The sequence below is a fragment of the Schistocerca serialis genome, chromosome 12 (assembly GCF_023864345.2).
Source record: "Schistocerca serialis cubense isolate TAMUIC-IGC-003099 chromosome 12, iqSchSeri2.2, whole genome shotgun sequence".
Lineage (NCBI taxonomy): Eukaryota > Metazoa > Arthropoda > Insecta > Orthoptera > Acrididae > Schistocerca > Schistocerca serialis.
The window spans coordinates 131,485,575-131,729,367 of record NC_064649.1 but is presented as its reverse complement, the minus strand read 5'-3'; the positions used below and the strand labels follow the sequence as shown (position 1 = coordinate 131,729,367).

Sequence of the window (243,793 nt, the reverse complement as noted above, 5' to 3'; positions counted from 1 at the left end):
GTTTCTTTCAGCTCCTGGTATATAGACTACCCTATAGGACAGACATGACAAATCAACCTGCTTCGAGGGTGGCCTACATGTCAGGGGACAGAAATGGGTTTCCAAGCCCTGACAGGCATGTTTTGTTGGAATAGTATTGGCCTGCTTTATAAACCTGCTTTGCATTGCAGCCTGTGCATCAGTGACAAATAAATGATTTTCAAGCCCCTGATGTAGACTGCCGTGTATAACAGGCATTCTGTGGGAGTAGCATCAGCCTGGTTTATTGAAATGTATTGCAGGGGCTACATGTGTTGATGAGCACAGCTGGGGACAGGTTGAGATGGATGAAGAAGGTGTGGGCAGAGCGAGAAGGAGGAGGAAATAGAGAGAGGGCAGGAGGGGGAGGTGCATGAGGCAGGTGGAAAAGGAAGTGTGGGAGTGGGAGATGGAAAGAGCAAGGGGGAGGACGGTATGGGCTAAGGGAGGGGAGAGGAAGATATGGTCAGTGAGAGGGTGTGGAGGAAATGGACAAAGAGAGGGCGAGGAGGAGATGAAGAGGCAGAGAGAGTGGGGAGGAAGAGACAGACAGATTGAGGTGGGAGGATGATGTGCACAGACAGAGGGAGGAAGACTTGGACACAGGGAGGGGAAGGAGGAGGTGTGTTCAATATATATGTGTTGAACACGTATGCGAGGAAAGCTGCAGGGAAAAGGCTATAGTGAGTAAATAAATAAAACACTAGGCAGTTGACAGCCTTTGTAACAATACAATAGCGGGATGTAGCAAATGTACACTACCAAGTAATTTTAATCAGACTTTTAATCTTCCTGCTTTTTCCAAGGTTAGAAATGCTGAAAGTGCATCTTACATTGCTTTTTAAATAACCGTAATGTTCAACAGTGTCTCTAATAAATGTTTCTCCATCTGCACTAGATCATCTGTATACTGTCATAATTATTATATCTTGCTGTTGCTTTGCAATTGGACATCAGCTGCCTCAAAACAATTTTGCAACACTTCTGATTCACATCTTTTGCATTAGAAGCCCCATTCACAAAAAATATGCGCACCTCCATGTTCCTCATTCTTTATAGAACACTGACTAGCCAATATTGATAGATAAATATTAATACTAAAAAATTCAAAATATCTAGAGCAGTCTTCCACAATATAGAAGGAGTCAATGTTGTCCTCCGGGCTTTCTCTGTGATATTAATGGTTTCTAAGTTTATAGGTTTGTAATTTCATCAGGTTTTTCCTCAGACACAAAATGTTACAGTTTTTGTATAAAACTAGAGTCAAGGTAGCAGTTGTGCTTGCACTCTGTGGCATCATGCTTGCTCGTGCTATAATCATGAACACATGATTACAGCTCAAGTGACATTTGTCAGGAGAGTATGTCCTGTGCACTTTATGGGCAAAATACACATTGCTTCAGAAAATTCAACAAAATATTTATTATATTTCTCACAATTACAAGTTCCAATTTGAGACCAATGTTCTGCACAAAAGTGTTAGCTTTTGCTAGGTCTTGTTCTTTCCTGTGTGATGAATTTATGGCTTCATTCTTATAGTCAGGCAACTCTTGGGTAATTTCACTCTTATCTGAAAAAAATGTTCTTAACAAGTTGCAAAAGGGAAGTAATAGTATCCAAGTCTACTTCTCCACGTTTCTTTCTTTGAAAGCAAGTGTATCTCAGGACCATGTGTGTGGTTTATAAATGCCAGTCTATTTTCTGTGGCAATATGCCTAGACTTCAGGTAAACTGGTGTAAGTGTTTTTCAAATAGGATGGCAGTTCAAACCCGTGTCCAGCCATCCTGATTTAGGTTTTCCATGATTTCGCTAAATCATTTCAGGCAAATGCCGGGATGGTTCCTTTGAAAGGGCACAGCCAATTTACTGCCCCATCCTTCCCTAATCTGAGCTTCTGCTCCATCTCTAATGACTTCATTGTCGACAGGATGTTAAACGTTAATCTCCTTCTTCCTTTAAAATAGCCACCAAATTGTAGTGTTCCTTTGTGTATCAAGCTATCTCAGCAGTGCAGAAAACAATTCTTTCAGCTATAGTCAGTGTGCTATGCACATAGCAAATGTGGCCTAGTAGTTGCCATCAAAGCACTCCATACATTCAAATAATTATGCTGGGGTGTCATCTCAAATAAAAACCCTTGACTACACAGTCTCTGCTCTCTTTAATACAATTATTCTTCTGAAGTTTCACATTTGACAAAACGAGCTGGAGTCTGCATAAACTTGCAAACGGCAGACAACTCTCATCCAATGAATGACAATAACTGCTATATGCAACTGTGTATTATTGTGAAGACATATTGTAAAAATAATTACTCACCTGCTGAAGATGGGAATTTTTACATCTTCTGTTTCTGAAAGTAGTGTGGGCTCATCCTACTCCCTAAAGGTTTAATATTTGTGGTATTTGGTTTCATAGTATGATTTTGCAGAAGGATTTAAATCAAATTGGCAATTAGAACAGTTCATTTGAGGCTATGAATGGTGGAGTCGATATGAAACAAAGTTTCTGGATGTTAGCAATCTAACCTTCAGTGTTACTGTGACATATTCAACACTATGTTATGATTCGTCATGTGTTTCAAGAATCAGCATATAATACACAGCTGAAAAAAAAGCTGAAAAATATCTGAACTTTGTGTTCTGCAATGAACTGTCCTTCATATTGATACGACACTGGTACAGGTGAGTGACACCTTGATTGTTCTGAAGGGAGGAATAATAAACTGTTTTGGACTCTGTTATACTATTCTTCCATTAACCGAACTCTGTACTGTTAGTGAAACAATGAATTTGCAGAAAATTATTTCATCCCTTTATTAAAAGTGAATCCACAAATATAGTGAAATACATGAAATGTGTCTGGAAAGGACTTGTATTTTATAGCTACATGAAGAGAGAATCACCAGAATGATTCCCCATTCATCTCTGCTTTGCATATAGACTTTTTTTTATCTCATCATGTGCACTCAATGCCACTATGTAGCATTCATTCACACAGTGGGCAGTTGCCATAATATTTTCGTTCATCAGCGAAGTTGGTTCACTAACCGTAGATCTTTACAACATTAGACATACAATCAGCAGTTGCCTTTCCTCGGCAACCACTGGAATAATTCTCTTGGAATAAGTTAGATACTTTATGCAATTGCAATGTTTGAGAATTACTTGAATTAAATGCTTTCATTTAAAACACCACTCAGGGATTATGCTTTAGCTCTGTTCCAGCTTGCTGCCTACAAGGCACTGTGAGCAACGATGTGATCAGCATGTCTCCAACCACTATTGCGAATAGATGAATTTTGATGCTGCCATTGATTTTTTTATTCATCTCCTCCTCATATGGCTGAGTGGATATCATTCCAGACCTTACTGATGAGGTACAATGTCCTTCCACACTGAAGGCAAGGGCAGTAACCTTTCAGTTACAGAAGAATATTAATTTTATTTTTACTTTAACAAAATCTTTTATTGAACTGAGGTGCAAGAATCACAATGTTTCACAAATGTTGACGCACAGCTTAATCGTTATCAGTGTATCCTTCAAATTATTTACATTAAACACGGAATTAATAACAACAATGTGATGATAAAAAGGCTGAATTTGACTCTGGAAATTTTGTATACACAAAAACATATTTTTTACAAGAATATCAATTGTTCTTAGTTCTTCTTGCAGAAAATTTTCTGCCGTGGTATGTTATATAGTGTTTGAACTGCGATTGGATGTAAACAGGAGAAATTAAACAGGAGAACCGCAACAATTGCTACAGGTTCAAGTTTTTTCCTAAAATAAGAATTTCACGGGTATGACAAAATAATGAACAAGCAATATTTATGTTAATGATATGAATACAGGTTTAAGTGAAGGAGCTCACCTGAAGCGCAAAGTAATATGGTATGCCGGTGTGAATATTACTTTTCTTTATAAATATGTCATACATTTCCTGGTAATTTCCAAGAATGTTTGCCTATCGAAGCCGCGGGCTCCAAACAATTTCCTTCTCGGTTTCGAAGCCTTTCCCTGTCTTATGGGATTCTTATTGTCCGCAAATGTCTTGCATTTCGCTGTTATCTGATACACCACCAAAATCTAAAAAGCAAGTTGGCCATTCAAAGGACGCGCTCAATGGATAGGAACGCCTTCTTCACTGATTGGGTGGAAAGGAATGACACCATAGCCCCACAGTGCTGCTGATGAGGTCACGCCTTCCAACCAATCAAAACGTAAGGTGTTACTCCGGCTATAGGCTACTGTAGAATTCCTGCCCTCTCCTCACCTTACCCGACCGAATTTTGTAAATGTTTTATATATAAATATTATTTCTGTTCGTTTCTGACACATCCGATATTATTACACCAAATGGTCTATGGACGAATAAATAAAATCATGGTAAGGAACCGCTTCTTCTTCACCTGTCATCTTTGGATGCGGAATACAATGACGTTTCTTCACCCCCCATGAAGAATAATATGGCTACCTGTCAGGGAGGGTGGAGGAGGGGTTGTGTAACGTAGTTGTTATGAGTTTAGGGTTGTGGGAACAAAACATAGCCGTGATATACAAGTAACGAAAATAAATTTTCGAATAGTGAGAGTGAGAGGTGTGTGTTGGTAATAATTAAAAGTGTGTAATAGTCCTTCATTTCGTTGTGACAGGTTGCCGTGTTTTCTTTTTTTACTCCGCCCGGTGTGGTGCTCGCAATTGTGTCAACCGTTTATTAAATACAAAATGTTTGTAAAATAAATACAGGCATGCTGCCATCCCCAGCTGCGTTTTCTGCGTCCTGCTGTTACATGATTATATACTAATGTTGAACTAAATAGTAACGAGAAAACTGTACCACAGCAACTAAAAAAAAAAAATTATGAAAAATCCCGTGCCAAACAAGAATTAAGAGTTTGAGGGATACGCAGTATTATGAAAAAACTTCCCGTTCCCGGTGATGTAGGGGTGATAAAGTGATTAAAGAAGGTTCGTAAATACAGCTATTTGATTATAATCTAATGGCACTAAATTGTTAGATTCGTTGAAATCGTCAACATGCTGCGGAAAAAGATCTTGTTGGACTAAAAACTTTTGCTATGTGATACAGGTATCACGATAGGAAAGTTACGTATTATTAACTGTGTTTCAGTTGTATAAATATGTGTAACAATTATATATCATTTCTACATTTAGGTACTACGACCACGATTACTAATTCTCTCAATTTTTGTTATTTCAGATGATGAAAACAAACTCTCACAACCACAAACGTGCGTCATTGTACCAACCAGTGTAACATTATTTAATCCATAAAACTTGAAGGTATATCCAGGAAATTTGTATTTCATAGTAGACAAATCTGACAATTATTTTTATGCATATGATATACATATATCGCACATAAACTACTAACAACGCGAAAAGGCGGTTTTTGTAAACGGCGGTCCGACTAGGTCAGTACTGATTATAGTAATATGCTTATGATATTGCCACACATGCTGTTTCAGATGACTCATTTAGTGTTGGTATATAATTGATGGAATCAACAGTTGAATTTATCATTAGACTTAAAACAACAGATTGTAGGCCATCCTAGGCAAATTAGCTCAAGAAGCTCAGTTTAGCACGATTAGTCCTTAGAAGCATCTCTTATTGTGTTGACCTGTAGAAAAGTTTTTAGTTTGCGTATTTTCACTCCCCATTTGTTTGTGGAATAATCATAAGGGGAGTGCAAGTTAAGTGTTTATTCAGCAGAAGTGATCAGTTGGAATATTGTGTGAAGTAGATAATTTTACATCTTACAGAAGCCTTCTTAAAGATCATGGAATTCTTATGCTCACACCCTCACTCCTTTAATCCTGAATGCTTTTTTTTCTTTTTTATTAAGGGGAATATTCAGCATGAGTTGTCAACTTTGACCAGTAACATAGGAAATGTGTGCCAAACACAGTAAACAACACGATGACTGTAACGTGATATCAGTGACGATTATTTTTAAATGGTCTAATCTACAGCTAAGTGTTGTCACTGCAACAAGTTTTCCTCATCTTGAACTGCAGGCAATTAGAGCTGAATGTCCACATTTTCATATGAGGGCTACAAACAATGCTCTGCCTGTAGAAAGTTTACTGATACCATGCATGGTTTCATGCCAGTTTAGGTGCATCTTATGCGATCTAAACAGGCATTAGAAAGAAAGTATTTTATAATATTTCTTTATACACAGGCTCAGTGATTACTGTTACGTGGAGTAGAATAGACATGCACATTAAGTACTTGCATAACTATGTCTACAACATTCTTCAGTGCTTTTCTTGAAGCATCTCCCCATCGTCCACGCCACTGATAAAATCTGCTAGAAGTGTTTGTGAAATAGATAAAAGGAAGTGCCCCTGAAACAAAATAAAAAGGGTATTTGGTGGGGAACGAGTAAAGTCATAAATCAGATAGACATAAATAGAGGAGGAGCCATTTTTAATCGTTTATTGCAGTACCTGGCCTACACAGATGATGTGGCATTAATCACACAAAACACTGCTGTGCTGGCTGATACCTATCAACAACGGGAGAGAGATACAAGGGAACTTGGCCTGGTGACTTCAAAGTGTGGAAAATTGTCTATAAGCACTAATAAAAACATATCAGTTTGAGGTGATGCAGGCTCGGCCTTAAGGAACAACTGAACTAGCTAGAACCTTATGCAAGCTGCCACGAGGAAAGCTGCACTTACTACAGTATCCAAAAACCCAGAGAGGTGACACTGGAGAAAGTGGGGCTAGTGCACCGAATGGCAAAATGTGAAGACAGAGAGGGTTGCTGTATGTAAAATAAATTAAAACTTAAATCAGCAGTTAATATAAAACATGGATAATGTGGTGATAGAAAACTAATATGGTTAATCCCATATATTTGTAATAGATTTTTTAGTTTCACATTTGTTGACTTCACCATCTCTCAACCAAACTGCCACTTTCCAACCTAACCTAGACTTTGGGCTTAGTCTGTCACCACATCCAGGCTTTTTTGTTTTCGCATCCATTGGCTTCACCATCTAACAGCAGAACTGTGAATATGTGCACCAAAGGTGGCTTCACAGTAGCCATTAATATTATGTCAGTTATCGAAGCCAACAACTCGAATCAAATATTACTCTTGACCTGATTTTTTATGCTGATATTAAAAATCTATTTCAGTTTAACTCTGGTGTACTTTTATTACAAAAAAGTGCTCTGATGGTAAGGTATTCGACAATCTCCCAGCTAACGTAAAGCAACAAATTGGGTTTAATATATTTAGAGAAATTAAGTCTATCTTGTGAACCACTTATTCTATAAATTTTGTGCATAGTTTTAGATTCAACTATTACTCCTTGGCTCTACAGCCCTTGAAGGGCCTTGGCAATATCTTGCCATTCTATCCGGTCCATGGCTTTCCATCTCCATCCTCTGACACCCAGCTTTTTCATGTCTTCTTCAATTCTGTCCTACCTCTTTCTGGGACATCCCTCCCGTCGTTTGCCTTCAGTTGTACCATCAAAAATCTTCTTATCTGTTCTACCTTCCTTCATTCCGACCACGTGTCCTGCCCAACACAGTCTTCTTATTTTAATAGTATTGACAATGTCAGGTTCTTCAAAAAGTTGTTCTAATTCTGCATTCGCACGGATGTATCAACCACCTTGATTGTATATAGGGCCTTATATCTTACGCAAAACCTGTCTCTCCCAAATGCTAAAGATCCTTTCCTCATTTGCAGTTATGGTCTCTCCCAAATGCTAAAGATCCTTTCCTCATTTGCAGTTATGGTCCATGTCTTGGCACCATACATAACTGTTCTTATAATTGTTTTGTAAATGAGGATTTTAGATTTTCGTGATAGAAGTGAGCTCTTAAGCATGGATAGTGTTGCAAAGTAGCATCTTTTGCCTGGTGCTAGTCTAGCTTTCACCTTGCCGCCAATTTTATTTGTCTATGGGATAGTCGATATGAGATACTTGAAGTCTCTCACCCTTTCAAACTCCTTGTTGTCTATCTTGAGATTTGGTAGGTTTTGCTGGTTGGTCATTGCCATATATTTGGTCTTTTCGATATTGACTACCAGGCCAAGTTCCCTTGTACCTCTCGCCGTTTGTTGATAGGTATCAGCCAGCACAGCAGTGTTTCGTGCAATTAATACCACATCATCTGCGCAGGCTAGGTACAGCAATAAACGATTATGTTTCCTCCTTTATTTATCTCTATCTGATTTATGACTTTTTCTAGGCAGAGCTTGAATAGCAGTGAGGAGGTATTGTCACTCTGTCTCAGCCCCCTCCTCACTTCCACTTCCCTGGAGATTTCACCCTGTATTTTTACTTTACAGTTGGTTTCACTGAGGGTCATCATAGTAAGTTTAACAGGCTTCCTAGGTATTCCAGCCTCTTCCATCATATTCCGCAACGCCACTCTTGCGATGCTGTCGCAGGCTTGTTTAAAATTGATATAAAGCTTGTGTATGTTTATTTGATGTTCATAACATTTTTCAAGTAGTATGCGTAATGTGAATGAATATTTGGTCAGTAGTTGTCCTATTTCTTCTAAAGCCAGTCTGATAGTCTCCAGGTCTCTCTTACATATAGGGAGTAAGCCTCCTAGGTAGGCTCTTGGAGATCACTGTATATGTAGTATTTAGCAGGAATATTCCTTGGTAATTTTGACAGTGTAATTTATCTCCTTTTTCCTTCCATTTTTTTTTTCTTTTCTAGTGCTCTTTTCTTATTTCTGCAAACCCTCCTAGCTACATGACACTTTTCATCATATTCATTCGGATTTGCTCTAGTTCTTCTCTGAAATAATTTCATTCCTGCCTTGCCATGCTCCTCAATTCTTCTCATACATTCTTCATCAAACCACGTCCCACATTGTTTCCATGTTATTTGTATATGTCCATTATGGAAATGGAAGAGGATGTAGATGAAGATGAAATGGGAGATACGATACTGCTTGAAGAGTTGGACAGAGCACTGAAAGACCTGAGTCGAAACAAGGCCCCCGGAGTAGACAACATTCCATTTGAACTATTGACGGCCTTGGGAGAGCCAGTCCTGACAAAACTCTACCATCTGGTGAGCAAGATGTATGAAACAGGCGAAATACCCTCAGACTTCAAGAAGAATATAATAATTCCAATCCCAAAGAAAGCAGGTGTTGACAGATGTGAAAATTACCAAACTATCAGTTTAATAAGTCACAGCTGCAAAATACTAACACGAATTCTTTACAGACGAATGGAAAAACTAGTAGAAGCCAACCTCGGGGAAGATCAGTTTGGATTCCGTAGAAACACTGGAACACGTGAGGCAATACTGACCTTACGACTTATCTTAGAAGAAAGATTAAGGAAAGGCAAACCTACGTTTCTAGCATTTGTAGACTTAGAGAAAGCTTTTGACAATGTTGACTGGAATACTCTCTTTCAAATTCTAAAGGTGGCAGGGGTAAAATACAGGAGGCGAAAGGCTATTTACAATTTGTACAGAAACCAGATGGCAGTTATAAGAGTCGAGGGACATGAAAGAGAAGCAGTGGTTGGGAAGGGAGTACGACAGGGTTGTAGCCTCTCCCCGATGTTGTTCAATCTGTATATTGAGCAAGCAGTAAAGGAAACAAAAGAAAAATTCGGAGTAGGTATTAAAATTCATGGAGAAGAAATAAAAAGTTTGAGGTTCGCCGATGACATTGTAATTCTGTCAGAGACAGCAAAGGACTTGGAAGAGCAGTTGAATGGAATCGACAGTGTCTTGAATGGAGGATATAAGATGAACATCAACAAAAGCAAAACAAGGATAATGGAATGTAGTCGAATTAAGTCGGGTGATGCTGAGGGAATTAGATTAGGAAATGAGGCACTTAAAGTAGTAAAGGAGTTTTGCTATTTGGGGAGCAAAATAACTGATGATGGTTGAAGTAGAGAGGATATAAAATGTAGGCTGGCATTGGCAAGGAAAGCGTTTCTGAAGAAGAGAAATTTGTTAACATCCAGTATTGATTTAAGTGTCAGGAAGTCATTTCTGAAAGTATTTGTATGGAGTGTAGCCATGTATGGAAGTGAAATGTGGACGATAAATTGTTTGGACAAGAAGAGAATAGAAGCTTTCGAAATGTGGTGCTACAGAAGAATGCTCAAGATTAGATGGGTAGATCACATAACTAATGAGGAAGTATTGAATAGGATTGGGGAGAAGAGAAGTTTGTGGCACAACTTGACCAGAAGAAGGGATCGGTTGGTAGGACATGTTCTGAGGCATCAAGGGATCACCAATTTAGTATTGGAGGGCAGCGTGGAGGGTAAAAATCGTAGAGGGAGACCAAGAGATGAATACACTAAGCAGATTCAGAAGGATGTAGGTTGCAGTAGGTACTGGGAGATGAAAAAGCTTGCACAGGATAGAGTAGCATGGAGAGCTGCATCAAACCAGTCTCAGGACTGAAGACCACAACAACAACAACAACAACATGTCCATTTGATGTGTCGGTATTGTTCTTAATCCCCTCTTTTATTTTTGTCTGATATGCTCTTTGTATTTCTTCTAACTTCTGTGTAGGTTCAAGAAACAAATTTTGCAGGGTTTGCTTGTATTTTGTTAAAATAAGCATTCAGACATGGCACATCCTTGGAGCTTCTTTTACTCCATCTTGGTGGGAACTATGAAATACTGCTGCCTTCCCAATTCAGTTAACTAATTGCTGTTTGTCTCCCTATTATATGCTTAACAATATTATGAGAAGGAAATTTGCTTCTCATCATATAGTGGAGATGCTGAGTCACAGATAGGTACAACAAAAAGACTTTCACAATTAAAGCTTTCAACAAATGGCCTTCGTCAACAACAGACACACACACACACACACACACACACACACACACACACACACGCAAATGCAACTCACACACACGACTGCGGTCTCAGACAACTGAAACCACGCATTACATTCTTAATATTTACTCAAATACATTGGTATGTAGTACATTATTACTTCTCATGTACCTGTACAAGGAACATTGTTACTCACCTTGTTGCTAACAGAATTTTACAAGCCTCGTTAGTTGCATGTTCCATGAGCCAATTGCACAATAAATTGTAATGATGGGGAACAAGTCAGTTTCATTCATACTGCAAATTAAGCTAATTTGTAAATATGGCTACACGCTGATAATTTATAAGTTTTATGATTATTATTATTATTGTTATTTTTATTAAATATGCAGATGAGAGTTAGTAATTGCTACCCACCACCTTTTACAGTAATAGAATTTCTCCTGTGGAATAAAAGTAGTCGTCAAAGATAAACTTTTTCAACTTGTTTTCAGATTTTATATCACTGAGTAAGTTATCAAAAGTTTTAGTTGTGGCATTGTGCATGCATTTTTGTGCTAGCAAGGCCTGATGTCAGTGTAACAGATTATCACAGCAGAGTAAATCCCTTTTGCCTTGATGAAAACTCTGAACATCTTAGAAAATTTTTAAAAGTTTCTGTGAAGGATGTAGAAGATGCAGTCTTAGCATTACAGAAACTAGGCCCCCTAAATCTCGACAAGTGGAGATGGAATACCAGCTACAGTTGTATACAGCACAATATCAAACCCACTAGCTAAAGTGACAAAGGTACTGAAATGTGGCAAAGTTAAACCACTTTTCAAAAAGGGATCAAGAGAGGGCATGGGAAATTGACATCCTATCTCAGTACTTCCAGTCATATCTAAAATATTTGAAAAAGTTGCTGTTACCCGAATCCAAAATATTTCATTATTCTAAAAAAACAGTTTGATTTTCGAGAAGGAAAAAACATGATAGACATTGTATGCAGTTTTGTTGAGAAGATAAGTACATCATTAGAAAAAAGCAATAAGTTGTCAGGAATCTTCTGCGACCTCGCAAAGATATTTGTTTCTGTAAACAATGCCTTGCTTATTTACAAACTTGAGAATGACAGTTCAGGTGTGTCTTATGCTTGAAATTATTATAAAAATTTCGAGTGTTCGATTTAAAATTCCTGCCAGTCTTGAAAATGGCCATGTATTCAGTAATGTGGGAACCTATCTCCATCTGGCAACACTGGATTCATCTGGCAGCAGTAGCGCACCGATGCCATAAACATGAGTTGTGGGGATTCACAAACTTGTTAACAATGTTTCCCTCGCACCCTGCGATCACAAACCTAGAACACTGTCTAGTCAATGATGTGTCATTGCAGTCCATGATGCCAGTAAACTAGAATTGAAAGTAATTTGTGTTATTGGTAACAGTACAATGTTCTTGTCAGGAGCTAGTCTGTTGCGTCTTTTATGCCATAAAATACGTTATGTGGTATTTTGTAAATGCTGGCATTTCTGAGGCCTACATTATGTTTCATGTGCTTCAACAATTGACTTATTTTAACTTGACACCTGAATATTGACTTAATACTATGTCTCTTCAGGAGCCAGCTAATCTTTCCTGTCACTGATCCACATAACGGCAAAATGCAAGCTTTTTACTTCCCTCCCCAGCTGTTTTCTGTTCCTGAGATTGCCTGTGATATATATTTTGTAAGTGGTTTACTTCTTATGGCAAGTTTTTTGCATCAGAGATCCTTCGAACAGTGTGCTTTTAGATGCAGTGGTGATGGCAGGAAGCATGAATGTACCGGTTCATATAAGTTAATTTTCTATATACTGAGACAATCGTCAGGTTTTTACTAGATGAAAATGAAAATGTAGAGTGCAAAACTTATCAGCATCAAATAAAGTGACAATCAGCAGGCTAAAATTCTGAGGAGATCAACAACAGGCAGCAATTCAAGAATAGTGGGCCTCAACGAGTTCCTACTTTCCTCTTTAGTTGAGAAGTGACACTACTGTTTGGATGAAAGATAATCTTCGTAGTTTTCCTTTTTAGTGTGCCACTCCGAAGGCTCTACAGCCTATCTTATTTGAAGATATTGTTGGGAAGTGGTGGTCCATTCGTTCCTATGAGGGGCTTTCAATAAGTAATGCAACACATTTTTTTTTTCTAGGTCAATTTCAGTTGAAATGCAGAATTTGTTGTGGGACACCGTTGACTACTTGCACTTCTACCCCTAAAGTTTCCCGATAGGTGGTGGTGCTATATATAGCCTCCAAAATTGCATCTGTAATGGAGGTATGCATGTCTACTGAGATCTGACTGTAAACAAAAGCACAGTGAGTTGTTGGGCGAGGCTTCTGTCGTCATTGCAACAAGTACGCGCAAACCTGTCCGATCTCTCACGTGCTTCCTGGCCCCACACAGCTGTGACTACTGCAATGTTGGAATGTGTGGACAGACTCATTCAAGGTGATTAGTGGCTCACAAACAAACACCTTGCTGCACATCAGGATGGCTGTGTCGGTAATGCTGAAACATTCGTCCGTCAGTTGGGGTACCTGATGGGTTCCTCGTCACCCAACAGAAGACCATAAAGAGCAGCGGAGGATCATCCGTGTGGAATTACTTGACCTTTTTGAGACTGTCACAGTGTTTTGTGGAACACTGTCACAGACAATGAAACATGTTCATCAGTTTGAACTGGAAACAAAACACAATCCGTGAAGCGGCATCACACCCCCTGTCTTCCAAAGAAAACGTTCGCAGTTGCGACCTGAGCCAAAGTCATGGCAATGATGTTCTGGGACTCTGTTACATTTCCTCCCTAGTGGCGCAACAGTTAACTCTCAAGTTTATTGTGCCACCTTCAGGAAATTGGAGAAATGACTTCAGCCACAAAAATCCAAACTAACTGCTCCAGCTCCAGCTCCATGACAATGCGAGGCCTCACACAGGTCTGTGCACTCAAGAGCAACTCACAAAACTTCATTGGACTGTTCTTCCTCACCCACCCTACAGTCCAGATATCACAACTTCTTGTTTCCATCTTTTCAGCCCAGTGAAGGATGCACTCCACGGGAACAGTATGTGGACGATGGGGAGGGTGTCGATACAGCAATATGTCATCTGCGACATCTGCTATTAGTGTGTTCCATGCAGGCATACAGGCCCTCCCAGTGCGGTGGTGTAAGGCTGTTACATTAAAAAATACAATTTTGTATCGAAAAGATTGGGGAATAGTATCCTGTGTTGGAATCCTGAATAAAACCGACATTCTTTCAGAAAAAAAGTGTGTTGCATTACTGACTGAATGTCCCTCATACCTCAGTCACAAATATTATTCCTAGTGTACGTATGCAGTTTTTCAGGCATATCTGTGTAATGAAGTTTTCTCACATTAGTAATTAAATCAGTTCCAGTGACTAACTGCTGTGTTGAACAGTGATATTCAGTAGTGAGAATGCCGGTACCCAGACTGCGAAAGATATGTGATGGTGGTAACCTACCAGCAGAACTGCACTACCTGAAAAAGACATTTGCTCATAACGGCTACATTAACGAAGATAGCGAAAATGCACTGTAGCTTCCCAAGTGCAGCAAAAGGGGTTAAATAGCTGAAAGAAGAGTGTGCCTCTGTACTCTATGCTGGTGCAGCCTTTGTGAGAATCAAACAATGGAAACGTCAGGCAGGAATATCAACAATGTAGGAAAAGACAGGTTGATACTTAGGAAAAGACAGGTTGATACTTAGGAAAAGACAGGTTGATACTTAGGAAAAGACAGGTTGATACTTACTGTAAAGAAGGCATGTCAAGTTGCTGGCAGGCACAATTCACGCACTTGCATAAAGATACATACACACACCATTCACACATGCAAGCAAGCACACCTCACGCAGACACAACTCGGGCCCGAGATGCTGGATTGGTGGTTTTTTTTTGTGTGTGTGTGTGTGTGTGTGTGTGTGTGTGTGTGTGTGTGAGAGAGAGAGAGAGAGAGAGAGAGGTGGCCTTGCTTTTGTGTGTGAATGATGTATCTCTCTCTTTTACTGATGAAGGCTCTGGCCAAAAGCTTAATGTAAGTATCTTTTAATGGAGCCTGTCTGCAAATTGACGTGTCTTCTTTACGGTAAGTACTTTGTGAGAATCTGTCGCGCTGTGATGGAGAAATGAATTGAGCGCTCTTACAACCACCTGAAAAAATGAATAAGCCGTATGGGGAATGTGGAAGATAAGGTAGGTATATGTAGAACTCACATGGAATAACATTGCACGTGCACAGATACAGATATTTTTCCCGAGTGCTGGGCAATTCTGTCCCTCTGTGCTGAAGGGGCAGCTGATGCAGTCTCGCCTTTTGCACCGATTGCTTTGTCCGTTAGGAGTGGCCACCTCAGCTGTTTGTTGTAATGTTTCTCCCTGGTGATACATTGGTCAATATGTAGAATTTTTGTAGTATAATTCTTCAAAGTATTCGTAATATATTTGTTGCTTGCCATATTTCTTGTGTTTAGCCCTCCAGCAGGATGCTTATGTATAAACTGCCTCAGTCACTAAAAACATTGTTTTTTTACCATTCCATTGTGGTTTTATAATTGCAACACTGTACCTATTTGTACATTACTGCTTATGCTAACATAGGATAACTTGGGATAACTTGTGTTGGCATATGTCCAAGTGAGCAGCAGTAGTTTGATATAAATAGTGAGCTCGGTGACAAAAAAGTTACAATCCATACACAAAAATGACCCAGATTCTGAGCTAGCTGCACAGTCCCACAATGAGACAGTTATTTATGATATGATTAGTAATCAGATAAGCGGTGGGAGCTGATGGTGCTCCTCTGTTTAATACTTTGAGTGGGTCATTAGTGTAGGTTAACAGTTGTATGCAGCAACAGAGTCAACAGTATGCTATAATGAAAATTTATTTTACTGTTGTTTAGTTAACCAGTGATTTATTTCATATAATGTATGTCTATTTTATCATCCTTTAATTAAACTAAGATTAAACTGTGATTTGGCCCGTACATGCTTACCTTGGTAACCAGCTAATCTTTGTGTGTGTACAAGCACTCGGGAGGTATGAGTCCTACTAATCATTGCTACTTTAATTGTGGGTCAGCTCTTCTTTGTGGACTTCTTCCCTTTTGCATCAAAAGGTGCTGAAAGAGATTTCTGTTGTTTGATGTACCCAATGGAATAACACACCAAGATAGTTTGAACTCCATGTACTGCCTTTAATACATAATTCTAGATGATGATAGATTGACTACATCTGCACGTATTCTGATCAGACAAGAGAATTTACATCTGTATGAGAATCGATCAAGATGACGACGATTCGTACAAAAATATTTCATCATTTGTTTGCTGGCAAGCATTTCTTTTATGTCACTGAGATCAAATCCTCTCCAAGCCCTTCACACGTGACACCACAGAGCAGGCAATTCCACCCAGCAGGTAGAGGTGCCCGTTCACGACCCCCCCTCACCGACATCACAAGCTCAGTACAACTCCAATCTGCACAGGCTAAAACACCACCTGAAAGTGGGGTACTTCCAGTGTACTAACTATCTTAACTCACGTACATCTTTTGTTGATCAGTGGAGAGCAGTGAAGTGGGACATCTCACTCCCAGAATAACATGTCACACTTCATTGCGTTATGTTTTGTTTTGGTAATTTTTATTTGTTACGTTCAGAAGACTGCCTTGACTCAGCTCTCATGCTGTTCTATCCTCTGCAGGTCTCTCTATCTCTGCATCATAACTATTACCACATACACCCATTTGAAGATGCATAGTGTATTCAAATCTAAATCTCCCTGTACTATTTGCCATCCCCCCACCACCCTCTACACTCTCTCTTTCTTCCCTCCATTACCAGTTTGATGATTATTTGATGCCTCAGGATGCGTTCGGTCACTCTTAGTGAAGTTGTGCCACAAGTTTCTTTTTTTCCCCCAGTGTAATTATGTAACAGACCATGCTGAAAAGTAATACCTCCAAATTTTTTATTCTGTTCTCGATATCGGTTGTGGTAGTACATATCATGCATATTAGTCAGTTGCCTTTGTCACTTTTCTGACACAATTGCAGCTGTCTGGTGCTAGAGCGCCCATAACTGTTGTTGTGTGTAATATAGTGGTGTGTAACAACTCTTTCGATGTGTGAGAAACAGGCCCTTAGGAAACTGAAACATGAATTTGAAGCTCTACTCCACTCATGGAACACCCTCTACTTCAGGATGACAAAGTCAGGCTGCACAAGAGTGCTGCGACATCTGCAACAATCCGATGCCTCGGATGCACTGACATAGATTGTCCTCCATACAGTCCTAACTTGGTATCATGTTATTTTCACTTGTTTCCAAAACTTCAACAACACACTTGAGAATTTAACTTTGGTAGTGATGAAACAGTGTAAGTGGAGTTCAGGTTGTGGCTGTGTCAGCAAAATTGATGACTGTTGAGAAATAAATTTTTACACATGAAGACTAGAAATGTAGAATTTCAATAAAGATTGTTTTGTTTGAAAAGGTTTTTCTTTTAATATTGCAACCCCAATTTGCGTATCGTATCCATGACACTCTGTCCCTTATTTTGTGATAGTAAAAAGTGAGCTGCCCTTCGTTGAAATTTTTAGATGTCATCCATCAGTCCTACCTGATGTGGATCCTATGCTGTGCAGCAGTATTCCAGAAGACAATGGACAGGTGTAGTGTGGGCAGTCTCTTTAATAGACCTGTTGCATCTTCTAAGTGTTCTGCTGTTAAATCACAGCCTTTGGGGTTGCCTTCCCCACAACATTATCTGATCATTTGAATTTAAGTTATTCATGATTGTAATCTCTAAATGTTTAGTTGAGTTCAGTCTTTAGGTTTGTGTAACTAATATTTAGCAGATTACTTTTAGTAGACATTTCGGTCAGTTCACACTTATTTAGTCAGTCGCCACTTTTCACAGAATGTTGTCTAAATAATTTTTCAGTTTGTTTTGATCATCTGATGATTTTACAAGATGATAAATGACAGCACCATTCTGAAACAGAAGGCTACTCAGATTGTCTTCTAAATTTTTTATACAGATCGGGAACAACAGAGGGCCTATAACACTTCCTTGAGGAACTCCAGATATTACTCAATGGCTTTACATTAATTACTATGAACTGTGACCTTTCTGACAGGGGACCATGTGTCCCGTTGCGCATCTGAGATGATATTCCATAGGCACGCAATTTGATCAGAACTTACTACTGAGGAATGGTATCAAAAGCATTCTGGAAATCTAAAAACATGGAATCAGCTTGATATCCCCTGTCAATCGTACTCGTATCTCTCTCACTCCTATTTGGTGTGCATCCCACACACCTAGATGGGATGCATGAGTGTTTTGTAGACTGACTGTGTTTTCCCATTACTGAAGTCTGCCACTTCCTTTGACTATGATTGTGCTCATGTGATCATTTCATGGCCCGACAAATTGTTATATCCAGGTATTTGTAAGAGTTGACATTGCTCTCTGAGGTGGTGGCAGAATTGACACGAAAGAACTGGAAAAATTTGCCAAATGCGAGGAGTTGAAAACCGACCAACAGTGATGTTGGTGGAAATTGGTGAAAGTGTTCCCTTTAGTTCATGGCACATTGGGAGAAGTGCTAAAAGATCTTAGTGGGTTCTTGAAAAGTGTTGGTATTTATAAAATATCCATCTGCCTCTTACAAGAAGCAACTTACTGGGATAATCATGAATTACCTGCTGATGCATAATGCAGTCCTTTCACCACCACCATCACTGTTTTGCTCCAACATCTCTTACATCAATTTGATTCGTATTGGCAGGATGTATAGAGCACAACTAGGACTTCAACATTGCCTGGTGGTCTTTAGTCCCTGCACTTCCTGCCAAACAGTACTTTTCCCTCCCTCCACCCATATCCTGCTATCCCTCCCCCTTCCCTTTCCCACACCAGATAGCTATTCATCTTCAACAGTTGCATTCCGGTTGGAGCTGCTAGTGGTAGTGTGTCTGTGTGTGTCTGTGTGTGTGTGTGTGTGTGTGTGTCTGTCTGTCTGTGTGTGTGTGTGTGTGTGTGTGTGTGTGTGTGTGTGTGTGTGTGTGTTTTCTTTGCTGAAGAAGACTTTGGCCAAAAGCTATTATGTATAGCAGTATTTTTGTTGTGCCTGTTTCCAACTCAGCAGGTCACCTTTATAGTGAGTGGCAATCTATCCTTTTCCTAATATTGTTGTGATGTAAACAGGAAGGCACGACTCTCAACCGTTCTTGAGAAAATAGAGTTTGAAAATTTTAGACATGTTTACATAGTTTCTAAGGTCACTAGTATTCAAGGATTCCGCAGCCGGGCAAATAAGACTTATATCCATTGTGGATATATCCTTTTCCTAATATTGTTGTGATGTAAACAGGAAGGCACAACTCTCAACCGTTCTTGAGAAAATAGAGTTTGAAAATTTTAGACATGTTTACATAGTTTCTAAGGTCACTAGTATTCAAGGATTCCGCAGCCGGGCAAATAAGCGGTCAGTGTCATAAGCGTGAGATCTCTGGATCGAATCTCTCTGCCTGTACTTATTTTCTTCTACATTCCCATGTAATTCTAAGGGCAGATGTGCATGATATGTAACGAAAGTGTATGATGACTGAGAACTGGATGTAAACAAAGTTTGTTTTGCAGTAGGCACATTGAAAAACATCTGCATGCAAAAATTAAACATTGATTATTGTTTTCCATGTCTTTACTATCATCATCATTCCAGTTTGCACAGTTGTCTATAGATTGCATATTACACATGTCAAAAATGTAGATACAGTAACATAAATAAAATGACTGTAGTGATTTGATTGAAAATTCATGAATAACCTTCTTTAATTCCCACTCTACCTCAAAAAATTTTCTCCTTTTTTGTGATAAAGATTATGGAAAAATAATAAATCTTTAATATTAATAATTTGCACAGTTATAATAAATCTGTTGTTGGGATTATGTGGGAGTGGAAGAAAGAAGTACCAGCAGTGACAGGCAAACCAGAGGCTTTGATATTATGAAACTAAGTGCCTACTTGCTCAGCTGTGAACTCCTTGTATAATAGTGATCATACAAAGTATATAAGCATGCCTAAAATATTAAAACTCTATTTCCTCTAAAACAGTCGAGTTGTTAGCTTCATGGTAATGGTCTCCTGGCAGTAAGTGTGATGTCTACCAAGAGTGATTAAAATGTGCGTGCGCATTCTCTCTCTCTCTCTCTCTCTCTCTCTCTCTCTCTCTCTCTCTCTCTCTTTTTCTTTTTTGTCTTTTGTAATGTACACTGTAATACGGTGTTGTCATTTGCTTTTAGTGACGGTGCTGCAACAACTCTGGTCATGGCCTCTTATCCGACGTATCACGAGAACTCCAGTGCCAACAGTGGAGTTGCCAGTGGTGGGAGTCCAGCACTTGAAGAAGACAGACATAATCCAACAGCAGATGGAAACAGTTCCATGTGTTACTGCACAGAGTCTAATGAAACTGGTGGGATTAAGGGAGATTCTGAGGCAGCCGGGACAAAAACTGCGGAGGAATCTGAAAATGGGTGCACTTCTGAAACTGGCAGCAGTGTGGCCACCTATCGTGCGAGCATTCTCGACTTGCCGGATGAGATTATGATAAAGATCATGTCGTACCTGACCTTCAGTGAGCTCTTAGACGTAGTGCAGAAAGTGTGCTCGCGTTGGAAGTGTCTGTCCCAAGATGCGGAATTGTGGTACGACAAAGTATACGTTGTCAGGTAAGATGTGTATAATGTGTAACAAACTCATTTGAACGTTTTGGGGGAGAGTAATGTTCTTGATATCTGATTAAAATGTAAAATTGGTATTCTTAGTCACGTTTTATTTTAATTGAATAGAGAACCTGTTTTGTCTTCATATCCTTTAAGGCATTGACAGAAGGTGTGTAGTCATTAATTTAAACTAATTCTAGAATCAAGCCAGTCATTTTTAATAGGGAAAAAATCTGATGAACCCAAATTGAAGTACTAAAGAGTTCAGGTGAGGCAGTGGTGTATTGTTTGAGGTGAGGTGTCTGGGATGTTTATTTCTTGTGGGTGATGGCTTAGATGGTGATGGTCACCCACTGAAGAGAACAATGTTCAGGAATTTGTTAGTGTATCATGTCTCCCTTTTTTCATTACTTGTCTCCAGCACCATCCATGAATATCTATTAACTGAAATTAATTGGGTCTCTGTCATGACTGTAAAAGGATCACACTGTAAGACTAAGGTAATTTTCTGGTTACGAACTGTCAGGCCTCACTGACTGTGTCAGAGCGCCAGCAGCTGTTCATATGATTGCGAAACTGTGAGGATATCAAAGCCAGAAGATTGACAACAGTAAATGAATTGAGACAAAAACCGCTTCCACTTGCATATCTCTACCGCACACAAAGATCATGGCTCACGCTGGAAATACAGCAACTACTCAAAATATCTAAAAGAACTTGAAGATGAAAATTAAAAAGGACAAAGCAGTATCATTATTTCTCCTCCTCCTCCTCCTCCTCCTTCTTCTTCTTCTTCTTCTTCTTCTTTTCTTCTTCTCCCATTTCTTAGGCTTTATGACCTGTTCTGGCCTCGCGATCTCTTCCTTGGCCTTCTCACACTCCTACTTCCAATAGGAGTGTATTCCGTTGCTTGTTGAGGGATTCTCTGAGGTGACAAACACATTACATACTCTTTCCAATCCTGCTTCCATTGGATTACTTTTTCAGTTAATGGCTGTACCTCCAGTTCTTTTCTTATGTCTTCATTTTGTATTCTATCTTCTCTTGTGCAGCCTTTCACTGATCTAAGTAGCTTCATTTCTGATGTTTGAAGTTGCCCAAGTCTTTAATGTCCAGTTTTCTGGTCCATCTAGTACTCCGGGTACTGCCATGACTTGATAAAATTTCTTCTACTTTTATCCTTCAGTGTTCCTCTAATCGTGCCCCATAGGTGCCATTTCTTATTTACGCATTTCTCTTCTTCAAAAGTTATGCCACATCCTAGATACTGGAAATGGGACACCTGTTTCATTACGTTATTGATGATTGTCTTAGTCCTTGTGGGGTACTTTACTAAAAAGGCCATTCTTTTTGTTTTTGTTGTTAAAATTTTTAGATTATAATTTAGGCTTATATTGTTCACTCTGTGTACCACTGTTAGGCTTATATTGTTGATGTGCCTTCACATGTGATGCATTTGATTTCGGAGATCGTGCAACCGTACAGTTCACAGGCCTGCTTATGAAGGCTCTGGTGAGCCGCCAAAGACACCGTACTATTTAAGCGATCGCAAACGAGTGCTCAGCCTATTCTGTAACCTGTGTTGCTGTTTCCTCTCAGTATGTTCAGTGCTACGCACAACTTGTTCACCATTGTATCTTACGTGTTGCTCTATAAAGTACTATGTTTCATAAATTTTATATGTTCTTGCTATAGCAAACGAGGCAGTGAGGGAGGGTTATGTCTTCTCCACATGTTAGTGTCAGTGCTGAGTCACCGGACAAACATGTTGATGGAAAAAATACTCCAACGCATTATTGTCCAGAAGCAGGCTCTCACTGCCACTCTCGATGAGGTGGCATCTGCACGTTGATGGCAGGTTACTCTCCCGTCAGTGCAACCATTGCCCTTTCCAGCATGTGACCTATCAGCTGAAGATTGGGACTCCTACAAAACATGATTCCACCAACATGTGCAGTATTTTCGTGTGGGCGATGCAAACTTATGTAGGGCTTGGTTTCTTTCCTGGCTTTTGCCACACATTTATCAATTGTTGTGCCAACTTGCACCTTTGCAAGAACTGGTGAGCTTATCATTTGATAAAATGTGCAATATTTTTTCAACCTATTGCTATGACAGGACACGTGTCTTTACGATGTGTTAGAATTTTACCATCCTCAGAAACACTCAAACCATCCTTATAATACCTGGTCTGCAGAATCTTACGGATTGAGCTGTCGTCGTAAATTTGTCACTAGTACCCATCACAAATCCTACGCTGATCACAGGGTGTATGATGTTGTTATTCGTCTTGCCCCGGGTAGGAAAGTCAGCGAAAAACCATTTAGTGTGATAATCTGACGCTTACAGTTGTGCTCAATATAGCACAGTCTTTTGAAGTGTCACAGGCTGCAGGTAATCAAATTACTGCTTGGGGGGAGATATCAGAAGTTGCTCAGTCAACCCTTGCTAGGCACGCTGCAAGTGTTCAGGATGATGGGGAAGCTGTTGCAGCAGTACAACGTTAGACTCATCATTGTGTGGGACAGCATCAGTTACAGCCACAGCAGCAACAGGTCATGTCACAACAGCAGCTGCACGATAGCCTTCTGGCTTGCCTGTATTTCTTCATGTGACACGAGTGTGTAACTCATCCTTGTAGTAGTGATGGACATAAACTGTATCTCTACAATGACTGTTTCCCCGGAAAATTTTTTTATTGACTTGCAAGTGTTTAATAAACTGCTAAAAATGCAGGTGGACTCAGGATCCGTAGTGACTTTCGTAAATACACAAACATACGTGGACTTGGGCTCCCCTATCCTCACACAGGTTTCATGGAAATTTGTTTACTATAAAAAACAGCAGATTCTGATCCTAGGTCAGTTCTTTGTTCTTTACTCTTTCAGATCTGTTGTTTGCCCTCTCACCTTCCTTGTTGTGGATCATTCCCATACTGCAGATGTATTGGGGTTAAATGTGTTTAACGCTATAGATTTCTCGATTGCCAATAAGGTAAATTAAGTGTCAGATCAAGTTCCGGACCAACAACTGGAGCCCCTCTGCTCCGAGTTTGCATCTGTTTTTCCGTTGGGCTCGGTTGTGCTACTTGTTTTCAGGCCCACGTTATCATCAAAGATTCTGCCTGCCCTGATTTATTATTTCAAGTGCAGCAGATGCCTGTCATGTTGCACGACTCTGTCAAGGCCAAATTAGACTGTTTGATGTTGCTCTGTCATTTGGCATATTTCTTCCAGTGAACGGGCTACACCACAGGTCACCTTTAAGAAGCTGACAGGTAAGCTTCGCCTCTGCAGCGACTTCAGTTGTAACGCGCCCACTGGCGATCCCCAATATCGAACTTATGATGACAATGGATCGTACTGTACCAATATCACTATACCGTTAATGTATGGCTTCCTGCCTTGCAAAATACTTGGGTGAACCAATCGACCATTACAGCTTTAATTAGGTACAGTTTTCTAATTTCACAGTTGATGTTATAACTGCAGATCGCTATCTGATTTTAGAAGATTCCAGTCGTAGTGGAGTGCGTGGCGCCTACTCTAAGTCTAGCTAGTACCGTAATCGCACTCTCAAGGAACAAATCGAAGACAGATCATCCGTAGTATAATTACTACAGCGGCAACCTCAACCGATGACTATGCAGCTGCCTCGAATATCGAATTCTGAAAGACAGCACCCTTACTTTACACAACGTCGAGATTGAATAACGACACGATTACACCACGAATAGACATATCCAAACATTCTGATGACAATAATCACCAATATCAAGCAGTAATTACAAGATAGGCCAATTTAGATAACAACTCTCGTTATCTAAGCTACTGGTCAAATCAAAGCATCAAATCTCTTTAAATACAGTACCTGTTTATATTATGTTGAGATAAATGCCCAAACTAGCTTGCAATTGTTCTCCCACACAGCAAAATTCTCACAACACAGTACATTATATCTGGAAAAGAATCGTAACTCTTTTAATTACTTACAGAATTCCTATTCCATATACTATAATGGAAGGAAACATTCCACGTGGGAAAAATTATATATAAAAACAAAGATGAGGTGACTTACCGAACAAAAGCGCTGGCAGGTCGATAGACACACAAACAAACACAAACATACACACAAAATTCAAGCTTTCGCAACAAACTGTTGCCTCATCAGGAAAGAGGGAAGGAGAGGGGAAGACGAAAGGAAGTGGGTTTTAAAGGAGAGGGTAAGGATTCATTCCAATCCCGGGAGCGGAAAGACTTACCTTAGGGGGAAAAAAGGACAGGTATACACTCGCACACACGCACATATCCATCCACACATACAGACACAAGCAGACATATTTCATATTTCCATATACTGTCGTGTTTGACTAGTTTGTATTGAGATGCTTTCAGCAACATCGATAAGAATTGAAATAGTTTATGCTACCACTAAATCTTTTTCCACTTAGCCCAGCATTGCTATGTAAATAATACGGTGTCACGCACTTCACAGATTTACTAATCTTTGCCCTTGGTGTAATTGTTGGCCTTTCCATAATAAATTACAACAGCTTCAATTCTGCTTGCATTTACTTACACTTTCCATCAATGAAATAGTTTTAACTTTGTAGAATATCTACCCTCTGTAGGTTTATCGTGGTTAGGGAAACTTACAAATACCAGCGTATACTTGTGTCCTGCAATGTGGTATTAAGATCTGTGGAATTCAACCTTTTCTTTTCTCATAAAATATACATACACACACCAGATACTAATTAAATACACATAAGGTTTATGTTAACCCAAGTAACTTGAATTTATTTTCTCTAGGTATTTCAACACACTTTCATTCACATAAGTGAGTGAGTGCCATCAAAGACTACACCCCACAACACGGAAATTCAGTAATAAAAAAATTAAACAAAAACCCTAAGTGCCACCGACACTTTAAATCTAACCTTAAGTGACAATTTAAAACAATTCTGAACCTCTTCAGGCGTTGACAGTATGTGGCCCCCTAAGTTCCCTACTTGAACTCGGCCACTTGTTTTTTGTTTAGCTGTGTGCTGCTTGTAAAATGGTTCCTTTATTTTCTCGTCACTTATCCACTCAACTACTAGTGCACTCTTATCACAATATAGTGAAACAGTTTGTATTTATACGAGCCAATTCTAAGTCTGCTGTAAGATAGTGGTATTTGAACAACAAGTGCGAATATGTGTTTCAGACTTTCCCTTCTCGACACCCACACACCAACCACAACCAAACCACTTCAACAAAACGGCTAACAACCCAATTACCTCGGGGCGAGCCGCAACCACTAATAGTACAACACGGACAGGAGATCGGTTCCACCGGTTCCCAAAAACTCTGCACCTACAAATGTACTTCTCTCTCTAACCAGGCTCATGCTGGATTTACCACAGCAAACTTTACGACTGAAACTGTCCACAAGACGACAATCAATTGATAGGTCGTGCACCTAAAGTCACCAAAACCGGTGTATCACCAGTCACTATTCAGAAAATCCCACAGAATCTCTGTGTATTCCGTTACTCAGCTTTGCGAGGAAACAACCGTCACCGCCACATATATGAGCAGGGGCCTAACAGACTAAATAGCCACGCTGCATCCGTGATGTGTACCCAAATTAAAATACTGGTGTTACCAGCCCAAACTCCTTTCCCTCTCCCAAGCCTTAACCGCCAGCTGCGGTGCCTCACTGCACCACGCAGTACGTCGCTCTACTATCTGACCTAGACGCACACCGATATATCCACTTAGTCGGTAAGAGGTCTACATGGGAACTAACTCTTTGTCATACCATAGGAACCATTTAAAATGAACAAACACGTAGCGCCACGTCAACTTTTGACAATTTATTAATTATTCGTTGCTGCTGTCAGTTCTCTAAGACAGTGACCGGCTGCTGCGTGTCAATCAGGCAGCATCTCCGGATCCAGCGAAGACGAGTTGTTGCATCGCTGAAGTCGCGTGGGCTCACTACCTGTTTTTTCTTAGACGTTTGTGGCTCATCTACAACATATATTTTTTTTCTTAATACATCGTACACGTATATTTACAGTAAGCCCCAGGTGGTGTTATTGAGTTATCGTGTAGGATGCTCAGCACTAGTAAGGGCGAACATAACCCGTGCATTTTGACACAGCACACAGTGTCACGATTAATGCACAGTCCGTGATAGATAAACTGATCAGCCAGAGCATTATGATCACCTACGTAATAGCTAGTATGTCCACCTTTCACACGGATAATAGTGGTGACTCATCTCGATATAGAAACAGTGAGGTTTTGGTAAGTCACTGGAGGGAGTTGGTGCCCTATCATCACACGCAAGTCACAGAATTCCCATAAGTTCCAGGGAGGGGATGATGAGTTCTGATGCTACGTTCAGTCATATCCCAGATGTGTTCAGTCGGGTCCATATCTGAGTTAGGAGGCTGACAAATCAATTGGAACTCACTATTGTGATTCTCGAACCCCTCTATCACACTTCTGGCTTTAAGACAGGGCTGATTATCTTGCTGAAGAATGCCACTGCCGTCGGGAAACATTGTGGTTATGAAGGGTTGTACATGGTATGTAACCATCGTGATGCCGAGCACAAACGCCACTGCGTGCCCGTGTAAATGAGCCCCAGAGCATAACGGAGCTGCCATGTATACACGGGAATATATTAAGCGGCATTTTTGCACTCACTGTGTTCAGCAACAGGCAGCCTTGCAGGCGTCCTTTTCCACTTGGCTGACACCGTAGTGCCTGTGGGAGTGTCTAAATGTTGATTTTGACGGGCCATTCCTGAATTAGTATTGACTCTTCATAGTGCACACCAATGTACCTGTATGGCGCATTCTCCGTCCACATTCGTGGCGGCCACTATTTCTGCCCTGTCTAAGATTTTTGCAGTTGAGGGACATGCCGTGCTTACCGATAGTGGCTCCCAGTTTGCTTCTTAAGAATTTGCATCTTTTTGTCAGGCTAGTGCTTTTCACCATCTCACAGCGCCCCCATTTCGCCCTCAATCCAATAGTGAGGCTGAACACGTGGTTCGGACATTTAAAAATCAGGTGCTGAAGTATATATTTGACAGGTCCCCTAAAGCTGCTTTAGGGCATTCTTTTTTTGAGTTCATACCTTTTCCCTCCGATGCGGGACAAGAGCCCAGTGGAGCTGCTACATGGCTTCCAACTACGGACCCTCCGTCACACGGTGCATCCGACACCCCGTACGCTGGCATCGCTGAGCCGGCACCTGTGTGTCGTCCGCATTCCCGATGGGCAGATGTCCGATCACTTCGACCAGCTGTGGCCCCACACAGTGGGATATGTTCCGGAGGGCGTGACGCCTCCCGTGCTACTCTTGCTGCCGCCAATGCCTGTTCGTATCTCACAGCAGGGGTCGCTGCCTGGGGTCCCTGCCTCCCCCACTCCTCGACTGCTGTCACTGCACCTGATACCGCAGCCGTCGCTGCCCTCTTTGCTGGGTCCTGGCTGTCCATCATATCTGTCACCCTCACTGACGCGTCTGGCACAGACTGCTGACCTCGACGAGGATATCGCTATTGAGCTGCCGTCCGCGGACCTACCCTACGGCCTCTCACGAAAGGGGGGGAGTGGGGCGGGACACGGTGCACCAGCCTGCCCCCTCATCACTTTCGCCCCTACTTACTGGTGCCTGCCCACCTCGTGCTGCAGCGGCTGCCACCGCTGGGCAATGAAATGGGTGTCGGCGCCATCATCGGCATTTTCTGTGACTCGTAATCTCAGTGTCTTGTGAGATCAGTGCTTCTCTTTCACAGTACCAGTGCTTTTTTTCTGTACCATGCAGTTTTCTGTACTATGTATTTTTTGGTGCCATATATTTTTCTGTGCCTGGTGTTTTTATGTATGTATGTGGTTTTCCCATCCCCGTAGAAGGGATGAGTGATGTAGCTCCATTCAAGATGTCTGTGATTTCAGAGGTGACGCGTCCATACAGTTCAGAGGCCCACTTATAGAGGCCACCCGAGTTGGCCACTGACGACCTCTGGTGAGCAACCAAAGAAACAGTATTATTTAAGTGATCGCAAATGAGTGCTTGGCCTATTCTGTAACCTGTATTACTATTGTCCAGTCAGTGTGTTCAGTGCTATGCACAACCTGTATGGCATTGTATCTTAATTGTTCCACAAATCATTCTCGCTATAGTAATTGTATAATCTCTGTATCACTACTTGTAATTGTCTTCACTGTCCTGTATCATTACCTGGTCATTGACAAAAAGCATTGTATGTAGCAATTTGCCTGGCCCAGTTCTTGTACGACGGCAGTTCAATAAGTAATGCATCACATTTTTTTTCTGAAACAGGGGTTGTTTTATTCAGCATTGAAATACACCAGGTTATTCCCCAATCTTTTAGCTACACAACACTATTTTTCAACGTAATCTCCATTCAATGCTACGGCCTTACGCCACCTTGAAATGAGGGCCTGAATGCCTGCACGGTACCATTCCACTGGTCGATGTCGGAGCCAACGTCGTACTGCATCAATAACTTCTTCATCATCCGCGTAGTGCCTCCCACAGATTGCGTCCTTCATTGGGCCAAACATATGGAAATCCGACGGTGCGAGATCGGGGCTGTAGGGTGCATGAGGAAGAACAGTCCACTGAAGTTTTGTGAGCTCCTCTCGGGTGCGAAGACTTGTGTGAGGTCTTGCGTTGTCATGAAGAAGGAGAAGTTCGTTCAGATTTTTGTGCCGACGAACACGCTGAAGTCGTTTCTTCAGTTTCTGACGAGTAGCACAATACACTGCCCAGTTGATCGTTTGACCACGGGGAAGGACATCGAACAGAATAACCCCTTCAGCGTCCCAGAAGACTGTAACCATGACTTTACCGGCTGAGGGTATGGCTTTAAACTTTTTCTTGGTAGGGGAGTGGGTGTGGCGCCACTCCATTTATTGCCGTTTTGTTTCAGGTTCGAAGTGATGAACCCATGTTTCATCGCCTGTAACAATCTTGGACAAGAAATTGTCACCCTCAGCCACATGACGAGCAAGCAATTCCGCACAGATGGTTCTCCTTTGCTCTTTATGGTGTTCGGTTAGACAACGAGGGACCCAGCGGGAACAAACCTTTGAATATCCCAACTGGTGAACAATTGTGACAGCACTACCAACAGAGATGTCAAATTGAGCACTGAGTTGTTTGATGGTGGTCCGTCGATCATCTCGAACGAGTGTGTTCGCACGCTCCGCCATTGCAGGAGTCACAGCTGTGCACGGCCGGCCCGCACGCGGGAGATCAGACAGTCTTGCTTGACCTTGCGGCGATGATGACACACGCTTTGCCCAACGACTCACCGTGCTTTTGTCCACTGCCAGATCACCGTAGACATTCTGCAAGCGCCTATGAATATCTGAGATGCCCTGGTGTTCCGCCAAAAGAAACTCGATCACTGCCCGTTGTTTGCAACGCACATCCGTTACAGACGCCATTTTAACAGCTCCGTACAGCGCTGCCACCTGTCGGAAGTCAATGAAACTATACGAGACGAAGCGGGAATGTTTGAAAATATTCCACAAGAAATTTCCGGTTTTTTCAACCAAAATTGGCCGAGAAAAAAATGTGTTGCATTACTTATTGAACTGCCCTCGTAACTTGAGGTATTCTGTTCTTCATCCGGTCCCTGAACAGGTCGTCAGTGTAGATACTGAACAGTCTTGGTGATATACTACACCTCCCCATACTCCCTGGTTTATCTCCACTTCTTTTTGCAGCTTTCTGCCAGTATTTTTTTCTTATTTTGGTATTTTTGTGTAAACCTTGGTGTACAGGTGTATAGGGAAACATAAAATTGAATCAGAGACATTTTGGAGCCTTTAATTAATTATTTTGCTGTAGATTTGATAAGAAGCATTCAGAAGAGTGAGTCTGCTGTAGTTAGTTGTGTTACTTCTGTCTCAGTTTTTGAACAGTGAAATAACTTTAGTGCACCTCGATTCTTCTGGCATTTCATCTCTTTGCCAAGACATGTTATTAACATAGAGCATTCTTAATTCTAGATGTGCTCCACCGTGGGAAAATAGTTGTTCTAATCAGGGCCATAAATGTAGCTATGAAATGTGAAATGAACATGTAAGGGGCAACCAAAAAGTTTGTGTTTGAATGCGATATAGTCTCCAGAATTGGTATACCAATCAGACAAAACTTCTGAGAGCATTGAAATGATCATTTTGCTGAGCACCAGGTTGAAGATACCCATTTGGTAAAACATTGTGTCCTGCTGTGTAAAGGAGTCTGTAACTGTCTGCTGCACATCATCATCTGACAGGAATTGTTGATGCTTCAAGGCCTTGGTAAGGCAGTGATAATTGCATGGGGGGAGATCAGGACTATAGTGAGAGGGCTCAAGTGCCTCATTCTCGAGTTGACGCAATTTCTGCACTGTGACGTGTGCCGTACAGGGGTGTGTGTTATCGTGAAGTAATCTGGTTATAGCAAACTTTTTTATGAAACAAATTGAGGAGCAGGCACTGGAAACTGCGAAGAAGAAACCGATTATCTGGTTCCATTACTTGGATGATATGTTTGTTTTGTCACAGCATGGCAGGGAGGAACTTGATCATTTTCACAAACATCTGAACAGGACCTGTGCGAAGATTGAGTTTACCGAGGTGGAGGCGGCAAGTGGAAGATTAAACATTCTTGATGTACTAGTTTTCAAGAAAGAAGATGGTACCTTGGGCCACACGTTGCCTACACCAGAATTTGAACAACCACCCACAACAAAAGTGAGGCATCATAAAACATTGGTGGATAGAGCAAGGAAAATATGCGAACCAGAGCTGCTTGGTGCAGAATTAAAACATCTCACCAGTGCATTGCTCAAGAATGGTTACTCATTTACTAAGGTGAAAAGAATGTTTAGACCACCATGTAGAAATTATAATGATTCTCAAGTGCCGGTGAAATCAGAAGTTTTCCTGCCATTCATTAAGGACATGAGTGACGGCATAGGAAAAAATCATGAAAAAGTGGAATATTGCACTAATCTACACACCTGCACGGAGGATACAAGATCACCAAAAATCAGCCAAGGATTCTCACCAACTGCTGGAAAAAGCGGAATTTATAGGATTACATGTAGTTGTTGGGAGGTGTACGTGTGTACTACAAAAATAACTGTCAAAAAATGACTCGAAGTGCGCAAGGGCAATTGCAGAACAGGGGAGACGACAGATCAGCTGTTGCGGAACATGCCTTGCACCCAGGAGACCACCACATTCAGTCTGATAGGACTCAAGTACTATCAGCCACAAGTAGATATCATGAAAGGCTATACAGAAAGGCCATAGAGATTGCAAAATACCCCAGGAAGTCCAATAGGAAGGAGGAGGGCATGAAATTGAATGACATTTGGATTCCGGTGCTGAAGAAGATTTGTACCAGACTTCCACCGTGGGATGATAGCATTAGCAGATTACAGAAGTCGACAACAGCCATTTGCACTAACATATTCAGTACAGGTGATGTCACACCACTGCATGGAAGCTCGGTGAAGCGGAATTTTGCTGTAGTCAGTAGTGAGCCAGAGTGTGAATCGGACATTCAACAAAGTTATGACACCCTTTGAGAATGACCGAGCGAGGCGACACAGTGGTTAGCATGTTGGACTCACATTTGGTAGGACAATGGTTCAAACCTGTGTCTGGCCAACCTGATTTAGGTTTTCTGTGACAACCCCTTGAGAATGTCCTCTGCAGATGGGGAAAAAACATCGGGTTTTAAAGTGAAATTCATTTGACCACAACATAATAGCATGGAAAATTTTATGAACTGTGAAATTTCCGGTGGTGAAAGCTTACATTTTACAACTAGGTACAATGTTGTTATGTTTGGTTTTAGTGTGCTTGTGTGTTCTTAGAGTGCACTGCGATATGCTAGTCAGTCAATGTGTGACAGTCCAAGCAGTAGCTCACGAATGGACAATGAGATTTAGCAATGTAGAAAAAGCTGACATGCTAATGGTGTATGAAGAGTGTAGGAGGAATGCAGTTCATTCTTGTATGGTGTATGCGACAAGATATCCCAGTAGATGTCAACCATCTTGTCAATTATTTGTCAACCTCTTCAACCTGTCATGTGAAAGTGTTAGTGTACACCCAGAAATGTAACAGAAGGAAACAAGCAATGACAGAAGAGGGGGAAATTAATGTCCTTGCTACTATTGCACTTGATTGGCACATTAACTCCTGTGTGATCGCACGACGAAGTGGCATGACTCAGGCAAATGTCATACGCATTCTGAATCGATACAGGTCCCATCCCTATCACGTCTCTCCATCATGAGCTGCATGGAAATGATTATGAGAACTGTGTTAACTTCTCTAGATGGGTATTAAGAGAGGATACTCTGGCTGTATCATGTGTCTTATTTAGTGATGAAGTAATATTTACCAATCATGGCCACGTAAGCTGTGAAAACATGCGCTGTTGGACTGTTGACAATCCCCATTGATTTTGTCAGGTGGATAATTAGTGCCCATGGAGTGTAAAACTGTGGAGTGGGATAGTGAAGCATCAGCTAATAGGTCCGCTTTTCCTCGACAGAACACTAGATGCGCACAACTATCGCAGCCTCTTAACAGAGCATCTTCCACATAGGCTAGAGGATGTTCCTCTGCAGACTAGGAGGAACATATGGTACAACATGTTGGCTGTCCAGCTGGTAGTGCATGAAGCACTACAGCATGTCTTCAAAAATTGTTTCCAAATTGTTGTATTGGATGCAGAGAGCCTGTACCTTTCCAGGTCTGTTCCCTGTATTTGATGCCTATAGGCTTTTTTCTATGGGGAAAGCTGAAAGAAGCTGTCTAGAAGGACGTACCAACTACACTCGATGATACGTAATGAAGTATTACTGCAGCCTGCTCGGATATCTCCGCTGAAATGCTAGCATGTGTGCACCAGTCGTTCCATACCAGACTGAAAGCATATATTGGCACTGCTGGTAGTCATTTTGAACTCAACCTGTGATGGTCAGTAGTCGTGTCACTGGTCAGAATCCACATAACTAATGTATGCACTTTGTCGTTCTTTAATTTGTGCTACCACAGGCATTGTACAAGTATCAGAGTGGGAACTTTTCAAAATACAGTATCTCGTAGATGACTCACACTAGAATCCTGTGACAAACACCACTGACATTCTAATTTACCCTTCTTTTAGTTGGTTAATGTTAATAGGCATTGCTCCATTAAAAAAAAGTGTATGTTTGCATTAAAAATACTCTAAGTATTATTACAATCTGTTGTTTGGGTAACAGTGTGAGCTCCAGACTACCAATACGTTGTGTGAAAACCACACAGCAGTAGCACTTTGTTTCCACAATATTTTCAGTGCGAGTTTTAGGTGATCCACATAGGTGATGTTAATAACATGCTACTTGGAAACTCAGTTACTAACTGTTTGACCGAATCTGCTGAGTGTGGAAGTGGAGTCTGCAGTGTGTCATTGTCGCAGGAGCTGGTGCTGCAGCCACTCCGCCACTCGAAGGGGCGACAAAACGGACCGGGAGGCGGTGCAGACGCTCTACAACGCGCCCAACCTGCGTACGGTGCTCATCCAGCGGGGAGCCAAGTCGAGCGTCTTCCGCGCGCTCTACACCAACTGCCGACAGCTGACCAACCTGCAGATTGGTGCCACGCAGAAACTGAGTTACTCGGTAAGTCTTCTTTGTCACCTATGTCGCATACTCTGGTGTAGAATAAGTACAATGCAGGAAGTAACAGCTATTTGACTACAATACCATCAAGAAATACATTTTGTTAACAAAAAGCAGCTCTGGAAAACTTTATTATTGTTGTTACTACTACTACTACTACTACTACTACTACTACTACTACTACTACGACGACGATGATTAATACTACTATTACTATTTCTGTTACTATTATTACTATTTATGCATGAAATGATGATCATTATATGGGATACAAGTAAAAGCAATTCTTGAACTACAATATTTTTAGGTACAGGATGTTTATAAATTAATTAAATAAAAATAATCTTAAATGTGAAAAGGGTAAGTAACTCACAGAAATGTTTGATAGAGCACTGAACGCAGCATATCTTAAAGTTCTATTGCCACCTAACACTTTCAGTTCCCAACATTCACCCTAGGTGGCATGTGTGAAAGAATTATTCAGTGATGACAAAGTCGCATAATGGCGTAGAGCATGCATGGTGTTGTTTATGGTTTCATGAATCCAAATCTGCTGCTACAGCTCGGACACAATCCACCCACCACCTCAAAGACAAACTATTATTAATCAGTACAATTGTTCCACGCAGGATGCCGGGTCAGGATCGGCCAGCAACCTCTGACACAGCAGTTGAACAAGTTCAGCAGTTTTACATTCATAGTATGGGTAAATCGGTGACACGTGCTTGCTTAGAATTGAATGTGCTTAGAGTTGCAGTGGAGAAGGTGTTACGGGAGAGCTTGTCTTTCAAACCCTATGAATTGGAACTGTTGCTATGTCTACATTTACATCTCATGTGTACTGTGCAAACCACTGTGAGGTGCATGGCAGAGGATACGTCCCGTTTTACTAGTTACTGGGGTTTCTTCTGTTCCATTCATGCATGGGGCATGGAAAGATGATAGTTTGAATGCCTCTGTGTGTGCAGTAATTTTTCTAATCTTATTCTCACAATCCCTGTGTGAGCAATACGTAGGGGGTTGTAGTATATCCCTAGAGTAATCATTTAAAGCTAGTTCTTGGAACTTTATTAATAGATTTTCTCAGGATAATTTTTATGTCTGTCTTCAAGAGTCTGCCATTTCAGTTTCTTCATAATCTCTGTGACATTCACTCATGGATTAAACAAACCTGTGACTATACGTCTTGCCAGTCTCTGTGTACGTTCACTATCCCCTGTTAGTCCTATGTGGCACAGATCCCACACAGTTCATCAATATTCTAGAACTGGTTGCACGAGAGATTTGTGAGCAATTTCTTTTGTAGACTGATTGCTCTTCCCCAGTATTCTACCAATAAAGTGAAGTCTACCACCTGTTTATCCATGACTGAACCTATGTGACCATTCCATTTCGTATCGTTACAAAGTGTTACACCTAGGTATTTGTACGAGTTGGCCAATTCCAACAGTGACTCATTGATACTACATTTTTTCGATTTGTGAAGTGGAAAATTTTGCATTCCTGAACATTTAGTGCAAGTTCCCAATCTGCACCATGCTGAAATCAATATTTTTGAAGTTACTTTCAGATAGTACTTCATTGCAGATAACTGCATCGTTTGCAGAAACCCTGATTTTACTATTAATATTGTATGCAAGGTCATTAATATACAACATACAGCAAGATTCCCAACACTTCTCTGCGGCACACCCGGTTAATTATACATCTGACAATGACTCTCCATCTGAGATAACATACTGTGTTCTTCCTACGAAAAAGTCCTCAATCCAGTCACAAATTTCATTTGATACCCCATAGGATCGAACTTTTGACAAATGTAGGTGTGGTACTGAATCAAATGCTGTTCGGAATTCAGGAAATGCTGCATCCACCTGGTTGCCTTGATCCAAAGCTTTCAGTGTGTCACGTGAGAATCTTTAAGAGAAAGTGATGAAGAAAAAATAGTTCAGTTTTGTGCAGAAATATTTAACAGGAACCTAACTGAAGATGATTTTCTTAATAAAATTATTTTCAGTGATGAAACCACCTTCTATACCTGTTGTAAAGTGAAGCGACATATTCGTTGGATATGTGGTGAACAGAAATTGCATCATGTAATCAAATTGCATTCATCGAAGGTAAATGTTTTTTGTGGTCTAACCTGTAACGAGATTTACGATCATTTCTGTTTTGCCGAGTCAACTGTAACTGAAGCATCGTATCTGGACATGTTTGATCATCATCTATTGTCTCAACTACAGCAGGGTATGGACACAGAATTTATTTTCCAGCAAGATGGCGTGCAACCAAATTATAATCATGAAGTTGTCGTCGTGTATCTCCATAGGAATGTGCTGACTTGGATTGGACATGGTGAAACAATATGCTGGCCCCCACAGTAACGTGATTTAATGGCAGTGGTCTTCTGTGTGTGTGGGGTTAGATTAAAAACAAGAGTGTTTGTTCCTCCACATCTGGGAAACACCAGTGAGCTGTGACAGAGGATAACACAAGCAGTTGCCATCATACATCAAGGCTTGCTTCATAGGATTTGGCAGGCAGCTGATTACAGATGAGACGTTTGTCTTGTAACAAAAGGTAGCCACATAGAACATTTGTAAATAAAACTTGATGATATGCTGCACTGAGTGCTGTATCAAACATTTCTGTAAGTTATTTTACCTTTCCCATAATGAAATGTTACCTTGGTTTAACTAATTGATAAACTTTGAACATAGCTACTAAGGTTCAGTGACCGTGTCAGAATTATATTAGAACAAATAAGCCCTTGGTCACAAATATTAAGTCAAAATTGACCAGGTTTCGACGCTACTATGAGCGTCGTCTTCAGAATTAAACTAACTGGTCTAAAACATATTAGGTATATGATACATTAATAAAATTAAATTAAAGTTTGTACTGACTGGAAAAGATGCAGTACTTACAAGTCACATATTAAAAAAGATCTTAGGCGGAAAGGCGACGTCATGAATAGTTGTGAGATGGCGAGCCGCTAAGGGCTGCTCGTACATTGTACAATGTACGAGCAGCCCTTAGCGGCTCGCCATCTCACAACTATTCATGACGTCGCCTTTCCGGCTTAGATCTTTTTTAATATGTGACTTGTAAGTACTGCATCTTTTCCAGTCAGTACAAACTTTAATTTAATTTTATTAATGTGTCATATACCTAATATATTTTAGAACAGTTAGTCTAATTCTGAAACTGAGCGAGGTGGCGCAGTGATTAGCACACTGAACTCGCATTTGGGAGGACGACAGTTCAATCCCACGTCTGGCCACCCTGATTTAGGTTTTCCGTGATTTCCCTAAATCGCTCCAGGCAAATGCCGGGATGGTTCCTTTGAAAGGGCATGGCCGACTTCCTTCCCTAATCCGATGAGACCGATGACCTCGTAGTTTGGTCTCTTCCCTCAAAACAACCCAAATCTAGTTCTGAAGACGACGCGTCGAAACCTGGTCAATTTTGACTTAATATTTGTGACCGAGGACTTATTTGTTCTAATATAATTGATAAACATCCTGCATATAATAATTTATTTATTTATTTATTTATTGTCATGTCAGAAGTACAAAAAATATAATCAGTAAAAGCAAACTGATCATTAATAATTAAGTAATTATTTAATTTGTTGTTTTGTAGCAAATGGCTCAGACGTAAGTGATTTTGTTAGAAATTGAGAGCATGAAAACTTGTGGTGAAACAGCATATTAAATGTATCGCAGGTGCGATCAGTGTGTCTGGAACACTGATTGCGCATCACAGTACAAATGGAGCTACTTAATGTGAAAGTTGTTTTTCACATCTGTAACTGTTTATGCTGACAGATGGTTACTGATTTTGAGTCGCAACAATTAATTTTCAGCAGGAACTTCACTTTGTTTGACTTTGTGTGAGTTAGAATGTTGGTTTGTCCTCGGTGCCAATTGCAGACCTTTGCTCCACAAACTGTGCTGCTAACATTCTTGCACTATGGTTTCTGAATGAGAAATATTGCAATAAATGGCTCTAAGCACTATGGGACTTCACATTTGAGGTCATCAGTCCCCTAGACTTAGAACTTCTTAAACCTAACCAACCTAAGGACATCACGCACATGCATGTCCGAGGCAGGATTCGAACCTGCAACTGTAGCAGCAGCGCGGTTCTGAACTGAAGCCTCTAGAAAGGCTTGGCCACAGCGAATTTTGTAATAGTTTAGTGTTATCTTTGTGAATTAGCACTTATCAAAATCACAGCTACAAGTATTGGAACCAACTAGGTATTAAATGATAATGTAAGACTTAAAAAACGCAAACAAAATTACTGCTGTGGCAGCTAAACACCAAATTTTGAACATGTCACATTGTTGATGGTACCATGACACCTATTAATTTATGATAAAGTAAGTGTATTAAAACCAGAGACTTGACAGCTTAATTTTTCATATGAACAAAACATGGTGCCAGTGTTCACTGTATTCACGTCATAACTGATATGAGACAAATTTGTTCAGTGTTCTGAAAGAAAGCATCCCATAAGTTGAGGCGATAACATAATTTTTGCCATTTGGCTACACTTGAACTTGAAATTTTTACATATTTAAAAAAAAGTCCTGCTTAGTTATTAAATAAACAAAGCAGTTTGCATACAAAGCTTTCTTCTAGTATTTTCTGACCTCTCTCTTCTCTGTATCTTCCCACTTTTTCCTTTGTTGGGAATCCTTTTTCTGGTGGCTCATATTTCTGTAATAGTCGCTTCATTCAACAGCTGTTTCTTACTGGCTGTTTAGTACATGTTTATGGCTGCTGATAACCAGTTTTCCACTTGCAGGTAACGCCTATAGGGGGATGTTATCTAACCCACTTTGAATGTACATCTAGCGTATCACACCAGTTGTTACTTAATTTTTTGACTAGTTTTTAATCACATAGATGTGGACAGGGGCCTGTCTGTGTCTCAACACCTCGCCTATGTGGTGAGTAGCAATCTGCTCCTCACATAGTGTTGTTATTCTGTCCTGGACTTTCCATTGTTTGATTTTGCATAGTTTTTAGCTTGAGGAGGGAATATCAGACAATGAATTTTATATTGTGATTGTTTTTAATTTTTATTTGCAGTTAAAAATACACCAACTTTATCATTTAGGCTATTTTCCTTTTGGATTGTTATTCTGATTGATTGTAACATTTAAATAACATTTATGGCCAATATTCTCACAAAATATCTGTTGTTTTTATGCAATTAAAGGTTAAAATTCATTAAATATTAAGATCTGGTCATGTGATAGAAAATGCTCTGTTATTAGCTGATGCTCTGGTGATGCCACAGTCTAGGAGGAAGATGAAGCTATGCATGCATTATATGAGCATTAGCCAAAGTTGTGATGTGTTTAGTACTTTTCTGCAAACAGTTCAGCTATTTAATGATGGAAAATGCAATTACAACTTTTAAATAAAAATAGAAAGGAATTTTGTGAACACCGATGGTGGAAACCTTGCAAAAGTTGATGCGTTTATGCTCCACCCATTTAGAGTGGTGATATGTGCAACAACAGACATTCTTTTCCCTGCTCCCTGCAACATTAAGCTCGCTGAAACCTACGGAATTGTAGTACATTTGCAAATGGGTCCATATATTATAACTGGATTATCGACTATGGGTCGTGAGCTACGACCCAAAGCACAATAAAATTATTCTTGGCAAAACTTAGTATTGATTTTTTTCTCTGGAAGACACTCGGCAGAGATAATGCATTTAGCAGGTGTTCTGTGGCACAATGGGTAGCGTTTCCAACTGCAGAGGAGGAGGTCACATGTTCGAATCCTGGAAAAGTCATGTATTTTTACAAAGTTTTAGACAAAATACAAAAATAGCTTTCGCAAGAACTGATTGTAGCAGTTGTTTAGATTGTGGGAGGCCATGATATTGGATCACAGATTTACTTCAAACTTTGTTCACCTTTAGTAGGACATTAAAACAACATAATGTGCAAGTAGGGAGATGCACTACTCTGGCAATTCCGAGAAAAACGCGAAAGAAGGTTTACATGTCTATTGTGTAACTAATGTATCTGCGGGAAGGTGGCAGGTGTAAGAAGTCAGTGTGGTCAAGTGGTTACGGTTTGTGCTTTGCAAGAAGGTTGTGGACGAGTAGACGGTTCGAATCATCGTGACATTCATTATCTGCAGTAGTTGATGAACAGGGAGTCACTTCATTTTTGTAGTACAAGTGTAAATTCTGTGACATTCAAAAAATTTGCATCTACACTATTCGTTCCTGCTACATTAGCAACGTCTCACCACTACGCAGGTTAACTGCCAAATGCCTGCCTCTGTGTCTGCAGCTTGAAGTGTCGAGATGGGAAGTAGGTCTGGGTACCTTAGCAGATTGCTCGTATAAAGGATTTCACAAATCATGACAGGCATACATTTTCAGGAAAACTCTGTGTTTCTTCGTTTACTTGCCAATAGTTATAAATATGTTTGTTCTAATAATTAAATTTAGTTAAAAATAGTAAGTAGTCAAATAAAATTAAATTCACTAACTCTTCATGTCAATACTTTGATTATAATAGAAAGAAACATTCCACATGGGAAAAATATATTAAAAAATATGCTGTGACTTACCAAACGAGAAAGTGCTGATAGATAGAAACAGTGCAAAACACACAAACACACACACAAATTTCAAGCTTTTGCAACCTACGGTTGCTTCATCAGGAAAGAGGGAAGGAGAGGGAAAGACGAAAGGATGTGGGTTTTAAGGGAGAGGGTAAGGAGTCATTCCAATCCCGGGAGCGGAAAGACTTACCTCAGGGGGGAAAAAGGACAGGTATAAGACACACACACACACACACACACACACACACACACACACACACACACACACACACACACACATCCGCACACATACAGATACAGGCAGACATATGTAAATATGCATTTACATATGTCTGCCTGTGTCTGTATGTGTGTGTGTGTGTGTGTGTGTGTGTGTGTGTGTGTGTGTGTGTGTGTGTGTGAGCTACGACCCGAAGCACAATAAAATTATTCTTGGCAAAACTTAGTATTGATTTTTTTCTCTGGAAGACACTCGGCAGAGATAATGCGCGCACGAGTGTATACCTGTCCTTTTTTCCCCCGAAGGTAAGTCTTTCCATTCCCGGGATTCGAATGACTCCTTAACCTCTCCCTTAAAACCCACATCCTTTCGTCTTTCCCTCTTTGCCGATGAAGCAACCTTGGGTTGCAAAAGCTTAAAATTTGTGTGTGTGTTTGTGTGTTTTTTATTCTGTCTATCAACAGACCAAAGCTTTCTCATTTGGTAAGTTACAGCATCTTTGTTTTTTATATATATATTCCCATGTGGAATGTTTCCCTCTAGTATTACCTCTCAAATGTCATATAAATTAAATAAATAATATGACCAGCGACGATACAGATTAAAAATTATGTTTCAGCATCAATTAAGCCACTGCCTTATACACGTTTGTCTTGGGAGCTCGAGCACTAACCACTTGACCACCATGAACTCTTTACGCCCAGCATCTACACATGTATACATAAGCCACATAAGACGCAAAAAACTTCTCTTGCGATTTTCTTGGAATTGCCAGAGCAGTGCACCTTACTTCATTGGACTGTTCTTTCTCATACACCCTACAGCCAAGATCTCACACATGCTTCCACTTGTTTGACCCAATGGAGGATGCACTCTGCCAGAAGCAGGATGTGGATTATGGGGAGGTTGTTGATGCAACAAGACGTTGGCTTCAGCATCAACCACTAGAATGGTACCATGTGGGCATACAGGCCCCTCCAATAAGGTGGTGTAAGGCTGTCACATTGAATGGAGATTATGTTGAAAAATATGGTTTTGTAGCCAAAAGAGTGGGGAATAGTATGGTCTGTTGGAATCGTGAATAAAATGAACCTGCTTTCAGAAATAAAGTGTTTCATTACTTCCAGAATGCCTGTTACATTTTGACAAGTAGTGGTGTAATGTATTAAAGTAAGAGTCTGCAGCTCGTGGTCTAGTGGCTAGCATTGCTACCTCTCGATCACGGGGTCCCGGGTTCGAGTCTCGGCTGGGTTGGGGATTTTCTCTCCCCAAGGACTGGGTGTTTGTGTTGTCCTTATCATTTCATCGTCATTCGTCAGTGTGGTGAGATTGGACTGTGTAAAGATTAGGAGTTTGTAGCGTCACTGATAACTGTGCAGTTGAGTGCCCCACAAACCAGACATCATCATGATTAAAGTATGAGTAATTGCATACAGAGCTTGGTTTGAGCTGGCAATTTAATTCCATAGTATTTACTGTCACCTTTTTGTAACTTTTTAAACAAATTATCTGATGATGGCTTGCTAAGAAATCAAAAGTGGTTGTGATACTATCTGTGTGGCAAGAGGCTGAAAATTAATATGAAAAAGATTAGTTTACAAAGTGGTCACTGTATTTGCCTAAGGCAATATGTCAAGCCTGCGTAAGTCAGATAATTAGCTTCAGCATGAAAAATAAAAAAAAGGCACACCTCACACTGTAAGACAAAAATCTAGTTCTCCTGGTAACCAAAGACCATTTAGTGCTAACTGAAAGAGTTTTTTGTAAAAACTAGAGACTGTCCCAGAAAAATCGGAGCAGATGGGAACTCCAATTGTATTGTGTGTGCTGTCAGATAGGTCATATTCACAGCTTAAGGAAATCTGCTACTGAGGTCCAGGCCAGTACATAGTTTGAACATGATGTGTCGATTAATGACAGTGTAGGCTGGGTCAGTACATTGAAATTTCAGTCAGCACATTTTTGTGTTGCGATGTGGATAAGTTAGCTTGATTTGCACTTAGAAATTGCTCTTATTGTGTTTTCCTACAGATAGCAATGCTAGTATACTTTGCATACTTTCAGTGAATGCTGTCCTAGTCATAATCTTCTGGGGCTAAGGTGGAAAAATTATTTGTTCTATAGAAGTGCCCAATAGTGATATTGTGTACAGCTGGTAACTGAACGTCTTGCAGAAGCCATTCAGGGCACATAGTGATTCTTACATTTACATACCAATATACATTCCCTAATTGTATTTGTGCTTAATAACAAGAGATAATTTAGGGTAAAATTAACAATTTACAGCCACAGTATTAGGAACGAAGACATTTTCCATATAGACCAGGTGTGAGCCAGCTGATTATTTTGGTATGCCCCACTAAGACAGCCAGAATGTTTATATAACAGTTTGTCTTTTTTGAAATGCATAGTTAACTAATGAATGAAATCATTTTAAAAGGTATGGTTCTTTGCTGATCTCCACTTCCACAGTATGGCCCCTGAGCCAAAACTCTTAATCTCCCCTGATGTAGACCATGCATCCCTGCAAGGGTTCGGAATGGAATTTTATACTTTGTTGCAAATGTCTATAACTGGTTGTCGATGCACACCAGACAGAAAATGGCAAATCCACTAACATGAAAAAAATTAAGAGCAAAATCAAACAATGGAAAATACAGGATGGAATAACAACACAGTTTTAACCACAATCTGACATATGCACTCGCAGCACTCATCTCTGTGAAAAGTGTTACTGTCTGACAGTTGGAATGACCCTAGTTGTCCTTATCAGCAAGAAAGCCAGCCATAACATTAATGTTTGTTTTTAATTATTTTTCTACTTAATGAAATAGTTATTAGCTTCTTGCATTCCAAGTATAATTAAATTATCAAGAGACATGAATTATTGTGAAATAAATGTAAAAAGCTGACTCTCGCTGATTAAGTGACATAAGCTACAACTTACTCATGAATAAACCTTCTGAATATGTGTGTAACTGTGGCTTATTTTGCTGAAAGCAAGTGAATATAAACACTCATTTCATCCGCGACAAGCATATATTTCTGTTGTATGTTCTTATTAAGGTAGGCACATTCCTTGACACAACATTTCGTATGTAGTCTAATGATTCACACATTCTTACACTTCGCCCCACTTTCTAATGTATGAATATTTTTGTAAATGTAATTACGTTTATGTCATAAGTGAATGATTCTTGATATTTGTGACTCAGATGTAACAGCAGTTGTGGAATTTGTTCCCTCTGTCTTGGGAAACAGTTTTGCTGCTTTTGATGTTTTATCATCACCTCCATGTAGCTTGTCTTCAACTACAGTTGTGGTAGCTTATTTAGTTTCTTAAATAATGTAGGTGTTACAGAGCATATAAGTTACCTACATTCTACATACACTGACTTGACTGGAATTGTTCATTAGATAAACAATGTGTTTCTGCAAATAGTCAGGTTTTCTGCTGTTTGCCAATCATTTTTTTTTTTCTTGAAAGAAAACAACATTCTTCTGTAAAAATCTGTATGTTAAAAGAGAGTTGTAAATAAGCCAGGGACCTTAGGAAACTAAAGAAAAACAAATGTTGTGTCATTTTTACTTAATGTCATTGCCCTAATTAATTCTATATGTGGTCTCCGTTCTTTCGGATATGTCGCACTACATCAGTAGTGTGTGCTAAAAGTTCAGAATTTCAGTCTCATGGGAGGCGCGCTAGGGTAGTCGGTGTGGTTGCGGTTATCAGTGTGTCCAGATGGCGTAGTGGTCAGTGCATGTGCCAAGTTAGCAGGAGATCCAGGTTTGAACTCCGGTCCCACACAAATTTTCAACCTCCCCAGTTGTATAAATCAACACCCACTGGCAGCTAATGTTTTTTACCCCTTTGTGCCTTATAAATGCTTTGTTTGAATCGGTAGGTAAAAAGCAGCTGGGTGGTACGAGAGCAGTGGTTGGTTCTGCCTTTTAACATTGCCACAGTGTGAATGGAATTCTACTTTGCAGAGAGGTTTTGAAACACAGAGATCCACTTACTGTCCCGAAAGGAACATCACCGACGACATGTCTGACCTCCTAACCTCTCTGTGTTAAGTCAACCTGTGCAGAGATTCCTGTGACTGTGCACTGATTCAACACTGCATTGATCAACACGTGTGCCTTCTGCTGCCAGACACAACTCGACATAGAGATGCTATAAAGTGTGAGGGAGGCCAGATCCAGCCCGTGATTGGATTGCATTTTTAACCTAGCATTGAAACTGAACTTTGACTAGTTTTATAAATCACAAATTTTAAAATACTTAATATTTCAAAGTGTATTAGGTATATGAATAAAATTACATATAAATTATTGCCATTCGAAAACTGTGGTGAAACTACTGCTTGGGGCTAGCGTGTGGCTCAGCTGAGAGGAAAGAAAAGTCATTATTGTGTTATGCTGCCCCCTCTTGCCATTAATTTATCAGGAACTTCTTGACACCATATTCTTCCTCACACCTGGAATTCTAAAGGAATTCTTTTTTTCCATGCTCCGGGTTTCTTCCAAATGAAACTCCATCTGCTTGGAATGCACCTCCATTACAGACACCATTTTGTACCCTACATACAGTACTGCCACCTCTTGGAATTTGTGAGACTACAAGGGGCTGAAGCAGGAACATTCCACGATGCTCCACGACAAATCCCGCAATTTTTCAACAAAAACTGGGCGAGGAAAAAAATTGTGGACACATTAGTTTTGCAGCAAACACTCCGTACGTCATTGCAGTGTCGAGACGGGTGTCCACTTGCAGGTGATGAAGAGCCTGGTGGAGAAGTGCTCGAAGATCCACACGCTGCGTATCTCGAACCACCTGCTGCAGAGCCCGAAGTTCGTGGAGGCGCTATCGCAGCTGCAGCACCTGCACTGACTGCAGCTGGAGGAGTATTCCGCGACCGACCGGCGCGTCCTGCTGCGCCCGCTGGCCGACGGCTGCCCGCAGCTGTCCGAGATCGACCTCGGCCACATGTACTACGACTTTGAGGACCTCGCCTACTTCCTCAGGGCCAAGAGCCGCAACCTCAAGTACCTGGGCGTCCGGTGGTCCATGGAGTCGAGGAGGTGCGTGTTGGGAAATTTAAGAGGGTGGTACTAAAAACAGAGTGACCTGGTGTTAAAAATATTAATTTCTGTTTCTTGGGCAAACTGTGTATCTATGTAGGTTGGAAAAAAAGTCATTGCAGCTATTTTTTTTCTTGCAGATACCAACTCGGTTGTAAAAATGACACATATGGGTGAAAGGACAAGCTGAGAACCACATGTGTGCACATCGAAAAACGTACCTCACATATTTGTTATGGTAATGTACAGGGCAATACTGGTTTTGAGGCACAAAATAAGTGCAGCACAGCACACACAGACATGGTTGACATAACAAAACTGGGTCTAAAGACTGTCAGAATACTCTCCTGCAGTGTTCACTGCACACTGCCAATGACGCGTGCGGTGCTGACAAAATACAGTGCAATTGTACTACGAAACCACATAAGGCTGAGTGTGTATAGTGGCATCTGTGGTGCTGGGGATGGAAGAATGGGAGCACCTGCCACTCTCACCTGACCCTTCACCCTGTGACTTCAATCTCATATGAAAAGTAAAGGAACCCTTACCCACTAGGCAGTTTGTGACAAGAAAGGACGTCGCCAATGTCGTGCGACAACAGAGGACCCTATTCAGACTCGGTGCGGCAAATAGTGAAGTGGGCGGTGCTCGGCGCCATCCCCTCCTCCTGCAGCGTGTGGTGAATGTTGTGGGGACTACTTTGAGGGCCCTTAGGCCCAGTTTTGTCATGTCAGCTGCGTGTGCTGTGCTTGTAATCATTTTGCACCACAAAACCAGTATTGTCCACTACTGTAATAAATATGGAGGCACAATGTTCACACACGTAGTTCCTACCTTGTCCTTTCATCTGTGCAGTATGTGTGGCATTTTCCCATTAGGGTGGTTTCTGCAATGAAAAAATTGTTGAAATGACTTTTTCTCCAACCCTCATATATTAACACTAATTGGCTAAAACCATTTGATCTCAGTTGTAGATTGCCTGTTAAACTGCTTAGGGATGGGGGGGGGGGGGGGGGGGGGGGGACAGGGCAATAAAAATTTGATTTTTAGCATTTCATATAATTACTGGCAAAATTTAAACATTAAAAATGCCATCATAATCTACTCATTAAAGAAGTATGATCTTAGTTAGACGTTTAACCCAGTAAGTCTATAATTAAAGTTAGAAATTGTGTAGATGTCTTGAGATGGTGTAAGTCACACTGCACAGATAATCCGAACTATGTTACCCATTACTTGAAAATGAGGGCACTTAGCAACTCCCAACAAATTTGACACATAATTTCAATCTTGTTGAAACTGTTTCTCACTGACACACACACACACACACACACACACACACACACACACACACACACACCTCTCCCACCCCCACCCTTGCAAAATTATTTTGACAGGATATCTGTATGGTGTGAAAAGTGGCAGTTGACCATGTTGTTGTTGTTGTTGTTGTGGTCTTCAGTCCTGAGACTGGTTTGATGCAGCTCTCCATGCTACTCTATCCTGTGCAAGCTTTTTCATCTCCCAGTACCTACTGCAACCTACATCCTTCTGAATCTGCTTGGTGTATTCATCTCTTGGTCTCCCTCTACGATTTTTACTCTCCACGCTGCCCTCCAATGCTAAATTGGTGGTCCCTTGATGCCTCAGACTTGTCCTACCAACCGATCCCTTCTTCTGGTCAAGTTGTGCCACAAACTCCTCTTCTCCCCAATCCTATTCAATACTTCCTCATTAGTTATGTGATCTACCCATCTAATCTTCAGCATTCTTCTGTAGCACCACGTTTCGAAAGCTTCTATTCTCTTCTTGTCCAAACTAGGTACCGTCCATGTTTCACTTCCATACATGGCTACACTCCATACGAACACTTTCTTTCAGAAATGACTTCCTGACACTTAAATCAATACTGGATGTTAACAAATTTCTCTTCTTCAGAAATGCTTTCCTTGCGATTGCCAGCCTACATTTTATATCCTCTCTACTTCGACCATCATCAGTTATTTTGCTCCCCAAATAGCAAAACTCCTTTACTACTTTAAGTGCCTCGTTTCCTAATCTAATTCCCTCAGCATCACCCGACTTAATTAGACTACATTCCATTATCCTTGTTTTGCTTTTGTTGATGTTCATCTTATATCCTCCTTTCAAGACACTGTCAATTCCATTCAACTGCTCTTCCAAGTCCTTTGCTGTCTCTGACAGAATTACAATGTCATCGGCGAACCTCAAAGTTTTTATTTCTTCTCCATGAATTTTAATACCTACTCCGAATTTTTCTTTTGTTTCCTTTACTGCTTGCTCAATATACAGATTGAACAACATCGGGGAGATGCTACAACCCTGTCTTACTCCCTTCCCAACCACTGCTTCCCTTTCATGTCCCTCGACTCTTATAACTGCCATCTGATTTCTGTACAAATTGTAAATAGTCTTTCGCTCCCTGTATTTTACCCCTGCCACCTTTAGAATTTGAAAGAGAGTATTCCAGTCAACATTGTCAAAAGCTTTCTCTAAGTCTACAAATGCTAGAAACGTAGGTTTGCCTTTCCTTAATCTTTCTTCTAAGATAAGTCGTAAGGTCAGTATTGCCTCACGTGTTCCAGTGTTTCTATGGAATCCAAACTGATCTTCCCCGAAGTAGGCTTCTACTAGTTTTTCCATTCGTCTGTAAAGAATTCGTGTTAGTATTTTGCAGCTGTGACTTATTAAACTGATAGTTAGGTAATTTTCACATCTGTCAACACCTGCTTTCTTTGGGATTGGAATTATTATATTCTTCTTGAAGTCTGAGGGTATTTCACCTGTTTCATACATCTTGCTCACCAGATGGTAGAGTTTTGTCAGGACTGGCTCTCCCACGGCCGTCAGTAGTTCCAATGGAATGTTGTCTACTCCGGGGGCCTTGTTTCGACTCAGGTCTTTCAGTGCTCTGTCAAACTCCTCACGCAGTATCTTATCTCCCATTTCGTCTTCATCTACATCCTCTTCCATTTCCATAATATTGTCCTCAAGTACATCGCCCTTGTATAAACCCTCTACATACTCCTTCCACCTTTCTGCCTTCCCTTCTTTGCTTAGAACTGGTTTTCCATCTGAGCTCTTGATATTTATACAAGTGGTTCTCTTCTCTCCAAAGGTCTCTTTAATTTTCCTGTAGGCAGTATCTATCTTACCCCTAGTGAGATAGGCCTCTACATCCTTACATTTGTCCTCTAGCCATCCCTGCTTAGCCATTTTGCACTTCCTGTCGATCTCATTTTTGAGACGTTTGTATTCCTTTTTGCCTGCTTCACTTACTGCATTTTTATATTTTCTCCTTTCATCAATTAAATTCAATATTTCTTCTGTTACCCAAGGATTTCTACTAGCCCTCGTCTTTTTACCTACTTGATCCTCTGCTGCCTTCACTACTTCATCCCTCAAAGCTACCCATTCTTCTTCTACTGTATTTATTTCCCCCATTCCTGTCAATTGCTCCCTTATGCTCTCCCTGAATCTCTTTACAACTTCTGGTTCTTTTAGTTTATCCAGGTCCCATCTCCTTAAATTCCCACCTTTTTGCAGTTTCTTCAGTTTTAATCTACAGGTCATAACCAATAGATTGTGGTCAGAGTCCACATCTGCCCCTGGAAATGTCTTACAATTTAAAACCTGGTTCCTAAATCTCTGTCTTACCATTATATAATCTATCTGATACCTTTTAGTATCTCCAGGGTTCTTCCATGTATACAACTTTCTTTCATGCTTCTTAAACTAAGTGTTAGTTATGATTATGTTGTGCTCTGTGCAAAATTCTACCAGGCGGCTTCCTCTTTCATTTCTTAGCCCCAATCCATATTCACCTACTATGTTTCCTTCTCTCCCTTTTCCTACACTCGAATTCCAGTCACCCATGAATTTTCGTCTCCCTTCTCTATCTGAATAATTTCTTTTCTATTGACCATAAGTAATGAAAAGTGTGAAATCATCCACACAAGTACCAAAAGGAATCTGCTAAAGTACGGTTACACAATAAATCGCACAAATCTGAAGGCCGTAAATTCAGCTAAATATTAGGGGATTACAATTACAGGTAACTTAAATTGGAAAGATCACACAGATAATGTTGTGGGGAAAGCAAACTGTAGACTTGTCCACCTTCTACTGGAATGTTGTTGTGCAGTGCGGGATCTGCATGGCGATAAAATTGATGGAGGACATCTAAAAAGTTCAAAGCAGGCCAGCTCATTTTGTATTGTTGTGAAATAGGGGAGAGATTACTGTAGACATCATACACAAATTGGGGTGGGAATCATTAAAACAAAGGGCTTTTTCATTGTGGCAGGATCTTCTCGTGAAACGTCAATCACCAACATTCTTCTCAGAGTGTGAAAACATTTTGTTGCCACCCACCTACATAGTGAGATGTGATAATCATAATAAAATAAGAGAAATCGGAGCTCACACAGAAAGATTTAAGTGTTTGTTTTTAACCTACCCTTTTTTAGGGTGAAATACTAGAGAAGCAGCTTGAAGGTGGTTAGATGAACACTCTGCCTACCACTTAATAGTGAATTGCAGAGTAATCATGTAGAAGTAGATGTAGATATCATTGCATGAAACACGGTTCGGGAGATGTGTCATAAACACTGAGATGCGTGAAAAACTAATTTTCTTCACACATGTACCTCCTTCTCTCTCTCTCTCTCTCTCTCTCTCTCTCTCTCCCCCTCCCCCCTCCCCCCCTCTCCCTCCCCCCTCTCCCTCTCCCTCTCCCCCAACACACTCAGTTTTTCTCAATTAAAATCCTGAATTATGATGTTTTGGGTTTTTTGTAATTCTCATTACAAGGTATGTGATTATCGTCATCAATTGTTTGACGGTCATTGCTAGAGAAAAGTCTGCTCTACACTTTCCAGTGCATTACAGTTTTCATTGTATGCTTCCATGGAACACCTGCGTATTTTGTATGTCTTCTGCCTGCCATTTGTCAGATTAGTGTCCCAACTCTCAGACTGCAGCAGATAACTCCCTCGCTCCACGTACTGTGCATTAGCCTGTATCCCTGCCCTGACCACTTCCATTGCATTGTTCTAATTGTGTCTTTTTCAGCATTCTGTCACTGATCCACTTGTCTGTTCCCCTATCTCTCCCAGTGATTCCCAATGTGCATTTCAGCATAGCTTGCTGAAGAGTCCCCAGTTTTTAAATGAATGGATTTTGCATTAAAACGAAAGTCTGACTGCTAGAAGACGAAACTGGTAAGATACACTGGCTCAGACTCTTGTTTCCAGACACATTGGAAGCTTAGTTTTGAAAACTTAATTTGACTTGATTTTTTATCAGAGACAAAACTACAGTGGACTTAATGTCCCATTGTCCACACTAGAACTGTGTTTATTGTGTGTGTTCTCTCCATGCCATTCTAGTAAAACTGACCAATCCTCTTTAAGAGCAATGGGAGTCCCTTTAGTATGTCTTTGATACACACAATCTGTTCAGGAATTTGTGACCCAAATATTGTGCGCCTTTTGGTACAGTTTTGTCCGCTACACCACATAGTCTGCTCTTAGGATCTTCTTTCTCTATTCCCATTGTGTGCAGGTGTTTCCTGAAGTTCCTATGACCAGGCACGAAACTTAATCTGCCTCTTATTGAAGCCCAGGATTACAGAACTTCTCTTAAAACATGGCTTTGGCATCATTAGCCTTCCACATTTTTGTTTTTTATTCAGTTTGATAATTTCATTTAACCATCACCTATCAGCTTGTTCATTGCCACAGATTCCTGAGTGATCAGCTTTCCTATACCGTATTTACTCGAATCTAAGCCGCACTTTTTCCGGTTTTTGTAATCCAAAAAACAGCCTGCGGCTTAGAGTTGAGTGCAAAGCAAGCGGAAGTTATGAAAAATGTTGGTGGGTGCCGCCACAACTAACTTCTGCCGTCGAATATATGTACCGCTACATAGGCATGCTTTGTAGGCAAGCAGATAAATACTGGCACCAAAACTGCTGCGTCATTAAACAAATTTAAAAAAAAGGTGGAAGACAAGCTTTTTTCTCCGCCCCGAGTTTCGACCACTGCATTTTCGTACATTATCCAATGAAGTAAATACAAATTCCGTATTGTTGATCTTCGAATGTAGCAGCAGCATTTCAATGTACTACGAAAATCCTACTGACAAGACTGTTTGGGATGTTTGTCAATATGGCCAACTCTACATTCTGGATTTTTTCCTACCTGTGAGATGAGATGGTTGCTAATAGGAACTTTTATGAATTGTGAATCACATGCAGTATTCTCTTCACCATAAGAATAATACGAATATAAACATTTTGCCATGTATTGTTTGGTGTTTGCTGCTATCTCATTTAAATCCTGTCTGCCTAATAAACTACGAAACTAGAGTGAGACAACAGCAAACGCGGAAGAATATACATATCATATTCGTATTATTCTTATGCCTAATAGTGAAACAGTCAGAAATGAAGCACGACAATTGACTAGATTTTTAAATCTAAGATGACTCTAATTTCTGTGCAGAATGTAATGTACTAAAGAGGCGCCTGCAAACGGAGAAAAATTTTCGCTAAACTCTCGTTCAGAACATCTATCATATGCAGTCTATTATTTGGTTCTTGTTAATCGTTAGCAAAGAAAGCAGCAGTGTAAGTGACAGCAAATAGCAGTCTCTTGCCATTGTTTCGCTAATGAGACGATTTCTCTCTCTCTCTCTCTCTCTCTCTCTCTCTCTCTCTCTCTTTCTCTTTCTCTTTTTTAATTGTAAGCGGTGGTAGTGCACACAAAAGCACAAAAGCAAGCCATGCCGTGAGCGGCGACAGGCCGTAAACACGCACTATCAGAATGCAACAAACAATGCATGACACAGTACAGTAATGCATTTTCAGCTTAGAGTGACATCAATTCAAACCAGACGAAGCACGTGAAAAAGGAAGTGTACCCGTATAAATAATGACGGAGCGCGTGACGCATAGCAATGGCTACCTGGCAAAGCGTAACTGCTAAGCTTACGATTCGAACCAAACTACTGTAGCTGTATCGTCATTCATTCGATCTAAATTGTGTCTCATATTACAATGGACCAACTTTGTTTCGATTCGGAGATGCGGCCTAAAACTTTTGTCTCCCCTTGAATTTAGAGTCTCAAATTTCAGGTGCGGCTTAGATTCGGGAAAATTTTTTTTCCTTGATTTCGAGTATCATTTTTCAGGTGCGGCTTAGATTCGAGTAAATACGGTAGTCTCGCGAGGCCTTCATGGCATTCTGCAGTGATCTTTGATCTCATTGCAGGGGATGATACAGGTTTCAGAGCTGCTCAGCTGCCTGAATGAATCTAAATGCCATGATCTTTGTAGCATCTGTGTAGATTCTCCTCTGTGCACTTTCTGATTGTGAAGATCTCCACCTGGAATACCATACCTGGCTTGCCTAGAGAGATTGTGCTTTCTGGTCTAGGCTGTATCCAATATACCTAGCCCCACCACCTTTGTCTGTTTTTGACTCATCAGCAAAGCGGATTATGTTTCCTGAACAATGTCACGGTTTTCCTCGACTGTTCCCTACCTCCTATAATTATATAGAAAGGTTTACTGAAGCAGCTGGAAGTAACTATATGGTCAACCGGCACTTTCTCAACCATTCCTATACTTACCGCACTATGCTGGTGTGAGGTGCTGGGTATTATAAAGATTTCCATATATTTCCAGTTTTTAACCTGTATGCCCCTGCCACTGTCTCCATTTTAACCCAAAGGTGTAATGGGGACATGTCCGGCATGTTCTCCATACGAACAATGGATGTGCTGCTAATTCCATCTGTTGTGGCTAAGCAGGCCAGTCTCTGCATCTTACCAAAGTACTCAGCAGCCACCACCTGATGTTCTTTACTCCACCGTACTGTAACCCTATTAATTATCGCAGGTCTTAGGACAGGTGAGTGTCCAGTGGGATGTACGCCTCAGTTTTTTCTAGTGAAACTTTATTTAGTTTAATAGAAGCACTCTAGTCGATTTTCCTGTACAATTTAATGAAATATTCATTTACAAATATTAGTCCTGTTTCTTGAAGTACTGTCTTTGATCATCTCTCATGTGTGTGATTTTGACACTAAAGGTTTTGGTCACCCCTAATTTTTTTTAATTCTTTATTTATTTTATTTTTTTAATTTTATTTACACATCAAGTTCCGTGGAACCAAATTGAGGAGCAAATCTCAAAGGTCATGGAACGTGTCAGTACATGAAATTACAACATAAAACTAATAACAGATCAAAATAAATGCTTATGATCCCGAAAAAAGTCACTTCATAAATTTAAGTAAACGCAGTCGACAATACAACAAGAATCAGCTTAATTTTTCAAGGAACTCCTTGACAGAATATAAGGAGTGACCCATGAGGAAACTCTTCAGTTTTGATTTGAAAGTGTGTGGATTACTGCTAAGATTCTTGAATTTGAGTAGTAGCTTATTTAAAATGGACGCAGCAGTATACTGCACACCTTTTTGCACCAGAGTTAAGGAAGTCAGATCCAAATGCAGGTTTGATTTCTGCCAAGTATTAACCAAGTGAAAGCTGCTTATTTTTGGGAATAAGCTAATATTGTTAACCAGAAATGACAGTAAGGAATATATATATTGAGAGGCCATTGTCAAAATATCCAGACTAGTGTACAGGGGTCGACAAGAGGTTCGCGAACTTACGCCACTTATTACCTGAACTGCGTGTTTCTGAGCCAAAAATATCCTTGTAGAATGGGAAGAGTTATCTCAAAATATAATACCATATGACAAAGTGAATGAAAATAAGCAAATTAGACTAATTTTCGTGTCGAACGATCACTCACTTCTGATACCGTTCGAATAGTAAAAATGGCAGTATTAAGCCTGCTTACTATCTATCTGAACACCTAGAAATTTGAAACGTTCAGTTTCACTAATCATAAGCCTGTTCTGTGACATTAAAACGTCAGGTTTTGTTGAATTGTATGTTAGAAACTGAGTCTTACTGTGATTTAGTGTTAGTTTATTCTCTACAAGCCATGAACGTAGGTCATGTACTGCACTGTTTGAAACCGAGCCAATGTTGCACACAACATTCTTTACTACAAAGCTAGTGTCATCAGCAAACAGAAATGTTTTAGAGCTACCCGTATTACTAGAGGGCGTATCATTTATATAAATAAGGAACAGGAGTACTGATGGCATAGAAATGGGTCTAAAATTATCTACCTTATCCCTTTCTCCCTTTTTAAAAAGCGGCTTTACTACTGCGTATTTTAATCACTCAGGAAACTGACCATTCCTAAAGGAAAAATTACAAATGTGGCTAAATACAGGGCTAACGTGCAGCACAGTACTTTAATATTCTGCTAGACACTCCATCATAACCATAAGAGTCCTTATGTCATATATATTAAATGTTTCACCGTCATCAGCTGTTTTTATCATTAAATCATGTGATCTCTTCAAGTACTGTGCTCAGACACAACGTGTTTGCAACTACTTCTTCCTCAGGGAACAGTCTCAGGCAATATGCAGCCAGCAGACTCCAGCAACCTTCTGCAGGTCTTTGTCGTGTCGGCCTGGCAGTCGTGTGTGTGTGTGTGTGTGTGTGTGTGTGTGTGTGTGTGTGTGTGTGTGTGTCTGTCCTTTGGACTTCATTCCAGTGCCATATTTGTCCACCAGCAATCATTTCTTCTGGCAACATGCCCAAGCTATTGCCATTTAATAGTGGCTGTTTCTCCAGGATGTCCTTGAAATTGGAAATTGAGCTGATATCTTCTGCCTTCTTTTCTCTTTCTTCTTAATCTGATCATAGAACTTTGTCCCTGTGTAGTACTCAGTGTCAGTCTTGTACAAGGGTGTGGTGAAAAGTAATGCCTCCAAATTTTTTATTTTGTTCTCAGTATTAGTTGAGGTATTACATGTCATGCATATTACTTGGTCAACTTTTCTGCTTCCTGATGTGGATGGTCGCATCCTCAGGGCGTCCAAGAGTACCACGATGTCATCCACAAAGGATGGAGTTGCCTGTAATTTGTTTCTTCCTACTAAATCTGCTATTATTATTATTATTAATTATTATTATTATTATTATGTGTTATTTATTTGCTACAACTATTGTAATGTAAACTCATTAGGAATGTCTGGATGGATGTAAGAGAGTGCATGAAGGCTAGGTAAAATAAATGGATAAATAAATATTACAATCTGGTTCACTGTAATTTTTGCAGATGTATCGTCCCACTGCTAACAGTGTGTGCAGACACCTTGGAACGTCTCGAACTTTACCAGTATGACGTGCCTCGCAATGAGGCGCGTGAGGCATTTGTTGCTCTGGGAAAGCTTCAGAACCTGCAAGAACTCACGTCAATGTCCTTGGACTCGTCTTTAACAGGAATTGTTCCTCTGGCATTCAGGTAAGTTATGCAATGTCTATATGTGTCATATATAGGATGAAACTTTCTGAATTGGTAGTATGGACCAAAAGCTGACAAAAAGTGGCAAGTAAACATCGGCTGTGAAATGTGTGTCTTAGGAGCTGTTTGCACTTCTTCAGTAGAAGAGATGTGTTTCACAGTAGTAGAGATGAAAAAGTGCTAATAGCTCATAAGCTGTGCATTTTAGATCCCATGTTTACTAGACATATTTTCCTCATTTTCATCCACACTACCAGCTGTGGAAGTTTGTCAGTGCCACTTTCATCGTCATGTATGTGTGTTAACACACACACATTTATTGCCTATTGTGCACATATCTATTATGTATGTGAGAGAAAGAGACAGTATTCACTAAATCACATGAGAGATAAACTGCAGGTTATCCTATCATAATCAAAACGTGAAGTCACACTTACCTACATCTACATGCAACTGTCGCAGGTCACCATATGGTGTGTGGCAGAGGGCACCCTGTACCACTACTATTCATTTCCTTTCCTGTTCCACTCACAAAAGAGTGAGAGAAAAATGAATGTATATATGCCTCTGTATGAACTCTATTTCTCTTATCTTCATGCCCCTTATGCAAAATGTATGTTGGCGGCAGTAGAATTGCTCTGCAGCCAGCTTGAGATGCCAATTCTCTAAATGTTCTCAATGGTGATTCTTGAGGGGGGGGAAAAAAGTCACCTTCCCTCCAGGGATTCCAATTTGAGTTCCCAAAGCATCTAGCATGTTGATCGAACCTACTGGTAACAAATCTAACAGTCCGCCTCTGAACTGCTTCGATGTCTTCTGTTTATCTGACCTGTTGCAGATCCCAAACACTTGAGCGGCACTCAAGAATGGGTCGTACTTGTGTTCTATATGGGTCTCCTGTACAGATGAAGGACACTTTCCTAAAATTCTCCCAATAAACTGAAGTCAGCCATTGCCCTTCCATACTACAATCCTTTCATGCTCATACCATGTCATATTACTTTGCAGTGCTACACCTAGATATTTAATCGATGTGACTGTCAAGAAACACACTACTGATGCTGTATTCAAACATTACCGGGTTGTTTTTCCTGCTAATCTGCATTAACTTACCTTTCTCTACATTTGGAGCTAGTTGCCATTCATCACACAAACAAGAAATTTTATGTACGTCATCTTGTATCCTCCTGTAGGTGCTCAATGATAGTAACTTCCTGTAGCCAAGCTAATATAGAATAAAAAATTGTAACACGCTAACAATTTTTCATTTTATATTACCTTGGCAGTTATGGTTTCCTGTGATAACTTATTTTAAAGCACGTATGACATGTGATAAATCTGTGATAATTTTCCTGCCATTGATGATGGTTTAGAACCAAGACCATTAGCAAAATAAAATGACAATATTACAGACAGCACAGTGCACAGTGTAATGCATTTTTTAAAAATTTGTACATGCCATTGACGATCACCTAAGCAAGACGTTCAAGATGGTGCTCGGTCGCCCAGATGACACTGTTATACTAGTTCACATGACCACTGATATCGAACATTGCTTCATCAGGAAACGTGAATGGAACATCAGGCTCCATGTGCACCAGTCCCAAGATGATTTGTGCAGCACTCACACATGCTTGCTTGCCCACATTTGTGTGAGCTGCTGCACCATCTACAAGAGATATGGCTTCATTCCTAAATCGTGGTGCAAAATTTTAACCACTGACCTTTGAGAAATGTTAGTCTCTCGAGAAAGTCTGTGTGAACTTGGTTGAGCTGGCCGCCATTGCTTCCTGGGTGAGGATGATGTTCTTTCTAGTTCGGACAGGTCTGTTTGTACCACTGTTTGCCTTGCAATTGTCTTGAATGGAGCTCGTCCTTCCAAACTTCTCATAGGTCCTTCCAATTGTCAGGCAAGACGGTGCGTCCTGTCCGTCCAGGCCTCGAATTTTTCTTGTATGATGCTTGGGGACTAAAAGACCTCCATCCAGGTAGTTGTCTTCCTTCATTCCTGAATATCAAGAGGCTATGGTTTAATCTGCAAAAAAAAAAAAAAACAAAAAAGAGAACACCCACTTAACATTAACATGTTTTTGCTTCGCTCTGTATTTTGATGATCATATTTGGCTGTTTCTTACAAATATGTTCTGATTTCTGATATTGTAATTGCCGTAAGACCTGAGAACACAACTGTTTTATCCAAATATGTAGAGGATTTAGCATCTATATTGATGTGAGAATGTGACAAGATGTCTTCATCTATGCTTCCAAACAAGTCATTTGCTCATTGCGATTTCATTGACTGCACAGAACTGGCAGTTGACACTCATCATTTCATTTCCAGCATATCTCACTGCAACTGTTGACGACATTGTTGCATGAGATATGTAAGTATATCACTGGCCCCTGTCTAGGCTGTACTGTTGCTAAGTATTTCTCCAATTTTAAATACAAATTCTGAATACAAATGATTCAGACAAACTGCAATTTAAACATGGTAGACATTAATAAAAAGCTGAGATTTGTGTATACAGTACATTCCTATGGTTGGCAGCATAACAAAATTTGGTAACAATTAACAGGAACTGCACAAGCAGTGTGTCAGATCCATTGGTGACATAAGTTCAGAATTAGAAGTTATGCAGATACAATTCAGCCTCGTGACAGGCGGGATAACACGACAGACAGGGTGGGCAGTGTGAACTCACCACCCGTGGGGATGCTGGTGGATGGGTCAGGTCTCGTACAACAGACTAAGAACTAACCTTAGAAAACTAGTAATAGTGCACTGTTTTACAACGGGTGGAACATATTTCATTGTATTACCATTTAAGAGCCAAACATAAACAAATAAAAAACAAGGATGTGCCCAATCAGCGATTATGGTTATCAGCAACCAAGCACTTAACCCCTTGGTAGCATTCTTATTACGGGAATAAGGAAACCAATAAAGCTTACGTGCTCCCAGAATTGTCAGACAGTTACTTGTACTAATTATGCAGCATGAGCAGTCATTAAACACTATTTTGAAATGGAATAAAATTCAAAGTCGTGAACTTCTAACATGTTTTGCGATAAGACACCAGCCACAAGTAACAGATCGGATAGTTCTTACCAATGTAAACTCCATTTCAAATGGCTAAGCAACTGAATTTCAGATGTCAAACTTGATATTACCAGGCTGACCATAATTACAGTGGAAAAGTACATTCTTATTTTAACAGAATTTAAAATAGAAAATCTCTCATTGGGTCAACTAACAACCCCATCAAAATGTTTTACAAATTCTTAACTATAATTTTTACAGTTAAAGGCACTGGTTAAATTAGGTTAACACCACTAAATGCTTAACTAAAATAAGTACAGTCAAAAGCCACTCTAATAAAATTAAACTTCGCTGTGTTTAAAAGGGAAAATAACACACAGTTCAGCCCTAGACATGGTAAATGGTAAGCTACTCAAAATATGAGCAGTTTAAACAGGCCATTCTGATTAATATAACTCCACTAGCTTTGCAACACAGACTATGCAACTTCCACACATTTTTCAAATAGTTGCAACTAACGTCTGTAATCAAACAGAGTTGCTTCCATTAAGATAAACTTCAGTTCTTTCGCAGCAAACCCCCATGAACAGTGAACACAGCAGACCTTCCAGGGAGGAGAAACTAATCACAGCACTACAACGTTACCCAATAAGCTGCAGAAACAACAAAAAGAGTGTAACAAAAATATTTGATGAATTGGTAGCGAAGTGATGCTCAAAATCTCCACACGCTCAGCACAGGCAAATTTCCAGAGTCCCATCACCACCACAGCCAACCCAAAACACTGTCTTCGCAGGATGAGATTTGTGCTCTTTAAAAGCTGTTTACTATCAGCTCCAGACAACTGATATAAACCAGCACAAGTTCTTCTTCCAGTTCGGCCAGCAAATTTTAACTGTCCACCTTGGTGCCAGTCAAAGCTCCTCGCACAGAGAACTACCAAAGATCCTGCACTAGTACCACAATCTAGCGATCATTTGATCAGTATGAACCGGGACGGCTCACTTCTTTGAAAATTTTCTGATGTGTCAACGCTCTGTAAGTTTTTCAGTATATTTCTTAGTCACAAGTTACCTAAGTACCGAGCTGCTTTTTTGAAGGATTCTTCAGTCAATGGGATATGCCTCCCTCTCATTCCTCTTCTTGTACTGCTCTGTGTAGTAGGTGTGAACACATTGTTTGTTTTCCATTCAGAGCCATCTCATTTGAAGAATAACATTGCTGTATCGTGTATAGAGATGTGAAGATCAAGCACTTTTCTATTTTGTGAACGCAAATTTCTTGTATAGTGTGTATAGTTCAAAGATGCCTAATAAGCAGTTCTAACATAATCATACTTCATCAAAACATTACCAAAAATTAGATATTTTTATAAAATTAAATCGCCAAACGATTTACTTGGCAAGATTGTCTGAAACGTACCACCATATGACAGTAATGTTGTGAACATTGTTTGGACACTTAACTTGGAAACAGAATTAAGTGGTCCTTGGTTAGTATTTTATAATAATAATAATAATCGCTTGCAATCTTCACACAAGTTTTTACCGTATTTACTCGAATCTAAGCCGCACTTTGTTCCGGTTTTTGTAATCAAAAAAACTGCCTGCGGCTTAGAATCAAGTGCAAAGCAAGCGGAAGTTCTGAAAAATGTTGGTGGGTGCCGCCACAACTAACTTCTGCCATCGAATATATGTAGTGCTACACAGGCATCCTTTGTAGGCACAAAGATAAATACTGGCACCAAATCCTCTGCGTCAGTAAATAAATTGAAAAAAAAAAAAAGGTGGAAGTCGAGCTTTTTTCTCCGCCCCCAGTTTCGACCACAGCATTTTCATACATTATCCAATGAAGTAAATACAAATTCCGTATTGTTCATCTTCGAATGTAGCAGCATTTCAATGAACTACAAAAATCCAATTGGCAAGACTGTTTGAGATGTTTGTCAATATGGCCAACTCTACTTGTCAATATGGCCAACTCTACGTTCTGAATTTTTTCCTACCTGTGAGAAGAGATGGTTGCTAATAGAAACTTTTATGAATTGTGAATCACATGCAGTATTCTCTTCACCATAAGAATAATACGAATATAAACATTTTGCCGTGTATTGTTTTGTGTTTGCTGCTATTTCATTTAAATCCTGTCTGCCTAATAAACTACGAAACTAGAGTGAGACAACAGCAAACGCGGAAGAATATACATATCATGCCATGTTTATATTTGTATTATTCTTATGCCTAATAGTGATACAGTCAGAAATGAAGCACAGCAATTGACTAGATTTTTAAACCTAAGATGACTCTAATTTCTGTGCAGAATGTAATGTACTAAAGAGGCGCCTGCAAAGATTTTCAAACAGAGAAAAATTTTCGCTAAACTCTGGTTCAGAACATCTTCTATCATACGCAGTCTATTATTTGGTTCTTGTCGATCATTATCAAAGAAAGCAGCAGTGTAAGTAACAACAAATAGCAGTTTCTTGCCATTGTTTCGCTAATGAGATGATCTCTCTCTCTCTCTCTCTCTCTCTCTCTCTCTCTTTCTCTTTCTCTTTTTTAGTTGTAAACGGTGGTAGTGCACACAAAAGCAAGCCATGCCGCGAGCGGTGACAGGCCGTAAACACGCACTATCAGAATAGGACAAACAATGCATGACACAGTACAGTAATGAATTTTCAGCTTAGAGTGACGTAAACTCCTATAACAAAGAAAACGGTGCTTATCAGATCAAAGAAAAATAAGCAATCTATTCAAACCAGATGAAGCACGTGAAAAAAAGGAAGGGTACCCGTATAAATACGGAAGGAGCGCCTGACGCATAGCAATGGCTACCTGGTAAAGCATAACTGCTAAGCTTATGACTCGAACCAAACTACTGTAGCTGTATTGTCATTCATTCGATGTAAATTGTGTCTCATATTACAATGGACCAACTTTGTTTCGATTTGGAGATGTGGCCTAAAAATTTTCTCTCCCCTTGAATTTCGAATCTCAAATTTCAGGTGCGGCTTAGATTCGGGAAAATTTCTTTTCCTTGATTTCGAGTCTCATTTTTCAAGTGCGGCTTAGATTCGAGTGCGGCTTAGATTCGAGTAAATACGGTATATATTTTTGGGAGACATAGTTACAAATATGTCCACAGCACCAATTCAGACTCGCATATAAAAACAAAACTCCATCCAAACAGGCCACAAAGGCCCAACGGTACTCACCATCCACCGTGTCATCCTCAGCCCACAGGCGTCACTGGATGCGGATATGGAGGGTCATGTGGTCAGCACACCGCTGTCCCAACCGTATGCCAGTTTACGAGAGCAGAGCCGCTAATTCTCAATCGAGTAGCTCCTCAGTTTGCCTCACAAGGGCCCAGTGCACCCTGCTAACCAACAGTGCTCGGCAGACCGGATGGTCACCTATCCGAGCACTAGCCTAACCCGATAGTGCTTATCTTCAGTGATCTGATGTGAAGTGGTGTTATCACTACAGTAAGGCCGTATTATTGATTGACATTATTAGTTAAATAGGCATTTAAAATGAATCAAAAATCTCGGAACAGTAATCAAAAATGAGAAATACCAGTGCAAAACTGAAAGTTGATGCAAATGGTGAATAGACGGTTTAGGAATATGAAATATACTTGTATTTTGGATTGTACACTAATTTTCAGTATTGTGTTCTCCAGTACTACTACACATTGGCAGTTACATTGCTCAGTGCATGGAAGCTGTTTGTGTTCATATGACAGTGGCACCAACCAAGGTGTTGCAGTGATAAGATGCAATAGTCTCATTCTGGAGTACCATAATTCAAATTCCTTTAATGGTACCCTGATTTACATTTCCCACCGGTCAAGCAAATGCTGGGATGGTTCTTCCAAAAAGACCCATCTGATTTCTGTCCCCATCCTTCATTAATCTGAGTTTGTGTTCAATTGCTAAGATCCTATTGTCCAAGTGATAGCTGCTTCATAGCAAATATGAGTGATCTTGGTTTTTGATGGACAGTGTGATTGTCATATCCATTTTAGCTGATTAGTGACAGAAATACATAGGAAACTTGCAGATGCTGTAGAAATAAATGTTCTTGAGCAATTCCACATTTTAATCATCATTCAATATCAGCATGCCATCAGGACGTAATACTGTCTTCTCTGTTTCCTTGACAACTACATCATTTGCAGACAGTTAAATGCCAATGTCCGTATTAACTCCTTAATTTTTTCAATTTGGGACACTTACACATTCCCCAGTGTTTATTCTGAGAGCATGAGCAGGATGGGTGCAGGATAACTGAATTTGTATTTGATTTACAGACATGAAATTTTGCGGTTTATTCAGAAGGTGTTTCAGAATGCCATAATTTTTTAAAAAAAATCTTGATCATAAGGTTAGAATTTTCTATGTGAATGGTAGATTTACTAGCAGATGGCCACACACAGTTCAACACCACACTCTCCGTATTGGTAATGTGAATCTTAACATTTCTTGATGCACAAGTAGTGCCCTTATTTATTGCATTCTCATTTTTCTTTGTAGTTGCAACACACACTGGAAAACGTATTTCAATAAGACAGAGAATGTAATTATCATATGCATAGTAGCTTCACTTCTCAGACTTTTCATTCACATCCATTTATTGTGACTTTTGATCCTGGATTTCCAGTAAATGAACTTATTGGTACTGCATAAATGTCATCAGAATGCATTCACCTCAATTTCCTTATGTTCTGCCAATGAAAGAATGTAAATGAACCAACTTCAGTGTCAAACTCACAGTGCTGGGAGTCACTTATTGTGCTGCTACTGAATGCTTGACTACTTTCGCTGGACATTTTGAAGTATTCCTCATCACTGAAAACTTCTGGTCACAAAAGAATACATTCAAGATTATCCCAAGCATAATACATCAATGAATTGGTCATGTTTAGATGTGTACTTCTAACACCTGCCGAGTCACCACATTCCAAATAGCCGTTTACAAAACTTCCTGCTAAAGGAAGCAGAGAAAACACTAAAATAGCTCTGATGATGCCAACAGAGTGCAGCTCCTACCATAAACAGGTTATGTTACAAATTATGACTCCCAAAACAAACAAAATAGGAGACTGTGTGCAGAAACGTAGTATTTTGTCAAAATTGAGATGAATGTCAGTTGGCGAAGTGTAATATTACATTGAAAGCAGTTAATGGGTTGATGAACTTTGTGGCAATCTGTTTGTGACAGCTTTGACTCCTGGTCGATATATGTTCCCTGGTGACACAGCACTGTTTCTGTGCAGTATCAAGTCCAGAAAATTTGTGGACATGTGGAAACGAAAAAAAAAAAGGGAGAACTGCGGTATTACCTGGCCAAATCTTAGTGCAAATGAACACCTACAATCGACAGTGGGTAGGTCTTGTGAGCTAGATACTGTAGCCGTCTACGGGCTATAGTTTGAAGGTTTGCTTTCTGCAAGGTTACTGATGCTGGGTTACTTGATGCAGTGTGGTCGGGTGGAAATCACACTATTCTTTGTAAGCACTGGCCACCAGCTCAAGCTTATCAGAAAGGTGGCAAAGTGTGCTCCTACAATTAAAGGATCTATTTCCTATTCAAGGCTAGTTTACTGTGTACTAGCACCATTTGGTAGGTAAGTCTGCAATGGACTAAGTTCATGAATTGAATAAAGCACTAACAAGCCTGGGACACAGTGAAGTCAGTGCAGAAATACAACAGTTCCAAATCGGTAACCACTTGAGGCTCGAAAACCAATTGAGTGAACTTGGCTGTGCAATGGTGCATTACAGTACAGCAAGCAATTAGCTGCATTGCAAAATTCTTCAGCAGATGCAGTTTTATATGTTTGCATGAATATATCTCCCTGCAAGTTCATTATCTCCAGTTGCAGTAAGGGCTTTGAAAGATGGAAAAACTTTGCAGCAACATCAGTCCAGTCTGCCACTGGAAGAACTTAAAAGGGCGATTTTAAGAATTTTGACAACTTCCCTGTCTCTGCGAAGTCTTAGAATTTTGCTGCAAATTTCTTCCCAAGATCTGACAGGAAATTCGGAAATACTGCAATGTCTATTCCAGAATTATTTTTATATTCAAGAAATTGTTGGAAAATGAATAAATTGTTGACTTGCAATGTTTTTTTCAAAGCTATCGAGCTTGCAACAGAAAGAAGACACACCTTGTGTATCAACTCGCACATTACTTTTCTATATCCGTGTAGATATTGATCACATTTGTATGTTTGAGAATATCTTTCAGGAAAGCCACTGGTACCTTACTGTGTTCGTTTGCAAGGCACTCCAGATATTTCCTTGCTTGTCATGCACCCAAGTTGTCTAAGGAGGAGGTTACTTCTTCTATTTACCAAAACCATTCAGTAACTTGCCCTTTACGTAGCCAACAAATATTGTTGGGCTGCAGTAAGTCAGATTGTGCTGAATCACACTCGAGGAGAAACTCTTTGAACTGTCTGGGCTGAAAAGGAGAATAAGACCTCATTAAATTATCCACCTTGATAGAGCTGTCCTTCTCTTCTTTCATAGTTGCTCTAAGTTTTCTGGTGAGTTATGCACTGGAGATATGGTAGTAGCCCAGTGTTCTTATCCTAGATTCTCTTTACTAGTCGCTTTTCATCAATCATCGCTGTGGCCCCATCAATTGAAAGGGACGCCATTTTATCATAATTAATGTTTGTTTTTTCATGAAGTTATCAAAAGTCTCAAATAAATCTTCAGTGAGTCTTGCTTTTAAACGCAAATATTGTTATAGAGTATTCCCTAAATGCTTTACTTTCAGAAAAAAGGAGACATTTGTTGTAATCAACACTGTCACATGTTTCAGGAAGTGCTATGGGGAGCAAGATGTCCTCTGCAGAAGTTCGCATAAACTACTTCTATTGTCAGCAGCCAAAATTTTGGTTCTCATTGTGCTGCCTCTTGGCAAGAATGGGATACCTAAAATAGTGGCAACAACATCCTTTTTCTCTTCAAAAAATTCCACTGTGACTTAAAACATGAATTTCTTACTATCTTGGAGACTGAAAATGGCTTCTGGTGTTTATTAAGCATCTAACACACATGCAGTGCTGCTTTGACAGATTTTTTCATTCCAAGTTCACAGAGTGCCTTAGTAAGGCTGTGCTTTTTTTGTGAAAAGCTGGATATGCATGGAGTTTTTCCAGTACCCAGAGGAATATTTTCATTGAACTGCTGGTAAGTTGTTTTGTTTTGCCACTTTAAATTGGCACTTCTCACAAGAGCAACAGTTTAACTGGAACAGCTCCAGGTTTGTCTGGCAGTGTAAAACAATATTGTTCAGCCAACTTAGTCAAAAACTTCCTATATACACTATCAACTTCCTGCTTTTTAGGATCCATATTAATGTAAAAAAATTACAACCTTCAAAAACAATAGTTCCATACAAGATTGCAACAACTACTGACAAAGCAATGATGAAATTTGTCTATTTTTATTTGGATTGATTCGTTACAAAAATAGTGCTGCCAGGCACAAAATGCGTGCCATCACACTGCAAAGAAGTTGCTTCAATATCAGAGTGTACATTGAAACACTCCAAAGGAACCGCTTCCCCTTCATAGGTCATCGTAACCATGTACACCCACCCAGAAGCTAAATTTGTCATTTCACATAAAAGATTCATAAAGTGGTGTTAAGCTTTTGTTTGGGTTACAAGCACAAAAATTGTTTTAAAATGTATATGCCAGCTCCAAGTAAAAGAGGCTTCATAAGTTGCCAGACTCAGAGATCGATTTATAAAATTTCCTGTTTCATCAAATAAAAATTCTTTTGTTGGTTTTGGGCATACAGAGCTTTTATTTGGACCAACATAACACACCGTGCCAGCCAGCCGGTTCAATCCCTCCCGCCCCCACTCTCCAACATGCTCTCCTGTGTTAGAAAGCGTAGCAGGTATCTATTTAATCTACCTACTAACAACAGAGCTCAAATGAGTCACACAGTTACTACAAAATACTATAAAAATGATGTGACAATGAAAACAATTGATTATTTATTAAATCATTTAACTGGATAGATAAAAAAAATATACTGATCAAGAGGCAGCAGAACACACACATAAAAGATTGCTGCGATTGACAAGCTTTCGGAGCCAGTGGCTCCTTCTTCAGGCAGAAGGGTTGAAGGGGAAGGAAGAAGGGTGAAGGAAAAGGACTGGAGAGGTCTAGGAAAAAAGGTAGATTTTGGGAAAGTCCCCCAGAACTGCAGGTCGGGGAGACTTACCGTATGGGATGAGATGGAAAGACTCTTTCTATTCAAAGTCACTGTGATCTACAGAAAATTTTTTAAATAGTTTACTTGAGTAATTTATCCTTTAAAAAATATTTTTGGCTGTTCAGTTTTTGGCCTTCTGTGGTCCGGACATGTATCTCGGTCCACCAGTTGCCGATTGCGGGTATAGTCTGACTCGTCACCCCAATCAATTATTTTCAGTCATCCCTGGACAGTGTTGCTTTTTACACCCCATCAGGCATCGCTTCGTAATGACCAGAGAAATGTGTGGCTTGTGAGGAGCTGCTCTACCACTGTACCCCTCTCCTTTTAATTACTCATGCGCAGTCGTCGTGCTAGCTGGGCTGCTGGTAGTACACTGGAATTCGCAAGTGATTCCTCCCTCTGATTTTTTTTTTTTCAAGCACCCTCCCCAGTGCTAAGCAGTCCCTGTCCATTAGTACATGAGGTATGCTTCGTCTCGGTGTAGCTTCAGTTGTCGGTTGTTCTTTTGCATTTCCACTTGACAGTCACATCGCCAACAGTTGAACTGGGCAGCTTTAGAGCTGTTGAAATGTTTTGGACCTATTTGGTACTCAGGTGACATCCAGTGATTTTTCCCATGTTTGAAGCCACTGAGCCCTCTGACCAACCCCACCTCCTGTTGGCGCTTCCCTGCTGACAACACAGTACTCTCCATCTCCTTTTATACAGGGTTATTACAAATGATTGAAGCAATTTCACAGCTCTACAATAACTTTATTATTTGAGATATTTTCACAATGCTTTGCACACACATACAAAAACTCAAAAAGTTTTTTTAGGCATTCACAAATGTTCGATATGTGCCCCTTTAGTGATTCGGCAGACATCAAGCCGATAATCGAGTTCCTCCCACACTTGGCGCAGCATGTCCCCATCAATGAGTTCGAAAGCATCGTTGATGCGACTTCGCAGTTCTGGCACATTTCTTGGTAGAGGAGGTTTAATCACTGAATCTTTCACATAACCCCACAGAAAGAAATCGCATGGGGTTAAGTTGGGACAGCGTAGAGGCTATGACATGAGTTGCTGATCGTGATCTCCACCATGACCGATCCATCGGTTTTCCAATCTCCTGTTTAAGAAATGCCGAACATCATGATGGAAGTGCGGTGGAGCACCATCCTGTTGAAAGATGAAGTCGGCGCTGTCGGTCTCCAGTTGTGGCATGAGCCAATTTTCCAGCATGTCCAGATACACGTGTCCTGTAACGTTTTTTTCGCAGAAGAAAAAGGGGCCTTAAACTTGAAACCGTGAGATTGCACAAAACACGTTAACTTTCGGTGAATTGCGAATTTGCTGCACGAATGCGTGAGGATTCTCTACCGCTCAGATTCGCACATTGTGTCTGTTCACTTCATCATTAAGAAAAAATGTTGCTTCCTCACTGAAAACAAGTTTCGCACTGAACACATCCTCTTCCATGAGCTGTTGCAACCGCGCCGAAAATTCAAAGCGTTTGACTTTGTCATCGGGTGTCAGGGCTTGTAGCAATTGTAAACGGTAAGGCTTCTGCTTTAGCCTTTTCCGTAATATTTTCTGAACTGTCGGCTGTGGTACGTTTAGCTCCCTGCTTGCTTTATTCGTTGACTTCCGCGGGCTACACGTGAAACTTGCCCGCACACGTTCAACCGTTTCTTCGCTCACTGCAGGCTGACCCGTTGATTTCCCCTTACAGAGGCATCCAGAAGCTTTAAACTGCGCATACCATCGCTGAATGGAGTTAGCAGTTGGTGGATCTTTGTTGAACTTTGTCCTGAAGTGTCGTTTCAGTGTTATGACTGACTGATGTGAGTGCATTGCAAGCACGACATACGCTTTCTCGGCTCCTGTCGCCATTTTGTCTCGCTGCGCTCTCGAGCCTGAAGTGCGGCTTCGGCCGAACAAAACTTTGAGTTTTTCTACGTATCTGTAGTGTGTCGTGACCATATGTCAGTGAATGGAGCTACAGTGAATTTATGAAATCGCTTCAATCATTTGTAATAGCCCGGTACTGTCGGGTCCGCCTGCATTACACAGGGGTGTGTGGATACTTTCAATCAAATAGTGTACGTGGCATGTCAGAAACAAGTGTACATGTGTGGTGTCTGTTCTTTCAGACAGACACTTCGTCACACATACACTGAGGTGACAGAAGCTGTGGAATAGCGATATCTACATATACACCTTGTGGCAGTATCATGTACACAAAGTATAAAAAGGGCAGTGCATTGGCAGAGTTGTCATTTGTACTTAGGTGATTAATGTGGAAATGTTTCCAACATGATTATGGCCTCACGATGGAAATTAACAGACATAGAACGTGGAATGGTAGTTTGAGCAAGAGGCACATTCCATTTCATAAATTGTTAGGGAATTCAATATTGTGAGATCCACAGTGTCAATAGCGTGCCGAGAATACCAAATTTCCGGCATTACGTCTCACGACAGACAGCACAGTGGCCGATGACCTTCACTTATCGACAAAGAGCAGCAGCTTTGGCATAGAGTTGTCAGTACTAACAGACAAGCAGCGCTGCATGAAATAACTGCAAAAATCGTTGTGGGACATGTGACGAATGTATGCATTAGGACAGTGTGGGAAAACTTGGCTACGGCGGCAGATGACCGATGCAAGTGCCTTTGCTAACAGCACATCACCTGCAGTGCCTCTCCTTGGCACAGGACTGTATCAGTTGGACCCTAGAGGGCTAGAAAGCTGTGGCCTGGTCAGACGAGTTATCATGTCAGTTCACAATAGCTGACGGTATGGTTTGAGTGTGGTGCAGACTTCACAAAGCCGTGGACCCAGTTTGTCAACAAGGCACTGTACAGGCTGTTGGTGGCTCCGTGATGGTGTGGATTGTGTTTACAGGAGTAGACTGGGTCCTTTGGTCCAACTGAACTAATAATTGACTGGAAAAGGTTATGTTTGGCTACTTGGAGATTGGTTGCAGCCATTCATGGATGTCATGTTCCCAAATAATAGTGGAATTTTTGTGGATGACAATGTGCCATGTAACCGGGCCATAGTTGTTCACAATTAGTTCGCAAATCATTGTGGACAGTTCGAGCAAATGATTTGGCCATACAGATCACCAAACATGAATCCCAGCATATATTTCAGGGACATAATCGAGAAGTCAGTTCGTGCACAAAATCCTGCACCGGCAACACTGGCAATTAGAGGCAGCTGTAGGGAGCTTTCAGCGAATTGTTGAGTTCATACCACATGAAGTTGCCATACTACACTGGTCAAAAGGAGGTCCGTCATGATAGTAGGAGATATTCCATATCCTATGTCACCTTAGTGTGTAATTGTTTAGATACACCCAATGGGTGTATGACTATTTCAATGCAAAAGCATACTGCCGTTCATCCCCTTGTGGGAATACAGTGTGGCTGCGAGCAAGGGGAAAATGAACAGGGTCAAATGGGAAGCACGTTCGGATGGTAGAGGTTTGTTGAGGCAACCATTCTAGAGAAGCGGAGCATCGAGGTTTGAGTCTTGGTCCATTCACAGATTTTCAGTTGCAGCTGTTGAATTATTTCAATGTGCAAAGCCTACGATGTACAGATTTCCCTTTAGAAACAATTGTGACTAGCATGTCTACATTGTAATGGAAGCAGTACTATGAATTAAGCATGCTAATTGTCTGCTGTTTAGGTACAGCTGTATCCATTCACCTGCTTGCCCACGGATGCCACAGTTTTTTAGGTCTACACCATACTGATGAATGTTCACTCCAGTTTTTAAACTGGAAATTAAATCTTCGTTGCTCTGTCACCATTAGTACCAACTTCATGTCGATTAACAATGCACTGTACCTTGAATTAGCCTTATTGAAGTACAAGAACTTTCTGGCTTGTTACGTAAGATAATTCAATGCAGTGTTTGTGTTTTAGGGATGGAGGCTTGTCGAAGCTGAAGCTGTTGGATCTGTGGGACGGATACGGCCTGGAAGACGACGCTGTAGTCGCTATATCCCTGGGATGCCCTGTTCTGCGGGAGCTGAGGCTGCGTCACGCTATTCGGATTTCTGATGCAGCATTTTCGCAGATCCATCATCTCAAATGCTTGCAACTGTAAGCAGATCTGGTGACTGGTTTTTTTTTGTTGTGGAGCATAAATGTTGCTTATGGAGTAGACAATGCTTTAATTAATAAAGTACAATTTCTTACAACACAGTTGTTGCAGTTGTTGAGTTTTTATCCAATTGTATTTATACACACACACACTACACGCTCGTGCTTGTTTGTGTGTGTGTGTGTGTGTGTGTGTGTGTGTGTGTGTGTGTGTGTACGTGTGTGTAAATACATTTGGATAAAAGTGCGTGCACGTGTATGTGCACCCGCATGCATGTATGGATACTGTCTCCAGCAGCTAAGGCCCAACCAAGGTCCACCCTGGACTTTCCATTGTAGGAGAGCAAGTTTGTCACAAGTTAAATGTTGTCTAGCAGTTTCATCAGCCAACTTGATGGCAGAGGCAAGTAGAATGTCATGAGTAGTAATAAGAATAACTTGTTATTGATAAATTTGTAATTCTTGTATTAAAAGTAACTATCTTTCCAACAAATTTACAAACAAGTTCAGATCATTTACATTTTTTCTCATAGAGGGCCTTGCTACGAGGATGGTTTGAAAAGATTTCAGATTCACCACAAGAGGTCAGCTCTAGTGCAACAAGTTGTTCACATGATGTTCATTGTACTGTTGCCTTTAAACATATGCCACATCCACGTGAGTGCTCTTGGAAGAGAGCTGTGGTGGTGACGTGGCTCTGTTGTTGTTTCTGCATAGGGATTTGTGAAGATGGAAAAAATCGAGATTTGAGCAGTGATTAAGCACTTTGCCAAGAAAGGTATGAAAGCATAGCACATTCATGCCAATTTCCAGAATACACTGGGGGGTCTCTGCTCCTTCATATTACACTGCTGCCAAGTGGACAAATAAATTGAAAGCTTGGTCGGGAGAGCTTAGATGACGATCCGCACTGCGGTCAGCCAGGATGTCACTACTCCAGAGATCATTGGAAAAGTGCACAAAATGATCACGGAGGATCGGCGATTTAAAGTGTGAGAGATTGCTCATGCTTGCGAGATGTCGTCTGGAAGGGTATATCACATTTTAACTGAAGAATTAGAAATGAAAAAATTATCTGCAAGATGGGTGCCGTGACTCTTGACGCTGGATTAAAAACGCGTGAGAACAGACATATCGGAACAATTTTTGGCCCATTTTAGGAGAAATGAACAGGATTTTTTGCACCGGTTTGTGACCACAGCTGAAATTGGGTGCACTACTCTACCCCAGAGACAAAACAACAGTCAGAGCTTCGGAAACATGCCGATTCTCTGCCGCCAAAGAAAGCAAAGACAATTCCTTCGACGGGATAGGTCATGGCATCAGTGTTCTGGGATGTAAAGTGGATTCTGTTTGTAGATTATCTCCCCACTGGGCAAACAATGGACGAATTGCAACAAAAGATGTGCGAAAAAAGGCCAGGTTTAGCAAGGAAGAAAGTCATCTTCCATCAAGACAATGCCTGCCCGCACACATGTGCTGTTGCCCTGGCAAAATTACATGAACTATGGTATGAATTGTTGCCACACCTGTCTTATTCACCTGATATGGCTCAGTCAGACTTCCATCTCTTTCAAATACTGAAAAGTTTGCTTCATGGATGAAGATTCACTTCAAAAGAAGAATTGATAGCCAGAGTTGACAACTATTTTGCAGGAAACTCATTTTCGAGATGGAATCAAGGCACTGGAACATTGTTGGACAAAGTGCACACTGGCAGTGGTGGCCGTGCGGTTCTAGGCGCTTCAGTCTGGAACTGCGTGACCGCTACGGTTGCAGGTTTGAATCCTGCCTCGGGCATGGATGTGTGTGATATCCGTAGGTTGGTTAGGTTTAAGTAGTTCTAAGTTCTAGGGGACTGATGACCTCAGATGTTAAGTCCCATAGTGCTCAGAGCCATTTGAACCATTTTGAACAAAGTGCACTAATTTACAAGGAGACTACATTGAAAAATAAAAAAAGTTTGTGATGTAACTACTTTTTTTTCTATTCTGTTGCGAGAACTTTTCAAACTATCCTCGTGTATGGTAAACAGAATATTTTGCAACTCATTAAGTGGTAGTAGTGGCGCTTATATGATGACATTTAAATAATATCATCAGTGCTACCAGTTGCTTAACTCCACCAGTCAGACTTATGCATGATCACAAGAACTATAAGGATATTGTAAAAGATCCATTAGTTTTCTTCATGAAAACAACTGAAAACTCATTGAGTTAGCATTGTGCCCAATATTGGCAGGCCTAAAATTTTTTTGACAAAGCAAGAAAAGAGTTTCTGTGTGTTGGAATATGCAAGATGCTTATCTGTTATAACAGTGCAGCAAGAATTTGTTGTAACAGTGAAGTATATGTTAGGTAGGAGTTGTGGGAAAGAACCACTATGTAAACAGAGCATTGTTTGTTGGTATCAACAATTAAGGGACTAAAGTTCTCTCTCTAAACAGAATTTACTGCTTGATCAAGTGTCAAAAATCAAACAATGGAAAATCCAGGGTGGAATGTAACAATATTATTGAAGGATAGTTGCTACTCACCATCTCCACTATATAAGCTGATCAAGTGTGCTAGATGCAACTGAGGAGAGGATGAGGGAAAGTTCTGTATGCAATTAAAAAAAAAAGAAAATCAATGGTCCACGCAAGCCACGAACTTCGAATACTGTAGGAAAGTGTGTGGAAGACTTTGCGCTGGCCGTTAAATTTTGAACTATATCGTTTACACCTTGTGCAACATTTAAAATTGGAAGATTATGGCTGGTGCCTTCAGTTTTGCATCACAATGCAGGAAGCACTTTATTATGAACATTTTGCCTCCAAGCTGACATTCAGCTTTGAAGCAACCTTCCATTTATGTGGAAACGTTAATTGCCACAATGTGAGAGTGTCGGGGCACTGAACATCCTCATGAAATTGTGCTGCACGAATGAGATTCGCCAAAGGTTACTGTTCATCGTGCAATGTCACAGATGAAACTGTGTGGACCATTTTTCTTCTGTGAGAAGACTATGACTGGTATATCTGACCTGGATATGTTACAGTTGTTGTTTCCACAACTTCATCAATAAGATGAAGCACCTGTTAATTGGACCATCAGTGTTCATTGCTGTGGTGTCATACTCTGTCGACACTATGCCGGGCACTCTTTGTCCAGAGGTTGGTAGTAACACCTGTGATTAATGTGCCAATCCACAGCCAGTTCTTAGACGCAGCCACTGCTGCACACGTGAGTAGTGCCATCGCTGAACCACCTTCAGAAGACGCCACACCGATGCCAGCCAGTCTAGTTGTGGAGTTCACTTGGAGCCTCTGCAGCCTAACTAGTCTGCCTCTCTGTTATTGTGATTGTTTTTGATGAGTGTGTCTGTGTAATGGACTAGTGTAGAATACTATTTGGACTCTCAGAAGGAGGTTAAGTAAATGAGATTCCATGCATATTACTCTCTGTCTCTCCATCCATATTGGACTGACCCAACAGTTCCTACCTAAATGACAAACTACTGCATTGCTGGATTGGGGATAGTGGTGAAGATGTTGCCCCCCCCATGTTATCTAAGCTAATGCCTTGACTTTTTCCTTTGGGGGTACATTAAGGACCTTGTTTGTGTACCCCCACTGCCAGGAACACTAGAACAGCTCAGAGAACACGTCAATCCTACTGTGATGCTTACTTACAGCCTGTTGCTACATTAGCTATGGAACAAACTTGATCTGCGTTCTGTGACCAGACGGGCACTCGTAGAACATTTATAGAGTGCAAAATGTATACATGGTGAGTTAATTGTCCTGTTCATACATCAGTCATATTTCAACATTTAATATTTTGCAAAATGTAGAGCCTTCAAAATGAATGAATCATTTCCCTATATTTCGTAATTTCTTTATGTTGTGCCAATTTTCCTTCACCAAAGACTGCACACTCATTATATTTTAAACAAAATGCCACTAATAAGCTCCGAATCCGAAGATGGTCACTGTACACCTAAAACCAATTTTAGTTGTTGCATACACCGATGCCAACAATGTGTAAGTTAAGAGTGCTGGCTGCTGTGCAGTAGCTCCTGAACTGAAGAATGGAAATGAGGTTGAGAGATTGTCCAGCTTACAAAAAGTCAAAATGTAGTAACAGAATTAAGTACGAGGGTCAGTCAAAAAGTAATGCCTCCTATTTTTTTTCTACGTTTAATTGTCAGGAAATTTAAATGCAATTACATAGGTTGAAAACCACAACATTGAGGATCATTTTGTCATTTTTCAATGTAATCTCCGCCCATCTCTACAGTTTTGGTCCATCTTTGAACAAGGGCATGTATCCCAGCACGGTAAAAATCACAGCTCTGCTTACTAAGCCATTGACGCACGGATGTTTTGACGGCCTCCTCATCTTCAAAATGAATCCCACGATGAGCTTCTTTTAGTGGCCCGAACAGATGGAAGTCTGATGGTGCCAGGTCAGGGCTGTATGGGGGATGAGGCAAAACTTCCCATCCAATTTTGACAATCTCGTCAGAGGTGTGACGACTGGTGTGTGGTCTTGCATTGTCATGCAAAAGAACAACATCTGCCATTGATTTTGTTGGGCGAACTCGCTGAAGACGTGCTTTAAGTTTGTTGAGGGTTGTGACGTACTGAACAGAATTTATTGTGCATCCCTGCTCCAAAAAAATCAACCAGAATCACACCCTCTGTATCCCAGAAAACTGTTGCCATAACTTTCCCTGCCGATCGCACAGTTTTGAATTTTTTCTTCCTCGGCGAGCTTGTGTGACGCCACTCCATTGACTGCCTCTTTGATTCGGGTTCAAAAAAATGCACCCATGTTTCGTCCCCGGTCACAATTTTTTTCAGAAACTCATCTCCCTCCAAACGGAAGCACTGCAAGTGTTGGGAGGCTATTGTTTTCCTTGCCTCTTTATTCTGATCGGTTAACATTCTTGGAACCCACCGTGCACAAACTTTTGAGTACCCCAATTGTTTAATAATCGTGATCACACTGCCTTTACTAAGAGAAATAATGCGACACACTTCATCTGCAGTCACCCGACGGTCACCACGAATGATGTCATCAACTTGCTGAATGTTGTGTGGAGTCACTGCACTCACCGGCCTGCCGCTCCGCTTTTCGTCAGTCAACGGTGTTTGCCCTTCAGCTTCCTTACAACGACGAACCCATCGTCTAACAGTGCTGACATCCACTGTCACAACACCATACACCTTCTTCAGTCTTTCATGAATGCGTATGGGCGTTTCACCTTCTGCATTCAAGAATTCAATCACACAACGCTGTCTCAAACGAACATCGATGTCGGCCATCTTACAAACTTCTGCTGTGCTGCCACCTGTTGACACAGAAAGTTACTACTGCAGTGGATTGCAGAAGAAGGTTTGAGGAATGACGCCAAATTCAAATTTTTCACTTAACTTAATTTCTTTAAGTAGAAAAAAAATGGGAGGCATTACTTTTTGACCGACCCTCGTATCTTGCAGTGATGATAATCCAGGATTAATTTTCATTTTGCAGCAGTGTGTGCACTGATGTGAAATTGCCTGGCAGATTAGAGGATTTTGACATTAGCAAGCAAATGTTCTACTGACTGATCTATCTGATCACAACTCATGACCAGCCCTCTGTATTTCGCTACAGATTTTGAATTTGTATCAGTGGACAGTAAATATGAGAGTAAATATATAAACAGGATTTTTATTCCTGAGCATTTACAACTGGTAGGGCTGGACCCGTGCTTCTTCTTTACTTGGGGGGAAGAGTTGCCATAAGTGGGGAGAGCTGGCCATTCCGCACTTTCAACCTGTTCATCAGTAATGATCATGATGTCAAAGCAACAGGTGCAAAACGTAGTATAAAATTCTTTGTTTGTGAAGGAGTTAAAGTTATGGAAGTGTTGCAGAGAATGACTGCACAGTTTGAGGAAAAAACACTGTCAAGGACTCGTTTGTTTGCCTGGCATAAAGAGTTAAGGACAGCATGAGAATGAGTAAAAAATCAGAAACACGATCGCCATACTCGGACCAGTGTTACAGATGAAAACTTTTGTGCAGTTAGAGCCATTCTTGAGAATGATGGACAGTTGTGTGTATCTGGAACTGCAGAACAGGTCAGAATAAGTTATGGGAGCTGTCAAGTAGTCACCACAAATGACCTAAAGTTCTGTGAAGTTTGTGCCAGGTGGGTCCGTCTCCTTTCAACTGCAGATCTCAAATTGAGATGTTTGGAGGTCTATCAGAGGCTTGTAGCCAGGTTTACGAATGAAAGTGATGTATATTTGAATCAGACTGTCACCTGTGATGAAACATTGGTCCACTGTACACTCTCGAGTTGAATCCAACCAGTACGGTGTGGTGGAGAAAAGGTGAGACAGCGCCAGTGAAAGCTTCTATAGGCGAAGCATTTTGCTCATTGTGTTTTTTGCACAAGTGACACACAGTTGGTGTTGCTTACTACTGTGAACTGGCAAACCACATCAGGGCCACATAGTGCCACAAAAGATGTGACCAGCTGATTTGAGAGGACATCCATTACAAATAACCTAAATTGGAATGATCACATAGATAATATTGTGGGTAGAGCAAACCAAAGACTGTGATTCATTTGCAGAACACTTAGAAGGTGCAACAGGTCTACTACAGAGACTGCTTGCACCACGCTTGTCCGCCCTATTCTGGAGTATTGCTGTGTGGTGTGGGATCTGCGTCAGGTGGGACTGATGGATGATATTGAAAAAGTATTATCGTGAAATAGGGGAGATAGTGTCAGACATGATATGTGAATTGGAGTGGCAATCATTAAACCAAAGGCGTTTTTCATTGCAACGGGATCTTCTCATGAAATTTCAATCACAAGTTTTCTCCTCAGATTGCGAAAACATTTTGTTGGCACCCACCTATATAGGGAGAAATGATCATCACGATAAAATAAGAGAAATCAGGGCTCGCACAGAAAAATTTAAGTGCTTGTTTTTCCCACATGCTGTTTGAGAGTGGAACGGTAGAGAGACAGCTTGAAGGTGGTTCCTTGAACCCTCCGCCAGGCACTTTATTGTAAATAGCAGAGTAATCAAGTAGATATAGATGTAGACAATAATGCTCTGTACTGCGGCTCTGCTTGTCTCAAAACTTGATGAAAGACACTGCTCACAACTTGGATTATCCTCCTCACAGCCTGGACCTGTCACACTGTGATTCTCACTGGTTTGGGCCATTTAAAGAAGCTCTAGGAGGACAAGAATTTGAACATGAGGAGGGATCTGTGCACAACTGCCTCCTGATGCAACCACATTCTTTCCACAATGCAGGAATGAAATACCTTCCTTCTTGTGAGAAAAATGTATTTCCAAATGAGAAAAATACATAGGAAAGTAAATTATATTTGCCTATGAAACCTCCAGGTTGGAATGTCAACAATGTAGGAAAAGATTGATCACACAAACAACCACACCTCACGCACACATGACCACCAACTCTGGCAGTTGCATTCTTGTCCAAGCTTCCAGGTGTGGCAGTCATTTGTGCAAGAGGTGTGCTTACGTATGTGAATGAATGGCAGGGGTTTTTCTTTCTTTTTCTATCAAAGGCTGTGACTGAAAGCTTAAGTGCAAATGTCTTTTAATTGTGCCTGTCTGCAAATTACCGTGTTATCTTTACAGTAAGTAACAATCTGTCTTTTCCTAAATTGTTTATATTTGCCTTTTACTTTTCAATGAATAGTTTTTTTTTTTTTTTTTAAGTAAAGCCCTTTTATTTTTGGTTTACCCTTTTATTATTCTGCTTTTCTTTCTAGTTGACTGTTATCTTGGGAGTAGCAGTGTAAAACTTCTTTACCTGCTTGCACAATTTATGCTAGAAGAAAATGTAGTCTGGTAATTTCTACTTTTCTTCAATAATTGTTCTTACAATTTAGTTATATATAACCTATATATTTTTCAAAAATGTTTAGTGCCCATCACGTAACAAAAGACTTCAGCTGTCACATCTAACTAGGAGACAACATGACAATTGGATTTTTGTGTTGTTTTATATATATGGTATGTGAAGTTCAGAATGCTAAATATCGTGCTGGTCTGTGACATGGGCAGCCTGGGTTCGATTTTCAGCTGTGCTAAATTATTAAAATAATGTTGCATATTTAACAAGCATTTCCTTGAATCTTCTTCTTCTTCTTCTTCTTCTTCTTCTTCTTCTTCTTCTTCTTCACTTCATGTATTAGGCAAATTGCCTGTTTGGGACTCGTCTCTTTTTATGGTATTCCTACATTTCTTCTTCCAGTGTGCATGTATAATTTAGGGCCTTAATCAGGAATCTTTCACCACCCCTACAGTCTACATGTTCCTTCCATTTCTTCCTATTTTCCTTCTTTTTTGATGTGCTCGTGGAATACGTATGTCAGTGTATATGTATATATATAAATTAACCACTTGTTTGTGTTCATTGGCTTTGGTGTTATATTTCCCATATCTATATCAATTTTGATGTTCGTGTATAGAGTCTTACTGGCATTTATGAGGTGACATGGATAACCCCATTTCAGCCACGATATTCCATAGCATTTCTCTATTCACATTATTGAATGCTTTCTGAAAATCCACAAAAGCAAGGTGGATTTCCCTCTTGAACTCTCATCTCTTTTCTATAACTTGTCGCAGCGTAATTCCATTGTGAATAGTTGGACATTCTTTTCTAAATCCAGAGTGTTGTGTAGAGATTAGCTTTTCTGTGATACTTTTAAGGCTTGCATTCAGGATTTTGGCATATAATTTATAGGCTGACTCCAGGAGGCTTATAACTCGATGCTTACTACATTTATTGTTATCGTCCTTTTTAAAAAGATAAGTAAAATACATGGAGTTGAAAAAAAATAATTTGTATGTTTTAATTTAAACAACGTAACAATGTATAAAGGACTAGTAATGAAGAATTTATATTTGCAATGAAAACTGGATTTTTGTGTGTGATATTGTAATTAGCCCCCCCATGAACCGTGGACCTTGCCGTTGGTGGGGAGGCTTCCGTGCCTCAGCGATACAGATGGGCGTACCGTAGTGCAACCACAACGGAGGGGTATCTGTTGAGAGGCTAGACAAACGTGTGGTTCCTGAAGAGGGGCAGCAGCCTTTTCAGTAGTTGCAGGGGCAACAGTCTGGATGATTGACTGATCTGGCTTTGTATCATTAACCAAAACGGCCTTGCTGTGCTGGTACTGCGAACGGCTGAAAGCAAGCGGAAACTACAGCCGTAATTTTTCCCGAGGACATGCAGCTTTACTGTATGATTAAATGATAATGGCGTCCGCTTGGGTAAAATATTCCGGAGGTAAAATAGTCCCCCATTCGGATCTCCGGGTGGGGACTACTCAAGAGGATGTCGTTATCAGGAGAAAGAAAATTGGCGTTCTACGGATCGGAGCGTGGAATGTCAGATCCCTTAATCGGGCAGGTAGGTTAGAAAATTTAATAAGGGAAATGGATAGGTTAAAGTTAGATATAGTGGGAATTAGTGAAGTTCGGTGGCAGGAGGAACAAGACTTTTGGTCAGGTGATTACAGGGTTATAAATACAAAATCAAATAGGGGTAATGCAGGAGTAGGTTTAATAATGAATAAAAAAGTAGGAGTGCGGGTAAGCTACTACAAACAGCATAGTGAATGCATTATTGTGGCCAAGATAGACACAAAGCCCATGCCTACTACAGTAGTACAAGTTTATATGCCAACTAGCTCTGCAGATGATGAAGAAATCGATGAAATGTATGACGAGATAAAAGAAGTTATTCAGGTAGTGAAGGGAGACGAAAATTTAATAGTCATGGGTGACTGGAATTCGTCAGTAGGAAAAGGGAGAGAAGGAAACATAGTAGGTGAATATGGGTTGGGGGGAAGAAATGAAAGAGGAAGCCATCTTGTAGAATTTTGCACAGAGCATAACTTAATCATAGCTAACACTTGGTTCAAGAATCATAAAAGAAGGTTGTATACCTGGAAGAATCCTGGAGATACTAAAAGGTATCAGATAGATTATATAATGGTAAGACAGAGATTTAGGAACCAGGTTTTAAATTGTAAGACATTTCCAGGGGCAGATTGAAACTGAAGAAACTGCAAAAAGGTGGGAATTTAAGGAGATGGGACCTGGATAAACTGAAAGAACCAGAGGTTGTAGAGAGTTTGAGGGAGAGCATAAGGGAACAATTGACAGGAATAGGGGAAATAAATACAGTAGATGAAGAATGGGTAGCTCTGAGGGATGAAGTAGTGAAGGCAGCAGATAATCCTTGGGTAACAGAAGAAATATTGAATTTAATTGATGAAAGGAGAAAATATAAAAATGCAGTAAATGAAGCAGGCAAAAAGGAATACAAACGTCTCAAAAATGAGATCGACAGGAAGTGCAAAATGGCTAAGCAGGGATGGCTAGAGGACAAATGTAAGGATGTAGAGGCTTGTCTCACTAGGGGTAAGATAGATACTGCCTACAGGAAAATTAAAGAGACCTTTGGAGAGAAGAGAACCACTTGTATAAATATCAAGAGCTCAGATGGAAACCCAGTTCTAAGCAAAGAAGGGAAGGCAGAAAGGTGGAAGGAGTATGTAGAGGGTTTATACAAGGGCGATGTACTTGAGGACAATATTATGGAAATGGAAGAGGATGTAGATGAAGACGAAATGGGAGATAAGATACTGCGTGAAGAGTTTGACAGAGCACTGAAAGACCTGAGTCGAAACAAGGCCCCGGGAATAGACAACATTCCATTAGAACTACTGATGGCCTTGGGAGAGCCAGTCATGACAAAACTCTACCATCTGGTGAGCAAGATGTATGAGACAGGCGAAATACCCTCAGACTTCAAGAAGAATATAATAATTCCAATGCCAAAGAAAGCAGGTGTTGACAGATGTTAAAATTACCGAACTATCAGTTTAATAAGTCACAGCTGCAAAATACTAATGCGAATTCTTTATGGATGAATGGAAAAACTGGTAGAAGCGGACCTCGGGGAAGATCAGTTTGGATTCCGTAGAAATGTTGGAACACGTGAGGCAATACTAACCTTACGACTTATCTTAGAAGAAAGATTAAGAAAAGGCAAACCTATGTTTCTAACATTTGTAGACTTAGAGAAAGCTTTTGACAATGTTAACTGGAATACTCTCTTTCAAATTCTGAAGGTGGCAGGGGTAAAATACAGGGAGCGAAAGGCTATTTACAATTTGTACAGAAACCAGATGGCAGTTATAAGAGTCAAGGGGCATGAAAGGGAAACAGTTGTTGGGAAAGGAGTGAGACAGGGTTGTAGCCTCTCCCCGATGTTATTCAATCTGTATATTGAGCAAGCAGTGAAGGAAACAAAAGAAAAATTCGGAGTAGGTATTAAAATTCATGGAGAAGTAGTAAAAACTTTGAGGTTCGCCAATGACATTGTAATTCTGTCAGAGACAGCAAAGGACTTGGAAGAGCAGTTGAATGGAATGGACAGTGTCTTGAAAGGAGGATATAAGATGAACATCAACAAAAGCAAAACGAGGATAATGGAATGTAGTCAAATTAAGTCGGGTGATGCTGAGGGGATTAGATTAGGAAATGAGACACTTAAAGTACTAAAGGAGTTTTGCTACTTGGGGAGCAAAATAACTGATAATGGTCGAAGTAGAGAAGATATAAAAAGTAGACTGGCAATGGCAAGAAAAGCGTTTCTGAAGAAGAGAAATTTGTTAACATCGTGTATAGATTTAAGGGTCAGGAAGTCGATTCTGAAAGTATTTGTATGGAGTGTAGCCATGTATGGAGGTGAAACATGGACGATAACTAGTTTGGACAAGAAGAGAATAGAAGCTTTCGAAATGTGGTGTTACAGAAGAATGCTGAAGATAAGGTGGGTAGATCACGTAACTAATGAGGAGGTATTGAGTAGGATTTGGGAGAAGAGAAGTTTGTGGCACAACTTGACTAGAAGAAGGGATCGGTTGGTAGGACATGTTTTGAGGCATCAAGGGATCACAAATTTAGCAGTGGAGGGCAGCGTGGAGGGTAAAAATCATAGAGGGAGACCAAGAGATCAATACACTAAGCAGATTCAGAAGGATGTAGGTTGCAGTACGTATTGGGAGATGAAGCAACTTGCACAGGTTAGAGTAGCATGGAGAGCTGCATCAAACCAGTCTCAGGACTGAAGACCACAACAACAACAACAACAACAACATTGTAATTAGAAATAAGTACTAGTCCATTTTTATAGAAATGGCAACTGGAGCCTGCAGCAACTAACAGATGCTCTCTAAAAGCTCCCAAAATATTTGTGTAGACCCTGGAGTGTAGCAAGTATGACAAAACACCACCAGGTGATACCTCATATCCTTCATGAGCCGCCGGCGCGGTGGCCTTTTGGTTCTAGACACTTCAGTCCGGAACTGCGTGACTGCTACGGTCACAGATTCGAATCCTGCCTTGGGCATGGATGTGTGTGATGTCCTTAGGTTAGTTAGGTTTAAATTGTTTTAAGTTCTAGGGGACTGATGACCTCAGGTGTTAAGTCCCATAGTGCTCAGAACCATTTTTTGAACCTTCATGAGCCGGTATCTCAAGTGGCTTTTTGATAGGTGATTGCATGTAGTTTTTATGCACAGTTCCCATTGTCATGTATTGCATGTTTTGTGAAATTGACATTGTTGGGTGTCCAGGAACAATGTGTGTGCATAAACTTTTGTTTCAGACTTTGAATTATTTCAGACTTCGAAAAACTGTGGCTGAAACACGTAACATGTTGAAGCAAACATTTGGGGAAGACACCTTAAGTCAGAGTCAGACTTACAACTGCTTCAAACATTTTCCAAATGGTAGAACATCATGTGATGATGATCCTCACTCAGTATTACCATCTACTGGCTTCACTCTTAAAGATGCCGCTGCTGTACAAAATACTTTCCTGGAAGACTGTAGACAGACCATCCGGAACACATGCAATTTTGTGTGGTTGTCTTATGGCTGTGTCAGGAGGATTTCATTCAATGAACTGCAAAAGTGATGGATTGCCATAAACTTTGGTCTGCAAATTCTCAGCAATTAGCAGAAACAGCATCACAAGTCTGCAGAGGACTTCATGAAAGGCTAGAAAGTGAATCATACTTTCTCTCGAAGATTGTTGCTGGTGATGAAAGCTGTGATCATGACACCGAGGAGCAGTTGACACAGTGTAAGAGTCCATAATCACCTCATGCCAAGAAAGACTGGCAAGTGAGGAGTGTTGTGAAATCCATGCTCATCTGTTCCTTTAATATGGAAATAATTGTTCATAAGGAATTTGACCCTTCTTGTCAGTCCATCAATGCAGTGTTCTACAATGATGCTCTGAGGCAGTTGAGGAAGAACGTAAGGAAAAAAACCTGGAAAAGTAGCGCATGGGCGATTGGTTATACACTACACTGATCATCCAGCAGTTTCTGGTGAAAAGCAGATTAAAAATTGTTCCCTGTCTGCCGTACTCTCCCAACCTGGCACTGAGCGATTATTATTATTATTATTATTTCTTTTCTTTCTCAGACGTTATGTCTGGTTAAAAATGGAAAGTGACGCGGATCTTGATAAAGCGTGACTTCCTTTTAACTGTACGGTATATGTTACATTACATTTAGGAACTTTCGGGTAATTGAACATGTATAAATAATTACAGATTTCTGTAGTTGTATATATACGTTTGGATGTAGCTGTATTGCGTTGATGTACTGGTGGATATTGTGTGGTATGACTCCTATAGTTGATGGTATAATTGGTATAATGTCAACTTTATCCTGATGCCACATGTCCTTGACTTCCTCAGCCAGTTGGATGTATTTTTCAATGTTTTCTCCTGTTTTCTTCTGTATATTTGTTGTATTGGGTATGGATATTCCGATCAGTTGTGTTATTTTCTTCTTTTTATTGGTGAGTATGATGTCAGGTTTGTTATGTGGTGGTGTTTTATCTGTTATAATGGTTCTGTTCCAGTATAATTTGTATTCATCATTCTCCAGTACATTTTGTGGTGCATACTTGTACGTGGGAACATGTTGTTTTATTAGTTTATGTTGTATGGCAAGTTGTTGATGTATTATTTTTGCTGCATTGTCATGTCTTCTGGTGTATTCTGTATTTGCTAGTATTGTACATCCGCTTGTGATGTGATCTACTGTTTCTATTTGTTGTTTACAAAGTCTGCATTTATCCGTTGTGGTATTGGGATCTTTAACAATATGCTTGCTGTAATATCTGGTGTTTATTGTTTGATCCTTCCGTCTCACTGTATATATTGCCTTTTCTTAGCCATGTGTTGGATGCGTCTTGATTGAAGTGTGGCTGTGTTATATGATACGGGTGCTTGCCATGTAGTGTTTTCTTTTTCCAATTTACTTTCTTCGTATCTGTTGATGTTATGTGATCTAAAGGGTTGTAGAAGTGGTTATGAAATTGCAATGGTGTAGCCGATGTATTTATATGAGTGATTGCTTTGTGTATTTTGCTAGTTTCTGCTCGTTCTATAAAGAATTTTCTTAAATTGTCAACCTGTCCATAATGTAGGTTTTTTATGTCGATAAATCCCCTTCCTCCTTCCTTTCTGCTTAATGTGAATCTTTCTGTTGCTGAATGTATGTGATGTATTCTATATTTGTGGCACTGTGATCGTGTAAGTGTATTCAGTGCTTCTAGGTCTGTGTTACTCCATTTCACTACTCCAAATGAGTAGGTCAATATTGGTATAGCATAAGTATTTATAGCTTTTGTCTTGTTTCTTGCTGTCAATTCTGTTTTCAGTATTTTCGTTAGTCTTTGTCTATATTTTTCTTTTAGTTCTTCTTTAATATTTGTATTATCTATTCCTATTATTTGTCTGTATCCTAGATATTTATAGGCATTTATTATTATTATTATTATTATTATTTAAGTTCCCCAGGATTGAAACTCAAGTTAAAAGACTGAAGATTCTACACAGTTGAGGAGACTTTAGCCGATTCACAAGTGATACTACACACTCTTGAAAAAATGCATTGCAGAGAGCTTTCAGTTCATGAAAAATCTCTGCAAGCAGTATATAGAGGCCCAATGGGGCTATTTTGAAGGTAGTGAGGGGGTGAGAGATCAGGATAGACTGTAATTTTATTTACTGGTGTATTACAGGATCATTTGGGCTGCACCTTGTATATAGATTTTAAAAATTTACACTTGGCAAAATCAATTGATTATTGGTTACTGCATATCAGTGTCACCGATCCAATCATAAAAGGATTAGCGGCAGATTTACAGTGTGGTTCGTGATGTGCAACCACCATGAGTAGTCGATTTTGATCAGAGTCTCTCGTGTAAAATTGTTTTAGTATGTCAGTCACTCTTCTGTGTAGACAGAATGTTGTTTCTTTCTAGACGTCACTGTCTGTCTGTGCAGCCTGGACCTGTCGGCATGTGAAGGACTGGGTGGTGCCCTGATGCCGTACCTCGCGCGGCTTCCAGTGTTGCGTGCGCTGCTCATGGAGGAGATGAACTTGTCGCAACTCCAGCCGGGCCTCGCCTGCATCCTCGACCTGACCAATCTGCGCTGCCTCAACCTCAACTCCTGCAACGTCCGAGCTGTGCCCTTCGCCAAGTTCCCTGACAGGCTGATAAACCTCAGGTACCGTTGTCACTCCTCACTTGTACTAGAGGTAGACATCAGTCAGTACACATTGGATGAAGCTGCATATGTGAAGTTCCTTGGCATCCAGGTGGGTAATAATTAGCATGTGGGTAAAATCAAACAGTGGAAGCTTCAATTTGGAATATCAACAATATAAGGAGAAGATTGATTATATGAATGCATGGTGTCTATTCTTTCGGATATGTTGGAAAGAACAGGCACCACACATCCGTATAACTGATTCATGTTGATGGGCAATGTGGATACACAACAACGTTCGCCCTATAAAGTTACTGAGTGTGGAGGATGTAGACAGGGGCTGCAGACATGTGGTGCTAGGTGGGAATGTGAGTCGGCTGGGGAGTGTGCCGAGATAATCTGCTTACTTGCAGTAAATACTGTGTCTGGATGGCACAGCTGACAGTGGTTCCTTCACTTCTCTTCCCCCCTCCCTCTCACCCCTCCCCCTCCTTCTACCCCGTCATCCCCTCCCCTCGTCATCATCCCCTCTCCTCCCCTCGTCGTCATCCCCTCTCCTCCCCTCTCCGTCATCCCCTCTCCTCCCCTCTCCGTCATCCCCTCTCCTCCCCTCTCCGTCATCCCCTCTCCTCCCCTCGCCGTCATCCCCTCTCCTCCCCTCGCCGTCATCCCCTCTCCTCCCCTCGCCGTCATCCCCTCTCCTCCCCTCGCCGTCATCCCCTCTCCTCCCCTCTCCGTCATCCCCTCTCCTCCCCTCTCCGTCATCCCCTCTCCTCCCCTCGCCGTCATCCCCTCTCCTCCCCTCGCCGTCATCCCCTCTCCTCCCCTCGCCGTCATCCCCTCTCCTCCCCTCGCCGTCAGTCCAAGCTGCCAGAGATGGTAATCGTGTGCGTGAGATGTGCTTGCTTGTGTGTGTGTGTGTGTGTGTGTGTGTGTGTGTGTGTGTGTGTGTGTGTGTGTGTGTTTTTTTTTTCTGTGTTTCTTTTTGTGAAGAAGGTTTTGGTTGAAAGCTAATGTGTAAGTGTCTTCCCATTGTTCCTGTTTGCAACTCAAAATGTCATCTTTATGGTACATAGCACTCTGTCTTTTCCTTGTATTGTTGTCATGTGGATAAGTTAACCAAAAGCCCAGTTTTGTCATCTTTGCACTTGCTACACACTTAGCATAATTTCACTCCATAGTATATTAGGTCATAATATCCAGGTTCAGTGAAATTAAGGTCCAATAATATTTATTTTTCAGATGTGTGTGAAAGAATATTGTGTAAAATTTATAATCGATCTGTTTCCAGAACACTGTATAGCGTACTGATCAAATGCTGCCCAACAGTGCGCAGGATCTGCGCGTGCCCTTTGGCTCACCTGCAGTCAGTATGTGTTTTTATGTAGGCCGGGTAATCCTTTGGCACAAAGATCACACCACATTCTTCGGAGCCACTCACTACTTGTGCCTGTGGACAGTTGTCCTCGACAGTGAGCTACAACCGTACTCCTAGACTAACCACTTGTGAGCTGTATGCTTACCCCTGCACACCCATGAGCCTGGCTCTTGGGAAACGGGGGGGAAAAAAATGTAATCAGGTGCCTTTTTAATCAGTATTAAGCAGGTTTTTAACAGGGTTGGAACTGGAACTTTTTAATAGCTGCTTACAAGTTGCCATTTGTCTTCCAAAGTATTGAAAATACTCCAAACCTCCAGGTCTAGTTCAACTTCCCCCCCCCCCCCCCTCCCCCCCCCTCACCGTACACACGCACACGCACACACACGTGCACACAAGTTCAGGACGATGACTGATCAAATCTGCAACTGGCCATCTTTATTTATGTTTTCAATTATTTCCCTAAATTGCTTCAGGCAAATGCAGGGATTGTTCCTTTGAAAGGGTATGGCCAACTTCCTTCCCCATCCTTCCCCAATCTGACGGGACTGATGACCTGGCTGTTTGGTCCTCTCTCCCAAATCAGCCAACCAACCAACCAACCAACCAACCAACCCCCTCCGTGCCTCCACCACACAAAGTATTGTATGAATGCCCTTGGTGCCAATAAACATACTCCTTATTGGTATTTGTGGCTAATAACAGAAGTGAAATCAGGATGAACTCTGAAATTCACATCTATATTTTACATCTGCAAAACTTCTGATATGGAAGTCTGTAACAGGTTGGTGGTAGACATCAGACAGGAAATTCAAAACCCCAGAATTAAAAAACAATGTAAAAGAATACCTTCTCCATCTCTCATACCCTTGCAATAGGCATTGTTGCAAGACTTACCCCAATGTCCTCGCACTATCACCCACTCCAGTCCTATCACAGGTATTTCTAACCCACCTAATTCTCTGAAAGCCACGTGGTCCGTTGACATAGCTGCAACAACTGTGCAGCATTCTGTGTGGATGTGAACACGGTCGAGCTGTCCGTGCACACAAATGACCGATGCCTAACTGGTGCAGTGTGTCAGCCAGACCAGCCAGTTGCTGACCGTGCCACAGCCCTTGGTATGCTCTTCTTCAGTAATGCCCACACAGCCCATGATATCTGGATTCTTCCCAGAAACACCAGCTTTTCTGTACTGTGCAGGTGGGAACTCTCCCTGCGATGTATTCTTCATTCCCACAGCACCCACAGTTTCATCATTTGCAAGTGTCTGTCATCAACTGCTTATCCTCTTCCCTCCTCCCACGTCAGTGTCACACATATCTGTGATTCTCCTATCATGCCTGCAGAGTCATTTCCCATTCTTTGCTTTCTACTCTCCCACATTGCATTCTGTGTTGCTGCACCTGGCAGCCATCTTCTCTCAGCCATCTCTCTGCACACTTCCACAATTGAGCCTTTCCGCCCACCAACAATAGTGGCCGTGCCATGTGTGTGAAGAGTTCTGCATATGTGTGTGTGTGTGTGTGTGTGTGTGTGTGTGTGTGTGTGTGAGAGAGAGAGAGAGAGAGAGAGAGAGAGAGAGAGAGAGATATGAGCACTCACTGTAAACTCGCGATTGAGCCCTGTGACATCATCTCCAAACTTGCCATCTCTGTATACTCGAAGACCCAACTCCTGATTCTCCACTGCAGCTCACTTGTCTGTTGTCAGGTACAAGTGAATTGTTTATTTCTGAAACAACACTTCTCCCCTCAGTCACATTCTCCAGGTGATGAGAAAAACATTCTGTAAGGGATAATCCAGTGAGGAGAGCTATGAATTTTTTTCCTAGTTAGTTATCTACTGCTAAGTGCAAATATTTTTACATTTTTTTCGATACTATGAGACAAATACAAAAGGCTACAGAAATTTTTAAAAGTGACGGAGAAGCGCTTTTCTTTTTCCTGAAATAAATGGTAATGACTAAGAAAACAAAAGACAGTAAATCGATTTTAGTAGTCTGTAATGAATTTAGAAACTTTCCTTCTTACTACAGAAAGTTTTAAATTGCTAACAGATTACAGGACCCATTTTTCCTATCCTACGGCAGGGGTTCTTACAAGGGAACCTCCCCATCGCACCCCCCTCAGATTTAGTTATAAGTTGGCACAGGGATAGGCCTTGAAAAACTGAACACAGATCAATCGAGAAAACAGGAAGAAGTTATGTGGAACTATGAAAAAAATAAGCAAAATATACAAACTGAGTAGTCCATGTGCAAGGTAGGCAACATCAAGGAGAGTATCAGCTTACGAGCGCCGTGGTCCCGTGGTTAGCGTGAGCAGCTGAGAATCGAGAGGTCTTTGGTTCAAATCTTCTCTCGAGTGAAAAGTTTAATTTTTTATTTTCAGACAATTATCAAAGTTCAGGCACTCACACGTAATCAACTTCGCTCTCCAAAATTCCAGGACATGTTCAAATTTGCTTGGACATATGCAGGATTTGACGGTCTACACACGGAAACATTTGAAAACGTAAAAAACATATGTTTCGACAGAGCACAGGGAAAACTGTGCGACTGTAAAACTGTTGCATTCATTTGTTGCAGTTTATGTGACAAACTCTTATGTTTTCATCACTTTTTTGGGAGTGATTATCACATCCACAAGAAAACCTAAATCGAGCAAGGTAGAAGAATCTTTTTACCCATTTGCCAAGGTGCAAGTTGGGTGGGTCGACAACATATTCCTGTCATGTAACGCACATGCCGTCACCAGTGTCATATAGAATATATCAGACGTGTTTCCTGTGGAGGAATCGGTTGACCTATGAACTTGCGATCAAATGTTTTCGGTTCCTATTGGAGAGGCACGTCCTTTCGTCTACTAATCGCACGGTTTTGCGGTGCGGTCGCAAAACACAGACACTAAACTTATTACAGTGAACAGAGACGTCAATGAACGAACGGACAGATCATAACTTTGCGAAAATAAAGAAAGTAAAATTTTCACTCGAGGGAGGACTCGAACCAACGACCTCTCGTTCCGCAGTTGCTCACTCTAACCACAGGACCACGGCACTCCTGAGCTGACACTATCCTCGATGTTGCCTATCTTGCACATGGACTACTCAGTTTGTATATTTTGCTTATTTTTTAATAGTTCCACACAACTTCTTCCTGTTTTCTCGATTGATCTGTGTTCAGTTTTTCAAGGCCCATCCACTGCGTCAATTTATAACTAAATCTGAGGGGGGTGCGATGGGGAGATTCCCTTGTTAGTAAACAAAAAAATTACTATGTTTATGACTCACAAATTTCAAGATGGAACTCGTTGTTAGAAATAAAGACATTTCTGTTACATCATAAAGCTACACTGTTAGAAACTGAATAAAGAATGAGAAGATAAAAAAATCTTATTTATATGTGTATGGAGCTTTATTAAAATAATTTGTCACCAGCTGTTGTGAATGGTGTAGGCAGTAGTCATCATAAAAGTCACAATATTCTGTTGGTAAATATGGCTGCAGTTTCCTTATGTCAGTTTCTCCTCATTTATTTCCATATAGCCCTGTGAAAAAGCTGGAGCACATGGCAACAAAGGGCAGTTGATTGTAGAAAGCAACAGTTTAAAATTATGAACAATGAGTCCATTTTGATGATCTTCATATTAAAACTCCATAAATTCACTTACATGGAATGTTACTTTTTGACCTTTTTTCACTATTCTTCCCCTAGACTTCACTGGAAGTACTGGTTTCTTGAAGTAATTTGGCCACCACCCATTGTGAAAATCTAAATTGTTCACTGCCTGTACCATTTTAACAGTCAATCTGTTATTCTTGTTCAAAGCTACTATTAATTATACATATTCAATCAGCGAATAGATTCTGGATGGTGTGTGAATCTCTCTCTTTATAACACCAAAATCACGATCACATAGCATGAAAGAATACCCTGTATGGGAAAATAATATTGTACATTTTGTAATCTTCCAGTAGCAATGAGGGCTTGGAGAAATCTAACAACAGTGTTATTTTTGTTCTGGCTGGGGCACCCACCAGAAAATACATGTAGGTACTTGGTAGGACTTAGTAACTCACTATTAATGTCGTTAAGGTAAAAGAGCAAACTTCATCCAGACTTTGCTTAGCGTCCATCGTGTATAAAATTTTGCGGTATTGTCCCTGATGTGAATATTACCTACATTAATGCTGTGTTTTTATATATGGTAGACGTGTTATTTCTATATAAAACTGTAGGTATTACCTCTGTAATAATGAAATAGTGGCAAAAACAATCAGACAAGTCAAGAGGAAGTAGAAGTACCTCAAGGAACAGTGTGAGTCTATTGAAGAAAATTTCCGTAACTATAATGTACGAAACTTCTATAAGACCTTTGCTGGGAGAATCAATGGATACGGCTCACGAAATCTATGTTTCAGAAAACCAGATGGAAAACTAGCGCTCACAAATCGGGAAAATTGTGAGGAGCTGGCAAGATACTTTTCCGGACTCCTCAATTGCCCTGAACCTTCTTCAAGATTCCCTCAAGAAACTGCTATCTACACAAATCCAGAATCCCCACCACCTACACTAGAGGAGATCCAAAGACATATTCATAGACTGAAAAACAACAAGGCATCCGGAGAAGATAATATCACTGCAGAACTACTTAAAAATCTTGGACCAAATTCCCTCAAAGAACTCACTCAAATCATCACAGACATTTGGCAGACAGAAAAACTACCAGAAGATTGGAAATGTGCCCTAATTCATCCACTGCATAAAAAGGGAGACATGGCAGATACAAACAACTATCGAGGAATCTCCCTTCTCCAAGTCACTTATAAAATCCTCTCAGCTTGTCTTCTTCAACGAACACAAGAACAACTCGAACACAGTATTGGTGAATACCAAGCTGGCTTTCGCCCTCACCGATCCTGTGCAGAACAAATTTTCAATTTGAAGACAACACTAAAATACAAAGCAGTCAGAAACAGTCCGATCATTTGTTCCTTTGTTGATTTCGCAAAGGCTTATGATTCAGTCGATAGGCAATCTCTCTTTATTATCCTTGAGGAGCTAGGACTCGATCCGAAAACCCTAAACCTTATCAAAGAAACGCTCACAAACACAACTTCTAAGATAAAATTCCTGGGTGAAATATCAGAGCCCTTCCTGATCAAAACCAGCGTCAGACAAGGTGACGGCTTGTCTCCACTCCTCTTCAACCTTGTCTTAGACAAAGTCATCCGAGAATGGGAAAAAGAACTGAAGAATCAAAATTACTGGAAGCCTATACAACTAGGAAGATCTAAAGATGGTATTAAAATTTCATGCTTGGCATTTGCAGATGACGTGGCCATTCTAGCAGAAAACGAGACCACAGCAATTAAACAGATAGACATTCTCAAAGAATGCGCCGAAAAAGTTGGGCTACAAATTTCCTTCCAAAAAACCAAATTCATCTGCTCAAAATTTGAAACTCAAAAACTGACTACAAAATATGGACAAATTGAGAGAGTTCCATTCTTTAAATACTTAGGCGAGGTCCTAGAACCCACAGGGGGAGAGAAAACTGCACAAAAAGTTCGACTGCAAAAACTGAAAAGAGCATACTGGAAAACCCACAACATCTACAATAAAAAGTGTCTCTCCATTCACTCAAAAATACGACACTACAATACAGTAATCAAGCCCGAAGCACTATATGCCAGCGAAACACTCACACTCCATTCCATAGAAAAGGCGACCTGGAAGGCATCCTGAAAGAGGAACGCAAAATTATCAGAAAGATTCTTGGCCCAAAAAGAACGGAAGATGGATACAGGTTACAGTCTCGGAAAACTACAGAAAAATTATCTAACCTCGCCGCAGACATCCGGAAAAGAAGACTAAAATTTTACGGTCATATCCACAGACTCCCAACACCCAGACTCTCCCACAAAATTTTAATATACATTGAAAAATTGAAAACCATACCCTGGATACAAGAAACCAAAACAGATCTAGCAAATGCACAAATAAATTCTTCAGAAGTTATAAACAGAAATGTATACAGGCAAAAAATCAATAGTTGGGAAGTTTGCAAGAGACAGGGGACAAAATGAACAGAGGAAAGAAAGAGAATTCATGGGGAAAGAATGAGAGAAGTTCGGAGAATTAAAAAATTGAATCGGAAAAGCTTTGCGTGATCCGTATGGGTCCAATCGCACATAATAATAAATAATAATAATGAAAATATGAATAAGAGTAGAGAAATGCTGTTTCTGCAATAAACAGTTCAAGTGGAATCGACTCGCTCAGAAAGGGAATGAGTGTATAAGTTCACAATTATAACTGTGCATTTTTGGCATTGCCGCTACATACACAAACGTTTCAAAAGAAATTTCCATCATTGAACTGTCAATTACTATTATTTCACACAGTAATGATTTCGGCTTTCTAGTCATTTTCGTGTGCAAGTTGAAATGCCGCAAAATGCCTAAATGACAGAAGCAAGTTATATACCAATGATCGATTAGCAATAAATATTGTTCTGTTTATATGTACATTCACATAGATAAAACTTTTTCAAAGACTGCTGCAAATTTATTTTAATGTGTGTTCCGAGAATGTCTAACAATTAAGCTGACATATACACTGACGAGCTAAAACATTATGTCCACTTGCTTAATAGCTTGTTTGTCCTCTGCAATGATATACATCACTGATTCTGCATATCGGGGATCTGACAGTTTGTTGGTGGGTTTGTGGGGGTACATTGCCTTAGATTTCTATGCACAGCTCGTGTAAGCCACATAAATAATGACAATGGTGTTTTGGAGCGAATGGAGAACCTTTGCCACCGCAGACAGTGGTGAAGCTCAGACACCCTCGATTGCACAGCAACAGGCTACGCAGTGAGAGGTGTTATAACAATAATGAAAATTTACTAGCTGACATGAATCAAACCACTAACATGACCACAACTTACATTTTATGTTTGCATGAAGTATTGTTTTTCTATTACTGAATATTTAGTTCATCAATATTTTTCTCACACTTACAGTCAAAATGACGTCCCTAAATTTTAACAACCTGGACAACTGTCCGTGTTGCCCGCCCCTCGAGGGGGCCCTCCACGCTGTAGCAAAAATGTCTGAAAAAACCGTGCGCAGAATCGCAGTTTGGGGTGGGGGTTGGGGGTTAGCACTCAGTTCCTGTTTTAGCCTGCAAATTTTGTTATTGTGTGAATTTTATGTGCGGAAGGTTTGAAGTGAATCAGATAAATAAAAAATGCATTCCTATGATTAAGTTGAAAATTCACTTTCAAATATCTAGCTTCTTTCAGATTTTGTGTGCAAAACACACATTTCTGAGAGTTTTATTATGCATGCCGCTTCTGTGTTTCAAACTTGTGGGTGAATTGGTTCATATTTGGTAAGAACATAAACAAATACATGCCACAAATGGACGTCCTCTTGTTTTGTAAGAACTTTATCGGTTGCCATAATATGAACAACATGGTTCAAAAGGGAAAAAATAACACTAAACCAGATCAGCTGTCACCCAACTCAACAAAAATCTGCATTGGTTGCCAAGCTACTGCGGCTAAAAGTAAAAATTATATAAGAGTAAAAGTTGGGAACGAGAATGAAAAATGGTTCCTATCACAGCACAAAGAAGGTGAATATGTCTTAGGTAGAATTAGGGATGTAAAAGAAGGAAACCAGCTTTCTGACTTAACTTGTAGCTTCAGAGACTTTTAAATCAAAACTTCTTTGTATATTCACACATTTTTACGAGCTAATTCTTTTTCCTCAGAGCAGCAAGCTATCTTTGCTGCAATGTGTTGGCACACAATTTATAGGCTAGCCCAAAACGCAGAAGATTCATCAGCCATAACAAACAATTTTTTATATCATATGGCTGAAGAGCATACATGTTATAGCTAAAAAACTTTTTCTGAGAAGGTAAGATTCTGTGTGTGGATTTGTTCCAGGGGGAATGCTAAAACACTGTTTTGATTTCTGGATTTTTTTCAGTGATGAAACCATTTCTCCTCCAAATCCACACCCTGTTACATTTATGGTAAGGAATGTAAGAACGAATACACCCACATTTATGTGCTGCTAGAGAGTGTGATGAATCACTAATAGGAAGTATCCAAGAGTGGGGCTGCATCTATAGTAGGAAGTATACCAGCAAGGGGAAGCATGCACTGTAAGCTTTAGTGACACGTTGCGTCATATTGCACGACATGACAAATGTCGTGTTGGATGACACGAGGGTGTGTGTCACGTTATACAACATGACGTCATTTATCGTTTTTCTTTACTTGACACGATATTACAGGACTTGGGTACTAATAACAAGTAAGAAAGTGTGAATATCTCAATCTTCCATTCCAGCTAAGACATGAGAGAGATGTTTACATTGTGGAATAATCTTGTTGCTTTACTAACCTAGAATTGTGACTATGAAGTCTCATAACTTTTCCTCTTTGATCATCATCCTGCTATTAATAGTTATGAACATTTCCTTCATAAGGCACACAATACTGCAGCAACTGATTTCCAGTCTCTTTGTATCTGTTGAAATACCGTACTCTCTCTTTGATAATCAGTTTTGTTACATGTTCAAGCCTTAGTATTTGTCATGGATCAGTAAACAACGGCAATTAACAAACATTGACAAAATTTACTGGTGACAGACTGACACATTATTTAACATGACTCTGACAGACATAGTGACTTCACTTTTAGTTTGGTGCTAGCTGACTGTTAGCTATGTGATGTTTATATTTGGACCACATAGTGCAGACTGAACTGAAAATTACATAAGGAGATATAGATTATTTGTGTAATAACTGCTAGCTTTCAACAGATTGATTAAAATGAATAAAATAAATGGTCACGTTTTGACTACTGAATATGAACTGAAAATTACATTATGCAACATAGGTTGTGATGGAATATAGGTTGTGCCCTTTGTAACTACTAGCCATTAACTGACTCAGGCTTCGTGCACAGTGCTTGTTTACAGACACACACAATACAGGAACCATAGAATTGTGAAATGCAAACTTAACACAATTTAGCTGTTAATATAAGAATCAGGAAAATTAGAAGGTACAAATACACAATGGGCAGTGACATAAATTTACCTAATGGCTTTATAATTAGAAAATGGCAAACTTTTGAGTACTATGTTATGTGGGAGGGGGAGGCAGTTCACTGTGAAAGGGGATTCTCTAAGTCCTCTAAAAAGTCTAGAGGAAATGAAATTTTCTAATCAGAACAAATAATAAAATAAATTATTTTAGTGGAAATCTGCATGTTTGGAAACAGCAAAATCAGGGCATCAAAACTATGGTACTGGACTTTGGAAATAAGTAGATTTGAAGATTAGCACATTCCAGGAAACATAACTTTAGAATGCAAAAATCTTTTCAAATAGGAAGCTTTTGCCAATGGCAAAGCATTATTTTAAAAGAGGAAAATGAGAGCTTTCAAACGAGCTGTACCAATCTAGAGACAAACAGCTTTTAGCTTCATCAAAAATTTCACTTTCCCATGGTTTGCATGTATAGTAAATCATGAGTAGTTCTTTGAATAAAATATTTTAAAGCAAACTAACAATACTGTTGTAAGCAGTAATCGGGGAAACTCAACAACGAATAATAAAATTTTATAAATCCCAGTTTAAATAAGGAAATGGATATTTTGTGTCACTGTTATATATGTACTAGTAATGAAATCGGAGTAAGAGGAAGAAAGATAATGTTGGCATTGGGAATGGCACAAGAACAAGTAGGATAGTCCATTCTTGCCCTGTCACTCAATTGTAATTTGACAAGGTACTATGTATTGTATTCAAATGATCTAAAGAAGACTTCCTAAGAAGGCAAAACTGGTTATGGCACTATTTTCTGTGACATAAAATAAAGGAGTTTTGTGAAGAAAAAAGTACTTGTTAATGAAAAACAGCCAAACCACCTTAATTTAGCTGCTGACATCACACGTTTTGCTTCTAGTATGTACCGTATTATCTTCCAAAAACTTTCTGGTTTAGGAAATTTTTTATTGTGGCAGTGCAGAGTGTCTGAGTTCTGTAATATCTGTCAATGTGGAATCTGAGTCACTCTCCAAAAATATCACAAAATGCAGTTATAAATGACAGTGTTCGTTGTGCGGATCGTCCACCGCAGCACTGACTAGATATAAGTGGAATGCACTGCAGGTAGTGTGGGTTCAGATACTGTGGAGACTTTTCAGCTTGTAGTTTTTAGCTGTGTCACAGACAGCAGTCACTCTGGATGCTACAGGATAGTTATGAGAATCTTACACGGCATTGTATATATAAATGTCAAAGGAGAAAGTTGACTGCAGTTAATTTGCCTTAATTGGATTGTAGATGATTAGATGATGTAAGTAGTACAATTTTACTCTGTTAATACAATTCTGCAAAGATAAAGGAAGAAAACAGAAACCACACACAGTATGATCAGTATTGTCCCAACTTGAATTGACAGTAGTAAGAAAGATGGATATCAGTGTCATGTAGGTGAGACATCAAATGACTGTATAAGCATATAGAAAATACATTGAAACGATTTACACTATACAATAGGCATTACCCACAGACATCGGGTGATGGATGATAAACTGAAAGCTAAGATAGTAACTAGTGGGATCACATTCGGTGTATGCCAGCACTTTGGCCAGGAGAATTACTGCCACAGTCAGCTGTGCACTATTTGCTTTTGTTCAGTGTCCTCTCCTTTAGGCACTATGGAATTTTGTAGATAAGCTTTCCCTTTTTTCTGCAAGTGATTTGTAGATCCTGAAGGCACCATAGTTGTGGCATCCTTAGTGCAACTCTGAATTCAGGTTTGGCGAATATTGAGGTCACGTAATTTGTGTGATACCCTGACTTTACAAAGTCTCAGATGTGTATAGTTCAGTCTAAGAATGTAGAGTATCAGTGGATAAAAATTACAAGTACTGCACAGTTCATTTTAGTAAGATGTGCACTGAGCAAGGATGCAAGAGGCATGAAAGATCCACAGCAGTGTAGGCCTATATGAGTATACAGGGTTTTTGTATTAACTTGAGAAGCTAAATACGAGGGTTGTCCAGATAGTAAGTTCAGATTGGTTGCTAAATGGAAACCACAGTGAAAATCAGAAACATTTTATTTGCACGAGTTAGCTTCACTTTCCAGATACTTCTTACATAGTCACCGTTCCAACTTAGACATTTGTCGGAGCGTTATACCAAATTTGTAACGCCATCCTCATAGAAGGCAGCTGCCTGTCCTTTCCAATAATTCTACGTTGGTCTATAGCGCGTAGCCTGCGCCCAAGTGTTGTCTTCGTATCCAGCGTTTCATGTGAACAGAGATGATACTCAGCCAATTAGGGCTGTGTTGTTGGTGATCGAACACTTCCCATCGAAAAGACTGCAGGAGCGTCTTCACTGCCCCTCCAGAGTGTGGCTGAGAATTGCCAGGAAGAAAGAAGTGCGAGGCAGTTGTGTTAGATGGGCTGCATTCGGTAAGGCAAAGTCTCTCAGTGGGCCCTCCTACTTGGCGGAAGACATCGTTGTTCTAGGCACCTTTACTCACTCACAGTGCGCTCACAACTGGAAAGAGTGTCTTGATGTGTACAACTTTGAACATGGCTGACGTTTGCAGCAACCGTATATACAAATTTGAAAAATATGTAAAAATCAGCCAACCGGTTGTATCAAAGGCTGTCTCAAAGTACAAAGACATCAGAAAGAAGATCCTAAACACAGGTAATTACCTTACCTTCTGATGAAGTCACCCTTAGAGGTGAGGAAACCTGGTCAAGGTATATAGAAAACATATGCAACCGGTTGGCTGATTTTTACATATTTTTCAAATTTGTCTTGATGTGATTGACAATCATACTAGACACTGCCCAACACATCTGTGCAAAGCTTCATTGGATTTTCACTGTGGTGTACATTTCGTGATTGATCGGAACTTACTTTCTGGACAACCCTCGTATCTCAAAACCGTATGAAAAAAGAATTCTAGATGAAAAGCTGAAATTAGTAAAAGAGACATCAGTCTTTGCTATAACGGGCCACCTTCTAACTGCTCCTCCTACATGGGCAGGGCCAGCTTTGTATTTTCAAATGGAAACACCCCGTTTTATTACATATTCAGATTCTAAGCCAAAAAGTACATACGGTTTACTAGAACGATTGTTTCTGATTCATGGTAGATGGCGCTGTAATCGACAGATATCAAGTGTGCCTGAGTTATAGTTAAGAACCAATGTATTTGATTCTACATTTAATTTATATCGTGTAAATGTAAACCTCTGTGTTCTAAAAGTTGATATTTATATTGGAAATTTAATTTAGTGATGCAGATTTGATTTACAGTACAATATAGTTAGCCATTTCAATGTCTGGTTAGAAACAATGTTTAGCACGATTCAGGAGTGACGACGTGGATGTAATAGTTGTCTGTTGCTACTGGGATGCTTGATATCAGAGAGCCCCCTTGCCTCACACCATTGGGGTGCTTGATTTCAGAGAATATCCATGGTAGGTGTGCCTGTCACTATCGCTTCATAGACATTTTACCTTATTACAGTGGTTGTTGTTTGTATACTGCCAGTAGCCGCTTACAGTGGTAGGAAGGAAACACGCATGGAAATCAGCCATCCTTATGGCGGGGTTTGAGGACGGCCACCGAAACTGAGCATTCCGATGAACTAGTAACTCACCGCTATCAGCCCCATAGGAAACAGAAAACTTTGTTACCATAAAAGTAGCTTATTTGCAGAAATATCAATGTCTAGTCACGTTATTTGCACTGTACAATCACATTCGCTACACTATAGTAACATTTCAACATCAATACCAACTGTTGGAACACAATGATTTACATTTACATCATAAATGAAATGTGGAAACAAATGCATCTGTTGTTAATTGCAAGAGCAGGCGCACATGAATTGTTTCGGTCGCTTTGCCATCTTACCATGAATGGGAAACAATGATTTGAGTAAACTGATCTACCGTATCTTCCTTTGTTGTCGGCGTTGTCGTTGTTGCCGTGAGGCACCGTTATACCAAGTGGAAAGGCGCGTCGATCTTAGAGCATGAGATATGGCAACCTTAAGTCATTGACAACTCACAATGGTCACAGTAGTACCTGATTCCAGAGTAGCTGCAGTAGTTAGGATCTACGAACTACCCCCTCTTGACCAGGCCCCCAAAACTTAACTCGTAACGAGATCCCTTCGAAGCAAATTGTCGTAAAGATCATCTATAAAGGCTTTGTACAACGATAAGAAATTTTACAGTTTATGGAATAATAACAGATACGACCAAACTGTCTTGTTTCTTCCGTTTTATTTAATGTAACTTTGTTCACAGTTTTATTTCACATTCACCTCTCATTCACACTCTGATGTGGAGTATATGCGAGTGCCTGAACCCTAACTCCCAAGTTCCATTGAAACCCTTTGATGAACAGTTTTGGTTGCTCGACATCAACAGTCAATGATAATGATACAGTATTTTGTTATTGACTCTTCTAGTTTAGCCACCGCCCTCCACTAATGTTTGTTAGGCATAAGACAGTTACACACTTTTCTCTCTGATCCGCTATTATTAAGGGTTCATGTAAAAGTTAATGTTTTTCACCTTTCCATAAATTGGAGCCAGCTCTCTGTGATATAATTTAAAAAAAAAAAAAAAGGTCTCAATACGACATCCCTCACGAGATGCATATAGATTTATTCCCGAATTGACCGCCCTGTAGGTGTACTCAATTTAATCACCACACTTCGCTATCCTTGATTTCGTGTAACTAAATGTCCTTTTGTTACTCTGATCGTATACCATAGTTATTTAAAACTCGCCCCTATATTTTTTCACAAAGCACAATTAGCACTTCTTTACTTGTTTATTTCTAAGAGTAAACGAAAAAATGACGCCATATCATCGGCTTCGTCGATATGAAGCAAAACACCTCAACATGCCCAATTTTACCTCTTCTTATGGGATCGGCTACCTTACTCATTAATTTACTACATATTATTTCCAGTAACACTGAACAGGTATCGCCATTACATTTTAATTGTATTCAAAAGCATGTTGTTATTATTATGACCGACCAAAACATAAAAAATTGTGCAGCGTACGTTTTTAACGATAGCTTTACACTCGCCCAGCCTTTATTCGTGCAACAGGACCGAAAGATTGATCTCTCTACCGTAACCAATAGAGGCAAATACGCTATTCAAGTTACATTACATCTATCTTGACTCGTATTATTACACTGTACTTTTTTTTGACATGGAATCCAGATTTGAAATAGACATGGGGAGTTACCATTTGAAAACACAAAGTTCAACCCACCCACGCAGGAGAGGTGGTTAGGAGGAGGCCATTTGCAGACCAGACAGATGTCTCCTTTACTAATATCAATTTTTCACTTAGAACATATTTCTCATACGATACATCTTTAAAACTAACACCCTGTGTGTGTTTTAAGAGAAAATAAGCCATTTTGTAAAAGCGACTGTTCCTCCTTGTACACTACTCATACTGAGCTACAGTTTTAAACTAGTATTTCAAACAAAGCATTTGTGTAAATTTGCGTAGAACATTGTTTACTGCCTATTACTGTCTGTGTCCAATCTGTATACCGTGAAAATTGCAGTGAAACGGAATTTTCATGTGTACTGGACTCCAGATATTCTGACAGATTATAGAAAGAATGGCGAATAAAATATTCCTTTACCGAGGTTTTTAGTGCCTGGTGATTTCCAATTTCCTTCCTGAAGTCTACAGAAACTTATTGTAGACTTTTTCATTAAAATACTCGACTCCATTCTTCACCTGGCGGAAGGATGCAAAATCTGCCTGGAAATTAGTTTCACTTTTAATGTTGTGTTTATGAATTTCACAGTTCATCCTAAATTCGCTCTCATTATTAAGCACAAATACCATTTGAAGAGAATATATGTGGTGGCAGTGTAAAGATACCTAAACCCTTGAACAGGCTTCTGATGAAGTTCTGTTATCAACTTTGGAAACTATCCTTATTACCTATTTCTGTAAAATAGCATTGACCCATAGATAATGTCACAGAACTGTATTGAGTGAAAGTGTGCTAACAATCGTGCCTGATGTCTGGAAACTTTTCATGTGGAGCCTCATCCAGTGTGTACCCATTGATCACTACTTCTGGCATTTGTAGGTCATTTATATTTGTGTTGAAATGCATAATATGATTCTTTGTAAGATTAAGGGACAATCTGTTTGCAGTGAACCAGTTGTAAGCCTGTTGTATTATTGTCCAGGCAGTGTCGTCTACATGTTTTGACCCTTTATCAGTATACTTGTACCATTAACAAACATTACAGTTCTTGAAGAGCCCTCTGACATCAGAGTTAAATCATTTATATAGACGAGAACAGGAGGAGTCCAAGAACTGTACCTGTGAACACACCATTTTTAATTTCACCATGTTGAATTTACATGGTTAGTTCAGAAAGTAAGTGTACTGTGAGCATAATGGGCTGTGGGTTTTTGGTTTTTGAGGCTAGGCAACACTGAGTGATAGAGGGGGATACCCTGACCAGAGTGAGCAATGCAGGAACACCGTAGGTAGTATATGAAATCGTGTTGTAGTGTCCAGTTGTTTGAAATATGTAAGTAAGAGTTCCCATCAAGTGTGAGCCATGCACTGTGATCCGCTTCCTATTCATGCAAGGAATAACACCTACCGAAATTTACTTGTGATTGGAAACGGTTTACAGCAAAGGTGTTACGAACAGAACGAGTATGTGTATGGGATGTAAGGAGTTTAGTGGAGGCAGAACAAATGTTTATGATGAGCAGGAGAGTGGAAGACCTTCCATTTTGACTGATGAATTTATGCAGAAAGTTGAAGAAACTGTTCATAAAGACCACCAGTTGACAGTGGATGAAATTTCTGCTATATTTCCAGAATCTCTTATACAAGACACTCACAGGAACACTGAATACTGGAAAATGCGCACAAGATGGGTTCCAAAACAGCTGACAGAGCAGCACAAGAAAAATTGGATCAGTAGTTTCTTAAGTGACTTGAATTGGAAGGTGAGAATTTCCTTGAGCTCTGTTGTGACTGGAGATGAAATGTGGGTGGCTCATTGCACATCTGAAACAAAAAGATAGTCATCTCAGTGGCATCACACCAGTTTCTCATGTGCCAAAAAATCAGAACCACAATTTTGGGGGAAAAAATCATGGCCTCAGTGTTTTGGGACCATAAAGGCATCATTTTGGTCAAGTTTCTGCCTCTGGGGGGGACCATCAATGAGCAACGATATTGTGAGACCTAAAAATACTCGAAAGAAGCATTCAAAACAAAAAAAGAGGGCAATTATGATGAGAGAAGTGTGCTTATTGCATGACAGTGCGTGTCCTGACACAGTCTTAGCCACTGAGGTACTCTTGGTTTCATTTGGTTGTGATGTTTTGATCTGTCTTCCATATTTCCCTGACTTGGCATCTTCAGTTTATCATCTTTTCACCTCGCTGTGGGCGCTCGTGAGTAAAGTTAAATTTTCAATCGACAAGCAGGTGCAGTAAGAGGTTCCAAAGTGGGGGAAGGAGCTGGCGAAAGAGTTCTTCGATGAGAGCATAAAGAAGCTTGTGCCACGGCTCACTGCATGTGTTGAACAGGATTGTGATTATGTGGAAAAATAGTCAAAAAGTGTATCAAAAATATACTCTAATTTTCTTCAAATATAGTTTTTCTAAACAAAAATACAAAGAACGTAGTACACTTACTTTCTGAACATCCTTCATAATCATGTTGCTGATGTATTGTTTCTCTACATGGGTTTATTTTTTAATATAACTCCAACCATGCAAGGGGAATGCTTTGAACGCCATATGTTTTTAGTTCCCCTGGTTGGATTTTATGATCTACACAATTGCAGGCCTTGGACAGATCACAGAAAATGGTTTTACTGAAGCGTTTGGTACTGCTTCACTAACTCACAATCAAACTACCAACTTTCAACCCAACATAAATCTTGGGCAACACTAGAGGTCAGTTGTCACCAGAACCTAAATCACATAAACTAATATAAATACATAAGTAATTTTGTCTGCATTCTGTTCTCCATTGTTTGTGCACGTATGATGATATGTGCCACATTAAAATTACATCATGGGACAAAGTCATCATCTAGTATTTGTAGATTCAGATGACCCCAGAAAATGCCGAGAGTTTCATTTTTCATGTTCACTTCTACAGAACTGCATTTAATAGATCAAATATTGCTTTCTCTGTAGAGAACTCTACACAGATACAAAACTTTCAGTACTCAATAAGACAGCTATTATCTTCACAGAATCTTTTGAGAATACGGGAAGGAGAAAGATCAGCCTATAATTAGAGGCCATTTGCTTTCTCTCCACATTTTCATTAGTTGCTTGCTCAACTCATCTCATCCTCAAGCTCATTTTGTAACTCAGTCCAACCATCAACCTGTGTGACCAAACAGTGGGTATCCACATGATAAAACCTTCCTGACGTGCAAATGCAATTAAAAAAACTGTAAGTCACTCAAAGTTTTGAACAAAAAATTCATGCATATCTACATGGACTCCTCGTGTAACCAATATAATAGCTAGATGATACTCTACCTCAACTCGTGTGCGCACAGGTACGTCTGGGGTGATGGACACTAGGTCAGTTACATTCACAATTCTTCTTCAAAAATTGCCAAGGTTAGGTTGTAATATCTCTTTATATTCGATGAATTATTCAGATACAATTCTACCCTTGAATGACGTTTACTAATTTTCTATCTTCATACTCGCAGAATCCATGCGAAAAGTAGCTCATACAATAGCTATGCCATGAGCGCATAAGTATTCTTTGTAGTACTCTCTCTGGTCGTTGTTAGAAAAAAAGGAGGAGGGCTTCCGAGATTGTCTTCGTGCCGATTAGCCTGTGCTTGGTTTGGAAGAACTGTAATCTGATTATTGAGATTTATCACAGAAGATAACTGATACGAAGTGTACGCTTAAAAGTGAAATATATATATGGCTCCTTCATACAAAAGGTATTTGAAATTTGAGAATTAATGATATTTATCGATGTATTGCGTAGTTGTTAATCAGAAGGGAACTTCCGAAAGACTGGATACGAACCTGCATTTAATAATCCAAAAGCTCCATTACTTCTTCGGAAGGTTAAGCTTCATCAAAGCCAAATATCCGCTTGATATGAGGTTTCCCGACTGATTATACAACGCTCCCGAAATTACGAGGCATTTTATTTGTACAGATTAGCAGACTGCCGCAAAACACGAGCCTGCAGAGAAGAATAATCATCGCCTGATTTCATTCTAACAAGTAAAATTTCAGAATCATTTTGAGTGACTGAGCTATGACTGTATTTCCTATCATGAATGATTGATTGCTCGAATGAATTGAGAGCTACATAATCACGTAGAAAAGGAGGAGGAAAAAAAATTACAAGGTACAGTCACAGTCTTGCGGCTGCGGTGGGCTCATCAGTCTGTTCCTCTCCTTATGGCCATGACTTTTGTCTTTATTACAGTTCCCCAAGCATCAGTGTTGCTGAATGGCGGCTGCAGGGAGCTATCCGTAAGGCACATTTTGCGCATCCAACCATGGTTTTCAGTTCTCATCCTCTAAGACCTGAGTGATGCATTTCTGTCATCGCCAAACGGTCCAGCTGCATCCAGAGCTCTACCTTGCCAATGAACTCCTTCATATTGAGTAGACGCATCGCTTCCTTGGCATGCTGTTTGATGCTCAGCTCACTTGGACACCTCATCTTCGCGAGCTTAAACAACGGTGCTGGCGGCACCTCAACATCCTTCGCTGCCTCAGCAACACCGTTTGGGGGGCTGCACGAACAACCCTTCTACAGCTCTATAAGGCCTTAGTCCAGTCCCGTCTCAACTACGGGAGTGTGGTGTATGACTCAGCAGCGCCTTCAACGTTGCAGATCCTCGACCCAATTCTCCATTGTGGCGTCAGACTGGCGACAGGTGCCTTCTGCACTAGTCCGGTGACTAGCCTTCTTGTAGAAGCTGGAGTCCCTCCCCTACAATTCCGCCGACAACAGCTGCTTGCGTCATACATCGCCCGCGTCCATGCCTCGCCTGACCACCCAAACTGCAGGCTCCTTTTTCCATCTTCTGCACTCCCCTCCCCACGATGGTGGCCTAGGTTGGGTCTCCCGATCGCAGTCCACGTTCGTTCCCTTCTCTTGTCACTCGAGTCCTTTCCCCTTCCTCCATCCTTCCTACCCCTCCTTAGTCTCTCCCTCACTTGCGGCTTTGCTTGGATTTGTCCTGCTACTCCAAGTCCTCCGTTCCACCTGCCAGTCTTCTTCAACAATTCCTGGCTCTTCTTGCCTCGTTTCGCGATGCAGATGTAGTCTACACCAATGGTTCTGTGGTCGATGGATGCACTGGGTTTGCTTTCATCCACGGTGACTACGTTGAGCTGCATTCCCTGCCTTGTGGGAGCAGTGTTTTCACTGCGGAGCTGGTTGCTCTTTATCGTGTACTCACTCACCTTTCCTCCTGCCCTGGGGAGTCACTTGTCATATGCAGTGACTCTCTGAGTGGATTGCAAGCACTCGACCAGTGTTTTTCTCGGGACCCTTTGGTGCGCGGTATTCAAGATGCTGTTTTTGCTCTCGCCGAGTGTGGTCGTTCGGTGACGTTTGTGTGGACCCCGGGCCACATCGGCATTCCAGGAAACGAACGTGTCGACTGGTTGGCCAAGCAGGCCACCACTTCCCCACGCCTGGAGCCTGGTCTCGCGGAAAGAGACCTCCGGTCAGCCCTACATCACAAGGTCCGCGATGTCTGGAGCTCTGAATGGTCTGTCTTGAACACGCCAAATAAGCTCCACATGGTAAAGTCGTCCACGGCCGTATGGAACTCATCCTTCAGGGACACGCGTAGGGACTCAGTCGTTCTCTGCCGTCTCCGAATTGGACATACGCGGTTGACCCACAGCTATCTCCTTCGTCATGAGAACCCGCCCAAGTGTCGCTGTGATGCAGGGCTGACAGTGGTCCATCTTCTGATGGACTGCCCCCTTTTAGCCCCCTTGCGGCAGTCCTTTAATTTACCAGCTGCACTTCCTTTAATTCTAGGTGACGATGCCTCTATAGCTGACTCAGTTTTAAATTTTATCCGTGCAGCTGAGTTTTATCACTCGCTCTAGTGTGGGCGCTCTCGCATGATTTCTCAGGCTACACCCACTCCAGCGACTTTTAATTGTGACGTGGATACCAGAATAGCGTTTTTTTTATGGTAACAAGTTGTGTTGGTACCTCTATCAACACTTTCCAGCTGGAGGCTCTTCGTTTGTAGTTGAATGGTTGACCTTTTATCTCATCCATCAACCACTGTAGTCTGCTTTACTCTGGTCAACTATTTGCTCTGCTCCTTTTAAGTGTCCTCTATTTTGTGTTACTGCGGTGTTCATTTTAGCTCTGTACCCCTCGGTGTTCCCTCCCTCTGGGTGCAGAGGTTACGCTTTTACTGTATAGGCCTTTTACAAGTATGTCTGTTTGGAACAGGGGACTGATGACCTCGATGTTTAGCCCCCATCAAACCCCAAAACCAACCAACCAACCATGTACAGTCGAGCCATGCGTAATATCTTTCACATAACCTTACAAAAAATTCGGGCTGAAAAGTGGGCTATCAGCTGCCTCAGTGTAATTTCCCCAGCACCTTTAAAAATTTTCCCAAAAATTTTGGTGTGTGAACCTTTTCCCGGTCTTTTTAACATGAAAGTCACCTCTCAATCCCGCAAGCTCCCGTAAGTGTAACTCGGTCACACCCACATTGCTGTGAGTCACTCATACTCGTCCACTCTCAGTTGTACATTCTTACTCACTCATTCTGCCCAACTCATTGTTATCTCTCTGTGTCTCTCTAACTGTCACTGTCTCCTGTGTCACAGCCACAGTCTCCTTCATTCTGTCCTACTACTACAGTCTGCTCTCACCATCACTGCCTCCCTCTTGCTCTCTCTTACTGCTACTATCTCATTCACTCCTCCCCACTGTTGCGCTCTCTCTCTCTCTCTCTCTCTCTCTCTCTCTCTCTCTCTCTCTCTCTCTCTCACTGTCACTATCTCTCCCTTCCGCATTGTCATTGTCGTAAACTCACTCTCTCTCATTACCAGTGGCTCTCACCCACTTCTATTTTCTCCTTCTCCTTTTTCATGTCCCACTGGTACTGTCTCCTTCATTACACTACTGGCCATTAAAATTGCTACACCATGAAGATGACGTGCTACAGACGCGAAATTTAACCGACAGCGAGATGATGCTGTGATATGCAAATGATTAGCTTTTCAGAGCATTCACACAAGGTTGGCACCGGTGGCGACACCTACAACGTGCTGACATGAGGAAAGTTTCCAACCGATTTCTCATACACAAACAGCAGTCGACCGGCGTTGCCTGGTGAAACGTTGTTGTGATGCCTCGTGTGAGGAGGAGAAATGCGTAGCGTCACGTTTCCAACTTTCGTAAAGGTCGGATTGTAGCCTATTGCGATTGTGGTTTATCGTATCGCGACATTGCTGCTCGCGTTGGTCGATATCCAATGACTGTTAGCAGAATATGGAATCTGTGGGTTTAGGAGGGTAATACAGAACACCATGCTGGATCCCAACGGCCTTGTATCACTAGCAGTCGAGATGACAGGCATCTTATCCGCATGGCTGTAACGGATTGTGCAGCCACATCTCGATCCCTGAGTCAACAGATGGGGACATTTGCAAGACATTTGCACGAACAGTTTGACGACGTTTACAGCAGCATGGACTATCAGCTTGGAGATCGTGGCTGTAGTTACCCTTGACGCTGCATCACAGACAGGAGCGCCTGCGATGGTGTACTCCGCGACGAACCTGGGTGCGCGAATGGCAAAACATCATTTTTTTGGATGAATCCAGGTTCTGTTTACAGCATCATGATGGTCGCATCCGTGTTTGGCGGCATCGTGGTGAACACACTTTGGAAGCGTGTATTCGTCATCGTCATACTGGCGTTTCACCCGGCGTGATGGTATGGGGTGTCATTGGTTACACGTCTAGGTCATCTCTTGTTCACATTGACCACACTTCGAACAGTGGACATTACATTTCAGATGTGTTGCGACCTGTGGCTCTAGCCTTCATTCGATCCCTGCGAAACCCTACATTTCAGCAGGACAATGCACAACCGCATGTTGCAGGTCCTGTACGGGCCTTTCTGGATGCAGAAAATGTTAGACTGCTGCCCTGGCCAGCACATTCTCCAGATCTCTCACCAATTCAAAACGTCTGGTCAATGGTGGCCGAGCAACTGGCTCCTCCCAATACACCAGTCACTACTCTTGATGAACTGTGGTATTGTGTTGAAGCTGCATGGGCAGCTGTACCTGTACACGCCATCCAAGCTCTGTTTGGCTCAATGCCCAGGCATATCAAGGCCGTTATTACGGCCAGGGGTGGTTGTTCTGGGTACTGATTTCTCAGGATCTATGCACCCAAATTGCATGAAAATGTAATCGCATGTCAGTTCTAGTGTAATATATTTGTCCAATGAATACCTGTTTGTCAACTGCATTTCTTCTTGATGTAGCAATTTTAATGGCCAGTAGTGTATTTTCCTGGCACTTTTCTCTCACTGTCAACTGTGTTCACTATGTTCAACTGCCACTGTTTCCCTCTCTTTCTCTCACTCTGCCATTGGCTCCTTCACGCTTTCTATACGATGACGACTATCTACTGTCTCTCAGTATTTATTACTTTTCCGTTGTCTCCCACTGCCAATGTCTCCTTCTCTCCCAGCATAAAAACTGTGAGTATGTTTACATGCCAAAATTTTTGGGAGAATTTAAGATCCTGAGAAAGATAAAATGAGGCAGCTGATACTGCACTTGCCAGTCATTTTCTTTTTAACATGACCTCACCTCTTTTGTTCTCTAACAGGAGCATTTTTCTGCTTGTTCCCTTCTGTTCCCTGCCACAGCAGGACATGTCACTTATATTAAAAGAACTATATGTTAGTTTGTTTGTTTGTTCGGGAGGAGAGGCTGACATAGTTTGCCTACCTTTGGCCGGACAGTGATGCACAGACTCAAAGAGCGTGCCCTACACTCTTTCTCAAATGGTTTTACAGTAACTATTTTATAAAAAAATTCATTTTTGTGTTACTTACAGTTTTATATACCAGCTTATTCACGACGTACCCATCAGTTTGTTAATCATCATAGCTATTGTGATAGTTACATGAAAGTAAGATTCTGTGCAAAATTCGAAAAAATTTGCAATGAAAAATATGGCTCACTACGGTTTTGCATTTGGTGCATATTACATAATATGTCGCTGCGTATGTAATTTAGCTAAAATAGTGAAGTTTTCTTTAAACGTTGTCACCAATCTGGAGAAAATTGATGTGGTGTGTCTCACTTGCTTGTGACTGTGCACAGCAGCGTTAAAGCCAGAGGGAAATACCTGCAACATTGCTCATATTTAATAAACGGTTTGAAATATCACAATGAGATTTTGGAAAATGACAGAAGACAAAGAGGAGAGTGTTTTGCCATAAGGTTATTAAACAAAACTTTATTACCTACCATGTTATTATAGTAAAACATACATTTTCAGTGAAAGAAACTAATTTTTAATGGCCATCGTTAGCTGGTGAAACGAGAAGTGCTGTAGGTTGGGGAACAGCATAAGTGAAGACATAACACATTTATTATTGTGCTGAGGACATAATTTTTCATAAGCTACTGTTTCTCCAGATCGTCAAGTCATCCATGGACAGCACTGCTTTCATCTTCTCCAGTTTTTCCTACCACCTTAGTTACTATTTCATTCAAGACTACAATGAAGGGGAGATGTGACAATGCACTGCCCTGTTTCACACAAATTATCTTCTGGAACCAATTCGTCCTTTCATTTCCCACTTTCACCCAACTCAAGACTTCCGCAGTACATCTCCTCCACTCTTCTTCTTGCCTCTTTCCACTTCCTTCTTTTCTAGTACTTTGCAGACCTTTCTTTGACAGATACCCTTTCTGTATCGAGAATGGCAATTACTGGTCATACCCAAATTCATAGTGGTGCTCCTGGATCACTGCAGATATGAGGTCAGCAGTTGATCTCCCAGGTCTGAAGCCATGTGGCTTCTCTCTCAATTTATTTTTGACTCTTGTTTAGATTCTGCTCTCCAGGATCTTTTTGTATACCTCAGCACAGTGTGGTATCAGTGGAACTGACTGGTTTGATGTTTCTGAGATCTCACCACAAAACAGGTCATTAAATTTTCTCACCCTTAAACATAAAATGCCATATTGTTATATTTATTACATGTGTTGTTTTAAAGATACTGTACTGTTAAGCAGTTTTAACTTACTGTTCAGAAGAAGTGTGAACAAGTTTTATGACAAAAGTAAAAGCCACAGGATTCTATAAATCCTGCCACAGAAGGAATTGACAGTGAAAAGAATCTGTGGACATGAGTACAGGGTACCAATTGTGTTCTTTTAGTCTATTAAGGTATAAAAGTTAAACATAACATTAGATATCAACAGTTGTTTCTAGATGTTATCATTCTTATTAAACATTCCTTCCACTACTTCAGTACAAATCATTACTGCTGTAAGAGAGCCCAAACATTAGTCTGGGACCGAAAGAAACGCTGCCAGTAGATCAGACTTAAAATCTTAGTGATCTGCTGCTGCTGGATTTGCAACCAAGTCCCAAAATTTGAAGCAGTGGAACTAGGTACAGAAAACTAGTAACGCCTGTAATTGACAGCAGTGAGATATTTGGGATAATCCTTGTGTGTGTCGAAAGGAGAGGTCAGTGGGGAATGGAGGTGGTGTATTTGTAGGCAAGAAATTTGTATCCAGTGAAGTAGCAATTGAAGCTGCATTACAGTGTTTTGGAAAGATTCAGTATTAGTGGTGGACATACATCCCTCTACCAACCATGAAACTAAAAACTTCGGAGAAAACCTCGGTTTGCTTGTACATACAGTTTCCCAACAATACGCCCATAATTGGAAGAGATGTTAATCATCCAAAAATCAACTGGGAAATGACAGTTTAGTTGGGGAGTGTGACAGGACATTCTGAAAAACAATACTGAATGCTTTCTCCGAAAATTTCTTAGAACAGGTACGTTGAAAGCCCACTCACAATGGAAATACATTACATCCCAATGGCAACAGTAGACCGGACCACTTTAAAAGTGTCTACATACAAACTGGTATCAGTCACCATGAAGTAGTTTTACCTATATTATCCTAGTACAAAGAGCAACTAAATCAAGTAGAAAAAGTACACTGAGTAAACTGGATGAGAGATATTAGTTTCATCTCTCGAGACTTCACACATTCATCTGTAGGCAGTTTCATACAGCAAACATGATTAGCGGCCAAATGGGCAATGTGTGAAGTCTTCAGCGACTGCCATAGCGGAATCATATTAAAAGACCTCTCACAAAACCCAAATAATTTCTGGTTTAGCTATGGCTGTTAGTGGTTCCAAAGTTAATGTTTTGAACACTGATGGATCAAACAGGAACCAAAATTTGGGATAATGAAGCAAATGCAGAAATGGTTGTTAAAAATCTTCTTTTAAAGAGAAAGATTTAGCAGTACTGCCATTAAACAGAGACAATACTTCTAGATCTTTCTTACCTCTGCCAAGATGAGTGGTAGAGATATTGTCTGATTTTGTATAGGATTTGCACCAGAACCATGGACCTTGCCGTTGGTGGGGAGGCTTGCGTGCCTCAGCGATACAGATAGCCGTACCGTAGGTGCAACCACAACGGAGGGGTATCTGTTGAGAGGCCAGACAAACGTGTGGTTCCTGAAGAGGGGCAGCAGCCTTTTCAGTAGTTGCAGGGGCAACAGTCTGGATGATTGACTGATCGGACCTTGTAACACTAACCAAAACGGCCTTGCTGTGCTGGTACTGCGAACGGCTGAAAGCAACAGGAAACTACAGCCGTAATTATTCCAGAGGGCATGCAGCTTTACTGTATGGTTAAATGATGATGATGGCATCCTCTTGGGTAAAATATTCCGGAGGTAAAATAGTCCCCCATTCGGATCTCCGGGCAGGGACTACTCAGGACGACGTCATTATCAGGAGAAAGAAAACTGGCGTTCTACGGATCGGAGCGTGGAATGTCAGATCCCTTAATCGAACAGGTAGGTTAGAAAATTTAGAAAGGGAAGTGGATAGGTTAAAGTTAGATATAGTGGGAATTAGTTAAGTTCTGTGGCAGGAGGAACAAGACTTTTGGTCAGGCGAATACAGGGTTATAAATACAAAATCAAATAGGGGTAAGACAGGAGTCGGTTTAATAATGAATAGAAAAATAGGAGTGTGGGTAAGCTACTACAAACAGCATAGTGAACGCATTGTTGTGGCCAAGATAGATACGAAGCCTACGCCTACTACAGTAGTACAAGTTTATATGCCAACTAGCTCTGCAGATGACGAAGAAATTGATGAAATGTATGATGAAATACAAGAAATTATTCAGGTAGAGAAGGGAGATGAAAATTTAATAGTCATGGGTGACTGGAATTCCGTAGTAGAAAAAGGGAGAGAAGAAACGTAGTAGGTGAATATGGATTTGGAGAAGAAATGAAAGAGGAAGCCGCCTGATAGAATTTTGCACAGAGCACAACTTAATCATAGCTAACACTTGGTACAAGAATCATAAAAGAAGGTTGTATACACGGAAGAAGCCTGGAGATACTGACAGGTTTAAGATAGATTATATAATGGTAAGACAGAGATTTAGAAACCAAGTTTTAAATTGTAAGACATTTCCAGGGGCAGATGTGGACTCTGACCACAATCTATTGGTTATGAACTGTAGATTAAAACTGAAGAAACTGCAAAAAGGTGGGAATTTAAGGAGATGGGACCTGGATAAACTGACTAAACCAGAGGTTGTACAGAGTTTCAGGGAGAGCATACGGGAACAATTAACAGGAATGGGGGAAAGAAATACAGTAGAAGGGGAATGGGTAGCTTTGACGGATGAAGTAGTGAAGGCAGCAGAGGATGAAGTATGTAAAAACACGGGGGCTAGTAGAAATCCTTGAGTAACAGAAGACATATTGAATTTAATTGATGGAAGAAGAAAATATAAAATTGCAGTAAATGAAGCAGGCAAAAAGGAATACAAACGTCTCAAAAATGAGATCGACAGGAAGTGCAAAATGGCTAAGCAGGGATGGCTAGAGGACAAATGTAAGGACGTAGAGGCTTATCTCACTAGGGGTAAGATAGATACCCATCAACATCAGTTATCTGCTATATTAGCAGATCCTTTGCCTCTCCATTTTCTGCGATCCATTGCTTCCTTCTTAAGGCTGCTGTATGTCCATCATGTCATCCAGTATCTGGAATCTCTTCCTTCCTCTCTTCCTTTTCCCTTCTACATAACCTTCTAAAACTGTTTTTATCAGTCCGTCATTCTTTTTTAATATATGCCCTATCCAGTTTCTTTTTCTTCTCTTTATTACATCTAGTAACTGTCTTTTCTCTCCCACTCTTCTCAGTACCTCTTCATAACTTACTCTGTCCATCCAACTTATTCTTTCCATCTTCCGCCATGTCCAGAACTCAAAAGCCTCCACATTTCTCCGTCTTTTTTCCTCATAGTCCATGTTTCAGCGCCATATAGAACACCACTCCATACAAGACATTTTATGAGTCTCTTTCTGAGTTCTCTGTCCGGACCGCAGCGGTCTGGAAGATATATACTGCCTACAGGAAAATTAAAGAGAACCACTTGTACAAATATCAAGAGAAGAGTTTGACAGAGCACCTTAAAGACGAGTCGAAACAAGGCCCCGGGAGTAGACAACATTCCATTAGAACTACTGATGGCCTTGGGAGAGCCAGTCCTGGCAAAACTCTACCATCTGGTGAGCATGATGTATGAAACAGGCGAAATACCCTTAGATTTCAAGAAGAATATAATAATTCCAATCCCAAAGAAAGCAGGTGCTGACAAATGTGAAAATTACCGAACAGTCAGTTTAATAAGTCACGGATGCAAAAAAACTAACACGAATTCTTTACAGGCGAATGGAAGAACTGGTAGAAGTCGACATCGGGGAAGATCAGTTTGGATTCCGTAGAAATATTGGAACAAGTGAGGCAATACTGACCCTACGACTTATCTTAGAAGAAAGATTGAGGAAAGGCAAACCTATGTTTCTAGCAATTGTAGACTTAGAGAAAGCTTTTGACAATGTTGACTGGAATACTCTCTTCGAAATTCTGAAGGTGGCAGGGGTAAAATACAGGGAGCGAAAGGCTAATTACAATTTGTACAGAAACCAGATGGCAGTTATAATCGTCGAGGGGCATGAAAGGGAAGCAGTGGTTGCGAAGGGAGTGAGACAGGGTTGTAGCGTTTCCCCGGTGTTATTCAATCTGTATATTGAGCAAGCAGAGAAGAAAACAAAAGAAAAATTCAGAGTAGGAATTAAACTCCATGGAGAGGAAATAACAACTTTGAGGTTCGCCGATGACATTGTAATTTTGTCAGAGACAGCAAAGGACTTGGAATAGTAATGGAATCGACAGTGTCATGAAAGGAGGATATAAGATGAACATCACCAAAAGCAAAGCGAGGATAATGGAATGTAGTCGAATTAAGTCGGGTGATGCTGATGGAATTAGATTAGGAAATGAGACACTTAAAGTAGTGAAGGAGTTCTGTTACTTAGGGAGCAAAATAACTGATGATGGTCAAAGTAGAGAGGATATAAAATGTAGACTGGCAATGGCAAGGAAAGCGTTTCTGAAGAAGAGAAATTTGTTAACATCGAGTATAGATTTAAGTGTCAGGAAGTTGTTTCTGAAAGTATTTGTATGGAGTGTAGCCATGTATGGAAGTGAAACATGGACGATAACTAGTTTGGACAAGAAGAGAATAGAAGCTTTCGAAATGTGGTGCTACAGAAGAATGCTGAAGATTAGATGGGTAGATCATATAACTAATGTGGAGGTATTGAATAGGATCGGGGAGAAGAGAAGTTTGTGGCACAACTTGATTAGAAGAAGGGATCCGTTGGTAGGACATGTTCTGAGGCATCAAGGGATCACCAATTTAGCATTGGAGGGCAGTGTGGGGGGTAAAAATCGTAGAGGGAGACTAAGAGATGAATACACTAAACAGATTCAGAAGGATGTAGGTTGCAGTAGGTACTGGGAGATGAAAAAGCTTGCACAGGATAGAGTAGCATGGAGAGCTGCATCAAACCAGTCTCAGGACTGAAGACAACAACAACAACAACAACAACAACAACAACAAGCTACTGACTCATCATTTTTCCTCAGTTCCTTACTTAATAAATGTAATAAAACACGTTTTGAGAATTCTCTCGCAATTCCGTGTGCAATTGCGCGTGTGATAGCAAACAAGTGTGGTGCATCAGATCAGTTTTCACAAGATTGGTGACAGAAACGACCACCCAAGTCTAAAGAACGTGTTAGCTAAATTTCATATGGAGCAACATATTATGTAATATGCAAAATCATGTTGTTGTTGTTGTTGTTGTTGTTGTTGTTGTCTTCAGTCCTGAGACTGGTTTTATGCAGCTCTCCATGCTACTCTATCCTGTGCAAGCTTCTTCATCTCCCAGTACCTACTGCAACCTACATCCTTCTGAATTTGCTTAGTGTATTCATCTCTTGGTCTCCCTCTACGATTTTTACACTCCATGCTGCCCTCCAATGCTAAATTGGTGATCCCTTGATGCCTCAGAACATGTCCTACCAACCGATCCTTTCTTCTAATCAAGTTGTGCCACAAACTCCTCTTCTCCCCAATTCTATTCAATACCTCCTCATTAGTTATATGATCTACCCATCTAATCTTCAGCATTCTTCTGTAGCACCACATTTCGAAAGCTTCTATTCTCTTCTTGTCCAAACTAGTTATCGTCCATGTTTCACTTCCGTACATGGCTACACTCCATGCAAATACTTTCAGAAATGATTTCCTGACACTTACATCTATACTCGATGTTAACAAATTTCTCTTCATCGGAAACGCTTTCCTTGCCATTGCCAGTCTACATTTTATATCCTCTCTACTTCGACCAATATCAGTTACTTTGCTCCCCAAATAGCAAAACTCCTTTGCTACTTTAAGTGTTTTATTTCCTAATCTAATTCCCACAGCATCACCCGACTTAATTCGACTACATTCCATTATCCTCGTTTTGCTTTTGTTGATGTTCATCTTATATCCTCGTTTCAAGACGCTATCCATTCCGTTCAACTGCCATTCCAAGTCCTTTGCTGTCTCTGGCAACATTACAATGTTATCGTTGAACCTCAAAGTTGTTATTTATTCTCCATGGATTTTAATATCTACTCCGAATTTTTCTTTTGTTTCCTTCACAGCTTGCTCGATACACAGATTGAATAACATCGGGGATAGGATACAACCCTGTCTCACTCCCTTCTCAACCACTGCTTCCCTTTCATGTCCCTCGACTCTTATAACTGCCATCTGGTTTCTGTACAAATTGTAAATAGCCTTTCGCTCCCAGTTTTTTACCCCTGCCACCTTCAGAATCTGAAAGAGAGTATTCCAGTCAACATTGTCAAAGCTTTCTCTAAGTCTACAAACGCTAGAAACGTAGGTTTGCCTTTCCTTAATCTAGCTTCCAAGATAAGTTGTAGGGTCAGTATTGCCTTACGTGTTCCAATATTTCTACGGAATCCAAACTGATCTTCCCCGAGGTCCGCTTCTACTAGTTTTTCCATTCGTCTGTAAAGAATTCGCATTAGTATTTTGCAGCCGTGGCTTATTAAACTGATAGTTCGCTTATTTTCACATCTGTCAACACCTGCTTTCTTTGGGATTGGAATTATTATATTCTTCTTGAAGTCTGAGGGTATTTCGCCTGTCTCATACATCTTGCTCACCTGATGGTAGAGTTTTGTCATTACTGGCTCTCCCAAGGCCATCAGTAGTTTTAATGGAATGTTGTCTATTCCCGGGGCCTTGTTTCGACTCAGGTCTTTCAGTGCTCTGTCAAACTCTTCACGCAGTATCTTATCTCCCATTTCGTCTTCATCTACATCCTCTTCCATTTCCAGAATATTGTCCTCAAGTACATCGCCCTTGTATAAACCCTCTACATACTCCTTCCACCTTTGTGCCTTCCCTTCTTTGCTTAGAACTGGGTTTCCATCTGAGCTCTTGATATTCATACAAGTGGTTCTCTTCTCTCCAAAGGTCTCTTTAATTTTCCTGTAGGCAGTATCTATCTTACCCCTAGTGAGACAAGCCTCTACATCCTTACATTCGTCCTCTAGCCATCCATGCTTAGCCATTTTGCACTTCCCGTTGATCTCAATTTTCAGACGTTTGTATTCCTTTTTGCCTGCTTCTTTTACTGAATTTTTATATTTTCTTCTTTCATCAATTAAATTCAATATATCTTCTGTTACCCAAAGATTTCTGCTAGCCCTCGTCTTTTTACCTACTTGATCCTCTGCTGGCTTCGCTACTTCATCCCTCAAAGCTACCCATTCTTCTTCTACTGTATTTCTTTCCCCAATTCCTGTCAATTGTTCCCTTATGCTCTCCCTGAAACTCTGTACACCCTCTGGTTTAGTCAGTTTATCCAGGTCCCATCTCCTTAAATTCCCACCTTTTTTCAGTTTCTTCAGTTTTAATCTACAGTTCATAACCAATAGATTGTGGTCAGAGTCCACATCTGCCCCTGAAAATGTCTTACAATTTAAAACCTGGTTCCTAAATCTCTGTCTTACCATTATATAATCTATCTTAAACCTGTCAGTATCTCCAGGCTTCTTCCATGTATACAACCTTCTTTTATGATTCTTGAACCAAGTGTTAGCTATGATTAAGTTGTGCTCTGTGCAAAATTATACCAGACGGCTTCCTCTTTCATTTCTTAGCCCCAATCCATATTCACCTACTATGTTTTCTTCTCTCCCTTTTCCTACTATTGAATTCCACTCACTCATGACTATTAAATTTTCGTCTCCCTTCTCTATCTGAATAATTTCTTTTATTTCATCATACATTTCTTCAATTTCTTCGTCATCTGCATAGAGAGCCCTATTTTCCATTGCAAACTCTTTCAATCTTTGTGCAGTGTCTTACTTCTGTGGAAATATCACGATAACTATGACCATGAATGAAATGATGGGCATATCATCAAGAAGCCCAAATAGTTTCTGTAAAATCGTTTGAGGAAGATTGCGGGGTGTGTGCCTCGATTCTGTCATTGCTGACCAGCCAAAACGGGGCAAACAGTTTCGGTCTCCCTTTCCTAACAAACAAATGAGCTCACACAGTGCTTTGGATGAAAATTGGTTACTGTGCTTCGGCCACTGTATCTGAATTAAATTCCATAAATAAAACACCTGAATGAATGGATTATCCAGTAACAGTATATTAGTGGAATGTAACTGAATGTCCCTCAATGTTTCATTCTTGCAAGTGACTCACAAGATAAAAAATAGTTCGTCAGTTACCTTGCTCCACAGTATTGTCATATGACTGTTGAAGAAAGAAAGGAAATAAGTTGGAAATATAATGCTTTCTGTATTAACAATTAAGTTTTTTCAATCTGTGCACAGGAAGCTACATCTAGAGAACAGCGAGGGTGATAGAAGCGTCGTGGAAGAATTGCACGAGCGAATGGCCGATCTGCAGATTTTTGGCATGGTGCGTGACGAGCCTCCGTCCGTGTTCTCCGAGAGCGACTTGAGTGACGACTCCTCCGATTATGATGATGATGACGATGATGATGATGATGTGGGAGGAGGGAACGGAGCGGGTCCAGGTGGTGGCAACGCAGCCGGAAACTACAACTCTGAGAATTACTGCGCCGGCGGTGCCTGCAGCGACATTGAAGACGTCGACGTCTCGCTCCTGTTTCTGGAGAACGGGGAGCTTGAGTGACCCAGCATTGAGAGTGACCCTGAAATTTCACATTTGAAGAATAAACGAATGTTGCATGTGTGATTCAGAATATGAAAATTCTCACTACAGTGTGAAATGCTCTGATCTTTGATGAAATTTGTTACCTGAAAGAAAGAAGAAAAGTTTTCTGAAACATTACCTGCAATTTTGCAGTAATGTTATTTTATGGCTCTTGTTTCTAAAGGGTGGATAATTTTCTTTTAGTAGTACCAACAAGTATTTCAAAATAATGTTGCAAGTCAATTTTGTATGTTTTATTAGGTTTCATAGAATTTATTCTAGTCACTAATTGTATCTGTGTTATATATGTGATTGATTCATTATTGCTCAAACAAATAGCTTACAGTTTTCTTAAACATTTAGCATGGAGATGTTACATATCAAGTGTATTAGTTAGGCTTGTTGGACAGCTTTCGGCTTTGTCCAAAGACATCAGTTAAGTTAAATTAGGAATTTTGTGATGCAGTTAATTTCTCTTGTTGCAACTGTGAACAAAGCTGTTATTGGGATGTATTTTAGTGCAAGAAATTGTAAACTGAAGGAAATGCCCATGTGGTGCACTATTGAAAATGAAATGAGCATTTTTTTTAAGTTCTTATGTTCAAAATAACTGCCTTACTGGGAAACTCCAAACAGAATTGATCATTGATGCTTCCCCATATTTCACTGTTATTATTGGCGCACAGAGCAAGTGCCTATATTCTGTGGCGGCATCTTCTAAATTGCCGGAGTTAAAGGAGAGAGTAAGTGACAGTTGGCAAAACCAAATCAACAGTTGATAAATGAAATTCATTTAAAATACTTTGATCAAAAGTGAACATTCAATGCTGGAAAACATGAAGGCCTACTGCTAATGTCATAATCTCCTTAGAGCCATTGTTTCTCACCTTGTTTCATTTCCTAGTACCTGTACTTCTACATACAAGATTTTAAGCTGAATAGTATGTGCAACATTTTTTCTACTAAATTTACATTGACATAATTTGTCTACATAGTGGCCCTGCCTTTTTTTCAGTGCACTTCTTCCATTGTTGCTCAAGGTTTCCACTGTCCTCAGGTGCAGGTAATGTTCCAGAACTGGCCCTTGTGTGTGCCAAAAAATAGAGCTTCATTCTTCCTACAGAGGGTTCACTCAAGAATTTCGTTGTGGCTGGAGACTCTTGGCTGTTTTCATTACAAGATGTTACATTTCAAAGTGATAAAATTACACTTCATCTCTACTGATGATTATTTAAAAAAACCTTTCATCTTCTTTAACACAATGATCCAGCAACCAAAACACACTAGGAATGTTAATTATGATGTGTCTGGAACATGCCACACCTTTATTCTTCCATGTATGCAGAAGGCAGTGCTTAGGGAAGTGAGCTGTTCAGTGTTACTAGAACACAATTTTTCCCCTTTCTCATCAGATATATTTATTGGTGCCAGTTTTACTCGCTATCTATTTTGAACCTAGATAGCTTCATTTTTTATGCCTTGACGGGATGTGTGAATTGAAATCTACAAGCTCACATACGGTATGGTGATCTAGTGGTAATGCGTCTAGTTAGAAGTGGGAAGCTTGTAGAATTGAATCCCCACTGTGTCACTGTTTTCCAATGTGCCTTTCAAACTACTGTATCATTCACCACTAAGTGATGTGGAGATTCAATGGAAACAATTGGATTTGGGTTTAAGGAGACCACTCACCAAAAAGCAGGAGTGTTAAGTTGTTGATATGCACACACAAATGAAAGGAACTTGAAATTCCTGCCAGATTAAAACTGTGTACTGGACCGAGAGTAGAACTCGAGACCTTTGGATTTTTGCAAACAAGTGCTCTACAAGTGCTCTATCGACTGAGCTATCCAACCGTGACTCACAACCTGTTCTCACAGCTTTACTTCCACAAGTACCTCGTCTCCTGCCTTCCAAACTTAACAGAAGCTCTCCTGCAAGACTTGTAAGACTAGCACTCTTCAAAGAAAGGATCCTAGGGTGACATGGCTTAATTCCCTTCTTGAGACATCCCCTAGGCAGTGGCTAAGCCACGTCTCCACAATATCCTCCATTCGAGGAGTGCTAGTCGTGCAAATTTTGCTGGAGAGCCTCTGTGAAGTGTGGGAGACGAGGTACAGGTGGACACTGGCAAAAGTAAAGCTTTGAGCATGAGTTGTGAGTTGTGCTTTGCTAGCTCAGTCGATAGAGCTCTTGCCTGTGAAAGGCAAAGGTCCCAAGTTCGTATCTTGGTATGATCCACAGTTTTAATCTGCCCCAAAGTTTCATATCAGTGCACACTTCCTTTCTGAAAACCTTCTAGCTTTTGGAGTTATCCTTTGCTGAGCTAGAGGACACCCCCCCCCCCCCTGCCCCCTCCACACACACACACACACACACACACACACACACACACACACACACACACATAAAGATACAATTGACAGAACATAAGAAAATTTACTTGTACAAACATATTTACAGATCTTCAAAATCAGTATCATAAAAGTCATCATCCTGCTCAGGTTTTTTACCAGTGTCCAAATAATGTAAGGCCTGTGAGATCAGTGAAGCCTCTCCTTCTGTGAACTCTAAATCAGATGACTCCGTTTCAATAATACCTTTTATTCTGGCAGACAGAGTAACATTCAAATTTGGAACATCCAAATGTAAAGTTGGGTCGGCCATTTTAGCTATGCTTACTGCTTCACCACGGTGTAGGGGGTGTGTGGGGCTGGTTTGCGTGCTGTGTACAGTACGGTTTCCCTGCGGTTGCCTGTTTTTCGGCTAGTGCATAGCAGCGAAACAAGAGGGGGCTAAACACTCATTCCTCGTTTGGCTCCTCCAAGAAAGGGTTGTTTGGATTGAGACATTTCATTAGGTAGTCCCTTTCTTCATCAGTTTGGCATATTCTCTCCTTAAGGGTTGCCAGGGCAGTTGCTGTTTGACGAGCAATGTTGTAAAAATCATCTGCAGGATTTATTCCTCCTGGTTTTATGCTAGCAGTTTCAACACCAAATTGAGCTACGAAGTTTTTGTCCATATACCATGAGGTGTATTCTCCAAACACAGATCTGAAGATGAAGGTTTTGTCCTTGCTCAAATTTATCCCAACTAATGCCAAATTCTGTCGATGTAGTGCAATGCATATCTGCGACAGTGCATGCAAGGTGTGGTTGTGTTAGTTCGAGGTATCGTGCATCGTTACCTTTGTCGTTGTTGGAGCTTGTTGCGGCGCTTGCTGCAGTTGCTGCGTCCCTGCAGCAGTTCAAGGTCGTTGTGGATTAGTGGGCGATCGGACATAGATCGGCTCACAGACGGTGTAGGGGGTGTGTGTGGCTGGTTTGCGTGCTGTGTACAGTACGGTTTCCCTGCGGTTGCCTGTTTTTCGGCTAGTGCATAGCAGCGAAACAAGAGGGGGCTTAAACACTCATTCCATTTATTACACAAGGATGGGGCCCCTCCACGCCCACACCAACGTGGTGACCAAAAGTTCTACTGTCACCTCCGTAAACATGTTAGTTTTTGCTCAGGTTTTTTACCAGTGTCCAAATAATTTAAGGCCTGTGAGATCAGTGAAGCCTCTTCTTCTGTGAACTCTAAATCAGATGACTCCGTTTCAATAATACCTTTTATTCTGGAAGACAGAGTAACATTCAAATTTGGAACATCCAAATGTAAAGTTGGGTCGGACATTTTAGCTATGCTTACTGCTTCACCAAATGCTTTCTCTTCTTCAGCTCTCCTCTTTGATTCATCCTTACTGTCTGTCCTATTGCTCATCTTCAAATAATGAAAAATGGTTCTTGGGACATCTACCTCAATGAGTCTGAGACACCCATGTTCCTTTGAATAGCTCAGTTCCTCTTTTGGCTCCTCCAAGAAAGGGTTGTTTGGATTGAGACATTTCATTAGGTAGTCCCTTTCTTCACAGTTTGGCATATTCTCTCCTTAAGAGGAATCTCTTGCAGGTGGCAATTTGTAACATTCCATGGGTGCCTTCCTCCGTCAGATGTTAGAAGAACTTCTCCTGAAACTCCTTTCCTCTTCTTATAATTTTTCTCGATCCTCCAAAGTCTTCTTACTCCATCAATCCCCAATCGGAGTCTTGCCTCGGCACCAATGTGGTTCATGGTAAGGGTTGCCAGGGCAGTTGCTGTTTGACGAGCAATGTTGTAAAAATCATCTGCAGGATTTATTCCTCCTGGTTTTATGCTAGCAGTTTCAACACCAAATTGAGCTACGAAGTTTTTGTCCATATACCATGAGGTGTATTCTCCAAACCCAGATCTGAAGATGAAGGTTTTGTCCTTGCTCAAATTTATCCCAAGTAATGCCAAATTCTGTCGATGTAGTGCAATGCATATCTCATTTGCCAAAGCCCCGTTTGCAATGTATTTTGTCATAGAATCATTACTTGATCTCAATGTAATCACTCATGGTTGTACTGTCATTCTATAATTGGTAGGTAGCAGTCCAAGTGTAGTTGAGGCAGCGTTTAGCATCCCCATTAGCATGCCCGGACTTGACAATACGTACTTGTAGTTCCCTACTATTAGGTGTTTAATTTCAGAGAACCATGCTTTAGTATCGTCATCACACATATTCACCTCATGCTACACCCAATTTATTCTCCTATAATATTTATCATTTGTTATCATAACTCCTGGTCCCAATTGTACTCTTTTCATTGACATCAAGAAATTTCCAGTAATAGCTATTTGTGAAAAGAGCTTTCCCATTCAGTAGCTAAGGGTACTCCAGCAGCAGTTCTACATGCATTTTCGAAAAGGAAGTAGTGCATAGCAGCGAAACAAGAAGGGGCTAAACACTCATTCCATTTCTTACACAAGGATGGAGCCCCTCCACGCCCACACCAACGTGGTGACCAAACCAAAAGTTCTACTGTCACCTCCGTAAACATGTTAGTTTTTGAATCAGGCGTCACAGGATGCGGGCTGTGATGTTGTCCATGCGTCTGGGTAGGATTACTCATTAACATGGTCCATCAGGAGATAGAAGTGGCCGAAAACGATTGAAGGGTAGCGGTTGTAAGGGCAGAGGAAAAAAAAGTGCCAAGGCAAGAGCCAAGGGAAAAACAAACCTCTGCGACAGTAGGACGGGTAGTAAGGGCAGTAGCGGTTTGCTATCTGCGACAGTGCATGCAAGGTGTGGTTGTGTTAGTTCGAGGTATCGTGCATCGTTACCTTTGTCGTTGTTGGAGCTTGTTGCGGCGCTTGCTGCAGTTGCTGCGTCCCTGCAGCAGTTCAAGGTCGTTGTGGATTAGTGGGCGATCGGACATAGATCGGCTCACAGACGGTGTAGGGGGTGTGTGTGGCTGGTTTGCGTGCTGTGTACAGTACGGTTTCCCTGCGGTTGCCTGTTTTTCGGCTAGTCGTACATCTGGGTTTCCAGTAATAACTGTGTTGCAGGGGCTCGCCAGTACTGTCGTGTTAGCGTTCTATAGACCATAGATGTTCAGTTCCTAGCCAGTAATGTCTTGGGTCTGTTATGCTTCCATCTGTGGTTGTGGTCGTAGTTACCCAGAGAAAGAATAAACGGGTTGCGCGAGTGTCTCGTGTTATTGTACAGTCATGTGGAGAGTTTTTGGAATACCTGCAAAATAGTATCTAGCCGGTATTCCCGGTGAAGCTCCGCGATGCGTGTGTAGCGCGGAGCGTTGCTTATGATTTTGAGTACTTTGTTCTGTATGAGCTGCAGACGGCGCAGGCGAGTTGGCGCAGCGTATCCCCAGACAGGGGCTGCGTACGTCATCAGGGGTCTAATAAGTGTCATGTACATGGACCTAGACACCCTCTTGTTCAGTGCGCTACGCCTGTTAAGCATAGGGTAGAGTTGTTTGAGCCTCGCGTTAGCTTTGTTGGTCACGTGTTGAATGTGGTCCCCCCCAGAGTAGTTTCCTGTCCAGCCAGACACCGAGGTATTTGACCTTCTCGCGGAAACGTATTGGGCGTGTGTGTAGTGTTATTGGGTTGCAGTGCTGATGTTTGCGCAGTTGCTTCGGTCTTCTAGTGAACAGAACGGCCTCGCACTTGTCGACGTTTACTCTAACATGTCATTTCACCAGCCAAGGCTCCGCCGTTCTGAGTGCAGTCTGTAGTCGTGAGTTAATGTTAGACGGCTTCCAATCTTGCGCAAGGATGGCAGTGTCATCCGCGTAGATTGCTACCGTCGTGTTATGTGTAGCTGGGAGGTCGTTAATGTAGAGGTTAAACAGTTAGGGCCCTAGGATACTTCCTTGGGGTACTCCTGCCTGTATACCATGTCGTGTCGATTGTTTGCCCTGCACATCGGTGTTGAAACTCCTGTCCGCGAGATATGAGTGTAAGAGACGTACGAGCCCGTCGGGGAACCCTGCGTCACTAAGTTTGCGTATTAGGCCGTTGTGCCATAGACGATCGAAAGCCTTTTCGATGTCCAGGAACATTGCCCCAGTTGCCTTGCTTGTGTTGTATCCGTGTGTTATGTATTCAACGATGCGGAGGAGTTGTTGTGTTGTTGAGTGGTGATTCCTGAAACCGAATTGCTCCGGTCTCAGGGTGTTGTTTGTGATGCAGTGCCTGGTGAGTCGTTTTAATATTACCTAAACACTCATTCCACACACCTGTGCCCTTACGTAGTGCCAGCTAGACTGACAGTGCCAATGCTGTGTTGCAAGAGGTGGGCAGTTTGTGGTGGGTGTGGTATTGGATTGGGTGGGTAAAGGGAGGAGGAGGAGGAGGAGGAGGAGGCGGCACCGAGAGGGACCGGATGGGTGGATGGCAGCTTGGAGGGAGGTGGCCGGTTTGCCAGCTAGGAAATTGGGAGGGAGAGGTGGCAGGCATATAACGCACAATTGTTGTGGCCAATGTGAAGTGGTACACACTGAAGGCAACATTGGAAAGTGAACTGGGAGGGGCGACAGGATAGAGTAAGTGGAAACTGTAGGGCGGAGGGTGTGGGTGGTGTCAACCTTAGGTAACCCACTGTCCCCGCATCCCCACCCAAAAGCTTCATCGTACAGCGTCCCGTTACCCCCCCCCCCCTGCCCCCCCAATTCATGTCTTCCTGTCACTTTCAGTATGTACCACTTCCCACTGACCACTACGTTGTTCCAGCACATATACCTGCCACCCCTCCCTCCCAGTATTCCTAGCCGCCAAACTAGCCAGCTCCCTCCGAGATACTAGCCACCCGTCCCCAATCCCTTTCTCTGCCTCCCTCTCTTCTGCCCCCTCCCCCACCTGACACTACCCCCTCCACAACCAGTCCACCAGCTGCAAAATAGTATTGGCACTGTCAGTGTAGCTGATGGGGCATAGGTGCGTGCGTTTGTCATTACCTCTAGCTCATCAGGGAGTAACTGCAAAAGCTAGCAATATTTCTTCCTTTCATGTGTGCCTATTGACAATTCAACACTTCTGCTTTTCAGTGAGTGGTCTCCTCTAAGTCTAAAGTGTTTACATTCTACAAGAACTTCCCTACAAAATTCAACTTTCAGACCTAGATACAAGCAAAATACTTAATGCTACCTATGTGAAGCTGGGCCTTGTTGCTAGTAACAGTATAACTGTAAAATATAATCTGTAGGTGGGGTGACACAACGGAAAGACTTTCTTCCACATCACCCCAGTATAGACCAATTGTCTGAGTTCTTTCCAGCAATCTTATTGTCATTTTGCTGGTAAGGTTGGTATAGACAGACTGGTAGTGTAATACCCCAGGTCTGTATGAGGCAGCAGAAGTTTGCAAATATCTGTTACTTTATGCATCCTATCAAGGTGCCTAGAGATGCTGCTTTGCTTCAAATTCAGTAATGTGTAAAACTTACAAACCAGTAAATACGTTTGAAGAAAAAGGTGGTGTGTTCTGTCTTGTCAATGACACAACTTGGTAATAATCACAGAGTTGTTACATAAGATAGACGACTGCTGTGTTCATCATATTGTGTGTTCTACCCCACCCCCACCTTCGATCATTTCAACCTGCACCCCCTACCCCTCACCTTAAAAAATAGAGAGATTGAGAGAGAGAGAGATTGAGAGAGAGAGAGATTGAGAGAGAGAGAGATTGAGAGAGAGAGAGAGAGAGAGAGACTGCTGAACTTACAGTCTACGGTACCGCAATTCAGTTTGTAAAATTATGCATGCTGGATGTATTGACTAGCACTGTGTTACAGTGTAGCAAGAGAGTACTTGAATGATAATGTGAACTGATAACATATTGGTGAGGCTGCTTAGGATTATCTGTACTTTTGATTGTATCAACAAGAACAATTACTTATAGCAGATTTGTTGAGTACTGAATTCTTATCAAAATATGAGATAATTTCTGCTCTTCGTAGTAAATTATGTCAATTGAGAAGACATTGAAAGATGTGAATAGTAAATGAGCAAACAGATAAGGTGATGAGGTGCTTCCTAACGAGTAAATGAGCAAAGGGATAAGATGGTGAGGTGAGGTGTTTCCTAACGACGATAGCATAAGTTTTCATCTTTATACAGACAGTTCATACTGAAAGCTGCTGTGGCAGCTAATGATATTGGTACTGTTTCCTATAACCACTCGGTGTTGTGTCAATGCTTCGCTTTGTGCTGTATTTGATGCTTTACATGGGCTGTGATCATTAGAATTTAGGTGTATCAGTGTAATCCTTGTGAGTGGTTCCCCTGAATGGGCAGCTGTGGATGAACTGTTCGCGTTTGTGCCAGACAGTGGTTAAAATTGTGCAGTTTGTCCACAGCTTCCTCTGCAGTCACTTAAGATTTTAATAACAGTAATAATAAAAAAAATGGTGTATTGGTCACATAAAATGAGGTCTGCTATCATAAATACTGTAATCAAAATATTTTCATACATTGCAAAATTGTAATTAGAAGTTTTTGACTTACTGTTCAGAAACAAATGGGTTTAATTAGATGGTGACATACAGAGACAAGGATTGTGATGTATTAGGCCATCATATTAGAGATCTGGGGGTTTAGAGCCATAACGACGTACATACAGAATGAGTGTTTCAAGGTAACAGTGCAGACACTACCACTGCTGCAAATAAGTTCATGTTGCTAAAAATCATCATACCTCATGGTTCTGGGAGAGTGTTTACACTTGTTGGCTTTAACATTAACTACCACGGGACAAGAAAATGAACACTATTATGGATATGTTGTTTTGTCTTTAAACATGTTGGTACAATATAGTAATAACAACGATAACAAAGAATGCACAAATATACAAAATTTATTTTTCTGCACTGTAGTCAGTTTTATACATTTATAAGTATGTGACAGTTCCTCAGAAATTACATAAACCACAGCAATTATAATGCCATGTGATTTTAACATTAAAAATGATTTCCACATTGACAACGTGTTGAAATACATAAGAAACATAAAATTGTATTTATTTCTGCAAATATCAGTGAACCATACATTACTGAAAGTTGAATATACTTTAGTCATCAACAGCATTGATTTCTGTTGCTTGACCAGCTTTTGTATCTCCAATAGTGACTTGTCAAAATGATGACACTGCTTCAGTATAATGCCCATGTTGCAAATTTATATAAGACCCTAGAGCATGTCTTTCTTTGTTGGGTTTGAAGAAGACTACAAAGTCTGAAGTTTGAAAGATTCTTGCAGCTTTGTTTTTGCTCTTTGGGAGATTTCCATTCTCTTAAATCCTTCAGAAGTACTGCTGTATTTAAAATATATGTATTCAGAGTTTTCTTTTCATTGCTGAAACCAAATTATGTTGAGCCAGTTGAAATTATTTCCAGCACTCAACTTTTCTGTTCTTTTTCTTATAGCATCTTAATTCTGGGAAATTCAGTATACCTTCTGCTAAGCTACACTGACATCGTATTTTCATTTGTAATTCTAATGATTGCGACCCTTCCTGATGGATCAAATATATCAAGTGGTCTTGTATTTTCCTCTACTGAGGTACGAACATAGCTGCACTCCAGTTGCAAGTGTTACGGCTAAAAAAACATGTGATTTATTACAGGGTTATCAAAATGAGCAACAGCATACAGGAACATGGCAAGCACATTTGCATTTCTGTTTTGCCCTCCACATGTATCAGAAAAGGAAAAAAAGCTCCCCCCCCCCCCTTCTAGAAAGCTATACAATGATAAAGCGGTTTCTGCAGATACATGTTTGATGGTCCTTTCATTCCACATGTAGCATGCGGTTTCTTTCGAAGTTGTATTGTGTACAATTAGGTTTTACACAGCAAGTCTTTGTCAACAAAACACTGCTTTAGTGTCTGTCTTTGGATAGTGGCAGACCGCCTTCAGATCAAATTCAATTGCGTGTGTTTTTCCTGATACAGCTTGGGTCTTGATGTTGTTTTTTGAAGCCCTCGACAGAAACTTCGAATATATGTGAGCATCTTGTTTCCGAATGGTGAATTTCTTTTTCTGTGGAACTCACATGAAAGAACCTGTGCTTCCATTAGACTAGTGTACAGTTTGTTCTTCAGCTAATGTACGATATATTATGGTTAAAACAGAGGCTATAGCAGCTGCGGCTGACAGGGATTCTATCAGGCCCTGGCACCTTGATCAATTTTAATCTTTACCAACTTTTTCTTAATGTTACTGATACTAAGATCTGTATTAAAAATATTTTGAAAAGGATAGACTGCTACTTACCGCGAAGATGACACGTCGAGTTGCAGAACGGCACAACGGAAAGACTGTTATGCATTGAGCTTTCGCACAAAGCATTCTTCAAAAAGGAAACGCACACATATTCACACAAGCAAGCACACTTCATGGGCACATGACTGCTATCTCTGGCCACTCCAATTTGTGCTTTTTTCTGTTCTACTGCTGTTCGCTAATGACAGTTTCTCTCTCGAGGCTGATTTTGCTACATAGTGATCTGAGTCACAATTTTTCCCTCTGCAGGTCTGTCCGTCTATAATTGAGGTGGAGCTATGGGTATTAATGAAAATGTGGTCAGTATGGTTGATTATTCAACAGAGATGAATCCCTTTGTGTGGGAAGATCTTAGTTATCATATTATTCCTTCCTGAGATCTGGCATAGTAGATCTCCATTTTCATTGCTTTCTTTGTGCACTGAATGCTTTCCAGAGTCTCCATGTTCATGTTCATTCCTTCCAATTTTTTTGTTAAAATTTCTGGCTACTGACATCGAGCCGTGCTTAGGTACTGTGCAACAAACTTTTTCAGATCTTTATGAAACTGTTCTTTTATTATATTCGCCTATTCTTCCATTGCCACATGTTCACTTACTGTTGATATGTTACAAAATTGCTCTCATATTGTAAGTTTGCACAATCTTTCATTAATAGCTTTCCCTATTTTTCCTTGTTATTATAAAACTGTTCCAAATTGACCCATTATTTCCTCTGACCCACTATACGCCAATGAATATTTGGGTTTGTCAATCTGCTCATTTCCTTGCCATCTTATTTCCTGTAGCCTACAATGCTATACTTAAAATTTAAGATTTCATTGGCTATTTCTTTAATTGTTCCAGGCTGAGTCGTCGCCCTCACATTCCACGTTGTTGTTGTCAGGTTCTTTACATGTTTCCTTTGCTAGGGTTGTGATACGTATTTTCCATCCAGTATGCGAGGCTTCTGTTGTGTTTTCTCAATTGCCCTTTATATATATGTATTACAGCATGGGGTTATCAGCCCATGCCCAAACCTCAGCCTGGGGGTCAGGATTTGTGTGAGATTTACTCCCTTAGAGAAGCTGGCTTCACCACAGAGCCCTCACTGGCCTGTGTTGTGGGACACACTTTGTGTGGCTCCTCGGTCAAGACCACTCCGGGTCAGTTGACCCTGCTGGTAGCTGTGCTCCCGCCGACACAGCTCTTGACCTTGACGGGGCACGCAGTCCCCCTCATTTGGCACTGAAGATGCCTTCGATGAGGTGGTGTCTCCTGGGAGGCTAATTTTTTTGGAGAATGAAAAATTCCACTTGCCAATTATTTCTGCCCACATTAGTCTCTTCCATACTGTTGTATAAAATTGAGAAATGTAACCTTAATAACTTGAGAGGAATTGTGTAGGTTAAAAAAAAAAAAAACGTATTGACCAACTAGGATCACGTTAACAACTTCAGTTCCTCTTCTTCCTTTGTTGTTGTTTTCTATTTTTCCAGTATTCCCTCATTTTCTCCCCATGAAGTCTCTTCCTTTCCTCTGTCCATGTTGTTCCTAATTTTTTATTTCTTCTGCTTTGAAAGCCTTCCAAATTTAGTATTTCGTTTTTAAAACGGTTTCTTTCTGCTATTTCTGATTCTTTGATGTTCTTTCTTTCAAGATATTTTCTTACTTCTGTAATCCATGCTATTGTTGATTTCTTCTTCCAGAAATATAGGAGTATTTGTTTTGTTAGTCTATTTCCATCCATTCGGTAGATACGTTTGGCCATTACTTCAGATATTTTCTCTGTATTTTTGTAGATCTCCTCATTACTTCTTATTTTCCAACCATCTGCAGTTTTCATTGCACCCATTATTTTTCCAATAATCCTTCTTTCCAGTACCTCTAGTTTGTCCATCTTATAGTTCATCATTAGGCATTCAGATCCATATAAACATTCTGGTCGTACCACTGTGGTGTAGTGTTTTAGTTTTGTTTTTCTAGATATACATTTCTTGTTGTTATTTATTTTTGTTCAAACCATATGCTCTTCCCATTTTGTTAATTCTTACATCTATTGCAGATTTTTCTAATCCATTCTGTTGTATAGTTTCTCCAAGATATTTAAATTTATTTACTTGCTCTATTTTACCTATTTGTGTTTCTATGTATTTTGGTGCATTTTTTATATTTGTCATGAATTTTGCTTTTTCAGCCGAAATTTTGAGACCAGTTCTGTTTGCTGATTTTTCCAGAATGTTTATTTGAGTAACTGCTTGTCAGGTTTTCTGGAAGTATTGCGAAATCATCTGCAAAAGCCAAGCAGTTTACCTTAATTCCATTTGTTTTCCTTCCCAGAGTTATTGGTTCAATTTTGTGATTTTTTTTTAGCTCCAAATTCCAGATCCTTTCAAGTTTTTCTAGAACACAGTTAAACAGTAAAGGTGATAAACCATCACTCTGTCTAACACCAGTTTTTATTTCAAAAGGCTGAGATACTTCTCCCATAAATTTGACTTTAGATACTGCACCTGTTAGTGTATCACGAATTATGTTTGCTAGTTTTGATTTAACACCAAACTCTCTAATGACCTTATCCATCATTTCTCTGTCAATACAATCAAATGCTTTCTTGAAATCTATAAATGACACTAGTATTGGTTTGCTGGTTAACATTCTATGGCAAATTATTGACTTTAAGGTTCTTATTTATGTATAAATAATTGTTATGCTTTTGTATTGAATCAATTCCTTTGTATTAACACTGCACGACTTACACATACCATCACTGTCATGGTGATTTGTTGCTGGCAGATAGTTAGGATTTTTCGAGGAGTTGTCAGATGTCAAATCTAAATAAAAATCACTGGTAGTTTTGAAAGGTCTACAGCCAACTTCAACTTTCACAGGAGTGCTTTCTTTAATACAGCCATAATTTTCTGCAGTACAATTAGCGTAAATGTCTTTCACTCAGCATTTAATATGTCTGTGTTTAATCTATTAAGTCTGTAATGAAACATAACTTACCACAACCTGCAACAGAGTCCCTACCTGATGCTGAAAGCATATTGTGCTAGGGTAAGTGTACATGAATTCTCTTCATTTGCACACTTTTGGTTCTTTTTAAGATTAAGTATTTTTATTTCTCTAAAAGACATAACACCACAAGAGCAATGGCTCGAATGACATATTGCTGGCGATGAATTGATGTGTACCATCCACCACAATAATGGATATGTACTGTTCCAGATATTGTTTATTGCAAGTTTGTTAATTAATTGTATGTTCCAGGGATCATTTGCACGATAAATTGTAAGCACCAGCAGTATGTTATGGTGAAGGTCAATCCACATTTTCAATGCACACCTAAAAATACACATCCACTGTTCAGTGTCAAAACAACATATCTCCAGGTGTCATTCGATCCCATGGTGCTGCAAAGGGAGCAAAAATGACGTATAAGGTAATATGCTATTATGACATTAAAGTGTATTTGTAAATATGCTTCAGGAGTCCCAATACTTTATCATTGAATAGGTTACTTTTGCAAGACAGTAAGAAGCAGATTTGTCAAACTGACCAGTTTTGTATATATGTTGTTATAACTCAAGACCAGTCCCCTGAAATAAAAATTGTGCAAGTGAGGTATTTAGTATTCTACAATATTTATTCAACTGAAACAGTCATTTTACTTTAGCAACTTTTTATCTGCTTTGACCAATCATTACTCGTTTCAAAGGATCATACACTTTCTGTATTTTAGTGATAAGTGAGATTTTTGTGTGTGAGCTGCTGCATGATACACTGTGTCCTGAAAATGATCAGTGTCGTGCTCAAAACTGATAAAAAGTTTTGAATCTATAAAGTGACTGAATCAACCAAATACTATAAAAAATTTAAATTGGATGTAAACTACGACATTATTTCAGTGGCTGTGAAATGTATTTATGAGGCAGACTGATTAGTGACTGATTCACTTTTCCCCCCATTTCTTTCTGTGGTTGTGAATTGATGTGTATCTTAGTTGTATTACTACATGTGAATAAACCTGTGGCATCCTAAGTAGTTCCTTTGGAGGTCAAATTTCACGTGAGAAAGTCTTTAAACTGTGGTATAATAAGTGTTTTATTTATTGAAAAATGTTTTTGTGTTATCTATTAATGGCCTATATTTATGGATGTGTAGACAAATGTGTGTTAATATACTCTTATAAAAAGAAAAAGTCATACTTATTCAATTTTACACGTTATGTCTGAAACTGATTAATTGCAATTATTTTCATTGGTTGTGCATGTTGTGAAAACCCAATGTTTTGTCAGTGTGCCCTCTCCAAATGTAAACTGTGGGCTTCACTAAGGACCAAATACCCTGCATTACCACTATAATTATTTTAATTCAATCTGCAGCAATTCTGGTTCTGTTCTAAGGTAAGTGGGGCTATGTATGTCTTTTCAGGGAAAAATTAATTTGCTTTCATGAAAGTTTGTTAGTACTGTGATGAGCAAATAACTGTCAAGTTTGCGGAAGTTATATTTATTTTATTGCTTACAATATAATTCTTGCATTGTCCTTACATCAGTCACATTTTGCAAAGTCCATTACAGTTAGTGAATTTTTATCTCCAGCTCATTTTATTGTTACCCTCATTTATCCTCTTGCTTTATTTAACTGTAGTGGTGGGTTTATATGTAAGGTAACAAGAGCTCTCGCGAGGCTACTTTAAAAACTCCACATCAGAATACAAGGGTCTATCAAACCTTTCAAACGCTGCCGATAGACACAGCTGGTTGTGCCATTACACTTCAGAATACAGTTTCAAGTTTGAAGTGTTAATGGATGCATGCTAGTAATAGCAGTAGTACTAATAGTTTTACTTGTCCGTGCACCATTTTTATGATGTTATTGGATGCAGCGTGTTTTCATGGAGTTTAAAAATTACACTTGTAAAGTCCATGCATATATCTGTAAACATATTTCCGTAAAATGAATGATTACTTTAATATACATAGGTACTAGTATCTAAAACACCGATATACATACACGTTTTTTGTATCGTGTTAGACAGGGCTACACAAATACATTGGTATGCAAGTAACTTTCACATCTTGCAGATTAGATTAGATTAGTTTTTCGTTCCATAGATCCGTGCTGAGGAGATCCTCGTGGATATGGAACATGTCAATTTTTTTTATGCTGAAATAACAATACTAATAGTATGAATATATACAATACATCATTTGTTTCCATTAAAAAATTTGTCAGTGGAGTAGAAGGAGTTCGCCACTAGTAAGTCTTTCAGGCTCCTTTTAAACTGATCTTTATTTGTAACTAAATTTTTTATGTTTGCTGGCAAATTATTGAAGATGAGTGTTCCTGAGTAGTGGACCCCTTTTTGAACTAAAGTAAGTGCTTTTAAGTCCTTGTGCAGATCATTTTTGTTCCTGGTATTGTATGTATGAACTGAGCTGTTTGTTGGAAAAAAGAGATATATTATTTAGGACAAATTTCATTAAGGAGTAAATATACTGAGAGGGAGTAGTTAGTATACCCAATTCTTTGAAGAGGTTTCTACAGGATGTCCGTGAATTTGCTCCACAAATAATACGTATTACGCACTTTTGGACTCTGGAAACTTTTGTTTGACTTGAAGAGTCACCCCAAAATATTGTACCATATGACATTATTTGCTCCACAAATAATACATATTACGCACTTTTGGACTCTGGAAACTTTTGTTTGACTTGAAGAGTCACCCCAAAATATTATACCATATGACATTATGGAATGAAAGTAGGCAAAGTATGCAAGTTTTTTCATTTTTATGTCACCTATGTCTGCTAACACTCGAATTGCAAATACAGATTTGTTAAGGTGTTTCTGCAGTTCTGTGGTGTGCTCCTCCCAACTAAATTTATTATGAAGTTGTAATCCCAGGAATTTAAGACTGTCAACCTCTTCTATCTGATCTTCTTCATACTTTATGCATATGCTGGGTGGAAACCTCTTATAGGTTCTGAACTGCATATAGTGAGTCTTTTCGAAGTTTAATGCCAGTGAGTTGGCTTTAAACCATTTATTAATATCCATGAAAATATCATTAGCAGATCTTTCTAGAGCTACACTCGACATACTATTTATTGCAATACTCGTGTCATCTGCAAACAAAACGAACTCTGCTTCTGGCAGTGTAACTGATGAGAGATCATTAATGTACACAAGAAAAAGCAATGGCCCTAAGATGGATCCTTGTGGGACACCATATGTAATTTCTTCCCATCCTGATGATGACTGATGACTTAATTCACTCGTCCCTTGCACTGACACTCTTTGTTTCCTGTTAGTGAGATATGACGTGAACCATTTTGCAGCACTGCCCGTGACACCATAGAATCCTAATTTATTTAAAAGAATGTTGTGGTTCACACAATCAAATGCCTTTGACAAATCACAGAAAATACCTGCTGCTTGTAACTTGTTATTTAATGAATTAAGTACATTTTCACTGTAGGTGTAAATAGCCTTCTTGATATCACAACCCTTCAGAAATCCAAACTGTGTTCTCGATAATATGTTATTTGTGGTCAGATGGTTGAGAAGCTGCCTGTACATTACTTTTTCTAAAATTTTTGAGAATGCTGGCAAAAGTGAAATCGGTCTGTAGTTTGATGGTATCTCTTTATCCCCTTTCTTTAATAGAGGCTTAACATCTGCATATTTTAGCCAGTCAGGTAATGTCCCAGTTATAATTGACTGGTTACACAAGTAACTTAGAATTGTACTAAACTCACAAGAACATACCTTAACTAACTTTGTTGATACTTCATCGTAACCACTGGAATGCTTTGTTTTTAAAGATTTTATTATGGAAGCCAAGTATCATAGTTCAATGAAACTTTAACCGTACGTAGAAACAACTGCTACAGTACACAAGATAACTGAAAGAAATACTCAATGAGACAAACATAAATGACACTTTTATTCAGAGACAGCAATTACACTGAAATCACGACAATTGGCGATAGTTTCCTGGGCATTACCAAGTGCAGGACATGATTCTTAATAAGATGTGTGATCATCGTAGACAACAATACTTGCCCTGCAACGTGCTTCCACGCTTGAAACAAGGTTGGTAAAATGTACCTGTGACAGGGCATACCATTATTCCACCAGTGTGGCTGGCTACTGCTAGATGGTGGTTGGTGCATGTGGACATTCTGCAATCTGTCTCCCCACTGCATCCCACACGTGCTCGATGTGATTTAAGGCGGAGGAATGGGCAGACCAGTCCAGTCCAGTCACAGAATATCTTCTCACTCCGAGAACTCCTCCACCTGCGCCGTTTGATGGAATCGCGCACTGTCGTCCCAAAAAATGAAGTCAGGAATGAATGCACCACTGAAAAGACACACTTGGGGAAGGAGTACAGTGTCACAGTAATGATACGCGTGCTAAACCTGCTGGGCAGAACAGGTAATTAGGACTGTGGGATGAGCCAAATAGGTTGGGGTCAGTTTCATCTTCTAATTTAAGAACACTTTCACAACCAAAGTGGCACATAGATAGACCTATACCGAATACAACTCTTTCATGGCTGAAGGCCTCCAAACAAGAAATCTTAACAAGTCAATAAGATAAAATCCGATTAAAGTACCAATAAAACAAATAAAAACATTGCCACAAATTAGATATAACAAACATATGCGAGGTGCAATACAAATGGCTGAATGCAACAATTGTTTCAAGATTTTAGAATATATTACCATAATCTTTTAAAGGCAGAAGGCTGCAATGTTTAAGCTTGAGAGATAAATTTAATAATTAATTTTGCAAAATTTTTAAGAAAATAGGAAAATAACCATAAGCCTTAGATTTTAAGCAGCTGAAAAGAGATAATTAAACACCGGTGGCACTTTGAAGCCTCCAGGGAGGTCGGTCTCCCCTCGTTCACTTAGGTGAGACAGGTGGTGAGCCCAACTACACTTGATCCGTCGGAACCCAACCAGGGTACAGTCACTGACCGACCGACACGACGACTTGCTTCCCATCAAAGTGTACATGAGAACTCAAACAGAAAAAGTTACGGACATAATTATCCACAATCAAATATGTACAAACACTCGGTGTGGGTCACAGGAAAACCTTCCCAACAGCGAACCACCAAAACGAACCAGAACAAATGGATGAGGCTTGGGTACTTAAAACCACACTCAACTTTGACGTCCTGAGTCGGCGAACCGCGAAGCTCGTAGCGATCGGAGAGCTCCACACACGCTCCCATACTGTGCAGGGACCAGCAACAGATCCAGCGACTGCACCACACGGACATTTCTTCCCCGGCCCGCAGTAACCGACCGACTGCCTGCTGGTCTGTCGCGAATGCACTGCTGGTGCATCTCGCACTCACTTCCAGACACACTGCGGCAGAAATACTGGCTCGGACCCAACCGTGCAGAGGAAACATGCCCACTGGCTAAACGACATCCCTGCACCAGGAAAGGGCCAACCCAAGTTCCACAAGATGGTAAATGAAGGGGCCCAGAAGTACTCTGAGAACCAGTTACACGTCGCCCGGTGAGATGAGCGACCTCTCAGAGGCAGTACGCCGACAACATTTAAGATAACTTGTCAAGGAAATAATGCCAACTACACACACAACCTGACAAACACTTGCATGAAGACTTTAACCATACCCAACAGTAACTAAGCACGCACAAAGACAAATCGGGAGTCGATGCGCGAGCGCGCCCACACACACACACACACACACACACACACACACACACACACACACACACACAAAAGGCATCGTCTGGTAGGACAATCCACCAAGACTGTGGCCCGGCTCAATTGATGCATGGTGGCAATGGTCAGGCGAGCCATGTCCATGCAATACCGCACTGCAACTCCCTGACTAACAGGTCCGGACTGCGCTTCAGACGCGCTCCCACTGACTGGCAGACCCGAACTCGCAACCCGAATTGCGACCAACTCCCTTACGACAGACAACGAGTGGGAAGTAATTGCATTTGCGCAAAGATTCTACCAGAGGGAATATATCGATACGTGCTGCTAGTGCCGGTCACGGTCAGGCAATGCACCAACTCAGTGATAGTAATTTAAATTAACATATTGTGTTGAAGTACGTTAAAAACATGGTGTAAAATACGTGATGGCGGGAACACGAGCCAATCACGGCTCAGGTAACATTAACCAATATGTGTACTGTAGTCACAGATGTGGAGTTCAGTACAGCCATGCAACATAATGCTTTGCTACGCCGTAGCACCTGGACCACCAAAATGATCATGTTCGACAATGTTCTTGGGTGCATTATGTGTTTCAATCTTTCACCATAAGAGGGTATGTCCAGCATCATCAAATATGATTGTTTTGCTGGGGCAGGTGTTACGGTTTGGGGAGACATAATGTTGCATGGCCGTACTGAGCAATAAATTTTTGAATACAGTACACACACTGATCAACATTACCATAACACTGTACTCCTTCACCATGTGCATTTTTTCAGGGGTGCATCTGGTGGTGAAATGGAACAGTCTGCCACAAGAACTCCTTACCAACCTTGTGGACAGTAGAGAAGCATGTTGCAGAACGTGCATTGTTGTCTGTGGTAATTACACATCCTACTAAAAACAATATCCATTGGACCATCATGAATTGCGGTTCTTCAGTGTAATTATTGTCTTTGAACAAATGTGTCAATTTTGTTTGTCTCATTGCATATTTATTTCAGTATTCCTCTATGCTATACTGTAGCACTTCTTTCAGTGTACGATTCAAGTTTTATCAAGTTACACTACATACGAAAGTTACTTTACTCATTAAGTTTTGCACACCAGTGTATATATTAATAGAAGTCTTGCTCATTTATCTTCAAATAACTACGTGAAAACACAGAATATGTAAAAGTGTAATTCCATACATTTACCTATGAAAACAGCCATATTTTGTCTCATGTGTACACTATTTCATCGAAAGAATCCAGACACCGTTATGTAATACAATATTGACTGCTAGATCTCGTGAGAGGCAGACCTGCCAGTATAAAAGGAGGCGGGCAGTGTTGTGTTGTCAGCAGAGAAGCAGAAACGGCAGAATGGGTGTCAGAAAAGCTCAGTGACTTCAAATGTGGACTAATAATGACTTCATGTCACTTGAGTAACAAATCAACCAGGAAAATTTCAACCCTTTTAAAGTTGCCCGAGTCAACTGTTACCGACATGATGTGAAGTGTTAACGCGAAGGGATGACAACAGTGTGTAATGGGGTCTTCAGTGCTTATTGTTCAATAGTCTGTCTTTGAAACAGACGTTGATTATTTTAAATAAGCTGCATCAAATCCCTCATCCAGAGTTATAAAATATTCTTTGTCTTGGTATTCAGTTGGTACACTTGTTGTGTTCTGGGAGATACAGTGGTTATCCCATATCCTATTTCTGATATGAAGAACTACACTCCTGGAAATTGAAATAAGAACACCGTGAATTCATTGTCCCAGGAAGGGGAAACTTTATTGACACATTCCTGGGGTCAGATACATCACATGATCACACTGACAGAACCACAGGCACATAGACACAGGCAACAGAGCATGCACAATGTCGGCACTAGTACAGTGTATATCCACCTTTCGCAGCAATGCAGGCTGCTATTCTCCCATGGAGACGATCGTAGAGATGCTGGATGTAGTCCTATGGAACGGCTTGCCATGCCATTTCCACCTGGCGCCTCAGTTGGACCAGCGTTCGTGCTGGACGTGCAGACCGCGTGAGACGACGCTTCATCCAGTCCCAAACATGCTCGATGGGGGACAGATCCGGAGATCTTGCTGGCCAGGGTAGTTGACTTACACCTTCTAGAGCACGTTGGGTGGCACGGGATACATGCGGACGTGCATTGTCCTGTTGGAACAGCAAGTTCCCTTGCCGGTCTAGGAATGGTAGAACGATGGGTTCGATGACAGTTTGGATGTACCGTGCACTATTCAGTGTCCCCTCGACAATCACCAGTGGTGTACGGCCAGTGTAGGAGATCGCTCCCCACACCATGATGCCGGGTGTTGGCCCTGTGTGCCTCGGTTGTATGCAGTCCTGATTGTGGCGCTCACCTGCACGGCGCCAAACACGCATACGACCATCATTGGCACCAAGGCAGAAGCGACTCTCATCGCTGAAGACGACACGTCTCCATTCGTCCCTCCATTCACGCCTGTCGCGACACCACTGGAGGCGGGCTGCACGATGTTGGGGCGTGAGCGGAAGACGGCCTAACGGTGTGCGGGACCGTAGCCCAGCTTCATGGAGACGGTTGCGAATGGTCCTCGCCGATACCCCAGGAGCAACAGTGTCCCTAATTTGCTGGGAAGTGGCGGTGCGGTCCCCTACGGCACTGCGTAGGATCCTACGGTCTTGGCGTGCATCCGTGCGTCGCTGCGGTCCGGTCCCAGGTCGACGGGCACGTGCACCTTCCGCCGACCACTGGCGACAACATCGATGTACTGTGGAGACCTCACGCCCCACGTGTTGAGCAATTCGGCGGTACGTCCACCCGGCCTCCCGCATGCCCACTATACGCCCTCGCTCAAAGTCCGTCAACTGCACATACGGTTCACGTCCACGTTGTCGCGGCATGCTACCAGTGTTAAAGACTGCGATGGAGCTCCGTATGTCACGGCAAACTGGCTGACACTGACGGCGGTGGTGCACAAATGCTGCGCAGCTAGCGCCATTCGACGGCCAACACCACGGTTCCCGGTGTGTCCGCTGTGCCGTGCGTGTGATCATTGCTTGTACAGCCCTCTCGCAGTGTCCGGAGCAAGTATGGTGGGTCTGACACACCGGTGTCAATGTGTTCTTTTTTCCATTTCCAGGAGTGTATTAACTGGTAAAATGATTGTCATATTGAGGTGACTTCTAACAATTACTGAATCAAATAAAGCTTCTGAGCTTAGAACAACTACACTACTGGCCATTAAAATTGCTACACCATGAAGATGATGTGCTACAGACGCGAAATTTAACCGACAGGAAGAGGTTTGCTGTGATATGTAAACGATTAGCTTTTCAGAGCATTCACACAAGGTTGGCGCCGGTGGCGACACCTACAACGTGCTGACATGAGGAAAGTTGCCAGCCGATTTCTCATACACAAACAGCAGTTGTCCGGCGTTGCCTGGTGAAACGTTGTGGTGCCTTGTGTAAGGAGGAGAAATGCGTACCATCACGTTTCCGACTTTGATAAAGGTCGGATTGTAGCCTATCGCGATTGCGGTTTATCGTATCGCGACATTGCTGCTTGCGTTGGTCGAGATCCAATGACTATTAGCAGAATATGGAATCGGTGGGTTCAGGAGGGCAATACGGTAAGCCGTGCTGGATCCCAACAGCCTCGTATCACTAGCAGTCGAGATGACAGGCATCTTATCCGCGTGGCTGTAATGGATCGTGCAGCCACGTCTCAATCCCTGAGTCAACACATGGGGATGTTTGCAAGACAACAACCAGCTGCACGAACAGTTCGATGACGTTTGCAGCAGCACGGACTATCAGCTCGGAGACCATTGCTGCAGTTACCCTTGACGCAGCATCACAGACAGGAGCACCTGCGATGGTGTACTCCACGATGAACCTGGGTGCACGATTGGCAAAACATCATTTTTTTTTTATTAATCCACGTTCTGTTTAGAGCATCGTGAGGGTCGCATCCGTGTTTGGCGACATCGTGGTGAACGCACATTGGATGCGTGTATTCGTCATCGCCATACTGGCGTATCACCTGGCGTGATGGTATGGGGTGCCATTGGTAACGCGTCTCGGTCACCTCTTGTTCACATTGACGCACTTTGAACAGTGGATGTTACATTTCACATGTGTTACGACCCGTGGCTCTACCCTTCATTCGATCCCTGCGAAACCCTACATTTCAGCAGGATAATGCACGACCGCATGTTGCAGGTCCTGTACGGGCCTTTCTGGATACATAAAATGTTCAACTGCTGCCCTGACCAGCACATTCTCCAGATCTCTCACCAATTGAAAACGTCTGGTCAATGGTGGCGGAGCAACTGGCTCGTCACAATACGCCAGTCAGTACTCTTGATGAACTGTGGTATCGTGTTGAAGCTGCATGGGCAGCTGTACCTGTACACGCCATCCAAGCTCTGTTTGACTCAATGCCCAGGCATATCAGGGCTGTTGTTATGGCCGGAGGTGGTTGTTCTGGGTACTGATTTCTCAGGATCTATGCACCCAAATTGCATGAAAATGTAATTGCATATCAGTTCTAGTATAATATACTTGTCCAATGAATACCTGCTTATCATCTGCATTTCTTCTTGGTGTAGCAATTTTAATTGCCAGTAGTGTATATTCACTAATATTTGTGTACACACAGGCAGTTTGTGTTACTGTAGTATCAGTATTATAAATATAAATAATTACGGGACAATCACAATACTGCAAATTATATATTATTCTATTAAGTTTCTGTGCCCAGTGATCTTTATATTCACTTGTATAGACATTGTTCATCATGTTGCCATTGTGTTTTGGTTTGTAAGAATTTCCAATGATTATAGACTAATTTCAAACATTAAATTGCATTTTATCAGGAAACCAATGGGCCTTTTAAATTATAGTGTATTATATATATGGAATGAAATGTGATTTGAAATTATTGTTTGTGTTTACTTTTTAACTAAATAAGTTGTGCCAGCCTACGTCTGTGAGCCAGTGCAGTTCGCATTCTTAGTACAGATACATATTTTGTTGGCACCCGGTCTTCCTAGAACTGAATCGGTGAGTGTTGCTAAAATTTGAACTGCTGATATGTTGGTTCTTCTGGCTACTAACTTATGTGATCAAATGAAACTGACATTATAATGAATACGATCTCTTACTCCGTTCTGTTCACCCAGATCTGATTCAGCAAGTGTGTTGAAAAGTAATGGCTCTCTGCCTCTGTAAGCACCTTATGGTGTGTGGCAGAGAGTAGTTTGTGTACCACTGTCATTTACTACTTTCCTGTTCCCATCTCGAACAGTTCTCAGAAAGAACGATTGGTAGCAAGCCTCTGTGTGGGCTCGAACCTCTCTAATTTTACCTTTACAGTCTTTTGTTTCGAGATATACATAGGAGGAAGCAGTATATTGGTTGGCTCTTATAGGCATGTATACTCTTCCAACTTGTAAAAGTAAATCACACTGTGATGTATAATGCCTGTCTTGCAGCATCTGGTTGTTCATCTCTCTGACACTTTCGCTCTTACTAACTGAACCTGTAACGAAATGCACAGCTATTCTTTGGATCTTGTCTATTTCTTCTACCAGTCATATCTGGTACGAATCCGAGGCTGACAAGTAGTATTCAAATATTGGTCGAACAAGTGTTTTGTAACCTACTTTGATTGTTGATAGACTACATTTATTGAGGATTCTTCCAATGAAACTGTGTGCCATATGCCTTACTTGTGATTAATTTTATGTGGCTGCATCATTTCAAATTGCTCTGTACTCATACTCCCAGATACATAGGCTGGATAAAAAGTAGTGTCAATATGATTCTAAATCAAACCAGAATTTATTGCCAGATGAGCACCGTATCACATGCTCCACATCTTGATCACCTTCCACCACAGAGGTGGAAGGTGTCCTACACCGTCTGTGCATCCATCTGTGTCGATGACTCCCAAGGAATGCCCTGTGGTACAGTTGATGTTATAGAGCATGCCACGAAAAGGTTTTTTTCGTTTTGGTGAACAGGTCATAATCACACGGACACGTATCAGGTGAATACGATAGATGTTTCAGTAACCTCCCACCCCCATGTACTAGGAAACTTCAGCATGTGGTTCGCTGCATGGCCTCGTGCATTGTGATGAAGGATAATGGGATGCAATGCCGGAAGGAAACAGTACTGGCCACTTCTATCACGTCCCACTTTAATCTTGATCCACATACGTTGTTCTTGTTTCAAAGCATACAGGGTGTATAAAAAAGAATCATCCAATTTAAAAACTTCATAACTGTTATGTTATTTGAGATATGTGCGTGAAAAATATACTGTTGGAAAGGGCATACTCTCGAGTTTTACATGGTTCCCGCTAGGTAGCAGCAGTGTGCGCCCGCTTCGGTTCCAGTAGTAAAAATGGTTTTAGGATATAAGAAAGCATTTTGTGTTCTATGTTTTGCACAGTGCAGGTAAGTAATAACTGTTCATCGTGACTTTTGTACTAGGTATAGTGTGGATCCTCCTACACACAGAGCATTAGACGACGGCATGAACAATTCCTGGAAACAGGCTCTTTGTGTAAAGGAAAATGGCCGGGCCGACCCCGAGTGTCTGATGCAGATGTAGAACACATCCGCCATAGTTTCACAAGGAGTCGGCAGAAATCCGTTCGCCGTGCAGTTCGACTGCTCAAAATGCCCCCGATGTCTCTCTGGCGTGTGTTGCGTCGACGTTTACACATGAAATCATACGAAATTCAGCTATTGCAATCTTCGTGAAAGTGACAAACAACAACGTGTGGAGTTCTGTAATTCCGTTCTTCGCAAGATGGAGGGGTGACAGTTTTCTTCCACATTTAGTGTTTAGTGACGAGGCAACATTCCACTAAATTGAAATCTGAACCGTCATAATGTGACAGGAAAGGTGTATGGTCCATTTTTCTTTCCTGAGAACACTGTTACAAGAAGTACATATCTCGACATGCTTGAGAACTTTCTTTTCCCACAGATGGAGACTGATTCGAACGATTTCATTTACCAACAGGATAGGGCACCGCCACACTGGCATCTGGAAGTGCAGGAATTTTTAAATCAAAGGATTACTAAACGATGAATCAGTTGCATTGGACCAAATGATTCGGCCTTACATTACTGGCCTCCAAAGTCACTGTATGTGATTATTTCTTGTGTGTATTTATAAAAGACGCTGTTTATGTGCCTCCGTTAACAATGAATAAACTGAGACATCGCATAACAGCAGCTGTGGAATCTGTAACTCAAGACATGCTCGCTGCAGTGTGGGAACAATTTTAATCGCATTGACATATGCCGTGTGTCTTACGAGTGTAACCAAATGAACACCTATGAAAAGTTATGAAGAAAAACTTGGAGTTTCCCATTCATCAAAAAACAAAATTCATTGTATATGTTTATTACTTTCAGAAATACGTATGTGCCAAATCGAACGATTCTTTTTGATACACGCTGTATTCTTAGGGCGCCTGAACTGGCCTCCTGCACTTTCAGACAGTACACAAACCGACTGACTCAAACACAGCTGTCGCCGCTCACTGCGGTACTTCAGCTGACCCTGACCTACACACAGCGGGCACACCATGTTACGCCAGTGTTACCGCTACTTTTTATCCAACCCGTGTATTTTATGGATGCGGCTGCCTCCAGTGATTGTTCTGCAATTGCGCAGACGTAGAATAATGGATCTTACTGTCTCTTTACGCAAATGCGTTACATGTGTTTATGCTGAGGATCAACTGCGAATCCCTACACCAAGCGTCGATTGTCTCTAGATCTTCCTAGATTTCGCTACAGTTTCCAGCGTTGCGACTTCTCTGTATACAACAGCATCGTACTGAAAAAAGTCACATGGAATTTCCTCTTTTGTGCGCTGTGTCATTTATGTATATGAAAAGCAGTGAACCTGCAACACTTCCTTGGTGTACGCACGAAGTAACTTTTACGTCTGAAGATTTCTCTCCGTTTACAGTGACACGCTGTTTTCCGGTTGCTAGGAACTCAAGATCAAAACCAATTCTAAAATGATACAATATAATCTCCTTGACAATGGTCGGAACGAAAAAAAGGTCGGATTATCCGAAAAATCAAATATTTATTGCAAAAAATATAAAAAGACATTTAGTACACAAAATTAAACGATTTAAAAACTAAAAGACGCCTACGGTAATATAAAAAGATGTTGTTTACACAGTGTTAAACAATATACTAACGAAAAAACGTCTACACACACCATAATATGTATTGGTTTTAAAAGGAAAAACGAGAAACAAATTACAGTATTGTACTGTACTTCATAACGTATAAACGATATATACTGTAAACTAAAAAATGTTAATAGCACTGTATATAAAAAGAAATTTTTTACAGAGAAATAAACTACTGTACGCAAAAACTAAGAAATGCTTATACTGTATGCACTGTTTTTACAGTAAAATCGAAAAAAATTACTTGGGAAAAAAAGTTAGTGATACATTTTTGTTTAGCAAATGTTGTTCTGGATTTACCTGCAGTGTCCCTCCATTTTTTATCGACAAATCGTCCATTGGCGTTGAAGTTGGATTCTGCTCAATGTCAAAAGGGTTTTTTGCATCGTTGTGTGAAATCCGGCTGGGGGGTTCGTCTTCGGCGTCCGAGTCCTCATTCACAGTTTCCTGGCAAACAGCGGCAACATCTGGTCGTCACTGAGCTCTTCCAAAGTGTCACAGTGTTTGTCACATTCGTTGGTCCACTCTTGAACTTCATTGGCAGGGACGTTCGGCCCCAGAGTTTGTAGATCTTTAAAGATTTCCAGTGCGTCGTTGTTTTTCTCATCTTCGGTATGCTCATTTTCAGTCATAACTTATGGCCAAAGCTTACGCCACGATTTCTGCAGTGTGTCAGGTTTCAGTTCATCCCATGTTGCAGCGATTGTGTAGATAGCATCTTTGATGTTCAGGGATTTCATTGCCTCAAATAAGTGATGACCTTCAGATTGAGTTGATATACTTTCTGCAATATCGCCTTTTTAACCTTTGGATAACGCCCTGATCCATTGTTTGGACGAGTGAGGTCACATTAGGAGGTAAATCTTCCTCAGATGGATGTGACGGTGCGTTATCCAACAGCATTAGAGCACGAACAGGCAGTTTTTTTTTTTCTGCAAGTCTTTTTCGACGACCGATGGCACAAACTCGTAGAAAAACCAGGATTTAAAAAGATTGCAGTCCATCCAAGCAGATTTTTGATTGCGGTAATAAACCGGCAAGGAAGAAAAGTTTATATTTTTGAATGCCCTTGGCTTCTTAGATTTGCCAATGACGAACAAGGGGAGGTTGTACCATCTGCGTTGCTACAAGGAATGACTGTTATTCTGTCTTTTCGTTCTACCAAGGATTCATTTGAAGCTGCGAGCGTTTTTATTGGCAACATTTTAAAGTTCAGCCCTGTTTCGTCGATGTTATACACTTGGCAGGGTAACAGTTCGTTTTCTTCTACAATTTCTTGAAACTTGACAGAAAACTCTTTAGCAGCTGCGGCATCGGCAGATAGTTTTTCACCGGAAATAGAAACAAATAGGACACCATGACGGGTTTTCCAACGATCAATCCAGCCTTCACTGACAGCAAATTTACTTTGAGCTTCCAGTTTTTTGTGAAAACCTATCGCTTTTTCTTTGAGAACTGGCCCCGATGATGGAGCTCCTTTCCTTCTTTCTTGACAAAACCACATCCACAATACGTTATCAAGCAGTTCAAGTTTAGGCCTTTTTAATGTTTTGCGATTCTTCAGAGTGTTTTCACCATCAATCGTAAGTGTATAGAATTAAATGTCTTTCCGATTCTTCCTCCAATCCTTAATTCTCGTAACACCTACATTCAGTCCCTTTGCAATTTTTTGGAGCGATTCTCCTTCGTCCAGTGTTTGTGGCACTGCTAATTTTTCATTTAGTGAAAGAGTTACGTGTTTACGTTTGAATCCAGACATGTTGAAAAACAGACAACTGTACAAACTAACGCATAGTATAATAGTACGCACAGCGATAGACACCGCAACAATGGCCCGACAGACGTACAGTCAGAGACAAGTCGGCACAGGCTCGCTATCCTGAGCATCGTCGGACTAACCGGAGTGACGGACCATCCAAGGTCGGATTAAAGGGGTTCTATTGTAGTTCTTATGGTATGTTTAATCGGTTAAGGCGAATTACGAACTCTGTTTCAGTTTCTAGCGTAATTAAATTCCACTGAAACACGAACTTCCGACCTTAGAGTATTCTAAAGCGTAATTTTTTTCCGAAATGAATGTAGGAAATGTATCTACAAAGCTAGTTATTATTGACTAGTTTTTAACACATTGTAGGTCGGTAGCCGTGATTATCACCTGAACAATCAGCGTATGCTGTACATTGTAAGACATTCAATAATGTGTGCAGCAGCGTTTAGGAAGGTACTCAGTGCCAGATTTGACAGGTGTTCTGTTAGTCGTAGCCGTATCGAGTTGGAATACCGAATAAAAACTACGGTTACAACCGGCACCGTAGCACGCGACAGTGGCGAAGAGGAAACAGACAGCTCTAAATGTAAAGTTAAAGCTTAAGATTCTAGATGAAGTGGACCGTGGTACCAAGAAAACGGCAATTGCTGAGCTGTTTGGAATACCTAAATCTACTTTATCTACGATTATTAAGAATCGAGAAAAAATTATTAATGCTGCGGCATCAGGTTCTCGAAACAAATCTAAGCGACATCGTACCGTCAAGTATGAGACGTAACTGTTAGAATGGTTCAATCATATGCGTGCATCTAACATACCTTTAACTGGCCCTGTGATTCAGTCAAAAGCAAATGATATTACTAAATATGTGGGCATCGAAGACTTCCATTGTTCTGCTGGTTGGTGATATCGGTTCCAAAAGAGACATTCTATTTCATCTGTACAAATTTGTGGTGAAGCAAATAAAGTTGATGAAGAAAGTGCGAACAGCTGGTTGCATGAATTCAACCGAGTGAGGGAAAAGTATGCCTCGTGAAATGTGTTTAACATGGATGAAACTGGATTTTTCTACAATCTTTTTCCAAATCCCACCCTTGGGATAAAAGGTGATAAGTGTTAGGGTGGAGCACGAAGCAAACAACGTGTGACTGTTGGACTGTGCTGTAATGCTGACAGCAGCGAGAAGTTTCGTCCCTGGATTATCGGTAAGTCCGAGAAACCACGTTGTTTTAAAAACATAAATATGGACACTTTACCTTGCATCTGCTCTCACGACAAGTACGCTTGGATCGATGGCACATCATTTCGAAAGTGGCTTCTTCGTTTCAACAGTCGAATGGTTGCTCAAAATAGACATGTTTTTTTTTACATTTGACAGATGTACTGCCCATAACGTTCATGATCTGCACCTATCCAAAATAAAGGTTCAGTTTTTTCCACCCAACGCCACAAGCCGCCTTCAGCCTTTGGACCACGGCATAATCTCTCTCATAAAGAGAGCTTATCGTAAGCGACTTGTAAGAGCTGCAATTCGTGCTGCTGAAAACAATAGTGCAACCCCAAATTGGAATCTGCTTGACACAATAAAAGGAGATGTTTACAGCCTTGGACTGTTTAGAACGGTTCGCTTCAACATCCGACTCACTTCTGGGTTTTCGGACGCTATCATTACAATTGGTTGTGAAATTACAAGAGGTTGTCTGCATTCACGTACACGTCCATCCACTCGATACAAACTGAAAAGAGACTCGTCCGACCCGACAACGTTTAAAGTCATCAGCAGTCCAATATCGGCGTTGACCGACTCAGGCAAGGCGTAAAGTTTTGTGTCGTGCAGTCAACAATGGTATACGAGTGGGCCTTCGGCTCCGAAAACCCATATGGATGATGCTTCGTTGAATGGTTTGCACACTGATGCTTGTTGATGGCCCAGCACTGAAATATGCAGCAATCTGAGGAATGGTTGGTTGGTAGATCTCCTAAATTCATATGATCTGATGCAGACGATGTTTTTTCAAACTAGGGTGAGGGGGACAGTAGCACAGCCGTAGACAATATTTTTATTCATTCTTCAATTCTAGATAGGCATTCTGTTAGTAAAAGTATTAATGGCCTTTCAGACCATGATGCACAAATTTTAACACTAAAAGGCTTTTGTAGTCAAACAAGTGTCACATATATTTACAAACTATGAAGGGAAGTTAATCCAAAGGCAATAGAGAGTTTTTTAAAACTCGTCAAGGAATGAGAGTCGCAGAATGTTTATAGTGTCGACAACATAGATGACAAATATAATGCTTTCCTTAACACATTTCTCATGCTCTTTGAGAGTTGCTTTCCATTAGAACGTTCTAAACGGGGTACTAGCAGTAAAAGGCAGCCTGGGTGGCTGACTAGTGCGATAAGGATATCACGTAGAACAAAGTGGGAATTATATCAAAATGTTAGAAGTAGTCACAATCGAGCTACGGTAGCCAATTACAAGTATTATTTTATGGTGCTTGATAATCTTATTAGGAAGGCAAAGAGTATGCGGTACGAAAATAGAATAGCTAATTCACAGGTTGTTGTTGTCGTCTTCAGTCCTGAGACTGGTTTGATGCAGCTCTCCATGCTACTCTATCCTGTGCAAGCTTCTTCATCTCCGAGTACCTACTGCAACCTACATCCTTCTGAATCTGCTTAGTGTATTCATCTCTTGGTCTCCCTCTACGATTTTTACCCTCCACGCTGCCCTCCAATGCTAAATTTGTGATCCCTTGATGCCTCAAAATGTGTCCTACCAACCGGTCCCTTCTTCTAGTCAAGTTGTGCCACAAACTTCTCTTCTCCCCAATCCTATTCAATACCTCCTCATTAGTTACGTGATCTACCCACCTTATCTTCAGCATTCTTCTGTAGCACCACATTTCGAAGGCTTCTATTCTCTTCTTGTCCAAACTAGTTATCGTCCATGTTTCACCTCCATACATGGCTACACTCCATACAAATACTTTCAGAAACGACTTCCTAACACTTAAATCTATACTCGATGTTAACAAATTTCTCTTCTTCAGAAACGATTTCCTTGCCATTGCCAGTCTACATTTTATATCCTCTCTACTTCGACCATCATCAGTTGTTTTACTCCCTAAATAGCAAAACTCCTGTACTACTTTAAGTGTCTCATTTCCTAATCTAATTCCCTCAGCATCACCCGATTTAATTTGACTACGTTCCATTATCCTCGTTTTGCTTTTGTTGATGTTCATCTTGTATCCTCCTTTCAAGACACTGTCCATTCCGTTCAACTGCTCTTTGAAGTCCTTTGCTGTCTCTGACAGAATTACAATGTCATTGGCGAACCTCAAAGTTATTACTTCTTCTCCATGAATTTTGATACCTACTCCGAATTTTTCTTTTGTTTCCTTTACTGCTTGCTCAATATACAGATTGAATAACATCGGGGAGAGGCTACAACCCTGTCTCACTCCTTTCCCAACCACTGCTTCCCTTTCATGCCCTTTGACTCTTATAACTGCCATCTGGTTTCTGTACAAATTGTAAATAGCCTTTCGCTCCCTGTATTTTACCCCTGCCACCTTCAGAATTTGAAAGAGAGTATTCCAGTTAACATTGTCAAAAGCTTTCTCTAAGTCTACAAATGCTAGAAACATAGGTTTGCCTTTTCTTAATCTTTCTTCTAAGATAAGTCGTAAGGTTAGTATTGTCTCACGTGTTCCAACATTTCTACGGAATCCAAACTGATCTTCCCCGAGGTCCGCTTCTACCAGTTTTTCCATTCGTCTGTAAAGAATTCGCGTTAGTATTTTGCAGCTGGGACTTATTAAACTGATAGTTCGGTAATTTTCACATCTGTCAACACCTGCTTTCTTTGGGATTGGAATTATTATATTCTTCTTTAAGTCTGAGGGTATTTCGCCTGTCTCATACATCTTGCTCACCAGATGGTAGAGTTTTGTCATGACTGGCTCTCCCAAGGCCATCAGTAGTTCTAATGGAATGTTGTCTACTACCGGGGCCTTGTTTCGACTCAGGTCTTTCAGTGCTCTGTCAAACTCTTCACGCAGTATCTTATCTCCCATTTCGTCTTCATGTACATGCTCTTCCATTTCCATAATATTGTCCTCAAGTACATCGCCCTTGTATAAACCCTCTATATACTCCTTCCACCTTTCTGCCTTCCCTTCTTTGCTTAGAACTGGGTTGCCATCTGAACTCTTGATATTCATACAAGTGGTTCTCTTCTCTCCAAAGGTCTCTTTAATTTTCCTGTAGGCAGTATCAATCTTACGCCTAGAGAGACAAGGCTCTACATCCTTACATTTGTCCTGTAGCCATGCCTGCTTAGCCATTTTGCACTTCCTGTCGATCTCATTTTTGAGACGTTTGTATTCCTTTTTGCCTGCTTCATTTACTGCATTTTATTATTTTCTCCTTTCATCAATTAAATTCAATATTTCTTCTGTTACCCAAGGATTTCTACTAGCCCTCGTCTTTTTACCTACTTGATCGTCTGCTGCCTTCACTACTTCATCCCTCAGAGCTACCCATTCTTCTTCTACTGTATTTCTTTCCCCCATTCCTGTCAATTGTTCCCTTATGCTCTCCCTGAAACTCTCTACAACTTCTGGTTCTTTTAGTTTATCCAGGTCCCATCTCCTTAAATTCCCACCTTTTTGCAGCTTCACAGGATAAAATTAAAACCATATGGTCAGTTGTGAAGGAAGTGTCTGGTCAGCAGCACAAGGTAGACGATATAAAGTCAGTTCGTAGTAAATATTCTTCTGTTACTGTTCAGATATATGTACAGACAGTATTTTCTGAGCACTGCTGGTGAATTAAGTAAAAATTTAGTTTCTACAGCGAATGATAAAACTCTCTCGGTGAATGCCGTTCTGAGACTGACGTCTGAAATACTCCTCTGTGATACAGACACAAGGGAGATTGCGTCAGTAATTAAATCACTGAAGACTAAGGACTCTCATGGTCATGATGGAGTGCCCAGCACAATACTAAAACACTGTGCTGCACATGTTAGCCCTGTATTTAGCCACATTTGTAATTTTGCCTTTAGGAATGGTCAGTTTCCTGAACGGTTGATGTAGTAAAGAGGCTTTACAAAAAGGGAGAAAGGGATAATGCAAACAATTTTAGACCTATTTCAATGCCATCAGTGTTTGCTTAAATTATTGAAAAGGCTGTGTAGGTAAGTATAACTGATAATTTTATATCACCTAATTTGCTATCAAATGTACAGTTTGGATGCAGAAGTGGTTTAACAACTGTAAATGCTATATTCTCTCTTCTCTGTGCGGTACTGGATGGATTAAACAAAAGGTTTCGAAAGCTAGGGATATTTTTTGATTTAACTAAGGCGTTTAATTGCGTTGATCAGAAAATATTGCTCCAGGAGTTGGACCATTACAGAATACAGGGAGTAGCTCACAATTGGTTCACCTCGTACTTTAACAACAGACAGCAAAAGGTCGTTATACTCAATGTTGACAACGGCTGTGATGTGGGGCCTTAATGGCGTACAGTCAAGTGGGTGGTGCCCCAGGGATCAGTGTTCGGGCCACTCCTGTTCCTTATTTATATAAATCATATGCCCTCTAGTATTACGGGTAATACTAAAATATTTCTGTTTGCTGATGGCACTATCTTGGTAGTAAAGGATGTTGTGCAACATTGGCTGTGTTTCAAATAGTGCAGTTCATGACGTAAGTTCATGGCATGTAGAAAATAAACTTAACGGTAATCCACAATAAGACTCAGTTTTTACAGCTTCTAACACACAACAAAACCCGACGTTTTAATTTCACAGAATGGGCATATGTCGAGAGAAGCTGAACAGTTCACGTTTCTACGTGTTCAGATAGACAGTAAACTGATGTGGAAAACCCAAGATCAGGGTCTTGTTCAAATACTTATTGCTGCCATTTTTACTATTCAAACGTTATCTGAAGTGATTGTTCGACACAAAAATTGTTCTGCTTTGCTTCTTTTCATTCGCTTATGTCGTATGATATTATATTTTAGGATAACTCTTACCATTCTTAAAGGATATTTTCGGCTCAGGAATGTGCGGTTCGTGCCATAAGTGGTATAAGTTCGCGAACCTCATGTCGACTCCTGTTTCCTAGTCTGGGTATATTGACCAGAAATCCAACATGCATCTGGATCGGGCTTCTTAACTGTTGTGCAGAAAACGGTGCAGTATACTGCTGCATCCATTTTCATAAGCTACCACAAGAATTCAAAAATCTTAGCAGTAATCCACGCTCTTTAAAATCGAAACTGAAGAGTTTCCTCATGGGTCACTCATTCCATTCTGTTGACGAGTTCCCTGAGAAATTAAGGTGATTCTTCTTGTATTGTTCATTCCATTTACTTATGGCTTGACTTTTTTTGGGTTCATAAACATTTTATTTTTATGTGTTATTACTTTTCTGTTGTAATTTCATGTACTGACTACGTTCCATGACATTGGAGATTTGCTCCTCAATTTGGTCCTACACGAATAACATTTTCTTTATTCAATCTGCCATGACGAATTAAAGTGACGACTTTAAGTGTCAGGAAGTCGTTTCTGAAAGTATTTTTATGGAGTGTAGCCATGTATGGAAGTGAAACGTGGACGATAAATAGTTTGGACAAGAAGAGAATAGAAGCTTTCGAAATGTGGTGCTACAGAAGAATGCTGAAGATTAGATGGGTAGATCAAATAACTAATGAGGAGGTACTGAATAGAATTGGGGAGGAGTTTGTGGCACAACTTGACTAGAAGAAGGGATCGGTTGGTAGGACATGTTCTGAGGCATCAAGGGATCAACAATTTGGTACTGGAGGGCAGCGTGGAGGGTAGAAATCGTAGAGGGAGACCAAGAGATGAACACACTAAGCAGTTTCAGAAGGATGTAGGTTGCAGTAAGTGGTGGGAGATGAAGAAGCTTGCACAGGATGGAGTAGCATGGAGAGCTGCATCAAACCAGTCTCAAGACTGAAGACCACAACAACAACAACACATGACGAATTCTACTTCCTTTAATTAATGGGGATGTTATTCTTCTCTGTATGAGATGAGGACGGGACTACCGACGAAGGTTGCGCAGTGGGTAGCACACTTGACTCGCATTCGGGAGGACGACGGTTCAAACTCGCGTGTGATCATTCAGATTTAGGTTTTCCGTGATTTCCCTAAATTGCCTAAGGGAAATTGCGGAATGGTTCCTTTGAAAGAGCAGGTCCGATTTACTCCTCAGTCCTTCCCTAATCCGAGCTTATGCTGCGTTTCTAATGACCTCGTTGTCAACGGGACGTCAAACACTGATTTCCTCCTCCTCTTCCAGAACGGGATTGTGGAGGGATTTCTGTATTCTGAAAAACCCAGAAGTGCCCGCCTCACGTACTACTCCACAACACTGGTAGCTACACTACTGGCCATTAAAATTGCTACACCAAGAAGAAATGCAGATGATAAACGGGTATTCATTGGACAAATATATTATACTAGAACAGACATGTGATTACATTTTCACGCAATTTGGGTGCATAGATCCTGAGAAATCAGTACCCAGAACAAGCACCTCTGGCCGCAATAACGGCCTTGATAAGCCTGGGCATTGAGTCAGAGCTGGCCAGGAGAACAGTCGAACATTTTCTGTATCCAGAAAGGCCCGTATAGGACCTGCAACATGCGGTCGTGCATTATCCTGCTGAAATGTAGGGCTTCGCAGGGATCGAATGAAAGGTAGAGCCACGGGTCGTAGCACATCTGAAATGTAACGTTCACCGTTCAAAGTGCGTCAGTGCGATCAAGAGGTGACCGAAACGTGTAACCAATGGCACCCCGTACCATCACGCCGGGTGATACGCCAGAATGGCGATGACGAGTACACGCTTCCAATGTGCGTTGACCGCGATGTCGCCAAACACGGATGCGACCATTGTGATGCTGTAAACAGAACCTGGATTCATCCGAAAAAATCACGTTTTGCCATTCGTGCACCCAGGTTTGTCGTCGAGTACACCATCGCAGGCGCTCCTATCTGTGATGCAGCGTCAAGGGTAACCGCAACCGTGGTCTCCGAGCTGATAGTCCGTCCTGCTGCAAACGTCGTCGAACTGTTCGTGTAGATGGTTGTTGTGTTGCAAACGTCCCCATCTGTTGACTCAGGGATCTAGACGTGGCTGCAAGATCCGTTACAGGCATGTGGACAAGATGCCTGTCATCTCGACTGCAAGTGATACTAGGCCGTTGGGATCCGGCACGGCATTCCGTATTACCCTCCTGAACCCACCGATTCCATATTCCGCTAACAGTCATTGGATCTCGACCAACGCTAGCAGCAATGTCGCGATACGATAAACCCGAAATCGCGATAGGCTACAATCCGAGCTTTATCAAAGTCGGAAACGTGATGGTACGCATTTCTGCTCCTTACACGAGGCATCACAACAACGATCAGGCAACGCCGGTCAACTGATGTTTGTGTATGAGAAATGGGTTGGAAATTTTGCTCATGTCAGCACGTTGTAGGTGTCGCCACCGGCGCCAACCTTGTGTGTATGCTCTGAAAAGCTAATTACTTGCATATCACAGTATCTTCTTCCTGTCGGTAAAATTTCGCGTCTGTAGCACTTCATCTTCGTGGTGTAGCAATTTTAATGTCCGGTAGTGTACTTCCTGCGTGTAGAGCACGTGTGACCAATTACAGAGGGTCCTACGTCCGTCCACTCGATAGCGGAGGTCGGGAAATCCGTATCGAAGACCGTTGCAGAATCGTCTAAGTCCCTGGCTTCTAGTCGGCACTAAACCATAGGGCCGCAGTAGGGTTTCTGGGATGATGCTGCGAAACGCTGTCTCTGCTTCCACTCCGCAAGTGTGGCTGACTGTCTTCACCAAAGCAGCCAGCCAGCTGTAGGAGCCTAGAGTGGCCTCAGAACACAGGCGGCAGGCGTCATCCGTGCCTACGTGAGCCTGATTTGCAGTCAGGTGCCCCTAGGGCGCCCAGCCGCTGCCGGCAGAGCTTCTTCCACGTCTCGGACGTGAGTCCCCTGGTGAGCAAAGTGGGTGGACACTGGTCCTCTTTTCAAACCTGCCCGCTATTTCCCTTAGGGGCTCCGTCACCTCCCTAACGTGATGAGGAGCGATCCAGCACTCCGCGCTTGTCGGTACGTCTGAGGAAGCTCGGCCACAGTCGCAAAGGCGGCACATGCCTTGCTGGGTCAGATGTACATCTACATCTACATTTATACTCCGCAAGCCACCCAACGGTGCGTGGCGGAGGGCACTTTACGTGCCACTGTCATTACCTCCCTTTCCTGTTCCAGTCGCGTATGGTTCGCGGGAAGAACGACTGCCGGAAAGCCTCCGTGCGCGCTCTAATCTCTCTAATTTTACATTCGTGATCTCCTCGGGAGGTATAAGTAGGGGGAAGCAATATATTCGATACCTCATCCAGAAACGCACCCTCTCGAAACCTGCTACACCGCGATGCAGAGCGCCTCTCTTGCAGAGTCTGCCACTTGAGTTTGCTAATCATCTCCGTAGCGCTATCACGCTTACCAAATAACCCTGTGACGAAACGCGCCGCTCTTCTTTGGATCTTCTCTATCTCCTCCGTCAACCCGATCTGGTACGGATCCCACACTGATGAGCAATACTCAAGTATAGGTCGAACGAGTGTTTTGTAAGCCACCACCTTTGTTGATGGACTACATTTTCTAAGGACTCTCCCAATGAATTTCAACCTGGCACCCGCCTTACCAACAGTTAGTTTTATATGATCATTCCACTTCAAATCGTTCCGCACGCATACTCCCAGATATTTTACAGAAGTAACTGCTACCAGTGTTTGTTCCGCTATCATATAATCACACAATAAAGGATCCTTCTTTCTATGTATTCGCAATACATTACATTTGTCTATGTCGAGGGTCAGTTGCCACTCCCTGCATGGAGTGCCTATCCGCTGCAGATCTTCCTGCATTTCGCTGCAATTTTCTAATGCTGCAACTTCTCTGTGTACTACAGTATCATCCGCGAAAAGCCGCATGGAACTTCCGACACTATCTACTAGGTCATTTATAGAGGGTGAGTCACCTAACGTTACCGCTGGATATATTTCGCAAACCACATCAAATACTGACGAACCGATTCCACAGACCAAACGTGAGGAGAGGGGCTAGTGTAATTGTTTAATACAAACCATACAAAAACGCACGGAAGTATGTTTTTTAACACAAACCTGCGTTTTAAAAAAAAATGAAACCACGTTAGTTTTGTTAGCACATCTGAACATATAAACAAATACGTAATCAGTGCCGTTTGTTGCATTGTAAAATGTTAATTACATCCTGAGATATTGTAACCTAAAGTTGACGCTTGAAACCTCCGACATTCAGTTGCGTGTTGTAACAAACACGAGCCACGGTCGGCGAGCAGCATCTGCAGGGACATGTTTACGATGACGACCGTGTTTACGAGTGTGGCTGTAGTGCACTGTTGTGGTTTGGTCTAGCTGTCGCAGTGTCCGCATGTAGCGCTTGCTGCTATTGTTATTCTGCATTCGTCTCCGCGCGCAGACCAACTGTAGTACACCGTGTTACCAGACGTCTGTGATAGTGTAGTGTTGTAGGAACTGTGACTATGGTGTATTCGAACTCTGAAAAGGCGGAGATGATACTCATTTATGGCGAGTGTCGACGAAATGCAGCTGAAGCCTGCAGGGTGTATGCAGAACGGTACCCGGACAGAGAGCATCCAACGTGCCGCACATTGCAAAACATCTACCGCCAACTGTATGCAACAGGCATGGTCGTAGTACGCAAACGGGTCCGTAACAGGCCCGTCACAGGAGAAGCGGGTGCAGTTGGTGTGTTAGCTGCTGTTGCCATGAACCCACACATGAGTACACGGGACACTGCGAGAGCCGGTGGACTGAGTCAAAGTAGTGTCATGCGCATGCTGCATCGTCACCGCTTTCCCCCGTTTCATGTGTCGCTACATCAGCAATTACATGGTGATGACTTTAATCGTCGAGTGGAATTCTGTCAGTGGGCATTAACAGAGAATGCGTTGCAGTTCTACCTGTTTACCGATGAAGCGGGTTTCACAAACCACGGGGCAGTGAATCTACGGAACATGCATTACTGGTCCGTGGACAATCCTCGCTGGCTCAGACAGGTAGAGCGACAGCGACCGTGGACTGTAAATGTATGGTGCGGAATAATTGGCGACCACCTCATTGGTCGTCACTTCATTGCGGGGGCCCAAACAGCTGCAACATACATCGCGTTTCTACAGAATGATCTGCCAACGTTGCTCGAAAATGTCCCACTGGAAACGCGTCGACGTATGTGGTATCAGCATGATGGTGCACCTGCACATTCCGCAGTTAACACTAGGCTGACCCTTGACAGGATGTTCGACGAGCGTTTCATAGAACGTGGAGGACGCATAAATTGGCCAGCCCGTTCTCCTGATCTTACACCTCTGGACTTCTTTCCGTGGGGTACGTTAAAGGAGAATGTGTACCGTGATGTGCCTACAACCGCAGAGGATATGAAACAACGTATTGTGGCAGCCTGCGGCGACATTACACCAGATGTACTGCGGCAAGTACGACATTCATTACGCCAGAGATTGTAATTGTGTGCAGCAAATGATGGCCACCAAATTGAACATCTATTGGCCTGACATGTCGGGACACACTCTATTCCACTCCGTAATTGAAAACGGAAACCACGTGTGTACGTGTACCTCACCCCTCATGGTAATGTACATGTGCGTCAGTGAGAAAGACCAATAAAAAGGTGTTAGCATGTGGACGTAATGTGCTGTTCCAGTCTCTTCTGTACCTAAGGTCCATCACCGTTCCCTTTGGATCCCTATGTAATTCGGTGCTCTCCGATACACACGATCGAACAGCGGAGGAGTGGTACTCAAGCATCAACTTTAGGTTACAATATTTCCGGATGTAATTAACATTTTACAATGCAACAAACGGCACTGATTACGTATTTGTTTATATGTTCAGATGTGCTAACAAAACTAACGGGGTTCCATTTAAAAAAAGTAGGTTTGTGTTAAAAAACATACTTCCGTGCATTTTTTTATGGTTTGTATTAACCACTTACACTAGCTCCTCTCCTCACGTTCGGTCTGTGGAATCGATTCGTCAGTATTTGATGTGGTTTACGAAATATATCCAGCGGTAATTTTAGGTGACTCACACTGTATATATTGTGAAAAGCAGTGGTCCCATGACACTCCCCTGTGGCACGCCAGAGGTCACTTTGACGTCTGTAGACGTCTCTCCATTGAGAACAACATGCTGTGTTTTGTTTGGTAAAAACTGTTCAATCCAGCCACACAGCTGGTCTGACATTCCGTAGGCTCTTACTTTGTTTATCAGGCGACAGTGCGGAACTGTATCGAACGCCTTCCGGAAGTCAAGGAAAATAGCATCTACCTGGGAGCCTGTATCTAATATTTTCTGTGTCTCATGAACAAATAAAGCGGGTGGGGTCTCACATGATCGCTGTTTCCGGAAAGTGTTAACCGGGCTCATAATAATTCAAACCATAAGAGACGATCAGAGTGCGCAGTTCGCGTTAATAAGGAAACTGTGCGGACTCGCAATCAAACTTTAATCATTTCGAGAGGAACGATTTCTTAAGAACTTTTTCAGATGTTGTCTCTCGCTAAGCGACGGAGACATCCATCATCGCGCGTAGCGTCTCGACTCCACCGACGGAGCAGTAACAACACCAGCACGCGGCGGAGAGCGGACGTCACAACGACTGGAAAATGTTTTTCTACATCGTATTAGGCATGGTAATGGGTGGTGTTTTTAGTGTTTTCATATTTTTGTCCACCCCAGGTACGTATAGCAACTCCAATCGCAGTTGATTCTGACGTTAAAGATGGACGTCAGCACCAGATGAAATGAAAGTTAAATCTTTTGACACCCGTTATGAGATGGACATTCTCGCTCTCGGTTCATCCCGCATGCCGCTCCGGAGCGCACGCAGAGAAGCAGTCATCGCCAGCATATATGGGCGCCGTTTCAACAGCGAAATCTGCGATAGCGCGACCCCAAACGTGCACACCAGTATGTTGGTTTCTCCACGGTACAGGCGGCACAACTTGCGCGAGGCGAAAACCGGATTTCGGAGACAGTTCACCTTTGTCGTGCGCCAACATCTACATCTAGATTTTGCGAGCCGCAGTGCAGTGCGTAGCGGAGCATACTTCCCACCGTACCAGTTATTGTTAGGGCCTCACACCGATTCCATTGACAAATGGTTTTCTGTTACGTCGTGAGGAGCCGCCAACGTGTCAGACATGTGGGACACAGCTGTCGATACGACATATTTTAACTGAGTGTGTTTTATATGCGGGTTTGAGGGAAGATTTCAGTTTCCCACCAGACCTGCCCTCTATTTTAACTAACAATGAGGCGAGTGTCGCTAGAGTTTTACGTTTTTTTTGTGATGTCTGGTCTTCTTCCACAATATTGGGATTGAGATCTTAATGTGCTGTAAAGTGGTTCGGTCACCCATTATTTGTAAGTGGTCACCCAGCCACAGTTAATTATTTTTACCTGTTTTGTACTGCTATTTTATATTTAGTTTTATCTGCCTGTTTTGATGTGCTGTTTCCAATCTTGAAATTTGAGCATTTGCAATTCTCGCAAAGATCGGCTCTAAATTGATACTTGTTTAACAGATCTTGGCTGCACTCGTCAACATTTCCTTTGGGAACCGGCGCTGATAACCTCGTTGTTGTGCGCCCTAAAACACTAATCATCATCATCATAATCATCATCCGATTCGCGAGTGAGGAAATAATAGCTTACAGGCTTCTGTGTGCGCAGTAGCTAGTTTAATTTTGTTCTCGAAACCCTGAAGGTGATGCACTAGCACTCCAAGACACAAAAAAAGCAAAGAAAAAGAAGCGCCGCATTATGAAGCAGTTGTCCAAGTGGGACGGGAATCAGTAGATATGACGTACATTTACTCACAAACAAATTATTACAATTTCAGAGAATTTGGCTTATTTATTCCAGAGAAAAAGCTATACGCATTGAGAAAGTCAATAGCGTGTTGGTCCACCTCTGATCCTTAAGCAAGCACTTATTCGGAATGGCATTTATTTATGGAGTAGCTGATATCGTGCCAAATTCTGTCCAATCGGTGCGTTAGATCAAAAAAATCCCGAGATGGTTGGAGGCCTTAGATGCTTCAAATGGCTTTAAGCACTATGGGACTTAACATCTGAGGTCATCAGTCCCCTAGAGTTAGAACTACTTAAACCTAACTAACCTAAGGACATCACACCCATCCATGCCCGAGGCAGGATTCAAATCTGCGACCGTAGCAGCAGCGCGGGTCCGGACTGAAGCGCCTGGAATCGCTCGGCCACAGCGGCCGGCTGGAGGGCCCTGTCTATAATGCTCCAAACGTTCTCAACCGGGGGGGATCCAGCTACCTCGCTGGCCAAGGTAGGGTTTGGCAAGCACTAAGACAAGCAACAGAAATTCCAGCCGTGAGCGGATGGCCGCTATCTTGCTGAAATGTAAGTCCAAGATGGCGTACCACGAAGGGCAACAAAACGAGGCACAGAATGTCTTTGACGTCCAGCTGTGCTGTAAGGGCGTCGCTGACTAGAAGCAAAGAGGTACTGCTATGAAATGAAATGGAGCGGCAATGGAGCGACAGTCGGGTTGATACCCCACCACTTCCAGGGCGTCTCCAGGCACGTCCTTGTCCTGGAATCTCATCGACTGGAGTACAGTTGGCCTCAGTGATGGGTCCCGCTTCGAAATGAGCCCCGGAGGCGAGCGAAAACGCAGGCTACTAACTGACTGACGCACACCATACCGGGAAAGATTGCCTGGGGCGCCATTTCTTTCCATAGCAGGACCACCGAGCCGTGCATGGCTGTTTAATCCCATTTATTGTTTGTCATCTTCTATTACGGTACTGCCGCCTCGTTTTCTTATTCCATTTACTGGCGTCACAGACTTCCTGCCTTACTTGCCCGTGAGCGGCAGGAGCAGCGCGTATCGGTTAGTGCACTGTCTTACCATCTCTCTGGAGCGACCGATAGTACGAGGTGCGGCTCGAAAAAAACCGGACTGATGCTGGAAAAACATTTATTTACAATTATTTGCAATTTCATGTTATCTCCTTCAATGTACTCTCCTCCTCGGTCTCTACACCGCTCCATTCGAATTTTCCACTGTTCATAGCGATGCTGCAGATCATTTTCGGTAAGTCCATACATTACTTCCGTCGCTTTTTCTTTTACTGCTTCAACAGTCTCAAATCTAGTTCCTTTCAAAGCTGACTTGTCTTTAGGGAAAAGAAAAAAGTCACAGGGGGCCAAATCAGGTGAGTAGGGTGGATGATCTAAGATGGGAATGTTGTGTTTTGCCAAAAACGTCTTCACTGACAACGCACTGTGAGCTGGGGCATTGTCTTGGTGAAGGATCCATGACTTTTTTCTCCACAAATCGTTCCGTTTTCTCCGTACTCGCTCACGTAGGGTAGCCAGGACACTAATGTAGTAATGCTGATTCACTGTTTGTCCCTCTGGTACCCAATCAATGTGCACAATCCCTTTGATGTAAAAAAAAAAAAAAAAAAAACAATCATCATTGCCTTGAATTTCGATTTTGACATTCGTGCTTTTTTTTGTCGTGGAGAACCAGGAGTTTTCCAATGCATCGATTGGGGTTTAGTTTCGGGATCGTAAGTAAAAAACCGCGATTCATCGCAAGTAATAACATTTTGTAAGAAGGTGGGATCACTTTCAATGTTTTCCAGGATGTCAGAACAAATCATTCTTCGGCGTTCCTTCTGTTCAATTGTGAGACACTTTGGAACCATTTTTGAACACACTTTGTTCATGTTGAAACTTTCATGAAGAATCTGCCTAACACTTTCCTTGTCAACTCCTGTTAACTCAGACACTGCTCTGATTGTTAAACGGCGATCTTGTCGAACAAGTTTACCGATTTTTTCAATGTTTGCATCAGTTTTTGCTGACAATGGTCTGCCAGTGCGAGTGTCATCACTGGTGTCTTCGCAGCCATCTTTAAATCGTTTAAACCACTCAAACACTTGTGTTAGCGATAAACAATCATCGCCGTACACTTGTTGTAACATTACAAACGTTTCACTTGCAGATTTTCCTAGTTTGAAACAAAATTTGATGTTAACACGCTGTTCTTTCTGTACACTCAACATTTTCCGATGCACAGACAAAACGTCAACTACTTAAAACAGACGCCACAGGCAGACTGAGTGCAGGAGGCAGATGAAACTCGAGCAGTAGGCGGAGCGAGAGTCACGTGACAGGCCACGCGACTTTCAGCCTTATTGCATTCGTTTTATTGTTTCACCAGTACTAGTCCGGTTTTTTTCTAGCCACACCTCGTATTTCCGGGTCGTCGTGTATATGGCAGTGAGTTCGGGACGGACCAGCAGTGCAGTCGGGACGCAGCAGCAGTGAAGTCGGGGGCGGAGCTCCGGTGAGGCGCCGACAGCCAGTGCTCGCCGACCGCTGGCGACACACGTGAACTGCCCGACGGAGGGACATCGGAGCGGGACGACCGTTGGTTGGTCGTTCTGTTGGACGTCTCATCAGCCGACGTATATTTGGTCCTTTCACCTTTTCCGGGCCTGGGAGTCGGTCGGTTGGCATGGAGCAGCGAGGAATTCTCCGCGGGACACAGGTTGGCCGGAGCCGCTGGCGGTCTCTACGCGCGTCGTAGCGTGTGGTGCTGTTCCCACTGCTACGAGGTCCGTGGCTCACCGACCCTGGACACGAAAGTTGAGTTTTGATTTAATCTACCAGCAAGTCACGACTGTTTGGAGGTCGTTGTCGGCTGTTGGGCTATTCCTGCGAGCAACAACGTGGTTTTCAAGTTGAAAAATTCTGGCCACCCTCCGGTGGAGCTTCACTGTATTTGGTTATTTGAATTGAAGTGCACCAGCGGAATCTTATAGCCATTAGCGTTCCGGCTACCTGCCCTGGCCGTTGACGTAAATTTCAGGCAGTGTAGTTTTCTCATTGTGGTGTCACCGCCAGACACCACACTTGCTAGGTGGTAGCCTTTAAATCGGCCGCGGTCCGTTAGTATACGTCGGACCCGCGTGTCGCCACTGTCAGTGATTGCAGACCGAGCGCCGCCACACGGCAGGTCTAGTCTAGAGAGACTCCCTAGCACTCGCCCCAGTTGTACAGCCGACTTTGCTAGCGATGGTTCACTGTCTACATACGCTCTCATTTTAAGAGACGACAGTTTAGCATAGCCTTCAGCTACGTCATTTGCTACGACCTAGCAAGGCTCCATATTCAGTTACTATGTCTTCTGAACAGATAATATTGTGGCTCATGTACCGTCAAGAGCGACGTTCATCATTAATGGATTAAAGTTAAGTATCAAACTAATTACGTCCGCTTTCTGAATTCTCATTCCTTGTCATGTTCCAGACCTCACGTCAGTATAGTTCTTCCCTCCTCACGCCAGCCTGCGTGAGCTAAAACGCGTGCATTTCGTCTTCCACTCGTAACACGGTGTTGGCTCTTCTGCTAACACAAAACTCATCGTGTTGTTTCTGTCTGTTTCTGTCCAGCACGGTGTGTAGTTTGACAGCTCCACGTACGTTTGGTTGTGGGCACCAATATCTTCTACGTTGTTCCATTGAATTCCCTGTTGTACCCTGGTCGGGTGAAGAGGAAGTTATCTTGTCGGTGGGTCCGTTGGCTGTCAGTCGGTTGGGCTGTCGTCGGATCGTGAATGGTTGGCCCGACTGCCTGCCTCACCTAAGCGAGCGTTAGTGTTTGAATTCCAGGCCGACCCTCGAACATCTGAGAGCCCTTGGGTGTACTTCCTTTTTGTATTTATTGTTGTTTGTACTCGTATGACTAGTAGCTGATTTTTTTAAAAAAAATGAGGTTGTTTTGCCCTTAAGGCGTAAGATTCTTTAGGCCTTCAGCCTCATATAAAGAACTGTTTCACGTAAGACCTTTGGCATTTTAAATGTCTTAATGTTGTTGAATTTTAAGTGTTGGGCCTTCAGCCTATTTTGAGTTGGAGTTGTTTTGCTCTTAAGGCCTTCAGCCTAGTTCAAAGAACTGTTTCATGTAAGGGCTTTGGCATTTTAAAAATTTGGATATTGTTGAATTTAAAGTGTTGGGCTTTCAGCCGATTTTGAATTCAAATTGTTTGCTCTGAGAGTCTCAGATTCTTTGGGCCTTCAGCCTAAATAAAGAACTGTTGTAAGATAAGGCTTGCCTTTAAAATTTCTGATTATGCTTGCGTTTTAAGTTATTGGCCTTCAGCTGTTTTTAAATTAAAGTGGCTTTCAGCCGGTAATTAAGTCCCAAGTATTAAAACTGTGTGTTTAAAAAAATTTTTTTTTGGTGCTCTTGTAATGTTAGATCAAATAATGAAGTTGTATGTTTGAGAGTAACTGACAGCCCCTTATTTTGGCCCCTTTACACTGTTCAACCTACCTGTCCTGTCCCACTGGTTACACTGGGCGTTTCAGCAACCTTATAGCACAACGGTACGTTGACGATATTCTACACGCCGTTTCGCTGCCCTTCGTGGCAAATCATCGTTGTTTACATTTCAGCAAGATAATACCCGCCCGCACACGGCAAGGATTTGTACAGCATTTCTTCGTGCTTGCCAAACCCTACCTTGGCCAGCAAGGCCGTCCCAGTGCAGACCGTGTGGAGCATTAGAAGCAGGGCCCTCAACCACCTCGGGATTTTGACCGTCTGACGCACGAACCGGCTGCAATTTCGCATGACATCCCTCAGGAAGACATCCAACAATTTTATCGATCAGTACCAAGTCCAATAACTGCTTGTGGGGCAGACGTGGACCAACTATTTATTGACTTTCTTGTTTTGTAAAGTTCTTTCTTTTATACGTGATTTCAAACCTCCCTTCCCCCTACCCCCCTCCCCCCCGCCCCCCGCACAAAATAATGACAGGATAAAACGTTTATCACTTACTTAATTTTCGCTGTTTATGTAGTAAAGTTTAGCATCAGGCACGACGATTTAAATTATTATTTATTTATTTAATCGTAAGAACTTGTACTTGTTTGTACAGCTACCAGCTGATTTTTTTTTTTTAAATTAAGGTTGATTTTCCCTTAAGGCGTAAGATTCTTTAGGCCTTCAGCCTAATTTAAAGAACTGTATCACTTAAGACCTTTTGCATTTAAAAGGCAACTGCTCGTATGTTAATCGATGTTATTCAATCTGTATTTTGAGCAAGCAGTAAAAGAACAAAAGAAAAATTCGGAGAAGGTATTAAAATCCATGGAGAAGAAATAAAAACTTTCAGGTTCGCCGAAGACATTGTAATTCTGTCAGAGACAGCAAAAGACTTGGAAGAGCAGTTGAACGGAATGGACAGTGTCTTGAAAGGAAGATATAAGATGAACATCAACAAAAGCAAAACGAGAATAATGCAGTCGAATTAAATCGGGCGATGCTGAGGGAATTAGATTTGGAAATGAGACACTTAAAGTAGTAAAGGAGTTTTGCTATTTGGAGAGCAAAATAACTGATGATGGTCGAAGTAGAGAGGATATAAAATGTAGACTGGCAATGGCAAGGAAAGCGTTTCTGAAGAAGAGAAATTTGTTAACATCGAGTGTAGATTTAAGTGTCAGGAAGTTGTTTCTGAAAGTATTTGTATGGAGTGTAGCCATATATGGAAGTGAAAAATTGTTCAAATGGCTCTGAGCACTATGGGACTTAGCTTCTGAGGTCATCAGTCCCCTAGAACTTAGAACTACTTAAACCTAACTAACCGAAGGACATCGCACACATCCATGCCCGAGGCAGGATTCGAATCTGCGACCGTAGCGGCCGCGCGGTACCAGACTGTAGCGCCTAGAATGGCTCGGCCACTCCGGCCGGCTTGAAGTGAAACATGGACGATAAATAGTTTGGACAAGAAGAGAATAGAAGCTTTCGAAATGTGGTGCTACAGAAGAATGCTGAAGGTTAAATGGGTAGATCACATAACTAATCGGGAGGTATTGAATAGAATTGGGGAGAAGAGGAGTTTGTGGCACAACTTGACTAGAAGAAGGGATCGGTTGTAAGACATGTTCTAAGGCATCAAGGGACCACAAATTTAGCATTCGAGGGCAGCGTGGAGGGTAAAAATCGTAGAGGGAGACCAAGAGATCAATACACTAAGCAGATTCAGAAGGATGTAGGCTGCAGTAGGTACTGGGAGATGAAGAAGCTTGCACAGGGTGGAGTAGCATGGAGAGCTGCATCAAACCAGTCTCAGGACTGAAGACCACAACAACAACATGGTGATTTTATACAATATACAGTTGATATAAGACGAGTGATTTTATACAATATACATATGATATAAGACAAGATTAAACCTTAAAGTCCGTGTTTTTGAACCAATTAATTAAGCTGGGTGTGAGAGTGAACAAGTCATCGGGAATTCCAGGGTGTGAATGAAGTGGACAGCGTTGGACTGAATGTTCAGTTGTCTGCTCTTCTTGGTTACGTTCACACATTGGTGAACTGATCCAGCCCCATTTGTACCCGAAGTAGCTACAACAACCATGTCCAGTCCTTAACCTGTTGAGGCGGCACCAGAGCTTCCTCGGTAGGTCAAAACCTTTTGGCTTTTTTGTGGGATCAAGGTGATTGGCTCTTCCCAATGTTTTTGTTGACCATTCATGCTTCCAGCTTTCATTTAGATCAAAACTATCCGCGGAGAGTTGTCCTGCAGTAACACTTGCTGGTTCTCTTGATGACAATCGTTGCTGTGGCGGATGACAGAATTCCTGGTGCAGTGGTAGAGAGGGTGATGCAGAGATTTTCTTGGCCTCCTCCGCCTTAAGTGAGGTGGGGGGATGGGAGTCAGTATAGGTAACCGGTGGCACGGGGTTGATTTGATGGAACCAGTAATGCAGCGCATTGTGTCGTTGAGGTTTGTGTCTACCTTCTTCACAAGTACACTTTCCAACCAGACAGGTGCACAGTACTCGGCAGCAGAGTACACAAGACTGATGCCAGTTAAACGCAGACAGTCGGCAGAGGTTCCCCAGGTGGCACCACTGAACTTATGAGGTATGTTCTGTCTTGTAGCAACTGTGAGAAAGCTTGGTGATGTGCTCTTTGTAGCTCAGGGTTCTATCTAGAGTAATTCCGAGATATTTTGGGAAAGGATTGTACCTCAACGTTTATACATTGAGCAGAACTGTTGGTTTGTAGTTCGCAGCACGATTCGCTAGAAACAAGAGACTTGGAGTGTTTGATATGCTTGGGATCAATCTCCAGCTCTTAAAGAAAGTTGACATCATCTACAGATCCTCCGTAAGAATTAGTTCGCCATCTTCGAGATTTCTGCTCTGTGTTACCAGTGCGATCGTTTTAATTTATTAATTGTTAACTACTAACTCTATTAGCTACACTTAACGCATGTGTATCAACATACGCCAATGAATGTAACTGTAAAATCATATTATCGCACGATAATCATATTATCGCACTTCAGAAACAGTGAGATGCGTGAAACACTAATTTTTGCTTAAAACGGAACTCAGATTACCCATATTGTACTGATCCAGTTGAGCCGTGGTAAAATTTGCTGTGTTGAAGAGCGCGTCGCAGCGCGTAGTGTGAGGCAGTCGCCCTCCGTTTCTGGCGGTGGCGCCGCTGTGGCAATCGCAGCTTTGGTGTCTCCCTCTGGTGGGAAAGGGGAAATGTTGCCTGTTCACGTGCATTTAAGGGGCGCTATGAGCTCGCCAGTCGGTCAGTCTCGGTCAGTCTCTCGTCTCTCTCGTCCCCACCTTGCTAGTCTGTCTCTCGTCCGAATTTGTGGCGCACTGAGAGAACTCGGCGAGTGGTCGCCCGGTCGGGGCTTAGTTCCCGCATCTGAGTCTGCAGGTTAGGCCGCCAGTCTGCTCCAGTTTGCTCAGGCAATGGTCATTGGCGGTTGGATCGGTCGGTTTGTCGGTCGCGCACTAGATTAGATTAGATTAGTACTTGTTCCATAGATCATGAATACGACACTTCGTAATGATGTGGAACGTGTCAGGTTAATAAAAGGTGTCTATACAAGATATTACATTAGGCAAAATATTACATGACACTCAATATCTTTAACTTTTTTTATTTTTTAAATTTTTTTGTGTGGGGGTTGGGAAATTACCCACTTACTATATCCAAACATTCATCTAATGAGTAGAAGGAGTTGCCATTAAGAAATTCTTTTAATTTCCTTTTAAATGGTATATGGATATCTGTCAGACTTTTGATGCTATTAGGTAAGTGACCAAAGACTTTTGTGGCAGCATAATTTACCCCCTTCTGAGCCAAAGTTAGATTTAACCTTGAGTAGTGAAGATCATCCTTTCTCCTAGTGTTGTAGCCATGTACACTGCTATTACTTTTAAATTCGTTCAGATTGTTAACAACAAATTTCATAAGTGAATATATATATCGTGAGGCTACAGTTAAGATCTGTAGCTCTTTAAATAAGTGTCTGCAGGATGATCTTGGATGAGCTCCAGCAATTATTCTGATTACACGCTTTTGTGCAATGATCACTCTTTTACTCAATGATGAGTTACCTCAGAATATGATTTCATACGAAAGCAGAGAATGAAAATAGGCGTGGTAAGCTAATTTACTGAGATGTATATCGCCAAAATTTGCAATGACCCTAATAGCATAAGTAGATGAACTCAAACGTTTCAGCAGATCCTCAGTGTGTTTTTTCCAGTTCAACCCATTATCAATGCATACACCTAGAAATTTTGAATATTCTACCTTAGCTACCGATTTCTGATCGAAGTCTATGTTTATTAATGGTGTCATTCCATTTACTGTGTGGAACTGTATATACTGTGTTTTGTCAAAGTTTAATGAGAGCCCATTTGCAGAGAACCACTTAATGATTTTCTGGAAAACATCGTTTACAATTTCACCGGTTAATTCTTGTATGTCTGGTGTGATAGCTACACTTGTATCATCGGCAAAAAGTACCAGCTTTGCATCTTCGTGAATATAGAATGGCAACTCATTAATATATATTAAGAACAGCAGAGGACCCAAGAGCGAACCTTGCGGCACCCCATTCTTGATTGATCCCCAGTTTGAGAAATCACCAGTTTTTTTTTGCATATTATGTGAACTGTTTATTTAAACTTTCTGCACTCTTGCAGTTAGGTATGATTTAAACCATTTGAGCACTGTCCCATTCATACCACAGTACTTGAGCTTATCTAGAAGTATTCCATGATTTACACAATCAAAAGCCTTTGATAGATCACAAAAAATCCCAGCGGGTGACTTCCGGTCACTCAGAGCATTTAATATTTCATTAGTGAAAGTATATATAGCATTTTCCGTTGAGACACAAGATAACTTGTCCGCCTTGAGCGTCGGCGCATGTGAGGTCCCCACGTGAGTCCAGTGGGCCGCGGCGTATAGCGAGGGGTAGTGGCTTCGCGGCCGACACGAGAGCAACAGGAGTCAACCCACGACATCTGTCTGGCCGGTGCGAGCTGCGACGCCGTGAGACGGGAGATCGGCGCGCCTTCCTGCGTCCGCTGAAGCGGCTGGCAGCGGACGGTTCGGGAGAGCGATTTCGGGGTGGTGCGCCAGGTCTTCTCGAGAAATCGCAGTTTATTACAAGTTAAGTGATTCGTGATATGTTGTTTCATTTACTTGTTAAATTCTACTTGTTTTTTTGGCCAGTCTCTCGTTCCCAGCTTGCTTGTCTGTCTCTCGTCCGCATTTGTTAGGCAGTTTGTGTCTGCCTGTCTGTCGGTCTGCCGTACGTTAATACACTCCTGGAAATTGAAATAAGAACACCGTGAATTCATTGTCCCAGGAAGGGGAAACTTTATTGACACATTCCTGGGGTCAGATACATCACATGATCACACTGACAGAACCACAGGCACATAGACACAGGCAACAGAGCATGCACAATGTCGGCACTAGTACAGTGTATATCCACCTTTCGCAGCAATGCAGGCTGCTATTCTCCCATGGAGACGATCGTAGAGATGCTGGATGTAGTCCTGTGGAACGGCTAGCCATGCCATTTCCACCTGGCGCCTCAGTTGGACCAGCGTTCGTGCTGGACGTGCAGACCGCGTGAGACGACGCTTCATCCAGTCCAAAACATGCTCAATGGGGGACAGATCCGGAGATCTTGCTGGCCAGGGTAGTTGACTTACACCTTCTAGAGCACGTTGGGTGGCACGCGATACATGCGGACGTGCATTGTCCTGTTGGAACAGCAAGTTCCCTTGCCGGTCTAGGAATGGTAGAACGATGGGTTCGATGACGGTTTGGATGTACCGTGCACTATTCAGTGTCCCCTCGACGATCACCAGTGGTGTACGGCCAGTGTAGGAGATCGCTCCCCACACCATGATGCCGGGTGTTGGCCCTGTGTGCCTCGGTCGTATGCAGTCCTGATTGTGGCGCTCACCTGCACGGCGCCAAACACGCATACGACCATAATTGGCACCAAGGCAGAAGCGACTCTCATCGCTGAAGACGACACGTCTCCATTCGTCCCTCCATTCACGCCTGTCGCGACACCACTGGAGGCGGGCTGCACGATGTTGGGGCGTGAGCGGAAGACGGCCTAACGGTGTGCGGGACCGTAGCCCAGCTTCATGGAGACGGTTGCGAATGGTCCTCGCCGATACCCCAGGAGCAACAGTGTCCCTAATTTGCTGGGAAGTGGCGGTGCGGTCCCCTACGGCACTGCGTAGGATCCTACGGTCTTGGCGTGCATCCGTGCGTCGCTGCGGTCCGGTCCCAGGTCGACGGGCACGTGCCCCTTCCGCCGACCACTGGCGACAACATCGATGTACTGTGGAGACCTCACGCCCCACGTGTTGAGCAATTCGGCGGTACGTCCACCCGGCCTCCCGCATGCCCACTATACGCCCTCGCTCAAAGTCCGTCAACTGCACATACGGTTCACGTCCACGCTGTCGCGGCATGCTACCAGTGTTAAAGACTGCGATGGAGCTCCGTATGCCACGGCAAACTGGCTGACACCGACGGCGGCGGTGCACAAATGCTGCGCAGCTAGCGCCATTCGACGGCCAACACCGCGGTTCCTGGTGTGTCCGCTGTGCCGTGCGTGTGATCATTGCTTGTACAGCCCTCTCGCAGTGTCCGGAGCAAGTATGGTGGGTCTGACACACCGGTGGCAATGTGTTCTTTTTTCCATTTCCAGGAGTGTAGCTGCCTCTGTCATGTTTCTCGGATTCCGTGTTAACGAATTTATTGCTTGAAGTGTAACGGCCGAATTCCTGAAATATGTTTTTATTCTGCCTATCATCTTGAGAGGCGGTATATGAGTAATGTAGAGCACGTTTGTATATTTTATGTAACACTGCATTTCTTGGTTTTCTTATTTAAATGGTCATTTTAGTATATAAAATTGCCACCCTTCCACCGTAAGAGTTCTTTTTTTTAAAATCAAGTTGCACCTTCGGTGGCAAGTTAATTTTTTTTAAATGTTAATGTTTTGTACCATTTCCATCCATCCTACGGGGTGCATAGTTTATGTGCTTGTGTGAGTTATTAAAATTTTTAGTTTAAAGTAATCTGGTGTGTTGCAGATTTGCACCAGTGTAGTCTTTCAGAGGTCGTTGTGAGCGGTCGTGACTATGGCCATGTTAAAAGGGAGCAACAAGGTTCTCAGCGCGAAAGCTTACACAGTCAAAAAGTTATTTCTGTCTGAATAAATTGTAACTTGGTATTTAGCGGGTGCTTTCTGATTATAATTTTAAATCTATTTTTTTTTTTTAAAAAGGCTTTTAGGAATAAAATTTCCATTTGTTGAAAGAAATTTAATTGGTTTTCATCAGTTACCCACTGGCAACTACTTCCACGCTCACATAGTGTGATTAAATGTGTTAATGTTCTTGATAAATCGCTAGTAAATAAAGTAATTTCTTAAAAAAGGTTTTGAAAGTAAATTCACGGTTCAACTCTATTAGCATATCTATCAACATACGGCACTGAATGTAAATGTAAAATCATATTATCGCACGATAATCATATTACCGCACTTCACAAACAATGAGATGCGTGAAACACTAATTTTTGCTTAAAACGGAACTCAGATTTACCATATTGTACTCCTCCAGTGTTTGATAATGATATAAACATGATCTGAAGCATTTTTATACGTGGGGTTTGATTCCTTAAAGGACCCGGCGGGTGGGGGGAAGAGGGGCGTTGGGGTACTGAGTTAAGTCCGTTCGGTGGGGCGTTCCCATTTAACCAACAACGCTGCGTACACTACGGCGCATGCGCAGACGGCACGGCGGTGGGGGGATGGACGCATCAGAGAAAGTTGCGCGCGAAGTTTCACTGTGGGAGCACGCTAGCCGATTCAAATTGCTATCATCTCTCGTTGCATACACTGCTCCGGCCGTGTGGGAGGGCAGTAATACTTCGCGTCACGAAATACAGCGCCGTGCCGCAGCGTTCTGTGTTCTCATTAACTGCGACGGCACGTGCGTATCCGTCCTTAAGGGATTACACAGCTTCCGCTTTTTGTGCGAAACCTCGCTCGTTCCAGCAGAGAATGGCCGAGTGCACTACGGACGGTTTCCCAATAGGCTGTTCACATCGGCTGTATTAAGTCAGTGACGCAAAACGGTCACACAGTGAGTTTAATGCTACAGTCGTTTAAATTTCGAATAAATTTGATGTCTTTTTATTTCGTAACTGCTAAGACGCGATCTACTTTGCACTGCAGCCACGATGTTACCAGTGATCTAAAAGTTTTTCCTGATGTGTCGGTATACTTTACCGCGCCGGTTTATCACTGACAGTAAATATAGCCCGTGATCTTGCACATTGCTTGCTAGTTAGAAGCTGCTCAATTACTTCAGGCCTACAAGCAAAGGCGCGTAGCATTCGAAAAAGTGTTGAATATGTTTTGTAAGAAATTAATTTTTTAATGGCAGCATGCTCGGGTTGTGGCTGAGGGCGTTGTCGAAATCTTTGCAAGAAAATTATGTCTAAAGGTATAAAATTTTTGACCGGAATTTGTCTTCTTGCGGAAAAGAACGCTGTTTAATTCCGAACTCGGGGGGTTATAGTCAGTGCACGAAATCGCCGATTTTCTGAGGTGCCACTAGATGACTTAACTGACAACATTTTTTTTGCGTTTCTACTGCAATTTTATAGCTAGTGTTATTGTGATGACTTCTAGAATTTCATGACTCGCCCAATAGCTGTGGCGCAATAATGTCGTGCTTATTTTTGTTGTTGTTGTTAAACTGATTTTGTTTTGAGAGGTTAGGTGCTGGAGAATGTGCGCCGATAGCCAGTTAAAATTCGAAAGCCTAGACAGACTTGGTACGTCCGTGTTGCGGCAGTGGCATAAAAAGCTATTGGAGCGCAACGATTTTCAGGCATGAATATTCATTGCAGATGCTTTTTATCTCCGGTTTATAATGGGGAGGGGCAGCATTTTGTTGAGAGTTTGTAGACACTGGTGACATCACTGGAACGAGTGGATGAATCGCACTATTCTTTTTTTTTTTTAAATCTGCGTGGAAGACTCTGTGCGAGATAAGTGGTAACGGTTTAATGTCACTCGCTCTCAAATTATGTGACGACACTGGTTACGTGTGTGAGAACGGCACTTTGCTCAGGGGGGTAAACCGTTGAGTGCGGACTGAGATATGCGGCTGGCCGCGTGAGTCAGCCTGCGCGGGTGGACATCGGCTGCAGTCAGACCTCAGAGCGAGGAAATTTCGGCAGGAGGACCTTGTGAGTGCGTGTCCTGAAAAGGAGAGGCGGCGATTAACCGGCGGATGTCACACGCGTCCACCGGGCGTTAGCACTCGTCGCAGGCGTGTCGCCGCCATGCGGCTTTGCTGGGTGGGCATAGCTGCCGTCCTCGTGCTGAGTCAAGGTAAGGCCACTCCACTCCATTCCAAACATTTTAATTAATCACGTGTCGCGTCCTGTGGCGATCTCATCTGCCGTGGACTGTTCTCACGTATTTAACCATCCTCTCTCTCTCTCTCTCTCTCTCTCTCTCTGTGCGTGTGTGTGTGTGTGTGTGTGTGTGTGTGTGTGTGTGTGTGGTCTTCAGACCAGAGACTTATTTGATGCAGCTCTCCATGCTACCCTATCCTGTGCAGGGTTCTTCATCTCCCAGTACCTACTGCAACCTACATCCTTCTGAATCCGCTTAGTGTATTCATCTCTTGGTCTCCCTCTACGATTTTTACCCTCCGCGCTGCCCTCCAGTACTAAACTGGTGATTTCTTGATGCCTCAGAACATGTCCTACCAACTGTAATGTTGCTCTTGGGGGGCGAAAATAAAAAGAATTCTTTTTTTTTTTAATGTCGAAAAAGTGAATATTAGGGTGGGCCACTTGGCAACAGAATCAGGGATTGATTACACTATTGTAATACACGTAGAGCATTAAATACCTGAATAAGAGCAGCATATTGATCTATTTGAGATCGTTCGGAAGAAACATTATCATTTCTATGCATTTTTATAGTCGCGATGTAGTCATACCCGGATCAACACTAAGGGACCAGAAGATTTATAGACTTTAAAAGATATGCAACACTACACAATTAAAAAATAGCTGCTTCAGAAATAATAGGAAAACGATAACGTTCCTTCTGCCTCATGCTGCGTTCGGCCCATCAGCGTGATCGTAATTTCTGGTGATGAAGTAACACAAAATAATTATCATTCAGGTAAATAAGGAGATGGAAATCATCAAGGTTAATTTACAAAAATAAGCACACCTATCTTTAACACGTTTTTTTATTACTACGTACCTTTTAATATTAAATTACAATAGATGACCATAGTGGTTATATACTTTATACATAACAGTCAAGATGTCCTCTTAATGCTGTCTGTTCGTAATCAGTTACAAGAAACTACATGTTTTCTGATTGGAAAAAATAACAATTAGCATATTCACTCAATATTTTCACATAAAATATAAAATACAGTTGCGGAACGCAGCAAGTCCGCGTCCGCCTTTCATAGAATACAAACAGTAGAAGGTGAGGCGCCAAATGCCTCATTTGTCTTGAAACAACAGAATTCTTTTTTATACCATTAATCGATACATGTAAATAGAGATTTACAGGCACCGCGCAAGAACGGCAAAGATAAAGAATACTACACTCTGTCGCTGCTATGCGATGGTTCATTTCTTTTACTTTACAATTGTTCGATAACTTTAGGCCATCAGGCGTTTACTATTGAGCGTATATTAATGTTTGTCAGGCGAAAATTACTAATATTACACAACCGATCCCTTCTTCTAGTCAAGTTGTGCCAGAAACTCCTCCCCAATTCTATTCAATACCTCCTCATTAGTTACGTGATCTACTATCTAATCTTCAGCATTGTTCTGCAGTACCACATTTCGAAAGCTTCTATTCTCTTCCTGTCCAAACTATTTATCATCCATGTTTCACTTCCATACATGGCTACACTCCATACGAATACTTTCAGGAACGACTTCCTGACGCTTAAATCTATACTCGATTTTAATAAATTTTTCTTCTTCAGAAACGTTTTCCTTGCCATTGCCAGTCTACATTTTATATCGTCTCTGCTTCCATCATCATCAGTTATTTTGTTCCCCAAATAGCAAAACTCATTTACTACTTCATACGTCTCATTTCCTAATCTAATTCACTCAGCATCACCCAACTTAATTAGACTACATTCCATTATCCTCGTTTTCCTTTTGTTGATGTTCATCTTATATCTTCATTCCAAGACACTGCCCATTCCGTTCAGCTGCTCTTCCAGGTCCTTTGCTGTCTTTGACAGAATTACAATGTCATCGGCGAACCTCAAAGTTTTTATTTCTTCTCCATGGATTTTAATTCCTACTCCGAATTTGTCTTTTGTTTCCTTTACTGCTTGCTCAATATACAGATTGAATAACATCGGGGAGAGGCTACAACCCTGTCTCACTCCCTTCCCAGCCTCTGCTTCCCTTTCATTCCCCTCGATTGTTATAACTGCCATCTGGTTTCTGTACAAGTTGTAAATAGCCTTTCGCTGCCTATATTTTACCCCTGCCGCCTTCAGAATTTGAAAGAGAGTATTCCAGTCAATGTTGTCAAAAGCTTTCTCTAAGTGTACAAATGCTAAAAACGTAGGTTTGTCTTTCCTTAATCTACTTTCTAAGATAAGTCGTAGGGTCAGTATTGCCTCACGTGTTCCAACATTTCTACGGAATCCAAACTGATCTTCCCCGAGGTCGGCTTCTACTAGTTTTTGCATTCGTCTGTAAAGAATTCGCGTTAGTAGTTTGCAGACGTGGCTTATTAAACTGATAGTTCGGTAATTTTCACATCTGTCAACACCTGCTTTCTTTGGGATTGGAATTATTGTATTCTTCTTGAAGTCTGACGGTATTTCCTCTCTCTAGTCTGACAAAATAGTGAGCGTCATGACAGAGTTGTTGTTGCTAGACTGAGTATCGTAACATCCAGACCCACCAAAAATAAACACAAAATACAGGGTGATTATAACTAACGTGAAACTTTGAAAAGGCTGTAGAAATAACTCCACTCTCCAGAATGACATCGAATTGCAACGGAATATTGTCGGAGAACGGGGAAAACGTATGGCATGGTTACAAAATGTAGCAGTAGATGGTGCTGTAAGCATCATTATTTAATAGTGGTCGACTGTAAATGACAAATGAATCCTACAACAATGCCTAAGGTGTAGCCGGCCGCCGTGGCCGAGTGGCTCGAAGCGCTTCAGTCCGGAACCGTGCTGCTGCTACGGTCGCAGGTTCGAATTTGTGTGATGCCCTTAGGTTAGTTAGGTTTAAGTAGTTCTAAGTCTAGGGGACTGATGACCTCAGATGTTAAGCCCCATAGTGCTCAGAGCAATTTTAAACTTTCAAATCGCTGTAGAAATAACACCCCTGGTTAGAATGACATCAAATTACAACGGAATATTATCGGAGAAGGGGGGAAACGTATGGCAGAAGAAAAATAAATAGTTAAGCACTCCGTCGTCAGGCCACGAGTGGCCTACCGGAACCGTCCGACCGCCGTGTCATCCCCAGTGGAGGATGCGCATAGGAGGGGCGTGGGGTCAGCACACCGCTCTCCTAGTCGTTATGATGGTATTCTTGACCGAAGCCGCTACTATTCGGTCGAGTAGCTCCTCAATTGGCATCACGAGGCTGAGTGCACCCCGAAAAATGGCAACAGCGCATGGCGGCCCGGATGGTCACCCATCCAAGTGCCGACCACGCCCGACGGCGCTTAGAAAAGTAAGTAGTTACAAAATGTAATAGTAGATGGCAGTTTAAGCATCATAATTTAATAGTTATCGACTACAAATGACAAATGAATCATACAACAACGCTTAAGGTGTACGTTGGACGTTAGACAAACTGTACTACTCAGTGTGCATGGGTGTAAAGGTGTGTGAGACTGTTAGTTATGGAAGGCCCATCCACCTTGGCAAGGTCATATCCCATCTGATGCGAAAAGTCGGTTTTTAATTGTCCTGAGGCCAAAAACCGCATAAAAAGCATGAATCAAAATCAAATTGGATTATTAATTTCCGTGTGACTGGCGCAAAACATGTTCAGTATGCTGTTCACCGTTTACCGCAACAAGTTGAAATCGGTAAACAGCATGTTCCACAAATGATCAAAGTGTTTCTGGAGTGACGTTCAGAATGTGTTGGGAAATGCATGACTTCACCGCAGCTAAGTTTTGCGATCGGAACGCTGAACACAACATCTTTCAGATAGCTCCATAGTCAGAAGTCACACGCGTTAAGATCAGGTGATCTGGACGGACAGGCTGTAGGGAAATACCGGCCGATAATTCTAGCATTTCCGAAATGGCGCTTCAGCAGCTGCTTAACTGAATTTGCAATGTGCGGAGGTGCGCCATCTTGCTTAAAATTACCCCTTCCACATATCTAGGCTGTTGGAGAGCTGGAACGACGTGGTTGAGCAGAAGACACTCGTAGCGCTTACCAGTGACGGTACAGGTTACAGGGCCGGAAGCACCTGCCTTTTCGAAAAAAATATGGCCCTATGATAAATGATACCGTAATCCCGCACCACACAGAGACCTTTTCTGGATGAAGTCGTACTGGTGGATTTGCGTGTGGATTTTCCGTTGCCCATACTCGACAATTCTGTGTATTGACCAATCCTCTCAAAGGGAAGTGGGCTTCGTCTGTCCACAAAATCTTCCACGGCCAATCATTGTCCACTTCCATGCGAGAAAGAAATTCTAAAGCAAAAGCATCTCTTGCTGGCAGGTCAACAGGAAGCAACTCGTGCACATGGGTAATTTTGAATGGATAGCAAACAAGGATGTTTCGTAGGATTTTACGCACTGTGCTCTCGGGTATGTCGAATGTTCGGCCAATTCTCCGTACACCACACGTTTGCACACCACCACTCATCTCCTCCTGCATTGCTGTGGCCACTGCTTCCACTGACGTCGAATCAATTCGTTTCCTCCCTCTACCAGGCTGCACACCAAAAGAACCCGTCTTTTCGAATTCCCGAATCATTTTCTCCAGTCATCGGACCAACGCCTTTTCTCAAACCCTTTAGTGTCCGGAACTTCTGCTGAGCGACGTGTGCACAGTCATCGTTCTTCCAGTACAGCTTTACAAGCAGAGCGCGATCCTGCATTGAGACAGTCATGGCGAACGTCGCAGACGCGAAAGGAAGAAAAGCCGAGTACCCGGCGTGTTTATACCGACTTCAGTGGGTCGTGCGCATAACAGGTGTTTTCATTTACGTGGTCTGACACATACAGCGCCATATATTGATCAATTTTAACACAATTTTTTTCTTCTGCCATAAGTTTTCCCACTTCTCCGATTATATTCCGTTGCAATTTGACGTCTTTCTGACCAGTGATGTTAATTCTACAGCGTTTTGAAAGTTTAACTTTAATTATAATCACCCTCTACATCTATTTAAGGGGAGCCGGAGGAGCCTATGCTGCCCATGTTAAAATCACTAAGTTTGAGGAACATTTATGAATAAACTACCAAATAGAAAAATTTGAATTTCTTTTTTTTACATATAGAGTGGTTTAGTATTGCAGTTATGACAGAGGGATTTTGGAGTATCTTTTCTAGTTTCCTTCCAATTATTTTTCTTATTAATGACCCAATTTTTTTTACAAATAATTCCTTTATAATTAAACTGAAATGAAACTACTGAACATATTGCCAAATGGCTGTGTTACAATGTAAGTTTGACCACTAGGAGTGCTGTATAAAAATTTCATCTCTATAGCTTGAGTGGATTTTGAGAAAATGTTCCTTATATTCGAAAAATTCTAATTTACGGGAAATGGCTCTCAAAGTTTCTCAATACATTCCTGCACTATAGGATGGATTATCAGGGTCTTCTTCTTCATCCTCCAAAAGCTTCCTCTTCTGTCTTCTTTTCTGGCCTGTTGTTCCATCATACTTCATATGCGTTTCTCTTCTTTCTGCTCCTCTTATCCTTTCTCTGTCAATATTTCTTAGTGCTCGTAAAGTGTTCACCCCAGCTGTAAATCCTAATGCCTTCAGAACTTCACACTTCACACTGTTCCCTTGGTTGTAGGTTGCTATTTCATCATAAATGCCAAAGTGTAGTGTTTTTATGCTTTCAAACACCCTTTTAGGAATCACTTTCCAAATCAAATTGTTTACGCTCTCATTAGGATTCTGCGTCCTTCCGTGTAGACATTTGTGTAACAATTCTGGCTGTGCTAAGTCATGAAAAATTGATTTTATTGTTCCCTCCTGATTCTTGTACATACTGCATATAACCCGCTTTACACAAGAAGTATAATACTACCAACAACAGGCGCAACACTGAACTAATTCGAAATGGTAAACAGCAACGAGCCGATGTTCGGCGCTCTTATTCATTGCAGTATCGCAGCTTGGTATTAGTGTTAATTTTCTTTTCCCTACGTTCTTCCTCTTCTTATATACACGGTTACTAAAACGTGGCATCGTAACCAGAACAAAAGTGTACGACAATATTAAATGGAGTAAGCTGTAAGGAAATATGGGTAATATTTGTCACAGAAAACAATGTGGCCAACCCTTGCACACTCGCTGTATGCGTAACATAAGGCGCTGTATGCGTAACAGGCCGAGAAAATCCCAAGCAGTTCGCCCGGAAGTCACGAGAGGGTGTTAGATGCATTCAGCGGCCGCCCATTTCCTCTGCAGGCGTGGGGGAAAATGGTAATAACTCCACTTCTAGGGCGAGTAGAACAATAATTCAAAGTTTACATTAAAGAGGAATGTTCCAATTAATTTTCGGTAGCAAAAAAAATCGTAATTTTTTGGATTTGAACACCTCCGGCTCCCCTTAAAAAAAGCAGATAACATCGTGCTATGAGACAGCGTCTACTCCTTCCAAAGCGTAGATCAGATGTGGTTTAAATTCAAAGAAATAGTGTCGACGGCAATTCGGTGATAGTACCATCTCTTATCAGTTTATTTGGTATATGATCCCTCAAAGTACACAAAACTGGGCAGAACATTATTGCAGAAGCAACGAAAACAAATTTAAAAGAAAGCAAAATCCCCAAAATCGGCGAAGTTTTATAGAAGCTCGAAATTTAGCGTGAACTTCAATTCGAGATGCTGTTAATAGTTTCCAAAACGAAACTCTGTCTCGAAATCTGGCGGAAAACCCAAAGAAATTCTGGTAGGATGTCAAATACACCAGGGGCAAGACGCAATCAGTACCTTCACTGCGCGATAACAATGAAGTCATTGATGACAGTGCCACTGAGGCTGAATTACAAAACACAGTTTTCCGAAATTTCTTCACAAAAGAAAACGAAGTCAGTATCCCAGGATTCGAATCAAGAATAACTGCCGACATGACGGACTTACTTGATACCTTCGGTGAACCGAAGTAGCTTAAACTTAAGAAAGGCAAGGCTTCTGGTCCAGATTGTATACCAGTCAGGTTCCACAGCTGATACGATGGCTTGATACTTGGCAATCATATACAACCGCTCGATTGTAAAACGATTCGTACTGAAAGTCAGGAAAGTTGCATGGATCACAGCAATACTCAAGAAAGGAAATAGGAGTAAACAGCTGAATTACAGAGCCATATGGCTAACGTCGACTTGCAGCAGGATTTCGAAAATATACTGTGTTCGAACATTATGGGTTAGTTCGAAGGAAACGGTTTATTGACAAACAGCCAACAGGGATTCAGAAAATACCGTTCTTGTGAAACGCAACTATCTCTTTATTTACGAACTTACAGTATGCTGGAGTAGCTTGGGTCAGCAACTTCTGATAATCGGTAGAAGGAAAAACCCGTTCAAGGTGCAAATCATTACTTTTTATTCATTCGGTGACTAGTTTCGGGCCGAGACCCATTTTCAAATGATCATACCAAAGTCGGCAATGGAATTTCCAAACATGTCAAAAATACAGAGCGTACAGATATGCACTGTAAATGTTCATTGCAAATTTGTTACATCTTTGGAGATGCCATTTTCGATTTTATGATAATTTGAAAATGGGTCTCGGACCAAAAGTAATCATCGAATGAATAAAAAGTAAAAATTTGCAACTTAAACTAGTTTTTCGTTCTACTGGTATCTCTTTATTCCCACGAAGTAATGAGTGCTATCGACAGACGTCTTCAGATTGGTTCCATATTTGGCTTCCAGAAAGCTTTTGATTGGTTTAAATGGCTCTGAGCACTATGGGACTTAACTTCTGAGGTCATCAGTCCTCTAGAACTTAGAACTACTTAAACCTAACTAACCTAAGGACATCACACACATCCATGCCCGAGCCAGGATTCGAACCTGCGACCGTAGCGGTCGCGCGGTTCCAGACTGTAGTGCCTAGAATCGCTCGGCCATCCCGGCCGGCAAGGATTTTGACACCGTTCCTCACAACCGACTCCCAATTAAATTGCGTGCCTATGGAGTATCGTCCCAGTTATGTGACTGGACTCATGATTTCCTGTCACAAGGGTCGCAGCTTGTAATAGCTGACGGAAAGTCATCGAGTAAAACAGAAGTAATATGTGCGGTGTCCGAAGGAAGAATTGTAGGTCCTCTGTTGGTCCTCATAAAGATAAACGATTTAGTAGACAATCTGAGCAGCCATCTTAGATTGTTCGCAGATGATTCTGTCATTTACCGTCATGTAAAGTCATCAGATATCAAAACTAACGAGAAAATGGTTTGAACAAGGTCACTGTGTGGCGCAAAAAGTGTCAATTGATTCTAAATCATGAAAAGTATGGAGTTCTCCACATGAGCAGTAAAAAGAGTACGCTAAGTTTCGGTTAAACGATAAACCTCACAAATATAGAGGTTGCAAACTCAACAAAATACTTGTGGATTACAGTTGCCAGTAACTTAAATTGGAACGATAAAACAGATAATGTTGAGGGGAAAGCAAACCAAAGACTGCAATTTATTGGCAGAACACTTCGAAAATGTATCGGGTCCACTAAGAGAGTGCTTAAACTACTCTTGTCCGTCCCTTTCTGGAGCAGTGCTGTGTGGTGTGGGATCCGCATCAGATGGGATCTACGGCACTTAATTATGAATTGCAGCGTTCCCATGTAGGTGCAGATGTCGATGTGATCCTGTCGGTGTTACCAAGGATGTCTTTTCGATTACTTAACCCTCTCACTACCAGGATATTTTTCCCCACAGAGTGTCACTTGGGTCATATAGACCCCGAACTAATTTACATCGGATACATTGGCAGTATTTTAAAGAACTAAAATAAAAACAAACATTACAGTTTTTCAAGGAAACAATCATCATCCTATTTTCATAAATATTACGTTCAAGAAATAAGTTCAGGTGGGGTCATATTGATCCCAGTCGTACTCAGTGCAAAGAAACCATAAATAATTTTTAATGTGTTGTAAATACAAAACTGAATAGATCATTATTGGATACAATTGATTCGAAGGCAGAAAGTCATATATTTTGAAAATTATAGTTTTGAACACGAGGGAGATATATGTTTACAATGTGATTCTCGGGTCATATTGACCCCAGTGGTACTAGAAAGGCCAAAGAATGACTCCCATGTAGAAAACAACGTCAGAAGTGAGATTACTTTGCAAATGAGTTAATGTATTACGTATTTGACGTTTAGCGTGTAAGCGAGAAAAAGTTTGAAATGGTGTTTAAAGTTTGTCGGAAGTCGCCAAGTGGTTTCATTACGCTATGGACGGATACAGTCTGGGCAATTTGCACTCCGTTTTAAGGAAAAGCTGGTTTCTCACGGATCTCAATGTTTAAGACGTTGTATCTCCTAAACTATGAGTTGCCCAATGATATAATTTTGCGGTTACATTCAGTGGTACGTGTGGATTTTGTCGGCGTCATCATGCTTGTTGGTGTAGCACTGTTACTGCATGAAAAGCGAAAATGTAAGTGATAAACTTTTCATTTTCTTTCTTGACTTTTCGTGTTGAAAATGGAGGGGGTGGGTGGGGGGGGGGGGGTGTTATGTGTGTCAGCGAAAAAAGTCGTCAAGTCACTAAATGAGTTCTCATTCTCAAATACTGAATGAAAGCAATGTGGGTATTTGCGCGTCGTGGTTACGCTGCCTGACATATACATAGTTCTGACAGTAAGGGAGAGTTGACTAAATTGTACCGGCAATGTTTCGCAAATGGCTCAATGCGTAGTGGAACTGGATATATTTCAGGTTTCCTACTACCCCCTTTCTATGTCCATCCTTTCCTTCCAAGTTTTTCTGTCCATTTTCTCATCCTGCCTCCTGTCTTTATCCATCTTCTCATCCTTCCCCCTCGCTCTCCGTTGCCCCCTCCCCCCCCCCCCCTCTCTCTCTCTCTCTCTCTCTCTCTCTCTCTCTCCCTGCCTCTGCCTCCGCCTCTCTATGCCTCTGCCTCTCTCTCTGTCCATCTTCTTCCTTCTCTCTATGTCCATCTCCTCCTGTCTCCTCTCTGCTCCCTCAGACCTCGAGCCTTGTTTACTGTTATTGCAAACAAAACATTGATTTCCAATTGAAGTCGCTTAAAATGAATTGCAAAATCGGTTGAGATCATTGGTACCGTATGCGGATTATGAGAGACCTGTCCAGCTGCTGACCTGTGCGGATAGTAGCTCCAATGACAGTATTTCGCATAGTTTTAGTCGGCGAAAAGATAGCAGTACAAAGTTTTGAACGATACTGATTCCGCACCAGTATTTCTATCGTTAAGCCTGTGAGTCATAAATACAACTTTCCGGTTATCTGTTAAAACCGACTGCGAAAAAGAAAACAAAACAGCACATTGTTGTGTATACAATTTTTGTTTGAAATTAAATTTAAGGAGAAGTAATACATATGGAAGAAATAATTTGTCTAATATTTTAAATGCCTTGCTATCGTAGTTTAAGCTGACTGGAAAAAGGAAAGTAAACCGCACATTTTCACAGCACAGCATTTCCGTTCTCGCAGTAGGTCGTAACAGAAAGTCTGTACATTGTTGTTTAAAGAAATACATAGCCTCAGAATAAGAGTATCATGTAAAGATTTGAAGTGAATCGGTCGAGAACATTTAGAGATTTCTGCTAACATTAAACAACAACGGCTGGTTTTTGTATATGAGCATAGATAACGTAAACAGTGAGTTACAAAATTACGTGAACAGTGTCATCCTCAGTTGAAGGATTTTCTTCTTGATATCTGATTTGAAGAACGACTACACTTAATTTTCGAAATTTCGGAAAGTGGTGAAAAATAGGAATCTGGTTTCATACTTTGTACCAGTGGATGCGTGAATTGTTCCACACTTTCAAACAGTATCCATGAGCTTAAAGAAACGCACTGGTCAAAGCAGAAGTAAATGTTCCGTATTTTAGTTCTCACGTTACTACTTGGAAGCGTTACGATTGAACTTTTTCACTGCTTTCCTTGTTCGTTTTCTATGAATCCAAACTTTGCATTTCATGCGTATGCCGGCCGCGGTGGTCTCGCGGTTCTGGGCGCGCAGTCCGGAACCGTGCGACTGCTACGGTCGCAGGTTCGAATCCTGCCTCGGGCATGGATGTGTGTGATGTCCATAGGTTAGTTAGGTTTAAGTAGTTCTAAGTTCTAGGGGACTGATAACCACAGCAGTTGAGTCCCATAGTGCTCAGAACCATTTGAACCATTTCATGCGTATGATTATTTTTCGCTTGGATCTTTATCGCACAACTCGTAAGACCATTCGTTTCATTAGCGAGTTTCTTTTCACAGATCGAGCTGTAGTTCTATATTTCTTCTCCTTTGCTTAGCTTTTTTTTGCACAGGCTACTCGTCAGTACATATACTTCTGTCCTAGACATTGAAGATTGGCATGCATCTTTCATCATTTCCCTCTGATTCGGTGATATTTCTTGGCTGGACGGCTGTACCCCACTATTTGCCTACCACGGCCTTTTCTGCATTGAAATTATAGGGCAATCCGTTTCGTTCTGCAGTGTCGAAAGCAAGTTTTCTACGTCCGAAATGTATAAACCGAACATCATTTCTTCACATCTAAGAGTTGTTGTTGTGGTCTTCAGTCCTGAGACTGGTTTGATGCAGCTCTCCATGCTACTCTATCCTTTGAAAGCTTCTTCATCTCCCAGTACCTACTGCAACCTACACCCTTCTGAATCTGTTTAGTGTATTCATCTCTTGGTCTCCCTATATGGTTTTTACCCTCCACGCTGCGCTCCAATACTAAATTGGTGATCCCTTGATGCCTCAGAACATGTCATACCAACCGATCCCTTCTTCTAGTCAAGTTGTGCCACAAACTTCTCTTCTCCCCAATCTTATTCAATACCTCCTCATTAGATATGTGCAGCTTTACTGTATGGTTAAATGATGATGGCGTCATCTTGGATAAAATATTCCGGAGGTAAAATAGTCCCCAATTCGGATCTCCGGACGACGACTAGTCAAGAGGAGGTCGTTATCAGGAGAAAGAAAACTGGCGTTCTACGGATCGGAGCGTGGAATGTCAGATCCCTTAATCGGGCAGGTAGGTTAGAAAATTTAAAAAGGGAAATGAATAGGTTAAAGTTAGATATAGTGGGAATTAGTGAAGTACGGTGGCAGGAGGAACAAGACTTTTGGTCAGGCGAATACAGGGTTATAAATACAAAATCAAATAGGGGTAATGCAGGAGTAGGTTTAATAATGAATAAAAAAATAGGAATGCGGGTAAGCTACTACAAACATAGTGGACGCATTATTGCGGCCAAGATCGACACGAAGCCCACGCCTACCACAGTAGTACAAGTTTATATGCCAACTAGCTCTGCAGATGACGAAGAAATTGAAGAAATGCATGACGAAATAAAAGAAATTATTCAGATAGTGAAGGAAGACGAAAATTTAACAGTTACGGGTGACTGGAATTCGGTAGTAGGAAAAGGGAGAGAGGGAAACATAGTAGGTGAATATGGATTGGGGGGAAGCCGCCTGGTAGAATTTTGCACAGAGCACAACTTAATCATAGCTAACACTAGGTTCAAGAATCATAAAAGAAGGTTGTATACATGGAAGATGCCTGGAGATACTGACAGGTTTCAAATAGATTATATAATGGTACGGCAGAGATTTAGGAACCAGGTTTTAAATTGTAAGACATTTCCAGGCGCAGATGTGGACTCTGACCAAAGTTTATTGGTTATGAACTGTAGATTAAAACTGAAGAAACTGCAAAAAGGTGGGAATTTAAGGAGATGGGACCTGGATAAACTGAAAGAACCAGAGGTTGTACAGAGTTTCAGGGAGAGCATGAGGGAACAACTGACACGAATGGGGGAAAGAAATACAGTAGAAGAAGAATGGGTAGCTCTGAGGGATGAAGGAGTGAAGGCAGCAGAGGATCAAATAGGTAAAAAGACGAGGGCTAGTAGAAATCCTTGGGTAACAGAAGAAATATTGAATTTAATCGATGAAAGGAGAAAATATAAAAATGCAGTAAATGAAGCAGGCAAAAAGGAATACAAAGTGCAAAATGGATAAGCAGGGATGGCTAGAGGACAAATGTAAGGATGTAGAGGCTTATCTCACGAGGGGTAAGATAGATACTGCCCATAGGAAAATTAGAGAGACCTTTGGAGAAAAGAGAACCACTTGTATGAATATCAAGAGCTCAGATGGAAACCCAGTTCTAAGCAAAGAAGGGAAAGCAGAAAGGTGGAAGGAGTATATAGAAGGGCTATACAAGGGCGATGTTCTTGGGGACAATATTATGGAAATGGAAGAGGATGTAGATGAAGATAAAAAGGGAGATACGATACTGCGTGAAGAGTTTGACACAGCACTGAAAGACCTGAGTCGAAACAAGGCCCCGGGAGTAGACAACATTCCATCAGAACTACTGACAGCCTTGGGAGAGCCAGTCCTGACAAAACTCTACCATCTAATGAGCAAGATATACGAGACAGGCGAAATACCCCCAGACTTCAAGAAGAATATAATAATTCCAATCCCAAAGAAAGCAGGTGTTGACAGATGCGAAAATTACCGAACTATCAGTTTAATAAGTCACGGCTGCAAAATACTAACGCGAATTCTTTACAGACGAATGGAAAAACTGGTAGAAGACAACCTCGGGGAAGATCAGTTTGGATTCCGTAGAAATATTGGAACACGTGAGGCAATACTGACCCTACGACTTATCTTAGAAGCTAGATTAAGGAAAGGCAAACCTACGTTTCTAGCATTTGTAGACTTAGAGAAAGCTTTTGACAATGTTGACTGGAATACTCTCTTTCAAATTCTGAAGATTGCAGGGGTAAAATACAGGGAGCGAAAGACTATTTACAATTTGTACATCTAAGAGTATCCTAGTAAAATTAGTTTTCAACTTCGTTCGAAAACCCTTTGCCACCGCCGATAATTTTCATATCTCCCTTTGCATTTCTGTTTTTATTTTCATTATTCGCCTTAATTGCTGGCTTAAGCACATTTTATACGGGTGCACATTTATTTAATCGATGATCCTCATTCAGATATGTTGTTATAGCTAAACGTTAGTTACCTGTGCTGCACTTTCCATAATGCCTTTCTGTTGCCATGCCATGGCACAAGATAATTATTTAATTAAAACCTTACGATAAAGAAAACATCGCAAAATTTCATCACATATTTTCTAAACATTATGTTCGGCTGATAATGCTGAACGAACTTTTTGAAGTTCATTACACGTCCAAATATTTTAAATTGTGCCGGTAAAATATCGAAACGTATACCGGTGTATTATAGACAATGTCGCCAATTTTTCTTTGCCATTTTTTTGGAAAGAAAATAAAACGAATACAGATTCATGACTAGAAAGTAAGGTTATTTAATATGTATTGACTCATAAGTAAAATATTGTTAGCACTTATAGCAACGATTGTTTTCGCCACGCACCCAACAAGGCACATGAAAAATACAACAAAATCAACGCTGTCTTCAGACGATCTGTTCAAAGCTGGTAGTTGACGCCGTGGCACCGAGAAGCGCGTAGTTCACACTGACCCCACCCAGTATCGAATAGTACAAGAGGTACGAATTTTACAGCAGTGTTACATTATGGGCAATTCTTCTGCTGAAGATTTAACGTAAGTGTATTTTATCCATAATAACGGCCTTGATACGCCTGAGCATTGAGTCAAACAGAGCTTGGATGGCGTGTACAGGTACAGCAGCCCATACACCTTCAACACGATACCACAGTTCATCAAGAATAGTGACTGGCGTATTGTGACGAGCCAGTTGCTCGGCCACCATTGAGCAGACGTTTTCAATTGGTGAGAGATCTGGAGAATGTGCTGGCCAGGGCAGCAGTCGAACATTTTCTGTATCCAGAAAGGCCCGTACAGGACCTGCAACATGCGGTCGTGCATTATCCTGCTGAAATGTAGGGTTTCGCAGGCATCGAATGAAGGGTAGAGCCACGGGTCGTAACACATCTGAAATGTAACGTCCACTGTTCAAAGAGGAGACGTGTAACCAATGGCACCCCATACCATCACGCCGGGTGATACGCCAGTATGGCGATGACGAGTACACGCTTCCAATGTGCGTTCACCGCGATGTCGCCAAACACGGATGCGACCATCATGATACTGTAAACAGAACCTGGATTCATTCGAAAAAATGACGTTTTGCCATTCGTGTACCCAGGTTCGTCGTTGAGTACACCATCGCAGTCGTTCCTGTCTGTGATGCAGCGTCAAGGGTAACCGCAGCCACGGTCTCCGAGCTGATATTCCGTGCTGCTGGAAACGTCGTCGAACTTTTCGTGCAGATGGTTGTTGTCTTGCAAACGTCCCCATCTGTTGACTAAGGCTGCACGATCCGTTGCAGCCATGCGGATAAGATGCCTGTCATCTCGACTGCTAGTGATACGAGGCCGTTGGGATCCAGCACGGCGTTCCGTATTACCCTCCTGAAACCACCGATTCCATATTCTGCTAACAGTCATTGGATCTCGTCCAACGCGAGGAGCAATGTCGCGATACGATAAACCGCAATCGCGATAGGCTACAATCCGACCTTTATCAAAGTCGGAAACTTGATGGTACGCATTTCTCCTCCTTACGCGAGACATCACAACGTTTCACCAGGCAACGCCGTTCAACTGCTGTTTGTGTATGAGAAATCGGTTGGAAACTTTCCTCATGTCAGCACGTTGTAGGTGTCGCCACCGGTGCGAACCTTATGTGAATGTTCTGAAAAGCTAATCATTTGCATATCACAGCATCTTCTTCCTGTCTGTTAAATTTCGCGTCTGTAGCACGTCATCTTCGTGGTGTAGCAATTTTAATGGCCAATAGTGTACAAAGTGAATAGCAAGGGTCCCAGTACACTTTCCTGTGGGGTATACCGTGAGTTACTTCTGGTTTTGTCGATGACTCTCCATCCAAGATAACATGCTGTATCCTCCCTCCCAGACATTCTTGGTCGGACATTCTCGGTACGGTGACAAATTTTGATTGATACCCTATATACTGCTGCTTTTGGTGTTTTGCTGAGAAACATTGGTGTGGTAACGGGTCGAATGATTTTTGAAATTCAGGAAATAAGTTTCTATTTTCTCCTCGTCCATTCCATTCGTTAGATCAGTATTAAAAGAATTATTTTGCCTTGGTAGTTTATTGACAGTTAAGGACTTAGTTTTTTAAAAAAATACAAGAATACTAAATGTTTTACAAGATTTTGGTGTTTGCTGTAGTCATTCTTTTCGCACACGTGATAATGTAATATTTGTTAGGTCCTTGCTTGCGTAGCAGACATTTACACTCTTCAGTCAGTTCGTGGAATCTGTCGCTCGTACATTCACCCATGTATTGCGAGACTTCTTGTGACCTGCCTCTAGTTCCTACATTTTCAGATGTAGTTGTCATCCAGCATGGTTCGTGTGCTGTAGGTGTGTCTCCTTCTTCTTTCTGCCCATGCTGTTAATCACTGGCTGATATGGTTGTAGGAAAGATGGCCAGTGTTGAAACCTGATAGTCTCTATGAAATAAGTCTCTTTTGTGAATCCATATGTAAGTGAGGATGGCGCTGTTTTTCCCACTCCTAATATCCGTTTCCTGAATTTGGTCTTGACTTCTTGTATTATTTTCACATCGCCGATCTTAATTTTCCCCCATATGATCTCTGTTCCATGCGATATGGCTCGCGCGACTGTAGCTTCGAGCTTTGTCCCCACTGTGCTTGTCGATATCATCCAAACTATAAGACACCAGCAACTTTGTGGAGGTACTCCAGTCGCATTCCAGTCTATCTCATTTTCACCACTGCACGAAACCAGCCGTATAGCAAGTATTGAGTAAGTTGCTCCGCGTTTTTTATACGTGTGAAAATTATATTTTACTGTGGTTGAGGCAAGTTGACGCCGGTTATTACTGGCGTCATTTCACAACACGGTTCTCAGCGCGCAGTGCGTGGGAAGTGAAGGGCAGACACTTGGCCGCTTTGCAGTTCTCACGCAGTTTCGGCTGCATCACACTTTGCGGGTAAAAGTGTTGTCTTGTGAAAGTGAACAATCCAGAGACGCCGCCGGGTCTTTCCGTACTGCTCGTCGTGGACACGCAATCAACCGCGTCGTCTTCCACGCAGGATTACCAATGTGTCCTGTACCGATGACACAAATTACCAGCTCTATTAATGAAGACAATCACGTTCCAGAGGAAATTCATAAGCTCACTGTCTACAGTGGTCTCCTAATCTCTACGGAGTAAACACTCTGCGCTCCAAAAACGCAAATATGGCAACATTAGTCATCTTCAACTCTTTGCGTACACTGAAGCGGCAGAGGAACTGGTATAGGCATGTGTATTCAAATACAGACATGTGTAAACAGGCAGAATGGTGCGGTCGGCAACGCCTATACAGGGTGAGTCACCTCACATTACCGCTGGATGTATTTCATAAACCAGTTCAAATACTGACGAATCGATTCCACAGACCGAACTTGAGCAGAGGGGCGAGTGTAATTGGTTAATGCAAACCATACAAAAATGCACGGAAGTATGTTTTTTAACACAAACCTACGTTTTTTTAAATGGAACCCCGTTAGTTTTGTTAGCACATCTGAACATATAAACAAATACGTAATCAGTGCCGTTTGTTGCATTGTAAAATGTTAATTACATCCGGAGATATTGTAACCTAAAGTTGACGCTTGAGTACCACTCCTCCACTGTTCGATCGTGTGTATCGGAGAGCACCGAATTACGTAGGCATCCAAAGGGAACGGTGATGGACCTTAGGTACAGAAGAGACTGGAACAGCACATTACGCCCACATGCTAACACATTTTTATTGGTCTTTTTCACTGACGCACATGTACATTACCATGAGGGGTGAGGTACACGTACACACGTGGTTTCCGTTTTCAATTACGGAGTGGAAAAGAGTGTGTCCCGACATGTCAGGCCAATAGGTGTTCAATTTGGTGGCCATCATTTGCTGCACACAATTGCAATCTCTGGCGTAATGAATGTCGTACACGCCGCAGTACATCTGGTGTAATGTCGCCGCAGGCTGCCACAATACGTTGTTTCATATCCTCTGGGGTTGTAGGGACATCGCGGTACACATTCTCCTTTAACGTACCCCACGGAAAGAAGTCCAGAGGTGTAAGATCAGGAGAACGGGCTGGCCAATTTATGCGTTCTCCACGTCCTATGAAACGCCCGTCGAACATCCTGTCAAGGGTCAGCCTAGTGTTAATTGCGGAATGTGCAGGTGCACCATCATGCTGATACCATATACGTCGACGCGTTTCCAGTGGGACATTTTCGAGCAACGTTGGCAGATCATTCTGTAGAAACGCGATGTATGTTGCAGCTGTTTGGGCCCCTGCAATGAAGTGAGGACCAATGAGGTGGTCGCCAATGATTCCGCACCATGCATTTACAGTCCACGGTCGCTGTCGCTCTACCTGTCTGAGCCAGCGAGGATTGTCCACGGACCAGTAATGCATGTTCCGTAGATTCACTGCCCCGTGGTTTGTGAAACCCGCTTCATCGGTAAACAGGTAGAACTGCAACGCATTCTCTGTTAATGCCCATTGACAGAATTGCACTTGATGATTAAAGTCATCACCATGTAATTGCTGATGTAGCGACACATGAAAATGGTGAAAGCGGTGACGATGCAGTATGCGCATGACACTACTTTGACTCAGTCCACCGGCTCTCGCAATGTCCCGTGTACTCATGTGTGGGTTCATGGCAACAGCTGCTAACACACCAACTGCACCCGCTTCTCCTGTGACGGGCCTGTTACGGACCCGTTTGCGTGCTACGACCATGCCTGTTGCATACAGTTGGCGGTATATGTTTTGCAATGTGCGGCACGTTGGATGCTCTCTGTCCGGGTACCGTTCCGCAAACACCCTGCAGGCTTCAGCTGCATTTCGTCGACACTCACCATAGATGAGTATCATCTCCGCCTTTTCAGAGTTCGAATACACCATGGTCACAGTTCCTACAACACTACACTATCACAGACGTCTGGTAACACGGTGTACTACAGTTGGTCTGCGTGCGGAGACGAATGCAGAATAACAACAGCAGCAAGCGCTACATGCGGACACTGCGACAGCTAGACCAAACCACAACAGTGCACTACAGCCACACTCGTAAACACGGTCGTCATCGTAAACATGTCCCTGCAGATGCTGCTCGCCGACCGTGGCCCGTGTTTGTTACAACACGCAACTGAACGTCGGAGGTTTCAAGCGTCAACTTTAGGTTACAATATCTCCGAATGTAATTAACATTTTACAATGCAACAAACGGCACTGATTACGTATTTGTTTATATGTTCAGATGTGATAACAAAACTAACGTGGTTCCATTTTAAAAAAACGTAGGTTTGTGTTAAAAAACATACTTCCGTGCGTTTTTGTATGGTTTGTATTAAACAATTACACTAGCCCCTCTCCTCACGTTCGGTCTGTGGAATCGGTTCGTCAGTATTTGATGTGGTTTACGAAATATATCCAGCGGTAACGTTAGGTGACTCGACCTGTATAAGATAACAAGAGTCTGGCGCAATTGTTAAATCGATGGCTCCTGCTACAATGGCAGATTGTCAATATTTAGACGAGTCTGGTGTTATAGTCGGCGCACGAGCGATGGGACACAGCACGTCCGAGGTAACGATGAAGTGGGGATTTTCCCGTACGACCGTTTCACGAGTGTAACGTGAATGTCAGGAATCCGGTAAAACATTAGATCTCCGACATCGCTGCGGCTGGAAAAATATCCTGCAAGAACGGGAACGACGATGACCGAAGAGAATCGTTCATCGTGACAGAAGTGCAACCCTTCCGCAAATTGCTGCAGATTTCAATGCTGGGCCATCAGCAAGTGTCAGTACGCGAACCATTTAACGAAACACTATCGATATGGGCTTTCGGAGCCGAAGGCGCACTCGTGTACCCTTGATGACTGCACGACACAAAGCTTTATCCCTCGCCTCGGCCCGTCAACAGCGACATTGAACTGTTGATAGCTGGAAACATGTTGCCTGGACGGACGTGTCTCGTTTCATATTGTATCGAGCGGATGGACGTGTGCGGGTGTGGAGACAACCTCATCCAAGGACACTGCATCTGAGTAGGGCACTGTTCAAGCTGGTGGAGGCTCTGTAATGGTGTGGGGCGTGTGCAGTTGGAGTGGTATGGGACCCCTGATACGTCTAGATACGACTCTGACACGTGACACCTACATAAGCGTTCTGTCTCATCACCTGCATCCATTCATGTCCATTGTGCTTTCAGACAGACTTGGGCGATTCCAACAGGACAAAGCGACATCCCATACGTCCAGAGTTGCACAGAATGGCTCCAGGAACACTCTTCTGAGTTTAAACATTTCCCCTGGCCGGCAAAATCCCCAGACATGAACATTATGGAGCCTGTCTGGGATGCCTTGCAACGTGCTGTTCAGAAGAGATCTTTACCCTCTGGTACTGTTACGCATTTATGGACGGCCCTGCAGGATTCACGGTGTCAGTTCCCTCCAGCACTACTGCAGACATTAGTCGAGACCATGTCGGATCGTGTTGCGGCACTTACGCGTGCTAGCGAGGGTCCTGCACAATATTAGGAAGGTGTACCAATTTCTTTCGCTCCTCAGATTACTTTGCTGGAAAACAAAATGCAGCACCCTCAAGGATAAGGTGATATTATTGACAAATAAGGTGACAAATGGTTCATATGGCTCTGAGCACTAAGCGACTTAACTTCTGAGGTCATCAGTCGCCTAGAACTTAAAACTACTTAAACCTAACTAATCTAAGGACATCACACACATTCATGCCCGAGGAGGGATTCGGACCTGCGACCGTAGCAGCAGCGAGGTTCCGGACTGTAGCGCCTAGAACCGCTCGGCGACTCCGGCCGGCAATGAGGTGACAGGTAGTTCATAATTGTAGGAGTATGTGATAACAAATTCAGACCAAACGAAAGACACACACATCTCAGTACTGGGTGTACGAACAGTCGCATCAATAAACAGTTTTGTCCCCTCTGGTAGCAACGCGGGCGTGTATTGCCGCATGCAAGCGACCGTAAAGGTGCCGAATGCCAACCTGAGACAGTGTGTGCCAAGCAACTGGCTGCTTTTGTTACAATTCGGCACCCTCTGGAGAATGAGTAAGTTCCCGGTCCATCATGTTCCATGTGTGTTCAATTGCGGGCAGATCTGATGAGCCAGCTGGCCAGGGCTCTTATTGTACCCCCGGAAGATCAGGTTACGTCGCAGCAGCCACATGTGGATGTGCACTGACCTGCGGAAAAGTCACAGCACCTAACTGTCGAAGAAATGCCAGTGGCACGTGAATAACAGCCGGTGCAATGTGAGCGGACGCTTGTCACTTTACCCTGCAGAAACACCAAATGTGACCGCCAGTTGCAACTGATGACCATCCACACCATTAAGCCTCGTATGGGATCTGTGGTGTCGGCGAAAGCGCTCAGGAATATGCAGCTCACCATGTGTACGCCGTACACGGTGACGTCCCATCAGTTACATACGGACAGATCCTGCCCTCAGCACCGAAGCACCATCCCGCTCTCCATTCATTTCATTCACGACTCCAGAGTAGCTGTGCTTGACGGTGTCCTGGTATCAGTGGTAGTCTGGCTTGATCCTGCTGCGAGTCTCCTATGGTCCCTGTGACACAGTAGGAGCATTTCTTCCCTGGGTGATGACCGGTCGGCCACCTCTGCTCACATAGTGCGTCGATCCTGACGTGAGTGTGTAGTACACAGGCGTCTAGAAGTTGGTTTGCAATTGTAGGGATGTTGTGCAGATCAGTACTAAAAGTAACGACGTCCAGAAGATATATTGTTTCCATCAGGCGCAGCTATCAGTTGCAGCACAGTTACCGCTTGCAGAGTCAAATCAGAGGGTGCACAGACAGACCTCTTGAGCGCCATGTTGTTGCCGATGTCTGTGACAAATGAGTCACTTACACTGCAACCCCTCAGTACGCACGTATTACACTCTGGTGGCGCTGAATACAATCATTGAGGGTGCTGCATTTTTTTCCGGCGATGTAGATGTAACTGGAAATTGGAAATTTGTGGTAAGTTCCTATGGGACCAAACTGCTGAGGTCATCGGTCCCTAGCCTTACACACTACTTAATCTAACTAAGGGTGGACTCGAGCCTCCGGGAGGGGGGGGGGGGGAGGGAGGAGGAGGCCGCGCGAACCGCGGCAAGGCGCCCTGGACCGCGTGGCGTAGGTGAAACTGTCGATAATACTGGCAGTGACAGAGTGAGCGGCAAGATGTGTGCAGGTGCCCAGACAATCATCTGGAAAGAAATACTTCTCTAAAAAAGCCTAACTTCGTAACTACCTTGTAAGGTGTCAGGCAAATCCAACACCTTCCATGAAAACCCTGACATTATAAGCAAATCCAGTAGTATGTCACATAGCTCCGAATAAATCGTGACATTAAATTAACCAAAGTAATACGAGTAACGAGTAAGAGAATAGGATACCACAGACTAACACAAGAATGCCTAAATGCATGTCATACCTTCCCACCGAGAGCAGAACCGTGTTAAGCTGGAAGGCCCTACGATAAGGGACGGTCGGACACCCACGTCGCCAGCTAACCGCTAGGACCACACCACCCGCAAGTTTTAGCGTGAGACTTTTTCGCGTCTCTGTTACGTCAAGACACCCCCCAGCCAATGTTAAAAGCTAGAGCCCTCCAAAGGAACAGTATAGATCTTACGATAACACAAAAAGGGCTACACCACCCGCAAGTTTTAACGTGAGACTTTTTCGCATCTCTGTTACGTTAGGACCACCCCCCAGCCCATGTTAAAAGATAGAGCCTCCAGAAGAACAGAACAGATCTTACGATAACATAAAAAGGACCACACCAGCTGCAAGTTTTAGCGTGAGACTTTTCCGCGTCTCTGTTACGCTGCAAACTTTAAAAAACATTGCCCCACCACGAAAAGTATAACGTTTCTCATTGGATACACAGAATTTTTGTAGGCGGAGCTTAAGGTTAACATTGAGACCCTGATTGGTCAGATGAAAACACAGCCAGATAGTTTTTTTAAACCAACTTCGGTAAATTGTAGTAAGGAGAAGTTAGGACATCGAGTTGCTTCTGAGACGGCGAGGTGAGCGGAGCTGTGCTGTCCGCTGCCCCCTGATGAACACCGACAAGCTAATGAACGCACGCGATGCCGCATAACAGCGCATAAAGCTTCACTCAGAACTGCAGAAGTCTCATCTGTTACATCCCCTTTTTGCGTAATACTAGTGTCGATCGTCAATTAAAGCTCATGGTGTTCACATTTGCCACTTGAAGTAAAAATCTTTCAATGGTTTTCAAATGGTTCAAATGGGTCTGAGCACTATGGGACTTAACATCTATGGTCATCAGTCCCCTAGAACTTAGAAATACTTAAACCTAACTAACCTAAGGACAGCACACAACACCCAGCCATCACGAGGCAGAGAAAATCCCTGACCCCGCTGGGAATCGAACCCGGGAACCCGGGCGTGGGAAGCGAGAACGCTACCGCACGACCACGAGCTGCGGACGATGATTTTTTTGTTATATATTTATTGAGAAGCCACATCAGCCACTGTAATTTACGACAAGTTAGATAAGTAATTAAAGATAATTGTGGGTCACTGTAGACCATTTTGATAGTTTTCTCTTTTGTGAAACTTAATTTAAACCTAGATTATAGATGTGATACGTCATCCTTCGATCCATTGTAGAACTTGGAAACCCATTCAGGGAATATTCGTTCACATTTTTGTTGATCGCAGTTGGTTTTTACCATCTTGTATTAAAACATTTCCTTTTATCAATAGTGCAATTTATAAACAATGTTTTGTGAGTAGAATAAAATTTCCAGTGGTAAACTTAACGGTTTTTTCGATGTTATTTTACCAGCTAACTAAAAATAGGAAAGCCTTGAACCCCTTCCACTAAATTTAGTTAGTATTGAGATTCGTTTACAGGGAGTGCAGTGGAGCTGACGCTGAAATCATGAAGTATTTGGTTATATCATCGCTAGTCTCACTGAACTCTTCTGAACTCTACATGTCATGTGCGGTCTGGCGTCTCCTTACCAGCAACAGGTCCCAGGTTCAAACTAGTCAATTCCCTGAAAAACACGCTCAGAGCGTCGTTGCGCGAAAGTGGTAGGGAGACACGATATAGAACAAACAGACACCACGCAGAATGTTTAGAACCTGTTAGTCGTTGTCCTAGAAACGCTCTATGTAGTTGAAATATTATCACTAACGGTTAATGTCAGTGTTATCGAAAGACAGAAGCACATATTCGGACGCAAGACTGAAGACGTGAAAGCTCAGAAAAACGGTATTCAGAGGCGAAACGACTTAGTTCCATAGCGCGGAAAAGACACCTGAAAATTTGCAGGCGTGGACGACTCCCGATTAATAAATATGCTTATGAATTAAGGGCCGCACCATATTAATGTGACATGGAAAACCAAACTACCAATGCTAGCCCACACTCAAAATAATCTCACGTAATCCGCTTTGAAGCTCTGTCAACCACACAGACGACATTTGGGGAGAAACTCTTGCGCTCTAGAAAGACGATATACTCGTAGAGAATGTAGAAGAATGGGAAGACATGGAGAACAAGAACACTGAAACGAACTACGGTTTTATGTCGTTTGAACTGGCCAAACGAAATAATAATAACAGGAATAAACGAGCAAAACAAATATAGTTAAAGTTATGCGAGAATGCGTTAGTGAATTCGGAAACAAATGTTTCCACTTAGTACGTGCATCAATACCACGTGACTGTCGTGTTCTTTATACACGAGTCAGAGAAACTGGTGCGCCTGCCTAATATCGTGTAGGGCCTCCGAGAGCACGTACAAGTGCCGCAACACGTGGCGTGCACTCGACTAATGTCAGAAGTAGTGCTGGAGGGAAGTGACACCATGAATCCTGCAGGGCTGTCCATAAATTCGTAAGAGTAAGAGGGGGTGGAGATCTCTTCTGAACAGCACGTCGTAAGGCTTCCCAGATATGCTCAAAAACGTTCACGTCTCCGGAGTTTGTTGGCCTGCGAAGTCTTTAAAGAGTGTTCCTGGAGCCACTCTCTAGCAATTCTGGACGTGTGAGGTGTCGCATTGTTCTGTTGGAATTACCAAAACCCATCTCAATGCACAATGGACATGAACAGATGCAGGTGATCAGACAGGAAGCTTATGTACATGTCACCTACCAGAGTCGTATCTAGACGTGTCAGGGGTCCCATATCACTCCAACTGCACACGCCCCTCCACCAGGTTGAACAGTCCCCTGATGACATGCAGGCTCCATCGACTCATTACGTTGTCTCCAGACCCGTACACGTCTAGTCGGACGAGTCTCGTTTCAAATTGTATCGAGCGGACGTTCGAATCCTGCCTCGGGCATGGATGTGTGTGCTGACCTTAAGTTAGTCATGTTTAAGCAGTTCTAAGTCTAGGGGACTGATGACCTCAGATGTTAAGTCCCATAGCGCTTAGAGCCATTTGAACCATTTTTTTTTATATTTGGTCCGTGGAACAACCAAAACATGTCGCCTGGTGGGAAGAACAAAGTTTATTTTTACACCATGTTGATGGTTGAGGGTTGCATATAGCCGCAGTACGGAGGTATTTTTCTTGTTTATACATTGCAGGTGCTGTGGAAGATGGTAACGACTGATCTACAAACCGTGCTAGTGTAATTATAGATAATATGTGCGACCTCTCAGCCGCTAGTCGCGTGGGGCCACTGAGATCGCGAATGCGTTGAGCACGGTCATCCTCAACCCATAAATTCCGTATTCGTGTGACAGTCGTGGAATCCTGATCAACGCGGTTAGCAGTGTTTAGGAACGATGGACCGCATTCTGGATGGGTCACGATTCTGACACCGGAGAATTCCCATTCGTGCTGGTACTCGTACACGGTTATCTTTCTTGTACGAGGAATAACGCGATGTTTTTACAACTGACGTAGATGACGTTTGTACTGTGATCCGGAACGGTTTATCGATGCACGAAGACCGTCCATTTCCAGAAAAATGTTTATAGGCCTCTTTTCTTCCGTCAAGAATCCGTCCATGCAGTTTGTCGGTTTTATTAATGTTCAACGGAGGAGCAAGTTTGTGACTGAAATTTCACGAGAGGATACTGACGTAACGAAAAATACCTTTGTTTTAATGAATCAGAAAAAAAATGGTTCAAATGACTCGGGGCACTATGGGACTTAACATCTATGGTCATCAGTCCCCTAGAACTTAGAACTACTTAAACCTAACTAACCTAAGGACATCACACACACACACACACACACATTCTCGAGGCAGGATTCGAACCTGCGACGTAGCGGTCGCGCGATTGCAGACAGAAGCGCCTAGAAATGCTCGGCCACAGCGGCTGGCTTTTAAAGAATGAATCCATGGCAGTCTCTCCCCTATTTCGCGATAATACAAAACGAGCCGCCCTTCTTTGAACTTTTTCGATGTCCTCCGTCAATCGCATCTGGTACGGATCCCACACCGCCTAGCAGCACATCGGAAGAGGGCGGACAAGCGAGATGTAAGCAGTTTCTATAGTAAACCTGTTGCACTTTGTAAGTGTTTTGCCAATAAATCGCAGTTTTTGGTTTGTTTTCCCCACAACATTATCTGTGTGATCGTTCCAATTAAGTCATTCGTAATTGTAATCCCTAAGCATTTAGTTGAATTGATATCCTTCAGATTTGTCTGACTTATCGTGTAACCGAAATTTAGCGGATTTCTTTTAGTACGCATGTGAATAACTTCGCACTTTTCTTTATTCAGGGTCATTGCCACTTTTCGCACCATACAGGTATCTTATCTAAATCATTTTGCAATTCGTTTTGGTCACCTGATGACTTTACAAGATGGTAAATGACAGCATCATCTGCAAACAATCTAAGAGGGCTCCCATGTCGTTAATATAGATCAGGTACAATAGATATTACTTCTGTTTTACTCGATATGTGGCATATATGACGATTCGATTCCAATACTTAGTAGCTGAAATTACACCATAGACGCGCGGTGCAGCCACGTGGTCTAGGGCTCCTTGCCACGGTTCGCGCGGCTCGCCACGTAGGGGTTTCGAGTCCTCCCTGGGGCATGGGTGTGTGGGTGTGTTGTCCTTCGCGTAAGTTAAAGTTAGCTTAAGTAGTCCGTAAGGTTAGGGACCGATTGCCTCAGAAGTTTGGTCCGATAGGGCCTTACTACAAATTTCCAAATTTTACACCGCCAAGACGGCGGAGACCAGCTCCTGTAAAAAGGGGTCTTAACAGGCAGACAGCAAAGTGATCCTACAAGTGTCCCCTTTTTACCGATTGATGAACGAAACCGTAAAAAAATGTTTTACTTTCGTAATAACGTAAAGAGCAGCTGTAATGTAAAGTGCGAGTTTCGCGGAGACCGTGTTAAGTGGCATTACGTAAAGTGCCGACGGTAGCAGCTTTGCCGCTGTGGGGTAGGTCAGTACCGGAGGCGTGTCACGGTTTACTTAGCCGACGTGTTCGGGCGGTAGCTGGTGTGTTGCGTGCAATGACACGCACACCGCGGACCAGCTTCAGCACTCTGCCCTATGGCCGCCTACCGCCTGTTGCGTCATCTCCCTGTGACGTCACACGTCTCTTGTCGTACACCTCACTTATCACGCCCGCGCATGTTTGCCAGAGGCTTCGAAGCCGCTTACGAGTTTGCAAGTTTGTATCATCATTATGGAACATGTTTTATGCTCAAGAATTATGACGTTTTTGGAAAATGAACTATTCCTCTATAAAATCAACTTGGATTTCGCAAACAGAGATCCGAACAAAGTAAAACCAAATGTGTGATTGGATTGAAGAGTTCCTAGATAACAGAACGCAGCATGTCATTCTCAATGGAGAGATGCCTTCCGAAGTAAGAGTGATTTCAGGTGTGCCACAGGGGAGTGTCGTAGGACCGTTGCTATTCACAATATACATAAATGACCTTGTGGATGACATCGGAAGTTCACTGAGGCTTTTTGCGGATGATGCTGTGGTATATCGAGACGTCGTAACAATAGAAAATTGTACTGAAATGCAGGAGGATCTGCAGCGAATTGACGCATGGTGCAGGGAATGGCAATTGAATCTCAATGTAGACAAGTGACTTTGCTGCGAATACATAGAAAGAAAGATCCCTTATCATTTAGCTACAATATAGCAGGTCAGCAACTGGAAGCAGTTAATTCCGTAAATTATCTGAGAGTATGCATTAGAAGTGATTTAAAATGGAACGATCATATAAAGTTGATCGTCGCTAAAGCAGATGCCAGACTGACATTCATTGGAAGAATCCTAAGGAAATGCAATCCGAAAACAAAGGAAGTTCGTTACAGTACGCTTGTTCGCCCACTGCTTGAATACTGCTCACCAGTGTGGGATCCGTACCAGATAGGGTTGATAGAAGAGATAGAGAAGATCCAACGGAGAGCAGCGTGCATCGTTACAGGATCGTTTAGTAATCGCTAAAGCGTTACGGAGATGACAGATAAACTCCAGTGGAAGACTCTGCAGGAGAGACGCTCAGTAGCTTGGTACGGGCTTTTGTTGAAGTTTCGAGAACATACCTTCACCGAGGAGTCAACCAGTGTATTGCTCCCTGCTACGTATATCTCGCGAAGAGACCGTGAGGATAAAATCAGAGAGATTAGAGCCCACACAGAGGCATACCGACAATCTTTCTTTCCGCGATCAGTACGAGACTGGAATAGAAGGAAGAACCGATAGAGGTACTCAAGGTACCCTCCGCCACACACCGTCAGATGGCTTGCGGAGTGTGGATGTTCAGGGTTATTACAAATGATTGAAGCGATTTCGCAGCTCTACAATAACTTTATTATTTGAGATATTTTCACAATGCTTTGCACACACATACAAAAACTCAAAAAGTTTTTTTAGGCATTCACAAATGTTCGATATGTGCCTCATTAGTGATTCGGCAGACATCAAGCCGATAATCAATCGTTGATGCGAGCTCGCAGTTCTGGCACGTTTCTTGGTAGAGGAGGTTTAAACACTGAATCTTTCACATAACCCCACAGAAAGAAATCGCATGGGGTTAAGTCGGGAGAGCGTGGGGGCCATGACACGAATTGCTGATCATGATCTCCACCACGACCGATCCATCGGTTTTCCAATCTCCTGTTTAAGAAATGCCGAACATCGTGATGGAAATGCGGTGGAGCACCATCCTGTTGAAAGATGAAGTCGGCGCTTTCGGTCTCCAGTTGTGGCATGAGCCAATTTTCCAGCATGTCCAGATACGCGTGTCCTGTAACGTTTTTTTCGCAGAAGAAAAAGGGACCGTAAACTTTAAACCGTGAGATTGCACAAAACATGTTAACTTTTGGTGAATTGCGAATTTGCTGCACGAATGCGTGAGGATTCTCTACCGCCCAGATTCGCACTTTGTGTCTGTTCACTTCGCTATTAAGAAAAAATGTTGCTTCATCACTGAAAACAACTTTCGCACTGAACGCATCCTCTTCCATGAGCTGTTGCAACCGCGCCGAAAATTCAAAGCGTTTGACTTTCTCATCGGGTGTCAGGGCTTGTAGCAATTGTAAACGGTAAGGCTTCTGCTTTAGCCTTTTCCGTAAGATTTTCCAAACCGTCGGCTGTGGTACGTTTAGCTCCCTGCTTGCTTTATTCGTCGACTTCCGCGGGCTACGCGCGAAACTTGCCCGCACGCGTTCAACCGTTTCTTCGCTCATTGCAGGCCGACCCGTTGATTTCCCCTTACAGAGGCATCCAGAAGCTTTAAACTGCGCATACCATCGCCGAATGGAGTTAGCAGTGGGTGGATCTTTGTTGAACCTCGTCCTGAAGTGTCGTTGCACTGTTATGACTGACTGACGTGAGTGCATTTCAAGCACGACGTACGCTTTCTCGGCTCCTGTCGCCATTTTGTCTGACTGCGCTCTCGAGCGCTCTGGCGGCAGAAACCTGAAGTGCGGCTTCAGCCGAACAAAACTTTATGAGCTTTTCTACGTATCTGTAGTGTGTCGAGACCATATGTCAATGAATGGAGCTACAGTGAATTTATGAAATCGCTTCAATCATTTGTAATAGCCCTGTAGATGTAGATCTAGAAACTCAGCTCGTTCTGTTCCTCCGTGAGATCCACAGTGCAGTGGGTAACGACGCTCAGCCTGATGCAGTGCTCCTTGATTTCAGTGACGCATTTGCCACCGTCCCGCATTGGTGTTTAGTGAAAAAAATACGAGCTTACGGAGTAGCGGAGCAGACTTGCGATTGCACTCAAGACTTCCCTGGAGACAGAACTCAAGACGTCGCTCTTAACGGCACAAAATCGGCAGATGTAAAGGTAATATCCGTAGTACCGCAGGGAAGTGTGATAGGACCGTTGGTGTTTACAATATATATAAATGATGTAATAGAAAGCGTCGGGTGCTCCTTATTGCTATTCGGAGGTAATGCAGTTGTCTATACCAAAGTAGCAATGCCAGAAGAATTTTCAGAACAACCTGCAGAGATTTGATGAATGTTGCAGGCTCTGTGCAGTTGACCTTGAACGTAAATAAATGTAACATATTGCGCATACATAGGAAAAGAAATCCACTATTGCACAGCTACACTACTGATGACAAACAGCTGGAGACAGCGTGCCGGCCGATGTTGTCGAGCGGTTCTAGGCGCTGCAGTCGCAGTCTGGAACCGAGCGACCGCTACGGTCGCAGGTTCGAATCCTGCCTCGGGCATGGATGTGTGTGATGCCCTTAGGTTAGTTCGGTTTAATTAGTTCTAAGTTCTAGGGGACTGATGACCTCAGAAGTTAAGTCCCTTAGTGCTCAGAGCCATTTGAACCATTTGTTAAGTCCCATAGTGCTTAGAGCCAAGTAAGGAGACAGCATCTGCCGTAAAATATCCAGGCGTATCTATCCAGAGCTACCAAAAAAGTGGAATGACCATATAAAACAGATAGTGCGAAAAGCAGACACCAGACTCAGATTCATCGGAAAAGCGTTAAGGAAATGTAACTCATCCACGAAAGAAGTGGCTTATAAGGCACTTGTTCGCCCGATTCTTTAGTATTGTTTATCTATCTGGGATCGCTATCTGGTAGGACTGATAGAGGAGATAGAGAAGATCCATTGAAGAGCAGCGCGTTTCGTCACGGGATCGTTTAGCTGGCGAGAGGGTGTTACGGAAATGCTGAACAAACTCCACTGGCAGACTTTACAAGAGAGACGCTGTGCACCACGGAGAGATTTACTATTGAAATTTCGGGACCGCACTTTTCAGGAGGAGCCGGACAACATATTACTTCTCCCCTACCCAACATACATATCGAGTATTGGCCGCCAGCAAAAAATTCGAGAGAGCCAATACAGAGGCTTACCGACAGTCATTCTTCCCACACACTATTCGCGAGTGGAACAGGGTGGGAGGTATCAGATCTAAAAGAAAGTTTGAGGTTACGCCGACATTGGATATAATGCAGCGAAAATTACTTACAACTGAAGGATGGGAGACCACCCGTCTGATTTTAGCCATGACGCCATCAACATGTCGAACTAAAAAAAAAAAAAAAAAAAAAAAAAAAACACAGAATGGTATCGGACTCTTCAGTTGACTTAACGACGTTTGCCATTTTCCATTTTTCCTAGGTGTAAATTTGAAGCTCAAATGAAGCAGGCGATACCAAGAAACACCCGAACATAAAACAGAATGTGGTATCGAACACTTCAGTTTACATTACCTCAAATGAAGCCAGCGATTTAGTTGTGGAGAACGGTTGCCGCAGCTTCGAAATGCTTGAAACAGTCAATGACACCGCTTTTCCCGCCAAAGACTGCACTGGTATCTTTCGTATTGCAATTACCAACACGAAAAAATGAAATGAAAAATTTACGTCCGTGAAATAAATCTTCGGCACTCTTCCAAGTTATCAACACCGTAAAAAAATTACTTTGACGATGAAAAAGTTTAATGGCACGCATCCCCCAGCGTTCCCCCAGAAAAACAGCACTGGTTGTACAGAAAGTACCCTTCGCCACACACCATTAGGTGGCTTGCGGAGTATGATGTAGATGTAGGGGTCTGGCGAATGAAATTGCTACACCGTGAAGTGGCAGGCAATAAATGCCACATTGGCGTGAAGTGTACCAGGCGCTTGGATACGGAAATGATCGGCATTTGAAGCGCAGGTCACTACTGTATGTAAGAAGGGTAAAAGTGAAGACCAATGTCCTTCTTACAGGATATACTGCGAACTATGGATGACGGGCAACAGGCAGACTCCATACCCCTCCCAAAGGAGACCGCATGCAGGACGCTGGTGCAACCTATTCTTGAGTACTGCTGGAGTGTTTGGGATCTGCACCCTGTCGGATCAAATGAAGACAGCGAAGCAATTTAAAGGCGGGCTGCTAGCTTTGTTACCGGTAGGTTCGAACAACAGGCAAGTGTTCCGGATATTCTTTGAGAGCTCAAATGGGAATCTCTGGCGGGATAGCGAAGTTCTTTTCGAGGAACACTATTGAGAAAATGTAGAGAATTTGAAGTTGATTGCAGAACGATCTTACTGCCGCCAACATACATTTCGCGTAAGGACCACGAAGATAAGATACGAGAAGTTAGGGCTCATACGAAGGCATACAAACAGTTTTTTCCCCTCGCTCTAATTGCGAGTCGGAAAGGAAACGACTAGTTGTCTTACGGGGTATGCTCTGCCGCGGACCTTACAGTGGCTTGCGGAATATTATATTGATGTGGAATTCACTGCAAACAGTGCATAGTGTGTCGTCATCTATACTGGAGCACAAAACTTAAAGACAAGAGTGACTATCACATGGTACGTCACTGGCACATAACATGCACTCCGTCTTCAGGCCACAGCTGGCCCATCGGGACCATCCGACCGCCGTTTCATCCTCAGATGAGTATGCGGATAGGAGAGGGTGTGGTGAGCACAGCGCACTCCCGGTCGTTATGATGGTATTCTTTGACTGGAGCCGCTACCATTCGGTCGAGTAGCTCCTCAGCTGGCATCACGAGGCTGAGTGCACCCCGAAAAATGCCAACAGCTCATTGAGGCCTGGATGGTCACCCATCCAAGTGTCGACCACGCCCGACAGCGCTTAACTTCCGTGATCTGAAGGGAACCGGTGTATCCACTGAGGCAAGGCCGTTGCCTGGCGCGTGATACAGCTCAATCAAATATGGACCATACATAGAAGGAACTGCTACGGCTGAGCACAACAGGAATACGCAACGAGACGAACAGGAATGGCGCTGTTATTCAAAGGCAATAATTATACTGAACCCATTGCCATATATTATGATGCATTGGACAGTACAAAAACTGGGACGTAGTTCTTAACGGGGTATGTGATCACTTCGTATATCAATGCACGGTGTGCGACATGGTCCCATTCTGACCACGAAGTTGGCATGGAGTTCCTATGGGGGGCGTTCCATTCCCCCACCAACACGGCTGACAAGTGTTGTATGGTCGTTGGTACATGTGGACGTGGTGCAGTACATCTCCTCAATGCACCCACATGATCGAAGTGGCCTTCGTAGGATGCAAGACACGCGTTCACACACGTCACATTCTGCATTTCAGTACAATTTTCCATTGTTACAACCTCTCGATACACCACAGCATCATCTGCAAAAAGCCTCAGTGAACTTCCGATGTCATCCATAAGGTCATTTATGTATATAGTGAATAGCAACGGTCTTACGACACTCCCCTGCGGCACACCTGAAATCACTCTTACTTCGGAAGACTTCTCTCCAGAGAGAATGACATGCTGCGTTCTGTTATCTAGGAACTCCTCAATCCAATCACACAATTGGTCTGATAGTCCATATGCTCTTACTTTGTTCATTAAGCGACTGTGGGGAACTGTATCAAACGCCTTGCGGAAGTCAAGAAACATGGCATCTACCTGTGAACCCGTGTCTATGGCCCTCTGAGTCTCGTGGACGAATAGCGCGAGTTGGGTTTCACACGACCGTCTTTTTCGAAACCCATGCCGATTCCTACAGAGTAGATTTCTAGTCTCCAGAAAAGTCATTATACTCGAACATAATACGTGTTCCAATATTCTACAACTGATCGATGTTAGAGATATAGGTCTATAAAACTTCCTGGCAGATTAAAACTGTGTGCCCGACCGAGACTCGAACTCGGGACCTTTGCCTTTCGCGGGCAAGTGCTCTACCAACTGAGCTACCGAAGCACGACTCACGTCCGGTACTCACAGCTTTACTTCTGCCAGTACCTCGTCTCCTACCTTCCAAACTTTACAGAAGCTCTCCTGCGAGCTTCTGTAAAGTTTGGAAGGTAGGAGACGAGGTACTGGCAGAAGTAAAGCTGTGAGTACCGGACGTGAGTCGTGCTTCGGTAGCTCAGTTGGTAGAGCACTTGCCCGCGAAAGGCAAAGGTCCCGAGTTCGAGTCTCGGTCGGGCACACAGTTTTAATCTGCCAGGAAGTTTCATATCAGCGCACACTCCGCTGCAGAGTGAAAATCTCATTCTGGATATAGGTCTATAGTTCTGCACATCTGATCGACGTCCCTTCTTGAAAACGGGGATCTGTGCCCTTTTCCAATCTTTTGGAACGCTACGTTCTTCTAGAGACTTATGGTACAGCGTTGCAAGAAGGGGGTGGGGGGTGGCAAATTCCTTTGCGTACTCTGCGTAAAATCGAACAGGTATCCCATCAGGTCCAGCGGCCTTTTGTCATTCAGTTCTGCAGTGATACTGTCTTCCTCAATGACCGTGTGTCACGATCACTCAACACTCATACACTGTCGTCCGATTTGTGACGCAGCAGATGGTATTGTTCCGCTTTCCGTGTGAGCAGTGTAAATGTTTGACGCGGTACCGTGCCTCTTCAGACACGAAACGCTTCGGCTCCCTCTGTTACGGAACCACCTACCGTACGAGCGGCAACGGTTCACCTACTTAAGAATCCACTCAGCTCCGACACGATGCTCTCACAATTACACGGAACACCCTTCTGGCCACGGCTGACACTCGCAACGTATCGAGCACAGCGACCGAGCTTCAAACCACGCAGCATGGACTCTGAAAGCACAACAGCTCTGTCTTCTTGAGTTGCCGTCGACGCATTATTGATGCTGTGGATATTTTATTTAGCGAGTATTATGTATTTGACAAACCATTGTGGAGCCGCACTATTATATTTGGAGCATGTTCTCAGTATGTCGATGAGATTATACGCGGGCTATTCGGAAAGTAGGGAACGTTTCCGTCTGACGCAGCTAGGCGCGCGTCTATCGCGTATATTTTGGTATGTGCGTTTGAAATTACAATGAAATGAACACCCTTAGCTGCTTACGGGCGTTGACATACGTCGACGGGGACAGATGAAAATGTGTGCCCCGACCGGGACTCGAACCCGGGATCTCCTGCTTACATGGCAGACGCTGTCTCCATCTGAGCCACCGAGGACACAGGATAGCGCGACTGCAGGGATTTATCTCCGGCACGCCTCCGGCGAAACCCACATTCTCAACGTATTGTCCCGCACTACATTCCTAGTGCCCCCGCCCATTATACTCATTACTCGCGGCGCGTTGCCGATTCCCGTAAGAGTTCGGGCACTGTTTGTGCATCCGCACAGAAGAATAAGATGGTCAAGTGGCCGGTGAGCCTTAACTATATATTTACTAAGATGGTATCTGTTCTTTCGGACATACTAAGATACCATCTTAGTATATATTGGTATGTGCGTGCTCGGCAGCTCACTCGGCATCCATCCATGACAGCGGGAACATCTCTGTATGTCTGGTTTTTTCGATATTCGAATTTGAAATGTGCGCTGCAATCGAAAATCCCGCCAGTTGTGAGGTGCGGTCTGTGATAAGGTTTTTGTTGGCAAAAAACCTAAAACCTATAGAAATTTATCGTGAACTGTGCGATGCGTAGGGCAACAACGTAATGAGTGAATGTTCCGTCCGGAAATGGTGATTCGGCTCAAAAATGGCCGAACCAAAGTTCATGGTGAAGGGAAGAGTGGACGCCCGAGCATTGTGACTGACGATCTGGTCGCTGAAGTTGATTGAAACGATTCGTGAAAACAGTCGCTTCACAATAACGAAGCTTTCACTTTGTTTTCCACAAGCTTCATGGACTTTGTAGTTTGAATTTGTCACTCGAAAGCTAGGCTACCACAAATTTTGTGCACGATGGGTGAACAAAATGCTTACAGGGCACCATAAAGAACAGCCAATGGGGGCAACGTTGACACTTCTGGAGGCCTACCACTAACATGGCGATTCATTACTGGATCGAATCGCAACCGGTGACAAGACTTGGATGAAACACGTCAATTGCGAGACGAAATTACAGTCCATGGAGTGGGGGCACACAAGGTCCCCCCCCCAAAAACCAAGAAAATGTTTGCAAACCTTGTCAGCCAGGAAGTTGATGGCGACAGTGTTTTTGGATAGGCAAGGTGTGCTTCTTATTGATTTTCTCGAACGTGGAGCAACCATAAATTCTGCCTGGTTCTGTCAAACTTTGCACAGCCTTAGAAGAGCAGTTCAAAACAAACACCGAGGAAAGCTGACGTCCAAAATTTTGTTTTTGCACGGCAGTGCCCGACCTCGCACGTCAAACCGCACTAGAGAACTCCTTAATTCATTCAAATGGGAAATTTTCTCTCATTCGCCCTACAGCCCCGATCTTAAACCAAGCGACTTTTACTTGTTTCCCAAGATGAAGAACTGGCTTGCAATGCAGCGCTTTGATGACGACGCGGAACTCCAGGCGGGTGTGACTCACTGGCTGAAGTCTCAGGTGGCAGAATTTTACGACGAAGGTCTTTCAAAGCTTGTCCGCCGCTATGATAAGTGCCTCAATGTGTTTGGTGACTATGTGGAAAAGTAGTATGTCAGTCGCTCTTTCGGATGTGTGCAATAAAATTTGTATCTTGTACTGAGTGTTTTTTTTTTAAATGCCAAAACGTTTCCTACTTTCTGAATAGCCCTCGTATTTCGGAGAGATCTGAATATCTGGAGCCCGGCACTTTCGTTTGAATGCTACGTTCCCATCCGTTATCCTAGGCAGTCTGCATCTGTTCATAGTTTCAGTCATTTATGTGTCTATTGTAATCAGTCAACAGATCGACCTTTTACGTTTCGCCTTATGAGAATGTCTACCTGTTTTTCTATATGCCTGTGCAACACTCATTTCCCATTCATCTGTGTCTATATTTTAACTTCCGCAGGTGACGAACTGTCTTTTTATTACGCAAAACATTCATTTTTGTCAACTGCCATGACCAGTTTTTATAGTACGTTTTTAAAACTTTTACTCTCACGCGGCTGAAAAGCAACAAATTGTATCCCACCCCACGCGCGTAGGGGGCGACGGGGATGAAATAACGATAGACAAAAAAAGGATAGAATTTGAGGAAGCCGCTGTGGCGGAGCGGTTCTAGACCCTTCAGTCCGGAACCGCGCTGGTGCTACGGTCGCAGGTTCGAATCCTGCCTCGGGCATGGATGTGTGTCATGTCGTTAGTTAGGTTTTAGTAGTTCTAAGTTCTAGGGGACTGATGACCTCAGATGTTAAGTCCCATAGTGCTTAGAGCCATTTGAACCATTTGAAGAGAATCTAACGATGATAGCTAAGTTGAATGTGGTCATGAAATTATTTCACATCAGACGACCTGGGCATCCAATATTCTAAATTGCAATATTAGATCACCACTACGACATATAAATTAAATGAAAGTGAAGTCCTCGGAGGTGTTCTTTAAGCTTTAGAAACAGAAGAAAATCAGATGGGGCCAAGTCGGGACCGTGTGGAAGATAATGGATGACAGCGAACCCAGGAAGTGGGACTGTTACAGATGTTGCAGCTGTCGTGTGTAGTATGGCGTTATCGTGCCCAAGGCGAAAGCGCTCCATGCGTGGAGGAACTCTTCGAATTTGCGCTTTCAGTTTTCTGAGGGCCTCACTATACGTTGCACGGTTTACGGTGGTGCCTTTAGGAATGAATTCCAACAACACCACACGATGAGCATCCCACAACACTGTGAGCACGTTTTTGCCAGCTTCAACTTTTTTGACGTCGGTGATCCGTTATGGCGGAACTCCATCGGTGCTCTCTTGCTCTAGGGGTCAAAATGATGAACCCAACTCTCGTCACCTGTCACAATGTTATTAAGGAACCCATCACCCTCACACTCATAACGCAAAATAAATTGTTGAGAGATGTCCACCCTCTTCCGTTTCATGTGGTACGCAGTTCCTTACGCACCGATACAGTTACACCGCCATGTTACACATTTCGGGGCCCTCTAGCGGGAGGAGATTGCAACTTGCATTAGCGGAGCGATAAAGTCGACCGAGTAATATGGATGGCATCTAACACCTCAACCGATATTACAACATAATAAAAAATTTGGTGGCAGTACTTTTCAGCACGTCGCCGTACGAGAATCACACGTTACTGCAAAATTAAATTCTCCATGCGTGGCTATGTTATTTATACAAAATCTAATTAGTATTCTTTTTAATTGGATGACAGTGCCTAAAATTACTATTTCATCCTTCACAACTCACCATCCGCTTTGGAATATGTAGTACATTAATACATATGAATGAAGATCGGGGAAGCAATAGTCTTCGTCTTATCACAGGAGCCACTCCAATATTCCTTTGAAGTAATTCGAGGAGAACACAGTGAACTGAACTCTTTGACTACCAGTTTCATTTAAAAAACATTAATGTGTAGTAATTTTGATTAATGTCTTCTTCAGCAGTAACAATACGAAAAGAATATTTCCTGCAGTTTAGTTTTCCAGACGTTTGGGGGTAGGGGCAAGGCCATGCGAGATTATTCATAAGTACATCCAGTGATTCAGAAGACGACTGTGCAAGAACTGCAAGACGTATTGAAAACAGAGACGCATCAGCGGACGGAAGATCTCTTCACGTTTACAACTCACACCACAGGTGTTCAATATGGGCTTCGTTTCGGATGTGGCAAGCGTCAATTCGTGGGTGCAAGTTGTTGACGCTATGTGTCTGGGAAGGCGCGAAGGCAACCCACTTTGCCAATCTCGTGACTGGGTTGCCTGTTTGCAGGTGCGAACTACTTCGATGTACGAAGTGTTTGATAGCACTCATCTTTCTCCAGCGGAGCAGCATTTACGAGGAGGCTACCTAGGCAAAGGCAGCTAAGACAGCTCAAATCAAATTGCGTGTGTACTATCGTCTCAGTTACCAGAGACGATTCCAGAAGTCGGTCAATGGGGTGAGGGGGGGGGGCTAATGGGGGGAGGGGGTTTGGGGGGAATGGAATATCGCTTAGCAAAAGAAGAGTCCTCCACCGACAAATTGGTAAAATTTGGTGTTGCTTAAAGTAGTTTTTGGTAACTGTTTTGGAGTACAAGGTAAAAAAAAAAACTTACTTTAACGTGAGAGATTTTATAAATTATATAATCCATAAAAAAGGTCAACTTACAATAAATAAGTTTCCATTGATTTTCTGGATACAGAAGATGACATGAATGTAAGAACTTGAACTTGACATGAATATAAAAAAAAATAATTTTGCAACAAAATTCACTGGTTATTTCCGTCTTCTGCCCAATTTGTCATGCTCATTCGTCTCTGTTTCTTTTCACTGATTATGTCAATGATATTATCACTGTACATATCTGTTTCTTCGTGGATTTTTGCAATCCATTTTGGCTCCCCTGCCCCATTGAGTTACGCAAATAAGTCTTTATTCAAGTAGAGAAGCTTCGTTCAAGAGTGCTTGCGGTGACAGGAATAGTCCCAAATATTTGAAATAAAACATAAACATTTGGGAAAAACTGCTTGTCACAGTTCTTTAAATCTTCAGTTGCCGTTTAAGATCTTCTACCTTCATCAACCCACTTTATCTTCCGTCGTTTCAGCTCTCCTTCTGAATCTGTTGAAGTAATATAGTCGCTGTTTTCTGAAGTCATTTTATCCAGTGTAATGTGATACTCCATTGGGGAGAGGTCGGGGGCTATAACCCCATAGCCCCCTCCCCCCCTTGCCACCGCCCCTGTCAGTTGGCCGACTGGATTCGTGACTTCTTGTCATGAAGGTCAGTTCGTAGTGACTGACGAAAAGTCACTGAGGAAAACAGAAGTAATACGAGTAGATCCCGGTGGTTGTCAAAGGGTTGATATGCAGGACTAGATTTGTGTTCTAATGGTTGCCTGCTGAAAGCAAACCTGTTGCGAACGCGGCTTGTGTGTGCTGCCGAGTTTGGCGACATGTCTCAGAAGATGGTTGCGCAGTAGTTCGCACACTGGACTCGCATTCGGGAGGACGACGGTTCAGATCCGGGTTCGGCCATCCAGATTCAGCTTTCTTGTGATTTCCCCGAATCGTTTAAGGCGAATTCGGCGAGGGCTCCATTGAAAATAAATTAAGCTGAGCTCCGCCCGAACAGGCTATGAAGGCCCAACGGTACCGACCGGCCGCCGTGTCATCCTCAGACCACAGGCGGATGCGGATATGGAGGGGCATGTGGTCAGCACACCACACTCTCCCGGCCGTATGTCAGTTTCCGAGACCGGAGCCGCTACTTCTCAGTCAAGTAGCTCCTCAGTTTGCTGAGTGCACCCTGCTTGCCAACAGCACTCGGCAGAGCGGATGGTCACCCATCCAACTGCTAGCCCAACCTGACTGCACTTAACTTCGGTGATCTGACGGGAACCGGTGTTAGCACCGTCGAAAGGCTGTTGTCTTCCATTGAAAATAGCACTGCCCGATTCGCCCACCTCGTCTTTCTCGAATCCTAACATGTACTGCGTCTACAGTGACCTAGACGTCGACGACACGTTAAACCCTAATCTGCCTCCCTTCTTTCCTTCCAGGGGTCTTTTCGGTTTTAGGACGAGAAGGGTTGTCAGCCAGCCTTGGTATAGTCAGTCAGCTGGGGGATGAGTCCACAGACACACATGACCAGGCTGGCAATATCGTAAATTATTATTGGTGTCACTGAAGCCAGCACTTTGGAATTGCAATATGGCGGCGAGTGCAAATGACGAGTAAACAGCTGTTTATGTACTGAAAATACAGTCGTAAGAAATGGGCATGAACTAATAGAACTCTGTTACCTATAGAGTTTTGACATTGTGGGTAATACAAACATTTGGCTTTAATTTTCCGTGTAGCAGATGGATGATACGAGAGAAGAAACATTTCTCAAAACTAGCATAATTAGAAATATCTTACATGCTTTCGCTTTTGCACTGTATGTAAGCCTAAATAGTTACACAACAGTTTGTCTTATCTGAAATACCGGTGATGTCTAAATAGTTTGCGTGTATTTTAAGCGGTTTAATGAACGTAGTGTTAACAGATGTAGCTCAATGATGTGGTTTATACCAGTTTTGATCAATTTCGACTTTTCTTCCATTAGTATGCTCGTTTTGAAAGTGCTCCTACAAGCAGAACGAGCTATTTGTCGTTCATAGCAATTGTCTTTTCTCATTGAGTGTTCTTACGAAAACAACAAAAAAAAATGGTTCAAATGGCTCTGAGCACTACGGGACTTAACTTCTGAAGTCGTCAGTGCCCTAGAATGTAGAACTACTTAAACCTAACTAACCTAAGGACATGGCACACACCCATGCCCGAGGCAGGATTCGAACCTGCGACCGTAGCGGTCGCGCGGTTCCAGACTGTAGCGCATAGAACCGCTCGGCCACCCCGGCCGGCCGAAAACAACAGTCTGCTTAAAATGTGTGTAGAGGGTGAAAAGTATTTAAACCAACAAACTCTGGGAGGTTGTAGGAGACATCGAAACAAATATTTTTCCCTAATGTTATTTTTTCCTATGAGGATTATTTAAACCGATGGAGGCCATATTACGATCTTCAGTTGTTAGAGGGCGTATTACGCTCTTCAGTTGTAGGCAACTGCTGTCCACCAGTGTAGTAGTGCATTGTCTCTGTTTACTAATGGAGCGATACACCTGGAGTGAGTACACTGATATGGTGGGTGCGTACTACGTAGCGCACCACAACGGACGAGCTTCACAGCGAGTTTATCAACAACAATATCCTAATCGCCGTATCCCGCATCATACGACCTTTGCTGCTGTGTACCAACGTCTGCGTGAGACCGGGTCATTTAGCAGATTACCTGGACAGGGACGCCGCCGCACGGTAAGAACGCTGCAATTTGAGGAAGCTCTCTTGCAGCATGTGGAGCGGGATCCTTAAATCAGCGCTCGAGCAATTGCACGTAACATGGGGACGAATCTGACGAATGTAAGAACAGTCCTTCGAGAGCAATTGTCACGTCCATTTCACTTACAGCGTGTCCACAACCTGGAACCAGTTGATTATCCACCCAGAGCACAGTTTTCGCAGTGGTGCCTGGAACAGTGTGAAATGCATCCTACATTTCCATTCACTGTGTTGTTTACCGATGAAGCAGCGTTCGGGCGTGATGGAGTCTTCAACACGAACAATTCGCATGTTTGGAGTGAGGATAACCCACATGGCACAGTTACTAGCGCTCATCAAGTGCGGTTCTTCGTTAATATGTTGGTCGATGTTGTTGGGGACTGTTTAATTGGGCCGTATCTGCTACCAAGGCCATTAAATGGCAGGCACAATTATAATTTTCTCGCCAGGGCATTGGCAGAATTGCAGGAAGAAGTCCCGCTCCCTACAAGACAACGCATGTGGTTCCAACATGACGGGGCGCCGGCACATTTCAGTCGTCGTGTGCGTCGATTCCTGGACCGACGGTTCCCAGAAACGTGGATTGGCAGAGGTGGTCCTGTACCGTGGCCTGCCCGATCCCCAGATGTGTCCCCTCTGGACTTTTTTGTGTGGGGAGAGATGCGCAGCCTTGTTTACGCAACCCCTGTTGCATCAGAAGAGGACCTGGTTGCCTGGATAGTAGCAGCAGCAGGAACAATTCAGGATACTCCTGGGGTTGACAGAACATGATCCGACGGTGTAACCTTTGTTTACGTGTCAATGGAGGCATTTTTGAAAATCTACTGTAATTGAAATTGGGTTGTGTTAATGGGTTGTCTCTTGGTCATAAAAAATGGAAAAGTGTTTGTTGGTTTGATTAATTTGCCGGCAGAGAAATCTTTCTCTGCCAGTTTAAATACTCCTCATAGAGGAAAATGACATGAGGGAAAAATATTTGTTTTCATGTCCCCTACAACCTCCCAGAGTTTGTCGGTTTAAATACTTTTCACCCTGTTTATATGTAAGTCGATATTCTTCTCATAACGCGATTCTCAGTGCGTGTATTAAACTCAGCTATACTCCGTTCACCGAAACAAGTGACGTAGTGTAAACACGGCAAGGTGCGTGACCATAGCGCTGCCTTCGAGGGGTGTACAAGGCAGGGGCGTCAGAAATCAAAAAAATGAATGTCGTGTTTTTTATAATTTGGCACCTGAACACGATAAAGTGATCCGAGAACTACCTTCCGACGCCTTTTTTTTTACATTACATTAAAATTTACTGTCACTGAAGAAGAGAAATATTTAAGCTTTCAGGAAAATTTGGTTTTTGCGTTACTCTATATTTATCACGCCATATCTCCTAAACTGTGTGTCGCACAGCAAAATAATAATTGCCTTCAGTACTATGTGTTGATGACGTCTGCAAATTTTCTGCCCAATAGTAATAGTCAAGTAATAAATTAAAATCTCACGTCTGATGCAGAAGTTTTACCAAATCATCCGAAATATAGTAAGCGACAAACTTTTCCCGTTTAAATTTTTTTGTGGGGGTGTAAGCGAGAGAAGTTTCAGAACGGTTTGAATTTAATGTTGTAGTTTGTTCGAGTGCGATGGGTGCAACCGTTTGTCCTTTATGAGCGATGCATTGTGCGGTTCGCAGGCGCGGCGGTCAGTCAGTGTGGCCGTCTGAGTTGCAGGTGTGAGCTCGTCAGTGGGTGTTGTACGGCGGCGATTTCAGGATGTCTTAAGTTCGTCTGTAAAGACGCTTGAAAGACTAGTTGTTGATTATTAGAGTAAGTATATGTGTTTGTAGTCACGCTGAGCATTCACTGTTTGCCCGCATCTCGTGGTCGTGCGGTAGCGTTCTCGCTTCCCACGCTCGGGTTCCCGGGTTCGATTCCCGGCGGGGTCAGGGATTTTCTCTGCCTCGTGATGGCTGGGTGTTGTGTGATGTCCTTAGGTTAGTTAGGTTTAAGTAGTTCTAAGTTCTAGGGGACTGATGACCATAGATGTTAAGTCCCATAGTGCTCAGAGCCATTCACTGTTTATGTGCGCATCCAACAGCATCGCATGGTTTCTTATTTTATATATTCACTTATTTCATTAGCATCACATAGGGCTGTCCTCATTATGTCATCCACGGATTCAGCGAGCGAGGTCGACGTGTCAGTTCTGAGTCCACCAAAGAAGCGAGCAAAGAAGAAATCATTAAGTTCTTCTAGGAAGCACATGGTGCTTAATGTGTATAAAACGGAACTGTAACATCCAGAGCAGTCGATGAGTGAAATTGTTTCGGAAACAGTCGCAGCTACAGGTGTTACACGTTCTTCAGTGTATCGTGTGATAAGTGAGTACAAGGCCACACACTCTTTGAAGTCTCCCAAGAAAGGAAAATTACGACAGAAACTTTCTGAAAGTGTTGATGACTTCGATAGAAATGCGATACGAAGGAAAGTACCCGAATTTTTTTTTCGTAACGAATTGCCAACATTTGACAAAGTGCTTACAGTCGTGAACGAAGATGCAGATCTGGGCAATTTTTGGGAGAACTACATTTGGTAAGTTATTGAGAGAAATGAATTTCAAAAATGTCCGGCGTGGGCGCGATAGCATGCTAATAGACAGGGATGACATCATTTTATGAAGGCGGCGTTATCTTCGAACCATTAAACGACTGAGAGATGAAGGCAGACCCATTTACTATTTGGACGAGACGTGGGTGAACGCAGGACATACCCGAAGTTACGTCTGGGTAGATGACACTATAAATTCTTCAAAACAAGCGTTTCTGTTCGGATTATCCACCGGAAGCAATCAGGTAAAGAGAAACGACTGATTATCGCACACGTTGGCAGCAAAGCAGAGTTCGTTGAAGGATGTTTGTGGACTTTCGAATCCAATAAAAGAGGAGATTATCATGAGGAGATGTGCGCCGAACCCTTCGAGAAGCGGTTTCAAGATGTTCTTCCTCAGCTTCAGGAAAATGCAGTTATTGTTCTTGATAAGACGCCGTACCATTCTCGGAGAAAAGAAAAAGTTCCCAATGGGAATTCCAATAAGCACGAAATATCAGAGTGGCTAAAATCTAAAAACATCGATTTCGAAGACGGTATGTTGAAGAAAGAACTTTTAGATATAGTTAAAAATCACAGAACAGCGCACAACGAATACGCAATAGATGAAATGGTGAAGAATGCAGGGAAAACAGTTTTCAGAATTCCTCCGTCCCACTGTGAATTAAACGCCATCGAGTTAGTGTGGGCCAGAATCAAAGGCTATGCTGCAGCGAAAAACAAAACATACAACATGCCGGAAGTTAAAGTACTGCTAGAAGAAGAAGCATTAAGAACAGTGACTGCAGAGGATTGGAACAAGGGCGTCCTCCATGTCGTAGAAAAAGTGGAAACTCAAATGTGGAAATTAGACTGCATTATAGAGGAGAGACACTGTTTATCGACATAAAAGTTTTCTGGGTTTGGTACCGCGCCATAATGTAAAAACTACTGCTGCTATAGGAAAGCCAACGTTTCGGCCACGATTGCAGCGGCCTTCTTCTGGGTCCCAGAAGAAGGCCGCTGCAATCGTGGCCGAAACGTTGGCTTTCCTATAGCAGCAGAAAACTTTTATGTCGACTGACTCTGGCCGCGGAAGCCTACGCAATTATATAGACACTGTTTATGTTTCGTCCCAGCTCTCGGTCAATAGACTTTAGTAGGCAAGTATTTGCTGAAGTGCAGAACTTGATAATAACAACTCGTAAAGGTTACGACGCCATTTCGTTTCAGAAAATCGTAGTAGTAGTACCATACAACAGCTTCCTGTCGGCGCCATCTTAGCAAACGTCAGGTTTCACTAAAAGATGCAGCTTCGTCGGTCTAGAAATGTGTGTGTGTGTGTGTGTGTGTGTGTGTGTGTGTGTGTGTGTGTGTGTGTGTGTGCGCGCGCGCGTGTTTGTGTGTGGGCCCCGCATGTGGGAGGAGAAAGGCCGGGTTGTGACCCTGCCCTCCACTCGCGGCCGTGGCTGCGGGCGAAAGTAAAGAGCTGCGACCGCGTGTGCGCTGAGGCGGACTCCAACGCAGCGTGGCGCAGCGTGCGGCGGACAACTTGGCCTACGCGTGTTTGACAGCACTCATGTGTGTGTGTGTGGTTTGAGGTTTTCGGGCGCTAAGACAGCACTCATATTTCTCCAGCGGAGCCGCAATCACGAGGGGGTTACCTACGCGAAGGCAGTCACGACAGCTCACCCCAAACATATCTAGAATGAATAAACACACCGAGGTGCTCTTTTCGCCATGTTCCAACAGACAATCTCGCCAATTTCCTTATCTCCGCAAGTAATTTTTGTCGTTTGTACTAGCCGAATTACGACACCGACTCAGTTTCTTTCTAATGCAGTTATATGCTTTTTCTGTGGCATTCAGCCGGCCGTTGTGACCGAGCGGTTCTAGGTGCCTCAGTCCGGAACCGCGCTGCTACTACGGTCGCAGGTTTGAATCCTGCCTCGGGCATCGCTGTGTGTGCTGTCCTCAGGTTAGTTAGGCTAAAGTAGTTCTACGTCTAGGGCACTGATGACCTCAGAAGTTAAGTCCCATAGTCCTTAGAGCCATTTGAACCATTTGAAGCCTCTAGGAGAACTTCAACGACATAACGTGTGTGGGACCTGATCAAGTAGGACACTGAAGAGCCGAAGAATTGTTATATGCATGCGTACTCAAATATAGAGACGTGTAAACAGGCAGGATACGGTGCTGCGGTCGGCAACGCCTATATAAAAAACTGTCTGGCGAAGTTCTTAGATCGGCTACGCTACTACAACGGCAGGTTATCAAGATCTAAGTGAATTTAACGTGGTGTTATAGTCGGCACGCGAGCCATGGGACACAGCATATTCGAGGTAGCGATGAAGGGGTATTCCCGTACGACCAACGCACGATTCTACCGTGAATATCAGGAATCTGCTAAAACGTCAAACCTCCGACATCGCTGCCGCCGGAAAAAGATCCTGCTACAACGGGACCAACGACGACGGAAGAGAATCTTTCAACATGACAGAAGTGCGACACTTCCGCAAATTGCCGCAGATTTCAATTCTGGCCTATCAACGAGTGTCAGCGTGCGAACCATTTAACGAAACATTATCGATATGGGCTTTCGGAGCCGAAGGCTCACTCGTGTACCCTTGATGACTGTACGACATAAAGCTTTACGCCTCGCCTAGACCCGACTTTGGACTGCCGAAGACTGGAAACACGTTGCCTTGTCGGACGAGTCCCGTTTCAAATTGTATCGAGCGTACGGACCTGTACGAGTATGGAGACAACCTCATGAATCCATGGACCCTGCATGTCAACAGGGGACTGTTCAAGCTGGTGGAGGTTCCGTAATGGTGTGGAACGCGTTCAGGCAGAGTGATATGGGACTCCTGATACGTCTAGTTACGACTCTGACAGGTGACACGTACGTAAGGATCCTGTCTGATCACTTGCATACAATCATGTCCACTGTGCATTCCGATGGACTTGGGCAATTCCAGCAGAACAATGCGACACCCCACACTTCAGAATTGCTAGAGAGTGGATCCAGCAACACTCTTCCGAGTTTAAAAACTTCCGCTGGCCACCAAACTCTCCAGACATGAAAATTATTGAGGATATCTGGGGTGCCTTGCAATGTGGTGTTCAGAAGAGATCTCCACCCCCTCGTACTCTTACAGATTTATGGACAGCACTGCAGGATTCATGGTGTCAGTTCCCTCCAGCACTACTTCATTGATTTGATTTGAATTGATTTTGACAGGGAAGCTAAAACAGTTTAGGTTTAACACGCCTCTGCCCGCACCGAAACCGAGATTATTGTGCGGTATCGCTCCCTGTATATCTAGTAAAGCCAACCAATGCCGTTAAATAGTGCAAGGAGTCGCTTTACCAGTTTTTTGCTGGACATAATTTCTTCAGGTCTAGTTGCCGCGAAGATTCTGTATCTTTTGCTGCCCAATGCCATGCATTCGAAGATTAGGTGTGGTGCAGTTTCTTCACCTCACCACAGATCCCACATTTAGGGTCTTCTTCCGTTATACCCATTGTGTGTAGGTGTTTTTTGAAATTCCCATGGCCAGTGATCAGTACAGTCATGAGTCTGATCTCTTTCCTGTTCAATCCCAGAGTTACAGAGCTTCTTTTAAATCATGGCTTTGGCATCATTACCATGTTTTTGTTTATGGATGTTGGTCTAATATTCTACGTGCTGTTTCCTAAGCCAGTTCCGTAGTTCTAGTTTGATCATAGCCTTGGTGACTCTCAGGACAGGTTCCAGTCGAATAAATGCAGTCGTTGCCCCCATCCTGGCCAGTCTGTCGGCTTGTTCAATGCCACAGATCCTTGAGTGGCCAGGGACCCACACTAGGTTTATCCTATTGCTTCCCCTAGCTGCACCAGAGCCTTTGGCATTCTGCAACAATCGTAGTAGACCTTGTTGCAGGACCTGCCAGTGATTTCAGGGCTGCCTGGCTGTTTGAATAGGTGAAGATGCTATGGTCCTCCACACATGCCCTGATTGCTGTAGTTTCAGCTTGGAATACCGAGGCCAGTTTCCCTAGAGAGATGATGCCCTCCAGTCTTGGCTGAACCCCGTACACCCCTGCCCCAGCGCCTTGGTCTGATTTCGACCCATCGGTGAACCAAACGATGTCACCCGTACGGTGTCGAACTGTTTTCTTCCACTGCTCCCTACTTCCAATTATTATGGTGTAAGGCTTGTCGAAGCAGTTGGGAGTTGTTATATAGTCAGCGGGCATTTCCCCAGCCATACCTATATTTACCTCACTCACTATGTTAGTGTGTGATTCTGGATATCCAAGTGAGATCCAGTTTTTACCAGTTTTAAGTCTGCTGCCTCCATCTTGACCCAAAGGTGTAGTGGAGGCATGTTCAGCATGGCTTCCATACCAGCGGTTGGAGTGCTGCTAATTCCGCCTGTTATGGCTAAGCAAGCCAGTCTCTGCACCTTAGCAAGCTCCTTAGCTGCAACTCGCTGCTCTACCTTCTTCCACCACACTACGGCCCTGTAGGAAATTCTAGGTCTAACCGCTGTGGTGTATATCCAGTGCATACCCCTGAGGCTTAGGCCCCAGTTTTTGCCACAAGCCCTTCTGGTACAAGAGCACTTTTCACCTTGGAGTAGATAATCTTAATCTGAGGGGTCCATGTTAGTTTCTCATCTATGGTTACCCCTTGATATTTCACTATCCCCTTCACAGGTAGAGTTTCATCGAAGAACTTTAGATTCGAACTTGAGTGTTGGATATGCCTCTTCGTGAATGGCACCACTTCCTAGGATTAACCCTCAGATCCTGTTTAATGCACCACTCTTGCACAAAGTCCAGTCCTTCTTGAGCCATATTTCTAACTGTGTCAGTAAATTTGCCAACTATTACGCTGACAAGGTCATTTGCGTATCCTTGGCAGAAGCATTGTCTTTAGTTCCTCAACGAGTTCGTTCAGCACTAGATTCCACAATAAAGGGGACAGAACTCATCCTTGTGGGCAGCCTCTAGTGGTGTTAATTACCATCTTTTCATTCATCATGGTAGCCTCTACCTTACTTCCACTAAGCATGGCCATGGTACACCCACATATAGTGGTACCTAGGTCATGCACATCTGGTGCCCTTACCATGGAATCGAAGGTCGTGTTACTGAAGGCCCCCTCGATATGCAGGAAGATGCAGAGGGCTATTCGTTGGAAGTGAAGTGCTTTCTCCACCCTCCCAACGAGTTGATGGAGAGCTGTCTCACATGATTTACCTGGTTCATATGCGTACTTCAGACATTAGTCGAGTCCATGCCAAATCGTGTTGCGGCACTTCTGAGTGTCCGCGGGGGCTGTACATGATGTTAAGCAGGTGTACCAGTTTATTTGGCTCTTCAGTAAACAGCAAATTTAAATATATGTGCATGTTATAAGTCGTCTAGTAAAACAGGGAAATATTTGTTACATTGCATCACAAGCTTACCTAACATTCTATCTGAAGAGAATTCCAGATATGTAACCTAGCCTGTTCTAGCGTTATGCTAATTTTGTGTAGCTTTGGGCAGCCATAATGGAAGATAGAATTATCACGTTTTATATCAGATTGCATTAGGATTTTTGTTTCTTGCAAGAGAGCAATTGCCAGATTCCCTAAGACCAGCTCATTTCGGTAGAATATTCATGCATTTGGATAACGTCTTCCGTGATACAACATCGTACGACACCAAAAATCTGATACAGGCCGCTGCCGTCGTTTTATAAAAGCAAATATTACTGTATAACAAGCAAAAACCATTGTTTTGCAGTCGCAGCTTTTTTAATAAAGATTATTGTAGATAAAAATGAAGCTGATTTTTTTGACGTTTGGACGTTCTCTAGAATCCTTACTACGGTTTTTGGTTTCTATAGGTGGTCACAGAACGAAAATTTTGTTCGAATTGTGTTAGCCACAAGCCTTTTTGGTCATTTTAATACCCATCGTTGTGTTAGCTCGTTGATTTCTCTAAGGAATTTTTTTTTAAGTAAAGATTACCTCAATTACAGTTTACATACATACAATGCCCAAATGCGTATTGTTGGTATTGTCCGTACACTGATCCACACCGATTGCAGAAAAGAGATATACTGTACTTCAATGAGGTGATCAGCCTGTCTCTCTACATGACTATCAAGAACCAGAAAATACAGTATAGAAATTTCGCAATTGCGGTGGTTATGGACAGGATATGTTAGAAATAAAATCATGCTAATAGCTAAAGTACCATATTGAAAATAGTTCATAACTATGATTGGTACAAGTGAACACTAATTATAAACTGGACGTGATGTTTGACCAACAAAAACACTTTTGGGCTATATTACTATCATGAAACCGTATGATTTTCCAGCACTCTTGCAATCACTCAATCTGCGTGTCTGGTGCACCTGACATTAGAAAATATGGAGACCAGTGTTGTTTGCGAAGCGTAGACAGCCTCTCTCTTAAGTATATACCGCTTTGGGCTCTCCTAAGCCATTCCCAGCATTACACTAAAAAGAATAACATGTAACTTCTTTAACTTCTCAAAATGAGCCTGAAAGGGTCGCAAACTAGCTTATGGAAATAAGGAAATATTTCACAAAGTGGCTGGTTGCAGTTTTCCATATTTATAAACAAATGAGATTATTTACAGTGGCTAGTTGCTGTACTATTTTCCTTTGCTTTAGATTTTGTGAGAATAAACGGTCTCATTGCGCAAATTTTCGACAAGATATCCGATGAAGTTAGGTGAGACGCCACATCTTGTCCAGGAGGGGATATGATTGATTTGTGGCACAACTGCGTCTGCCAGCAGCTCCACGCCGCAGGATTCGATGGTGGATTATATAATGGGAGGGCATTTGATGGTGCGACACATGCCGTTTCATTATTTGACAGTGTCTTTGTTAATATTGCACCATTTGACGGTGCGTTATTTGATATTGTGTCATGTGGCAGTGCTTCGCTTGGCGGTGCATCATTTGACAGTCTTTCATTTGGCAGCAGCTGATTGCGTGGCCATTGACAATGTGACATTTGACAGTGTGGCATTGGACGGTGTGACAATTTGGCACTTGGTGGTGCAGCAATTTTACACTGCTGCACTTGATGCTGTGGCACTGATGGTGCCGCAGTTGGCCATGTGACAATTGACAGCGTGGCATTTGATTTGCAGCACTTGATGGTGCATCACTTGATGGTGCAGCATATGACACTGCACCATCTGACGGTGCTTCATTTGACGGTATTTCATTTGATGTTGCATCATTTGGCAATCTGTCTTTTTTTTGTAACTAACAGATTTCAGTTATCAGTCATCCTTTTTAAATTTTATTGGCAGATCTAGATTTCAGCTAGAAGCTAGCCATTCTCAATGCTAAGAATACAAGAGTTGCATAGATGATGTCATAAAAAAGTTGCAATTAATGGCTTAACTCATATGGTTTGAAAATTACGTACCACTGTCATTTTTGATCAATGCATGTAATGCCTGTTGGTCGGACTTCATCCACAGTTCATTGAATACTCCTGTTTGCAGAAGGTGAGCTGTGTGGAGAACACATCGGTTGGTTACATGGCGCCATCTATGTGAACTACGTATAAACCTCAAGGGAAGTAAACCACTTCAAATTTAATTACATAGAATGAAACATAAGTAAAATCCTTACATTGTCGTGCGACTTATTTCATATTTATCATCAAGTAATAAAATTTCCATGTTGACTTAATAATAATAACGGACTCATGAGGAGTGATCACTTAATAATAACAACGGACTCAGAAGAAGTGAACATGGAAATTTTATTACTTGATGATAAATATGAAAAAAGTCTGACGACAATGTAAGAATTTTACTTATGTTTCATTTTATGTAATTAAATTTGAAGTGGTTTACTTCCCTTGAGGTTTATACGTAGTTCACATAGATGGCGCCATGTAACCAATCGATGTGTTCTCCATATAGCCCGCCTTCCGCAAACAGTGGTATTCAATGAACTGTGGATGAAGCCCGACCAACAGGCGTTACATTTATTGATCAAAAATGATATATGGTCTGTATATTACATGCCACTGAGTTACGCCATTAACTGCAACTTTTTTATGACATCATCTATGTAACTCTTGTGTTCTTAGCATTGAGAATGGCTACTTTCTAGCTGAAATCTAGATCTGCCAATAAAATTTAAAAAGGACGACTGATAACTGAAATCTGTTAGTTACAAGTCAATACAACAGGCGCTGCGTACAACACCCTTCTGAATGGAAGGTAACCTAAATCTGTCTTTTGACGCTCTGGCACTTAATGGTGCAGCATACTCTGGATGATGCTGTGGTATATCGAGGGTTGTAACAATGGAAAATTGTATTGAAATGCAGGAGGATCTGCAACGAATTGACGCATGATGCAGGGAATGGCAATTGAATCTCAATGTAGCCAAGTGTAATGTGCTGCGAGTACATAGAAAGAAAGATCCCTTATCATTTAGCTACAATATAGCAGGTCAGCAACTGGAAGCAATTAATTCCACAAATTATCTGGGAGTAGGCATTAGGAGTGACAATTGATCGTCGGTAAAGCACATGCCAGACTGAGATTCATTGAAGGAATCCTAAGGAAATGCAGTCCGAAAACAAAGGAAGTAGGTTACAGTACACTTGTTCCCCCACTGCTTGAATACTGCTCACTGGTGTGGGATCTGTACCAGATAGGGTTGACAGAAGAGATAGAGAAGATCCAACGGAGAGCAGCACGCTTCGTTACAGGATCATTTAGTAATCGCGAAAGCGTTACGGAGATGATAGATAAACTCCAGTGGAAGACTGCAGGAGAGTCGCTCAGTAGCTCGGTACGGGCTTTTGTTAAAGTTTCGAGAACATACCTTCACCGAAGAGTCAAGCAGTATATTGTTCCCTCCTACGTATATCTCGCGAAGAGACCACGACGATAAAATCAGAGAGATTAAAGCCCACACAGAAGCATACCGACAATCCTTCTTTTCACGAACAATACGAGACTGGAATAGAAGGGAGAACAGATAGAGGTACTCAGGGTACCCTGTGCCACAACCCGTCAGGTGGCTTGTGGAGTATGGATGTAGATGTAGATATGACAGTGGTTTATTTGAGAGTCCATTTTGATGCTGCAGCACTTGACTGCGGGCCGTTTGACTGCGGGCCATTTGACCGTGTGGTGTTTGACTGTGGGGCATTTGACTGCGTGGCGTTTGACTGTGTGACTTTTGACTGTGGGGCATTTGACTACACGACATTTGACTGTGCGGCATTTTTTGAACGTGTGACTTTTGATTGTGTGACATTTGACTACACGACATTTGACTACACGACATTTGACTACACGACATTTGACTGTGCGGCATTTGACTGCGTGGCGTTTGAATGTGTGACTTTTGATTGTGTGACATTTGACTACACGACATTTGACTGTGCGGCATTTAATGGCGCAGCGCTTGGAGGGTGAAGCAATTGACAGTGCGGCATTTGACGAAACTTCATTTGATTCGCGCGCCCCAGGGGCAGTTTTCGACGCTTCTGGGACGCGTTCAAACCTGAATCGGACGGAAGGAGGTGCGTAGCAGCACAAGCAGCTGGGCTGACGATCCCAGCCAGCGGGGCCCACGCGACGAGCCCTCGGCGGCTGTCACGGCCCGCGAGGCTGGAAAAGCGGTACTGTTCCCGCCTTCCGGTGACTACCGCGACGACTTCCGCCCAGAGAAAGCAACAGTTGGAGCCGCGGCCCGTAACCACGGCAACCGGAGCGTACCGCCCACAATGGCGCCCGCCTGTGTGTTGTTTGCCGGCTGTCCCCGAGCACTTTCGCTGCCGATCGCGCCATTACCGCGGTCCCCCACTGAGACGCACGCCAGCCAGCAAGGCCGCCGGTTCTGCCCGCTGCGTCGCGTGCCGGGCCTGGAAGAGAGTGACGACAATCAAAGCACTGCTTTTCAGTGTGGCTCCCGACGATTCGCTATCCCTCTTTTCAGCCACTCATTGCCGTGAAGGCATAGCAGCCCCGCACTACGAAACAACTGTAGGCTCTAACAAGGGAACCTCCCCATCGCACCCCACTCAGATTTAGTCATAAGTTGGCACAGTGGATAGGCCTTGAAAAACTGAACACACATCAATCGAGAAAACAAGAAGTTCTGTGGAACTAAGAAAAAAATAAGCAAAATATAAACTGAGTAGTCCATGCGCAACATAGGCAACATAAAGGAGAAGACTAGGTCTGGAGCGCCGTGGTCCCGTGGTTAGCTTTAGCAGCTGTGGAACGAGAGTTCCTTGGTTCAGGTCTTCCCTCGAGTGAAAAAATTTTTTTTTTATTTTCAGACAATTATTATCTGTCAGTCTTTTGGGAGTGATTATCAAATCCACAAGAAAACCTAAATCGGGCAAGGTAGAAGAATCTTTTTACGCATTCGCCAAGTGTACAAGTTAGGTGGGTCGACAACATATTCCTGTCATGTCACGCACATGCCGTCACCAGTGTCGTATAGAATATATCAGACGTGTTTTCCTGTGGAGGAATCGGTTGACCTATGACCTTGCGATCAAATGTTGTCGGTTCCCGTTGGAGAGGCACGTCCTTTCGTCTATTAATCGCACGGTTTTGCGGTGCGGTCGCAAAACACAGAAACTAAACTTATTACAGTAAACAGAGACGTCAATGAACGAACGGACAGATCATAACTTTGCGAGAATAAAGAAAGTAAACTTTTCACTCGAGGGAAGACTTGAACCAAGGACCTCTCGTTCCGCAGCTGCTCACGCTAACCACGCGACGACGGCGCTCCTGAGCTTACACTATCCTTGATGTTGCCTATGTTACGCATGGACTATTCAGTTTGTATATTTTGTTTATTTTTTTCATAGTTTCACACAACTTCTTCCTGTTTTCTCGATTGATCTGTCTTCAGTTTTTCAAGGCCTATCCACTGTGCCAACTTATAACTAAATCTGAGGGGGGGGGGGGGGTGCGATGGGGAGGTTCCCTTGTGAGTATACAGACGACGATGGGGGTCGTTAGTGTTGTGACACACAAACCACGTTCGGAATGAAAGTAACCACTGTCTACCTACACTATACATTTACGAGGGTTGGAACTTAAATAGTGGCAACTATTTATTCACAACGTATACAAAGGAGTTAAACGCTCCACCTGTTACTGTCGTTCAAAGTAGTCACCACCGTTGTGTAGAACGCCAACGATCTGGAAGGAGTAGTATACCGTCAGCAGAGTCCGTTCTGTTGAAGGTGCGAATGGAGCGGTCTACTGCCTGTCGAATCTCCGGAACAGTGCTGAAGCGAACGGTTCAAATGGCTCGAAGCACTATGGGACATAACATCTGAGGTCATCAGTCCCCTAGAACTTAGAACTACTTAAACCTAACTAAGCTGGCCGGAGTGGCCGTGCGGTTCTAGGCGCTGCAGTCTGGAACCGAGCGACCGCTACGGTCGCAGGTTCCAATCCTGCCTCGGGCATGGATGTGTGTGATGTACTTAGGTTAGTTAGGTTAAATTAGTTCTAACTTCTAGGCGACTGATGACCCCAGAAGTTAAGTCGCATAGTGCTCAGAGCCATTTCAACCAAACCTAACTAACCTAAGGACATCACACACATCCATGCCCGAGGCAGGATTCGAATCTGCAACCGTAACAGCAGCGCGGTTCCTGACTGTAGCGTCTAGAACCGCTCGGCCACATGGGCCGGCTCTGAAGCGAATGGCACGAAGTGGTTCCTTCATCTTCGGAATGAAATCAAAGTCACAAGTCTGGGGAGTGTGGTGGATGGTACAGTACTTCCCAGTCCCATCGACCGAACAGAGCAGCCACAGCTTGCGCTGTATGCACCCGCGAAATGTCGTGCAAAATGATGGGTGGGTTGCGCAGAAAGTGTCGCCGCTTCTTTCGCAAAGTTGGGCCGGTCCCGGCGGAGGTTCGAGTCCTCCCTCGGGCATGGGTGTGTGTGTTTGTCCTTAGGATAATTTAGGTTAAGTAGTGTGTAAGCTTAGGGACTGATGACCTTAGCAGTTAAGTTCCATAAGATTTCACACACATTTGAATATTTGAACACAAAGCTGGTCGCAGGTGATGCTCCAAAAACGAACAGTAATACTGTCCAATGACGGTCTGCCGTGAAGGAACGTAATCCGTTAGGATAACACAATCACAGTCGTACACGAGAATCACCATAACTTTAGACCGCTCCAATCGCACCATCAACAGAACAGGCTCTGCTAACGGTATACTACGCCTTCCACATCGCTGGCAAGGGGTTCTACACAACGCTGGTGGTTACTTTGAAGGGCAGTAACAGGTGCAAACATGTAACTCATGTATGTAAGTCTGCACGCTTTCGTGGCCGTTGTGACTGAAGTTAAAATCTTCTGGGTTATTAGGCCGCGTCATGTTTCTTCTAAAATTTTGAAAGTTTCGACCCCTGTGCTGGGATCTTCCTCAGGATCTTTTGGTGTTGACTACTGCTAGAGTATTCTAGCAGTAGTGGACACCAAAAGATCCAGAGGAAGATACCAGCAGAGGGGTCGAAACGTCGAACATTTTACAAGAAACATGACGCGGCCTAATAACCCAGAAGATTTTAACTTCATGTAACTCATTTGTATCGGTTGTGAATAAATAGTTGCCACTATGTGAGTTCCAACCCTCGTACAAGGTCGAGTCACATCAACGTGCAATAATCACTCAGACAGCAGGTGGCACCAGTAGCAATTGAGAGTACATAAAGTGTGCCCAGGGGAAACAGTGTAGTCATTCTCGTAGTGCGGAAACGGAGCGATTTATCTGACATCCAAAAGGCCACGTTCACTGGCTTTTGGGCCAAGGGTGGAAGCATTTCCGAAACAGCTAAGTTTGTAAACTGTTCGGTTGTTAGCATCCAAAACTGGCGCCGAGTCATCTGTGGTGACGTACAGCTGTAGAGTAGCTGACTGACCAGATCAACCGAGGGGTTACTCAAGTGTGTCTCCAAGGACCATTGCCCGAATGTTGTTCAGTACATACCTCTGTAGCTGGTGCCTGATTCATGTACCCATACTGACTGCTGTTCATTGGCGACGGGTGCTGATATCGCAACTGGACGTCTGCTGGATCTCTTCAGATGAATCACATATAATGCTCCATCATGCAGGTGGCCATTGGCGTGTAGGGGGTGAAGCGTCTGAAAGCAAACACCCTGCAACAGAAGGGTCCGGGCCAGAGAAGAGAGCTTTATGATCTGGGGAATTTTTTCGTGGCGTACCCTGGGTGATTTCGTGATTCTTGAAGGCACAATGGATCTACGTAAGTATGAATCCGTTCTCGGAGCCATGTCCACACCCGCACGCAATTTGTTTCTTCTTCGGCACGATGACATTTATCAGCAGGACAATTCAACATGTCAGATTGCTCACAGTGTACATGCGTGATTCGAAGAGATTTAAACCCAGTCTAGAATCTGTGCGAGCTGTCTGCACCTTGGATCCTCAACCGAGAAACCATGGCCGGTCGCTGTGGTCGAGCGGTTCTAGGCGCTTCAGTCCGGAACCACACGGCTGCTACGGTCGCAGGTTCGAATCCTGCCTCGGGCATGGGTGTGTGTGATGTCCTTAGGTTAGTTAGGTTTGAGTAGTTCTAAGTTCTACGGGACTGATGGCCTCAGATGTTAAGTCCCATAGTGCTCAGAGCCATTTGAACCATTTTTTTGAGTAACCTTGCGCAGCTGGCCACTGCACTGAAGTCGGAGTGACTCCACGTTTCTATCAGGGCCTTCCAAAGATCATATTGCCCATCTTTCTCCACGTCTCGCAGCGATCCACGTTGCAGATGTTGGTTATTCAAGCTATTGACAGGTGTTTCAGGATACTTGTAAACATCCCAACACACCATCGGGGAGCCGTCGACAAGTGATGTTCGTGAGTAAATTGAATAAGGATAAATGTAGTGCGAAAGGAAAACTGTGTGTTTTCCTCTCTTGTATGCAGTGAATGTGGAGCAGTGGTGGAGCCAGCGAGAAGGGGACCAGTAAAAGTGAAATTACAACCACTGGTCGTCCGGGAGTCGTTTGTGCCATGGTGCAGCAAGTTCAAATGGTTCAAATGGCTCTGAGCACTATGGGACTTAACTGCTGAGGTCATCAGTTCCCTAGAACTTAGAACTACTCAAACCTAACTAACCCAAGGACGTCACACACATCCATGCCCAAGGCAGGATTCGAACCTGCGACCGTAGCGGTCGCGCGGTTCCAGACTGTAGCGCCTAGAACCGCTCGGCCACAACGGCCGGCGGTGCAGCAAGTGCCTGAGTCCGAGAGCCATGGAATAAACGACGCACCATCAAGTGCGTAAAGAACAATTGAAGAGTAGTAGTTGTTTTCTGGTTTTTCTCTCACGTCCTACAGTATGCTTGTGCGGACGTTTGAATGTACTCAACAGAGTGGTATTACTGTAGCAATTGTTAGGTGTGTTGTGAAAAGTAATAATGAAAATGTTGGGAAAAATACAGGGTGCCTCAGGAGGAAGAGTACATGCTTGAGTATTAGCGATTCTGAACAAAAGATAGATCTAAAGCAAGGTGTAGAATAAGCCTATTCCACACATTTTAGATCTATGTGACGATGCTGTGCTGAGTACATTTATATGTTTTGACGATGCCGTTACGGCCTTATCACTTTAGGACATGGTTTAGAAAAGATCTGAGGATGGTCATTACTGACTGTAACCGGTTATCGTCAAAAGAATTGATATTGTGGTCAAAGATTGGAATAAAAAACATATGGGCAGATACACAGTTAAATTAGATGGAAGGTTAGCTGAAAATACGCTAATTTCTGTTTAATACGCATTACCCCCAATAATGCAATAATAATTACAATATTAATTTCACATTAATGGAAAGTAGCATTTGTAAAATATTTCTGTTCTCGTAAATCACGCGCAGCGTCCTCAGAAAAACTGCATACTACCTCTCGCACCGGCACGGTATTCATGATGCTAGGTGGTACGCTTTTGGCACTCTATACATTCACGTTTATCTTCATCTGCAACGCGCGACCACTTCTCCTGGCAGAATCCACATTTCAATTCCATCACCGCATCTTCAGAATCATTTAGGGGCCCAAGATCGTCGATAGTGCAATTTTAATCGGAAGCTAAAACTTTTCTTTTAATTTTGTTAGTTGTCTTCTTGAATAGGCCAGCATTAGCCCTCTTATTGGGACTGGCACTTCATTTTGTCACCACTAAGTTCAGAACCCTTCTTTTTGCTACTTTCTGCATCGGTAGGGCACACTGATTCTTTGTCCTCACTACAGCTATGTTCTCTGGAGATCCTATATTCTGACATGATTGTCATAAGGAGTGCGACTAAATTACAATTTAAAAGTTTGCTTGACACTTTAATAGTGAAGCCATAGTCACAGTATATAAAAATATTTTCTTTAAAAAGAAAGGCTTACATTACCGTTTTCAGCCAAATACATCGTCATTTTCAAATGTAAAAACATCAGATGGAGAATATATAATCGGAATTATGACCATACATTGCGATGTAACAAAATAAAAGTGATCTTGTTATTCAACGGAAAAGTTGGAATTTGAGATTTAGCTTACTGTTTTATCAATCACAATTGGCGTAAGAATAATGGATTGACCATTGTCATAAAATATTGCATTATGAAATGTGAATTGTCTTTACTTGGCTTGAAGCAGTCACAGCTAGCGTGCTATTGATTAAGAAATCGCATTATCGTCTTTCTAACTACTTCATGATCGTAGATACGATCATACCTAGTCGTGAAGTTGTTCTTATGACAAAACAAACAACATCTAACAAAAATTACGTCTGATGTCATTATTTCTTGTAATTTTTGTTAGATGTGTAGTCATAATTCCCATTATATCTTTTCCACCTGATATTTTTATATTTGAAAATGAGAACGTAGTTCGTTGAAAGCGGTAATGTAACCCTTTCTTTTTAAAGAAAAAAAATTAACATGTTTCTTTAATTTACGTCCATTGTCACAATCTTTTTTGTTTAACAGATTACCGGTTTCGGTCTTTAATGACCATCAACAGATCTGTTTCATAAAAACAAAGTCCTAATGTACTGCAGCCGTAGTACATAGGACTTTGTTTTTATGAAACAGATCTGATGATGGTCATTAAAGACCGAAACTGGTAATCTGTTCAACAAAAAAGATTGTGACCATGGACGTAAATTAAAGAAACTTGTTACATATGCGGGGCACTGTGTTTTTTAGCGACGATGTCGCAGCTTGTGAAAAAAAATTATATACTGTGACTACAGCTTCATTATTGTATTGTCAAATAAACTTTTGAGTTCTCTGGAGATGTTTTGTGGAGATTTTTCTTTCACGATGTTGCAGTGGAGAAGGAAGGGTCTTCCGAGTGGAGTCATCTGACGTAGCTGTTGACGAATACCGATTGTTGCACTCTTCTCTGTGGTTGTTTCCGTGTTTGCTCTTAGGACTTCAGAAAGAGCAAACCACCAATCCTCGCCGGCCGGAGTGGCCGAACGGTTCTAGGCGCTACAGTCCGGAACCGCGCGACCCGCTACGGTCGCAGGTTCGAATGGATGTGTGTAATGTCCTTAGGTTAGTTAGGTTTAAGTTGTTCTAAGTTCTAGGGGACTGATGACCTCACATTTTAAGTCCCATAGTGCTCAGAGCCATTTTGAACCAATCCTCAATCGCATCCCGCTTAAATGGGTAGATCCCCGTACAGGAAAATCCACTTACAGATAAGTGGACTGATGCAGTTGAGGCCAATGCTCCGCTGGATATCCCATTGAAACGAACTTTGTCCATTTTGGTGTTGGGATTTGTTTGCTGCCATTTTGTAGCCATCTCAAAGTAATGTGTTTTGAGGGTCTTGAAAACACGCCTGTCCAATGGCTGTAACACATGGGTAGTTTGTGGCGGTAAACAGAACATTTCGATCTCATTCTCCTGGCAGAATTCAGATGCTGATACTGAAACTTGACACATCTTGCCCATCCAAAATTACTTCTCCTAGCACTAGTTTCTTGAAAAACGTTTCAGCCATTTCAGAAATATTTCCTCATTCATCCGTTCACTTTCATTCATGCATCAAATGCGCCCATCGAGCAAGTTAACTGTCATCTCTGACCTGTGCATTTCGACCTTGAGGATAACAAGTCGTGGTTAGTGTGCACCTGATGCGTTGCAAGAAGCGGTTACCTTAACGTGCTCACCTCTTTCAACGCCGGTTAAATAAAGCACCTCTTTTGTTCCTTTCTCTGCAGTGACCTTCGGACGTCTATTGTGGAGTGGCAACCTTGTTTCATCCGTGTTATATGCACTTTGAACTTTTAAATGAGCTTCTTACAAATCTCTTCCTGCATGACAAACCAACTCATTTACGTGTACGAGTTGTCTTGTCACGCAGGGAGAGATTTGTAAGTAGCTCATTCAAAAGTTCGAAGTACCGTTTCAAGGTCTCTGCGCTTAGTGCGCCTGTTCTTGCTTCCGAGAGGCCCTATAGTTTTCCCAACGAAGCATTTCTCTTACAGAATGTAACACATCAGTCCTTTCCAGCTATAGCTTTCCAGAGGTGTTTGACGTTGTTCGTGACAGCTGGTTTGAAGGCTGCAATACACACATCTTTCTGTGTCAGCCCAAATAGTCTTTCTCCCAAGTTTATTATTCTGTGGGCAAGAGAGGTTTCCAGATCTTTAGAAAAATATTTGGATGTCCAGCAACTTTACTACATGTAAATTTTTGGGTACGAGATTTCTGACACCCATAATGTCATTTTTATCCATTTGATAACGTCACTACAAACTCGTAAATAGCGTCTAGATTCTGACAGTGATGTCCATTTCATCGCTGCTACAACTACTTCCTTCATCGACCCCTCGTCTTATTCCACTCTACTTCCTTTTCTTTTATAGGCCCTCACCATCTGAGGAAGATGAAGGAATAATTACAATAGTATTACAAAATATAAAATGTTTTGTAAATACGCTGTACCTAATATTCAGTTTTCCACTATCTGTTCTTGAAGGTCCGTTCTTAGTTATTCCTTTAGCACCAAAGTTAATTGAAACGCTATTATGAAGTAGTTCCCCAGTACCCTAATAGATGGCTCCACTAGTCACAAATGTGACATAGGAAGCAGCCAGTATCATGGCGAAACATATTACACGGCTTCCATTTCTTACAAACTGCAGGAAATCCCTAGCGAATAAACATGTCAGTTTTACAAAACGCGCAATGACTAGTTGTCAGCCATTAGGTTCTGCCCTTGAAATAAATCTTGAGTAAATTTCTGAAGGCAAAAAAGTAAATGGAAATTTTCACTGGACGGGCAAGACTTCCAACAACAACAGTAACTGACATAACGGCGTTTCCTCTTTGCTGTTGTCATTATCTATGCGTATAAGCGTACATTTATTCATACAGTCCCTTCTGAAGAAGAGAAATTTGTTAACATCGACTACAGATTTAAGTGTGAGGAAGTCGTTTCTGAAAGTATTTGTATGAAGTGTAGCCATGTATGGAAGTGAAACATGGACGATAAATAGTTTGGACAGGAAGAGAGTAGAAGCTTTCGAAATGTGGTGCTACAGAAGAATGCTGAAGATTAGATGGGTAGATCACATAACTAATGAGGAGGTATTGAATAGAACTGGGGAGAAGAGGAGTTTGTGGCAGAACTTGACAAGAAGAAGGGACCGGTTGGTAGGATATGTTCTGAGGTATCAAGGGATCACCAATTTAGTATTGGAGGACAGCGTGGAGGGTAAAAATCGTAGAGGGAGACCAAGAGATGAGTACACTAAGCAGATTCAGAAGAATGTAGGTTGCAGTAAGTACTGGGAGATGAAGAAGCTTGCACAGGATAGAGTAGCATGGAGAGCTGCATCAAACCAGTCTCAGGACTGAAGACCACACCAACAACAACATCTCTACCCTACATCAACAACCGGTGTAACCGTCAGAATGTTGAATGAAAACATGCAATGTGTTGTACACTTGCCGGATGTCTGTTTATAGGATGGAGTTGCATGCCTGTGTACTTGATCGGTCAGTGCAAGGACGGTTAATGCTGGTTGCTGGTGACGCTAGAATTGTCGTCCGATGATGTACAATAAATGTTCGATTAGAGATAGAAATAGTTATTTGAGAATTTTTTTTTGTTTTTTAAAATTGCGTCCGACTGCTTTAGCAATTTTTTTTAATATACTCCATTATGGAGTCGAGGTAGCAGTTGTCTTTATACTGGTTATCACTGTTAGCATTCAACCGCGATTCTTATACATATATTTCAACAACGCGTTTCAAGAGACAATGCTCCCATCATCAGGTTGTAAAGTCTGTGTCATGAAATTAAAC

At 42.2% G+C, this 243,793-nt stretch overlaps 1 protein-coding gene across 1 annotated transcript; it reads left to right on the top strand.

Annotated features, from left to right (window-relative positions):
• Positions 1 to 4,490: 4,490 nt before the first annotated feature.
• LOC126428424 (uncharacterized) lies at positions 4,491 to 122,713 on the top strand. The gene is made up of 9 exons (XM_050090351.1): positions 4,491 to 4,993; positions 5,247 to 5,329; positions 20,227 to 20,655; positions 34,158 to 34,359; positions 45,962 to 46,269; positions 56,506 to 56,691; positions 71,904 to 72,083; positions 87,502 to 87,726; positions 121,777 to 122,713. The coding sequence occupies exons 5-9, from the start codon at positions 46,175 to 46,177 to the stop codon at positions 122,099 to 122,101; spliced, it is 1,011 nt and encodes a 336-aa protein (XP_049946308.1). The 5' UTR covers positions 4,491 to 4,993; positions 5,247 to 5,329; positions 20,227 to 20,655; positions 34,158 to 34,359; positions 45,962 to 46,174; the 3' UTR covers positions 122,102 to 122,713.
• The last annotated feature ends 121,080 nt before the right edge of the window (positions 122,714 to 243,793 follow it).

What these genes read in the sequence shown, in the direction of transcription:
- LOC126428424 (XM_050090351.1), top strand. Translation starts at nt 46,175, where the DNA reads ATGTACTACGACTTTGAGGACCTCGCCTACTTCCTCAGGGCCAAGAGC. An exon ending in TGGTCCATGGAGTCGAGGAG is followed by an intron (nt 46,270 to 56,505) that starts GTGCGTGTTGGG and finishes TAATTTTTGCAG; the next exon opens with ATGTATCGTCCCACTGCTAA. An exon ending in CATCTCAAATGCTTGCAACT is followed by an intron (nt 72,084 to 87,501) that starts GTAAGCAGATCT and finishes CTGTCTGTGCAG; the next exon opens with CCTGGACCTGTCGGCATGTG.